At 44.3% G+C, this 288,358-nt stretch overlaps 4 protein-coding genes and 1 pseudogene across 9 annotated transcripts in view; 3 read left to right on the plus strand and 2 right to left on the minus strand.

The window, feature by feature from the left end:
- Window positions 1-6,343, minus strand: part of Ikbke (inhibitor of nuclear factor kappa B kinase subunit epsilon) — a 22,217-nt gene extending 15,874 nt beyond the window's left edge. For 2 of the 3 annotated variants that reach the window (XM_051203998.1, XM_051203999.1), the window contains exons 1-7: window positions 6,154-6,343; window positions 5,574-5,660; window positions 3,744-3,854; window positions 2,966-3,106; window positions 2,520-2,649; window positions 970-1,151; window positions 708-868 (exon numbers count right to left, since the gene is read on the minus strand). In XM_051203998.1, the coding sequence (XP_051059955.1) occupies window positions 708-868; window positions 970-1,151; window positions 2,520-2,649; window positions 2,966-3,106; window positions 3,744-3,830 (701 nt within the window). In that variant the 5' untranslated portion in view covers window positions 3,831-3,854; window positions 5,574-5,660; window positions 6,154-6,343. Of the gene's footprint in view, window positions 1-707; window positions 869-969; window positions 1,152-2,519; window positions 2,650-2,965; window positions 3,107-3,743; window positions 3,855-5,573; window positions 5,661-6,153 lie in introns of those variants that run through there. The other variant, XM_051204000.1, reaches the window with a different exon arrangement.
- Window positions 6,344-12,934: 6,591 nt separating this feature from the next.
- Window positions 12,935-218,372, minus strand: Srgap2 (SLIT-ROBO Rho GTPase activating protein 2). Of its 4 annotated transcripts, none has more exons than XM_051204128.1 (22): window positions 217,836-218,372; window positions 134,082-134,274; window positions 113,871-114,033; window positions 80,775-80,837; window positions 75,001-75,216; window positions 74,103-74,231; window positions 65,610-65,831; window positions 62,634-62,735; window positions 61,332-61,529; window positions 53,416-53,500; window positions 50,888-50,915; window positions 49,111-49,135; window positions 43,506-43,566; window positions 38,697-38,774; window positions 37,848-37,982; window positions 35,700-35,805; window positions 30,243-30,467; window positions 26,794-26,873; window positions 24,828-25,008; window positions 22,601-22,747; window positions 18,958-19,282; window positions 12,935-16,079 (listed from the first exon to the last, which is right to left on the minus strand). In XM_051204128.1, exons 1-22 carry the CDS (start codon window positions 217,900-217,902, stop codon window positions 15,696-15,698), a joined length of 3,213 nt encoding a protein of 1,070 aa, XP_051060085.1. In that variant the 5' UTR covers window positions 217,903-218,372; the 3' UTR covers window positions 12,935-15,695. The 4 variants fall into 4 exon arrangements, with proteins under 4 accessions (XP_051060085.1, XP_051060084.1, XP_051060086.1 ...); XM_051204127.1 differs by having other exon boundaries at window positions 65,610-65,834; XM_051204129.1 differs by lacking the exon at window positions 12,935-16,079 and adding an exon at window positions 17,897-17,986 and having other exon boundaries at window positions 65,610-65,834.
- On the plus strand, window positions 135,014-135,343 carry LOC127236463 (60S ribosomal protein L37-like; annotated as a pseudogene).
- Window positions 218,373-221,385: 3,013 nt separating the features above from the next.
- Fam72a (family with sequence similarity 72 member A) lies at window positions 221,386-231,183 on the plus strand. Its single transcript, XM_051203953.1, has 4 exons — window positions 221,386-221,770; window positions 223,074-223,151; window positions 226,724-226,848; window positions 230,984-231,183. The coding sequence occupies exons 1-4, from the start codon at window positions 221,619-221,621 to the stop codon at window positions 231,076-231,078; spliced, it is 450 nt and encodes a 149-aa protein (XP_051059910.1). The 5' UTR covers window positions 221,386-221,618; the 3' UTR covers window positions 231,079-231,183.
- A 41,808-nt stretch (window positions 231,184-272,991) lies between these two features.
- On the plus strand, window positions 272,992-278,381 carry Avpr1b (arginine vasopressin receptor 1B). Its single transcript, XM_051204030.1, has 2 exons — window positions 272,992-273,931; window positions 278,047-278,381. Exons 1-2 carry the CDS (start codon window positions 272,992-272,994, stop codon window positions 278,379-278,381), a joined length of 1,275 nt encoding a protein of 424 aa, XP_051059987.1.
- The last annotated feature ends 9,977 nt before the right edge of the window (window positions 278,382-288,358 follow it).

Raw genomic sequence — 288,358 nt, forward strand, 5'->3', positions numbered from 1 at the left:
GAAGGAAGGGGGAGCTGACCATCGATCAGCTCCGAGGAAACCAAACAAGAACCATTTCACATTTCTGAACATATGCTGAAAGTGTGACTTCGACCCCGGCTGACCACCAAGGCCATTCACGCTCGGCTTCTCTGTGCCCCCACCGAGCACTAACTGCTACCAGTGTAGCCACAAGCTCTCCTGATGGGCTGCCCTGCAACCCCAGAGCCCTCTGCTCTAGACTGCCCACCACCTCCAGCCAGTGCAAACTTCTGCTTTTCTTTTGCAGTGTTTATTTATAGTGAACTCTTGGCTCCAGGTCCAGTAGATGTTTCCCCAACTGCCCTCCAGCTAGAACCTTCAGAACTTGTCCCAAGACTCGGCACTCTTCCTCCACAGCATCAGCAACAGCTCAGCAGATCCTTGCATTGCAGGGACCCTCATTTTAGTGGTTTGACACTACATCTCTTTTGTTGTGGGCCCTACATGCTGGCAGCACCTGTTTTGAGCTCCACCTATCAGTCAGTGAGAGACACTAAGAAGACCCTGGGCCTGGGTACCCAGCTCCATCTTCACCCCTCCAGGCTCCGGAACCTGAACTAACACAGAGTCAAGGCGGGGCCTGGGCTAAGAGACGCAGCAGGACCCAGTGGGGGAAAGGCCAGGTGTCTGCCTGGAAGAAGTCCAGGGCCTGTCCCCTTCATTCCCTGCCCCATAGCCCACCGTACATGATCTCCTTGTTGCGCCGGGGCCCACCAAAGGGGATGAAGGGCAGGCTACCGGTGGCTGCATGGTACAGGGTCACCCCAATACTCCAGAGATCCACAGTCACCCCGAACGCCTTTTGCTGGGGTTTGCGAAGCACGGCCCGCTCATACATGTCAGGGTGCTATGGGAGAAAGGCAGAGGGTGGCCATGGAGGGACAGTGTGGGCATCCTAGGGGACTCTCAGGGAGGCACGAAGCAGGGAGCCATCAGTACGTCACTTACCAGGTATTCCTCCGTACCGTAGACAGAGACAAACTTCTCCTCATCATCCAGCTTCCGAGCAGCCCCGAAGTCCGACAGCTTGTAGATGCTCTGTCCCTCCTCCCCCACCAGACGCATGATGTTACCAGGCTTGATGTCCCGGTGGACAATGCCATTCTCCCGCAGGTGGTTCATGCCAGCCACTGGGGACAGACAGAGCTCTATCAGCTTGGCTCAGCAAGGGACCAGGCAGTCTACTGTCTGAGGTTTGTCCTAATGATGGGTCTGTGCTTGGATCCAAATATACAAGGGGGTTGCCGCAGGGAACTTGGGGCACGGGGAAAACTGGAGAATGGAGAAGCCCACAGGGCTAAGAAGGGGCTGGAGAGATGGATCATCTTTCAGATGACCCTGGTTCAATTCCCGGCACAGAGCTAGAGCTCCAGTTCCATGAGATCCAACACCCTCTTCTGGACTCTGCAGGCACCCACCGGTCATACATGTAATAGATACATGGGCAAAACACCCACACACATGAGGTAAAAACAATTTTTTACTACAATTTTAAAGGGGGGGGGTGGAGAGAGTGTTCAGGTAAGAGCCACTCTTCCTGAGGACCCGAGTTCAGTTCCCAGCATCCACATTGTGGCTCGCAACTTCTGTAACTCTGGGTCCAGGGGATCTAAAACCCTCTTCTGACTTCAGAGGGTACCGGGCACACACATGGCACACATGCGTTCATATACGCAAAACATTCACACACATTAAGTAATCTATTAAATAAATAAAAGGAAAGGGCCCCAAAGGCATCCTAACATTGACTCTCTTGGATTTTGTGGAGAGCCCAGGGCACACCTTCTCCATCTTATTATTTATTTGTGGTAGAATATTCCTACCAGAATTCGTCACTGAAAACCTTGGTTTTGGGTATGTTTCACGGCGGGGCCCAGGCTACCCTGGAATTCCTGATCAGCCTGCCTCAGTTTCACTGGCGTGGAGAGTAACCAACCAGGTCCTTCAGTTTAACTGTCCTTAAGCACACTGACATGATTGTGTAAGCATCGCCAACCCTTACCTGCAGAGCCTTCTCCTCCTCCCCAGTGAAGTCCACACCGGTCAAACCACACCCCTGACTTCCAGCCCTGCACAGCAGTCTCCCGTCCACCCCAGCAACTCCACTCCCCCGGGAGCTCTGCCCTGACTGAAGTGTGGTTTTGGACTTTGCGCGGCTAGCTGATCCCTGAGCACAATCCTTCAGCTCCGTGCACATTGCCTTGTGACTTAGAATCCCCTCCTCTGCACAGGGATACACCACTGCCCGCAGGTACCTGATCCTGTTAGGCTGTCTCACCTGCTGACTGTTGTAAGTGATGCTACTACCTTCGACACCGGCAAACAATCTTACTTGGATTTTTTCCTACAGCTTTGACCTGACTCGGTCACGTGGGTCCTTCTGGCCCACCCCTTTGCCTCAGGCCCACTGGGATGCCTGTTTCAGAGTATCCACCCATCCTGGATTTTGCGGGTGGCTGGCGGAGAGGGCCTAGGCCTGGGCACAGGGTAAGGCTCACCCACACAGCGCAGTACCACCAGGAACTCGTCCTCAGGAAGCCCAAATGTGTTCTCAGGGTCTTCCAGCACGCTCAGCAGGCTCCCGCTGGAACAGTACTCCATGACTATCACCTTCTGCCGGCTGCCTCCCTGTGCACGGACAGATGGACGCTTGCTGAGGAGGGTGCTTCCCACTTCCGCCCTGTCCGAAGCTTGCTTACCTCGCTCCCTCTACGTTTCCCGGGAAACCGTCTCTGATCCCACACCCTTGGGTTCCTTATCACCCCCTCCATATATGCACACGCGCGCGCGCACACACACACACACACACACACACACACACACACACACGCACGCACGCACGCACGCCTGTGTCTCTGGACTGTCATTGAGCATGACTTGCCCACCCCTGGACCACAAAGGTCAAGATCAAGGGCATCCTTCGCGGACCAAGCCCAGGACCCACCGTTTCCTCCACCGCGAACAGCTTGACAACATTCTGGTGATCCAGCTTGCGCAGCACCTCAAACTCTCTCACTTGGACCTCGGGGGGCCGCCGGTAGCTGGCTGAGTTGAAGACCTTTACAGCGACCACTTCCCCAGATTTCTGGTGTGTGGGCATAGGGTGGGGGATCAACACGGGTACCACCCTGGCCCCAACCCTGCCAGGGAGCTGCCACCTTCTTCTCCCTTCAGCCCGTTCCCCAACCCAGCCCCAGGAGACAGGGGTGGAGGGAGGTGTGGGTGCAGGGGGTGGTTGGACGGGCTCACATCTGCAACTCTTCCCCCTACTCAGGGGGCTGGGGCAGCGCTTGGAGGTGACACCCTGATATCCCACAGGGGATGACTTGTTATTGCTCATTTCGCCATCGTTAAGAACTACCTACCTAGGCATCCTACCCTGCCTTCAGTTCCTGAGCGCAGACATTGTGACACAGTTTTGCAGCCACTGCAGGACAAAGCCAGACAGGCCCAACCTCCCAGCCCTGCTATTCCTAGGTCCTACTCGCTGTCACCTCCCCTTCTGTCTTGTCCTCTAGCCCCAACATGTCTCGGACAGAGGCGCCATTCCAAGGCATTTTTTCCCAGCATCCCACACACATCAGCCCAGACCTATGAGCCCTTTCTTATCAGGGTAGACAGAACAGAGCCCTGGGATCCGTGTCCAGCTACACAGACTCTTAACGCCCAACGGAGGGATAGTTCTAGGGCATGGAAGGGTCTGGGGCCAGAGTTGCTATTACCTTGTTTCGGGCCTTGTACACACTGGCAGTGGCCCCCTGGCCTAGCAGGTCATCAGTGTGCCATAGGTAATTAGTTGTACTCTGCATCTCCCAGGCTTGGCCACCTTCTACCTGGGAAAACAAAACAAGCAACCATGTGGGGGCCCCCGAGGCCCCGTGCCTGACCTGTAATAGATACTGGCGCACGGCATTCGCTCCCAAGGCCATCCCATAAAAGACTTTGTGGTCATGAAACAGGCAAGGGGCCTGGGAAAATGGTGATAACTTCCTCCCAAAGAAACCAACCAGCAGCAGGAAGGTCCTACTGGGTCGCAAGCTTGCATCTGTTACACCCATGGGGGCTTTTCTCTGCCCTTCCAGCACCCTTCAGAGGTAGGCCAATCTAGGGGGTCAAACCTTTCTCTAGTACCCCTTTCAGGAACTGGGGACTCAGAGCTCTGGCATCCAGGCCTGGGATTGTCCCAGGAAGCAGACACAGTGTGGGGAGGAAGGGCCTTGGGTCAGCCAGGGTCAGGCAGAGACAGTCACACCAGCACAAATCTCCAGGATTGCAACACCAGCCGGAGCCCCCAATGCCACCTCTCCTTCCCTAACTTCCTACTGCTGGGAGCTGAAGGCGGCTCGGCAGGCAGTCAGGCCTCGGCCAGCGCCTTTTCAGAAGGAGAGATAGCCAAGGAGGAAGGGTGGGAGGGATCAGAGGGAGGAGTAGGGGATGGAGGAGGAGAGCATCACACACACAGGCTCAAGAGCTCTGGGGAAGATCTGAAACTGTCCACAACTCTGCTCCCCGTCTTTGTTCTCATCCTGTTCCCTCCAAAAAAAAAAACTTGGTTCCTCTAAAGCAGCTGGTTCCAGAAAGTGTAATCTCAGAAGTTACACTCACTGCCCATCGGGCCAGAGCCAGCCTCTTGGGGTGTCTGGGGGGCACAAGAAGGGCCACCCCCCCTTTGATGTCTTGAAATAACGTTGCTTTAGGCAGAGTCTCTTCCTGCTCCAGCATCTCACCCGGTCTCAAACCAAAGATGGCTCAATGTGCCCACTCTGTATTTTTTTTTAAGACAGGGTAGCCAGACCGGGTACCTTCAGTGGTGTTGAAGAGGGCCCTGAACGCCTTTCTGTGCCTGCCTCTGAAATGCTTGAATGATAGCTGTGTAATCCCTGTTAACTAGGTGCTGTCCCAGGACCAAACCCACAGCTTTCATGCGTGCTAGGCCAGCCCTCTACAGACTGAGTGAGCCAGGTTCCAGCTGGTAGTCTAAATTAATGATGCAGACTCTGGAGAACATGGGCTTTCGAGCCAGAAGCCACTTGAAGAGATCAGCAGTCGCACCCAAGCGTCAGGCAGGCGACACATTCATGTTTTGCCTTGTGCAAAGGTGAGGGGCTGGTGAGACCTTCGGAAGACAATGGGAGTGACTGAGTTGCCCGCTTTTGTCCCTGTGGCGGGAGTCAACCCAAAGCGAGGCTCAGGCAGGGTGTGCTGAAAGGGAGGTCAAGGTCCTAGCCTTGGGAGCTGGGGTCACCAGACTGTATTACCTTCATAACTCTACCTAGGCTGGTCTTCAACCGAGCCCTGGCGTTAGGGCAAAGCACAGCTGGCCAGAAAGATGGGCAGTGAGATGCACAGGACAGAACTCCAGAGGGGCCACACGGTTCTGGGTCCTGTACCTAGAAGCTCGGACTACGGCACATCTGGACTACGGCACGTCTGGATCACCTCCCACGGGCCCCTTCTCTACACAGAATGTGCGGTAGCTGCCAGCGACGCCTGCTCACACACTCCCATCCCTTCTTGGGGCTCTTCTGTGACGGATGGATGTACTCACTCACTTGCACTCCGAGTGGCCCAGAATCAGGCAGACTCTCCCTGGTGAGTGTGTGTTATGCTTTCTGTCTGGGCCAAGTTCAGGAGCCGAGCTGCACCGGAAGAGAAGGTGGGCGGATGAGAGGCTCCCTTGGTACTGTCTCTTTCTCAGCCCCATCAAAGGCCACCAGCCTCGGCCTTTTAACCCTTTCCCGTCGTCACCTTCCCTGCAGGACTGGGGGTTTTCCAGCTGCTTCCAGATGTTCTGAGAGTCTCTCCTGGCTATTTTGGGTCTCAGGGAAAAGATCCCAAGCAGAGGTCAAGTAGGGGCACCCAAAGCTGAGCCCCAGCTTTGCATCAGCATGTTGGGAAGGAGAACCCAAGAGGGGAACCTTGTTGGCCAATGGTGTTTCTCCCCGGGGCCATAATCCTCCCTGACCCTTGCCTGTCCTCTGAGAGTGTTTATTTCCACAGAGGGAGTACAGGATACCACCAGCCGCAAGAAAGTCACGGGGCGGGGGACATTCAGCTGAGTGTTTCTTTGAAGCTGTCCCATCCGATCCCGCCCCCCCCCACGCCACCCTTGTCCAGCCACTGCAAACTCACCCCACCTCCCAGCTCAGCTGCTGGGGAATGCAGACTTGTAGGACTGGGTGCCATCCCCAGGGATTTCAGTCAATCGTGGGCAGTGCCTAGAACATCGCGGCAGTCATGGGCCTCCAGCACCCACACACAGGCAGAGCTAGTCGTGAGGGCCCTGGGTCTGAGGTTTCTCTCTTGCCTCTCTCATAGCAGTGGGATAGATACCCAGGCCGGCAGAGCCCAGGCTCTCAGTTTGATCACACTTCCTGATTCATCTGTCTCTCTCTCTCCACCTCTTTCCCTCCCTTCCTCTCTCTCTCTTAAAGAGACAGGCAGCTCAGCCGCTGCCACACACACACACACACACACACACACACACACACACACACACACACACCTCCACCCCACATAGGGAAAGGGAAGGAGGATGCTGTAAGGTAGGACCATCGTCTGAGTCACAGAGAAGCAGAGACGGAGGCTGGGTTCTTTGTGACAGACCACTGAGTGCTGTGCTGACAGCTCTGTTCAAGGTCAACTGAAGAGGCTGAACAAGTTAACCAAGTTGAAAACTGCCTAGAAAGTTCCAGGACCTGTGTTTGGCCTCTCTCAGAAGCTGGACAGGACTTGTCTTCCTTAGAGCCTACAAGGACAAGCACACACCCAGGTCATAGACCCTGTTTTGCCTGACCTTACACACAGCAAAGCCTGCCCACAGCCCGAAGTTGGGGTTTAGGTCACATGGACAGCAGGGAATGTAGTATCTGGTAAATTCGGGGAGACTGGCACGTGTTTTTCAGACCACATTTGATGGCATCAAGTCTTATACATCTTTAGTAATTCGCCTATGATTTGCCACCTTGTCAGGCATGACCCAGTACCCCAAATATCCTGGGAAGCTCGAAGGGGGTCCGTGATGCTCTGGTCAGCTCTGAGTGGGCAGCTGGATAAGTGGTTAAAACCAGGAAATTCCATGTTTCTCAGAATGTTGGTGGGACTTTCCCCTGGCCACACCTGGTGATTTCCTCTGCCAGCCCCACCCCACCACAGGGAGGAGAGGCAAGGACAGGCCCAGGGCTTGTTGGCTGACAGATTCACCTGATCGAGATGACAGCTAGAGGCCCTGCCGTGGCTAAACACAGCAGGGCCAGGAGGGACATCCCTGAGGGACCCACACTCCAGCCTGTGTGTTACAGGTGTCCACCTGGCGGGAACACGGGGGAATTGCACTTGCTAATCACTTAGAGTACGGAAGCATGCACTTCCTCTAGCAAATCACTCAACTGCTGATGCAAGACCTCCCCTCGAGGCCTCCTACCCTCTAGCAAGGTGACTCCATTCAATGCGGCTGCTCCATCAATGGGTCTCACCCTCCCTAACGCTGTGACCCTTTAATACAGTTCCTCATGTTGTAGAGACCCCCCCAACCATAAAACTATTTCGTTGCTACTTCATAACTGTAATTCTGCTACTGTTATGAACTGTAATGTCACTCTGTGACAGGCAGGATATCTGGTATGACTCCCAAAGGGGTCATGTGACCCACACATCGAGAACCTCTGGTCTAGAAAGTTATCTGAATGACTTGCACGATCAGAGCGCCCCCTCAGGTGCCCCGGGGTTTACTGCTTTTGCCCACTGAGGTTTACAGGATCGCCTCGCCTGTCCTGAAAGCTGCTGGTTTTCCTTCATGAACTAGCACTCATATTTTCCTTTCACTAGCTAGCCGAGTTAATCACTTTTTCCCAGGGACTTTCACATCTTCGAACACAAGGATCAAGTATGGCATCTCCCGTGAAACAGGCACTGTGTGCTCAGGACAGAAAAGGAGAGACCTAGGCTGCTCATCCCAGAGAGGTGCTGTGCCGGACAGCATGGTAGTGAGTGAAAGGGGGCATACACTCAGCAAACAGTGGCTTTGTGGACCTCGTAGGGGCAGCAGGGAGGGCTTGCCAGGCTTGCTGGGTGCTCTGAGTTAGTGAGAAGGGGAACTCATTCAATCACAGAAAGCAGGGGCAGAGGCTCTGAAGAAACCGTGCTGGTAATAGATGGTACTTTGCCAGTAGACTCTGGGAGGGAATAGCCCTGGTGTGGATGAAATATAGGACCATCCTGCCTGTGCCCCGGCTGCATGGGAAGTCAGGAGCTTGGAGAGACGTCCATAAGGGGTCCTGCCACATCTTCCCAGGCCCAAGGAATCATAAAAATGGTGGCAATTCAAATGCAGCATAAGGACCAGAGCGTGCGTGCTTGCCTGCGTGTGCGTGCGTGTGTGTGTGTGTGTGTGTGTGTATGTGTGTTCGGCAGGCAACTCTGGTGGAAAAAATTCAAGTCTGCTACCGATGGAGGCTGGTGTGGTGGAAAGGCTACTATATCTTCATTAAGGCCACCTCCTAAACAGGACTTGTCATTTAACCTTTCTCATAGGATTGGTATAAAGCTAAGAGATGACATGCTTGGTGCCCAGTGGGTTTGGAATAGGTGTCATTTTGGGCATGGTGGCATTTGTCTGTGGTTGCAGTTTCCAGCAAGGCTGAGGCAGGAGGTTTACCCTGAGGAATTCAGGATCAGCCTGAACAGGGCAACAGAGCTAGAGGTCTTTAAAAAGGAAATCAGGCAGCTGGGGGTGTGTACTTACACCGCTACAGCTCAGTAGCGGTACTGTACTGCTCAGCATCCTTGAGGCTGAGGTTCTGTACCCAAGAGTAGGGCTGCATCCCTACAACTCCCCCATATACACAGTGCTTTCCAGTACCTTCAAAGTAAGAAAGGGTCGGGGCAGGGTGGTGTACGTGTGTGGTCTTGTTTATAGGGCCTGGCCGTACTTAGTTACAGGGCTCAATGGCAAAACCTCGGAGCCTATAGCTAGTTGACACCTTTGTAAGTCAACTCTGCCCAGGAACTTTGGTGAAGGAGGGACAGACACTACAGCCAGAACTGGTACTATGGCTCTTCCCAAGCAGTGGCAAACGGGCTGTGAGTGCACTATCCAGGCCCCCAAGGGGCCTGGTTCTTGTGCAATTATCTGTCATTGTTCCTAATCTGGAAATGCGTTTCTTTCCACCCATGGTCAGCTTAGGACCCTGCTTTCAACTTAGCTGAACAGAAAGAAGCAACAGCCACCACCTGCCTGTGCCTACCCTAGTATCTGCCCTTCCTCCCGAGGCAGGACCATGTGTCCCTTCTGCTGCCCTCTACCCCCCTGCTTGGCTATGCAACTCAGCTGCCCCTCCAGACTCCTGCCTGTCTCTCTGTGGGTCTGCCCACAGAACAAATATGCCGCCACTCTATCTTCAGAACAAACCCTGGTCCTTAATTTAACTCCTTGGGATGCCCACATTCTCTGAGCCGCTGGGTCCTTCTTTGCTGCCTAGCCTACTCCAGTGAGCTCATTTCCCATCTGCTGAAAAAAAAAAAAGTTTTCTGTTTTCCTTCCTTCTTTCCTTCCTTCCTTCCCTCCTTTCTGAGACAGGACCTCTATATATACCAAGAAGGTCCATTCCCAGCCCTTCCCACCTCTTTTTTCCCCTTTGACAGAGGGTACGTCTACATAGTCCTGGCATTTGATAGGTAGCGCAGGGTGGCCTTGAACTCACAGAATCTTCCTGTTTCTACTTCTCAAGTGCTTGGATTAAAGCCTGCCCCACCACGCCCAACAGTGCTCACTTCTTGACACCAGCTTTATCTTGCCCCCAGCACAGCCCTCTGAAGAGCTGGCCCCTCCCTCTGTCGCGTACTTACTTTTCCTGGTTTCTGTACCATGCACCCTCCTGCCGCCTAGGCGCTGGGCTTGGGCTTACTCCATCTTTGTTTGTTTGTCTTTTGCTGGCTCCTCCTTTGTGAGATTTCCCCTTCCCATCTACACTTCACACCAGAAATCTCGGTTTGAGTACATCCTACTGGATTTTGGGTAGGGCATCCCCCAGACTCGACATACACACCTTCTCACTTGTGTGTCTCTTGGTCATCTCAGCATGGCCTGCCTAAGCGGAAATATTAATTTCCTGGGCTGGATTTCACCCCACAATGGCCTCCTCCTCCTTCTAAAAAAATGGAGTCTTCTGTTGCCAGATCCGGCCTCAAGCTGTGGTCTTCTGCCTCAGCTAATGATTTTCTGGGACAACAGGCATATGCCATCAGACAGCTCCACAATGATGCCATCAGACAGCTCCACAATGGCCTTTCTTGTCCAACCCAGCATCTCGTCGTTTCATTTTCACATTCACTTATTTTGCTTTCCTTGTGTTGAGTAGGAAACAAGCTCTATCGCCCGTTTTCAAGCTCAGTACAGCGCTTGAATGGACACATTAAAGTCAGTTGATGATCTAATTGATTCTTTGCCGTATGCAACAGCAGGGTTAGCTTCTGAGTCAAAGGAAACTTCCCGTCAGCTGTGGCAGCTTGTGCTTGGAAATCCTGGCACTCCCCGAACTTCCTAGAACAATGGGCTCTATAAACATTTAAATGAGGTCATCCTAACTCCATACTCACCTGGTCTCTTGCTTTGGTTTCCATTTAGTTGAAGGGCAACTGCTTCCATCAATGTCCCATCAGAGCGTATACGGGAGAGGACCCCAACAGCATGACCTTTGCTGGAGGGATTCTCTAAGTCTTTGGTGCTTTGCCCACAGCCTAAGAGCTGGCTCCATCTCAGCAACTCAGCGGTTCGGGAGATCCCTTTTCACATACTGCTGCCAGGATGAGAGCCCGTACCACAGGGTGGCAGAAGAGTTTCAATTTTGACTTGCCCTGGGGGGCAACAATGCTTATTGTTAATAATGCTCAATCATTAATAGAGGGAGATGAGACAGGCTGGTAGGGCAAGAAGGAGCTGAACACCAGATGCATACGAGATAAAAATGGAATGTGTCCACGCTAGGGCTGGGGTAGGACCCTGTGTTACTGCTGAAGACAGGTAATGCCAATAAACAGACTTATCCTCAAGGATGTCTGGTATTATAGTAAGCTCCCTAAAAACAAATGTTGGCCCCAGGCTTTGTAGAATTTATTCAACTTTGTTACCTCCCTCGGTATTTTGCTGCTTTTGATAATCAGGCATCTATTCATTACAAATGTCCACAGTGCACAAGACCTGTGCAAATGCAGGCCAGACCAAATCCTAGCAGAGGGGCTATTGGCAACTGTTAGCAGCTGGGAAAGGGAAGGTCAATTTCCTCTAAGCGTAGCGTAGCCCCGATAGACAGACAGTGCTCCAGGGGAAGGCCACACATCCAAGAATACTTGGGCAGTACAAACAACCTTGATGGGAGGGGCAAAGCTAGGTGGGTAGGGAGGGGCGGGGATGAACCTGGGAACAACGGGGGGGAGGGTGAATACGATCTAAACACGCTTTCTATCAGTCTCAACAATTAAATATGTACACGTGTATGTATGCACACTTGTTCTTACTTGGGGTAGAAAAGCAACTCACAGTGTGAGAAGTTAAACAGTCTCACCCAAAGCAGGAGCTATGTGCAGAATGGGGCCCAGTCCTGAGCTGGCTCAGGGAACCGTCAATTAGTTAAGACAAGGACAATTGTGCTCGTTTAAAAATCAGGCAACATCTTAAAAAATAATTCTGATGCTGGGTCTGGTAGTGTACGCCTTTTGTCCCAGTATCTGGGAGGCAGAGGCAGGTGGATCTAAGTGAATTTGAGACCAGCCTGGTCTACAAAGCAAGATCCAGGACAGCCAGGACTACACAGAGAAACCCTGTCTCGAAGAAGGAAAAGAAAATTCTCAAGGGCACAGTAGTGCACGCTTTTAATCCTAGCACTCAGGAGGTGGAGACAGCTAGATCTCTGACTTTAGTGATTCTGAGTTGGCCAGGGCCAGCTGTAAGATGGTCAGGGCTAGAAGGTGAGACCCTGTCTCAGGCAAGCCATGTATATGCATAAGTATATATAAATGTATACTCACAGACACACATGAATTCTGCAGACCCACTTCCTCATTTAGAAGCGAAGCCTCCAGGGAACACATTTTGGAGGTTTCAACCCATGACTGTCTGGCCCCATTGCTTTGGGCTTCTGGTAACACGTCATGGCAGGCACACGAGTAATTTTTTGTGAACTCCACCCTCAAGCTCACTTTCTACAAAACACAAGGCATCTCTAAGGGAGATGATGCATCCATCCCATCCTCACCAGCAACAAGGCACGTTGATCAGAACTTCTTCCAGATACAGGGATAGCCAAGGGCAGGCTGCCTCCAGGATCTGGCTGTGAAAGACAAAGACATTGGCAGCGGTTGGAGCCATGGCTCAGCAGACAAGAGCGCTGGCTGCTCTTGCAGAGGACCGGAGCTCGGTCCTCAGGGTGGTGGCTCACAACTGCCTGTAACTTCAGTTCCAGAGGGTCTTATGTCCCCTCGTCATTTCTGTTGTGCTGCATGTGTGTGTTACACAGACAAACACGAAGGCAAAACACCCTTACACACTAAGCAAAAATGATAGATAAATCTTAAAATACGGAACCATCTGGAATACCCCTCCCTGGTCGTAGCTGGCAAAGTTTCCAACCAGCTTTACAGGTTTCCGTTTTTCAACTGGGAAACCCGATCATAAAAACAAGAAATGAAGCAGCCTGCATTAAAAACAAAAAGTAGGTCCTGTTAAGGAAAGTTCTTCTGACCACAGACTGGTAGACAGTGTGCTAGGAGACTTCCTACAAAACCCGAGGTTCCACACATGGGCTAAAGGGGGCCAGTGGCGTAGAGGGGAAGAGAAGCTCGAAGGTCACCTTGTTACCCTGCTGCACAGATGGTCAGCACTCTCAGGGAGGGGGCAAAGGGAGATGACTTGTAGCAGTGAAACCTAAAAACGCATTTTATTTTGAAGTTGTGCTTTGGATTTTCCCCAATCCAACATCGGCTGAGTGAGTCTTAGGTTCACACAAAGCATCTTCAAGCATATACAATATTCCAGTTATCAACACCATTTTAAAGAACATACCATTTTACACAAATGTGACATACAAATCAGACGTCGCAACATTGCAGTTCCCTGGAAGATGTAAGTTCTCTTCTGAACCGAAGTCCACGCACACCAGCCCTTCCAGTGGTCCGTTCACCCTGGCGCTGGAGGGATTTCTCATCTCCTTGGGGACAAACAAGGATGGCCTGAGGAGGCTGGCAGAGACCAGCGTTTCCAGTCTCTAGGCTGCTGGTGGCAAATTCCTCTACTTTGCAAACTGGGAAGCTGGTAGCTGCACTCCACCTTTCTTCCCCAAAGACGGGGTCCACACCAGGGAAAGGATCCATGCCACGAGGGGCAGAGCAGGGCTCTTGGAAGCATCATGCTGGTTTCGGGCAAGCCTATCTGAGGAAGGCTAGTTGCCCAAGGCCTGGGGTGGCCGGCTCCTTTTGGCTTTGGGTGTATAATCACAGTGTGCAACCTCAATTCCAGTTGAACTGAGCTCTGCCAAGGAGGACTCGCCTCCGGTTGGACCATCTCACAGGCATCAGAAGCACCAGAGAGAAGGAAGACAGCGAGGCTCCCAGAGCTGGGGTTAGGAGGGAACCACTTGTACACCGCCCAGCTCATTCTGCAAATCAGCAGATGGACAGCGACCAAGGGCATGACAAACACAAATAATGTACAGGACTGAAAGAGAAGGCAAGAACTAAAGAACAGCCCCACAGTATGCTCTTTAAGAAGCTTTGCTTTTAGCTTCTTAGAGGGTAGTGTCCTGGAGAGAGGATAAAGGGCAGGCTGGAAACTTCTACCACTTAGATTAAGAGGAATGTAAGGGTGGGAGATCATTTCAGATCCTTGGGTCTGAAAGTCTCCCTTGGCTCAGGAGCAGTACAAGCCCAGGTCAAGATGACAGGTCAGTAAAAAGAGCAGGAGAATCAGGCAGCCCAAGGCCTGAGGGTTGTCCCTTGCCACCTGACTCATTCGCCTCTCCAGTCCCCCTTCCCATTAGTGACTCCTTCAAGCTTCCCATTCCCTTCATACAGAGAGAAACATCCGTCCCTTTCTCAAGATCCAACTACCAACTTCACATACTGGTCAAAAGGATCTCTCTCTTCTAGCACAAAGCTAAGGACATTCAGATTTTCCAACCTGAATGGCAACCCACCATCTCTCTTGAATTACAGAACAACAATAAGGTTAAATAAAAGCATAGCTTTCAAACCACAATCAGAGAAGAGGAGTGAGTGTTTGAGCCTCAGGCTTGCGGGCTAGCTAGAGCATTCCATCTGAAGCAGGCCCAATATGAAGCATTCAATATATTTTACTTTTTCAAGATTCTGGCTTTGGGAAAATAATTTTGATTGGGGGAGAGGGGTCAGAGTTTCCTCAGTTGACCTTGTTTGGGTAAACAAAACATGGTCTCAAAAGGCAGGGTCTCTAGAATTGAATAGGGCTTTCCAAGCCCCTGGCCACCTCCAGAGAGTCTTATACAAAACTAAGCTAAGAGGTAAACTTGAAATAGTTTTGATCTGGGAACAATTTTTTGGATTAGCAGAGAACAATTCATTTTTTTTTTAAACAGAATAGTGAATTTTAAAAGTTTTAAATGCCAAACAAGGTTGGGAGGAAGAAGGACCCATTTCCTACCCCCTTTCAAACCTGCCATAAACATAATAAAACTTTAAGACTTTTTACTCTAAAAGGAACTAGCTATAAAACCGTCTTATATGGGACAACATCTTACATGGAAAATGGTGGTCATGAAACAAGGAAGGGAAGAAGAGTCTGTGTGTTCAGAGAAACGTTAAAAGCTCCTTGGTAAGACTGGGATGTATTCTACAGAACGGCACAGAGCAAACACAAATGCCAGTGACGTGACCAAGTCACAGCAAGAGGCAGACGGCAATCCCCACCCCCGCATCAGATCCCAGCACTGACCCATTCTGCTAAACTTCTATGACAGAGAGGTCTCTAAGGCCAGGTTTCTCTGGTCCAAATGGAACAAAGTTGCGATGACAAGAGATTCCTGGTGGCTTCAGTGTGAACTGTCACAACAACGAAGAGAGGCCTATGACGAGGAGAGGCCGTGAAAACCTGTGTGTGTGTGTGTGTCTGTGCATGGCCGTGCATGCACACGGATATTACTTACAGTCAATGAACACTGGGCTATAGGGGATTTTTTAAATTAGTACTCAAAACAAGATGCCACCGGAGACCTAGGTGGCTGCAGCCAACCATCTGGTCAAGGTGGTATCCCCTATGGTGCGAAGGGACAAAGACAAAGGCCGAGGTCCCCAGGTCTTGCCTTGACAGATACCATAGCGAACTGATCATGGGAAACTTGTCTCTGGCTAACCTAAGAACGGCATGTACTGTAGCTGGCTGGATTGCAACAGAGGGAGGCAATAAGTGGAAGGAAGGAAGGAAGGAAGGAAGGAAGGAAGGAAGGAAGGAAGGAAGGAAGGAAGGAAGGAAGGACCAGGAAGGGGAAAGCTGTAACAAGGGCTTCATTCTCAAGGGTTGGATAACGGGAAGGCTAATTCCTGTAAGAACAACTTAGAATCTAATTTTCAACCGAAGTCTCCAAGCTAGTTAAATAGGAAGATTTTAATACCGGCCAGTCTCCTTGTCTAGAGCGATTACGTTATACCCCTTAGACAGTACAAGACTTGTCAGTGGACTGCGGGGAAGCTGACGAATTGACACCAGGGCTAGTGGCATTTGTTTTGGGGAAGACAGTTGGCTTGGGCCGTGTGGCTGGTGGTTTGACTGGAGCAGCCATCTTGACAGACTTGACAGGCCGGAAGGCGCAGGCAATGTCCCCAGCAGAACTGGCACTGCGCTGGAAGGCAGGCTCAGGGTCCTTGAGGAGCTGCGTGTGCAGGGGGCTGGAGGGCTCAGATGTGGGGGCTACCACTGGGGAGGTCTTGAGAGGCTCCAAGGTGTCCAGAACCACGTCGGGGGTGTGCTTAACACTGCTCTGCCGTTCTAGCTCTCGAAGCTCATTCAGGGCAGAGTTCATGGTCGCTTCAATATCCTGCAAAACAGGAAAAAGGAAGAAGTAAGTCAAACCAAGACAGACGTCCCCAAGGAGCCTATTTCAACCAGACACACCAAGCCATGAAACCATATTTTATTTGGCCGAAGTCCTTGAACACATGAATGTCTGGAATGTGGGGAAAGGGGACAGAGAGACGTTCATCATCGGGAACTTAGAACTTCTGGACATGACAAGGCTGTTGCACACTACAACTCACACCAGTGGTGGTTTCCTGCACAAGACCAAGCTAGTCAAAATTCCAGCGGAAATGGGCAGGGGCCCCTGAGGCCACGCCCCTATCGGAGAAGCTACTGCCAGCTGATGGTTTCTGAGGTAGGAAGTCCCTCACTTTTGGGGATGGGGCTCCTGGTAGGCTGACCAAGGCCCAGTGGGTGGCTCTACACCTATGTATATTTGGAAAGTATCGGACTTCCCATAAACGACACACACACACACACACACACACACACACACACACACACTGGACTCCAGGGATATTAAAAGAAATAAAAGGAAGACATAAGGTTGTGAGTGAAAGTGAAGTGAGAGGCGTTAGTGGATGGCATGCTCAAAATATATTGCATAAATGTATTAAATTAGTAACTAAACATATTATTAAAAAGGAAGAGTGGCTGAGTATTTTCAGCTTGAGGCCTTGGTTTTGGTGGCAGGTGCTGAAGCATTTCTGGATGAAATGGCATAAAATTAAATGGAAGGTAAAGGTCATGAGTACGCGGCGATTCATTATGTACTTCTCTGTAGTTTTGAAAGTGTACCCAATGAACAAACTTTACAAAGTGGGAGAGATCAAGTATGGCCTTTATTTTCTTGACTTCAAAGCCAATGGTTAAGGGGGTTATTCCTTCCTCCACAAGAGAGGAAGGTTCAAGAGCCAAGTCCTTGAAGACTTACCAGGACAACACTTAACTTCCCAACCCACCCAAGCGTGCACCATGAACCAGTTTCCTTCTACCCAGCACCACGAAAGGGAACCCAAGAGTGGCCAAAAGGGGGAGCCAAAGCCCACACAGGTAAATTAGTATCTGCCAGTCAGTAGCTATTGAAGACTTGAGAGAAGAGGCAGCCCTAGCCCAGGGACTCGAGGCAGAACCAAAGAACCTTTGCGAGCCAGCGTCCAGTAAGAGTTCCCTGCAAACTTGTGTTTAACGCTGTGTCCCAAAGCCACCACAGGACTCCTCTTTGGGATCAAGAATACTTTCAAGCATTCTAAGTTTCAAGTGGACCCCAGGCTTCCCACTTAGGGCTTCCTGTCGGATGGTGTGACCGGAAGCTTGTTATGGATGACAGTGACTCATTTTCATCCATCACTGTGGCATTTCTTAGCCTCAACCCCCCCCCCCCCCCGTCCTGCAATGCTAGGGTTGGAAACCAGGAGCCTATGCAATACAGGCAGGCATTCTGAGCTGGCACTGCTGAGCTACACCTGTGGGCTTCTCAAACCTTTTAGAATGCTCAGGCAGAATTCTTATCTCCTGGCTCTTTCCTGTAAGACAGCTAGTATGTTCCCAGCTTTCTAAGACCTTGGTTAATGGCTGGTCAAAAGAGGATCAAGGAGGATTTCCACGGTGCAAGGCAGATTGCTGTCAGGAGCTTAAACAGGATAGAGGGTAAAGCGAAGCAAGACATTATAGATAGGCCCAGGACTCAACAGTGGGCACACCAGGTACACCTCCTTAAGCATAGCACCAACAGAACCCATGGGGACCGTACAGAGCCTCTGTTACCCTTTCCTGATCACCCCAGAAGCTGAGGTGAGGAAGAGGACAAAAACAAGCCCTTAGTTCCTACCTGTTCTAATGAAAATTATATAGCTGGGAGAGGCGTCTGAGAGAGCTGCTTGGAGTGGCCCCAGTAGTTGGATGTTTATTGGTCGAGTTGGGTTTCTAATATTTCACGGAAAACAGAGTCATCAATGTGGCGCCGATGAAAAGCAAGGTCCTGCAATCTGGGGCTCATCTGCATTGTGACCTGGGACTTTGGGGTGGGAGCCTTCTAAGACCTGAGCTTCAAGCAACAAGAATACTTTGGGGGTTTTGAAGACAGAATCAGATGGTGGACTAATTATCTATCTACAAGTATCAGAGACCAGCGTTATGATTGGGTGACAGCGATGGACACAGACATATACAGATGTGACCTGAACTACATTTGAGTCTTAGCTTCACTAAAGTCTACTATTGTGTTTCTATTGTCTGTCTGTCTGCCTACATATCTATCTATCTATCTATCTATCTATCATCTATCTATCTATCTATCTATCTATCTATCTTTCATGTTTGTGTTCTATGGGCAGAGGAAGATGCCAGTTATCCAACTCTATCACTCTCTATTTACTGTCTTTGAGGAAGACTTTCACTGAACCTGTTCTTTCAGCGAGACTGGCTGGCTGGCTGGCTAGCAAGTCCTAGGACTCTGCCTGCCCTTAATACCCAACACCGGGGTCATAGGCCTCTTACGTGGGTGCTGCAAATTTGAATTCAGTTCATCTCGCTGGCACAGCAAGTGTTCTTATCTACTGAGCCATCTCCCCAAACCCTACCTTTAGTGTCTTAACACATGAAACTTGGACTAATGGACTTTTACCAAAATACTTAGCTGCTGGCTTTAACAGTTAACAGCTTTGGAAACAGAATATTTATAAGGAGGCAGAATTCTATTAACTCTACCTTCAGGGTTTGCTGGGGAGACAGGGATAGGCAGATGGCTCAGTAAGCTGATGGCGGGTCACATGTATACTCGCTGCACTCTCTGCAGAATGTACAGAGGCTTTAAGTTTTGTTGATAAGCCGGGGCTGCTCTGAGTGGAACCGATGGATAGAGACTTACTACTTATTGTCCAGGCCCCCTCAGTTACCTGTGCAATGACTTCAGGGTCCATGGGCCGATGGTTATTGAAGCTTTTTGACCTTCCTGCAGTAGCAGTCTTCCGGATCTGTGGACTGTCCAGCCGGTTCTTCAGGGACGAGTGGCGGCTGATAGAGTTGAGGCTCCCATGGCCGCTGATGGAACACTTATCTGGCCCTTCCTTGGGGAGATTCTGGCTCATGATGGGCTGAGAGGATGGACGGCAGCTAGCCCCCACCCCCGGGGAGGAGGAGTCAGTCAGAGAACTGCCAAGCCCATGGCTGTCACTCCGAAATGTTTTTCTGATGCTCCCAGATTCTGGACGCTTCCTTTGCCTTCAACAAACAGAAACGGCATCTGATCAGGAAGCCCTGGGTCCAAAGGAGCTGGGCTATGACAGAGGGATGGAGGCTGGCACCTGGGACATCTAAAGAAAGTCACACAGAACACCCTATCTCTTCCGGGTTACTTTGTCTTGTTTTCCCTACGGCTCTGTTCCCTCCAACCCCCAACCTGGGTAGAGGCGAAATGGATACTTACTTGGTGGTTGTGAGCTTTGAGTTCTAATCATGCAAGATGCTGTCAGAAAAAATATTGCCTGTTCAAGAAGAAAGTGTCTAATGGGAGAAAGATTCATGAAAAGAACCACTCCATTGCCTGCCTGAACAGAAACCCAAGCCCCAGGCGAGGGAGTCTCACCATCACCAAGGAGGGTTGGAAATGCTGGCAACAGGGGTTAGCGTGTACAAATTTCAGTTTGGTCAACTACACTGCAGCAAGCCCGTCCTCATCTGGGCTCTGGCAAGAGGCTACTTCTTGTTCACAGACATTGAAGAGATTTTTCAAGCGACTGCACTGGCACAGACAAGAGGGTTCACTGTGTACCTGATCTTAGGGCAGAAAGGACATCTGCTACGTCACCCGGCACTGGGCCGGTGCATTTCACACCACAAAAGGTGTGACCTTGTGGGATCCTAGCCATACGGGTTATAGCCTGCTGCTGACTAATTTTACTTTTTGGAACCAGACTTTAAAGGACCTTATCTAAGGTGCCATCAAGCTGCTGGTTCAGATAGCAGCTGTGGAGCTCTGATCTTGACTCTACTAAGGAAGGCGGGCTGGGCTGGGGATCGGGATGGTAATGTTAGGACTGCAGAGTGGGGGCTGGCCCAGCTCCGAAGCATGGCCAATGCCTTAAGTCAGCTCTTGCGCTGCCTACAGCTTCCGTCTGGTAGGGTGTGGCCCAACAGCCTCTCTATGAATGTGGCTGTTAGGCCAGTCTAGCCTTGTAAGGTAAGGCAGCCATTCACAACCAGAAAAAGGATGCTCTTTAGTCTAGAAGACCTTCCTTTGTTAAGCTTGCTATGACACTAGTACCTCCAACTACAGACCGAAGAGATTCCTCCTTCCCATGCTCCCTCAGCACTCCCGTATGACCGCTTCTCAGTGACCTCCCATATGGTCTTTTGCCTCGCCAGACTGTGAGCTCTGGCACAAAGCAGATGGTTAACATAGGATGTGGAATTAAATCAAAATGCCACACCCAAGAACTCAGCTGATTTCCTTTTTCCACTCAAGGATGGCTGACTCACAGATCAGAACTGCTGAGAAGGCAGACTTAGGGGGCGGTGGTAGTGTCATCCCCAGGCTCTATCTGGGGCACAAAGACAAGGAAGACAGAGATGCTGAGCACCTCGAGCTCAGCCTGGAGGAGGAACCAGGCCTAGCACCGAGTACCAACAACTCAAGCCATTTTGGGATGCAGAATGAGGACACTGTTTTCAGCCCCAAGGAGCTCAGGGTGTGAGGAAGGCTTACCCAAATAGGTAAGTCTTGGAGGCCGAGGAGGAGAGAGTTCTCCAAGGCAATCAGGAAACTCAAGTTTCATGGGAGCATTGTTCTGGAGGCAGTCGGGGAAGGCAGGAAGGCAGACTTACTCCTAGGAGCCAGGCATATTGGGGCTGTCCCTCACGTACTGATTGGCTGGCGCCTGGGAAAACTTGAGTAGATTAGATTGACATGGTTTGGTTATGGTTTCTCCCCAGGAAATTCATCATAAGAATCTTACTACCACCAAGCAAGGAGTTCAAGGGACAATCCTGACTTTCTACCACATGTTCATTGTTCTCTGTAATTCCTTTGTCTTAAAATGTAATAGGGATGAAGCTGCAGCTTGGAAGTAGAATGCTCCATTCATATATGTGAGTTGTTGATTCTACCCCCGGCGCCATAAAAAAAAAACAAAAATAAAAGTGCCTACATAAATATCCAGCTTCCCCTCCAATACCCAGTTTTGGTTTCTGGCTTAATAAGCTCATGGACTTGTGATTGCAGACTTGCAAATAATGAAAAAAAAAAAAAATGATCAGCTGGCAGCTACTTTTTATTTGCCTGCCCTCCTAGCAGACTGGAGGGAAGTAAGAAATGCTCAACTTGTTTACTGGTCTGAATTAAATTAGGGCTACACTGAGTAAGCGAACTGAGTAAACTAGATGAACCTGAGTGTGAAAGAGATAAGAAAGACCCATGTGCCCAACCCCCTCTATTGTCTGGTTGGAAAAAAGCCAAGAGATCTGGCAACCTCATGTAGTTTAAAAACAATAAGCATCTTTTATTCTCCTTCCAGCCTCAGTGTCCAGAGGCTATGGTTAACAGGGTTTCAAAGTGCAAATCATTTCACCCCTCCCAAGTTGGAAGGAATACAAACTGTACGTCATCTCCAATCCATGTTCACTGGGAGAGCCCCGGGCCTTGTCATCCGTCTGGCACTGGGCCACAGTTCTGGGTCTGGCAGAAAGAGGTCTGCAGGACTTGGTGTCTGGCCCCTTGAGATGAGATTAGTTCTCCGATAGCCTGAGTGCCTCTTGGGGAGGCAGCAGCTCATGGGCGGGCGAACCAGGAATCCCTCTAGATAGCCAGCAGGTGTGGATGGAGTTAGAACCTCAGAATACTGCTAATGGCCACAATGACAGCTGGGGTGAGAGTAAGCCTGCTAGACGGGAGTGGGCATCTGCAAAGGGACTGCTAGGGAAGGATGGTACACAGTGCTAAAGCAACAGGAAAAAATTGGAAGTGCTCTCTGCTACTGTGAAAGGGAGCGGAGGGTCACAGGGTGGCTTAGGCGCTCAGGGCAAAGCTTCCCTTAGGCTCAGTGCGCTTCTCTTTTCCATGGCCATGAATGGAGGACAGGGAGGACAAGGCTAGGGCTAGACATGTGACATCTAAGTAAGCCACCTGGTGGAAGACGCATGACACTCTGAAATCTTCAGGCAGACAAGGGTCTAAGAAGGTATCAAATGCTATTTGAGTAGGAACTGGAAAAGCGAAGGCATTGACAAGAAATGGCACAAAACCAAGCTGCGCAAGGTGACCAAAGCTTTGATGAAGGTTTGGCTAGGACTGCTCGGAATCTGGGCAGACAGACACTGTGGACCACAGGATGATAATGGACAGCTGGAGGCTAGGGCCTGCCCTCAGACCCATGTAAGCCTCAGCTCTGCCATCCACCGTGCAGCAGCAGACAACACAGGGAGAGTTAGGTTTGGGGAGCTGGGAGCCCTGCGCACAGCACAGGAGCGGGGTGGGGTTAGGCCAGGGGTGAGGCGGAGTGAGCGAGTCATTTAGGGGAGCAGAGAATGAAAAGCACAGCTTACTTGTTGATGTTTGCAAGATAAATGTCAGCTACATGACCCCCACTGGGACAGCTGGCCCCTGTTCTGGCTGTCACCTTTTCTTCAGGTGGCTCAGACATGACCTCAATCTCAGACTTGGGGCTGGACCTCTCCACGACACCGTCTTCGCTGCAGCGGAAGGGACAGGCAGGCAGGGAGAAGGGAAAAAAAAATAAAGAGCAGTGTGAAATCAGCAAGGTGGCCCGCCTGAACACACACACACACACACACACACACACACACACACACACACACACACACGACCCCACACAGCTTGGAGGCGGCGGCGGCGGCGGCAACCATTGTCGGGGTTAATTTTGTGAGCAGAGGCAAAGAAATCTGAGGGTCACGTAAATAAAAATAAATAATTCGCTGAGTTCGACTTGATCCTTGGCTCCTCGGGACAGCCTGGCTACGGGACATCTGACTTCAAGGCATCTGCCTTTGACCCCAGTGCTGCTTCCATGGGGTGGCCATGATGGGACCACCTCCTGGGAAGGAGGTGGACGTCCTGGCTGTGGTTTATCCACAGTCCTGAGCACCGCCGGTAAGGACAGGCAGCTCTGGAGGGAGATGTCAGTGTTGAGGCAGGGCGTGGACACACGGTCTCCGAGGGCTCCCTACTGCTCTCTTAGCCCCTCTGGCCACCGATGACAAAGAAAGCCCCCTCCTCCCCACAATTCATCTTCTCTCCATCCCATAGTGACGTCACAACGGTAACTTTGGGAGGGCCCTGTCCATGAACAGATCACCACCAGGGCTTCGACGTTGTCAATACAGGGGGGATTTCCCCCGAAGAAGGAGCCCAAGAGAGGCTGGGAGGGTGCAGACTCATTCAGGGTATTAAAAAAAAAAAAAAAATAATAGTAAGGGGAGGACTAAAATCAGTGACAATGCTGTATCCTACAGAAGTGTGTGAGGGCAGTTAGGGTAAGGGGTCAGGGAGGCAGGTCTGGGCAGGACACAAGGTTCATTGCTTTCTGCCTAGGAGACCGTGCTTCAAAAGGTGGGAACCCATGAACAGCCTATCCCATGAGATCTCTACAGCCCACTCTGCTTTCCCCTGACCTCCGACACCCTTTCCCCTCCTTGCCCTATGCTTCTTAAGCCAGCTTTCTCCTAAAAAGCAACTTGTCAATTTCCATTCGCAGGCAAAGAGTACTATCGATGGCTCCGCAGACTGGGCTGTAGATAGTTGTTTAAAAAGAGAAGCCATGTAATCTTAGCATTGGGGGTGGGGGCGAAGGAAGGAGGGCTGCTATGAGTTATATAGAGAGAGCTCAAGGCAGCCTAAGTCACAGAGTGAGACTGCACTGGCTAGTCTAATGTCACCTTGACACAAGCTAGAGTAACCTGGAAGGAGGAAACCTCAACTAAGACAATGTATCCATAAAATCCTTTCTGGAGGGCAGTTTCTAAACTGGTGACTGATGGGTAAGGCCCCAGCTCATTGTGGGTGGTGCTACCCCTGGGCTGTTGGTCTTGTATTCTATACAAAATGCTGAGCAAGCCATGAGGAGCAAGCCAGTAAGCAGCACCCCTCCACAGACTCTGCATCACCTCCTGCCTCCAGGTTCCAACCCTGTTTGAGTTCCTGTCTTGACTTCTTTAGTGATGGAAGTATAAGCCAAATAATCCCCCCTTTCCCAAGTAGCTTTGGTCATAGTGTTTAATCACAGCAATAATCCCTATCTCAAAAGACAAAAATGCACATTGAGAAGACAGACAAGGTCAGGCAGTGGTGGCGCACGCCTTTAATCCCAGCACTCGGGAGGCAGAGGCAGGTGGATCTCTGTGAGTTTGAGGCCAGCCTGCTCTACAGAGTGAGTTCCAGGACAGCTGGCTCTACACAGAGAAACCCTGACTCCAAAAACAAAACAAAAACAAACAAACAAACAAACCCAAAAATTAAAAACCAAACCAAAACAAAACAAAAACAGAGAGGCAAAAATGTCTTCTCAGCCTGATCTTTTTAGAGAGGAAACATGCCTGGTCAAATTAAAAAGTCCACATTATCGCTCATTAGGCATAAATATAAATGCTGGCTGGCACATTTCTAAAACAAAGGGATTAAGTGGTGATTTAAAGGGAGAAGAGAAAGAGGTGCAGAGGGAGGTGTTCTCCATGGAGCTCTGACTGTTCTAGAACTGAAGTTTCACTCCCACAGCGCAGCAGAGACCACCCTCAAAGGTGCCAGGGCCCCACTTACGTGTCCTGGACTACGATGTACTGATGGGGGATAAGTCCGTCTATCCCATTGTGCCGGCCTTCCCACCAATCATCAGAAGCTCGCTGGTAAAGCAGCAGGGATGCTCCCTTCTTGAAAGACAGCTCCCTGGCTGTCCTGCCTACGTAGTCAAACTTGGCGATGGCCTCAATGGGCTCACATTCTGGGAAAGGCAGAGAAGAACACATGCTTCTGGGATCTACAGATTCAGGAAACTGGGTGAAAAGTCTGGACTTGCAGGGATGGGAGGATAACTCAGTGTAAAAAACAAGCTCTAACAGCCTCGCATGTTCTCTGCTGCCTGGCCTAAGGCATGGAGCGTTGCTTCCCTGACCACTTGTGTTGAGGTCACAGCTCTTTGTGCTGCTTCCACCCATTGTCCAACGCCACCCCTCTGTATTATTTCTTTTAGGCAGTACCGTGAATTGAGCCCAGGGCTTCATACATGGGTGTTCAAAGCCAAGTGCCTTACCGCTCAACTCTATATCCAGGCTGCCTTACCGCTCAACTCTATATCCAGGCCGTCCTCCTGTATTTTTGAGCATTACTTCTTTTCTGATCATACAGCAAATCTATCAGCCATCAAACACTTGGATCATAGCATATTTTAAGTAATTTATTGGTGTTATTCATTTGTTCCAGTAGAATGTAAAACACAGACAGCGGTTCATAACAAATATATGGCAATGCATATGAAAATAATCTGAGCAGTTAAAAGGGGCTTGTAATGCAATGTGTTTTCATTTGTGTGAGCTTTTCTTTCCTTATCTATAAAAAGAGATGATAGGAATAGTCCTCTTTTTCATGAAGTTTTCATGAGGAGTCAATTACAATCTGTGAAAAACTTAGAATAGAGCCCATACTGTGATATATGTACATTTAGTCATTGCTGTCATCACTAATCTGTTCTAGGCTGCCAGAGAGCCTGGAGAGTAAGTAGAAGGCTGTCCAAGACATGGAACCATTAGATCATAAATGCCACTGCAGGGAGGAAGGCTGAATGAAAAGAGCCCATGCCCATATAGCTCTGGTGGAAAGTCTGCTCCTGTTGAAGATGTCCCGTCTCAGTGTCCATCTCCGCTCTCTACAGCCCCGGGCATGTCACATGATTAGTTGACTCTGCTTTCTCAGCTGCCCCATCTGTCTCACTAGAGACAAAGCCTCGAACAGAATAAGAACTGAATTCTCTAGTAACACACACTTCTCTCATAAAGATCATACGGATCCTTCCAACACCAGGATCTAAACAAGAAGTCCTATCTCCCCCTTCAGAAGCTGTCTCCGGCTTGCCGGAGTTCTAGCAAGGTGTGGGGCGGGGGGCAGGCAAATCTCTGTAGACTGTGCCATTTCATTCTCCTGCCCATAAAATTCTGAGGCCCCTTGTCAGCCGCTGAGACTTCCAGAGACCAAGATCCAGAAATGGAGGTGTGGGATGGTTGGACACAGGGAAAATGTGCTGGCTGGGACAGACTCTAATAAATCATGGGCACTCTAGAGGGGTGCGAGAATGACAGCTGAGCATTCCACTCCTGGGTGCACACTCACAGGCTGTTCAGCACACAATCTGTACTTGGGAAGGGTCAATTTTTCCAGCTGGCAGGCATGCAAGCGTGTGGTTTGTGTCCTCATTCCCACTCCCCTTGGCTTCTGTGGAGTTCTTGGCACCCAGCATTTCCATTCCCCAGGCTTGATGTTTTTAAATGAGCTTTCCCTTTGGTTTCCAGTAACCTGGCAGCATTAGAGGCTTACATCTACTGGATTCAGGCTAGATAGGATGCTAAAAGGCAGGGCACGGAAGTTCAAGGAATACAGAAGGTCTAGCCATTCAACTCTGGTTTAATCTCTTAGGTCAGAATGTCCTCCCTTTTTCTCCGTAGGGCCCTCTGGATAGCACAGCGCACACACACATGCACACACATTCCTGCTTTACTCACAGCCCCGAGCATACCGTCATCACTTGTGTGATGCTCTGTGGCCACATCCTGGGTGCAGTCTTCAGCAGACGTAGTCTCTCCATGAGTGCTGTCACTGCGACAGAGAAGGAGCCGGGACATCAGTATGTACTCCTAATGTTTCCCTCGCCCCTTTGACACAGCGTCCTTGGAACAGAGGCATCGCGGCAACGGCGGGCTTGCTGTCCTATCTAAGCACACAGCCATCAACAGCTAAGAATAAAGGACCTCTGGAGGTCCCTCTCCCCAAACTTCTTGTCACTACCCAGGATTTAAACTGCCTCGAGAGGAAGGGAAGGTCTTTGGAGTTACAAATAAACTCTTTGGGAAACACAGAACAGCCCAATCACTCAGGTCAGCTTTCTTCCTGGATTCGTTCCCGGGTCTCAAGTGTGTGAGGAGTCAAGGGTGCCATTTAGCGAAGGCTTTGGCGCGAGGGCACTTAGGACGCGTTACCTCCTTTCACTTGATGCCCCTAGGGTGCTGTGACCGAGTAGGCTGCACACGGATGAGAAAGTAGGAAGTGAGTAGGGGCTGAGTGGAAACCCAGAGCAAAGGGAAAGGGATCTGTTGCAGATTAGCTTTTACTGGAGGCCAGAGGATGAAAGCTCAGTCAAGTTCTTAAAAAAATTGATCTTCTCTTAGATCATGCAAAGCAGATAACTGAGAAAGGCTACAAGTCCCTAAGGAAGTATTTCCTCCTTTACCGTCTAGCTCAGGGGGAGATGGACGCTCTCGAAGAGTACAAAAACCCCTCTCACCCTGTCTGAAGGTTTCTGCTCTAGCAACAGGCATCAACAAGCAAACCTGTCATGGAAACTCTCCCTGCCCAGTACACAAGCCTTCCCTTCTAAGGAATATCCTTAGAGATCAGGTAAAGCCAGTCCTAGGAGGGCTCCTAAGCTCCAGAGAATAGTCTGGTAGAACATCAATATGGATTCTTCTTTGTACCAAAAAAGTGGGTACATTCCTTACTGTATCTGGGCCTAAAAAACATCTGGACACCTGTCGGTGATGCACAGGACAAAGGTAACCCTTTCCCCAGCGTGGAGATTCATTCCTGTGCACCTACAAAGGTATCAGGGCATCCGTTTCCCCCCTGCAGGGAGCCCTGGAGGGCTTGCTAGAAATCATACATCATCCCCACGCTGAGCTTTTCTGAGTCATAAGATCTGTCTGGGATTGGAGAGTCAGCATTTCATTCTGGTCCCACAGGAGCTGGTGCTGTTGGTCTGGGCTTTCCACTTTGAAATCTGCACCATGGTAAAAGAATGATACCCTTTGAGGTCCCACATAGTCCTAAATTCCCGTATTTCTCTCCTCCTACACCTCTAACCCTGACAACATGCCTGGCCCTATCAACGCCTGGGGTCCAAGGTCCCAGCAGTGGCCCCAGGCAACCAGAACCCAGTTTGGAGACTAGAAGGTTGTCAGAATGTACTTTTCCACAGCCGTGGAGAGCAGTCTGCTGCCTCTTCTCCCTGATGGCTCTGGTCTCTTGGCCACTCTCCTGGATTTGGGTTGCCTTAGCGATGTTGTAATTTTAAAAAGTTTTTTTTTTTTTTTTAAATTAGGGGAAAGGGAATGGGAAAAGAGGGGAGAAGAAGAGGGATACTAGCTTCTGGGGGACAGGAACAGTAGGAGAGAAAAGGCAGAGAGAGAGAGAGAGAGAGGGGAGAGGAGACAGAGAAACAGGCAGAGAAGGAGAGAGGGAAAGAGAGGACAGAAGGAGAGAGGGAGAGGAGAGAGAGGGAGAGAGAAGAGAGAGAGGAAAGAGAGAAGAGAGGAAAGAGAGGGGGGAGAGAGAAATATAAGGGAGGTGGACAGGGCCCCTCTAAAAGGGAACGTAGTGAATGCTCACAGGTGGTGCTCTTAGTGGCTGCAGCTGAGGACGTATCCGGTCAGAACCCCAAGGCCAGGGACAGTGGTACCAATGTCCACTGATTACCTGTGCAGTGTTTCCAAATGTGGTATTCCAGTAAGTATCACATACACAACACATGGGGTAAAGGCAGAGGAAAACACCTGGGAGAAAACTAGAAGAAAGCTCCCATGGGACTGGGAGCTGGGAGCACTATGCCCCCTTAATGGTCCAGAACCTGCCGGGATTTGATATTTAAGAAGTGAAGGTCAACTTTACAAGGGAAGGCAAGAACCGAAGGACCATTCCATAGCTCTTAACTACTCATGCAAAGAGAATATATCCTTGGAGCTCACTGATGGGCCAACAGCCCCAGTCACCATGAAACACCTGTCAGTGACAGAAAGCTTTGTCTCTAAGCCAGCCACCTAAGGTGCTACTCAGATGTGGACCTAGGGTCAGAAGTCCAGGAGAGAGTGGATCTGAGGATGCCACTGCCACAGGAAGTTCACAGAGGCACAGATGCTATTCTCTTCATCCCTTGGGCAGCGGTTCTGAAGGGGTCATGGAGAATCGTGGACCAACCGGCTGCTAATTAAGTAGGCATATGCCTTGTCCTCTCCACTGTGGTTAGCAGTACCAGGGCTGGAAGAACTGGTTCCAGATGTTACATTTAGGTGGGATTTGATTTGGGCTGGCGTATGTCTTCAGCTTCTATTGAAAAACCATTTAGGAAAGAAAGGAGAAAGTACGGACACCCGGGGTTAAGAGAAAGGGCGTTGCCTTTGATTTAGTGAAAAACGGCACTATAAAGTTATTACATTATTTGTTTGGGTACTGGATGGAGCCTTATCCTAGACAACAGGTGATCATGGTTGACTTCCCAATTACTGGGGTGGGCTGAAACAGTTGCCATGACTTCTCTGGGTTGCAAGGAATTTATCTGTAAAAGGGGAGTAGTATTTCAAAATTTTTTTTTTTGAAATGATTCATTCATCTAAAAGAGGCAGTCTAACACAAATGTACCCAGAGGTTCCTTTTAGAACCCTGTGCTCAGGCTAGGTCATGAAAAACTGTGTCTATATATCTCATACTTTCCCAGGAGGGTGGAACTGTACTACTCTACCCCAAATACATTTACACATTTTTCTTGTCACAAATTCCTGAAATCATTCTAGTGTGCCATCTTACAGTCAGGAGACTTTGCCTCACACACAGACTCTTCCTTCTAGGAAAAGGATTCCCTGGGGCCCAGCTCTGTTTCCATCACAAGAAGGTTTGGGCACTGGTGCCTGACGAACAGCAGGTCTAAATGCTACTTTGTAAAAGCTCCGTTCCTTTATGTTGTCATTATCTTTCAGGATGGTCCCTAGGCCTACAACACTCAAAAACATGGGAGGTGGTGAAGTGACAGCTATTCTGCAGGTAGGTCTGAGGTGGAGAATGGCCAGAGCCTGCCACCTGCAGAACTTGTTAAGTGGAGGGGAGGACCTGGCTGTTTCCCTTTGGGTTTTGCTTGCCCATCTGGGTCCTAAACCAGTTACCATCAGGCACTGCTTCCTTCCTCCCCTCCCTGGCCCCTACCAGTAATCCTCCATGCCTCCTCCTCGGCTGTAGATGGGGCCCTCGAGCTCCCTGGGACTCGGGAAGATGTTCTCATGTTGGATGATGATGGTTTTAATCAGCTCATTCACGTGGGCTTGACAGGAGACCTGGTCGTGGCCCTCTGGCACGGACATCAGTGAGGGCCCGAAGCAGATGGCAAGGTTGTAGGGGTCCATCATGTTCTCTTCACTGAACTGTGATAAGCTGGAGGAAAAGGGAAATGGGGGAAATTGGAAAGCTCTCACATGAATGCCCAGAAAACACACACACAAGAGACATTGCCAGAAGGAAAGTCTAAGCCCACAAACCGCCACCTGCCTTTCTGGGCATCAGAGGCCTTCTGAATAGTCAGGTGTGGAGAAGAGAGCGGCTGCTGACGGTTACTCAGGAGCCAAGGAAAGATGAAAGATGTAAGACCTGCTGGCGGTCCCATCCTCTCTCCAGTTCCCCAATCAGATCCTTATTTTTACCCTTGCCTTTGACCTTATGCATCAGAGCCACTCTGCTTAGAGAACATACCATATAACACTTTGCAGAACTGGATAAGGCTTCCACAGACAACTCACTAAGCTATCAAGCAGATGGGAACCTCAGCTTGCTCTGAGAGACAGTCACAGGATGCAGAAACTGTACATCATATGCTTTTATGCATGCATACAAAAGAATTAAATTATTGGGCATTTTCTATTCCAAATTCTATACTTACTAGAAATATAGTCAGCTGATTAACTTTTTTTTTATTCCACCAGGACAGTGAATTCTTTTTGGAACAGCTAATGCAATTGTTTAACATTTTCATAATATCCCCTTGTGTTATTATATCCAGGAATTAATTATGCATTCTGTTTATATCCTGCTTGGAGTTCCCTTGGATGTAGGCTAATTCATTACTGTTTATTTATTTAGAGATTCTTCCCATTATCAGTCAGCATTTGCGCCAGTTACACCCCAGCCTTGGCCAAGGACCCAAGCACTCAACCACACCATGCTCGATGAGTCCCCATGGGTCCATGCCTGTGGTGGTCTGAGTAAGAGTGGCCCACAGGCTCAGATATTTGAACGTTTAGTCATCAGGGAGTGGTACTTCTTGGGAGGGATTGGAGGAGGTGTGGCCTTGTTGGAGGAAGTGTGTGACTTGGCATGGGCTTTTGGGTTTCAAAGGCCCAAGCCAGCCCGTTGCCTGTGGATCCAGATGTAGAACTCCTAGCTACCTTTACCACGTCTACCTACATGCCACCTCTTTTCCTACCACAATGATGACAATGGACTAAACCTCTGAAATTGTAAGCTCTAATTAAATGATTTCCTTTATTAGAGTTGCCATGGTCAAAACATTGACTAAGACACTGCCTGTCCTAGCACCGGCGGCTAGGCTGACTTTGGGGTACATCCTCTACCTATGGTTATCAGCAAGAGCTTCTCAGTAGCCAATTCTGACAGATGCTCAAAAGAAACTAGGGCCTTTGGATACCACTGACATTCTGGATTGGGTGAAGTTTATATCTAATGTGCCCCACATCTAACAAATGGCTTTCTCCTCTGCTAGAGAACCTGACACGTACCTTGTGAGCCTTCTATAATCACTGTAGGACATCAGAAATGGCATGGCATGGTGTGACCAAATGCTATGGAAATTAGCAGCTGAGAAGCACTACTCCACAGTATCAAAACTAAATGCAGTAGAGGCCCGTGGGGAAAGGTATCTGCTCAGTGGCTAGATGGCTTCTCAGAAGATGATTTGTTTTTGCTTAAGGCAGGGATTCATTATGTACCCCAGTCTGGCCTCAAACTCACTGTCTTCTTGGCTCAGCTTTCCAAATACTGGTATCACAGTCCTGTACCTCCATATCCAGCTTATAGGAATTACTAAAGATTTAATTTTAAAATCCTTCTCTGGACTCAGAGTTAAAAGAAAACAGAGGTTTAGAAAAAAATTGGGGGACTTTATAAGTCTGCTTCATCATCAGATTAAAACTGCAGAGAAACAGGAGAGATTATTACTTTGATAACCTCAGCAGAAATGACCCACACAAGATGCTATAGGCTAAGGATGTAGCTAGCCAGGTCCTGGTATCTTAAGAGACAGAAAACTCAGTAAAGCCTTGTTTCTTTAATGTGATCTGATAGTATTTTAGTAACAAGAAACCAGAGTTTCTGGGAAGTGTGATAATTAAAGAGAAGCACTCTATTCCTAAGAAACCTGGGAGAAAGTTCTACAACAGATGAAGGATGTGAAGTATCATTGCCCCCACCCATGAAAAGACTGTCCAGTTCATAGGAGGCCACGGTGACAAGGATCTGGAAGAGGACATACCTTTGTACAGAGCTGGAGTCTCATGAATCTATGTACATCTTCTGATTCCCATTAAAAACCAAACCAAATCAAAACAGAACCAAACAAGGGCCAGGGGCTTTGTGTCCGCTCATCTTGGTTGTCAACTTGACTCGTCTGAGGAGAAGGAGCCTCAACTGAAGAACTGCTCCCATCAGTGTGACCTGTACCATAGGCAGGTAAGCCTGGGCTGTGTAAAGACACACAGCTGTACATGGGAACAGGTCAGCAGCTACCATTCCTCCACGGGTTCTGCTCCAAACTCCTGCCATAGATGTTTGTGTGTGTGCTAGCCTAGGTACATAGTTTGGCTACTATGAATAGTGCAGCAGTAAACACGGGAATGCCTCTGTGTCTGTGGTGTGTTGACCTAGAATCCTTCAGGAATATGCTCTGGAGTGTTTTAGCTGAGTCATGTGGCAGTTCTATTTAGTATTTGTGGTACCTGCATTCTGATTTCCACAGTGGCGGCACCAGTTTACATTTCTACCAGTCTCTGTAAGAGTTCCTCTTTCCCAACATCTTCCCCAGCATTTATTGTCAGGGATCTTCTTGATGACTGGTGTGCAACAGATTCTCAGTTACCTCTGTGTGTGTGTGTGTGTGTGTGTGTGTGTGTGTGTGTGTGTGTGTGTGTGTAGGATGTGGAACAGAAAAGGGACTAGGGAAAGGCCTAAAGGGAGGGGAAGAGAAAACAAGGAAGGGTAGTGGAATGTTTGGAACACGAAAGCAGAAGTAGGTTCTTTTTGAAAGAGGAAGAGGCCTGGCAAGGACAGCTGGGAGGGGGCAAGTAAGAACAAAGTAAAATGATATATATATATATATATATATATATATATATATATATATATATATATATGATCATAATGCAATCCACCACTTTGTATTCTAAATAAAAATAATAAGTAAAAGTAGACAATTTGGTGGCATTTAACATACTCACAATGTTATGTAGCCATTGCCTCTAAGTTACACAACATTTTCATCATCCCTGAAGGAAGCCTGGTATTCACTGAACAGTTATTTTCCAACCCTCTTCTCAGTCCCTGGCAACCAGGAATCTACTTCCCATTTCTATGGACTCGCCTGTTCTGCAGATTTCACACAAATGCAATGGAACCTTACAATATTTAGGGTGTGTGTGTGTATGTCTGGCTTATTGACTCAACACAGTGTTTTAAAGGTTTATCCACCTGGTAGTGTCAATATTTCATTCATTTTTATGGCTAAACAATATCCTACTGTATGAATAAGGCACGTTTTGTGTGCTTAGAGGCAGAATTTCCCCAGGCTATGCATTCAGATGAGATCCATAGCCCTAACTCAACATCATCTTCACAGCAGGCGAGACTCTTAAATGCATCTAAGTGCCCGCCTATAGATACTTAAGTTTGATTCCTTGAGCTTTTACAATCCAAGAACAAACTTCAGTGAGGATAAGTGTGCATCCCCAAAGTGAGGGTTCAGATAAAGTCTCCGTGAGGAACCACCTGCCAACTCCTGATGCAGTTGTTGGCAGCTGCACAATTATCAGTTGTCCCCTTCCCGTGAAGACTTTTCAAACTTCATCTTGCATGGTACTATTTTTAGAAACACCATGATTATAAATGCTTCACCTTTCCTACATAATTTTAAAAATTATATACACACAACAATATTTTTAAAATCATATACACACAAACAAATTAATAATTGGGATTAGTAGCATTTCCACGCCTTTTTTTTTTTTTTTTTTTTTTTTTTTTTTAAATAATGGTCACTGTCTCTCATACTGCATCATGCTTACTCTATTGTTTCTCTCCTCTGAAAGTCCAGGAAAAACAATGGTTAATTTATGTCTTCCCTGTTTCTACCAGCTGGTCCATCTGGCTGCCTCTGTCATGCTCCTAGTTCACGGGGGACAAACAAGGCTTGGGTTAAGGATAGGCATGGTTAATGTGAACAGTGACTTGGGCCCTAAAGGGCCTGACTAATGGAGTAGCAAGCAGTGTTTCCGGGCTACGGATGAGCACACTAATGAGTTATGAGGAGTTCATCTCAAGGGGGGCTGAGTTAGGACTCAGTCAGACTCAACTCTAAGGGAGATGCAGGCTAGAGTCAGGATTCTCTGTGGTTCTGCATTGGGATAGGTGATGATGTGGACTTCCCTATGAGGTCTTAGGCAGGGGCCACTAATCCCATATACCTATAAGGCCAGGCCAGGCCAGGCCAGGCCAATCATGAATGTCTAAACAGGATGAGTGAGGCTTGTGAAACGGACTCTAAAGTTGTAGTCATTTTAAAGAAAAACTGTGTATGAAACTTCATATTCACAAGGTATGTGTTAAAACTAAAATATCTGGCCATTTGACTTATCTTGGTTTCCCTGTTTTGATGGATTCAGGAATCCATTGAACTATTTCTTGGCTACATGGAAACCTAGAACCAGTATGGTGATAGATGACAACACATGGTGAGCTATGCCTGTCGCACCCCGTGCTCAATGTGTATCATCAGCCTGACCCTTTCTGTCATCTGGTCTACCAACATCTCAGCTAGACCATGCCATGGCCTTGGACTAGGTCTCTCTTCTCTTTGACCCTCTGCAGTAACTTCTCCACAAAGTAACTGGCAGATTCGAAAATGAATACCTAAACGTCAGGCCACACCATTTTTCTCTTTAAAGGCTTTTAAGTCATTTCCCAGATTCTAACTGATTATTTATTACTGTGACCCTCAAGTCTCCAATGTCCTTATAGGCCCCCTTTGTGCCCTTCAGGGTACAGCTTACGCCTCTCTCAGAAGGCCTCTCTGGCAAGCACATCTCTAAACCAGCTCGTCTCTCATCCTTTGTCCACTAGGATCTCTTAACTCTATCCCCATCTTTATTCTTTTCTTCTCCTTAGCACCTACTCTACCTGATGTATATACTACTGTTTGTTTACTTCCTTGGACCATGATCTAATGATAAAAGGCCTTTCTTTTTCCATTCAACATCACATTTTAACAGCCCAGCACTGTAGTTGATGTATGGCAGATGCTATTAGGATGGATGATAAGACACAGACCCACATGAACGTCCTGGGTAGTCAAAGCCAGGCTTGTCACTGTGAAAGCTTACTTACTGATTAAGGAAGGCAAAGAGGTATCTCATGATAATCAGAGTGGGCTTGGGCAGGACCAGAAGGACTTTCCGGATATGCACAGCTCTCTCTTGTAGGTTGTCCATTGCTGAAAGAAGAAAGGCATGTGTTACCTCTGGTGTGACTGCAATCCTGGAGAGGAACAGTAAGAAATTTCTTTCCACAAGCAGTGTCCGCCATAGAGCAAGCAGAGCTAGCCCACATAAGCCCTGGTGGTGGATGCTCTGTGGGATGAGGCTGCTGCAAGAGACCCTGTGGGGACCCACACAGCCTGACTGGTACAGGGCTCAGGCTGTGTGTATGCTCCATGGGCATAGACCAGTTTGGTGCGTCCCCCTCTAATGTAACAGTGACAGACATAGAGCTGACCGTAAGCCTATCATGACTACTGAATGCTCAGTCTTGAAGGGCCCCACACATGTAAGTCCTTCCTTGGCCCCAGTACACACAGGTACCACTTCCTCCTCTGGAGAAGTCTGGCTTCTACCTCCCTTATCTAAAGTAGATCTGAACAGAGCCTGACTAGAGAGAGGAGAGATCAGGATCCCGGATAAGTAGTAAAATCTGTGAAGAAGACCAGAGAAGATTCCTGACTTTTGTGCTATGGTCAGGTTAATACAGATTTGGCCATCTGCCTGTGGTCTCTGTCATCAACAGCCTCCTACTGGACTTGATCTGGCTGTCTTATCTGAATAAGAAACAGCAAATACTGGATTAGGAGCAAGAGTAGGAAGAACCAGGCGGCTGAGGATTCTAGTGTTTCTTGGCAACTCCAGCCCAAGGTAAGAGACTTCACTTAGGTCCAGTCTTGGAAACTACATGAGGATATGACCTAAGTAACGCATGTGTGTAACTATCCACATAACTTCCATCTATCAGAATCAGACTCTCACAAATACGTGGGCAACAAACAAAGAGAGCTGGTATCCCAGATGCCCTGGCTTTTCTCAGAACAACTGACAGAGGAACAAGTAAGTATTCAGAGCAAACGCTGGGTCAAACTGAAAATTTAGGAAGCATGGAGCCCTTGTCCAGCCTGGGAATAGTCTTTTCTGAATTTATTCTCTTCACCTTCTGGGGCCATCATTCAGATAGGGTCTACATAGTGCCAGCTTTATGTCAACTCGACACCAGCTAGAGTCGTTTGGGAAGAGGGGATCTCAATTAAGAAAAGGCCCCCATCACATTAGCCTATGGGTAAGCCCGTGTGTTTTCTTGATTGATGTGGGAGCACCCAGCTCACTGTGGGTGCTGGTGGTCTCAGGTTCTATAAGAAAGCAGCTGGGCAAACCACAGGGATCAAGCCAGTAAGTGGTATTCCTTTATGGCATCTGCACAGCTCTGGACTCCAGGTTCCTGCCCTGTTTGAGTTCCTGTCCTGACTCCTCTTAGTGATGGAAGTGTAAGATGAAATAAACCCTTTCCTCCTCAAGTTGCTTTTGGTCATTTTTTGTTTTGTTTTTAATCGCATCAATAGAAACCCTAAATAGGACGATCTGCTTCCTGCATGACTTGATTTAATTTAAATTTCCATGGATTGCTTTCCATGGAACCAAGTGATAGGATCCTCCAGTATCATGAATAAACTAAATGTGTAGGAATAACTTTTCAAGCCCTAAAAGGGAACTCCAAAGAAAACAAGAGACCTTTCTCTGGGAAAATAGTAAATGGTACAATGGTACTTTCAAGTACACAGAGGGGCTTTTCTTGTTCACAGACACATGTGAATACATGTAGCAGCAGGTAAGCCGTGGTACATACAAAATAAGGAGGGAACAGGCTCAGGGGTTAGCTTTCTCTGGTCCTATTAACAGCGCACACATTGTATGCAAGCTTTAAGATGGATGAAAATAAAAGCGTTTTACTAAAAAACGATAGACCAGAGATGTGAAGGAATTAATGACTGAGATAAATTAGAAAGGAAAAAGTCAGCAGTCTTGACTTGGATTCGACACTATTACTGTTCACTCATTCTCTTTCCCCCTCCAGGGATAAAACGGCAAATGTACAGAGGTGACTCTCACTGGAAGAAATAAGTAAAGAAAAACTTGACTGAAAAGTTCATGAGGAAACAAATGGATGGAAATTTCCAAATGTCTTACTGCCATTTGTGGGTACGATGATACTTACTAACACAGGCAATCAAGTCATGGAAGATGTCCTTGGGAAACAATGGGTGTTCCAGCCCCCGGAAGTAAAGCTTGAGGACACCAGCTATGGAGTCCATGTCATGGTCATTCTGGTCCCCAGCCAGAGGGTCCTCTCCTGAAGATAGGCAGCCCCCCACCCCAAAAGGAAAATAAGTGAGTTAGGCAAATCACTGCATCCGCATCTCATTATCTCTCTACCCAGCGTGACAGCCACGATGCGGCGGACTGATGAGGCCAACGGACATTCCTGTGGGTTGGGAATGGAAACAAGCAACTGTTCTCTAACAAGAATCATGGAACGGGAGGAAACTGAGCCCCTGATGGAGGGGAAGCGGGGCCGGAGGCCAGCTTCATGGACTACCACCATATCAGAGGACACCTACTGACAGAACAGTCATCCCAGAATCGCAATGGAAACTGTCATATCAAGTAATTAAATTTAATGACAACCCCAACCTTACATTGAAACTATATATATCCATTACAGTGACAGAAACTGCCAAAGCTTGCCCATTACCTTAATAGACCACAAGATGATAAATGGGAGACAATGAGCAGGCACATTAGCCTTGATATTAGCTGCCACCAAGGGTTCTGGATGAGGCCAGTAACTGCCTGTCTACATAGTAACTACTTGGGTTTTGGCAGATCATCACAGGAATGAGCAGGATGGGCGGGGCTAAGAAAGAAGGAAGCTGGGGCATGCCCCAACATAACAGGCAACCTCTTAGGTTTTTAAGCTTTGGGAACTCTAGGGGAAGGGTGGAGCCATCTCCACAAGGGCCGACACATTTGTCTCATCTCTTCCGGCTGTCTATTCCCACCTCACCTCTCTCAAAGGCATTTTTTATGTCATTCACTTCCACTTGTGATCCAGACACTCGGAAAATCCCTTCATGTTGTAGGCCTAGAAACACACAAAAATAGAGTGGTCAAAATGGAGGTTAAAAAAAAAAAAAAAAAAAAAAGCAAGTAATCCTAAGGCCAAGGATTAGTAGAATACCCATCTCCATTGGTACCACATATTTAAGTATTTTGTCTTTTCTGGTTTAGGACAAAGGAGAAAAACAGGGCAGTGATGTTGGGAAAGTCTCTGTGGGATTACGGGGCATTAGTGTAAGGAAAGCCTCTGGTCAGAGGGTTAAGGGAAAGGATGCTCACACCCTCTTGGGATTCCAAGGCAGATTCCCGGGGTGTTGCTGCTCCTGCCTACAGTTTTTTTGTCCCTACCTGTAGAATGGGGAACCCACTTGTTGGTGCTTTCTTGTTGCCCACAGGCAAGGCATTAGGCACCATTAGAGAAGTTAGCAGAGAAAGGCTGAGCTTGTTATGAGTCTTCAGCATTTTAACTTTCCGAAAGAAAACACGTAAAGACTGTATTATGAAGTGTACAAAAAACTCTCTTCTCATGGTTTTGCTGGAGGAGACAGTCATGGATGCTTACTGCCACTGACTTTCATATAAAATATTTGGTCCTCATATAACCTTACAAGGTCAGGGTTTACAGCAATCCCATCTTCTAGATGAGGAGACTGGTGAATGATGACCAGCCTTCAGTTACACAGGAAGAACCAGGACCAGAGCTCAAAGATCGTCTTGTGGCTGCCATCACAGACTCCGTTTTCAGTGACGGACATGGGGCTATGGGTATGCAAGTGCAGGGGATGGGAGGGAACCACCCTGGCCTGCCTGTATTTAGACACAGCTTAGAGATCACCACACACGAAACTGTAACATCATCACGACTGGTCCAGCGAGGGGGCTTAGCTAGTATCCCTGGCTGTATCAGGGCTTTCAGTCTTTCTCCAAGCCTAGATCTCCTTTGTCAACGTTTCTCTGTGACCCTCTGAAAGCCTTGCATAAACCTCAGATTGATTTTAGAAAAACAAAACAAACAGAATGATGCTGTATTCTGCTGGCTGTTTCAGAATTACCCTTGAAGTGAGGGGAGCTATATTCCATTAGTTAGATTTCTGAAACTATACTGCACAGGCCAAGACTGAAAGTGTGGGGAATCTGACTGGAAGGAAGCAAGGGAATGTGATTACCTGGCTTGTAATAAGATGTAAGTTGTTTGTCCCTCTACGGGAATCTCTAAAATAGTCCTCGTAGTATGGCAAGCGATATTAAAATTCCATCAGTGAGGTACTAGTACTATGTTAGTTACCAAATGGGGTATGAGAGCCAGAAGTTGTTGTTTAAACACAGAATGTATCATAAATAGCAAGGCTCTGACAGAAACAGAAACACACCCAAGGACTTATCAGAAACACGGGGTATGAGGAAATGTCATCTTAAACCAGGCTACGTGGTGTGTTTTAGCTGGGGAAGTGCTACATAACTTCTTGGGAGGGTTACCTCAGTGCTTCTGGGCACTTTTGATGGCTAAGGAAATGTAGCTTTGGCCTGTGGGACCAGGGAAGAACAAATGGGAGATGAGCTTGTTGGAAATCAGACAACTGGCCTAAGTACTGAGTTCTACGTCAGTCTGGTTTTCAGTTCTCCTAGAGAATGGATGCCCTACATTAGGATCACTTACTAGTAGGACCAGTTATTATTGTATGAGTATGCAAGATTGTGTGTGAGTGTGTGTGAGTGTGACTGTGTGTGTGAGTGTGTGTGTGTGTCAGAGGTCAATATCAGCTTTCTTCCTGATGTTCTTGTTCTCTAACTTTGCTACTTTAGGAATAAGATCCCTTGCTGGACTTCAGGCTCTTTGCTTTCGTTGGGCCGGCCAGGCAATGGGGCTCAGTGATTTGCCTGTCTCTGCTGGCCACATATAGCTAGCTGTGGGGTTACAGGCATGTGCTGCCATGCACAGTAGGAACTCCACCAACTAAACTGTAAGTCTGAAGTCTTAGAATCAAAATACTGTTTTCTAAAGTTATTTATTAACAATCCATTCTCCTCATCTGTAATGTAGCTAGGCTTACTTGTTACTGTTCACATTCTACTTAGGCTTTTATTCACATATTAGTTCTTATTTATTTATTTATCTTTTGTATATGGAAAACACTAACATCATCTAAAATTAAAACCATACAAGAGAATATATTCATTATTTTATTTTCCATGCCTCCATTGTTTGCATCCACTGTTTACTTGTAATGACCAACCAGTAAAATACTAGCCTCTAGACTTATTGTTCCTGTATTTTTCTCTAGAAATGAGAAGATTCATATATAGTCAATATATTTATAAATCTTCATTCTTACGTGAAAGCAGAGTACACACTGTTTTGTATTTTGCTTTTTGACTTAACAATATATCCTAGAACTCTCTCTTATCAGCCTATAGAACTCTTACCATCTTCACAGTGATATTCTACTCCACTGTATGGACATACCAAAAGTTTTTCCATCACTTTTCTACATATGGGCCCTCAGGATGCTTCTAATATTTGCAATTACGAATAATGCTATAGCAAATAGTCTTATGCACAGGTTTTGCTTTTATTTTTTTAAAATACTGTTTGGGACACACCTTGACTATGACATCCGTGGCTTACTACTGGAGCTCCCTATTTCCTTCTTCTGGTTTTAAACTCTAGGCAGCATCGGGAGACACTTTAAATATTCAATTCGTGCTCTCCCACAGCTCCCATCGCACTCAGCGTAAGGCCCAAATCACCTACTGTAGCCAACAACACCGCACGAACACCGGCCTGTGTCTTCATCTCTTCTCCGTCTCCCTTCACTCCTCCCTTTCGGCATGAGTACTTTCCCTTAATTACGTCAACCGTTTCTGGTCTTTGGTTCTCTCTCCACAAAACACTCTTCCCCAGATGAACACATCACCTCCCCTCTTCTTCACAACTCCACTCAAGTGTGAGAAGAACCTTTCCATGACCCCCTGCACAAATGCCTCTCTCCATTCTCCATCTTGTTTTGCTTTATTCATGACATACACCAGCACTGGAAATGCTGTAAGCCAATTTGTGTACTGGCCGATCATCTGTTCTTCAAGAGAACCTTTTTACTGGCCTATAATGAGCAATCAATACAAACCTTGTATTGAACAAACAAGTGGATGAATGAATCTACAACTTCTTCCCATTGTTCTTCAGGAACCAATAATTATTATTCTACTGAATTCAGCCAGGATTCATCTTTGCCAACTCCTTGGTATTAATTACTGCTGTCTTGTAAATTTCTTACCCTGTTACTATCAATTACTACTACTTTATTTCTTTTCATTAACTTACTATCTGCTTATTTTCTTTCAAATGCATCATAAAACTAGAGACAAGAATAGTGTATTACTTCTCTTTGTGTTTTCTCTCTTGGTAATACATGGTTCTAAGCATTGGTCAGGGGCTTATAAAATATTTGTTGACTGTTCAATAGTGATGAACAGCGCTCTTACTTCAAGTGAAATGAGATAGCATTAAAAATTTATAGTTGATGGAAAGTAGGATAAGCTATAAGGATGCTAAGATAATTACTGTTTCAATAATGAATCTAAGAAATATCCCAGTTTATAGGAAGGGAGACAGGCAAAAAGTGGCTGCCTTGAGGTTTAGATTACCAATACTTGGTTTCTTTAGTTCTAGGATGGCCATCTTATAACCTTTTTAAGTATTTAAAAACAATTTCTGATGCTAATTTCTAGACATGTCTAAGGCCAATATAGCTATCTGTATTTTGTAAATACTCTCAGCTTTTGGAAAATAAACTTGATGGCAATCATCTCCAACCCTAAACTGCTGTTAGCTGGTAAAGAACGGAGCTAAATCTCTTAGCTTTGCCCCAGCAGAATGCAAGTATAATCTGACTGATGCTGAGAAGAGCCAGTCCCTGAAGACACTCGAAAGGTGGGGATAACTTTAGGACAGTTATTGACTGAGATCGTGGGGACAATATGTCCAATGAGGCCAAATTAAGACAAAATCCAAACATTAAATACACAGTCAGTGCAACGTTACAGACGGAACTGTTTCGAGCCATTCTGGTACCGCCAATGGGACGAAATGGGTAGGCTATGCCATAGGAGATTCCCAAACACACTAAGGCTGTAACCACTGCTTTCACTACCACTGACACATGACCTAGCTGTACTTGTTCACAAAGCAGCTGGCTTTTAAAACTCTGGAGGCTAGAAAAGAGCAGGGTAGGCGGCTAGGTCAAAACATGCCTGTTTTCAGCACGTAGGTGTGGCCTTCCTAAAGGAGTAGACATTACGTGAATGGTTAAGATTTTATTCCTTTTCTAAGAACATGAGTGAGGATGGGAAGGCAATCTCTGTTGCTCTCTCCGGGGTATATGCACATATGTGTACGCATGTGCTGTGTAGCTATGGAGGCCAGGGGACAGTGTTGATTGGTCTCTATTCTAATACTCCCTACCTTACTCCTTTGAGGCAGTGTCTCTCCGCTGAACCTGGACCTTACAGGGTATTTTTTAGGTTGGGGCGGCAGCCAGCAAGCCCCAGAGATCTTCCCACCTTCCCCTCCACAGCGCTGGAGTTACAGAAGGCATATGATTCTGCTCTCCTTGGTTTGTACGTTCTAGACTCTAAACTGAGGTCCTCATGATTGTGCAGAAAGGGCTCTCAACCGCTGAACCATCTCTCCAGCTCCAACTACCTCTATTCTTGTTCCAACTTTTCAAAATATGAGCAGAGCTGAATCCCTGCTTACCGTGTCTGCTAATAAACCGGATGCAGCTTTCTACCACCAGAGGAATTGCCTGGCTGGAATCCTGAAACACAGAAAAGAATTGCAGACATTAGAGCCAAGGATAGGAGAAGGGAGTCTAGTCTCAACACAGAGATGAAACTGCTAGCTGGTCGTCCTCAGCCGGACTGCATTGATGCTACGGGGGTAGCTATGGATATGGTGATGGAAATGGTGGCCGATGGTTTTTTAAAATGGCAGAAAAGGGCTACAGATTTTAGCATGAGAGGCAGAGGCGGAGACAGAGACAGGAGACAGAGGGATAGACAGTAACAGGCAAAACACCCAAGCACATAAAAAAAAAAAAAAAAAAAAAAAAAGCTTAAAAACCTAAAAGAAAGAAGGATGGCTTGGTTCTCCCAATGATAAAGAAAAGCAAAAGCATTCTTGGAAATAGTGAGAATAACATGGGAATATGTAAGGTAGGCTTCCCAGATGTCCTTTTTGTTTTGTCTTTTTGTTACATAATCCTGATTATTCCATTTAAATTATACGGGTTACTATATATAATATTCATATACTATGAATATTTGCCTGCATGCATGTCTGTGTGCCACTTGTGTGTCTGATGCCCAAGGAGGCCAGAATTCATTGGATGTCCTGGGATTGGAGGTACAGGTGGTTGTGAGTCACTATGTGGGTGCTGGGAAACAAATTCAGGTCCTCTGCAAGAGCAGCCAGTGCTCATAACCACTGGACCATCTCTCCAGCCCCAGGTACATGAATATTAATGCCTACATTTACAGAGGTGTTGCTCCACATACAAAGTCTCTAGATAGTTTGCCTCTATGGTGTATACTACCGTTATTGATTATTCTCACTTGGTAGTGTGGAAATGAGGCTTGGTGAGGTTACTGTTGCTTGTATCATATAACTAATAAGCAGAAAAGTCAGGACCTAATTCCCTGTTACTCAACACTTTGCTGTCACTTATACTGAATTCTGTGAGGGCAGCCAACACTGCCTACCAATTATTACTAAAAACCAGGAAGGGTTTTTATACTAATGAGCTACATGAAAAACATCATGGACAGCTCTAAAACCTCATTTCATATGGCCAGGAAAGACTGAGTTCTACAGTGGGGTGGACCCTTGTATCTTCTGCCCATTTCACAGACTGGATTGCACCCATCTGGCTTTGGAGTTTCAACTGTAGCCAAGGGGTTTGGCTACTATAAGGGAAGCAGCTGGGTCTCATGAAGGAATTAGGCTGAAAGAGACGGCCTGGCCTGTGTAGGTTCCAAGCTTGCCTGTGATCAGGGTGCCGCCAAAGGAGCTGGGGCCAGAAAGGTCTCAGTGTCACAAAAGCTTGTTCTATTATGATTATTGTTTCTTGATTTGAAACAGGGTCTTACTAAGTAGCACTGGTTGGCCTGGAACTCACTATGTATGCCTGCGTAGCCTCAAACTCACACAGAAATCCGCCTGCCTCTGCCTCTCTGGGATTAATGGCATGTGATACCACTCCTAGCTCCAAACGTTCATCTTTGTGACCCACCCTCCAACCCGACTGCTTCCTCTAGCTGTTGAGGTACAGCAGCCAGGGTCTGACATTCTGTTAGATCACTGACTTCTGCCAGTCAGTGCAAGTAAGCTTAGAGGAAGAATCTGATCCTTTCTTCCTTACTCTAATGAAAACTAGGCTCGACTACTACAAGGGGAAAAGCTCCATTCATACGAAATCATGTAGCCGGAGAGACAACGAAGGTGGCAGAAAGGGATTTGCAGAGTTTCCTGGTCCCAGATTTATCTAAAGTTCAAGGAGGAGGACACTGGGAAACTTCCAGGCATTAATAAACTATGTGAACATGAAGGTTTGTCTGGATGTGCAGGAAATGTTCTACCGACAGCAGGGTGACATACGTAGAGTTCTCAGGAAACAAGGCGCCAAAGATGCATGTCTACGGCCACCAATAGCCCACCAGAAGAAGTAACCCAGAGGAATAATCTGAGGCAGACAAGGGAGGCCAGAGGCTCTATCCTACTACAGGAGGCTAAAATGGAGTCCAAGGCAGAGCCTAATAAGGAACAACAGCACCGAGGTTTCGGATGTCCCCATTGCTACCTGTGATATCTCTAAGCCACAGTGAATTCGTTCTGCCAGATGTGCTTCTGTGTTCCCGAAACCTAGATGTCACCACTAACTGCATACAATTTCCCCAGCACTCAGCACTTCCTATGTTTTTTTAAATTCATTTTTCTCTCTTTCCCTTCTTTTCTCAATGTTAGAATGAATCAGTGTTCATCTCATTGTTTTGCTCTCAATGGTTTTTTGTTTGCTTGGTTGGTTTTTTCCCATATAACCTTAGGTTGGAAGGGGCTTTTAAGGACAATCAGGGCAAATTTCCATCCAATCAGATTAAGAAAGCAGGAGGGAACAGACAGTTGGCACAATTTGGAAAAGATAGTAGAGTAGCAGGCAGTAATGTACAGGAGAAAACTAGCAGGATGACGTTTACATAATGTCCATAGTTTGGTGAGGTTTCTTTCTTTTAGTGTTAATTTAATTTATTTTGTATTAAAACTTATTTTTTAACTGGTGTATAAAATCTGCATGTATTAATGGGTTACTATGTGGCATTTTGATACATATAGATACTACTTTGTGTTTGAGGCAGGTTAAACATATCTGTCTCTCAACATCTATCACTTATTTTTGGTGGGAGGTTAGCATTCTGGGGCTGGAGAGAGGGCTCAGCACTTAAGAGCACCCGTTGCTCTTGTGAGGGCCCAGGTTCAGTTTTCAGCACGCACATGGCAACTAACAACCACTGGAGACTCCAGTTCCAGAGGATCTGGTGCCCTCTTCTGGCAGTCACTGGCACTGTACATACGAGGTGCACAGACATACACATGGGCCAAGCATCCACATACATGAAATAAATACATCTTTTAAGAAAGAGACTAGCACAGAGTGGGCCACACCTGGGGAAGACGCAAGACATACGGTCAGGAACGAGGTGAGAGAGATGAGCAGTAGAGAGAAAATGGAAGGGCTGAGTGGAACAAGGATGTCCGTAGGTAACAGGTGATGCGGTGTTACTCCTTTTTAGGAAATGTCTGGGCTGCTTTGAACATAGCCTCTCAGGAAAACACGTTTCCAGATTCTCTTATTTGGCTGATTTACAAGAAGTAAAAGGTGGATTTTCTGGTTATGTACATAGGATCTTTTAAATTACGAATTACTGCTCTGACCGCCTAAGAAAAAATTCTTGCTGAAGAGAAACGGGAAGAACAATCAATACAACGACCTTATTGGACTGGGGCATGCAGTAAACCTGGACCCTAATGCAAACCCGGTACCAGGAGAACACACCCTGCCTTCAACTGCTCTAGTGCGGCAGTATGCAATGCAAACCTGCTGATGGTGACCCCAACCAGGGGCAGACACTCCGTGCCAAAGCCTAGCACCCTTGCAGCTACAGCACGAGCTGCAAAGCTCCCACATGCATGCTCTACGTCTGTGCAACAGGCCTAGAGTTAGGTCAGAAGTGGAAAGAAATAAACTTCAAGTGCAGGCCTATTCTTGGTAATACAGGAAAAGTGGTTGCTTAGTCTGTAAAATACATGTCTATTAATTTTCAATGCAACAGATCCTCTCTGAGAGGCAGTCCATTTCTCTCAAGCTTTAACAGAAATCTGGGGAGAAAGGAGAAGAAAGAATTATAGGAATAAGATGGTAGAAAGTTATAGTGACATTTTTGTGATTTAAGAAGGTATAGCCAGGCCGGATTAGGCTGTATAGTAAGTAAGAAGCTGTAATTAAAGAACAAACCAAACCAAAACAAAAAAACAAAGATGATTTTTCTCGTTAAAATGATACCTATAGTCAAGAGGAAGGCTAGAGATAAGGCTGAGTAGTCAAGAGTGTTTGCCTCTCTAGCAGAAGACCCAGATTTGGTTTTGGCACCCACAATAGTGGTCCTTAACTATCTGTAACTCCAGTTCCAGGCGACCTGACACCCTCCTTTGACTGCCATGATACATATACATACATGTAGGCAAAACACGTATGCACACGAAATACAATAAATAAATCTTCGAAGTATTGGGGAGACAAGGGAGCCTGTGTCAAGTGAATTCTATATCTGGACTGCCACCAAGCCCGAGTAGTGGGGTCCATGAACAGAGCGTGGGACTGGAAAACAGTAGGGGAACCCAGTGCCCTCTGCATCTGATGACTGCCATGTGTCTAGGCTTCTTTGCAGGACTACGACTGACATTAAAAAGTTTTATTGACCAGGCCTTCTGAACGTGGGTGTCAGTTAGGAGGCCTGAGCAGTCTATGGGGCCTCTGGCAGTGGAACCAGTATTTATCCCTGGTGTATAAATGGACTTTGGGAGCCCATTCCCTATGGAGGGACACTCTCTCAGCCTAGATACACAGGGAAAGGCCTAGGCCCTCCCACAAATGATATGACAGACACTGATGATCCCCCATGGAAGGCCTCACCCACCCTGGGGAGCGGATGGGGGGAGGAATGAAGGGGTCAGATTGATATGTGAAATAAAACTGTTTCTAAATTAAATAGAAAAGATCAAAACATTTATTATTTATATTTATGTGTTTTTGTCACATGTGCACATACCCTAAGAGGCCAGAAGAGGGTATTGGATCCTCTGGAGCTAGAGTCACAGGCAGCTGTAAGTGGCCTGAGACAGGTGACTTAAGTTACGCTTACGTCCTCTAGAAGGGCAGCAAGTGCTCTTAACTGCTGAGCTGACTCTCCAGCCCTGCAAATGCCTTCTTACAGGCCTGGTCAGCTTTTTCCTGGGTAGACAGTGTGATGCCTCCCACGCCTGCTCTTGCTAACTGTCCCTCCTGCAAAGCTGGTGTGGGATGCTCAGGGAACATGAAGTCACTTCTGTACTCACCACAGGCCATAACTAGTGAATGGAATATTGCTACTGCAAAAATATGCTTCGGTTAATTTTTTTTTTCCTTTAAAGTAAGTAGCTGCTGAGTTGAGATTTCTCCTGATGTGGATTACTCTGGCCATGGCTAAGAGTCCTCTTGACATGGGTGAGAACTGGCTGCTCGGTTGCGGATTTTAATACAAAGGTGAATGTCAAGTGCAACCCTGTCGAGTACTTAACATTCATTCGCTAACAGTTTCATATGTACTTTGTTAGGGTAAATCAGGAATCTGTCTAAGATTACAATGTTACCAGAAATAATTAAGACTTACAAGCGTAGGCAACACTTTTAGATTGAGGATGGCCACCTCAATGCTGGTTCAACAGTGTGTCTGTGAGGAACTGTGAGGCCTCTTTATGGTCTCCTAGAGAAGGGCACCATGGGCTGTTACAAAACAACTTGTTCACATGTAAACCAAACCTAACATGCAAGAGACTTAAATAAGTAACAAGAAGAACAAATCACAGAGCCTATGATAATTGCAGGCAAGTTAAATCAGTGTTTGCTAGAGACTTAACCATATTGTAACTAGAGATACAACCAAACATGAGCATGACGTCAGAGGAGGCATGCCATGGATTCAGCGATGGCTGGGACGTATTCGGTTTGCATGAGGCAGACTGAACAGTCTGGCTCTGCTGGGTTCTTTACCTGTTTCCTCACGGTTGAGCTACGCCTGTGGTTGACCCACCGAATCAGAAAGGACCAGTCCAGCAACAGGAAGGAAAAAGAAAATGGGGACAGAATGAGACAACCATTCGTAAGCCTGGGACTAAAGCTTTAAATCATGTAAAACAACTATACAGCAGGTAATGAAACATGTCACGTTATTGATCTCAGTCCCAGAAACAGCTAAGAGACCTGGCAAGCTATTTCCCAACCAAAGCCTAATAAACTTTATTCCTTCATAAAAGCACAGAGGTCCCCGACTTTAATGCTCACCACTGTTTAAAACTTAAATAGGAGGCAAAGGATTTAATCCGTAGCAAAACAGATTCACGTTAGACAATTTTAAGATCGTTCTGTTTAAAAGGAGACAACAATAAACACCAACGGGTGTATATTTTCTCTTGAGACTCTTGGGGAAAAGGACTGCTTATTTTATTTTTATTTGTATGGGAGGACACTCAGACTGAAGGGAAGCCCAGGGACCCTTTGTCAGTGCTTTTCCAGCTGTGTTTAGCTGTAGAAGCCTTTTCCTCAAAGAGCATCAGATACAGAAGAAGCATCCTACTCAAATCAAAAGCACTGCCTGCTTGATGAAGGTAGAGGCCAGGCAGGGATGCTGGGCCTCGCTCCGACTCTGCGGCCAGCCTGCCCTTTAGGCACATTTCTGAAATCCTAGTGCTTCTCTGAACTGACACAACACTCTTGTCCTCAACAAGAGGAGACTGACATTCCGAGGGAGGAGATAAACTGTCCAAGGTTACACGTGGGGAAAGAACTCAGCGAGGGAAATCAGTTCAGGTCTATTCTACTCGGGCTTTCTAGAGATGTGGTATTTCTGATGAAGTTACGACTATACCACTAGGAGACAGAGTCTACAGAATTTCATCTTAGTTCCCTCCAGTCCTCACAAATTTCATATTAACGGGACCTGTACTGTAATCCACTATGAAAAAATGGTGAAAATCAAATTGAGTTATCACTAGATAATGAGTCTATAACTGTAAATGGCCTCATGACTCTACCAGTTGCCGGGTTGACACAATGCAATCTGGTTCATTAAGGCGTGTCCGCCTTTCATATGAGCACAGTTTCAGGCATCTGAGGGTGCTGGCTGAATGAATGTCCGGTTCTCTGCCAGCCCATAGCAGCATCAGTGACTGGGAGGGAAACTATTTGGCTGAGCTGGGGAGGGAGGGAAGGTGGGGAAAGATTGGGAAGGTTGCATACTTGTACATCGGCAAAGATTTATCCCCGTGCTCTTCAGCAAGCCAATGCAATGTAATATTTCACTATCCACCAACAGTCACTAATTAGGGCCTATCATCTTTTCCATATATTACAAAAAAAAAAAAAAAAAAAGCAAAAACAAAAAACAAAACAAAAACTCAAATGCTATCACTAAATCTTTGTGTGTTGGAGACTTCCCCAAGGCCAAGTTGAAGTCTAGCTAAGAGGTTACCAAGATGCAACAGAGTCCAGTGTTTATTTTCTTGCAATATAGTGGCTTTGGGGAGTTTCTGGGAAGATTTTTATCAGGTGATAACTCCCATGACATTATTCTGCGTAGACTTCCCTAAACGGCAGCAACTCCACAGCCATTTGGGAGGAAATAGAGTGAGTAAGGCAAAGAGAAGGAAGCAACCCTCGCCTCAGGCAACTCCTTTGCAAAGTCATCCAATGTCTTTTACAATACAACTTTATGGCTCTTTCCCAGCTTGCTACTGCCCATGGGTCTTTATCCCTTTCCAGGGTTACTTACCTGGCAAGGCTACAGTCTGTCCTCTGACCTGTGGAAAGAGAAGGGGAAAATGTATTTGTTGGAGCAGAAGGGCGGAGGGCTGTACACCCTAGGAACTGCCACGCCCTTTACATCTTCCTAGGGAGCCAGTAGCAGAAAAGGATTGCCCTAACTTCATTTTGCGCAGGAACTTTGCTCTCAGGTTCCCATGCCAAAGCCATCAGTATCTTTGGACCTTGTCAGCTCTGCTTCCCCAGCGAGAAAAACAGGCGTGGATGTATGGGAAGAACACAGCAATCATATTTTAGAGAAAACAAAATTATTGTCAGCCTTCTTCATACATGAAATCCAGCTTCTTATACATGTGTGTAGCGGTGATGAGAGGTAGGTTTAGGGTCAGGGTTAGGGCATGGAACAAACTTTTCAGTATATGAACAAACACACACACACATACAGTTGAGGTTGGGAAGAGAAGGGAATATAGAGAGAGGAGGGAGAAGATATGTAGGTTCTAGTTTTAGAATCATACTAAATTCTGTTAACTTGCACTGGCATAGTAAGGCAGAGATAAGATTCAGTACCCATGAGGCTAGCAAATGAAGGCTTTCAATCTAATGATAGGTGGTTAAGACTTTCACGGACCATAGTTAGCTTTGAAAAATAAAATGGAAAATCTTAAAGATGGTAAAAAGTATTCTTAATTAAAATTTGCATATATGCATGCATAAACCATGATGTAATATGTTGCCTTCTCTGGGTCAACAGTTAATGAAACTTGATCTGTCTTACATAAGTCAATGGCAAACCCTGGCAGGCAGTGAGCCAGAAAGGAATCAAGTCCCACACTCCTTATTCAAGCTACAGGAAAGGCAGCTCTGAGGGGTGGAGAAGGCAGGGTATTTTCTTGCATTTCAAGTGTTGTGAGTTGTTAAGACAGTCCAGCTCATCTTTAGCAATACCAATCGTTGATCGCCCTCTTACCAAAAGCTCAGCTTTCATCTGTGAAAATATTATTCTGCGCCATTATTTTCAACATCTGTCCAATTTCCATTCATACACATCAGTTATCCCTCTATGGTAAGAACTAGAGGCTCTTAAATTATGGTAACAAATGCAGAAGGCAGGGACATGGTAATTTGTACATAGGATGATTTATAGCTATTATTTTTCTCTATCTCTGGAACTTGTCATCTTTAAATTATGGCAATTTGCAGCTCCACTGGTCAACCTCCATCCCTCTAGAGTCGCATTATTTGGTGTACACATGTGTATAAGCATGCATACATGTGTGGCTCTAAAGCCTTTTCCCCTGTCTTCCAGCCTATGCTGAGGCTGTCTCGAGAAAAGAAATCATAGCTAGAAGTTTCTTCAAATAGTTCTACAAGCTGTCTTTCCTTTAACTCACCACACAGCAACCTGGTAACTCAAGAGTAAAGACTTCCCATAAGCAAGCTTGGCTCTCATGCCTAGACTTGAACTGTCTGGGTGGAAAAGAGCAGAAGGTACTAAACGATTCTTTTCATATTAAAGCAAAATTCTTAAAAAAAAAAAAAACAAACGCAAAATCAAAGATACTAGAGAAAAAAATTGGGGGGGGGGAATCGATCAGGGTAGGACAAGGATAAGGCGAGAAGTGTGGGTAGGTGAGTCTGGTCTGAAAAGTGGGACTCCGATTTCTCAGCCAAAAAGCCAATCAGTCTTGTGACATTTAATGTACTTCACAGTTTGTCTGATGAGTGCTCAAGAATTTATTTTAAAATGTTAGATTTGTGTCTGAGTGCAGGCACATCTGTCACCAATGAGACCACATACTCCCTGTGGTCTGGTCTTTAAGAAAAGGGAGGAAGGCAGAACATCCAGGGCATCCCCAACCTGGGAATCCCATTAATCGTAGGATGCTGAAAGCTAGGCAGGAGACCTGGGCAGGTTGCCAAACAACCCCAGGGAAAGCTTCTTCAACCTCCACCTTCTGTTTGACAGCTGACTGGGGAGAAAGTCCAGAGCCTCTGTCCAGTTCTCTGCCTCAATACTTTCCAGTGTCTGGCTAAGGTTACTGCCAGAGAATACAGTCCATTCAGCACTTTACCCTTAGTGCAGCCACACTAGAGAGATGGCTGCCACTTAAGTGAAAGGAAATGAATGTCCACCCTGGAAGCTGAACAAGCAGCAAGTGTGCCCACCCATCCTCCATCTGAAGACCTTCTCTCCCCAGGACTGGAGTTCTAACAAGGGTCTAGAGAGAAGGTAACCCTGAAGCCCCTTTACCATTGGCGTGGCAGGAAGGTAAAGGACTGGGTTTGGGTGGAAAGCAGGCACGCTCCATCTAAAGAAACTGCCGATGAGTGTTAGCATTCCACTACACACTGCCGTCTTCCCATTCCGCAAGCAGCCATTTAGGGGAGTACTTTCCCAGGGAATAGGCTAGGCAAAGAAACTCATTCATACAACCAGTGGGGTCTAGCTGGCTGAGGCCTGGAGGCAAGCGCTCAGGATCACAGTGCTGTTGGCCTCTGCTCTACCAAGCTTCAGCAGAGTATGCTCACACTCACTTTCTCCCAGGGTTTTCTGCAGGAGGTCATGCTTGGCTTGCAGCTTGGTGATTAGGTTCCTACCCTCCAAGTACTCCTTCATTTTCTGTAGGGGAAGAGGAGAAATAAGAGAACTTAAGAGTCCTGAAGAAACACAAGGCACAAAGGTTCAACTGGGTAATTACCAGTTGGTTTCTGACTCTCTGACTCAAGTTCTAGCAAGTCCATTTAAATTCTTTAAAAAAAAAAAAAATATCCCTCTCTGGCAATTTTCATGGTGGGTGTGTATCTACACAGTATTTTCCTAAGAAACTGTTTTGGAAGTAAAGCCCTTCACCTGTGTCCTTCAGTCCCAGTAAAGAATGAGTCTGGCAGGGACAGTGGACAACCTCCGCGAGGCCCAGCCACACTGGTCTGAAGACATGCACTTGCTATGTGCCCCTTAGGCTCACAGCCTGCTCCTCCCAAGATGCACCACACCCTAGGGCAGTGTCAATGGTAAACCTCACCCACAGAGCACCCTCTCATAAGGCAGACCCTGCCAAGTCTCATGTCTATTCTAATACCGAAAGTTAGGTTTTCTGAGTGCTCAGCTGGAGTGGCTGCCACCTACTATATGTTATGCAAATTCCAAGGGCAAGATGAGCAGTGCCACCACACCTGCACCAGGGGGCGAAACACAGTCTTGACAGCTCATCAACTCTTGCTTGACTGGTAAACTCACAAACTCCTTCAAACAACTGTATAAACTACTATAGTCACCATTCCCACTTCACCCGAGGAATGGGGACAAAGTAGTGGGTTTGAAGAGATTAATGGCGATTAATGTTGTGTAGCAGGGCCCCCTTCATCCCCGTGGAAACATTCCACTTCCCAGGGAAGCTCCTTAAGAGAGGAAGGAAACAACTCAAAATAGTCCAGAAGCTCCGGAATCTGAGCAGATTCGTGATACCCCCCCCCCTCAAGGATACACAATATAGACCACTAAGTGACTCTCAGACAGGAAGCCTGAAAAGAAGCAGAGACCAGTCAATCTGCCTGCAGGAGGCTCAGACTAACTGAGCCATCAGAAAGGACATCCTTCAACCTGCCAAGCTGCATAAGGGCTATGCGGTATGCCCAGGGGCCCGGCTTTAGAGACTTTTCGTGATGGAGATGTCTTTTCATCATTTCTGCTCTTGTAAATAATACCTCACCCATGCGCCACCAGGTAACCCCAATAAAACTCAGTGGTCCACCAAGTTGGACTCTGATGCTATCTGGACTTTGTTCTGTCATGGGCTCTCTATCTGGCTTAAGTAGATGCATCTTTCCACGAAGACAGAATGGCCTGTGCTCTCAAGTATTAAAATAAACTGTTCCACCTACTACATTATACAGCCAAAGAGAAGCAGAACAAAATTTCATAGTAGACACCATTAGTAGCAGCCCAGGAGACTTTAGACGACGTTAGCACATAGATGGTCTGTCCTTTACAATAGCCCTATACATGTATGAGGAAGATATCAGGGTCCCTTATTAGAGATGAGAAGACGATTCTAGGAGAGGGAGGGTGTGGCTGCAAGCTAATGAGTGCTAAAGCTAGGTGAGGACTCTTACTACACACTCCTCTACAGCCATTCTCGAAGGTTCAGTCTGACTTGGCTATTTCTGCTGCACTGGTTCATATGATTTAACTTAGAAGCAAATGGGTCTCCCAGAGTATGATCCACAAGTCACTAGAAAGACTTGGGTTTGCTCCAAGAAATAAACATCTTAATAATAGTAATAGTTCCATCTTTTACTGTTCACTAACTAAGAAAATAATTTCAAGTCTTGGACTTTTATGACTATCACTACTTCATTAATGATAAATAATAAAAAGGTCTGAGTTACTCTTACTCTATATTTGCTTTACAGTATGAAGCTTTAACTAAGAGCTTGCCCTCTCGTTCCCATTTAAATGAGGGAAAACCTGCTTTTCTGGGAGGTGGCCCCTGGGCCCCTTGTGCTCACCCACATGGCCCCATGGTAACTTGTAAATCCCCATGGTACCATTCTCACACACCCTATCACAGAAGGTTTACCCTGTGTCTTTCTATCTAGAGACCACGCCACCGACTATCCCAACTAGCCACGATTCTTAATGTCACTCCTATAAAATAGTAGGAACTTAATATGAAGAATGAACAAATGAGTGAGCATCCTCATTCCCCTCTGTATAAACTGCTCCTTGCAATTACAAAACCAGTCCCTAATGGTATTCCTACTCTAAATGAGACGGGCCAGAGACAAACCCTATGCTAAATCATTTCTGCTGTCTTATTTAAAGCCTGTTGTCTGCTCCTTTATGCCTTTGCATGAAAACATCTGCATGAAAATAGTCTCTCTTGTCACCTTCCTCTCTCCATCTGTTCCAGCTGTCAGCTCACTTGCTGTCAGTGTTCCCTGGATGATATCCTAATCTCCATCCAATGCCTAACTGTGGGCTTGGAATCCTATTTAGGACCCAGAGGGCAAAAGCCTCCAGGGGAGTCCATTGCTAATAGTACATTCCCCTTCCCCGAAAAGGCCTGTCTTTGGAAAGTAATCCTAGGAGTCTCAGGGTTTCCTGATGGAGAAAGTTGTAACCAGGATGCTCACAATACAGCATCTGAAAGGGGATGAATAAAACTTCCTCTCACTCATATTTCTATTCTCAATTCCCAAACCCTCCCCCAACCCCAATGCTTACAGCTCATGAGGTGACTTCAGCTGTCACTTGGTGAAGCGTTAACACAAACAACAACCTGATAAAGAGGTATGATGTAACCTTCCCAGGTTCCACTAAATACGAAAGGATCAAACTGTACCGAGATACGCTCTGCATCCCTAAAACAAGGGTGGGAAGAACAATGATGTATTGCATCTAGGTGGGAAAGGAAAGGAACCTCAGAGCCTGCAGACACGCTATCCATCACTCCACCTAGAAACCAGGACAGACATGCTGGGGACAGACAACCCCGCCTTTACTAGCTGACTCGAGGCACAAGGATTCAGTTGTTGCTGAACAGGCATAACTCTGAGACAGCTGAAGCCAAGGGAGGACTAAGTGGCATTTTGGGAACTAAGAGGACTATCAAGATTGTAATAACCAGACTCTCCCCCACTCTATACTATGCCAAATCATAGCTCTAAGCCTAGTGGACTGCCTAATGGACACAAGGCTGCCTTCTCTCCTATGGTCTTACCCAAATCTACCCCTAAGAGTTCAGGCTTTGTTATTTTATCAGCCACATTTTTCAATCCCTTCTTCTCCCATTTGAAAACACCATACTTGGGGCTGGAGAGATGGCTCAGTAGTTAAGAGCACTTACTGTACTTATAGACGACCTGGGTTCGGTTTCTAACACCTACACGGTGGCTCACAACTGTCTATGTACAGTTCTAGGGTTGCAATGCCCTCTCGCCTTTGAGGGCACTTCATGCAGACAAAAATCATACACATAAAACAAAAATAAATCTGGGAAAAAATATTATTAAAAAAATAATCCCTCGCTTCAGTTTTCCACAAAAAGAAATATTTAGGTGAAACTCCAGCTTTTTAAGGCTCTGATGATTCTTGGCCCAACCAGAGAGGATTCTCGCTCATCGCAGAGAACTGGTTAAATAATGATGTAACGATCCAGCGGAACTGTGTCTGGCCATTGGGAAGGGATTTGTGTGAGATGTGGGACAAATGCTTTCAGACTAACGCGAGTTCTGTTCCAACTGTGATACAAGTAGAGTGGGCAGTGAAAGTGTCCACTTCTGTTTGCCTTCATAACGTCTCTCTTGCAGGGCTGAAGATGGGACCCACGGTGTCACCTGTGCCAGGCAGGCACCCTTAGCTACCGCGCTACATACAGCCCCCACTCATTACAATTTCCAGTGTCATTTATTGTATTAAGGGCCACTTACTGATACCTCATCGGCTGCCTATGCATAGAGAATCTCTGAAAGGACTAAAAAAAAAAAAAAAAAAAAAAACCTAGTTTCACTCAATGGCAGAAGGGAAGAAAAGTATGCATGGGGTGAGGTAAGGCTCTACTTTCTCCTTAGTTTGCTTTTGAAATATGTGCGTCTTTTTTTACAATGCAACAAGAAAAGAAGAAGATGCTGAGGGATGGTGTGCTACAGAAGACGAGTGATACAGACAAGGAGGTCAGATACACTTCCCTTCTTACAACAAGGAGATTGCTGAGCCTTTCCCTTTAGCTGATCAGCAGGGCACGGAGCAAACATGTGTGACCAGCAGCTGACCTGAGTTCTAGGTTCAGCTGTTGATGACGGCCTTGTTCAAGCTATCCATACCACTGAATTTCTTTTTCCATTTTCCCCCCAAAGCTTTCAAGTGAGAAGGTTGGTTAGATGATATTTTAAAACTGCTTCAAGTTTAAAATTTTACAATTTTCAACAGCCTTTGAAAGCAAGTGACCTTTGTAAGACATATTTCAAATTTTCAACTGATGTCACATGAGTAAATTCATCTGATGACAGTCACAAGCAGTCAGAAAACTATCCCCAAAGCCCACATGGTCACTAGACACACTACATAGGAGTCAAGCTGTAATGAGGGATCGCTTTACCACTTTTGCATGGTCTAGCAAATGCAGGCAGGTAGCCCCTCAGTTTTAATTTGGGGATCTGATTGTCCATTTCACAACCACCACCAAAAATGCTGCTATCAGAAGACGATTACCTAACACATTTCAGATCCAGTCACAAAAGTAATGAATTCATGCGAATCTGATAGTTACTAGATAAACCAAAACTAGTTTCTGATAGTTAAAGCAATGCGCACAATAATTTGATAAGGAGTCAGGAAATGGGTTGCAGGACCCCACTGTATTGAGGGGAACAGGCAGGCATGATTTTAGGGGCCATCGGTTTGAATAAAGTTATTTCTTTAAAATAAGGTTCATTTTTAATTATGTGTCGCTGTGTGGGCATGTACATGTGAGTGCTGGTGCCCACAGAGACTAGGGTGGATTTAGAGCTATAGGCAGTTGTGAGCCCCTGGGTGTCATCCTCAGAATGAGCTCTTAAAGTGCTGAGGCATCCCATCAGCCTTCTGGTTTGGGAGCAAACATCAGTTTCTGAATATATATGTTATACATTTAATTCAAAAGGTAATTCAGACAAGTACTGTGTGCAAATTCCTTTTCTTATTTTTTGTTGGGAGTGTGTGTGTGTGTGTGTGTGTGTGTGTGTGTGTGTGTGTGTGCGCGCCAGAGTTAGTGTTAGTCACAGTGCCTTCCTCATTTGCTCTGTACCTTAGTTTTTGAGCAAGGAGTCACACTGAACCTGGAGATAACCAATTCACTAGTCTGGCCTGGTTGTAAGACCCAGGGCTGTACCCTCCGGTTTCTGCTCCCCAGCTATGGACTTACCAGTTGCCCTGGCTTCTTTTACATGGCCTACTAGGGTTCAAACTAAGGTCTTCATGCTTGTGTAGCATGCGCTTTACTGACTAAGCTATCTCCCCAGCGCCTAAGCTGCCAAATTTCTTCTTTTTTTTCTTCCTGTTTTAGTTTTTCAAGACAAGGTTTCTCTGTGTTGCCCTGGCTGTCCTGGAACTCGCTGTAGACCAGGCTGGCTTCAAACTCACAGAGATCTGTCAGTCTCTGCCTCCCGAGAACTGGGACTGAAGGTGTGCACCATCACCACCTGGCATTCCCCCAAATTTCTTAACTGCCTCCAGTTAAGAGGTGAGGGGGTGAAATGGTCAAATACATTGCATGCATGTGTGGAATTCTCAACTAATTAATAAAAATGAATTAATAATAATTTTTACGATGGAACCTTTTGAAATATACTAAGGTTGGCTCCTCGATACCTAATTGGCTCGGAAAGAGTTGCCAACAAATCCTATTGTTAAGAGATTATGAGACCTGAGACAGTGACATAGCCCCCATCAGCGTCAAGAAGTTCTATTAATTTAGATTTCTGTAGGCCTTTACACTTTTCACTTGTCTGATCTCCTTGAAGAACTTTAGTCTCCTTCCCAACCCTCTTTGACCTACTCATGCCTAAAAGCAAGCACAAAAGTCAGTGTGTGTGATGTTTGCCCGAACACCATTCATCCTGTTGCTGCTCGTACACACTTGTGCATCCAAAAAATTGTTTAGAAATAGATGAAGCCAAAACCGAAGTCCTCTCTGCATATGCCTAACCCCTCTTTTTCTTCTTTCTGTTGTACTCTAAGCATTCCAACTTGTAGCATAGAATCTTGTAGCAAGATATTTACTCTGCCGGCACCTGTTGCACTGACCACGCCCATTGGGGGTTGGGACAGGTGCAGACGAGCCATGGGGGAACTAGTTCTGAGGTAGGGGACCCCGGAGTGCTCTCTCTTGGCTGGATGGAGACAGAGAGCATCTGGAGGCATCCCTGGGATGGGAACCTGCTGGCGTTCATCTGTCTCTGTTGTAAGTTATTTCTCCCTGAATAAACATCTATTCAGCCTACCTGTTTTTTCTGATCCTTATTATTCCATGATAGAATCTGGCATATGGTAAATACAAGGCAGATGATCAGTGAATAACTTCACAGTATTCATGGATTAATAATAATGATGGTAAAATGAATGGCAGTTGCTGAGCATCATGAACTAGGCAATGTGTGTTTCATTTCTTTGTTTAGATTTGCATATGCTTAGAAAATGTAATATGGGCTGGACACAGACTCAGAATTGAAGCTCTTGCCTAGCACATATGAAAGTTCCACCAAGAAACAAACAAAACCCCCAAAACAGCTAGAACATATACAACTGGATGACTTAAATTTATAACACAACATATACAAAGGTGTCTCTAATAACTTTAAATATACGCTCATATGCATTTTCTTCTTTTTGATCGTTTAAGCTATAATGACCATGTTTTAAAATGTTTTTCTATAGTGAAATGTGTTATACTTTTAAAAATAAAATCACTTAAGTTTTCCTTTATATAACAAAAAAATGTTCAGTTCATCTGTTTTAGAACAATACTCTTAAATCATACCCTTTCAAAAGTTTCCTTTGGGATTTAAAACAACAAACCACCAAAGACTTGGAGCTTAACTAACTGAAACAGATTTACAAAGACACCAATCAATCATATTAATGCTCTTAAAGAAAAAAAGGACAATGTTCAAAGAAAAATTAAAGCAAGTGTCCCAGCTGGAAGAAAAATCTAATTTGCTCCATGCAGAGTGTGCTTCATGAGTGGAGACCAGTGAAGGCCTTTCATTTGGTCAGGGTGCATTTTCAATGGCCGTGTTTCATCTCACGAGTGCAAAGTCAGTTTTCCTTTCTTGGACATCAAAAGATAAGGAAATAAATTTTAGTGCAAGCAATAGGCCCTACTTGGCAAGTTCAAGATAATTATTAGAAAGCAGCATAAAAGACCCGTTAGCAACCTTTCAAAGAACTATTAACACACACTCTCACACACAATCTAAAAGACCTGAGAACAATGAGTAAAACATACTCCTTCAGAATTCTTGATAATTACCAATATTACAAAAAATAACTTCCTAATAATGAAAGTTATATGATAATGCATTCAGATCACCCAGGAGAGACTTCAGACCTTTTTAAACCAAGATACACATTGGCAAGGATATTTGAATGTAGTTCTCAAAAACCAAGAAACTTAGTCCCTTGGCATGATCTTCTGAGGCTGAGAGGGTTACTTTCAAATGAAAGCCTACCATCTGGCTGAAGTTTTCTCTAATTTCTTTTTTCTTAATAGTTAATTTAGGAGCATCCCTTTCCTTGAGGTCCCTGGCAGATATGAACAGCTTGTAGATGCGTTGCTTTAAGTGTAGAGATGTGTGCAAGTTATCCCAGATTCAGATCTAGTGTATTCAAAGCTTGCCTTTCAGACAGTTGACGAAACTCTTGAGTTAAGTGTGTCTGCTCATGCTCCTTTAAGGCCAGCGAGTGCCCTTACCGTGAAATAAAACTGCTCTGTCTCTTGCTGGTTAGCTCTCCTCTTAGCAATGCTAGGCTTGCTCATGAACGTTTCTGAGACCGTTGACTTCACAGACTCCATAGAGTTGCTGTACTGGAAGCAATCAGACACATCAAAATCCTCCACAGTCACGATGTCTTGGATGGTCTGCAGGGTAGCCTCCATGGTCTTTTTCACCTAGAACCACATGGCCAAAACAATCGTGAGGGGCGACGAGAAGATGGAGAGGAAGTGTGCCTCTCAAGAAACAGGAAGGGAAGGGAGGAGGGTGACAGCAGAGACGACAGGGCTAAGTGAATGATGAGCACCACAGGGGACCCTGCTTCAGCCAGCTGCCCTCTCCAGCGAACATCTAAACACCACGACTTCTTTCTGCTAATCACCTAACTCAGCTTTTATGCAATGTTGACTTTTCTCAAAAAGACTTATTGTACGTGTAAGCATGTTTTGCTTGCATATGTGTACGTCATGGTGCCTGGTGCCTGTGGCAGCCAGAAGAGGGTGTTGTTGGAGCTCAGGGAACTGATGTTATGGATGGTTATGAGCCACTAGGCAGGTGCTAGAAGCCAGCCCTGGGTCCCCTGCAAGAACGAACAGTGCTTTTAACCACTTAACCATCTCTCCAACCCCAATGTTTACTTTTAAGATTTAATCTCCCATTTCTTTATTATAATAGAAGTGAAAGTCAGGATTGCCATCACAGCAGAGCTAGCTAAAATATGTGATAAGTCATGACCTTCAACCAATCAATGAATCTGTTTCCCTATTTGCAAATTAAGTAGCCCAAACCTAGCCTTCCTAATAAAATTAAGACTTACTAGGTAAGAAGCCATCTGAGCTCAACAGAAAGCTAGATTACTGGTCAAATTGTCCTTTTAAACTGGTTATTAAAGGAAAATATGCTGCGTTTAGAAAAAGAAAAGTCACTCTCTTATAAGATGATAGATATATTTGAAGTGTCAAAGTCAACAGTTTCTTTTTGAAACGCTGGGAAAAGCCAGTCACAAGTGGGTCTTTGTGCTGCTTTGATTAAATGTGTAAAGGGGAGGGGCATTTTGTAAAAGCTCAAAATAGAGTGCAACCTTTGGCAACGTATGAACAACTTCCTGGATTTCCAGGGCAGGGTGCAGCAGCAGGGAACGCTCAGGCCTCCATCTGGCCAGGAAATCTTTGCAATAGCCCGGGCATTCTCTGCCTGCTGCCCCCACCCACCCCTGATGGACAGCCACAAGTAGTTCAACAAGCAAACAGTGGCTCTGGGCCGCTGGGAAGGAAACACACCTCTTCGTTTTCGATCTTCAAAGTGGACAAGCGGGATTGCAGCTGCTGGCATCTCTGTACCAGCTCACTCTGGACAGGCTGCTGGGCACAGAGCTGAGAGGCCTGTCAGAAAAGGCAACGCAGGTCAGGAATTGGACGCAGGTCTTTGGAGGGTTCCAGTTCTCACCACTGCTCATGAAACAATTAACACTGTATTGTATCCCAACTACTGTAAGGCTTGCGGTTTCTACATGCAAACAAAATCCAAAGACAATGTGTGTGAACTTCCAGACCAGACAGCACATGAAAGGAATAGGGAGGGAGGTGTGTTTGGAATGGACAGGCAGGGGTAGGTCTAGCAGGGTCTGCAGCTCTGCGGAATTCCCAGGAGGCTAGAAAAGAGTGCCCCAGGCAACCCCTGGTCCAGAAACCCAGTGCTTGGGCACAGTGAAGAGTTCCTGCCAAAGGTCCAAGTGGTCACCTCTCTGGTGCTTTCCTCCCTACTTCACACACTAGCTTTAAAAAGCAGGAGAGAAGTGGGCCAGCCGTTGGCAGCCGGCATGTTTATAAATCTGGGCCAGCTGTGTATGAGAGCTTTGTCTCAATGGGAAAGAGTTCATGTGAATACAGGAACAAGTTCATGGGCTACGTGAGAGAGCCCCAGAGGGCATAAGATCGGATGGAACTTTGATATCCTCTAAATAGCTATCAGTATCCTACTAGGTATGGGATCCTTATCCCCAGTGAACTACCAACTCTATCCTCTGTGAAGGAGAAGCTGACCTGGAGTGTCTTGATAAAGGAAAGGCATGTGTAATCTAATCTCCTGGATGACTGATGGGAGGCAGAGGGCTGGGAGATGGAGGCTAGGATGCCATGAGGAGGCAGTGCCTATCACTTTATTACCAAGTGTGTTTTAGTTCTCATCTGAGGAGAAACATCTGAAGAGAACCGGGCTCAGAACCTCAGCAAAGAGTGTATATTCATACACTTGTATACATTCTCTCACTCAGAAAATACGACGTCTCTTCAAATGGAGGGGACTGGAAATTGACCTTTTCCTCCACTGGCATTTAGGGAATTTAGGATTCCAACTGATCTGACCTCTCCTTCAGCTGAGAGGCTGGCCCAAGATTCAGAGCTGATTTCACCATGGTTTTTAGATAAGGAGACATGGATGGAGAAAGCTTGGTGGCCAGAGGGGTTGGTGCCAAGAATGAAAATTTCTGTCTCTGGCTGACTGATGTCACCAGTCAGGCATCCAATGCCCCTCGAACCTCTGGGTGCCCCAGTAGTAGAAACAGGCACCAACTCCTAGTGCATTTGAGAGCAGCTGACATCAGCTCATGTGCTGTGGCCACTAGTGTGGCCAATTTCAGAGCTACCAGTTAAAACGCCACCTGAACCTTGGCCCTATTTCCAGGACTTCCAGGCAGCGCCTGCCTTCTACCTCATACAACCCACAATAATGGAGAAAGACTGGCAACGGGACCAAGGATGACTTGCTACCCCTAAGCCAGAATGTGAAATCATGGGAGGCTCTGGCCCCTTTTCTGGCCACTGATCAGCTGTGTCATATATAGGGCAAAAGAATGAATTAACAGTTTTTAACATCACCCAAGCCTAGCAGGGAGCATTAGAGGAAAAACCACCTCCAAGCCTGCTTCTTTAATGAGCAGCAGAGTTGCTGAAGCATGCTTTGCCAGTTGATCTTCAGCCAGGGTGCAAGGTAATGCATTCCAGCTGTGCTTTAGAGTATGGAAATGCGGTTCTGACAGGGCCTGTGTACCCATCATCTGGATTCCCCTTTATGGAGACAAGCCGTTTAGCCCAGAAGAGAACTCAGTGGACAGAAAACACACCAGTCCATTTGGTTAGTCTAAGGGAAGGAATCTCAATGGCAGCTGGAGAAGGGATTTAGAAGTCTTGGCAGGTGAAGGAGGGGGCTTCCTGGAGTCTGGGAATGCACCTTCCCTGAACTTTAACTAACGTGCTGCCGTTTTAGTTCTCGCCTGTTTAGCTGCTGACATCTCAGCCACAGCAATGCAAACAAATTGCAAGGGGCTTGGTTTTGCCCAGGAAGGAGGGAAAGCACCTCCCATTTTGGACGTATGACAGAGACGTACCAGTTCACCCTGGCCTGCCTATGACAGCTCATTGTTGATTAGAACACCACCTCTGTCAGGCTGCAGCTTTTCTAGAGTCTAGCTGCTAACCCCAAGGGAAGCTGTTCCTGGCAGGAGCACACTGCTGATTTGTGGTTTTTTTTCCTTTTTTCCTCACCTAGTGCTTTTGGTCTCACACTGTGGGGGGCGGAGGAAGCTTTGAGTGAATGTGTAAAGAGTAGATGAAGTCCTAAGAGAATGTGTATTGTTGACATGGGCATGGCCATGTCAAGGACCAATGCCTCAGACCTGTGGGAATGCCAAAGCCTTCCCCATGTGGGTCAGACTGGGAAGGCAGAACCTTCCTCTGGTCTGGATGTGCATGTTAAGAGTGTGCACAACCGAAGCTTCCATATCCAGCGTGTCTACAGGACTGCTGTCCTATAGCTACCTCCTACCAATATCCGCTAACGCCTCTCCTTGTGCTGCCCTACATGTAAACAGGCTGAGGCCCTGATTTATTTCGTAGCTGGCATCCTCCATCAGAGCTAACACAACCTATATGACCCTGCTCTTCTGTTCGTGTATCTGTGCTTTTCTTCCTGCCCTGGTCACCCCAGTCAGGTTTCTGGGGCAGGGTAGATTACCCTCTGGGAGACCATCCACTCTACAGTTTAGGCCAGCAGAGTCAGATGGAACATGAGCCTATGCCCAGGGATAAGCACATTAGTCAAAATCAAAGAGATACTGTAGGGTCTGAAAGAACAGAGCGAAACTTACCTGACAGGAAGCCACTCTCCTTTGGATGCGGCCTACATGTGATAAAACTATACATACATCTGGTACACTCCAGTCAGTTAGAAAAAAGGCGCAGGATAGGGAAGGGCCTTACCATATCTCCCATGTGAGGCTGGAATTCAAATTTCATAGGGGGGCAGAAAACATTGTTGTACATCTCCATGAGTCGCTGCTTGTCACTGGTGGCATCTAGGTTTTCTACTGCATTTTCAATAGCATCCAAGCCTTCGTGTTTTGACTGTTCCAGATTTAATTCAGCGGACAAGAAAGTACGCAGGGCCCGGTTCAGGCTAGCATGGTAGCCTAGGTCACAGCACTGCTGTGGGAAGGAGAAGGCACATAAGCATACCACAGATATCCCAGGGCCCGACAGAAAGGGAAGCGGTCTCTGGGACAGATTTGACCATAGCAAGGTGACTGCAATAGGAAGGAAGCTGACATTATGATTCCCAAGACCTGGGTAAGATTGCTTAGTTCTTGCCTCCTGGTCAGTGGTTACACATACCATGTATGTAGGGCACAGAGTTGGCTAGACAGAAGACAATCTCTAAGAACCCAATGACACAAAAATGAGAATGGCCAAGAGTTAAAGAACCCTGTTTTATTTTCTGGTTTGCCTGGGGATATCATGACAACAAAATTCAACAATAATAATGCAGGTTGCCATTGCTCCTTGAGGGCCGCTATAGTTAGAATTCACTACACAGCAAGCTTGCCAGGCCAATGCAGTATTCAGGGCCCCAAAATCTGGGGTGCTGCCTTAGCAGCAAATTCACATACACTCAACTCTAGGTAGGTGGGGAAGGAGGGAATAGAAGGCCGATGCGAGTTATGACGTCCACTTCCAGTGTTCTGAGACAGGAACCTTGAGCTGAAGAAAGCTAAACTAAAAAGTTCTAAAGTTAAGTGTTACTGGGGAAATCCTTAGCATCCCTGATTTTCAACAACAAGAATGAAAAGGCTATGAAAGTGGCAATTGTAGGGGTTGGGGTATGGAGGTCAACTGGAAGAGGGTCTATTTAGCATGCATGAAGACTTAGGTTTGATCCCCAGCAATGCATAAACCGAGTGTGGTGGTACAGGCCAGTAACATCAAGAGTGGAAGCCAGCAGAGGAGGATCAGAAGTTCAAGGTCATCCTCAATCCTCAGCTACATAGTCAATTCAAAGCCAGTCCCTGTCTTTAAACAAACAACAAAACCAGGGCTACAGGAACAACTCAATTAGTAAAGTCCTCAGGTGCAAATAAGAGGGCTTACTTTTGTTTTTTGTTTTGTTTTTTTGGTTTTTCAAGACAGTTTTTCTCTATAGCTTTGGAGCCTGTCTGGAATTAGCTCCGTTGACCAGGCTGCCTCCAACTCACAGAGATCCGCCTGCCTCTGCCTCCTGGGACTAAAGGCGTGCGCCACCAACAAACGCCCTTCGAAGACTTAACGTTTGATCACAATCCTATGTAAAAGATCTGGGTGAGGGGTCTGTAATCCTAGCACTGAAGAGGTGGAGAAAGGGGCTTGATGGTCAGCTGGCTAAGATGAACCTTCAAGAATCCTGCCTCAAAGAAATAAGGTCAGGGCTTGAGAGGCGGTTATGTAGTTAAGAGTGCTTACTTGTCTTTTAAAGGACCTGAATTTGGCTCCTAGCGCTCACATTAGAAGCTCATAACTGCTTGTAACTCCAGGTCCAGGAGATCTAACACTCTCTTCTGGACTCACATAGGCACCTGCACTAATGTGCACATATTCATTACACACACACACACACACACACACACACACACACACACACACACACACGCACAGCAAAAACACAAAGCAGTAAAGGTAGAATCAAACAATCTTGGAAAAGCTCCTCCCATCCCTAGACCTGTTTCCTTGACAGTCCAGTGGTTTTCAAGCTGGAGATCACATTTCTGAAGTTCAGTGTCAGCACCGAGGCTAACCCTTGGGAAGGGGATTAGAGGGCTACTTAGCAGGCCTGGGGGCCATTTTATCTTTACATCAACCAAGACAGCCCTGCTCACTTTCTTATTTAGTAAACTGGGATTCTATGTGTGGTCTGGGCTGAAGAACAGATTCTTAAGAAAAAGCCTGAAAAATCCTTGGCTTAAATGTAATCCCCAAAGCTCTTTTCAGCAGTGGCCTTCGGTAACACTGTGACAATATTCCCTACCCCTCCAATAAAGACCCAGAATCCAAACTCCTTGACCATCAATTATGGCCTCTATTATTTACACAGCTTTGATGTCCAGAGCCTGAGAGGAAATGTCAGAGAAAAATCTCTGGATAGAGTAAGGCCATCTGCCTGATTGTAATTTCAATGCATCAATAAGTACCAAATTAATTTCCCTAGCATTTCCTCCTCATCACGATCACTTCAGAAACAGCCACTATTGGGGAAGAAAACACATGTGACAGGCCGCCTCCTTCCAGGCATCTGACAAGAAGCCCAGCAACGGGGCACACATCGAGCTGAGCCCTGGCGCAATGCCAACAGAGGCTGGCAGGTGCTTGGCTTCCGCAGGGTAGCCAGAGGATGGGTAGACATTGGATTCAGTTGGAGGAAGAGCAAGCGCAATCTAGACAAAGGCGGCTGATTGGGAAATTGCACGTGCAGGGAGGGACCCTTCCTCCTCTAGGATGCCGCTGGACCTGCAAATCCTCTTGCCTAGCTCTCCATGGTTAGTGGTGTAGTGACCAAAAATAACACCGCCAACTGCGGCGGGGGACCGAGGGACAGCGAGGGGGAGGCAGGGTACCCTGCAGAAATCTTCACGTATTTGTACAAGCCTAACTTTCTTCTCCATTCCCACTATCTCTATCCTAACCCAGACCTTATTTCACGACAATGTTGTTTGCTCACTGTCATAAAATGTGATTTAATGGCCGCCGTTGAAGAACCTGACATACGTCTTCCTGCCTAAGGTAAAATTCACCTTCAGTTTGTACATGTAAAGAGTGGTTCTGTCCACTAAAGCGTTCCCATGTCAGACAGTGTTATGCACATTCTTCATCCTAATCTTCACAACGACTTCCCCTGAAGTCTATGTTACCGTAGTTTTCCACACAAGGGAAGATGAAAACTTAGTGAAGAAACCTAACTTGACCGACGTTAAGTGGGAGAAAACAAAATACCAAAACAAAACAAAAATCAAAACTGCAATTTGTGTGTATGTAGTCTATGTCCTCAACATCACCTCTCAATATGCCCTCACCTTTAGCCTCTTCTGTCAACTCCGGTGACATACTCCCTGCATAGGACAGCGTTGAGCAAGTATAGGCCTTCGGCCTTTAGAAAGCCAGTTTATCCCTCTGGGCCAGAAGTGGGGGAAACAACAGCATTGTAGACGGCTGTGCAGCGAATGACAATACACTCCACACACATCTGGCGCTGTATGGACTCAGCATCTCCCAATCTGCGGCCCTCTACCCTTCATATCCTAGCAGCTCTTTTCCTGAGACATTCACTCTCACCTGCTGGAAATGGACTCAGTCTTTAAGATCCAAATTCAGTTCTCAGCCCCTGGGAAGCCAGTCAACCCTGCATTCCTGGTTCACTTGGACCCAACTTCATTCATCCTCACATGGCCCTAATACACACAGTCATTCTGAGGCCGGCCATTTCGTATTACCCCAACCAGAATGTAGGTGTCTTAGGGTTTTCTGGTATCTTATTCTTGTTTACAACTGTTCTTATGAGGTCCTATTCACAGAAGACATTCGATACGGTTGACTGATGGATGCCACATCTGTAACCTGAGAACTGCAGGGAGTTTTCCTTAGCTGGAGCAATGCCTCTGGATGACCATCTGTAGCTTCTCAGGACCAGTGAGTTAAGGCCAGACTCAGAATGTGCTCTCTGGTTCTGCCAAGCTTCAGTTAACCCAGGAGATGTGGACAGAGCCCTGGCTATCTACATATGTAAGGGGTAAAACCTGGCCTTCAGCAAAGAAGCAGTATCCGGCAAGGTTAAGTAAATGAGATTTGAGTATTTCCCAGGAGAAGCCCAATGAGTAGAGAGGGAACAGACAATTTTGTTTATACTGGAAATAAAGTATGCTTTCCATTTTGATTTTGATGAGTTTCATGGCCATGTTAGGTCTCCTTAGCCATTTCTGTGTTACATAAAAGCAATAAAAACTCGCAGGAAAAATATAATTTTTATATAAAATTGAGTAACAGACCATCCCAATGTGTGAACTTTAGTCCACAGTTCATTATCCCTTTCCCAGCTGCTATTCTCCCTTAAGATATCTAGAGAAGACCTAGAAAAGACAAATGAGTGTTTCATATCACCCTTCAAATTCATACAGAAGAGAAAAACAACTGCCTTCAGTGAAACCATCATAGCGGGAAAGCCAAGTTCTTTCATGTTGAATTTGGGTATATACGGCATACAGACTTTCCATCCAGGTACCTGGCCCTCACAATGCTCAGCTACCCACGATGACAATGCCGTGTACTTCATTTATCCATCTGTTCAGAGGCTAAGAGACAGGGATACAGGAGAGGAAATTGTAAGAACTCCAGTTCTTAGAAACCACCAAGTGAGATTAAAATGTCTTCTCTGCCTAGAGTCAAGTTTTCCCCAGTATGTGTATGATGTCTCATGTGGATTCTTATAGTCTGAGTTTACATTAAATATTTTATTATACTATACAAAGAAATTGGAGGCTAGTCCTTATGTCAGTGTAATGAGACCCATTAAAAATAACTTTTTATTTATGCTCAGTGCCTCAAACCCGGTAGAACAGTGGCATATGACACATCCAACAGTGACTGGAAGGCACTAACCCCGTGTCTTAACGCAACTTCTGGACCCTGTTGAGACCATGAAGCCAACATATCCAGGCTCCCCACTCAACTCTTCGCTTCTTTGCTACAGAACAGTTTGGGCAAACTTTTAACTGCATAGGACAGCATGAAAAAGAAAAGAAAAGAAAAGAAACTATTGATAGACAGACAATGTGGATGACGCTAAAAAGAAATCCTGGGTTAAAAAAATACAAAAACTACATTCTGGAGACAGAAAGATGGCTCGGTGGGTAAAAACACTTGCTGTGCCAGCCTGCTGACTTGAAACCAGTCCCTAGAACTCACGGGTCTTTCGTTTTAACTGTTGGCTTCATGAAACCTACTCATCTGGTAAGAGTCTCAACAAGAAATTATCTACATCAAGTTGGTCTGTGGAAATGCCTGGGAGGAACGTTTTGAGTGTTAATTGAGTAAAAAGACCCAGCCCATTGCGGGCAGCGCCATTTCCTCTATAGAGAGTCCTAAACTATTAATGAGAGAAGAAAGCTAGCAGAAAGCAAACAGGCAGGCAGGCAGGCAGGCAGGCATATTAACTTGACTAAAGAGGTAATAGGACTAGCTATTTGAGTTCCTGCCTTGACTTCCCCAAAATAACGGACTATATCTTGGGATTGCAACTAAATAAATGCTTTCTTTCAGAAGTTGCTTTTTGTAAAGGTTTTAATCACAGCAAAAGAAATGAGAAACACCACATAAAAGTAGAAGTGGAGAGAGAGAAACGAGTCCACAAAGTGTCTCCTGGCCTCCACGCACACACTGTAGTATGCACATGTCCACATGCACTCAAGTAATAAATAAACAAAACAAATTGTATTCTGTAGAACCCCAGCTTTGTGAAACTCTCCAACAGGCGATGTTAACTTAAGGGCGAAAGAGTTGGAACAATGATTGCCTTCAAGTTCAGAAGTAAGAACTTTGGAAGTCATGAGAGTGTGTCGTCCATATCTTGTGTCTCCTTGTTGTCGGTCTCAGAGCCTAGCCTGCCCTTAACGCCTTCCCTGCGTTCACCGCCTATGCTGAGATTCCAGGTGTTTGCTGAGAATGGTACTTACTCTCTATCTCAATAAAAATACAGGTTACAAGAATAAGCACATTTGTCAAAAACTCTTCAATCTGTAACAAACCAATCAACCAACTTAATTAATCATTAAATGTAAATGACTCATGAAAAGGACAAAGTTAAAGAGCAAATCTTGGCTTAGCAGATCTCTCTTCCCTCTTTAACTGTGTGCTCGGCTACATAGTACTACTTACGGTAAAGTAAGCCTTGGTTCCTGCCTTCTTGGATCTTAAAAGAGACATACAGTGACCTCCATTTTAACCCTCAGCTCACAGCAAGAAATATACCACACACCCACACACCCCTAACGTAAAAATTACAGAAAATATCTCAGCCATATAATATTATGATGCGATCTAATATTTTCTCCCCTATCCTAGTCTAATCATTTAAAATAAGCTAAATGTATAACAATGATTTTATTGCTCCCTTAATGGATCACGGTTCATGGTTTGAGAAAACTAGAGCACATGAATATGTCTTAGGTAAAATCAGTTATATTCTATTTGTAACACTGATGCTGAACACACACTTTGCCCCATAAATGTACTAAGTGGTTATGAAGAATAGTAGTAGTATCATATCAGCGTGTGGTGGTGCACACCTTTAATCCCAGCACTCAGGTGGCAGAGTCAGGTGGATCTCTGTAAGTTCAAGGCCAGCCTGGTCTACAGACTGAATTCCAGGACAGCCAGGGCTACACGGAGAAACACTGCCTCGGAAAAAAAAAAAAAAAAAAAAAAAAAAAAAAAACAAAACACAAAATAAAACAAAGTAACTTTCATCCTAACAACAACAACAAAAAACAAACAACAAACAAAATACAATACAGTAAAAAATCCAACCCAAACAAGAACAGACTTACTCATGGCCTGGAATGCTGCCACCCTGGACTTGTTCACCCCTAAACCTATGCCTTGTCAAGTAAGCACTACAAAGGTTGTCATCTTTCCCAGTGGCTCTTCAAATCACACCCTATCAGTTGGGCTCTTAATAGGCCATTTATTTATTTGGATGGGGAAAAAAAAAAATCACACAAAACAGCTTGCTTCTTATACCTGCCCATGCATTACAAAGGTTGTAACTCATAGAGCAAAAGCCTCTTTTCTCCTGAAGTAAGCAATTTATTGAAACCGGTACACATGCCCTCTAGAGGAAAAAGAAAGAGGACAACCCAGTAAAGAGGGTGTAATACCCTGTCTGGTCTAACTTCTTAATTTATTTTACCAAATGTGAGACAGATAGCAGAGCGTGGGCATAAAAAGTGACCAGCCGTCTTCCTCAAGTGACCAGCCGTCGTCCTCACGCTGAGAACGGGCCTCTACCAACAGTGAGAGAGAAGAATAAAGGGCCTGGTGTAGGGTTTGACCTCCACTGAAGGACAGTGTTCCGATTGGCATCGACAAGCAGAGAGAACAAAGAGGAGCCTGAACGCAGACCATGGCTCCACTTACCAGCTGAGACGATGACATCTAAGGCCTTGGGAGGCCAAAACCTACTGATCGAAACTCCCCGGCTCAAAGAAAAAACAGTCTGTATTTTAGAAAAGTTCCCCCAGCAACCCTGATGTAGGCCAGATTTAAACAGGCCAGGCCTGTATTGTACTAGGGGGTAGAAGGGTAGTAATGAAGCAGGATTCCAGATTAGCTCAGCAGCAAGCCTAAGTGTGCTAACTAGTTATATAATGGTGAGTCTGAGCTCAGATTCACCACACAGCGGGTGTCCTGTGAAGAAACCAAGGTAGAAAACCATGGGTTGTCTGGCCAGAGTCTGCAGGCTTAGCTGTTAATGCCAAGAACCCAAGGCAAATACCAGGTCTCAGAAAGAGTACTGCTGATGTCTTAGAGACTGGGCTGCTGGTGCTCGATCAGCTGGCTCCAGATGCACTTTGGTGACTCCAGGAAGACACGAGAAAGGGTATGCTTATATAGCTTCACAGAAAGCTGGCCCAGGAATTGGGCTGGACTGCACTCTGAATGTGAGAGACATTTTAGGACACAGAGATTGAGGAGAAGCGGTAAGAAATCAAAGCAGAGCGTAGCCCATGAGGTCAAAGACGATTGGCTGTACCTACTGCCTGCAAGATATACGTGCATACTAACCCCCTCCCTTCCTTTTTCCATTTTTTGTGCCGTATCTCAAAAGAGAACAGGGCAGAGATCAGTAGCATCTGGATGCCGCCTAGACAGGACCCTAGCCTGCAGCACAATGCGAATAACCTGTGGCAAGAACATCTCTTAACTGGATCACAAATTAAGACAGCGTTGTGCATCTACAAGAGTGACATGACAATAAAATGAGAAATCAACAAGAAACGCGAACTGTTACATAAATATAACGCATGGCATTTTAACTCTTCTTTCTACAAGCTTCTGATGTAAGAGACTATTTCTTGACAATCAGGAGCACATGGGTTTAGGAATCAGAATTTGATACGAATTCTCAGACTTTTACTAGCTCTGGGTAAATCACTAAACTCTGTGAATGTCAATCAAGAGTTATGGATGGTATTGCTTTTCTCTCATAGATGCTGTGAGGGATGAATGATACCATATGTAAAGTGCATCACCTTTGCACAGTGGACTATGGCTGCTACCTTCAAGTTGGGTCTCAAAATGGCCAAGACGCCTGAACACAGAAATGGGGGACATGTGACTACGCTTCTGAAATGAGGCGAGAGATGCCCACAGTCTCCCACCCCAGCTTTAAGTACTTACATCAATTATATCAGACAGGTCGTGGATGTAGTACTTGAAGACCGATGCATTGGTTGCCTCCAAAGCCAGTAAGTACTCATTTCGGGCTTTAATGGCCTTCAGCTTATTCTCTGTGTACTTGGCTTGTCGCTAAAAAGAAAACACAAGTTCACTTTTAGTCTTCTTTTTAATGAAAAATGTTTACTTATTTCATGTGGTGTGTGTGTGTGTGTGTGTGTGTGTGTGTGTGTGTGTGTGTGCGCGCGCTTGCATCCACACATGCCTTCGTGTTTGTATGGAGATTGGAGGGCGACTTGTCAAAGTCATTTCTCTCCTATCATGGGGGTTCCCGGGATTGAACTCGGGCTGTCAGGATTAGCGGCAAGTGCACTCACCTGATGAGCCATTTTGCTGACCCATCGCTATTACTTTTTTAAAACTGCTCTGTGAGAGATGAAGGACAGCACACGAGGAGCCTCCATTTTGCTGTTAACTCCCTGTGTACATCTGCTTTTAAGCTGAATTCTAATTCTGATTAATGACATGAACGTGCTTCTATCGTCACATGCTGTCACCCTGGAGAAGGTACTTCCACCCTTCCCAGTGACACACTGGTATCTAAGGCCACAGGCTCCCCTATTTCTCCAAGCAATCGGACGTTTCACTTGATTTGGAAAAATGAACGGGGAAAGGCGACTACCAATTCCTGTCAATACACTTGAAGTCTGAGACTTCCTATGCTTAGGTCTTCCCAATGGCTACGATTCGTGGTGAGTGAGACAAAGAACTCTTTGGCCAGTAGGCACTAAAGGAACCCAGAGCTGCTTTGTTTAGCTCCTCATGACTCCTGCCGGGAAATTACTCAACCTTGCCTTCTGAGCATCCCTCCCTGCCTCCAGAGTTGCCAGAGCTTGCGTACCTTCTCCTTCATCTTCTCAATCTTCTTCACTGAGCTCCTCCGGACATGCTTCTCCTCGATGCGGACGCTGGCAGAGGAATCCGGGGAGCGGGGCGTCTGTCGGTCCTCTTGCTTTACTGATTTTCCAATTTGTTTCTCTTCTTGCTTCTCTGCTTCTTTCAGTTTGCTCTGAGCGCTGATACTGTCCGCATTGTACATGTGATATGTCTTCATGACCTGCAAGACATGTCCCATGCAGAGGTCAAGAAACGGCACCAACTCTACTTCACAGACGACAGACTCAGCCGGACCTCTCCTACATGAAGCAGTATTCACATTCTTCCAGGGAACGTCTGGTTCAACACATATATATTGAGGCCCACACGTTAAGTATAGGATGGTTACTGCAATGACTCCATAACAATTTCATCTTTTTTTTTTTTTAACTTTTACTCATCATTATCTGTAAGCATGACCTTCACCTTGGCTCAGTAATTTTATTGCTTAGTTACCTCATGATACTAAGTAAAACAAGAAATAAGAACTTTCAAATAGAAAGCAAGGAAGAAGAAAAGGCTCCGAAAATTATGGTCTGCTTTATCTCCATTAGACACCTGCTCTCATAGAAAACACATCAGTAGCAGTTACCATTTACTGCGCATGTAACATATTTTTGGCTTTGTGCCAAGCCCCCCCCCCCACTGTTAGTTCCATTCACTTAATTCTACAGACAATGTCCTGTGAAGGCTGTAGACCTGCATAACTCAGGCAAGAGGCTGGGAAAGAAGAAATTACATAGCAAGTCTATCTGGGATTGGCCACAAGCAGAAAGTAACATAAAGGGGGACATAGGGTTGGGTGTGGTGGCACATGCCTTTAATTTCTGCACTCTAGAAGTAGTGCAGGAAGATGCCAGTGAGTTCAAGGCCAGCCTGGTCCACATAGCAAGCTCCAGGACAGCCAAGACTACACAGAGACCTTGCCTTAAAAAGACTGACGGGGAGCTGGGGGAGGGGGATGTAATTTTCAAATTTTCCAGAAAGAGCTATTGTCCAGGAATTGAATACTATTTCTAAGCAAGCAGGCCAGAAGAGAGAATCTCAGCTCATTTTTAGTCCTCCCAAATATATTACTTCTGGCCACACAGGGGCTGACCCTATTCTGCAGTTAATTTCTGTTTCCACACAGGCAGCTTCCAAATTAAGGTACAATAATGAATCAAGCAATTAGAAATTCATGAGTACTGAAACTTTGATGCCATGAGGTTTTTTTGAAGTGGAGAAATAGAAAATCTAGGAGTGGAGCGTGCTTTTGTGTGGCTGATAACAGAAAAGCACTAGCCGGTATTAGTAATAACCTCTAGTGTTCAGTACACAGTACGTGTGCCAGGGTTTACGTGTGCCACTTAACTTAATCCTCACAGTAACTCTGCAGCATGTTAGTGGGGCTGGGGAGATGGTTCGGAGACAATTCCAGGACAGTGAGGGCTACACAGAGAAACCGTCTCTAAAGTATATGCATGCATGCATGCATGCATGCATACATACATACATACAGACGTTCCTAATGTTTTCTAGCTTAAGCAAAACCAAAACAGGTGACTTTCAAGAAACACACCATAGAGAGAAGGGCTGAAACGTTTATCAGTAAGAGCCCCAAAGAGAGGGCGAGAATGGAAAGGACACAGCACCATGAAACAATACCTCAGTGAAGGGAGTTAGGGAGATACAGGGTGAAGACCCTAAGGGTTCTTGGCAACTGGCAATTAAGACTGACTTCTTGCACCTTTCCAAGGGAACGTGACCCATTCCCTCCCCTCCAGATATGTAAGAGAGTCTCACCTCACTTTTACTAGCTGCTTCATCCCTCCCCCAACCGTCAAATGAAATGCCTTGGATTTAGCACGATCTTTTATTTGTCTTTGTATCCCTAGTGCCTAACGATAGGGTCAAACAGACAAACGGCGTCGGGGGACTACTACCCGATGGTGTTTCAAGGCAACAGGTGCCGGATTTCAATTTAAAGCCGCTCTGCAACCAGCTGCTGCACCAAGTCAAGGAGACACAGTGAGGGATTCAGGGATAGTAACCAAAGCATAAGACCTCTGGGCTCTGGGGTAAAGACAGTCCCAAAGTGTCCCACTACCTCGTCTCTCTCTCTCTCTCTCTCTCTCTCTCTCTCTCTCTCTCTCTCTCTCTCTCTCTCTCTCTCAAGTTAGAGCTTCCTTGGCTCTCCATAGCCAATCCACGTGGCTTCCCTGCCTCCATACATGCTCTTCCTGTGGGGGCTTCCTGGGATTTTCCAGACACAGCCTCTCTGTACAGTTGAGGCAGACGGCCCCAGAGTTCTTTGGGAAGCAATGCGCTCTGACTTCAAAGGCATTCCTACACCATCAGAAAGAAAATGAAAACCACTTTGCCATGGCTTACAAGCTAGCCAGCCCATGGTGATGGACAGGGGGATAATGGACCGGCATACATATGTGCACGGATCACCGGAACTGCTCTCCGGAACAACAGCTGTGGGAAACTCCCCCTGGCACAAAATGCTAAGTCAGGGAAATCAAAGCCCCTTCGAGCAGCAGAGGAAGGTGCAGAGGAGCAGCTGGCTACTTATGGCGGGGCTCTGGATCTCTTGTTCAAAGGCATCTTTATTTAGAACTACCTGGGCTCTGCCCCTTGCATCGTCAAGGTTTAAAAGTACTTAGATTATCAACCCTTGAGTCCCCTCAAAAGAAGTATTCAAGGGCATTAGGGGAAGTTGCAAGAATAGCACTGAGAAATATAGAGGGTTTCTTAACACCCTGATCTTTTTTCCAGTGCCACAGGAATCACTAATAATTCCTATTGCTGATAGGAACAGTGAAAGCAGAGGCTCTTTCCTGTTTTTTAAATAAAGCAAATAAGGGAAATGCTTAGAAGAAACTCTTCCTGTTCTCTTCCTAACAGCCAAAGAGTTTATGTAGGGCAAACAGCTTTCCAAAGCCAGCATGCAGTACTATCAGCTTCCTACTTGAGGAAACCACTGACTCAGGCAGGGTGGCCAACATCCTGCCTTCCTTAAGACTACCAGTTCAGCACTGAAAACATGCCCCTGGAAACAGTGTAGCCCTGGCTGGCCTTGAACTCAACAGATTCTCCTGCCCTCCCCCCTTCTCGAGCGCTGAATGAAAGGTGCCTGGCCACAGATGGTCTCTCTTCATGAGCACCCGGCTAACCAGCAAAAAGCGATGGATCACCCTATCTTATTTCAGACCAGTCCTAAACTAACCTTACCCTACACAAGCAATAACTCTTAACTGCATTCTACAACTTTTCTAATGACCTACAGACTCATTTATTTCTTAACGCTAGTCTGATATTTTGGGAATACAAATTCCTTGATCACTGACAGCCACACGACATGCAGGTCATCAGGGCATGCATAGTATCTGCTGCTGCTTCTGGGGAAGCGTAGGATGGAAAACTAACAAACTTGACTGATGTCAACTCTCACCATCAAGCTGACCTTTTACAGTGGGAGTTATCCCTCCAACTGCATGCAGCTAATAGTCAGGCCAGGATAGAACCTCGGGTGTCTAGTTCAGTGGCCTAGGTTCCTCAGTCTCGGTCCTACTGACATTTGGAGCTGGAGAATTATTGTGATAAACTGTCCTGTCCATTTGTAGGATGTTAGCAGCATATTTGAACCCTACTTTTCAGATGCCCCTGGGCTACTGCTCCAGTTGTATAACTGAAAAACATCAGCAGAGATTGTCACACATTCCATTTTGTGGGGTTAGCGGGGTGGGGGAGAGGAGATCACCTTGTTAAAGACTCACTGTACCGAAGTTCTGCCCTTTCTGGAACTTCTTGGTGTCCCATTTTTCTCTTTCCAATTCACCTCTAAGCAGAGGGGTAGCTCACTCACTAATTCTGCATGTGAAGGCTAGTGAGAAGGGTTTATGTTCTGCAGTAACCGAAGGCACATGGTGTCCACGGAAGCAATTGGTCAATATTGATCTCAAGATTAACCACAGAAGTCTTGGCTGGGAGATGGCTCTCAGTAGGTGGAGACCTAATGACCCGAGTTAGATGCCCAGATCCCACAAGGTGGCAGAAGAGAACCAACTTCCCAGAATGGTCCCTTATGCACCCACAAAACAATTATTTAAAAAAAATAAATAAATAGGGGGTAAGGGTTGGGTCTCCCAGCTTGGCCTTCATCAGACAGAACAGCAAGTTCCATGTTTTGTTTTTTTTTTTTTTTTTGTTTTTTTTTTTGTTTTTGTTTTTGTTTTTCATCCCAGAGCAGTCCACACACTACCATTTGCTTTTTAAGCCAAAGCTTATGAAGTGACCTGCAACTCTGGGTAAATGCTAACAGTTCTTGAGACACAGCTTTGTCTGCTGCCTCACTGCAAATGGACTATGTTGGATCTGAGTTGGTGTGAGGTTTTGCTGCTTGACCTGAGTAAGAGCAGCAAATAGCAAAGGCCCAAGATGCTTTTTACTGGGAAAGTAAAAGGAGTCCTACAACAGCGTGCCATTTGTTATCCCATGGAATTCTCTAGGCAAGTCTCAGTTCTTCTTGGTATCTACAAGATGCTCTAAAAGTAAAGAGAAGCAAAAGCAACGGAAAGACGAGGTTCAGGAAACTCATCCAGTCTGAAAAAAAAAAAAAAAAAAAAAAAAAAAAAAGGCTCACAATGCCATGATTCTATTTGTAAAAAGTCTTAGCTTCATTTGAGAGAAATGAAAACTTGGGGTACAAAGGGTACTGCCTATCATTTGGCTTCAGAATGTAAGAGTCACAGAGTAGAATAGAAATTCAAAACAATTGGAGCATCATTGGAGACAGACTAGATGACCGCTCTACTCTATTTACCAACAGTTGCCATGACATAATGGCCACACCTAGGCTTCTGGACCAAGAATGCGGAATTCTCTGATCCCAAACGCTTGTGACGCATATCGCCGCCCATCCTGTGAAGGAAGGGGGTGAAGAGGCAAGGCAGTGGGAAGAGGGACAAGTACACACAGAAAATCACTTCCACCTTCAAATAGACTAGGGCCATCCTGGGAAACGACACACAGTGCCGATACAACCAAACTTCCGGATGGGTCTATAAACGCTACAAGCTCTACAACGGAAGCATTCCTATGGCAACAAGAACTTCCCTGCTGGGTGCATGTTCCCAATATAATTAACAAAACATGGCCGGGAGGAATTAACCACCAGCACTGCTGGGACACAGCACGTAACAGTCCACAAGCTGGCAATCCAAGAGAGTTCGAAGCAGACTGCGTTCCTTTCTCCAAGCCCATGGCGTACCTCTCTGCTGTGTCTTTGTAACATTCTCTTTGCCTGAAGTGGTACATCACACTGTGGACTTTCCAGCATCTGCTCTAACTCAACCACAAGTAATCTAAGGTCTGACGCATAGCTAACGACTGACTACACGTGCTTTCCAACAAGCAGCAGGGCAACGTAGCTGTGTTCTTTGCCATGACGTTTGGGGCTCCTGGCTTGTCGGCAATGGTGGAAGCTATGCTGGTAAACTAGACCTTGGCTGCTCTCTTTCAGTGACCCAGATGTGCCCATAGTAAGATTGCACAACTGGAAAAATTAGCTTTTGGCTCATCTGCTTTAGAAAAACTTGAATGTGGAAAAACACATGGGTGGGGTCACTCCCACTGGGGATATACGGTGTCCTCAGCCTCAGCTGAGGGTTGTTGCCGACGTGGTTATGGCTGCAAACTTCCAAATGATGCTTCTCTCTAGGATCAAAGAGCCAGGCGGCCTATCTGATTTACCGAATAAAGCTCGTTCAGGACCTTCATCAAATCATCTTGGAGCTGCTGGCCAACTTCTTTACTCTGTAAAGAAAAGAAGGAGGAAGGTTAATTGAAAAACAGAAGGAGATGGGAGGTGGAAGCAAAGAGCAGCACCCGCTCTACAAATGACGCAGACTCAATTACAGACCATTATTGAACCTAGCAAATCAGATAACCAATTATGGTCAGATTACTCAAAGAGTTTTAATGGAATCAAACGAGCCCTTTCTATAGCCCAGTAGAGGCAATCGTGTAGGGGGGAAATGGGTTATAGCCTCTGAATTTTCAATTGGTCTCAAAAGCAGCCCTGAGAGCCACAACCTATCTAGCTACTGTGGTTAGGTAGACCATGCTTTCTTAGATATTTTCAGGCACACGCGCCACTGGGTGACTAAGGAAAGCAAGATGTACCATAGGATGAGACAATATATATATGGGTGTGTATGTATGTATGTGTCCATCCATCCATCCATCCATCCATCCATCCATCCATCCATCCATCCATCCATCCATCCATGTATCCATGGACTCCAAAGAGCCTAAATTCAAAGACCTTAAACTCTAAGCAGGAATGGACTGTACTGCTACCCTGACAGCACACAAACTACAGCACTAGGACCTGCAGGATTGGCCTGCACGTTCCTTTTCCATAGAAGAAAAACCCACCTAAAATTGAGTGCATTTTTTTTTTGGGGGGGGGAATATGCTAAGGGTCCCCCAATTCTCATTCCCAAGCTCCCAAGGCAGTAGTTCTTCAATAATGACTTCTTGCAACCTTTAGTTAATACTACCTGACCCTAGAATATGTGTTGAGGCTAATTCTGAGCAGCAGGAGCTCTCTGATCCTCTGTTGCTGCCCACCCTAGGTTGGCATCTAACCACACAGAATAGTAGGAACAAAAGGACGAGGAAGCAGGAAAGAAATGTTAGAAGCCAAGACCAAGAAGGCAGAGAATAAAAACGATTGGGATCATCAAGGAATTGTCCTTCAGATAACTACAACACTCAAGTACACTTCTAAGGTTTTGCTTTTCCACACTGAGACTTGAACATGGGGTCTCGTGGGTGGCAGGCAAGCACTCCACCACTGGCTGCATCTCCAGCCCCTAAATGATACTCATCAAAGGCCATTTCCAGGGCAAGGGATGATGAGTGCTTTCATTTGTACTGCTTCTCTTAAGATATGTGTGTTGTGCATGCACACAGGGCCCGATAGGGCACCCTGGGCACGGAGAAAGCTCGAGTTGGCTTTCTTCAACACATAGTTTCTGGGCATCAAGCTCGCATTGTCAGAGTTGTTAGCAAGTGCCTTTACCCACTGAGTCATCTTGCCAGCTCCAGCCTGAGCATTTTGTTTGTTTGCTTGCTTGTTTTTGTTCTGGTTTTCGAGACACGGTTTCTCTGTATTGCTTTGGAGCCTGTCCTGGAACTAGCTCTGTAGACCAGGCTGGCCTCGAACTCACAGAGATCCACCTGCCTCTGCCTCCCGAGTGCGGGGGGCTGAAGGCGTGTGCCACCACCACCCGGCACAAGCCTGGACATTTTAAAAACTGGTTTGCCACTTTACTGTTAAGGAGTTCTTTGCTCCCCCACCCCGTTGGAGATTAACACAGGTGTGACTTCTTTCATGAATAGCTATGACAATTTTAGAAGCGGGTGGAAGGACCCCAAAGTAAGCACTTACAAAGTTGCTGCTAGTCTCAGCTTTCCTACCACCTGCTGAGTATTTGTTACATTGTTGCTTTGACAAAATACCTTTCAAGAAGCAATTTAAGGAAGGCGTGGTTTATTGTGGCTTACAGTTCAAGAGGGTACATTCCATGTCGGTGAGGAAGGTTTGGTGGCAGGAATGGGGAAGTATTGCGGTAAATAAGGATCAGGATAAACAAATAGGCCGAATAGATGTTTATTCAGGGAGAAATAACTTACAACCTAGACAGATGAACACCAGGAAATTCAACCCGATCCTCTCCTGTCCGAGTCACGCCAGAAAGAAGTCAGGACGCAGAGAACGAACAGGCTGTGAAGATGGGCTATAAAACTCAAGCTCTGCCACCCGTGACCCTCTTCTTCCAGGAAGTTTCCAACTCCTAAAGGTTCCACAACCTCCCAAATAGCGCCATCATCTGGGGACCAAGTTTCTAACACATGAGCCTACGAAGGACATTTCATATCCAAACCACAGCATTTGCTATTTCTCTGGGCTTAATTTCTCTTCTGTAAAATGAAAGTCTTTCCCTCTTACTAACAAACACGGGGAAGATATTTTAAGATGTCTGCATTTGCAAGGACTTTCTGAAAAGGACTCCAGTGGCAAGGAAATAATCTTAAAAACTGAGAAAATGGATTACATCAAATTAAAAAAGCATTTTGTGTAGCAAAGGATATACTACCATAGTGAAGAGAGCCTATAGAATGGGATAAAAGACTTGTCCAAGTACGCATCTGATTATCTATAATTAACAAATACCTTAAAACATTATATACCAGATAAGTGATGTTAAGTTTCAAAGCTGGGACAAACTCCTCGGGTGCCTATTTAGCATACCCCAAAGCTCAAAGTCCATCGAATCAATAAATGGACTGAACAGGTAGTTCCTAAAGGAATAAATACAAGTGGCCAGTAAATATCTGAAAAATGTTCAAGATCCTTAGCCATTAAAGCAATGCAAATTAAATTGCTTTTATATTTCATATCAGAATGGTGTTCTAAAAAGCAATAACAACAAATGCTGGATTCTCAAAAACTCAAACAGAGCTGTATGACCCAGCTTTGCCAATCTTGGGAATACCCCTACAGACTGGAAATGGAATTATTATGCTAGAAGTTCATCAACAAACGAACAGAGCAACAAACTTTTATGTAGTCATAAGGAAAAGTGGAGTCATGACTTTAGAGAGTAATGGGATCCAAGTAATAAAGCAGACGTTGGTGCTAACTGGGGGAAGAAAGGGAAACACTCTGAAGGAGGTAGGAAAAAGTGAGAATGAGATATAATAACATGCATGTGTAAGATGCCCGGATGGCCCAGGGTGGTGGGGCGCACACCTTTGGTCCCAGCACTGGGAAGGCAGAGGCAGGTGGATCTCTATGAATTTGAGGCCAGTCTGGTCTACAGAGAGTTCCAGGACAGCCAGGGCTACACAGAGAGACCCTGTCTCAAGGGGGTGGGGGGGAGCCAGGATGGAACACATTACTTTATATGCTAATCTAAAATAGTAATTAAAAAAAAAATCAAGACCTTTACCAAGTGTCCTAGTTTGGTTTCTCTGACGCTATGATAAAACACTGATCAAAATCAACTAAGGGGGAAGAAAGCATTGACTTGCTCATATAGCCCAGTGTTATCATTGAGGGAAGCCAGGGCAGGAGCTCAAGGCAGGAGCTGAAGAGGGACCATGGAGAAATGCGGCTTACTGGTTAGTCTCCAGGCTCACATTCAGCTACGTCTTAGACAGCTCAGGTTCACCTGCCTAGCACGCTGCCGCCCACAGTGGGCTAAGCCCTCCTACACCAACTGGCAATTTAAAAACATCTCACAGGGGCGATTCCTCAGCTGAGGGTCCCTCTTCCCAGGCGACCCTAGGATTGTGTCAGGTGGACAGCTGAAGCTTACTGTGACACCAATCTCTACCATTCAATCGTTCTATATGATGTTTTACCTGTCTCCTTATTGCAAGAAACATTAAATAGTCTTTTCTGTCAAACACAAAAAATTTGTTTACAACAAAGAATCCAAATCTTTTTTTTATCTCCTCCACCTTGTAAAACCCATCCATATGTAAATGCTTTCAACCCCCCCCCCCTTTCTCATTCAAGGCTCCAATGCATTCTTGGAACTTATGAGTCTGGCGCCTTTGTGCTGATTCTTACAAAGCTAGCCAATTGTGAAAGACAGAGGTGGGACTCTATCCAATGGAAGACAGTCACCACCTGCTTTAGAATAAAAACCAAGAACATTTCCTGGCCGTGTGTGCTTGATCGGGGATAAAACATCTCTTGTTTACACTTGACCAACACGAAAGCTCAGCCTTTTAGGGACACTTCCATTGGAATGGTGGTCTCTTCCTTGCTGGCTCAAACTTATTTCTAACCGTATATCCATATTAGAGCTAAACAGGCTGACTTCAGAGCAGAGTAAAAGGCAATGCACAAGTTCTCTCCAAGGACCCACCCAGATGCTAGCAAAAATGACAGCTTCAGGGGCATCTTGCCTGGTTTAGATTTCCCATTCCTAGTACCTTTCATTCAATAACCTGGGAAAGAGCAGTTTTCAACTGCTCGGAAAAGCCACAAGAGAGGAAGAATATGCCTCTCATCTACAACTTCTTCCTGCAGCCCCGCCCATGCTGGGGAAGGCTGAGCTCCACAGAAGCAAAAGAGGAGAAAATGACTTACAATCTGCCTCAGAGTCAAGATCAGAGGAGACCTGAGCACCACTGTCAAGTGTCTGCCCCAGATCCAGCAGCTCCCCCTGCCAGCCTTCCAGCCCTTCTCACCCCATCCTTATGTTCAAGTGGCAAAGGTTAAAAGAGATAAGACCTGGCCCTATGCTATGTAGCTTCGCTGTGACTTAAACTAGTAGGAGTCCAGGAGTGGGAAGAGGAAGGGAGGGGAAAAGGAGGGAAAGTCTAACCAATAAAATAGCAATTAAGACAAGCAGATGTTTCCTTTTGTGTTCTGATTAGTCGGGAGGACCAACGTTATCCCTGTTTATTTGAACAAGCTGCTGAAGCAATCAGATTTACCACTCCCCTCCCGCTGAGCTGGGGACACACCAGTAGCTAGCTCAGTTAAAGTATACAACTAAAGCTCCTATCAGGTGCAAAGCTGACCCAGAAGACAGGCAGCGACTGGCCGGCTTCTGGCCTTTCACAGACAATAAAAGGCCACCTGCTCTGTATCTCAGAAGCCTTAAGCATGGCTTCAGGGAAAGCAAGACATCCATTCAGGATGTGCTTCCGTGCAGGATCTCCTCAGAGGGTTAAAGGAGCTGGGAAGCGAAGAGGGAGCCCCACCCAAAGACAAGGAGCACATTTATCTATCCTAGGAACAACCCAAGGGATGAAGCCAAGTACAAGACAGTGAGGGCTGGGGAGCTTTCCTTTCTCTATAAAGAAGCAAAGGGTTTCTAGGCAGTGAAGAAAACGGATTTATAGTGCAGCCTTTGTGCACCAACACATGGCCTGATTTCTTTTCTTTAAAATTTCTTGGAAGAGAATGAGTCATCTAAACATTGCAGGAAACCAAACAGAAGTTGGGGGTGGTTAACTTTGGGTAGTTTTTTTTTTTTTTTTTTGAGTATTTGCATAGTTATCTTTGTCTTTAAAAAAGGAAAAGAAAGGAAGGGGGGAAGAAAAAGGAAAGATAGCTAAACTTAGAATAGGAGATGTGGAACAATTAACAGGATAGGAAGTGTGGCGGTGTGCTCAGATCTGGATCTTTTATTTTGAAACGGATCACAACCTTTTTTTGGCCAGAGTGGGAGCCCCACTCGGCCTGCTACAAAAGTGGGAGCAGTCAGAAATGAGGTGGCAACCACAGCTCCTTCCAGCTGTGTGCTTACAAAACCAGCAAGAAGGCTTCCTTGTCTAACAGACAAGGACTGGACGTACAGGCCCATCTCCATTTTCCCGAAGCCCCCACCCCCGCCCTGTGCCTGAGAGCGAGGCGACAGCAATGTGTGCTCCGCTCTGCCTGAGTGTAGGGCTGCCGCTTGCTCTCTTTTACTTTTTTGGTTTACTTTCATTATTTTTAATCATGTGTAGGTGTGCATGCGAGTGTAGATGTCTGAGGAGGCTAGAGGCATCAGATCCCCTGGAGTTACAGACAGTTATGAGCTGACAGATGATGTGGGTTCTGGGATCTAACTAAGCCTGAGCCCTCTGGAAGAGCAACAGCAGTGCTCTGAACCATTGAGCCGTCTCTGGAGCTCCTTCCTCTCATCTTTGTACGTTCTTAAACCCATGTATTTCCTGAATGTCAATGGGTTTGTCTGCTAGTTTAAACAAAACGAAACAAACAAAAATCCCACCAATTATAAATGGGTTCTAAAACTAGTCTGCACTAGAAGGATCATTACTTAATTTTCTGCTTATTCAGACTAGCATAGTGCAATTTGCCTATCTACACTACAAAACCTGTACCAGACACAAAACTTCTCCATGTTTGTGTGTATTGATGAAATCGTGTTTCTGCCATGTGGTAGGAGCTAATTTCAGTTGGTCCCAAGGCTGAAGCTGTCAGCAGGTAGAAACAGCAGGGTCATTTAATTCTGTGACATGAGACTGTATCAGCAGTTTTCCAAACAGGAATCCCATTTTCAAGTGCACAAATCTCTATCAGTGCTAGCCTCCTCAATTCACCCCAAAGATTTATCAGAGGCCAACTGTTCAAAGGAAAAAAAAAGTAGTTTAAAACTCAATGGGCATTTCCAGATCACAGAGGAAAGGGCTATAAATGTTCTACTAAGCTCTGCAGCAGAAGACATGCCACCAAATCCAGAGTGGAGGTTTGAGGGGCACTCTATTTCAAAAGGTCAAGTTCCTGAGCCGGCACTTTGGACAGAGCTTAAGGGAGTGGTCTACTAGGTATCAGGGCCAATGCTAGTGATGCTGGTAACTGAGCCCTGCTGACCTCTCCCATCCAACTCATGCAACAAAATGCAGCAGGGGTGATTGCTGCAGGGGTGCAGAGTGCAGACCTAGCAGGTCAGAGCTGAGAAATAACTTTTGCATTTCCCTTCCACCACACTTTCTTGCCTGTCTGTCAGAAGGGCCTCGCTAGTCTCCATTTACTCACTGATGAGGAAGTGAACCACTAGGAAGGTTGAGCTCTACCAGGACCTTACTCTCGGGGGAAAGCAAGGTCATACAACACTCAGGTATAGTGACTTTGGCGGTAGAAACCTTGCTTAACAGCTCAAGGCCTTGGTGGTGAGTCTCTAGTATGACAAACAATAACAACAACAGTAATTACATCGCAGCATAAATATTCTAAAGAAAGGCTGGCTTGGAGTTGCAAAGAGAGGCACACTGGGAATGCTTCTACATTTTGAATATGGGTAGGCGGCAAGGATACTCAGTTTTGAAATTACAATGCAGTGCGTCTACAGTGCCCTGCATAGTGCCTTCTTATGTTTCCTATTCTTTTCCACTTTTAAAATACTAGTCATAGCTCACTAAATTTAAAGTAGTAGTGATAGGATTAGAGCCGACCAACAAAGACGAGATCTAAATAACTTCTCCTCTCGAGATAGCTGATTACAGTTCGCAGTAGGTTTAGGTTTAATCACTGAATTCTGGCAAGGGGGAAAGACAGCTGGATTTTAGAGAATGTACAAAAAAAAAAAAAAAAAAAAAAACCCATCAGCAAATATTTATAGAGCATCTATTATATGTCATATACTTGTGGCTTGAATATAAAATGGAGAGTTTAAAAGTTCACAGTCTGCTGAGAAAGATAGACACTGACCCCATGTCTGAGCCTATCAGGATGTAATTCTTTGCATCTCAAAGGCATTAACAGAAACAGAATGATCTTAGTGAAAGGATTTTTTTTTCTCTTATCTCAGTCCAGCTTGCCAGAAACAGAAATCTGAGTTCTTAAAAATCCAGCTATTACACAGTAAATCCTCCTACTTTGCATTTGCCTTTATAATTACAAATGGCTGTTTCAGTTATGACAACCCTGCTTCAGTATAAGTGAACCTCAAAAGCTTATGAACTGGCTAAAAAATAATGTTTGGAATCTTCTGAGTTTGTAAGCACCATAAAGGTTAATTTCCCTTAATAAGTATAGTTAGTTGAATTTTCCCAGGGGGGGAAAATCATATTCTAGAAGAAATCTGACACGTTATAAATCTGAAAGTACTTGTTTCAGATTCCTGTTGAATTATCAAAAAAAGTATTAAAATGAAACAACAACAAAAAAAAAAAAAAAAAAAAAAAACCCAAAAAACAAAAAACAAATCCCCAAAGCCACTAAAATATAAAATCACTGAAAAGCAATGGAGGATCGATTTTTCTTGAGAAGCGTTCACCTTTATCTTGGCTATATACTCCAATTTATTTGTTTGTTTGTTTGAGACACCCAGGCTGGTCTCAGTCTCCCTATGTAACCAAAGATGACCTTAAGCTTTTGATCCCTCCCACCTTTGCCTCCCACGTGCTGGGGTTGCAAGCCCACACTACCTTACCTGTCCTTTTCTGGAGCTTTCTTTCTCTCCCCCCTAATTAGAAACAGATAGGTACCACATCAATAATAATAGGGAGTGATTTTGATACCCTATTTTCATATTTAAATAGGTCATCCATGTAGGAGGCAGAGAGGTCAAGGACATCACAAGAAAACCCTCAGAGTCAACTAGCCTGGGCTCACAGGGGCTAGGAGTTTGGACCAGGAAGCCTGCATGGGACTGACCTAGGCCTTCTGCATCTATGTGACAGTTGTGTAGCTTGGTCTTCTTGTGGGACTCCTAACAGTGGGAGCAGGGGCTGTCTCTGATTCTCTGGCTTGGCTTTGGGGGCCCTTTCCTCACCCTGGGTTGCCTTGCCCAGCCTAAGACAAGGGGAGGTGCTTAGTCTTACAGAATCTCAATATGCCATGTTTTGTTGATATCCATGGGAGGCCTGCCCTTTTCTGAATAGAAATGGAGAAGAGGGTTGGAGGTAAGAGGGAGGGGGAACTTATAGTCGGGATGTAAAATAAATAAATAAATAAATAAAAAAAATTTAAGAATAAATAAATAAAATCCATACTACAAACCAGCACAGAAGCCTCAGGACTAAACTACACCATAGTTCAAATGGATTTAGCAGATAAAGACAGAATATTCCATCCAAGTTACAGACTGTAAGTTCTCAGCATCTCAAGTACTCTCCTCTAAAGTATACCAAATTCTAGCCACAAAGCAAGTCTTGCAACACATAGACGAACTGAAATAAAATTAATTGTATATTTTCCAATTACAGTAGAATTAAGCAAGAAAACAACAGTAATAGAAATGATTTAAAATTATATATGTGTAGAAATACACTCTAAGATGAGAAATCAGAAATGTAAAAATTCTTTGAATCAAATGAAAATAAAAGCAAAACTTACCAGAACATTTGGGATATAGCCTAGGTAGTTCTAAGAAGAAAATGTATGGCGATGCTTACATTAAAAAATATACAAAGCAACAACAAAAACCCAAACCTAATTAATAATACATTTGGGACCTAAGAATAAAACAAGAACATGCCAAACCCCAAAGCAGTGGACAAAAAGAAATAATGAAGATACAAGCAGAAATTAATAAAATGGATGCTAGAGGAGCAATACAAAGAATCAAAGAGTTGGGTTTTGGTAAAAATAGAGAAGGCTGCTAACAAACCATTGGCTGATGAGATAAAAGACGCGAATTAATAAAATTAAGAGGCAAAAAAGGGGAGGCTACTATAGATTCCAATGATATCCACACAATCAGTTAGAGCTTTATATGAAAAGTTACATGTAGAGGAAATGGATAGATAAACTCCTGTTCTAGGCTACTAACATGACATAAAGAAGACACAAACAAGTCAAATCCCAGAAAATGACTGCGAATGAAGTAGCTATTGCTACTTCACCCAACAATGAGAATGCCAAGATCAAAAGGGTTTGCCACCAAAATTTACCAATCGTTCCAAGAAGAGTGAATACCAATGCTCTCCAATCTATCCCATCACCCAGGAAGGGAGGGAACACTATTAAACTGCCTATAAAGTCGCATTACCTAGCTACCCAACCAGACAAGACACAATAACAACAACAAAGGAAGCTACACAGGCCAACTTTCCTACGAACACAGACACAAAAATTGTTGCAAGCTGAATTTAAGAATGCATTAAGATTATATATTTGGCCAAGTTTTGTTTTTATTCCAGGGGTTTAGTTCAACATATGGAAATCATTAAGTGTGACATAGCATATAGGTAGATGTAAGTAGGACAGAGTCACATGAGCATCAAACAAAGGTAGAAAAGGCCCCTGACAAAATTCAGCATCCCTTTATGGACAACGCTCAAAAGAAACAAGAAAACAAAACAAAGCAAAACTTCAGTATAATAAAAACTACTTGACAAAATCATAGCCAAGATTATACTGCACGGGGGGGGGGGGGAGGGGGAAGCCTCTCCCACCCCCAAATCTGGAATCTACTGTAAAACAGATAATCCAGACAAGACTGAATCCCACTGGGGGGACATGTCAATAGAAGTGAGAGGCAGGTCACCTGTTCTCAAGACCTCTAATAGCATAGTCTGAATTCATGTGTGTTCTAGCCTCTTGGTATATCCTATACCAAGAATATAAGCTCAAAACAATACTGTAATTGCTGTCTTGGCAAATCTCCATCTGTGGTTACTCTTCAGGATAATGCCTTGAAAGAGATTGCGTCTTCAAGTTCTGATCTCATCCCAAAAGCATTCATTGAAGTTATTCTGAGGGTGAACGGCCAACTGCATTTCCAAGGCTGGACATTTGAGGCACAGACATTGTAACTAGGTGGATTTGGGCATCCTCAAGTGGATTGGGACACGCAAGGATCCAAAGACGCAAAGGCAAGAGGACACCAGTCTCTGAGTAGACACAAAATGAACTCGGGAAGAAAAGCAAGCAATGACTTAGACAGTCAGCACAGGAAGGTGCTTGCAAGCATATGCCCTCCTACAAACGCAAGCCCCCCGGGGGCTGGAAAGTCGGAAAAGCGCTGTGTGGTTCCCAGATGGCTGGGATGGGACAAGAGGTAACAGAGCTCATCTGAAAGTTGGCAGGCAAACAGTGAGAGGAAAGCAGCCCGGTAGAAAATGGAATAGTCAGCAGCACCCTACAGGAAATGCCTAAAAGAGAAAACTGCTGATTAAATGAGAAAGAGGAACTCAGCAGGAAAGCCAATTCATCAGGAATCGGTGTAATGTGAGAAGTCTTGACTCGCCTTAGAATCTCAGTACAGAGGAAGGAAGAAGCTCCAGAGGGTTTAACCATGAACACCACGGTTTCCCGACACCTCAGGCACCAGGGTTGGATCTAACAGGAACATACTGCCAACTCTAGAGTGAGGAGCAATTCTCCCCAGCTTATAGCCTCTTGCCTCTGTGCGCACTAATTACAGGTGCAGCTCTTCCCATCCATCATGATCCACGCACACTTTTAAAAAGTACAAATCCTTGGCACAGTGCTGCACACCTTTAATCCCCCCAGCACTCGAGAGGCAGAGGCACGTAGACATCTGTAAGTTCAAAGCCAGTCTTGTCTACAAGGCAAGTTTCAGGACAGCCACTGCTATACAGGATACCCTGCTTCCAAAAACATCAGAAATCCACACCTCTCTTGCCAATATCTCACTCCATGAAGAAAAAAGTCACTGAATTGTGAGAAGGAAAGGGTCAGAGTTTGGGCTCTGATAACTCATATAAAGAGCTGGAAATGTAATCAGTGGTACAGTGTGGACAAAGAAAGCCTAGAGGGCGGGGATGATCTCCAGCACTGGGTTGGGGCAGTGGTGTGTGTGTGTGTATGAATGGACGCAGAATCTCTCTCTCTCTCTCTCTCTCTCTCTCTCTCTCTCACACACACACACACACACACACACACACACACACACACACACACACGATGGAAACGACGACACAACCAGGGATGGACAAAACTACAGTCTCACAAGATTTTTCACCTATAAAAGCTTTACTATTTCCTCTACATACTTAAACTTTAAATGATCCATTTATATTTCAAGCAGAGCTGCTATCCATGTACTATTCAAAATTCAATTATTTTAACATACACCAAGGTTTCATAAGCCATCACCACTAATTTCAGAATACTGTCACCACACTAAAGGAGACCCGATAACTGTTAGTAATCACTTTTCTACCCCCCCCCCCCAGCTCCTAGCAACCACTAATCTACTTTGCCTCTATGAACTAGAATATGCTAAACTTTTCCTAGAAACAGAATCTTAGGGCACATGGTCTTTTGTACCTGGCATCTTTTATTCAACACAGTATTTTCAGGATTTGTCCTGTAGTATCCACCAGTACTTCCTTTCTTTGTGGGGATGACCATGACCAGGCTTCAACCCAGGACCATGCACATTAGTGAACATGTGATCCAATAGCGACCTCTAATTCCCTGCTCCACACTATATCTTTTCTTTCAATGGATGAATATTACAAATGAACAACAGATTTTAATATCTGCCTAACTGCTTTATGAACATAGATTATTTCTACTTCTTGATGTTAGAAACAATGCTACTGCATACAAGTTTTTCTGTAAGCCCATGTTTAAATTTCTCTTCCGTTTATATCTAAAAGTGAAATTGCTGAGTTGCAGGATAATTCTAGGCTTCAGTTTTCACAGACTTATCAAACTATATATATGTGTGTGTGTGTGTGTGTGTGTGTGTGTGTGTGTGTGTGTGTACATACATACATATGATCTTTCTAGGTTCCTTCCAAACACTAAAATTATAAGCATATACCATCATGCCCAGCCATTCCCTAACATTTTTTTTTCTTTTTCTTAAGTTACAGCCATCTTTATAGGCATGACATGTTACTTCATTGTAGTTTTAACTGCAGTTCACTAATAACTAACAATGCAGAGATCTTTACATTTCTTACGAGCCATTTGCTGATCTCCTTTAGAGAAAAGTTTATCCTAGTTTTGTTCATTTTAAAATTGGGTTGCCTTTTGTTGTTGAGGTAAGAGTTCTTTTAAATATAATAGATTTCAAAGTATTTTCAGTATGAAAATAATGGTGATATGAAATCATGAAAAGAATGAAATTCAATGTGTTTTGTTATTCTTTAGTTGCTTGGAGCTGTATCTAAGAAACTATTGCGTAATCCAATATCAAGACGACTTACATTTATGTGTTCTTCTAAGAGCTTTATGGCTTTAGCTTTTTCATTGGTATCTTTCATTCATTTAAAGTTATCATTTACAATTTTGTTCTTATCATTTAACTTCTTAATAAGACTACAAAATAAAATTTAAGGAGTATGTTTAATAATGCAATTATTTGCGTCTCCTACTTGGTTATTACTTCTCAGTTTTTGGTCATAGATATCTTATTTCAACAAATGCCTATTTATAATTGGAAGTCAAACACTGCATATGACACGTGATGAAAAACAAGTTAGTATTTTCCTTGAGTGAGGGTTTAAATACAATTCCAGCTGCTACCTATCCTGGATCATCGTAATCCAGTTAGAGATTAAGACGATTTGAAGCTAGACTTCAGTCCCTTCATGATCACTCAAGTCACTATGTGCTGCCCTTACTTGTAAGTCCATCCCTGTGCTGTTCCTAAGCTTGTAGAATCTTTGCTTTCCCTGCACCTGTACTGGGAATTGAACTCAGAGCCTGTGCATGCTAGCAAGTACTCTACCTTTGAGCTATACTCCCTTTTTTAACATTTAAGACAAGGTCTCATGAAGATGTCCAGGCTGGCCTTGAACTCACTATGCAGCACAAGCAAACCTTGAACTCTAAATCCTTTTGCCTTACCCTCTGGAGTAGATTGTGGGCCTGTACCATTGAGCTGGGCTCTTCCTTTGTCTCAGTTTCAATTTTTGTTTGTCTGGCCCTTCAAGTTTACTGATAGTTCGGCTGAGCTTCCTGTCTCTCAGCTGTCTTCTAGAATGGCAGATGCTTCTAATGTGACAGTAGCTCCAAGGAAGCATAGCTTTGGGCCGAATTACCTAAGGTGGTATATCTAAAAATAGGACCATAAGTTCAAACAGTGAAGACAGAGATTACTTTGTTTGTAAGTCTTCGACAGGTTTGGTGCAATTCTAGATTCCCAATAAACATCACGCTACGTGCTTTGCATCTAAGAACGAATGGCTGGTGGCAACAACGAAGGCATGCCACACTGAGGCTTTCGAGTTGTTCCCTTCTCAAGACATTATGGGAAAACAAGACAGAAACAAACCTTAGGTTTTAAATATGGTTCCTCTTATTTCCCCAGGGGCTTTTCAAAACTCACAACCTTTATGAAAAGGAGGTTGAATCTAACCCAAATCAAGGGCATCTTTTGAAATCAGCTAAGCGATTGAGAATCAAATCATAGAGATCATTTGGTGACTTAAATTCTACCTAATGGAGGAATTCTACACAAAGCTCTGCAAGTAAACATATAAGCAAGCCTTAAGTGGGCCAGGTATGGCCCATACCTAAATCCTAGCACTGGGAAAGGGAAGACACAAGGGTCCTTGGGGCTTGTTAGCCAGCTACCGTTTTGGTTGTACCGGGGAACTTCAGCAGTGAGAACACCTATTTTGAAAAACAAGGTTGGGGGCAGGCAAGCTGGCTCAGTGGGTAAAGCTGCCTGCTGCCAAGCCTGCCGACCTGAGTTCAGTCACAGCTGTCTTTTTATTTCCCCGTCACTGCTACCATACTGCCCCCCCACACTGCCCCATACGTGCTGAGACCTTTCATGGCTCCCAAGTACTCTCACAATAAAGTTCCGGTTCCTCAGTAAGGAACTCAAAGTTTATTTTAGCATCGTTTCAAACAACTCCTCAACCCAGTGATTTAGTCGACCACCTTATTTACCACCAGTCTCCCGCTTGTAAGCCTTGAAGCCTGTTCCTTCCACGTGCAGCGTCGTATTCCAGCTTTTCTTTCAAAGTCGCAAACTACCTTACTATCTGCTAACTCTTAAAATCCTTCTCAATCACTAAAAAATCCAGCTCAAATTTCACCTTGCTACTGGCCACCTGTATGGCAGTATATAGAACCAATGTCCACGTTGGTTGTAAGTAGAAGAAATAGCCCCCCCATCAAAAACAAAACAGACCAACCCCCCCAAAAAACCCAGCTCAAATGCTCATCAAAATAAAACAGATAAAGAAATGTAATATGTTCATAAACAGAACTCAGTAGTAATAAGAATAAGGTAAGGGAGATCTTTACGAAATAGGAATAAACCCCATGCACCATGCCAAACAAGAAAAGGTTAAGACTTCAGCCTTAGCTTGTGGAAAGGGGAGGTGATAAAAGGCTGATGGTTGGTTGGGTTGCTCACTGATGACCACAGATTTAATAAGCTACGCTTCCATGATGATGCTGCTACCTGGGTGAATACACGGGGTGGGGGGGGGGAGTGTGTGCAGCCGGAAGGGCGGTGTGCCTGGGGAGAGCCATGAAAGCTCTGAATCCCACATTTCCTCCTGTACCTCTAGTTGTACTATGTTGTGGCCTTTTTATAATGAAGTAGTGGGGGATGTGAGTTGTTTTCCTGAGTTCTCTGGGTTGATGAAGCAAATGAGCAAACATACAGAGGAGAGTTCCGGAAATTTTATTTTAGAGACAACACATTAGGACCACAGGCGACAACCTGAACTTCTAATGGGCCTCCGAAGGGAGGTGGGCAGTCAGTCGCGTAGAATCAAACCCTTAGCCTGTAAAATGTGCTTTAACTACAGACGGAAAATACTAGGAGTGAAGTAGATTCCAGGGTGCCCAGTTGGCAGCTTCAGAGAAACGGATTTGTTTCGTGTGAGAAAGTCTCCACACACACAGTAACTAATAGAAGTGAAATGCTTAGAGGACTGAGAAAAATAGTCATTTTGCCCAGTCAATACATAAAATTAAAACTATGACGTTTAGGGTCACTACCAGGGAATAATGAAAGACAAGAAAAGAATTATCACAAAATTAAGACAGCGGGAGAGAAACTAAGGGCTGTAGTCCAAGAAAAGCACCCCAGGGCTTTCTAAGTGTTGCTAAAAAGTTCAAAGCATTGACACTTGTGAGCACTCACTTCAGAATATGATTTATAATTGCTCTTTCATTATGTGCTACTTAACATACTTTTCATCTCATAAATTTCAAAACACTGGGGGTGATGAGTTCTATGATTAATAAATAATAACTCAGAAGGCTACAGGAATGGTGTTTTAGGGTGTTTGACAGTAAATACTTGCCCACTGTCTTCATCAAATAAGCAAGCTATATATGAAAATTTCCTTTACGACCTGGACTATATTCTCCAGCAACTATTAACTATGCCATCTGCATAGTCCTTTTCATACCTACATTGGCATGAGAGGCACCCTTGCAATAACAACATAAGTTTCTGAAGGACCTGGATTTAATTATGCAATTAGTAATTAAAGCAATAATTATATTTTCCACTCAATGTTTAATATGTACTAACTTATGGCATAAGTTCATTTAACTGTTGTAGCAATTTTATCACTAATTCAATTTTATAGATGCTAAATCTTAGAAAGGTCAAGCAATTTGTCCAGGAACAGCTACTAAATGGCAGAATTGGACTTTGAACTCACATTATCCATACCATGTTCTCTCATCTTAAATAAGCCTTGCTGGGTGAAAACGAGGGGAAGAAGGTCCATAAACTCTGACGGCAACTAAGAGAATGATATTACACCTCTCCCTCAAGAATCTTTGAGGATAAGGGGATGGAAAAATAGTAAGAGTCAAAGGTAACAGAGAGCATCAAGGAATGGTTTCCAGACACAAGTGGGCAGGTGCAGATATGGACTCACAGAATTTGGACAGCATGGAAAGAGGTTAGATGGGCATGGGGCTCCATCACTAATGAGGAGCTATGGCACTCACTCAATAGCTGCCAGGAGAGGGGGTCAATGTTCCTTAATGATGTGACCCCTGGTAGGTCAGGGACTCCAGAGCATGCCCTCCTCCCAATAGTAGTTGGGCAGCACAAACTGGACAAAATGGGGATTTAAAAAAAAAGAAAACCCAAAGTTAGGTGAATAGGAAGGAGGGGGTGGGTACCAGATGGGTGGGGGGAGTATGGATATGATCCAAATACACTGTAAGAAATCCTCAAAGGATGACTACAACTAGTATTTAAAAAGACAGTACAAAAGAATATTATTTGTGTGTCCAATGTTGTAGTGATGACAGAAAGAAAGTAACCACAGGCTTTTCTGTAGTTCTGCTTTTTCAGGCCAGAACTGTTTCTCAACTTGGAAATGAAGAGCACGGCCTCAGCTGGCCTCTCATCTGGTCATCTCTATCCACCAACTCCTGTGGATAACTCCTAGCTCTGTCTCAAGCATGCATGGAACTGTAGGTCATGGTCATATTTAACAAGAACATTCATTCTCCATAGGCACTATGGGGTTCTAAAAATGATCACTGTGTCTCTCTGCCTTTTTTTTTTTTTTTTCAAATGCCCCCCCCCTATTTAACTAATATGTATTTTTAGCTTGTAAATAGGATTGTTAGGGCAACATCCTTTATGGAAAAGGGCTTCACAGTCAAATATGCAGGGTTGAAATAAATAATTTGAAAAGCTAGGGAGAGGCTCTCCAAGCCAGAGTATGTCAATCTTCTGTATAAACCTAACCAGAAGAGAAACTATACCTGCAGTTCTAGCACAACTTTATACTCCCAAATATTTTAAAGAGGTCGAGAAATATTTTATTATACGGAAATAAAAAAAAAACAAATTAAAAGATATTTAAGAAGGTTAATACATATAGGATTTAATCTGCTTTTTGTTTTGTTTTTATTTGAAATCAGAATCACATTTCTAGAATGCGGAAGAAGAGAAGCAAGCTTGTCACAACTATACCTCCTGTTCTTCCTACGCTGGCCCCAACCTACTCATTTAAATGTTGCAAAATATGAATGAATACTTCAACTGCATTCCCTAAGAACCAACTTTCAATTCAAGTTCTTTAAACATTTTTCTAGTTTCCAGTAATATCTACACTACAATGTCAAAATTGTGGCAGGAAAATAAACCAATAAGAAGATACACAAAGCAACCTTCAGTCAACGATCCAGGCTAATTCCTGGTCTGATGCTCTTTTTCTATGCCATAGTATCTTTCAAAACACTTCACTATTCTTTATCACTTTCCACAGCTGACTTGTGAGTGCCAACTCAAACTTCTGAAGCACGAGTCTTGTGGGTTAGAAGGGGTCAAAAGTATTTGAGGAAGATACAAGGCAGGCTTGGAGAACTCAATCCATCTGAAGAGATGATCTGAAAGTGTGTTGAAATTCCTCTGCTAACCACAGATCCAACTGTCATGACCTCTCTCCTGGGACATGTAGTCCATTTCCTTCAACACCTACTTGGCAGTTTAATGCATTCAAAAAAGCAGTGGAGGGAATATATCCAAAGGACTATTGTTCCATGTAGAACACAAGGTATTTTCAGACACCCAGCAGGACTCCAGAATACAAGAGGGCTTTCAGAGTAAAAGCTCAATTTTCTCTCACTTCTCTCCCCTTTCTGCCTAGCTCAGATTTACCACTGATCAAGTCAGAAACAACCTTAAGTGCTTAGACTAATTTAAAATTTTTCAAGTAGTTCCATATCAAACTCCAGTAAGGGAGTTTTCAGCTCCCTTACAAAGCTATTCTGCCAAAGTTGGCCCTCTTGAGTAAACAGTGGTCTTTTCCAGAAAGTTCCTTCCTGAGGCTAAAAACTAAGCCTTTCCTTCATTTCCCTCCCTAGAACCTACAAAGTGGCAAGAGAAACAATTATTCCAGTTAAGAAGCATCTTCTGGGTGGATAGTTACAGTACACACTTATATATAATCCCAGAACTCAAGGGCATAGGGCAGGAAGGTTGAAATTAGAGGTTAGCTTGGGTACATAGCTAGCCCTGCCTCAAAGACAAACAAACAAAAACAAAACAGGTTTGTCTTTGGGTATTAGAAATCAGTAAGTAATGAATGAATGAAGAGAAATTATATTTACATACTGTCACAATATCCTCATTAGGCATTTATTAAAATACAATAAAAAAGGCACCCCTCTAAATAAACAGTCAAAATTACCACCACCAGAAATGGGACAGATCTAGTCAGTGCCTCCTGTTATAATATACTGAGAAGAATGCAGTATTACGTCTATGGAGTGATGCCAGAACTATTTATTCTGCAGCTAATCATGAGAAAACATCATATTCAAAAAAGATGTCAATATAAAATAAGTGGCAAACATTTTTCAAAAAATATCAAAATCATTAAAGATAGACAAAGGGTCTGCCAGAGATCAGACACTAAGGAGCACAGTTTACCTCAACACAATCTATGATTCGGGACAAGACCCAAACCAGACCACAAAGCTAGAAATTGGCTGTCAGTGGGACAACAGGTGACATTTGAGTAAGACCCATAGATTAATAGTATCATCATGGTGATTTACTGACTTAACCATTATGCCATGCTTTATGAGATTTTAACACTTGGAGAGTTGTAATGAATAAGCTGCACGGGGATTTTTGTCTCTTTTTAAAATCAAATTTAGTCTGAAATTATTTCAAGATAAAATGTTAAAATAACATTACAGGGGTTATGTCACTCCGGCTTCAAAATATGTCCTTAATGTGATGGGTAAGGCTTTGTCTACCAATGGCACCTCATCAATATTCCATCCATCTTTATCCATACTATCTGTAGCTTTGGAGCAAACTATACAGTCTCACTCAAACTACCCATAGTTCTGGATTGCTCTTCAGTTGCTTATGCCCTTTGTTTTCTGCACAAGCGCTCTCCTCTCCCAGGAATCCCCAGATAGCCTCCCCAAGACACAAAGGACTTTATAAGGTAAACCTTACCCCACATTTCCGCCATCCCAGAACCTATCATTGATACTGTTGTTACATGTCTATTTCTTCCATTTGGTTCCATTCGCTTAGATCACAGGCCAAGTCATACTGTGTTCACATTTTCAACACAGGGCAATGCTCAAAACAAAAGATAAATTCAACTTAATTATGTGTTAAATGAACGTTCTGTTTATATGTAGAACTATCACAATATATTTTTTGTTTTTTGAGACAGGGTCTCCTTATGTAACTCTGGCTGTCCTGGCACTCACCAAGTGAACCAGGCTGACTTCGAACTCACAGGGATTAACCTGCCTCTGCCTCCTCCGTGCTGGGATTAAAGGCGTGCACCACCACTACCAGCTATATCGTAATATCTTTTTGAAAATTTATTCTGTGTGTCCTTTACGTCATGTATCTTATATCTGTATAATGTTGAATGGGCTGGCAAGCACCGTCATAGGAGTTCTGTTAATTATACAATTTCATGAAGAAATCGTAGGAAAGTCAGTTAGTGGCAGAGCTAGTATTAATGAAGGGCTGGGTTTAATATCTCTATCTCTCTCTCTCTCTCTCTCTCTCTCTCTCTCTCTCTCTCTCTCTCTCTAATGAATTTACTCTTGTGTCCTTATTATCCTCATACAATTTCCAGAAGCCAAAATGAACAAGAAGGATGATTATCACTCAGTTCATATGTGGAAGTACAGGAAGGGAGAATTTTTATTTGAAACTTGGAAGAGAATGATAGTTGGAAGGGATCAAAAAAAAAAAAAAAAAAAAAAAAAAAAAAAAAACAAACCACTACCTCAGGCTTACATCATTTTCTACTATCTTAACTGTGTATGTGGGGGGGGGGGGATGGAGAGAAAGGGAGAAAAAGATGCTTAAGGTTTTAGAGGAGGCTGTACTAAGTACCAGTTTCCGAAGATTTCAAACTCAAACTCAGTCAAGCGCTATTTGTTCAGGTCCCATTCTTCCTGAGCCCTTCGTGGTACCTAGCATTTAGTCATCTTCACACTTGATGTGACGTTCCTTTTGTCCATTTAACGTGTTCTCTCCTCTACTCCAATCTTCAGATGTCTCCCAAATGGCCTTTACTTTGAATGCTCCCTTTCTGGTTTCAACATCCATTTTATAGAGTTTGTTTTCAAACCTTCCTTCCAGCTTTTGCCCTCACAAATGCTCCCCTTTCCCTTATCTGAAACGGACTCAGGGCGTGTGGTATTAAGTCCTGGAGTGACCTTTAAAAAGAATTAGAAGACCTGGAAGATTTGGTTCTATCTTTACCACTACCTGGGTGGCCCAAGCCAGGTCACTGATTGGCTCTTAGAGTCTTTCCTAATTAAGGGCAGGATTAGACTGCATGGCTGTCGCACATACTTTCCTGTGTGGGATATGAACAAACAGGAAGTCCAGCTTCCCATTGCTTAAGCCAAAATGCTAGGAGCCATCTTTAACTTCTTTCCTTGTGACACATTCAATTTAGTGGCTCCATCTTCCAGATGCATCCTCAAAGCTACAGGTAACAGCTTCTCAGTGTTGCCGGAGTTACCCTGCTGCTTAACTCCACCTCTTCCCGTCAGAACGATTCGTGAAAACTCCTTTATTCATCTTTTCCCCCTAATTCTAGCATGTTTCTCTTTCAGTCCTTTAAACCCAGAAGCAAGCCGATGGGCTTAAGTAGCTTCCTGAAGCATCCCACCAAGCCTCTGGTCCTATCTCGTACTCGGCACACATCATCCCTACTGCATCTCTAACAGGTAAACCTATTCCCAGCTGACAGTGTTGGTATGTGCCAGTTTACCAATGAGAAATGTCTTTCTCAAAGAATTTAACAGCAGTATTCATAATTTTCTCTAGGTATCAGTTCAAATACCAGCTTAGTGGTGAGAGCTTTCCTGGCCACCCTATATAAAATAGCAATATTCCTAGGACCTATGGGCTACTTTCTTTATTTTTATAATATCACCACACACACACACACACACACACACACACACACACACACACACTTACTTACTTTCTGATGGTATCTCATTTACTAGAATACAAGCTCCATGAAGGCAAGGATTTTCTGTTAGTTTCTGGTGCCAGCTGGATACTTAGAACACAGGAGATACATAACAAAGATCTGGTAAATGAAATAAGTTTTACTACTTTCCTGTGTGCTCCCTCAGGCACATCTGTAACATCTGTCTCTTAGAAGATCTCATTGTTTCGGTTTCCATTACCTCCCTGAGTTACTATAGCAGGATTTTCAATAGTGTCTTCCATTCTAAACTAAGTGGAATATTGCCATCAATATGACCGAAAATATGGTCTCCAAGATTTCATTGTTCTACCAAACATGTCCACTTTGCTCTCTTGACTACATACACTTCAAACTCCACGAACTCCACCCAAAGCGCTTCACACTCATGCTCCAAACTCTCCCACATATTTTCCCTCTGCTGGCTGAAATACAGCCTTGGTGCTATCAGATCAGTCTCATGGATGGTGTCTCTAATACAGATCCAAAAAGAAAGGAAGGAAGGAAGGAAGGAAGGAAGGAAGGAAGGAAGGAAGAAAGGAAGGAAGAAAGGATGGATCAGGACAGGATAATAAAGTAACATGCAAAAGCTATTTCCATCAGACAAGAAGTAGATGGATAACTGAGAATCCTGGAAGAGGATAATTAAAAGAACGAAAAGCTCAGCTCTTTTCCCTCTAACGGATCATACCTGACTCACCTTTCTTGAATCTGCTCATTTTCCTAGTTCCTATGGATAGCAAGTTATAAATTATCACTCAGGAAACTGCTATCTTTGGTAACTATCAGGAGCCCATGGCTTATCCATATAGCTGAGAAGTGAAGACCTTGACTTGTACATCATTTTATAGTGTCAATCTGAACACTGAGCAACTGCAGGCAATCACATAATACTATGGAATTGGACAGAATGAACAAGTAGTGGTTAACTATGCTTCTAAATCCAAATTAAACTTTTTTTTTTTAAATTTACTTATTTTAAGAGGTCCCCAAAAGAAGGGTCAAGTAGGCCATTCAATTTTCCTTGCCTCGAGAACACTAAGACTCAGAAACACCACTAACTCAGAGAGTAACAAAATAGAGAATGCTTCCCTCCCCTTCTACTCTCCGCCCTTAAAACGAACATCAACAGGGAAACGAGGTCACGGGAAGAGGCAGTACAGGGTTGCTTCTATGGATGCAAGGACCGGCTTATTCAGACTCTGGAGAAGAGATGGTTAAAGCTAACTGTTGGGTTCCTCAGTCTGCCTACTTTATTTCCTTCCTAACAATATGTGATAACAACACTGTCAAAAGATTAACTTAGAGACGCGAAGATCATTCCAGAAGGGGGAAGGTACACAGTGTACATCAATCTCTGGGAACACACCCAGATACCAGTTGGTCATGACAGTTCTGTACAGCAATTTCCTACCAGGTTTTTAATGATTCCTGTGATAGTCTAGAAAGAACAAATAAAGTTATGAGTACTTTAATTCAGTGTAAAGACAAGAAACTGATACCCAGGATGGCGACAACTACCCTGAGCTATCCAGGGCCCAGGCTGAGCCAAAGCTTTGAGGCCATTCTCAGATCAAAGAAAACAAAAGGTTAAAAAAATTACTCTTTTCGCTTTACATTAAATGGACGTAGGGTAATACTAAATGTAGCTATAGGCTACCTAGTCACCTTAAAGCAAGCACTTCCCGAAGCTATCAAATAGAATTGGGACTGCCTCTGTATATATAAGATCGTGGTCCAATAGAGTTAAGGAACCAGAGATACAAGAATCAGAAGAACACATGAGGACACCAAGGGAAACAGGATGCTACACAGTTATAGAAAGCAATTTTCAGAAAAAAAAAAAAAAAGGTTGCAGTGATATGGAAAAAAGATGTTTACTAAAGGGGCTAAATAAAAAATATGCACAATTTTCTTGCATATTCCTTGCACACAACAATACGGACATCATGTAATCCTCCTTTTCTACAAAATACATAGAAAATTTTGAAGGAGACTGTATTGCTCAAAATTATTTCAAATAATCATTACTTCGTATTTATTGCTGCTTCCTCTCAGTCTCCTCTCATGTAGCTCACTCAGCCTCAACTCACTATGCAGCCTAAGTTATCCCTGAACTCATGGCAACTCTTCCCTACTCATCCTGTATGCTTCCATTGCAGGTGCGAATCCAGCTGCATGAACTACTTATACAACAGAAAATAAAATAAACTAATAAACAAAATACAACCAAGCTCCAGGGCTGGTTTCTCTATTTCAAAATGAAATTAAAAACAAAAACCCAGAAAATATCGTATTCTTGTTCCTAGGATTTAACAGTAACTGCCTGGCTAACTAAGGGGTCAGAAACTAGAAAGAAGAATGCTCCTAGGTTCCTATGGTATGACCTTTCAAAGCTGAAATTTCAGTGCAGACAATTACAATTAATCAATGTCTGGATATTTAATTTTGGATAAATGCTGAAGAAAGCTGGTTGTACAAATAATTTATAGAGCACAGGGGTAAGAGAAAGAAAGGAAGGAAGGAAGGGAGGAAGGAAGGAAGGAAGGAAGGAAGGAAGGAAGGAAGGAAGGAAGGAAGAAAACATTGGCACAATCCTGAAATGCTAGCAAGCATGAGGCAAGGGCACGGGAATCTTGAGGTCTACACAGCAAGTTCAAGGCCAGCCTTGGGTAATAGATTGAGACCCTGTCTGAGGGGAAGGAGGAAGGTAGAGGAGATCAAAGAAAGGTCTGCCAGATAAAAACTCAGGGGTCAAAAAGATGTCATTACCAAAGAAGAAGGACAATTTTAAGTCCGTTTTCGTTTTAAATGAAAATCAAGCTCAGACCTGCTGGTAGAATTTCAAAGGGTTACTCCTGACAAAGGTAAGTTGGAGAATCAAAAAGAAGCTAGTTCTGCAAGAAGGGAGCTGCCTCTCTCTGAAGGAGCCCAGCAAGAAGGGTAACACAATGGCCTAATACAGCTTCAAAATGTGTGACTGCAGGGTCCATTATTCCTTGCATAAGAACTGGTTCTGCAGCTTAACCAAAAGACTGCTACCTCCTGCATGCAAGGCGTGATGGTGTGAAGAAATGGCTCCGAGGATGCTGACTGCTTAAGCTTGAATCACAGTTCTCCTGTCAGCCAGATGTTTAATCCTGAAGAAATTACCTAGCCCCTCTGCCTAGGCTCATCTATAAACAAAGAAGACAGTGGCAGTACTCACCACCGCAAAGACCTGTTGTGTTGATTAAAAGGGCTACACACAAATACTTGGCAACATCCCTGGACATGGCTAGTACTCGTTTAGTGTTAGTTATAATTATTATTTTTATTACAGCTGTGAACCTTGTAATAAAAAAATGTTGGTACCAAGTTGGCTTGCATACCATTAACACATTTTTTACAAACCAGTATCTGTTCGTTTTGTCCCTGGTGAGCTATATTACTAACCCTCTCCTTTTCTCAAAATATAAGAGGCACAGAGATGGTAAATGATTAAACTACTTGGTAAGTGGATGCACATTTCCTATGACAACATCATATAAATGCCTTTTATTTCACGTGAAAAAAAAATGTAACTGTAGAATTGCAGGGTTAGATTGTGAATGCTTATGGAGTGTTAAGTTATCAATACCAGTTAATCCTATTGTGATTCAACGTGAAGTAACTGATGCCACAAACATTATACATTTTAAATAAGCTAGGGATGATGGCACAAACTTATAATCAAAGCAGCTGTGGGGCCAAGGCACACAAGGATCTCAAGTTCTAGGCCAGGCTGGGCTTCATACACTCTGATACTCACACACCCACACTCTCTCCCTCCCCTCCCTCCCTCCCATCCTCAGTGCCCCCCTCGCTACAACAATAATTATTATTATTATTATAGTAATATGTAAGGACTGTTCTCTCATTTCCTTACATATACTGTAAGACTAGAGGGAAAAGGATACACAAAAGGGAGGAAAACCGATAGAGAAATGAAAGGAATGAGAGACAAGAACAAGCAGCAGCGGGCTCTGGCTTGTGGTCAGGTGCAACAATCTGAAGGCAAAGTTACTGACTGTGAATTCGGAAACTTAGGGTGACGGTACGTTGTAGTAGACATGGCATGGGAGTCTCAATTTCAGTGTCACTTCATCCTGGTCTTACAAGAATGATGGGAGATGCCATTCTGTATATGTTTCTCATACTGGTTAATGAATAAAGCACTGTTGGCCAATAGGAAAGCAAGATAGGAGGGACTAGGAGACAAGGAGGAAATAGGAAGTAGTAAGGAGGAGTCAAGATGGAGAGTCTGGAGAGAACAGAACCGCCATTCCTCCGCTCTCTGTAAGACCACGTGGAAATACATAGAAATGGGTTAATAATTAAGACAGAGCTAGTCGATAAGAAACTAGTACCTGGCCAACACCATAATATCAAATACAGAGTCTCTGTGCATTATTTGGGGCTGGCGCGGTGGTGGGACAAGACCAGCAGCGGCAGGCGGAAAAACCATACTCCTTACAAATGGTGCCCACATGGTTCTTATTAGCTTAAAAAAGGGTTTTAAAAACAAAAGAACAAAGACAAACAAGGTTTCTTGGTAGGGAAAAGAAACTCCAGTATGATGTTCATAGCAATATTATTATTACTAGTTTCAAAATAGACCCTACCCAAACGCCATCAGTAGTAGAACAGTTAAACCTGGAAGCCCCAGCTGTCCATCTCAGGATGGTAGGGGGGGATACAGAGACAGAACATGAAGCCGAAAATCTGCCCAAGTTAGAGGGCCTTGATAAACATCTTAAGCTCGCTATAAAAAACCAAGGAAGGCCATGCATTAAATATACAGATTATGTCCCAGGACTAAGAATAAAAGCAAAATATATCCACCATAGGAAACAGAAGACCAAGCCCCCACAAATTTAAAACAAACAGCTGGCTAGTTTTACCACCTTCTAGAACAAAGTTTAACACTTCAGATGAGCATAGCTATTGTATAAATAGTAGTGACTAGGAGACCAGAGAGGAGGGGAGGGGAGGGGAGGGGAGGGGAGGGGAGGGGAGGGGAGGGGAGGGGGGGGGGAGGGGAGGGGGGGGAGGGGAGGGGAGGGGGGAGAGGAGGGGAGGGGAGGGGGAGGGGAGGGGAGGGGAGGGGAGGGGAGAAGAGGAAAGTGTTAAAAATTTTAAAATTGTGTTGAAGATTTCCTTTACATAAGTGCAAAGGTAAATGCTTTTATTTTGTCAGAAGCTAGCTCTTCGGGAGTTAATGACTAGAATGGGGGTGAAAGAGGTATTCACGGAGCTATATACTTTATAATAAGTATACTTTGACTATTTAATACTTCCATGATAAGACGAAAGGATTATAGTAAACATCTATTTAGTACAGAGTGGTAGTCACATCGCTATTGAATAAAAAGTATTTAGCAGTACTAAACATGACTATATTACACAAAGTTTGTGGGGTTCTAAGTGAGATGCCCTTAATAATCCCAGGGGCAAACCATCCCAGTAAATAGGGTCCAAGCTAGTTTTTAGCACCTAGCTTAATGCTGTTTACAGAGGTCACTAATATGTCTCGTGACTGGGTCGTTTCCTAACTTAGAGCAATTTAAAAGGCTATACTTAGACACTTGCTTGCTGGTATCCATACCCCACACCTCTTAATGTACTTCTTCAAATTCTCATTCTTTCAGTTTCTAAAAATTGATTTACCACTATATCTTGGAATATTTCATATCTAGCAATGTGAGCTCCTTCAGAAAAAGCAGGTAGATATCAAAGGGTTAAAACATTAAAAAGGTAAACATACAAGCTAACCTAAGCGAAAGACTTCAGCTACCTGTATCTAAATAGTCACCCAGAGAGGTGCGTTTGGGGACAGCACATACATGCTACTCAGCGTTACAGAAAACAAAGCTAAAAGCGCCATGACCAGCGCTAGCTTCAGGCTTCCTGTGTGTTGGCTTTGGTGACAAACCTGACCCCCTTATCAAGCAGACACACCTTCCACTCTCTACTCACAGAATTTCAGCTTCACACTCTATTCATTTCTCCAAAGACAATCTCTTCATCAGAAATGAGTGAATAAAAGTCAAGTAATCACAACAAATTCTAGGGTTTTTGTCTTTGGCAAGCGTGTGTGTGCACGCGCGCGCGTATGCATGCACGTGCATTGCCAAGAGGATAAACTACAACTGGAATAGCTGTCTATAAAGCATCATAAAATGTTCTTAGTGACCACATTGTGATGAGGAAGACATTCAGGCACTAGCAGATACTGGGTGATGGAGGGGGAAGGGCAGGAGGAGGGCTTCATCACTGTATTTTCTTCCAAAGACATCTCCATGGCAAACCCTTTCTCAAAGAGGCAGAAGACAGGGCCATCACCTTTAGAAACCATTCCTTTCCCACTCATTCAATCAATACAGCAGTCACACCTTAGTGCCTTAGGGACACTGGTTTATTGAACCCCTGAGGATAACAAAATCAAAGGATGCTCAAGTCTCTACAAAGTAACACAGCATCTGTATACAACCTACCTGCATTTATGCCTCCCTTATGCTGCGAATCCTTCCCAGAGGATTTATATTACCCTGGCACAATGTAAATGCTATATAAGCAGTTGTTATATGATTTAGGAAAATAGTGACAAGAAAACACCTTATACATGTACAATGCACATGCTCACTTTTCCCAAATATTTTTAGTCTGTAGTAAAAATGTAGATAGAGAAGGCCAGCTATACCTACTAGAGACATTGATCAATGCATATACAAATATGGGTTAGTTCTCCTAATATTACTTATGATAATAACACTATAGAATATGCTTCTTATAGTATAATTATCTTCTCCCAGCATACATAGGAAATTAGATTACTTATCCAAAGGGCAACATGTACTACTTTTAATTTTAAATCTCTTTTTCTACGAACCCTATTTCTTCAACTTGACCCAAGCTAGAGTCGCCTCAGAAGTGGGAATCTTGAGAAAAATACCCCTACCAGACTGGTCTGAAGAGAAAGAAGCTTTTAGGGGGGTATTTCCTTGATTTCTTTTTCTTTTGGGGGGGGGCAGGATTTCTTTGTGTAGCAGCCCTGGCTGCCCTGGAACTCACTCTGTAGATCAGGTTATCCTTGAACTCAGAGATCTACCTGCCTCTGCCTTCTGAGTGCTGGGATAAAAGTGTCTGTCACCACCCGGCTCTTGATTGATAATTTTAACATGGAATGGTCCGGCTCGCTGTACCACCTTTGGGCAGGCGGTGCTGAGTTTGTATAAGAAAGAAGGCTAAGCAAGCTACAAGGAGCAAAAGCCAGGAAGTAAGTAAGCAGCATCCCCCCCCCCCCACCGTGGACTCTGCATCAGTTCCTGCCAACAGGTTCCCGCCTTCACATCCGTTCCATGCCCCCAAGTCACTTTGGGCCATGGTGTTTCATTTATCACAATTGAAAAGTGAACCAAGATATTTGGTATCAGCGGAAATCTGACCAGTCATAGTAATTCTCTTGTAACTAGAGTACTGTGGCAGCTGTGCGACTTTAGCTTTTAAGGAATCTTCAGGAATCTGCGTCTTTGTATTTTACAGCGTTTGGCCCTGGCTCATGACCTCCTCCCACATTCTAAACCAGTGGGCACAGCATATTCTCTCTGTGACTCTTTATCACATGACCTCCCTGTCTCCTAACTGTAATTTCCCTCTCATAAGGCCATGCCTGACTACACTTAGAGTCCACCTGGATACTCAAGCATACATTCCGCATCATAAAATCCTTAGTGTAATCACATCAGAAACTGTTACGAATACCCAGGCACAGAACTGATACGAACATATGCCTTTATTTTTCTTGAGCAAATGACCAGAAATATCTGGGACTGCCACATCAAGATGGTGAGTACAGAACACTTGAGGAACTATCCAACTATTTTCCAAAGTGGCTATTATTCTGCACTCTTGCAAGTGACACAAGATGTCTACAGTTCTCAGCAACGCTTGATGTTGTCAATTGTTTGCATTTTAAGCACTTTAGGGAATTGACAGCACATGTCCTAATTACTCTACCGTGTACATCCCTGATGATGGATGACAAAGAACATCTTTTTCCTGTGCTGATTGGTCATTTATATGTCCTAACTAGAAAACCACTTACTAAGATGTTCTGCCTACTCAAAAAATTTTAGGTAGTAAGTACATCTTCCTACTATTGAGCTGTAATTTTTTTTTATTCTCCATTCTGATACAAGTCTTTGCCAGATGCATGTTGCTGTGATTTGAATGTGCCCCTTAAAGTTCATGTGCTTAACCCTCAGAGTAGTTAGTGAAGATGAGAGGTGATTTGGTTAATTGTCTTTTTCATGGGAGGAGGCTAGATATTCCAGAAGTTTCTGATAAAAGGAAGAGGATAAATCAACCTCTTTCCTTCTCTGTCATTAACGTCATGCTTGCCCCAAGTTAGAGCACTATAAGAAGGAGGCCCCTGCCAGAGGCATTCCCTTGGGAATTTCATCTCCATAACTGTCAAGAAATAAACTTCTCTTCCGGATAAATTATTCAGTCTCAGCTTTGCTCTTACAGCACTGCAACATTTTCCTCCAGTCTGTGGCTTTTCATTATTTTACAAATGTCTTTTCAAAAAGTCCATGACTTGATGAAATCTGACTTAATCATTTTTTTTCCTCTTACACCTTATGCTTTTTAATATTCTAAGGTGTCTTTGTCTATTCAAGGTCAAAAAATGTTCTTAAAATCCCTCCAAGTAACTCTCACGCGCAGCAAAGCTGAGAACTACTAGTCTGTGGGGAATGTGACCTAGCTTTCTTAAATTAACCTGAGTTTCTGCCAGAGAAAATTAGAACACTAAAAGTAAATTAAGAACAAAGTTAACCAGAAAAACAAGGGTACAATCAAGAGCTGTAGGACCGCCTGAGCAGACCAGCTCCCAAGCTGAAGTGTCTATCAAGGGCTAGAATAAATGAGCTGAGAGGTGCCCTAGGTGTCCCCGCCAGGTGAAAGGACCACGTCCCCTGTCCTCCCACCTGTGGGAAGTAGCATACCCACGATTATCGCAGTCTGACTGATACAACGGGAGAAATTATTCCTCTTCCATGTGGGGTTGAGAGTCACCAGTTTTGAAGCTACCACATTAAATAAATGAAGGTGGTAGTAATAATATTTACCCAAACTTTGCTTCCAACAGGGGTCAGACAGACCGAGCTTTCATTAAATGGAGGAGATGTCAGGAGCCCCGAATGGACTCAAGTTTCCCGAGAATCCTAGACAAAGTGGGTCTGTTTCTTAGCTGTGGACAGGAGGCTACTTTCCAGATGTTATATTTAGCTTAAAGGAATCTCTAACACGGCTTTGTGCAAAGTATATAGTGTGTCCCAGTAGGTATAACCACAAGCCAGAGGGCCAGTAGGGAGTATCCCTTAAGAGGGTTCAGCAGCATAGAGGGGTCAATTGTGTAGTCAAACTGACAACCCCAAACGAGTTGAATTAGCTACAAGTCAGATTCTTGGCCATAACTCACATTTAATGAGTCTTTGTTTCCTTTCTTGCTCGCCCGGGGAGACAACCCTGAGCTGCTAGCCCACATCAGGTAAGGGGAACAATAGAGTTAATGTTTTTGGGAGATTTGCAGCAAAAGAAAATGTTAGTCCTACTCCCTAGGTGACTTTCTATGGCAAAGAGCAAGGCCGCTCCCTTGCACACCACAGCTACACTTCCTGAGAGAGAGCATGCAGACGAAAACCCCAGCTTCTAGATCCAGATGACAGGGTTATAACACACATCAGCCTCCCTGCTTTTTTTTTTTTTTTTTTTTTTTGCCTTAATGTCTTTAAGTCTTAGTTTCCTCTTTTATAGAAAAGATAACAGTAACTAAAAACACATTGTAAAAATTAAAGGTGATAATATATATAAAAATGTTTGGCATAATTTTTGGCACAGATGGAATTTAAAAAGCTGACTTTTCTTATCATAACCTTTGTCACTAAATTTCATAGCCTGACAAAAACATGGGTATCAGCGGTAAAATCAGAAATAAAAGTACCTTTTCTGAAGCCCATGACTCTGAAGAAACAGACTTTGGTTTTTGCCACTAAATTCAAATTAAGTACACAGAATAGCACTCAATCCTTTGTTCGGGCCAGGAATGGAAGAAACCCTACACTAATTCCAAGTCTAATCAAATTTGAAACATCTTCTAATGTTAAGTAGGAAATTGATTAAGAACTATAACTACAACAGACAATTCTGACTATTAGACTATTGTCTCACTTGGCCTCTTGACTAATACTGGATGCCATCATCTAGAAGCCAATGAATAAATAGCTGTATATGTCTTCTGTCTATGACATTCACTTTCTTGAAATTCTCTGAGGAAAGTCGGACATGGTCTATGTGGTGGCTCGAATAGGAATGGCCACCATAATCTCATAGGTTTGAATGCTTGGTCATTGCGGAGTGACACTACTTGAGTGTGTCTAGAAAGTGTGATCTCACTGGAGTAGATGTGGCCTTGTCAGAGGAAGCGAGTCACGGCGGCTGGGGGTGGGGGTGGGGGGCGCTTTAGGGTTTTGAAAGCCCAAGCCAGGCCCAGACTCTCTTTTCTTGTGGTCCGTGGATTCAGATGTGAGACGCTCAGCTCCCTCTCCAGCATCATGTCTGCCTGCATGACACCACGCTCCCGACGAGATGAAAATGGACTAAACCTCTGAAACTGCAAGCAAGCTCCAGTTAAACACTTGCTTCTATAGAAGCTGCTGTGGCTACAGTGTTGCTTTTCACAGCAACAGAACACTGACTAAGACGACCACTAAGTGCAGCAGTCAGGGTCTCTGCTACCATTGATAGCCAAATGAAAGAATTACTCCACTGAGACAGTAAGAAAAGGGGGTTCCTGAGTCCCCAAGAGGTAAGTTCCAGCACTAACACGAGAAGGAATATTTGACAAAAATTACTTAAGATTATGACACTTATTTTCAGTTTTCCTTTGGTCAAATTGCTCAATCTATATACGCTAAAGCTTCAGGAAGCAGTAAGGTGTCCATGCTAAGAATAACCAAATCCTTGAGACCAACTGGCTAAGACAGAACTTGGAACGAAAACTAAATTCAAAATATAAACATATAGGAATTAGTAAGTGCACTAGATGAGAAAGCATCACACAACATTAAAGAGCCCTAATTCCCAAGAGTTTTGCAAAGCACAAAGGAAGCTGCCAGAACAGAATCAATTATACAAAACTGATGGACAATGGCGCTGGTCCATGGCTGTGTCTTCCCAGGATTAGCAATTCAGTTCAGTGGGTTAAGAAGTCTGCCACTATGAACATTCTTTTTCTTTAAGACTATGTGGTATAGAACGGTCATGGAGAACCCGTTAAGCGAAAGAAAATATCCTTTCTCTTATTTACAAAGCTGTGCGACTGCTCCAGCCAGGAGCCCTTGTGACTAGGAGCATCTATCCATATACCTTTTTGAAGAGTCTTCCTGAGTCCTCGCTGACTTGAACAAATCGAGGGATTATATTATTCAGGTAGATGTCACTCAGCGTGGTATGATCCCTGCTCTCCCGCTTCACCTGGTTTAAGAGGAGGTTCCAGCAGTTTACTGGAGAGAGAACATTCTGGTCTTTCCTGCAGAGAAATGGAAGGAAAAAAAAGTGTTAGTAAGCAGGCAGGGCTAGCAGCTACAGTTATAGTTCACATCACAAAATCACAGTGATCAAAGCAGAAGTAGAAACAAAGAGATCTTCCCTAGAGCCTGCTGCTATGTTTGATGGGAAATGCTCCCTGCCCGGGCATGTGTTTATATACTTTTCGTACCCCAGCTACTATCTGGGGAGGTTGGCTTAGACAGGGGAAGAGGGTCCCCATGGGAGTGACACTTAAGGTCTATAGGCCAATTCATCTTAATGATTAGAAATCTGAAGCTCACAAGAATTGTCATTCTCTCCGCAAGTGTAAGCGGAAACCAGAGAGCCACAGATCTGTATCGTCTGTCTAGGGATACATCAAACTGCCTCTCCACAGTCCACGCACGTCTAGAGCTGAGGTCATCTGGTTTATCTTCAGGGTCAGAGACAAAGCTAAAGAGCTTATCTATCAGAGGGGCTGGAGGGATGGCTCAGTGGATAAGAGACTGGCTGCTCTTGCAGAGGACCTGGATTCAGTTCCCAGCACCCTCATCAGGTGGTTCCCAACCACTCCTAACTCTGGCTCCAGGGATCTGACAGCTCTTCTCACATCCATGGGCACCTACACTCATGTGTACAAACCCATACACATACATGCAAGTAAAAGTAAATACAATGATCTTAGCAGAGACAGAAATCTCTGGAATACTAGACTAAAACCTCTACAAGTTTTCCCACAACAGTTTTTTATAGAGAAACACTGAAGATTATCTGCCATGAAAAATTCACAGAAGCCTGTCTAGCCCCATACCACACATATGAAGAGTTCTTTGTTTTTGTTTTATTTATTTATTTATTTATTTATTTATTTATTTATTTATTTTGGCATCATTGACTGGACCATAATCTCAAGCCCCATATAATTAAGAAAACAACCTTATTTGAGTATATGTATTCCTAACATTCATGCTTCGGTAGAACCATAAAGTTCTAAACCTTTACTCAAATGAAAGCAATGTGATTCCCAAAGCATATAAATCAACTGCTCAGTTTGCAGTACTAATTTGAACAGCTATACACCTAGAAGTTGGGTAAGGGATACTATGTGTTTAACTTGGCTAGATCCTTTACACTGCTGTTTAAACCCCACAACTGGTCAAGAGGTATCTGAAATTTGAGGAGAGACAAAGCAAGAAGAAACGTTAAAGCTTTTTTTGTCTAAGAAGTGTCACTAAAAAGTGGACATGCAGAAATTGACATGCCTGTAACTGCAAAAGGTGCCTTTACCCACAGAAAGGAATCAAGCGTGGAAATTCACTCCTTTTCTCTCCCTTCCCTCCAGTCAGAACTGTATGCTGCAGAGAGTAGTATTGTCTCCATCAGAGCTGGAGGCTGCCAACTGCAATCTGCAAAGCTCAGGGCTCAACTCAGAAGTTTTCCAATTCTGCAGTCATAGCTATTAACAAATAAAATCACTACACTTCGCTGAGCTTCAGAACACTCTAGACCAGCAAATCAAATACTTATCTAAAAGAAGCTGCTTCAAACTAGTTAACTCGAGTCCAAACTGAAACTCTTCTAAGCACAGCCCCCTATCTCCTCCCATCATACTCTTTCAAGACAAAATTGCTAATGTTAGGTACCAACCACTGCACTTTATTATGACCAGTACCTTTCTAGGGAAATAAAGACTTCTGTGGAAAATTTAAAATGTACTAGCTAAGTGGAAAAGGATATATATAATTAGTCTATTCCCTCTGGAGGAGCAGCCAGTCCCCTTAACCACTGAACCATCTCTCCAGCCCCCTAGAAAGTACTATTTAAAAAGGGCTGGCAATATGACTTAGTAGGTAAACCCGATAACCTGAGTTTAATGTCTGGATCTCACAGTGTTAGGAGACGATCGACTCCCGAAAGTTGTCCTCTGACCTCCAGTGAGCTATGACATATGAGTACACACATATACAATAATAATTTCTAAAAAAAGACACAGTTTGAACAGTACATTTTCTTTTTCAGGTCATTTTTCTTGACAAAATATCTGTGCCTTCAGTAAGTACAGAATACACCAAGCTTTTACACACGTTCTAAAAGGGGAAGGCCTTATAAGACTCAAGTGTACAATTGGTTCTGACCTGCTTCTTATGAGAACATATAGGTGGCTTGGTGGTCTATGCTGGGTTCACGGTAGACCATGGATAGCTGGCCATTTCATATCCAATTGTTACAATGCTAATAAATGTTAGGGTTCACAGAATTAGTATTTATAATGGGAATATTTATGGCTTGATTTTAAAACAAAAATATTATTCTTTTGCAAACATGTAAATCAATTTAAAACTATACCAAGAGTATAGTTACTCGTGTATGAACTCGAAATTGTTTTGGAGGGATGGCAAAAGTTTCTATGGATTGAACCAGTGTCTTGCACATGCTAGGCAAGTATTCTCCTGTGGAGCTATATCCCCATCCCGCAGAAGTTTCTTAATAGTGAAGAACTTAACTAAAACCAGAATTAATGTTGATGATGAAACTATACAACTTTTATTCACAATTCTGGTATGAATATTTTTAGTTCATAAACACAGTCTCACTGTTCATAAGAATTCATTCTAATCAACTCCAAAATTCTGTATTTTAAAAGTGCATACACACACGCACGCGCACGCACGCGCACAGGGAGGAGGTTATTTCTTTTAAGGCAATGCTGACGCAAGCAAGGGGAAGAGAACGTGGGAAGAATGAAACACAAGTATACTATGCAGGCAATTTTCCCAGCCAGCAAGAACAAAGCCGCAACACACTTGAGGTTGGGAAATAAGCAAACCAAAGAAACGTGCTTTTATAGCGTGTTGCAAGGCTCTACGTGGATAGCTTCCTGCTCGAGTCGTTTTGCAGGTGTATTTGATTTGGAGTTGATGAAGCTGAAGGAACTTCATTAGGTTAGGAGATTAAAATTTGTCTCTGTATCTTTTCCGTCTAGCATCTGTGTACAATGTCTCTGCTTTTCCCTGCCCCTCACCTCACCCAACTCTCAGTCTCAGGCTGTATAACGCCAGGACTCTTAAAGCAAAGGGTCTGTAGCTCTCAGGATGTACTGAACACAGCTGTGAACCCCATAAACACTAGTCCCTAAGAAGTAGGCAGAACATCCAAAGTATCTTTCTTACTTAAAAAATGCAGGAAGATCAAGAAAATACCATACTGCGTTGCAGAAGAGATGACTAGTCAAAAGAAATCCAGAAAGTCATAAGCCAGTGTGCATGCACAGAGGGGATTATCACTTACAAAGGCGCTGGACTAGACAAACCCGTGCAACTGAATCATGAACACCAATTTGAGGACACGAGCCTAGTTTTCCTCCCTCAATCAAGATTACATCTATGGATGCTCAAACACTTAACAGACTTCTAAGATGGCCAAGGAAAAGCAGCACCATGAGCATAAAATCTCTACATTATGCATTATTGCTCTCCGCCCACCCCTGTATTTCCTCTGGTTGCTTCAATAAGCTCACACACAAAATCAACACTTGTCCCATCAATTTCCCACCAGCTCATCTACAAAATGGGGAGTCCCCATCTAGCTCCTGAAAGATCTTCAATAGATCACGGCTAAGTTCCCAGAAGCTCCTCCAGTCTGGAATGGCAATTAATTAATAGCATCTACATTTACGGCTCTGCAGAGTACAAGTTTGGTGTTAGTGGATGGCTTGATCTTCTGCATTGTTGTACTGAAATTTTCTTCTGGGTCCACAATCCATTATGTGCCCTTTCTCAAGGCTGTTGTAGACCAGCTGCGATGATGGACGCAAGAGAACTTTACCAACAAGAAACACTATGCAAATGTGAGAAATATTATTATTTTCGTATCCAAACAAATGAGGACTTAGCTTTCATCCGATTCCAACATGTTCCTCAACAGATACTGGGCCACAGCCAAGAATGCAGCCTGCTAAAAGTGCATAACCCTTGGCAAATCACAGTTGGGATAAGACGGTGACAGGCAATTAACCAAGCAGCTGCATGTCTCTGGGAAGATACCAAAAGGGAAGCAGACTTCAATATTCCACTATACTTTCCCAAAGAGGCAAGGTAGAACAATGGTCCTGTGCTCCTCAGTGGGCACTGCGTGCTGAGGTTGACAAAGAATTCAAAAGGAGCCCAGAATCCCAGATGCACCAGCAACTTCCAAAACCCCAAAACAGAGTCCCTCTCAGACCTGCCAATTTTTAAAAAGCTGGCAATTGTCAGTGCATCTAAGAATATAATTTCTCACTTTTCGATAACAGTTCTGCAACGACAGACTAAACTCTGAATGAGTTAAATTCATCATTCAGTGTATGTTATTAAGTCTCCAATGGGGGGGGGGAAGGTATGTGCATGATAAAAGAGCTCATTTAGTGATGGCTTGACAGCAAACTAGTGATGAGAAAGAGGCTGAATGCAAAGAAATAAAATAAATAAAAAATGCAAACCTAAATTCCCTCCTGGCACCTTGATGAAAATGAAAAGAACTGAAGCAGTCACAGATTATTTTATTCAGATGAGTGTTATTAGCCTTTCTGGCTTATTTTCTTTATTATGCATTTTGCTGACGCTGACAGAAACAGGCAAGCTTGATAGAGGAGGAGCCGCAGCGGATTTGTGGTCTGACAGTGCCGTGCATAAAATCAGACCCTTGCTGACCCAGATAAGGCAGAGAGGATGGTCTGGATTTGCTAGGGAAGGTGTTAAAAGGAGGGGAGAATTTAAAAATTAAATCACCAAGGCAGAAACTGACTTAAAAGGATTCTGCCTGTAATTGTGGCTGCTGGTTGTGTGACAGTGGCCGCCTGAAGGTACCTTTCAAAGACAGGCAGGCAGACGGGGAGGGGGGGTGGGGGGGCACATTTCTCCGGACTGATCCCAGCTGTAGCTTCAGCTTTGCCAACAATGAGATCAGAGTGGGAGTGGTCAGAGGCAGGGGCAGAGAAGAACCAAAAGCAAGACCAACGTGCACTATGTGTGAAGAAACAGTTTTCAGATTTTCAAGTGAGGGCCACACACTTGCCAAGACAGGTGATTAGAAAGGATTCAATATGTGTCTTACTCAAAACAGTCTAAGTGTCCCCTGTAATCAGGTTTGGGGAAAGAGTTATAGTGAATGGGATTCTTGTAGCTCTGGAGTAGGCTCGTGGAGAGAGGTATGCCTTCCTTTCCCTCCTTCCAAACTAGGAATCTGCTTCGAAGTAGATACCTGAACCGATAATGTGTTAGACATCTGATAAATGTTTAGCAACCACTTTCTGAGTATGAGACCATAGTTCTTTTTGGGTTAAGATAGAGAACTAAGGATGACCCCAAACATGAACCAATACAGACTCTAGCTGGAAATACCACCATTAGTCAGTTGTATTAGAGACTCTGCCTTTCAACCACCCCACAGCACCCTGATCTCAGGGGAAAGGACACAGTAGAAGGCTCCTCCCATCATTCAAGATGGTTCAATGGATCCTCTGAGAACAAACATGGGGGTGGGGGGCTACCACAAATCCAAATCTCTGCCATCCCAAGTTCTTGCCTAGATTTCTGACATCTGTTTCTGGTTCCTTCTGAGTTCCCAATTTCTTTCTATTTCAGCCATTGACTCAACAAAAAATGAATAGTTAATAATGTGCCAAACTCTGTTCTGTGGACTAGAGCTAAAGGTTCATCATTCTTGTCCCTTATATCAATCCATGTCTGTGGACTTCTTGGACCTAAAACATGGTTTCTTTCTCCTAAACTGTCCTTGTGGGTGAAACCCTCATCTTGTTTATATTTGTCTTGCTGCTTGTGTGTAAAAAGATATAGAAGAACCCATTGAGAAGCCCTCATTTGACTAAATTAGAAGGTCTGTGTACCCACAGCCTTCTTTAGCACCTCTACAGACCTGGAGCCTCCCCCTTCTCTGTTCAACTCTACTTGTATTCTGTAGCTATGATCTATATACCGGAGAACACAAACTATGAACTCAAATTCTGTCATTTGAACATTAAACAGATCCCTCTCAAGGCACACCAAAATAATCAGTACACAACATTAGGCATACGTTTATGTCTATAATCTCAGAATGTCAGAAGTAGAGGCAGGAAGGCCACTGCAAGTTCCAGGCTAGGTAGAACTATACAATGATACCCTGACTCAAAAAATACAGTGATCACATCAAAAAGCCTGAAGAACTAATAGTCAACAGAATGAAAATAAAACAAGAGAAAGATACAGTAAAGATATGAGCAATGACCAAAGAAAACAAAATCATATGGCTCCTTAGCTGAAAAAGTTTATAATCATTGCTATTGAATTTTCAGTTGGATCCACATGTTCTACAGGGAGATCTGTGAACAATTATACAATTATATCTTCAGTTTTTCCTTCTCTAGTTAATTAAGATGTCACCAAAAGCTCCATAAATAATGACAACTATAGAGAGAAAACCACAGATGTGTTAGCAGATTTTCAAAATAAATAAAACCTTGGAAGATGGTTGAGGCAGACTGCCTGGCTCACTCCTGGTCATTCATGCTAGAGAAACAAATACCTATGTGAGCCAAAACAGAACGGCATCAATCTGAAATCCACACACTTATTTCAAAGCATCAAATGCTCCCTCGAGGAGCAGCATCTCTCAGGCACAAGTACAGAAATTTGATCCACAGCCAGTAAGTTACTGATTTCCAGCCAGAAGGAGTTAAGTATGCCAAGCAGTAACAGCCCACTGGAAAGAAAGGGCATCCATAAGCGTACCTCCCTTTTCTAAATGCAAACATGCTCTTGGGACAAGGAATCCCTTTATGTGGCTCATGATAACAGTGAGGAAAAAATCTGAAACCAAAGATAAGTGGAACAAAGTCATACAGTCCTCAGAGCAGTGTCATATACCATCACTACTCCTTGAGGGCGTGTCTTGTGTTTATTCTCTGTATCCCCATTGGCTTGTGTGCTCCAAACCCAGGCATATCATTAGCCAGCTTAATACTTTATTAGCGAAACTTTAATGGGCTGGGTAGTGTAAGAACGCCCTAGTCAGTTTCCAGGTTAGTAGGTCAGATTTTGAGTTTAGTTCCTTACTCAAAATTTGGATGAACAGGGACTCTATCCCAGCAAGGAAATACTTCGTATAAAGCACCCTAAGAGCCAGAGTCAGCTCTGTCACTTGATAGCCAGGTAATCTTAAATAAGTGACAGATGTACCATATAGGCTTCACATATTCCTTTCCTGTTTAAAAATATAAATGAAAACAACAGGCCCAAGGCCTAACTCATCTGACTCCTGTTATTACATCAAACAAAGTGAGGTCCATATAAAAGCTTTACCCACAGGAAGTGTGCTCCGGCCATGATTCAGTACCACCACCAATCATTACTTTAACAACTGTCATTACTACTTGACAGCCCACTCAATGAACCTGCCCTCACAAAATGGCTGCAGGAAAGCCGTAATTTTCCCAAAGACAAACCACACCTCAAACTTCTCAGGGCTTCTCCTAAATACTATGACAAACTATGCTTGCTGCATTTAGGCTATGTCAGCGCACTGATTAGGAATACGTTTTGCTACTATTAACGTATCATCTTGTTCTGGGGAAATTCCAAGCTCGGTAAATCTGTACCCAACCTTGCCCAGACTTGAAAGGAAAAAAGTTTAAAAGTGTAAAGAGAAAAGCCGGAGGGTACAGAAAATAGAATCATGCAATTTTGGGAGCAGAAGAGACTTTCAAGATGGTGTAGAGTCTGAACCAAACCTATCATTTTCTGTGGGAGGGAAATGATACTCAGGGATCTTGAGGTCACCCAAATGGTAGAACAAGACAAGGGCCCAGGTCTCTTGACTGACGGCCACTTTCTTATTTCACTGAGGCTACATTTCAATCAGGAAGTCTGACTTAGTGTCTCCAAAGACCTAGTGCTGGAAGTGTTAATGGACAATGCTTGGTTCCCTGGAGCACAGAGCTATTCTAAGACAACACGTAACAGGAATACCAAGGGTCCACGAACCCAGAGGGAGCCAAGCTGCTGGTGACTAGCGGCGCCAGAAAGCATGTTGACACGCTGCATGTGGTTACACATGAAAGGCAAGTGAAGAGAAAACAGTTTTGCATCCCACCCATTCTATTTTGGGACTAGCTCTGGGCACCTACGGGAGGGCTGTGCCATACCCAGTCACCCTGTGGAAGGACCTTTCAGTTCCTTCACTCTCTATTCTGTGGCTTCCGTTAAAATGTTTTCTGCTGCATAAGAACCCTAACAGATATTTTACAAAGAGAATTGTTACAGCTTATTAGGATCTAGGAACCACTGTAGATGATCAGGGTCATTCTAAAATGGAAGGTTCTCAATCTGGATTTGAACCCTGCTACCCATCATTTCCAAGCAAGTATGAGAACTGAAACTTTCAACAGCCAAGTCTCCTAAGTTCCCAAGGGAGCAGTTTCTCTGGGGGGACCTAGCAACATAATCACCTGGGGTGCTTGCTTAAACTGTGGAGTGGAGTAATGCCCAGGAACCTTCCTTTCTAAATAAGCATTTCAGGTAGTTCTGCACACTGCAAAAAACACTTTAGAACTAATGTTCTTACAGGCATGTTTTTCAATCAACAGGATAGGAATCACACTAATGTAGCTGAAATAATGATTAATTTAAAACCAGCCTTCTACCCAACCCCCGAAACCTAGAAAACAGTAGAAGAGAATAACAGAAAACAGTAGAAAATACCGCATGGCAAGTGTGATCAGAAGAAAATATCCTGGGGCTGGCGGAATGGCTCAGTGACTACCAGTGAGTACTGCGCTTGTCGAGGACCCAGATTTAGATCCCTGTACCCATGTCAGCGAGCTCACGAGCACCTGTAACTCCAGCTCCAGGGCATCCAAAGTCTTCTTTCGGCCTCTGCAGGTACTACACTCATGTGCACATACTCACACATAGACACATACCTTAGTAATAAATATTTTTTTAAAAATAAGATATAGTATATATTATACATAGCAAAAATGTTTTCTGAAAGAGATGTTCTTGGTTAATAATATAAATGTACATTGTCTTGTATTTTTCTGTTCTTTTTGTTTAGTTAGATTTTTTTTTTTTTTTTAAATCAGGGTATCACTAAGTAGCCCAGAGTAGTGTACAACTCATGTTCCCTGCCTCAGTTTCTCAAGTGTGTGGACTACAATTGTATACAACCATGGCTGGCACATGTGTCTATTTGTATGAATTTGTGTGTTCCAGCTTACGATAGTTTAGGAGTCTAAGCCAATGTCCTAAATTCAAGGAGATAGTCAGATAGCCCAGCCCCTTTTAAAAATCTGAAAGTTCTCTTCAAAGTATTTTCTTCCAAAGACAGAAATGAGGGAGGAAGGAGGAAGAAAGGAAATGTATCAGGAGGAGTATCACCAGGAGGAGGACTCACTGGGTGAGAAGTCCTTGCTGTGCAAGTGCAGGGTCCTGAGTTCAGATCCCAAGCACACACAAACACTAGGAGGTTTTGGCTGGAAACAAAAACTTCAATACTCTAAGCCAGTATTAAAACTGAGTCAGTATTTTTAAGAAGTGTCAGTTAGCAGTTCTGAAACTATGTTCTGTACAATCTAGGACTGAATAACTAATTAAATATATTATGGATAACAGGATCACAGTCCTGACTGTTCAGAGAGGAGAATTACATATATGGAAAGTGGAACCATTTAAATAAAACATGTGACATTAGAACAGAACTAAAGATTAAAGTGAACTCACAGGCTTTTATGTAAGTAAGTAGAGATAGTCTCTGGATTAATGATGGTTGAACTTAAAAGTGCTTTTACTTGACAAAGGTGTCAAAGCAATATGCACTCAGTAGACACTATATTCTGAATTTTGAGTTCTAATCTCTTCCTGGGTGCCACAGGCAGTGTGACTTTCTCGTGATTCGGGGCAGTGGCCAACATGTAGTCATAAGTGTAAATAATTAATACTCCAAAGTGTGCTGTACTGCTAAGTCACAGAGCCTATTAAGTGTGATAAATTCACTTTCAACTTACAGTATTTCCAGATTACTATGAATTTGTCAGAATGTAATCCCATCATAAGCAAAGTTTGTAACCTGAATCAACTCACAGACAATATGATCAGAAGATAAGAGATAGCAAATTAAGTAGTAATTTTTGGGTCAAATGATAAAAAAGTAGATTAATAAAAATAAAGAGTTGAAATTTATTCTCCATTAAAGGACACTTAGAGATAAGATAACTACACAACCTTGACTTTTCCTTTGCCGAAAGGACTTTTTAAACAACTGGCAAGATCTGGATGGCTATGGATTAGGTATTATCGTGGTAATCTTCATCTTCTGACTTTGACAATCATGCTGTGACTATGTTTGGCAGACACATACTGAAGTATGTAGGAATATAAGAGTGCCATGTCTACAGCTTACTCTACAAATTACACATGAAAAGAAAAAGAAACGTGAAGAAAATGTGTGCTATGCTAACCATACTTTCAATCTGGGTAAAATGGCATATGCTACTCTTTGTACTACTCTTAAAATTTTTTCTATAATTATAAAATATAATTAAATATAAAATTAAAAAGTTGTCAAGGGTCCCATTCCGGAAGAAAGAGAAGGTGTTTTCCTCATCTCTCCTTTGGCATTAATTACATGTTACTTTGTCTTTTTTTTTCTCCGTATAAATCTATCTCCCACATAACACCATGAGGCTCCTGAAGAGGCCCAGTCATGCCTATGATGCTGGAGCCTCTGCAGAATTGTTGACTGTTGATGGAGTGTCTAAAAGTATTCCTTAACAAGCTTGGTTCCTCAGCTGGAACTCCATGCCTCGTTGGAACACAAAAATGGACGTACTTACACCGGTTCACGTTAATCAGTAAGCTCCATTAATTAAAACCCTAGCTTATTCTACTAGGTACACTTCACCCCCGGCAGAGCCTGGCATATCATAAGAGCTCAGAAATGTTTGCTTACAGAATGAGCCTACTAGGACTGGTATTCACTTATTTTCTCAACTTCTGGACAGAATGGCCAGAAGTGGCCTGCTCCCAGAATCACTAAGAATACATACGTGTCCTTAGATCTTCAAAACGCTTGCTTGTTTCTGGCTAATTAGAGTGGCGCAAATATTTGCTCACATCTAATATACTGCCTTTCTTCGTTCGATTAAACTTTTGTTTGTGGTATCACATACTGCATACACATTTTTTCCGCCCTGGTTTTCCTGACTATGCTATGAAGCACATGTACTTGGAGTTTGGGGGACAGGGATAGGGAAAGGCAGCATTGGAGGCTGGAATGTAGCAAAAGCCTGCTTAGCACATGTGGGGTCCTGGGTTAGAGCTCTAGTGCCACAAACGGAGGCTGAGGGGGTGCAGAACTGAGTTCTTTAAGTCATACTATCCTGACCTACCGATAACTGGAGGTGATTAATGATGTCATGGGAATCTCGAAAACTCAGCACTGCGAAAGTGCAAAAACAAGCTTAGAATCCAAGGAACAGTGCCATGTGGTGGTACATGCTTGTGAGCGAGCTCAGCACGCAGGCAGCCAAAGAAGGAGGTTCAACAGTGAGACTTAGACATAAAGGGGAAAAAAAAAATCCTAGAAAAGCACATAATTCAGAAATCTGTGGACTGTAAGAATCCAAAGTACTTTGAAGGTGCTAATGAACAAGCCTGTGCTGCAGCTGTCCGAATGTCTGTATCAGGAAAGAGAATACATAAGGAAGGCGCTGACTAAGTCAGAGGTCTTCTGACAAATGAGGAAGGCAGGAAATCAATATACCGTTGAAGCCCAGCCTTTCTTACTGTGTTTGCCTCCCTGGGTACCTCTCTCTCTATTCAGAGGCCATTCAATAGAGCTCTGTGTTCTAAGGAAATCTGTCAGAGGCATTTCCACCTGTACACTGCAAAATCAGTCCCTTACAACTTCCTCCTCTTGCTGAATCCCCAAGACGCTGCCTATAAATTCAAAGAATTTCAAGCATCAACAGAAACCTCAACCTCCACCCCTAGAACTCAGTTAAGAACATCTGTTGTTTACAAAGGTTCAGAGTGAGAGCTGCCAGACTTGTTCTGCAACCTCTACTTTAACAGCGGAGGCTGCCAGGAAGGGATGTTCTGAATTTCACGCAAGGATGCCCTCTTCCAATCACATAAGCAGAAATAGGCTAATGTAGCTCAGCATCTTACCACTGCATCCAATCCTAACTCGTGCAGTTCGTTCTAATCCTGACTCCTTATCCAGTGTACCAAAAGTGTTAAGATGCAGCTCTGCTTCAATGATCCTTCCAGAATGTAAAACAGGGGGCAGTGAGTCAGTAAGTAGAAGAAACAGAAGGTAGGAGAATAAAATTATCCTGCTGCAATGAAACATCCAAACTCTCCTTTTTCTCAGCCTCCTTAAATCCTTCCCACGTGATTCTTTATCTCCTCACAGTGTGACCCTTCAGCACAGTACAGGACTAAGATATTAAAGTCTTTACTTCAATTAACATGGGGCCAAATTTAATTGAGAATGTAATTGTGCTATCTTTTAGCTTTCTCTGACTGAACCAAGTGTGAGTCCCTTCTTGAATATTCCACCGTCCCTTCCTTCTCAGGAACTACTGACACCTGCCTTAAATGGTATTCTAATTTTAGATTCCTGTGCCTGTGTGGATATGTGCTATTATTCTCCTACAGCCTGTCTGACTTTCTGTGTAGCAGAAAATGTCTTTTCTTCTTTTCTTGGAAACACTCCCACTTAACACAGCCCCCAACAAGAAAGCATGGCTGTTGTCTTTAAAAGAGAGCTGGGTCAAAGACAAAGCATTTAACCGGCTGCGAATTCCCAAGAATTAAAGATTCAGAGACGGAGCTGCACACTGCTCCCTGGGCTTATTGCAACACTTGTAAGAGTAGAGGACTGTACTATAATTTCCCTATCCCCAGTATTGCTGTCAAAGGGCATGCCTCCTGTCTGTGGAATGGAAAGCTTGAAGTGTGGTCTGCTGACCCTGTATGTCAGCTCCTAGGACCCATAGGAAGCTCTCACAAGGCCAGCATACCCCCAGATGCTCATAAAAGCATGTTTTGCTGTTGACCCATCTGTCATTCCCTATCCCAGAAGGATAAAATAAAGCCATTTAAGTAGAAGCGTGGCAGCTTTTGATTGGTTTCCTGAGACCAGGAGCCCAGTAGCCACATTTGTTGCTGTACTGGCCTGCTGGCCTCCATGGAAAGCGCCCCAGGAGGCCAAACAGAACTGCTCTTCTACCTACTCAAGTCTCCCTGCTCCTTCCAGGGCCCCAACACTTCCTTGCAGCTAATTTCTACTGAGGACCTACTCAGTGTAGGTGCTAGCCTAGTGTATCATACACTATATCCAACCCTGAGACTAACTCTTCCAGGCAATTCCTCTCCACACCTCATAGAGGGGGAAACTTAGAGGGTTTCATGACTAGTTCAAGGCCACATACTACAGCAGAAGACACCAGGTTCAGACTCACGTTTACCCGGTTCAAAGCTCTGGGGTTTTGTTTTGATTTTCTGCTGTGTTGCAAAGTATCCCTTGAAGATTTCAACAGAATTCTTTTTCAGTTCCAAAGACTGGTCAACCACCTCACCTTGCTGACACTCAAGTGGCCTTCTTATGACTCCCATCCTTTCTGACCCTTGTCTCCCATCCTTTCTGACCCTCGTGTGAGGAGCTCTCAACACTATTAATTTTTTTTAATTAGGTCTTTGAGAGTTTCACATGTGATTCATTCACACCCTCAACTCTTCCCAGATCTATTCTATTCCTGTCCCTATCCATACAAAGTTTTGGATACCTTAAAAAAAAAAAAAAAAAATCAAGACCAATTTCTGCTGCCCTGCTCAAATATTCTTGGGTGAATGGTCTTCCATTGGAGCATGGATAACTTTCTAGGGGCTACACTAAGAGAGAAACTCTCTCTCCCCCCCCCCCATCCCCCAGCAGCTAACAACTACCAGTAGCTTCATGGGATTTTGAGGGTGGGATTTTGTGGTTTGGTCTGGCTTAGGCTTGCACAGGTCTTGTGTGCTTTCACACCTGCTTTGAGCTCGCATGTGCAGCCGCCCTGTCACAGAAGTTCTGCACTGGCTCTGATACTCTGTCCACCCCTCTTCTGCAGTGACCCCTGACCCTGGAAAGGAGGGAGGTGCAACTGAGCGCTCTGCAGTCTCTTCTGTCGGTTGCCAGCACCTCCCTGAAAAAGGAGCAGCCATCACCTAAAGCCACAGGGAAGGGGAGCCAACCCATGCTGAACACCAGATGCTGCTACATCTGCGCAAAACTTTCCGGGGGGGGGGTGGACGGGACTGCCAAATGTGTCCAAAATGAATGAATGATGCGCAAGTCCCAGGAACTCAGGGCGCTGCTCCTTCCAGGAATTCTGTTTCCTGTTGCTGCCCTCCTTAGGTCATCTCATACTCAACTTTCAACTTGACTTTGAGGAAGACTCCATTAACAGAAGGAAGGCACCTACAGCACCTGTGCACATACACAGACAGGCTAGACCTAAGACCACACATGGACTCCACAAGAACTTTTCTTAACTAAGTATGCACTTAACCTTTCACTGAAGGGACTGCTGACGTTGAATAGCTGTCAACTCCTACTGTTTTATATTTATTTGCATTTGACCACTTCGCCTGCATGTACGTCTGTATATCATGTGTATGCCTGTGTGCCCAGAAGTCAGACCAGGGCATCAGATTTGATGGGACAGAAATTACAGAAAGTAACGGATGACCACGTGGGTGCTAGGAACTGAACCCAGGTCCTCTAGAAGAACAACCAGAGCTCTTACCTGCTGAGCTAACCCCACCCAGCCCTCCATCAGACTCACAAGATACTGAGGTCAGGCTCTCTTGCATCCTCCCTAAAAGTAATTTTCCATGTGTCTACCTTCAAATATTGCTAATTTAATGTTAGCAAAAGTAAGATCCTGGGTTTTCTGAGAGGGACAGGCCCAGTTATTGTCCCTTTCACTTCTTTGGCCCCCCCCTCTAAGAGTCTAAGACATAATTGTTAAATGTCCAACAAATATTTATTAAGAAGAAGGAAAAGATGGAGAGAGAGAGAGAGAGAGAGAGAGAGAGAGAGAGAGAGAGATGTCAACAACAGGTTATAAAATAGCATAAGGTCTATAAGGAACACAGTAGGATAGCCAAGCATACTGTTTCTGTAAAACTCCACATGGGGTGGGAGTGGGAAATTACCTCAAAATATAACAAAGACATTAGTTATTAAAATTAGGAGATCAAAACCAAATGGGCTGAAAAGTGATTTGCAGCCCGTGTGACAGATAGAAGAAAAGCCAGCACATCATTAATTAGAGCCCTTCAGAGTCTTGTGGGGCACACTAACACCAAGTCGTCAAGGCACAAGCAAAGACTCCACAACAAACAGGAATACATTTATGCTCTTCAAAGAGTGAAAGAAAATGCAAAAGCATCTTCCATGGGAAGGCTTCCTACTGCCACATGCCTCTGCTTTGAATCAAACAAGGCTGGTAGAACCAGGGGACAGAGAGGCCACATTACCTGTCTTCAAGCAGGAGGTGGAATGGGATAATCACGCTAGTTGTCTGTAGCGTCTCTCACTGTCAGGGGCATCAGGTCAGATTTTTGCAGGAGTCAAGCTATATGGGTTTTAATGAGGACACCTGCATTCAGCAATGTGGGGAAGGACAAAAGGTGGCCAGGCACTAAGAACAGAAAGCACAGCCTTAGGGTGACAGGGTAAGGGCTTGCAGGGGAAGAAATTTTCTAAGATAAAAATAAAGAGTTTGGCAACAGTTGCTCCTAAATGGGCTACTTAAAACTATAACAAAACAACTATCCTAACCCGGGATGGATGGCTGAAATGGAGGCAGAGTAAGAGACAGCCTGGAAAAGGGTGGGATGAATCTATGTACACCGTCTTCAGCCCTGGCCAACCTGCTCCATCCCAAGTTGAATAAATTCCACATCCCAGAGCGGGATCTAGCCAGAGCGGCTGCTGGCAGCTGTTCTGGCAACACGGGCAGACAAACTCGTGGCGTTACTGGGCCAACAGCTGCTACAGCTCTGGGGGGAAGTGACAAGTGCCTGTTGAGAAGGAACTATTCTGGGACCAGTCATAGAGTCAGCAAAACCGAGGCTATAGTTTGCTGGCTGGATGAAGATACGGCACACTTCCTGCTCCAGAGTTTAGAAAACTAAAAAGCGCTTTCCCTGTTCCAGCTACAGCATGGGCATGATTCAGTTCCTTGCTCAGAAACTGTCAATGGCTCCTTTACCCTTACAGAACAAAGCCCTAACCCTATTGGCCAATATTTATAAACCTCTGTAATCTTCGAGCTTACCAACTTTTCCAGGTTTATTTAGGACTACAGTTACAATTCATATTGTTCAGAAAAGTAGATGAGTTATCCACCAGCCATGTTTTTGTCACCTCTGGACTGTTGGGAACACTATTTTCTCTCTAAAATGCTTCTTCATTCTTCTCCAAGTGCTTGCATTGTCTTAATTATAGTGGATGTATTTAGGGACAAGACATAGCATTAGCAGTTTTAATTTTCCATGCCTATCCATTGAACTTCACCTCCAAAAGGCTCTTCCCTGGGCCCCTAAGCAGAACAAACCATTCCTGTATGTGTATTATGTATGGACAACGGGCATTACTCTTCTACACACCTGTCTTTCCATACACCATGACACTTACACAACATTGCAAACGCTGTCCCTTAACATCTCTGCCCTTCCATACCGAGAGAAACCCTACTTTCTAGGTCATCCAAGTTAATAATGTACTTTCTAGTTTCCCTTCCAGGGCAGCATAACCACATGACTAAGTTCTGTCCAGCTGGATAAGAGTTAAAGGCACGTACATGCCACTTCCAGATTATACCTTAAAGACAGAAGACATGCTGCCCTCTTGTCCTGTTGCTTTTACCAATGGATGAAATGGGACGTGGCAGCAATGAGCTACTTGGGGCCATACAACAAAGGATACAGTCTAGGAGTGGGAAAAGGAGTCTGACAGTGTCCTGACTGCCCAACAGACTATTATCTACAGAAACATCTACACCTAACTTGTATATGCTATGATTACTTAAGGCCTACTATAGCAGCTAGCACCCATCTTAACCAACCTAGTCATTCTTAAAAATGCCTCTAAATATCCCCCATCCCCACCAAACAAACAAAATAAAAAAACAAAAAAAGAAAGAAAGAAAAGAAAAAGCCAAAAATTTTGGTGCTACATACAAAATATCAGCACAGTTGCACAACTGTCTCTGCAGCAACGCTTACAGTATACAAACATCTGACCACTTGGCCATCTTCTACAACACAGAAATGAGGAGGGGATGACAATGTGAAGGTTCTATCACTAGCGCTACACCGAGAAGGAGAGGTCTCGTGACTGCATCCGTGAGACAAGGCAGAAGTTGGCATGTGGTCCCTTCAGATGCTCACTGGACTTAACCAAGTTGATCATAGGTTTAATTGTGGCAAAGGAAGAAAATGAGAGAAAAGGTACAAAGGCTGAAAAAGATCAAATGAAAGATAATTTAGAGTTTCATATATACATTTATAAGAACAAAACCCATTTATTGCACGTAAGCCAGGGGGACTCTCAGTCTGATTTTGTTGACATTTTTAGGAATGAATTAGTCTCAACACAGAGTTGCCTAGAGCTCTTGTTGAGTTTTTCTCCATCTTATCCTTATTAAGTGCATTTGTTCAAATGACTCATCTCTCCTTGTAGTCGGCTGTACCATGTGAGAGTTTTTGACCTACAAAAACCAGCATTTCAGATGTTCCATTCTGAGAGAAGAAAGCTTCTTGTTTGCAGGCTCTTTTTTAAAAAGTTCTATTCCGCGCGCACGCGTGCGTGCGTGCGTGCGTGCGTGTGTATGGATACAGTACCCACAGAGGTCAGAAGAGTAGAATAGACTGCTGGAACTATAGACAGTTGTGAGCTGCCTGACATGGGTCTAGGAAAGAAACTTGGATCCTCCCAAAGCAGCAAGCACTCTTAACCACTGAGCTGTCCCTCCAGTCTTCCAGCTCATCTGACTCTGCTTTGTTTCCCTCAGGATGCCTTGAGCCCAAAATTATTAGTAAAGAAACTGTTGGAATTGACTGGGATCAAGCTCTCCTTGAAACATTAATAGTTCTCTGAGAGAGACACAGTACCCTCCCACCTTTTACCTGCCTGGGAGGAGGGGCTGGCCCCCTTTCTCATCTTTTCTAGCAGAACTGCTTACTATCTCCTAACACTGGGAGGTCTCCTATGCCTTAGGCTTTTGACTCTTGGCTCTTATTTTCTCTTCTACATGCACGGTACTGTTTACACTAAAGACTTGAATACTGAGCTCTGCTGTACCACATCTCAACTTGGGTACCTAAAATCCTTCCAATGCCTCAAACTCAACTGCTCCAAGTAGAGTCACTATTTAAAACATGTTTCCTCCATGCCTTCATGTTCTAAAGGACACCACAATTCTTCTGGTTAGCGATACCATGTCACCTCTAACCATTAAGATTCTTTTAAATTTTTCAAATGCCTCTTTTAAAGTGCTACCTATAAGGCTGAAAGATCTACCAAAGGCTTCGGTTCAAGGCTTGTTTACTGCTGTGGTAGTACTGCTGGACAACAGCAGAATCTTTAGGAGATAGGACCTAGTAATAGGAGTTTAGGACATTGGAAGATTGTCTTGGCTCCATCCTCTCTCTGCTTCCTGAATATCATGAAGGAACAGGTCTCCTTCACCAAATGACACACACACCCCCACCAGATCAAACACCTATGGACTTAGAACCTCTGGAATCATGAGGCAAAACCAAAATCAAACACTTTTCCTCCTTACAGTCTATTTATCTTAGTTATTTGATCATAACAACAGGAGGCTTATTAACACAAATACATCCCTACTGCTTTTTTAAAATACGCTATCCAATTCTACATGCACTACCCCCAAAACCTAATATTCTTCTTTTGGATTAAAAAAAAATTATATAATTTTGCCCATCCTTTTCCTCAGAGACTCATTACCACGGGGCACATCAAAATTGACCTTCTGTGCTTGCTGTCAAAGCTCTATCCTCTGGGACCCATTCTACTTACTTAACCTTGTTTTTCACTGTTTTTGAAAATATCCATTTTCCCCCCCTGTCTCTATTATTTAAGCCCCTTTGCCTATATAGTTTGCATGGTTCTTTTCCTTGTTAACCAAGCATTCCAAAGCTAATCTTATCCCCATAGGAAGCAGCACAGAGCATAGTAGCTAGCAGACATTAAAGGGAGCTAACAACTGGATTATTAGAATAAGATAAGACACGAATAAGCTGGAATAAATAAAGCACATCGTAATGATCAAAAGAGGGTGGAAATGGCCTTCTTTTCTAGGTCCTTGCATCACCTGAATTGCACGTCCAGAGTTCTCACTCCAACTTCAAATTACCTGACTGTCGTTCTAATTAAAAGGCCACGTGGAAAGGACATGCTTGCTCTTGGCCACATCTTAAGGCACTAGGAAGGAGTTCAAGGGATGAGCAATGGACATTAGTTGCATGAATGTTCAACAATCTTCCCTTTGGGGCTAGCTAGGAAGACAAAGAGAATCCGCTGGGGTGGGCGGGAACAGGAAGGGTTAGTATGACAGTATTAGAAGTAAATGTAATTGAAATCCATTACGTACATGAATAAAAGGTCATTACTAAATCTATTATTAGTCACACGCATGGTCTCTCTCTCTCTCTCTCTCTCTCTCTCTCTCTCTCTCTCCCACACACACACACACACACACACACACACACACACACACACCTTAGACCACTGGCTGACATACAGGAAAGGCTATAAAGCGCATTAGCTTGGCTCCCACTTATTCTGATCTCCCTTAGATAAGACTGGTGTGAAAAATGAAGAGTTCTTGAGGACAAACTGCAGGCTCGGGAAACAACCTGGATCTCAGTGGCCTCCCTGCACCCCAGACCTCACTCTCAAGGTTTCTAACAGCAACTGCCGTGGAGTTCCTACTTAAATTGCTGGTCCTTGGTGCTTCGTGTCTTGGCTAGGAAGCGCTCAGCCAGCTTCTCCAGGTTTCGAGAGTAGTCCATTTCAATCTCGGCCTTCTTTCGGAAGAAGTCTTGCAGGTCCTGCAACAGCTGCACCCGGAGTTCACACTGCTGGTCTAGGCATTTCATCTGCTCTGTGAGCTGAGCCCGGATCTCTGCAAGAAAACGCAAGAATGTGGTCAGACAGACAGCGCTAAACACACACCGCACACACAGGTACTCACTTGCCTTTCTTTGACTTGTTCCCCGTTTCCTGGAATGTCAAAGCCCCTCATAAACAGCCTACAACTAAAACCGGCCAAATGATGCAAGGAACCTCTAAAAACCTCCAACTGTTTTTGAACCACTCAGGACCGATCAAGAAGTTGTTAGAATAAGTTGCAGAATACACAAAATAATATTAAAAGCTAAATATTTATAAAGCAATTTACTGTTTCTAACACCATCCAGAATTTGGGCTCTTTTCTGGCAAGAAGCCCAAATGAATAATGAGATGAATCATGTTATCCTTTTTTAAAGAATGAATACTATTACTCAGTCTTTATAGAAGACAAACCATTAAATCCCAGGAAGCTGGGATTCAAAGTCAGACAAATGACTATTTCTTACACTTTTCCTCATCATTTCAAAAATGTTTTTGAGTATCTTTATGAAGCAGGATGAGGATCATTGTATTTTCATGGAGGTAAGAAGATGCCTTTTCAAGGTCAAATGGCAACAACCAAGAATAAAACATGACTTCTAGAAAAATCACATTCAAGGTAAATTGGTTTCATAGTTTCCAATATTACCGAATGTGAGTCTTCAAGAAGCTATCTTTAGAGCCGGAGGAATAGCAAAACAATAAAAGACAGAAAGCGGTCTCTCGCTCTTTGGCCTTGGCAGCAGAAGCAAGATGACGAAAGGAACGTCATCCTTTGGAAAGCGCCGCAATAAGACGCACACCTTGTGCCACCTCTGTGGCCCCAAGGCCTACCCCCTTCAGAAGTCCCCTGTGGCAAATGTGGCTGCCCTGCCAAGCGCAAGAGAAAGTATAACTGGAATGCCAAGGCTAAGAGGCGAACACTACCAGGACTGGGCGTATGAGGCACCTAAAGATTGTCTATCGAAGATTCAGACATGGATTCCGTGAAGGGACAACACCTAAACCCAAGAGGGCAGCTGTTGCAGCATCCAGTTCATCTTAAGGATTTCAGTCAGTCATAAAATAAATGTTCTGGTTTCGAGAAAGAAAGAAAGAAAGGAAGAAAGGAAGAAAGGAAGAAAGGAAGGAAGAAAGAAAGAAAGAAAGAAAGAAAGAAAGAAAGAAAGAGGTCTCTCTTACTTGTACCTCTCTTGTTCCATCCTCAGAAGCCTGACAGCCTCTGCTCTGTCTGAGGAAGAACAGTGTCCAGTAACACTCCTGCTTGGCAGATTTCCTACCCAGTCCTCGTAGAGGACTAGCAACACTATCACTGTGAAGCCACCGCAATGGCAGCTTCAGACGCAACTGGATCTGTCTTGAATACACTCCATGTTTTACTGATAAGAGATTTGGCATTTGAGGCAAACCGACTTGCCAACACTGGGCTGCTTCCTCGCCCAGAGTAGGCCAACAGTGTATGTCCAGCTTAGTTTACGCCCAGTTCCCCACTAGCATCAAAATAGAGCAGTCGCCTTCATCCCTTTTTCCTACCAGTACACTCACCTGCAAGCACAACTCCAACTTGAGGTGGAAAGGAAGTACCTATTTCTTACATTACACCTTTCCCGATGCGCGCTTCAAATTCATTTCCCCCAGCACTGGCAGGTGGGGAAGGAGGAGTCAAGTCATCACCTGAGCTCTAGATGAAACTTTGGGATAAGGGCCATGATGCTGAAATCTTAGCAACCACTGCTTTCTTAAAGCAATGAGGACAGACAAAGCTGCATTGGGTTCTGCTTCTGAGTACCTGAAGTCCAAAATCTATCCCCATCTTTATTGCTTCTGTTTCTGCAGGTATCAGGACGTGACAGACACAGCTGGTCCTTTGTAGGTGCCCCTAGGTAATCTCTAAGAGCAATCTTCTTCTCCATCTCTGTCAGCCCTGCAGTAACCCAACCTGAACTGAAACTGAGCACTTCAGGGTTGTTCCAAGCAAGCAGAATGCTTCACTGAAAAGCTGCTGCCTACCTCATCACTCATCAAAGCTCTCTTGTTCTGTGTATTCTGGAGTCTGATTACAAGGTTTTGTGTGTGTGTGTGTGTGTGTGTGTGTGTGTGTGTGTGTGTGTGTGTGTGTGTAAGACATCTACAGAGCTCATGTCAGGAATCTGGTCCTTGGCAGAGGTTTCTGGGTCTTTTAAGGGTAAAAGCCCTTGTTATGATCATTCCTAGAGGCATCTGCCCCTTTGTACATATTAATGAAAAGCTAGCAGTAAGGGCAAGTAGACAGGAAGATTGTGGGTAGAATATTCACGGGTCATCAATCCTACTTAAAACCTGCCCATTAAATAAGAATCACCTCTTAGAGCAAAATGGCTGTCCAGGTGCCAAATCAGGACTAAAGGCACAAAGGGAGAGGAAGGTACACTGAGGCTATCGAGTCCCTCTGTGTCACCAACAACTCACTTAAGACTTGTGCCTCAATAATCTCCCAGCTAGGAATGCAGAAAGAAACATTCTAGACTGTTCTAGAGATTATAGGCAAAGCCCCATGATTCTAATGTAATTCAAGAAGTAGGCTGTTCTGAAACTGTCCTATCTATGAAATAAGTACCTCAAGGGCCGCCTGCAGGACACAGCATTGTCTTAGAAGTTCCCATGCACTTCCAACCAGCATGAGATTCCAAGCCGACTTCTCAACGAGTACTCAAGCAGTGTAGCGTGAGCTCTATCCTGTTCTTGCACCATCTTGATCCTTATAGGAAGGGTGTGTCTTTACTGAACACATTCTATCGATAAACACACACTGTAGCTCACTTAATTTCCATTACCAGCTTCTAAGATATTTCAAATGAGAAAAACTGAAGGTTTACTAAGTACTATGCCAAGGGCCATACCAACCGTGCTAATAGGGCTCATGGTGGTTAATGCATGATGGAGTCTGTTCATTATTAGCTCTGAGACAAGCCTCTGGGTATAACCTACATTAGGTTAATTTAGGTTGGATGATTCCCTGGCTGAGGGTGCCACCATCCCACAGGCGGAGTGAGGCCTTGAACCGAATAAATGAGAAACAAGCCAAGCATTTGTTGATCTGACTGCAGAAATAGCTATGGCCAGCTCCTTCAAGCTCCTGCACCTCAACTTCCCTCCCAAATGACTGCTCCTCCAACGGGGAGCCAGACTAAGAATGGACCCTTCCTCCTTTAAAATTGCATTTGTCAGATATTTCATCACAGCAACAGGAAAGGTAACTGAGGTAGGGCTAAAGCTAACTTAACATCTATCTGCCTTGTTGGAGAAGTAAGAAGTAGATACTCCATGGGCAGCATTGCTGGGTAAATCAGTGACCATGTGTTTTAATCTCTGGGATCTCAATCTTCCTGCTGAAGAATGGCTCAGGGTCCCAAGATCAAGTTTAGGCTAGGCCACTGATGTACAAGCCCGTATTGTGAGTAACCCATAACCAGACTGGATCCCTTCCCTACATCCTACATCTGTTCTCCATGGAAGTTTCAAAGCAAGTCCTTCCCTTCGCCTGTGAGCCCATCCTGAGGTGTTCAACAAGTATAAAGATAGGGAAGCAGGAGAATGATACCCTCACCCCAATCCAGAAGAGACTGCTAACAGACGCCACCTGCCATTGGTTTGTGACTTGGCATCACTCCCCAACAACATGCCTAGAAGGATGTCTCCCCCTTGTCAGCCTTCTCGGAACAATGGGGAAGGCAGTAAGAAAGACTCTAGTCCACTGCTCCAAGACAGAATGGCTCCTCTGTGGACAGTAGAATGTGCTGCGGCTGTTGTTACAACAAACAGTGGTCCTCAATAAGGCAGTTGTGCAGCCTCTGTCCACGCACATACGGGGACAGAAACAATAGGGTACTGACTGTCAGCACACTTGGGCCATGTGCCCAGGCTGGAGACCCCTCTATACCCTGGCTGGCCACAGGGCAGAAAGAAAAAGGGGCAATTTATAAAAGCAAGGAATCTCTCAAAGTTCCCTGTGTGCTCAAGTGGGTATGCATGTGCACTTGTAAACACACTCAAAGACACACTATTTACATCGTGTTCTAGCACACAAGCCAGGAAGACTTTACAGTGGGCAGAGAAGTCCTGAGAGACGGCAGGCCCTTGTAGCACCTTTTACTACAGCTGTGGGGAGAAGCCAAGCTCTACGTTTTAGAAGCAGCTGTCTCTGAGCTATGAAACACAAAGTCCCAAAGTACTAAGGTCACACGAACTGGCTACAGGAAAGGATGAACACCACAAGCAATCTCCTCTGGGTACCTAAGGCGTTTTGGTTTTGCTCTGAATGTTCTTTACTACATAACAAACCCACAGGAGTAAAGTAAACTGTAAAGCGAAGACCTAAGAGGTAAATATAACCACAAACAGAAAGAAATCTAACTGTAAATCTTAAAAATTCAATGTCCTTTGACTCCTATTTTTCTACCACATTTTAAAATGATACAATTAAAAAAAAATCTTCCCTTGCAAGGACCAAAGTTTTTAAACAAGTTTCCTAATACTCAAGAGTTACCTGTGTTATTTCATTCATGATTCAAGGCAAAATTTAACTTTGTTGTTTTGCTTTTGCACAATTTTATATGTATATGAAAACATGCCTCATCACTTTAAAGATGTAAATTTTATAGTATGTGATTCATTCTCTCTCTCTCTCTCTCTCTCTCTCTCTCTCACATACACACACACACACACACACACACACACACACACACACACACACCTTTAACTCTACCAAATGTGTTCTGGTGTTCTGTTGAGGTTGAGTATCATTGTATTCTGCCAACTAACAGGGAAATGGCTCCAGACACCATAAAGAATTCTTGATTTCTATTTCTCTACTTTCAGGGTTAAATCAGTCCTAAATTGAATAATTATTAAAACAGATTGTGCAAGCAGTGTGTCTGGGCAGCAGGCTTAGCCATGACACTAAACTCTACTGGCCAGCACATCACTATTCTACTGTTTCAGAGGATGTTAGATCAAAATATGGCAAGGAATGTTTTACATCCAAACTCAGGACCAGCAGACATAACCAACAGTTCTGGGCAGTTCTACCTCCTTCTGCCTCCTGGTTACAGCTGAGACACTACACCTGGCTTAGGAGCTAGAAGGAGACTTGTATCCTACTAAGAAAGGATGCTGCTGACGGGTGTCAATAAGGCTATCACTGGAAGATACTGATAGTTTAGCAAAAATAGTCAAGGCCCTGCCTCATTGACAATCATGCCTTTAAATGATAATACCTTTCAGTGCAGATGAAACTGTCCTCACTTCAGAGAACACCTGGAGAATTCATGGGCGTTCAGATGGGGATTGTGTTCCCTATTGCTTTAATCCTAGGATAAGAGCTTATTTCTTTTGCTTTCCAAAACACATCTATCTCGACATTCTAGAACTTTCTCTCATTTAATCATAAATACCACATATTTAAGGAGAAAACGGGAGTAGGAAGGCAGGTCAGAGAAAAGAGATACACTGTTTTAGGAAAGTCACACAGGTATATATTTTTAGGAAAGTCACACAGGTATATATGTCTTCCCCGCCCCCCCTGGGTGTGCTGGCATCTTGGAGACAGGTGCTGTGGCTCCCATGGGCTCTGCTGCCAACATGAAACATAATATTAGGCCATGTTTCCCAGTGGGAACCTGGCCTGACTGCCAGTCTTCTCCACAAAATCTACCTCACCTGTTTTTAGTCCTTTCACAGACATGTGATGTCACCTCAATCAAAAATACTGATTCATAGTACCTTCCAGAAAGTGTTATATAAGAACACAATCGAGGCTTTCATGAGGCTCACCCTCCATTATTTCTTACCAAGACTTCTGATCCCAACAGTAATCATTTCCTCCCCAAACTGATCCCCAGGAAACAAAGCTAGATGCCCTGCCAAGTCATACTCTGTATCCTGTTCTACAAATTTTATAATTCCAGGGCTCTTAAAAATCCTGGCTGGCAGAAATGAGGACCAAAGCCCACAGAAGTGAAGGAGACTGAGAGGGAGCCATCATAGGTCTCAAGAGAAAACTGACTCTAGAGAAATGTCCAGAGACCTACAAGACTGACCCCAACTAACAATCTGAGCAATAGTGGAGAGGCTCCCTTAAATGCCCTTCCCTGATAATGAGATTGATAACTACCTTATCCACAATCATAGAGCCCTCATCTAGTAGCTGATGGAAACAGAAGCAGACACCCACAGCTAAACACTTAGCTGAACTGGAATCCAAATGCAGAGAGGGAGGACAAGACCAGGCTACAGAAACACATAGAGACAGCTGACTGAACAAGGAGGAGCTCATGGAACCCCAGACTGATAGCTGGGAATCCAGCATTGGAGCAACTCAGACCCCCTGCATGGGTCTCAGTCAGAAGGCCTGGGCAGTCTAAGGGGCCTCTGTCAGTGGAACCAGGATGTATCCCGGTGCACAAAAGGACTTTGGGAGCACATTCCCCATGGAGGGTTACTCCCTTAATCTAGAGGCAGGAGGGAGGGCCTAGTCCCTACTCCAAATGACTTGACAGATTTAGATGACCCCTCCAGAAAGGCATCACCCTACATGTGGAGTTGGGGGTTGGGATGGGATGGGAGGGTGGGGGGGCAGGAGACGGTGGAAGAGAAGGGGGGAGGGACGGAGAGGGAACTGGGATCAATATGTAAAATAAGAAAAACAAACAAACAAACAAATAAATACGTGAAGGAGACTGGTGAGTATCACACAGCTGGTTAGCCATAGATTCAGAACTGGAACCTTAGTAGCCAGGCTCTGAAGCCAACCTTTTTTTTTTTTTACTGTTATCACAGACTTTATTTGTGTGCCTTCCCAGGGCTCTGAGATTACAAAGACAAAAATTCTCCCTCAAAATTAGCAAGGGAGTGGGGAGTGAGCAAAAGGCTACAGTCGAGTAAAATGATATAAATAAGTGAAGATGTGCACCGTGCTGAAAAGCAGGGCAGAAACACGTACACACTGCAGCTTGGACGAAACAGGATCCTGGCAGCCAGGAGCCACGGATTTCCACAGTCACAACGCACAACAAGCCTCACTCACACAAGGGATTTATTGAGAGGGGAAAAAACCAGGAAGGTGGCTGCCTCTGCTCAGGTGAGAAACGGTAGCAAGCTGAACAAGATACAGGGCTTGTACAGAGTTAAGAGATATAATTCTTTTAGGAAAGGCACACAGGTATACCCTTCCCTCCTTGGTGCACTGGTATCTTGGAGACAGTGCCAGACAGAGTTTCCTGGGTGTGTGTGTGTGTGTGTGTGTGTGTGTGTGTGTGTGTGTGTGTGTGTAACTTCCCAGAGTGGAGATGGGTGTGGTTATATGTCCAGAGACTGGGCTTTTTACTCTGTAGAATGGGGGGCTGGGTCCTGCAGTTAAGGCAGTTAAGAGTGTTCTGTGGGTGGAACCTGGGAGTTGGACATCCTCAGGGAGGGGCGTGGTCACTCCCATGCCTTGAAAGGCTTATAGATACAGTACTACATTCAATCTACAAGTGATACCACATCCTTCGAGGATGAGTACTGGTCCTCATCTATGAATAGCTGATGCTCAAAAACAAACAGAAACACCAGGGAATCACTTTCAATAAACTAAACTGCAAGTCCTCTCCTTCAAAGAATGCGACTAATAGCCTTTATCTCATTACTTCACTCTCTTGAGTAAGACGCAGAAATCTTCACTAACAAGAATTATTCCAAACAACTGCTTCTGGAATTACTGCTTTCATTCCTGTGTCTGGTTACCTCCAAATTTCCATCTATACTCTAGACCTCTCGAGCCTCCCAGAACTGACTTAGCATCTCTTCTTAGTTCTCTTAACAGGGTATCCACAGCTTAAGCCCAAACGGAAACTCTTGACACAAGCCCTGGCCACTACCCCTCCCGGTTCCTAGCCTAATAATGGCACCAAAAACCTTCAATGTTACTGCTGAGTCTTCTCTTTCCTATTCTGTCAACTTAGACTGGCTGAGTCCAACCTCTTCTTAGCCTCTCCACCCATTCTCCACTGACAAGCTAAGTAACCCTGAGTCACTTTGCTCTCAATAGCTGTCCCTACCTGGTTCGTCACTCTCCAGCCTTGTTACACATGGCAGCTCTACTCGTCACCCCCCAATGGCTACTCACATAGCTCAACGGCTCCAGTCTCCGGATTTCATCCTCACGGATCCCCAGGCACACAGGCCTTACTGGTCATAGGATGTGCCTAGCCCACCTTTACCTCAGCTAAGGGAGTAATTGCTTCCCTTGACTTGAAGCATGCTTTCCAACTTTTGCATGGCCAGCCCCTTCCTTTCACTCAGTTCTCTGCTCAGAGGTCACCTTCTCAAAGCAGTCTTCACAGCCACTCCATCTGATAGGTCCCTAACACTAACCTTTACCTTCATTTGATTTTACTCCACTGTAATTTCTACACATATTCATAACACTCTAGGCATTGTCTCCTCTCACTAGACACAAGCCCCATGATGACACAAAGAATTTGCTTTGTTCACTGTTGACCCTTGATGCCTGAGTGGCCAACATATAAAAAGCCTGAACTCAATGGATGAAAAGCTGCTTTTATGAGATTTGGGACAACTTATTGCTCCCCCCACCCCAAGACTTTTGCATCATGACTGCTCCCTAACCCCCAAAAAGGTCAATAGCTATTCCTCTTAAAAAGAGAAAAGAAGAGCTGGGCAGATGGCCCAGCAGGTCAGGGGACCAGAGTTCAGTTCACTGCACCCACAGTAGGTGGCTTACGATGGTACATGACTCCATTTCCAGGAGGTCTGACATCATCTCCTGGCCTTTGTAGCAACCTGTATATATGAAGCATATACTCACAAAGATTTACACCCACAAACAAAAATCAATCTTTTAAATTTTTAAAAAAGAAACTCCAGAAAAATTCAAAGGAGACGGGCATTATCTAGTCAGCTCTGTTCTATTCTGACAAATGTTTTCTCTCCATTATTTATGACAGATACTAAAGGACTCACTGTATATGTTCATGGGGCATTTTTCATAATTAATGAAATATTTTTAGGAGAAAACTTTACCAGAACAAAAGTTTCAGTTGCCCCAGGGCTGGCCAAGCTTCATTAACACAAGGGCAGTCAGAGTAAATAGCGAGGGCTTTCCCAAACTTCCTTTCATTACCTTTACCAGAATCCAGAATGTGACCAGCCTGCAAATGTATGAGTCTGTGGGGTCTTTAAGTAGAAAATAAAATCATCACTTTCAATAAGATTATACTTTCTAAACATGTAATTACCAGAATCAGAAGATCACAGAGGCCAATGAGAATCTGAAAAGTGCCCTTGTCAGAGAGACAAAGGTACCATCAAGAAAACATCTTGCCCCTCCAACTAGCCCAGAGCAATATGTCAGTCATAACTTTATAAACATGTGAACAAATAATTTCACTTCCAAGTATATAAATGTGTGCTTGAGCCAAACCAACCATACCTTTTTTTATTTTTTAATTTTTACAAATCAAACTTTTCTTTTTGTGTTTTGTTTTGTTGCTTGATTTTTCAAGACAGGGTTTCTCTGTATGTAGCCTTGGCTGTCCTGGAACTGGCTCTCCACATTCTTTAAAATTTATATTAAAATTAAATATTTTATCCCCCTCCTTAACATTTGCTTTGTTTTCAAAACAAGGTTTCTCTATGTAACCATGGCTGTCCTGGAACTCACTCTGTAGACCAGGCTGGCCTCAAACTCACAGAGAGATCCTCCTGCCCCTGCCCCCCAGGAGATGGGATCAAAGGCGTGCACCACCACTGCCCAGATTTTTCTCACTTTATTTAAAAAATAATAGTGTATATCACTGCTAAATAAAAATTCAGTTTATATATAATGAAAGTTATTAAATTTTAAGTAATTAAACTATAGAATATTTTAATGCTTTAAAAGAAATTTTTGCCTAATATCCACACCTTTATTGTAGTTTCTAAAAGTGATAACACTTATTTAAATTCCTGAGGAACACCATGGGAAGAGTCCTGAGAAGCCATTCTTATTTTAACCAGTTTCCCGGGCCTGCCTTCCAAAGGAACGAGGTCTTCTAGAGAAGACGGACTGCGGGGAGGGGCTGCAACAGGGCAGCTCATTATCAGGTAAAGAAATGTATTATCAAGCCTACTTGATCCAAGACCCAGGAAGGGCTTCCAGAAGCCAGACTTCAGCGACTGGGTTACCCAGAAAAAGAGTACAGGGAAGGCTGCCTAGGCCAGAGGGAAGACTGTATTTCAATGGTCCAGAGGAAAAGGACAGGAAGAGACATAAAGGGAACTGAAATAATAAAAGAAACCGAGACCAACTGGAACCTCAAACTTTAAGCACGAGGGCGAAGGAAGGAAGACTGAGAGAAGGCAGGGGTCATGCTGGGCGACACCAAAGTCTGGATGAGCAGAGGACTGTCCCCACGGAGCAATGGCAAGCCGTTACCCATCACAAAAGCAACTGCTTTTAAAGACGGCGAGCATTCCCTTCTGAGAGCCCAACACGAGAGAAGCATGAACCATTTCAGTTTTGGAGAGATCAAGGTTTCAATCTTCCTCTAATGGCTCCTTCAACCTGCATCTTCCAAATAAACTAAAATCCCTCCAAGACACAAAGTTATCGGGAAATGACCACGTGCTACAATCTGCAACATAAGTCAGTCCCATGAGTTAAGTATTACAGCGGCAGCAAGGAAACCGTGAGTCAGGCCGGTTAGGCATAGGTTTCTTTTTCCTCGTCCGAGAGTCTGTGGTTAGTATTTCTCCCCCTGCCGGCCCCCTTTTACACCAAAGGCTATGTATGCCTCAACAACGCGAGTGGAAAGAACCAGAAAAAGACAAGAAAATGCTTTGCCTGTTTCACACCTCGGGGTTGGGGGTGGGGGATGGCGCAGGATGACACCCTCCTGCTCAAATCCATAGATGGGCATATTTAGAAGGTGCTTGAGGCAGGAACATAATTCAGAGCAAGTCAGCTAAGAATAAAAAACACCGAGCTAAATAAAATTAAAATCAAAGCTTACGTCTGGAGTCAGTCTGTTCACATTGGCTTAGGCCAACGCCGCTCCGCTGTCAGAAGTCAATCGACCTAGCACCGAAAGGCGGGAGTTATAGCCCTGATTAGATTATGTGACTTCTGTTGGTAGCACTATAGCAGAATTAGTCATGATTTCACATGCTTTAAAAAGTTACTGTTGGTTTTAAAGATGGTGAAAACAAAAGCAGAGCACTGTGGGTTCCATTATAGGCCTGTAATTTTAAAAGACATAATAAGAAAATTTATTTTAGATGACCTTATGTGTCTGTAGACTTTCTGGTCAAGGATTATGTCAAAATTGATTTTAATTTTTAACCAAACAACAGAATAAATTTGAGTAAAAGACACAAACCAGCCCAACACCATGACAGGACTAGACAAAACCAAGTTCCTAAGAAATTTCATTTTCATTTTCGATAGAGTAGACTTTCCCAAATTGTATAAAGGAGACCCCTATTCTGGTTCTCTATTATTTTTGTTAAGATTTGTTTTATTCTATGTTTATTTGTGAGTGGCTACATGTAGGTATATGTACCACATGTATCTGGAGTTATAGGCAATTATGATCCACCAATGTGGGTGTTAGTGTCAGAAGCCAAACCTGAGTCCTTTGCAATCATCTCTTCAACCCCTCGTTCTTTATTATTAAATGTCACATTTTTCAGGAAAAAAAAACTTAGAGTACAATCCATTCCTCTTATTTACAAGTTATCCCCTGTAGCATCTTGAACAATTCTATTATGACACAATGGAAGGTACTTGGCAAATGAAATGTGTTTCCCTGGCTAGGCACCTCAAGTCCAACACCACATGTTATTTTCACATCCCTGGGAACATACCACAGAACTGGTACAAATGTTGAACTGAAATAAATGAAAATGAGTTATTTTTTTCCCTGTCTTCAACAGTGACTCTTTGGAAGATTCCAACAAAGAGTTAACTATGTGCAGATGCTGAGTTAGCAAAGACTCACACTAAAGGTTTCTGTATGTCTGGCTTTCTCTGCCCCTCCTTCCCTTGCCTCTCCGCCTCCAGAGGAGAGGCCCCACTGGGAATTGCACAATTCTTTGTGCAAAGAGAAACAACAAGCTTAGTTCCTGTTGACCTGGATAGCATGATGCTCTGGTGCAGGATCCTCCACTGTCTTAGTTACTTTTCTTGTTTCTGTGACCAAACGCTTGACAAGAAGCAACTTAAAGGAGGACGGGCTTAGCTTGAGGCAGCTGGTCACTGTGCATCCGTAGTCAGGAAACGGAGAAGGGTTGCTCAGTATACTTTTTCTTTTTTACTGAGTCCAGGACAAGAACCTGAGGGACTGTGCCATCCAGAGCCAGCAGGCCCTCCCACCTCAGTTAACCCAGGCTGGATAATGCCTCACAGGCATTCCTGGAGGCCAACAACCTGGATAACCCTCACATTGTATTCTAGAAAACCATCTCCTAGGTGATTTTAAAGCTAGTCAAACTAAACTGATAATATTAACTATCAAGTCTACTTTCACACAGAGTAGCAAATCCAAGCCAAATTCTAAAAAAAAAAAGCCCTGCCATTTGAAGGTCTACTCGCTCTTATTTTTCCAAAGTGTTACCTTCTGTGATGGCCAATTGTGATTTCCCCAACTTCCTGAGAAACACCTAGGCAGTGCAGCACACCTGTAGGTGTGTCTCTGTGGGGTGTTTCCAGAGAGGACCAATTGAGGAGGCTAGACCTGGCCTGCATGTGTAGCCCCATCCCATGAGCTGGGGGCCCAGACTGGAAACAAAGGGAAGGGGAAAGTCAGATGAATGTCAGCCACCGAGATGGCAAGAGCCAAGGGGGTCTTCGTCTCATGCTCCCTCTGCCTGCCGCCATGATGGACGGTATTCCTTGAACCCTAAGTCAAAACAAATTCTTCCTCCTGTAAAGTGTCGTGGTAGGCGCCAGGAAGGTAACTAATATTCCTTGGAAGGAATTCGCTTGTATCTTCCTTAGTCTTATAATAAGCAAATGTAACTTTTAGCCAAGCTGAGGCAATGCTTTTAACTCTTTCTGATCAAACCCCCTAATGAGCAGTACATGTTACATTCTGACCAAACATTCACAAACACAAAACACAGCACTGCATATGTATACAGCCAGTCTGAATTTTTGATGCAGTTACATTTATTGTCTATATCCAGTTTGCTTTTATTCTTTCTATGCTTAAAACAAAACACCTGAGTTTTCAAGGAAACTGGCTTCATAACCTGTGGGAAAGCTCTAGTCAATTGAGCTATACACACAGCTGTGGTTGTGTTTCAAGATTCACTTTGAAAACTTTTAAGTAGTAAAATAACAGCTCTTAAAGACAAACAGTTGGATAAGTGGCTCACACTTGCAGTCCTAGCAATGGAGAAGCCAGAGGCAGGAAGGAGGTTTGCTACAAGTTTCTGACCAGTCTGGTCTACATGAGTTCCAGGCCAGCAAGGACTCCCTGCAAGACCCTGGATCAGAACAAACCACAAACTCCAAACCAATAAAAAAATTGGACCCAAACAAAATCTCTATCTGGAAAAATAAAATATGCTAATCCTCACTTAGAAAAAAACACAATACTACTAGACTTGGTAAGAAGGTGAGGGTTAGACTAGACCAGATACGGACAATGTCCAACCAGGTCAGCAAGAACTGCTGCTCCCAGTAAAACCAAACACTATCCAAAGGATGGATCCTCCTTGCATGCTTTAGTTGCTGTCATAAGAGAAAAGATGGACACAAGCTGTCATTTCTTCGTGTGTGTGTGTGTGTGTGTGTGTGTGTGTGTGTGTGTGTGTGTTTCTACATGCTTTTCACCTATGACGATTTAATGAGCTGCTGTTAGGAAGTTCTGTTCCAGAATTAGAAGTATCAGGCAGGTAGTACAGAAAAGCATTTCAGGATGTTCTCTGAGATAAAAGGGTCAACAGTGGTAAACACCTTCAGAAACTGACTAAAGTGATGCCAACTATGCCAAAATCATAAATATTTTGGAGCCTTGAAGTAGTACAAAGGAAGGAGTTGGGTTTAAAGCAAGCTATGTAGTTTTCTTGCTGTGTGTGCAAGGGAAGAAGGTGGGGAGACCCCTCTGAATTTACAGAAAAGTTCTAGATTAAGGTTTCGGTGTAGATTTCTCTGTGATCTCTCTTACAGTCTTTCACTGTGCCCCATCCAGCTTCTTAGGAGACTTTTGAGTTTAGAAGATGGTAGAGATGGAAAGCTGTAAAACCTGCCAGCACAGGGACACAACCAGAGGGACTTACAAAATAAATCCTGTGCTAACATGGCATGGCATGTTTGGTCATCTCCTTCTCGGTTCTCTACAAACCGTTATCCCCATCTCAACCCTTCATGACTTCAACTTATAGTACTGCCCCTTCATCTCCTCCAGATCACTTTGCTTCAGCCATACTTGACTTCTTGTTAAGTCTTCAAACGTATCAAGCACACTTGAGGCTCAGGGATCTGCTACAAGATGTTTGTCTTCTGTGTGGAATGTCCTTCGCACAAGTGTAAATTCTCACCTCCTTCAAATCTCTGCACAAATATGACCTGCATTACAAAGCTCACCTAAACACTCTCCATCCCCATTTGGAAATAAAATCTTACTTCACTATTCAACACTGAGATTCAACTGATACCTTAATGTTATGCAATTATACTCTATAATCAGGTAAGGTTTGTCTCCATCCTCAAACTCTGTTGGAATGTTAACTCAGAAATACTTATTTTAGTAACCAAACTAAATGCCTAGTGTTATATCCGATACATAATAGATGATGTTCACTTAACAGATGATAGGTAAGTGCATAGTATAGACTCTAAATCTCTTTTCCTCCTTGGTGATAGCTAAAAGGGAATGGGGCCTTCAACACAGAGGTACATGCTCATCCATGCTAAAGTCTCTAAGATGAATGGTATCAAACTCTTATGTTCCTAGGGAAAAGGAATGGTTGCAGGGTGAAGTTAGCAGACACCATAAAGGAGATAGAAAGAGCAAAGGCAACAGAGATCTGCACAAGATCCCAAAGCTTTAAAAGTTCATAGTGTATCTCCAGGCTATTTACTAACAACCTGCAGTGTCCATTTCATTGAGAATTTTGTGCAGTGCATTTTGAGCATATTCAGTCCCCTCCCCTCAGATCCATTTCCCTTTCCTGCCCACCCAACTTTGTGTCTCTCCCTGTTTGTCTCTTGTAACTCATCAAAAACAGTTTGTTCTGTCCATACACTTGGGAATATGGCTTTTACTGGAGGGTATTCTACCCACTGGCAGCTGTACTCTTAAAGAAAAAGGATTCTCCCTCTTCCAGTAGCTATCAACTGCCAAGGACTCCTTAGCTAGGGATGGGATTTCATGCCCACTTCCCCTCTCCAACCTGAAATGTCGTCTGCCTTGAGCCTGTACAGGTCATGTACATGTCCTTTCAACTGCTGTGAATTCATGTGTGCAACTGCCTTACTGTGTCCAGAACAGTTTCCTGTAGTCACCCACCACCTACTGCCCCCGTAATGGTGCCATATTTGTATTTCATTGACAGGTAGGCCTTACATTGCATCAGGTATGGAGAAGCCCCAAAATACTGATGCCATGTCTTTCCAGGCCAGTCTGTGCTGCAGCTCCCAGGCTCACAGCTGGGTAAGCCTGGCCACTCCTTTTCTCTTCCAGTGGCAGACACAGCATTTCTAACACCACAAAAGTGAGCCAGTAGGGATGAAGCTTCCCAGTGAGTACCAGCCTGATTTCTCTATGAGGAACAGAAATTTTTATGAAGACATGTTGCCTAATTCCATCTAGAAAGATTATGAAGACATCTGTACTTGTTTAAAACAGACTTCCTTATAAAACAGCATAAAACATAAAGAAAACCAATTTCTCCTCACTCTGGCCAGATTTGAAACATGAAATTTACTTAAGAGCCAGAAAGAAAAGCACTAAGATTCTGGGTCTGTCTATTGGCTGACAAGCCAACAGTTTGGATTTCCAATCCAGAAACTTTCACAGGACTGAGAAGCAAAAGCCCAGCTGTGCTTTGCTCTGAATCAGAATTGTGGGTTCTTTTCTCTGTGGGGAGACAGCCCCCTAAAAATAAAAAGTTCAGAGAAAAATCCTCATCTGCCTTCTCTTGAGTCCTTAAAAGGAGTTAGTGCCCTGGAGAAAGGTGGATTAATCCCTGAACCAGCAAGTGCAATCTCCAGCCTACAGAAAAAAAAAAATCAGGCCTCTAGGGGGCAATTTAAGAAAGATGAAGCCATAAAATAATTAATGAGGAAATGAGTTAATCTGGAGCTGTTATAATCCATATGTCCAAGAACAGCATCATTACAAATAGCAATCTCCTACCAGTCAGTCAACCCTCTTCACCCTACCTTCCCGCTGCCCTCATCCCAATTCATATTTCATAATGAAAGGAAGACAGAAAGAGTCACAACTAAATCCCTCCAGCAACCTGAATTTCCTGAAGCTACTCTCCCAGGAGGGGGTACATTGTGACCAAGACCCCTGCAGCACCTCCTGCCATCTGCAAAATTAAATTAAATGGTCCTTCTCTTTTGAATTCCTGCCATTGATGTACCAAAGGGAACATCTGAGTATACCAGTCAGGGATGATAGCTTTTCCTTTTTTACCAACACACACAAATCATTAGGAGATTAAGTCTCTGAATGGCTAATGTGCACTTTCATAAAAGAGGAGAAGTTAAATGCTCAGTCTGACACCCACATCGAAGGGGTTAGGGCTGCACTCGCCGCTGCCCTTGGAAGATGATTAAAAGCAGGGCAGACAGGAAGCTAATGGCTTTCTTGCTGCACTTTTATGAGGGCAGGGGTGTCAGGAATGGACATGGGAAATCAAGTGCCAAGTGCTGAAGGACAGATGGTGGGGGAAGGAGAAAATTATTATATGCATAGAGGGCACAGGGACCCCCAAAGAATAGAGCACTCCACACCCACAGGCAAGTCTAAGGATGCTGAAGCCTGCCCTCACTATTGCACTGCAAATGGTTCCTTCTCCACACCCACAGGCAAGTCTAAGGATGCTGAAGCCTGCCCTCACTAATGCACTGCAAATGGTTCCTTCTAAAGCACACAGAAATTTAAGACAGTGGAGAGCTGGGGTTGAGTGGGGATAGAGAGCACTGTACAGTGACTGCTTAGAATGTTCAGCCCTAGGTTTAACCCCAAGCGCCTCCCCATGCAAAAAGTAAAACAGACAAGACAACATAACTTTTGTATTTGATGCACTACCAAAGTGTCCATCTTCTGCCCCTACAGCCCAGACCCCCCCCAAAAAAAACCTGATAGTTTAGTTTTAGCCATTTAAATCAACGGTTATTTCTACACCCACCTGGTCATGCTTTAAATATGCCTAAATTTGGAACAACAGAAGCAAGTGGGTAAAAAAGGAGAGAGTTTAGGAAATGACAACTTTCAGAATAGCAGTATATGATCTGAAAAGCAACTCAGATGGGAACAGACTTTATATGGATATAAAATTATAAACAAATGGTATTATACTCAAGTCACTTCAATCCAACACATCTTTATTAAGTCCTTACTGCTGTGCCCATGAGTAAAGACCAAATACAATGGGTCAGACACCCATCCAGTCCAAAACTGCAGTGGTGTCCTGTTCCGACCCTTGGAAGACTTCTTGGAAACCCAGTGTCAGCTCTAGACTGCAGAGCTAGAAACAGAAACCTACATCTACCCCAAAGTCACGCTAAACAACTTTTCAGACCCACTGGCCAACCCTCAGTCACAGAGTGGACAAAAAGAAGATTTAGAAGCCAAGACAGAGGCAAAGAGAGGAACCAGATGGCGGCCTACAGAGCTAAGAAATATATGCTCCTTAATGAGACATCTGGCAGGAAGAGTGAAAAATCCTTACATCAAATTCTTTGAGAGATTATAATCCACAATGGAAGTTATTCACTACAGTTTTTAAAAACCACTGTAGTTAACAATAAATCTCTTCATTTATTTCTTATCTTCTGAAAAGCATAGACATTTTGGGGGAAGAGTTAAGAATAAAAGCACTTCTCACAGAGGGTATGTTAGTGCACGCCTTTAATCCAGCATTCCAGAGACAGCGGCAGGCAGATCTCTGTGAGTTTCAAGCAAGACAGAGCTACAGAGTAAACAAAACCCTGTCACAAAAAAAAAAAAAAAAAAAAAAAAAAAAGGAGGAAGAGGAAGGAGGAAAAATGTACTTGATGGATCTAAGACCTAGGAAAAGATAGCAGGATGTAAGAATCAACTGTATAAAACGAGTAGAGAAGGAAAAGAAAAAGCAATCAAAGAACTTGGGGGGAAAGGGAATTCTTAGAGACTATCTGCTCCCAGGATATCTACAATTCCAGTTGTTTACAGGAACACATTTAAGACATTAAAAAGGTGGGGAGGGGGGGAAGAAATCCTGGCCAGGCAAGATGACATACACCTGTAACAAAGTACTCCAGAACGAGGGTGGCTACATTCAAGTTTGGAGCCAGCCCAGTCCACACAGCAGAGTCTCAGCCAAGGAGGACTAAGATCTTGTCAAGAGAGGGAGGGATGGAAGGGAGGGAGGGAGGACTATGTGTGCATGTTGGCAGGGGTAGGGAGGTGTGGGGGGGGTGAGGGTTGGGGGGCACCAATCATAAAGGCTCACAGATTCTCAATTATCAGCACAGGGAAACCTACAGAAAAGTTTTTATGAAAATGAAAAGCTCCCTCAGAAAATTATTTTCAAAAATAGAAGAAGAAGGAGAAGGAGGAGGAAGAGGAAGAGGAGGAGAAGCAGCAGCAGCAGCAGCAGCAGCAGCAGAAGCCACCTGGCTAATCTCTTTTGCTGTCCCGCAAAGGAGATAGAGTCTGGAACTGAAGTGACATCAGACCTTTCTGCCACTTATCCTACTGTCAGTAACTGCCAGGAATTTGCCAAGAGCAGAAATCTAAACCCCTCAAAAAGAAGCATTCACCCCTCAAGAAGAAGCATTCACCCCTCAAGAAGGAACATTCACTTTGGATCCCAACACTAGTTTGAAAGATCCGGTACTACAGTCAGCATTTTACAGCAAAGAGGCTCAGGGGGAGCAAGGACACAAAAGGGAGCCGAGGTGACACAGCCAGAACTCTGGTAGGAAAATAAAAATGCCCAGATATCCAGTAAGCCCGGCAGAAGGTGACAGAGGTCACCGGCACACGTCCCCCACCCTCCTTCCTCCCAAGAACCACTCTCCTAAAGTCTTCTGGGGAGATACCAGGACATCTCCCAGCCGGCAAAGCTTCAGAGCCAAGCCAAGGAGATGCTGCTTCGTTTCAGGGTGGTCGTAATGGTGAGGTTCAGGACGTCTATCACCTGCTCACCTTCGGCTAGAGGAAGATGTGAAAAGGGGGACAAAGATGAAGGGGAAGTCATGGCTAAGAAAAGGGACACCGCCTTTCTTGATGAGAATTTTCTTCCTTTTGCTTTTATTTCCCAACTGTCCTCGACAATCATGCTGCCTGTCTAACTAGAAAGGCAATAGGATGTTATTGTAACACAAACTCACAGCAGCTGTGGGTGCCTAACGCAAGACCAACCCAGTGACATCCTAAGCATGGAGTGGGAAGGGGTTCACGAGCTTCCATGCCTGGAGAGCTGTGGACAACTGCTGGCGTTAGGGGGAGCGAGAGTCAGCTGACAGAGCTCCAGTGAACGGCCTCACACCCTAAAGTATGTGCACAGGACAAACTGGAGATGATGGATTAAAAATTCTAAAGGGATGATATGAAGTTGGGAGCAGTAAGGTTGGTAGAGGTGAGTCCGGGAGGAGATAAGGGGTTGAATATTAATCATTGTATGGAACTCTCAAGTAATTAATAAAAATATTGCTTTAGTGTTACTTTAAAACCACAGGAACACACACTTTCTCTGAATGAATGAATGAATGAATGGATGGATGGATGGATGGATGGATGGATGGATGGATGAATGGATGAATGGAGAATGAATGAATGGATAAATAATAAACAAAGAAACAAATGTGAAATGAAATCAGCAGGAGCGCTACCCAGAATGCTTCCAGGCGGTGTTTCAGGGAAGGAAATAAGATGGAAGAAAATAAAGAAAAGTCCCACTTAATATTTTTTTAAGAAAGAAAAAACCAAAAAGGAAATAAAAGAAAATCTGGAAGACTAGGGAAGGATGTGCATTTTCCTACACTTCAGTGTACACACTTAGGTTAGAGAAACAATTGTTCTATGCTAGAAGGCATCTGGTGGTTAGATTCACTCACTGCACAAGAAAGTACTCCAAATAAAGATTCCTTATTCCCAAATGATGACTCTACGTGGGTGATTTTTATCCTTGGCTGTGTTAGCTCTATAGGACAATGCTAAAGGCCAGGCTTACCGTGTCTCAGTAGCTGGCCGCCACCAATCAGGCAAGACAGACCACTTGCTCTCACAGGAGGTGATCTCTGCTCATCTCCTGGAAGACTGGAAGACTAGAGTCTTAATGATTCTTTCCATGAGTCTCAGGGGATTGCTTTCTAATGTGAATTCAGTGTTACACAGAGGAAACAACACCACAGAGAGGCAAGAGACAGATGCCAATTTCTAGCAGGAGCCTCCGTTCCTTCCAGCTTGGAAAAAAATTTGTTGGCAGAGAATAGTGCAGTTGGATGGTTTCTGTTTGTTAGTGTTTTTTTTTTTGGGGGGGGGGTAGGACACCATAGAGAAATTGACCAATCTTCTGTGCTTTTAAAGAAGGGGGGAAAAATACTACTTCCTAAATTTTTAGTGTCTGTTACCAAGGTCCAAGTACCACACTTCTTCCCATCGAGATGCAACCCACATTTAGTCAGCCACCGGTCCGGGTCGATGCACTACATCACTGACTGGAGATCAGGTATAGAAAGAAGTTCACAGTTTGTTTGTTTGTTTTTCTATATAAATAAAAGCTCACAGCTTCCCATGTTAAGAATTCAGTAGGGTTTCCCTCAAAAGAAGTTAGACTACTTGAAACTCAAATAGTACCACCATAGCCTAACCTAACCCCCTGCTATGTTTAGAAACCTACAGGGGCACTTTTTACTCGCCACAATGACTGATAAAGTGTTACCAGTGTTTAGTATAAAGGATTAGAAATGTAATGCCTTACGATATGTGGACACACTCTCACACATCCAACATGCCACAGGCATCTACACTAAGAGCCACTATGGGGGAAGGTAGAGACAGGGGGACTGCTGCAAGTTCAAGGCCAACCTGAGCTACACAGAGAGTTCCCTATGGTCTTGGGCAAAGACAGAGAACCTGTCTCAAAAATACAGCAACAAAAAACACAAGAATCACCATGGACAGTAGTAGAGATTAGGCTTTTCTTGCCATTGTCTTCTATTTTCCTAAATAGGCACAGCATTCATTTACCTGGGAAAGTACTTCGAAAATAATGCAAAAAAGTAAACAATGAGAAGAATCTTTCCTCATATCCCCACTCTGTCCCAAAGCTCTGTATCCTGAAGACAACTGTTACTAATTTTATGTCTTAAGAATATCATATGTATCCAGAATAGGAATATACAAAATCTGTATCTATTTCCCTCCCTATGCTATTTAAAATATCGTACAGTATATCTTGCAGAGTTTTTCAAGTGGTCCCTTATGAATCTGCCTCTTCTTCCTACTGGCTACACAGCATCCAAATGGCTGTGCTTCCTATGTGCAACTATTCCCATTTTGATGCTTACTGCAAAATTTCTTCTCCGTTCTCAAGGCTGTGATGAATATAAATGTGATTACATTTGCAGAATAAAGTCTTGGGGGGGGGGCGTCCATAGATACATGGATATAGATTTTGAATTCTATATTTATATGTGAACACACGTGTGTGGTTGGACACATTTTCATTTCAAATGTGCGAGGGTTGGTACACAGGAATGCAGTTGGTGTGTGGAGGTCAGAAGACAACTAAGGATGTTAATCTTTATCATCCGCTTTGCTTCAAACAGGGTCTCTTTTGTTGTATCCCTCTCTGGTTTGTACACCAGCCTGGCTGGCCCCAGTGCTTTTGGAAATCCCTGGGCCTCCACCTCCCATCTGTGTAAGAACACTGACATCACAGGCACATGTGACTGCTCCCGGCTTTAGGTGGCTTCCAGGAATTACACCTTAGGTCCCTCACATTTGCCCAGCAAGTGTTTTTCCTACAGAACCACCACCCCCCATCCTACTTTTATTTTTGGAGGCAGGATTCATGAAGGCCATGCTACCCTCAAAGTTACCACATATCGTCTTGAGTACTAAGACTACAGGCCTGTGTCATTATGCCCAGCTTATGTGGAACAGGGTATTGAACTCATTGCTCCATGCACGGTAGGCAAGCACTCTACCAACTACGTTGTATTTCTAGACCAGCATTAGTCTATGAATACAGGAGCAATGTTCTAAGTGCTTCTCAAGCCCAAAGCTATTAATGATGTCCATTCAAAACAAACACCTTTAAGCCTCCAATTTGGACTTTTACATATTTACATATTTTACATATTTACATATTTACATATTTACATATTTTTAGAGGTAGAACCTGAAAGAGTCCACACATTTGCTTAAGAGAAATATAAAGTGTCCAGGTTTTCTACCCTTCCTCATATTCCCCATGGCCAGCCTTCATCCCTAAATGGGGGTATAGTTTGCCTTCATTATGCCAAACAGCTCAGTTTTTGCTTCCACCGTGGAAAAAATATTAAACTCAGCTGAATTATGCATGAGCCTCTATGTAACATGATCATGCATCTCCAAAATTTTCATACTCACAACTTATTTTACCATTTCTGAATAGCTCTAACAAGGGACTTGCTATCCTGTTGGCATGTGCCCTAGCATGGCCATTTGCAATGTAGCAATACATCCATATTTGCAAGGACGTGGGTGTGATCTGGGGAGTTCTTACTTTTACACATTTTCCCCTACTTGCCTGGGGTTTCATCTACATCGAAATTTGCAGAGAATGTGCCTCTGTGAGATGATCAAAATATCAGGTCAGGAAAAAAACGTCTGGTTTACAATTTATAAGTTCCCCGTCTTCCTCCAGGGATGACCATAAGACCACCCAGACTGATGAGGGGGAAGCTCCACACAAATTTCTAGATTCCCTTTCGCTAAAGCTGTAAAAGTATTGTGAAACTGAACAGGCAATTGTGCGCACAGTACAGTCCATAACCCTACTGCCCGAGTCTGTGGGGAAAGCTGCTTCGTTCTTGTAGCACTAAAGGTCCCCTCCCCTCACCACAATTCCCAGTCACCACCTTTCTCACTGGGTCCCATCAAGGCAGACTGCTCGTATAGGTGTTCCATGCTCTCATAACAAGAGATCTCTCAGTCATGCAAAGTTAATCAACAACTCGAAATGCAAAGTCCTTCGATTAGTGAACCTGAACCGCCCTATCTTTCTTCCAGAAAAATGATAACCAATCAAAGCTTTTATCAATCTAACTTCCAAAATCTAATTAGACAAAATACATGGATTATGCATCCATTTCCAATCCAGTTATCCCCAGTATAAGAGACTGGTTAGTACAACTAAACGGGACCACCTCTGTTAAGCCAGGAGAAATCTTAACAGTGTAATTGGGAAGATGGGTATTGTTGGAGGCAGGGCTTAACAGCAGATAAATAAAGCTCAAATTTCACCTCCAATTAAATCTGGTGGGATAGTATTGCATTTTCAAAGACCACAAAGCAAACTAATACTCTTGGGTGTCATTTATTTTGGAGTACATTAACTACTTCCTTTTGGCTCAATGGTATCAAATAATACAAGAAGTCTCTCTAATTTTTCAATTTTATCTCCTTTCTGTGGCACAAGAAACTACTCTAGAAACACTCAAAAGTATTAACACATGTAAAGAAATATTAAAATGTTAGCAAAGCTCTTGAAAGATCCCAATTTCTTCCTCTTTGCCTTTTTGAGACTTACTCATCACAATAGCCTCGAGTATTATTTTCTTTCATAGCTCTTTACTCAACTTGCAATTCTTTTTTGTTTGTTTGTTTGTTTGTTTTGTTTTTAGCTGGTTTTTGAGACAGGGTTTCTCTGTATAGCCCTGGCTGTCCTGAAACTCACTCTGTAGACCAGGCTGGTCTTGAACTCACAGAGATCTACCTGCTTCTGCCTCCCAAGTGCCAGGATTAAAGATGGTGCCACCACTGCCCGCCTTATTTTTTGTTCTTATCTGTTAAATATCAAAGAACGTAAGCTTCATGAAGGAGGAGACTCCATTTGTCTCCTTCGCTGCAACATTCTCCAACCTGACTGTGCTAGTTAGAGTCTGTCAGCTTTACACAAGCTCCAGTCATCCAGGAAGAGGGGCCCTTAATTGAAAGACTGCCTCCATCAGCCTGTCTGTAGGAAAGTTTGTAGGGGCATTTTCTTGATTAATGGTTGATGTGGAAGGGCCCAGCCCACTATGAATGGTGCCATCTCAGGGCAGGTGGTCTTGGATGGTGTAAGAAAGCAAGCCGAGCAAGCCATGGGAAGCCAGCCAGTCAATAAGCAGCGTTTCTCTGTGGTTCCGTTCCCCCTCTGCTCTGGCTTGAGTTTCTCCCCTGATTTCCCTCAATAATCAGATATGATCTGGATGCATACAGGAAATAAACCCTTTCTTACCCAAGTTGTTTATGGCCACGATATTTATCACTACAACAGAGAACGCTAACTAAGACACTAACTCAGTAAATGTGAAGTGTCTGCCTAAATAGAGGGTATGTAGGGTTCTACTATAGGGGTAAACAACCCCCTAAATTTCAGTGGCTTAACACAGCGAAAGCTCACTTCTTGTTCACGCTTTATATATTCAACAAGGATGAGGATTGGGGACTCTGTTCACCATTGTAGTTTAAAGTCCAGAGTAACAGAGGGCCCATCTGGACAAAAACAGTAAGAAAACACTTGAGTTGTTTCATCCTGGAAATTGTTTCTGCTTAGCAGTGTTACATTTAACCATATTTTGCTGTTCAGAATAAGCCACACAGCCACCTCTAACTTCAAAGAGAAACTGAGAAATAGATGTGAGTACTGTAAGCCTGAGGAGACGTACAGAAAATCTATTAATAGAACCATACTGTTGAAAAACGTTTCATTTGGTCCATTCCTGTTTCTAGGCAAAGTTGAAGCTGCAATTACAAAATAAATAAATAACAGAGAAAGCTTTTTCAGAAAGAAAATGTATCTGAATTGCCCAATCAAGAGAAGACATCTGTATCCATCATGCCACTTAATTTAGGAACAAAGCAAATGATTAAATTGTACTCCATACTCCTGGAAACGAAAACCCTAGAAAAGAAATAACTGTCAGGAAAAAAAAAAAAGTGTGACCGTATGATGACAGGCTTTCAGATAACCAGAGAAATTCAGTTCACTGAAATAAAACTGTACATTTATCTTTTAACCTAAGTAATACATAGAAACAAAAACAGGTTGCATCATGTTTGCCCACTACAAAAGAAAAAAAAAAAAAAACCACCCATTATTACCACAGAAGGCCTACAGCATTATGCCTCACACTTGAAGCCTTCCCTACAGAGCCTCTAACAGTATTTCCTGAAGATACAGAACAAGTGACATCTAATGCTTGTTCGACAAGGATTCTTTGTTTCTTTCATCTTTCTCCTCCATCATTCAGTCTCTTACAGTGAAATAACCTCCAGTCACACAACTATCTCTTCAAATGAATTCCCAAGTTGCTATGGTAACCAACACCTTCCTCCAAAATTGTTAATATGTTTCCCTCCCCTACAGGCAGACTTCTTGATATACTGCCAGACGTACCAATCTCCCAGCACCTGCCTGTCCCTCAAATCTATAAACGAGACCTTTTACAAGACTCTGCTAATAACTAAAGCAGCCATGTTTGATAAAAACTCACCTTTATTTCCATCGCCTCATTTAATAATTAAAAAAACAAACAAACAAAAAAAACCAAACATACAAAAAAAAAAAAAAAAAAAAAACACTGCATGGTAGGTGTTATTTGCCTGCCTACTGATAAAATAGCTAAAAATCTGAGGTCAGGTAACTTGGTCAAGGGACAGAAGTAGGATTTGAACACAGAATTCTCAGACCACAGTGTCTCTGAAGCATCTTCTGTCAACGCAAAACTTTGCCCAGATACAAAGAATGAGCTACAGATCTTGTTCATGAATCCATCTCTGTTTCTTTTTCTAAAAAGGTGTTATATATTTCAAGACATTAGCTTGTTTCTATATCAACACAACTACTCTTAATCCAAGGGCATTTTAAGACACGTTGTTAATGACAGGAGACTGAACACTAAACAAGAAAAGCATTGTTCTCCAGCTCTTCATCTCCAAGGGCGTCCATGACGAACGAGATAATGTGTGCTAAGAGTTCTTTACACAGAACAAAGGTACAAGATCAGTAATAACTCATGGATGTTGAGGCATCCACAATATGACTGGGTACCAAGAAAGGTCCATAACGGTTGAACTGCAGCCATCACCTAGATTATCTCTCTTGGGTTCATTCAAAGCCTACCCTCAACCCCCCATACAACCCATATCCTCACTATTCCGGAAACACATAAAGTAAGTGCCATAGTTACTGCACTAATCACCGCTCCCCAACTCCCATCACAGGGTTACTTTGTATTACCTTGTAACACAAGAGTGAACCATTTAGTCCCCCACAGTTATTTTCCCAGTCTGCTCTTTTCAATCATTTACATGGCATAAACTGATACTCCCTTGGCCAGGAGCTATTAGTCTGCCTCCCTCTTTTCCAATGAAAAACTTACTCATTGTACAGTAGAAAGGGGAGTACCCTAAAGAAAATAATTAAAGTAATCCAGCATTGCCACCCTCTCTAAGAGGCACAAACAAAAGAATTAGCCCAATTTGCTGTCTACAATAACTTTACCCATCAGAGCTCTATCTAGAGTTTGGTGTAGGATGACTAATTGTGAGTAGTAACGGCTACAGTGACCTCCTTCCCTATTTTATTGCTATGCGCAGAAATCCAAAGGCATCTCCTTCCCTAACCCCATCCTTCTGCATATCAATCTGTTACGAATCTGAAGTGTAATTTGTCTTATTCACTATCACCCTGTTAAATTGCTCTACAGCTGTCACGGCAATAATCACAGTGATCAGTGATTCAGGCTTACTGAGCAAAGGACCATAAGAAGATTTCATTATTAAAATTTTCCAAAGGTTTTATTATGAAAACAAGCTAAGATGGCTCAGTGTGCCTCCACGGAGCAGCCATTCTAATGATTCTTGAGTTCTGAAGGAAGGTCTGTCTCATTCTCAATGTTGTACTGGTGAATGTCAGTAACTGGGAATTTAGCAATAAATAAAACCAACCAGCATTCTAAGAATGAAGACTTAATAATCTTATTTAAAGGTACACACACGGCACTGTGCAAACCTTTTAAATGTTATCTTTATTCACTGAGCCTTTGCTTCTAACAGCAAGCATCAGAAATGACTCAAGTGTCTATTTGTGAGAGACTGGTTCAGCAGTGGCTACGATCCATACAATGGAATACTATGCAACTCTATAAAAGAAAAAAAATGACACATGACCATCTTATCGGTACCAACATAGAAAGATTCCCCAGGACATAATAGCAAACACCAGAAGCATCCACTCGATAAAAGCACACAAATGAGGACAGCCCACTTTGTTATAATACACAGGATACCTTGCCCATCAGAGCCCTAGAATTATATTACACAGACATTTTACTGTACTACTGTTTGCATAAAACAGGGCAGGAATAAAATCATAGATTCACTCTTATTTTTACATAAATCAACACCAGGCAGGCAGATAAGAAACCATGGTAGGGGATCTGCACAGTGGATTAAAATGTGGTGGAAAATATATTTCTTAGCAAACAAACCCTTCCAAATACTTTTCACGTTTTTAATTTACTATTTAAAGCACTTGAAGAGATGGGGATGGAGGGGGGGAGGGAGACAGTCTCTACAACCCTGCGACCAGACGATGAAGCACATCTGTGTCTGTCAGGATCCACTAATTCAAGGACGGGGTAGGTAATTTCTATCAGAGGAACAGCTAGACTATGACTTGATTGTTTATCATGAAACATATATGGGTGTCTACCACAGTGGTGAGGAGGAGGTGGCGCTTGGTAGTAAAACACTGCCTAGAATGTATGAAGCGCTAGATTCAATCCCCAGTACAAAAGTAAACTGAGGGGGTTAGGGGAACAGGGAAGAGAGAGGTCCTTCTCTGTCCCCTGCGCAGCTCTCTCATAACGGGCTTTTAAAGAGAGAAGATTCATATCCAAGTCTATGGTGGTGTCTATCTTTAGGCTACTTTCAACACAAGTGTGATTTTGAGTCACTTCCATGGTTCCTCTTCCTCAAACCAGAAAAGAATAAATAAATGAATGGAAAGGGACAGCTGCTGTTAAAGTTCCCTCCAGCCTTTACGTTGAGAGAAAAGATATAAAACTGAATAGAATTATCTGTCCAAGATTAGTGTCAGAGAATTCTCATTCCAGCAAAGACAACTAGACCCTGCTACCTAGCCTCAGATAAAGGCCGGCATGAGTCAACTGCAGCATCACAAGGTCATAAATGCTCCGCTGCCCGCAGGGCTCAGACAAAAGGAGTCCAAGAGCTCCCCAACCACGCTGTTAAGTGACAGGAACAGAGGCCAAAGGCATGGCTCAGCAAGAGAGCTTGCTGCTCCCAGAGGACACTAGCTGGGTTTCCGCACCCATGTCTAGTGGCTATAACTGCAGCTCCAGGGAATCTAATGCCCCCTTCTGGGCTCCATGGCACTGACTAACACACACACACACACACACACACACACACACACACGTGTGTGTATATATATATGTATATATATATATACACACATATATATACACACACATACATATAAAGAGAGAGAGAGAGAGTTCACAAGAGAGCATGAGCACATGTCAGCATAAACAAGCCCTTAGGGCCCAACAGAATGAAGGAAGATAATCAGTAGTCATGGATGGCCTATGAGATCTGTCCCGCCTTCTCTGTCCTGTCATCACCAATCTAGAATTAAAGCTACCATACTTCAGGCCCGCCTTCCCAACTCCCCTGTATATCCCTTATCCAAAGATGAATTTCTTTGCCCTGGCAAAACACAGATCCTGTCTGCCCTTTCTTCTTCCACGTGTCCTGACCTTTGCACTTCTACCTTTGCCATCTCCGCCAACATCGTCAAACTTAGCACGGACCGTTTTGAAATGAGTACAAAACAACAAGAAAGTTGGTTACACGTTTGGGAATCTAGAATTGGAGAAAGAAAAATACAGGGAAAGAACAAGTTTGAAGGAAATGTAAGGGCCTCAAAAGCCAATTTCCCTTCCATAACCTAATCATACCCTTACTTCTGTACAACTAATCAAAAATAACTGTGCTGAGTTTTCGCCTCCTCAAAAGAAAACCCTCAAAGCCTCGCCTCCCCAGTATTTTCAGTAACTCCTCCTTACTTTGTTACTTTCAGTTCACTCAACAGCATTTAATGAGTACAGATCGCAGCTAGGAAGCCACTTTGCAGATGGGGAAGGTATAAGATAAGGGTTATTTTTGTGGCTCAGGCTAGCCCCAAACACGACACAATTCCCTGGCCTTAGTGTCCCAAGTGTAAGTACTACAGGTGTGTATCGCCACGCCCAGGCGCGTCTAATTATTTCCTGCCCACACTACTCAGATATGGTCATGCCTCCTACCACCCATCCTGAGTGCACTCAGAATATCTCCTCAAAGTTTAAGTTAAGTTGCGAGAGTATGGGGCGAACACACTTTCTCTACAAAGGCCAAATTACTATTTACTATAGTGTAGGCTTCTGGGTCCTACTCTCTCTGTCACAACTATTCAGCTCTGCTCTAGTAATGTAAAAACAACCACATGTAGCACATGAGCCAGTGAGTGTGACTGTCCAAATACAGCTTATTTAGAGAGTTATAGACAGCAGGCCCAATGAGTCAAACGGACTATAGTTTGCTGATGCCAACTTAATTAACGACAGTGCTCGATGCTCCACTGGAAGTAACCCAAACGCCTTCCCATGGCTTAGGAACCTCTCCGGCGTCATCTGACCACCAACTGCCCCCCTACATTCCAGCAGGTTCCAGCCACGCTGACTTTTGTAGCGTTTTACACACTGTGTCACATCCATTTTGTCCCTTGCCTGTTATTCTCCCATCATCCTCTTTCTCAGAGCTCCTTAGCTGCCTGAACTCACCTCTTTAGAAGGCCCTTTGCTGATCATCCTGAGACACAGATATCCTAACTCCCATGGCTCTATTTATGAGCTTCAAGTTACTGACCAACAACCGAAAAGTATTTATTTTAGGTTGATCTCTTCCCGACCACCACACCTCTCTCCCAAAGGCATGCTCGCTTCCCAGTGTGTAGACCCCATGTCCGACCCCTCACATCTGCTGTCGGAACTGCCTCTGTCTCCAGGCTCACCCACTTACCTCTGGGTATCATCACTTGTACAAGTAATCTTTCTGAACCACAAGAGACCATGGCACTCTTCTGCTTAAAACATTTCAAGGTTCCCCAAGGGCTCCAGGAAAGAAAAAAAATCATGTGGCAAGGCTGACGTTCTCTTAGTAGACTGAGCAAGGACATGTTGGTTTATTTTGTTATCTCAAGGACCCAGCACAGTACTAGGAACACTGCTGTTGCTCCATGAATATAGAATGAAATCAATTGACAGGGATACAACAAACAGCACAATGCTAGGTTTGGATGTGATAACTTAACAAATGCTAAATTTAAAGGCAATGAAGCAAGGTTTTTGCACAAGACACTTTCTCTTAATGAAAGGGGACAGGGAGAGAAGTAATTGCAGCTTTATCTATTTTGTGCCCCATAAACAGCATTGGTGAAAGGATTAGAAAAAAGAGAGCTAACGCTTGATCCTAAAGCAATTTAAAGATTCTTCAAGGATGCCAAATGTTCAAATTCTCCCTACTATCTATTAGCAAAGAAAACCTAACTTGGTTTTTTGTTGTAAAAAAAAATAACTCAAGAGATTCACTTAAGTTCTTCAGAACTGCCCAAGTAGTAGAATGAAACTTATTGCTTTTAGAAGAATTTCCATTAGTCCTTTGTAAACCAAGGGATTTTCACCTAATTGAGTCTGATGGTTATTAGAATACTGTCTCAGAAATACAGACTATTAAATTGCCCAGGTAATTGGGGAAGAAGGAATTTATTTCTCAAAATCAAAGAGAAATGAAAAAAGGCCAACTCAGAAAGTCATTACTCTCTTTTTTCAGGTGGGAGACTGAGTCCTAGAGTCATCCTGTCATCTTAACATAACCTCCTTGCTTAGCATCTAAAAGCTGTGGATTGGTGCAGCTAGCTGAGTTCTCTCCTCCTGCCACACAGTCCGTTTCAACAGAGCATATGCCAAAGCAAGGCCATCCCCAGACCATAGAAATGACAGGCTATAAAGTACTGTGTTTCCTGTTCGTTACAAAAAAGTGTAAGGTAACTTGGTCCTGGATTATCACTCTGGGTTTTACTCTGAGATGTCTGCTGTAAATTTGAACAAAGGACTAGAGGAAACAAACCGAAACTACATCTGGGATTTACTCACAGAACAGTACTTCTTCCGGCTCACCTAATGGTCCAGTCACAGAAAATAAGAAAGAGCAAAGCAAGGCTCCAGGGCCTTTCCCTAATGTCTGCATCTCCTTTACATGTGATTTCTCCATGTGAAGAACTTAAACAAGCTAAATTAACAGAATGCCTAGCCCCATCTGCAGACGTCTCAGAACTACAGTCTGCATTCAAGACATTCCCGTGGTCGACTTCAGGAAAACTAATTGATACACCCGTATCTTCCAGACTTAAGACCATGTAAAACTCTTGTCAAGGATCTGTCTATATCAACACAAGAGCCAAGAAGCAATTACTCAAAGGGTTGCTGCCAAGTCTTTTACAAGACTATCTCCTCATACAACAGTAACAATCACAGCCCATTACCCATTCTGACTCCTCTGCCAATGGTTCTGAGGCAGTGCATCTTACTCCCTGACAGAAAACCACCAGAATCGCCCAGGAAACACCATCAGGAAGACGCTACAATGCATGGGTTATATGTAAGAAGGAAGAAAAGATGAAGAACCTATCAGTCACATACATGCTATGTCAAAAGCACACTACAACCCCCCACAGTTCCTGCCTAATCCTAGTTGGGCTGAGGCCAAGCTGGTGAGACAGGCCTAAGGTTCTCAGACTGTCAGGGGAACTAAGAACCCAGGGAGCAGCAGTAAATCAATCCTTAATGACAAGAAAGGCTCTTAACAGAGGGAGGGACTGATGTAAATGGAACCTTGATAGAACCCAGGGTCTAAAATGGCAGAACTTAACTCAGCCAAGCCAGAAACTGCTTACTAGATTTCTTAGATACATGTGGGCTGGGGTAACTATTCTAGTCAGAGAAACTGGTCCCAGTAAGGACAGCTTGGCACCCTAAGAGACACAGCTTGCACAAGGCTAGCAAAATTTGGTGTGATTAGAACCAGGTATGGAAGCACGCATCTGTAATCCCTGCACCTGATAGGTGGAGGCATAAAGATCAGAAGTTCAAAGTCATCTTCAACCACACAGCAAGGGCAAGTCCAGTTAGAGCTACAAAACAAAACAATCTTTAAAATACAGGGTGGGGTGTGCCTGAGGCAACCGTAGAAGAATCAAGAAGACCACAGCTAGGGTTACAGCACAAAATTCTCAGAATAAAACTTGACAAGAGGGAGATGGAAACTGAAGTCCAGCGGGACCATGTCAAGCCCTGGGAGTCAAAGGCAGGTATCTGACAAATAGCTATAATCCCAGTACTCACGAGATCGAGGCAGGAGAAGTGGGAGTTTGAGGCTAGCCAGAACTACAAAGCAAGACTGATTCCAAAACCAAACGTGGAATCGGGAGCTGGAACGATACCTCGGCTGTTAGGAGCAATGCTTTCTTCTAGCCTCTGTGGACACCAGAGAGTCATGTGACACACATACATGCATGCAGGTAAAACACTCACACATCAAATAAATCTTTAAAAAAATTTTTTTAAAAAGATATGGAGATAACTATTCATCTCAAGCAGTGTGAGCCTGTAAAACAATTAGTAAGTAATGTTTACAACAGGTTAATGCCCAGGAAGTTATCTAAGAGTTCCTGGGTTTAACCCAACAAACAAATATGGGTGCATTAGTGGAAGTTACTTGGTCTAACTAACTCATTATTCAAAAAAAAAGATTTTTAAGGGGAGAGGAGACAGGATAGGGTAAATTTAGGTATTTACCTAGTTGCTGAAGAAAGATGTCTGGAGTAGATTGAGGCAGGCGAGCATAGAGACAGCTCAAGTAACCTGGAATTGCACTTGGCTTGATCTATGCTCACATCCCTTTTCTAACAATGCACTTAGCTGCATCCAGCTGCAAGTACACCTCCTCCAAACAATGTACTAGGTCATCCTTATCCGAAGCATTCCTTGGCAATTCCCCTTTTGCGATTAGTTTCCCCTGAAATGTGTCCCAGAACACACCCAAGAACTAGAAGTAGGAAGACGATCCATCCAGAACCAGTTTAGGATGACTGGTGCACAGTAAGTAAGGAAAATTATGTCCTCTGGGTCAATTTTTAAGTAAAATCCTCTATTTACAATTTTATACCTATTGAGTGAGCATATGATTAAAATCATGGGGAAAACATGTGCAGTAAAGACATACATAGCCTAATTCTGTCAATCAAAACAGAAGACTGCCCACATCCTTCCCCTTAGCAACCAACTCCTCCTTGTGGACCCCCATGAAAGTAAGTTCAAAAACAGTAACTGATGCTCTTGAACACTCTTGCTCAAGTAGCTCCCTGGCCCTTTATACTATGCCCTGTAGTCTCTATAAGTAAAATGTCTTACTACTTTACAATTTGTGTTTGCTTTTGTTGTTGTTATTATTGTTGTTCTTTGAATAAGAAGAACCTGGTCCAGAAGCATCTGGTCCAGAAGCATCTGGTCCAGAAAAGACTCCAAGCAACAAGATGAAATGAAGTCAGCAATGACTGCTTAATTGGACTACTGGGTATCTGAAGCAGCATCACTGTATTTCTTTTGTGTATGTGTATTTGAACTTTTCCTCCCTCAGACTCGGGGCAAAAAAAGAAAATCCAAATGTTGTAGATTCATTTCTATTGCTGTGATAAATTATCCTGACAAGAAGCAACTTAAGGGCGAAAGGATTTATTTAGCTCACAATTCCAGTTAACAGTCCACCACTACAGGCAAGGACAGGAAGAGCTTCCCATCTACATCGCTTGACATCCACAGTCAAAAAAGTTCAATCATGGTCTAGGCTATTGTGGTTCAATCATGGTCTAGGCTATTGTGGTTCAATCATGGTCTAGGCTATTGTGATGGTTAGTTTTCTGTCAACTCAACACAAGCTAGAGGAAACCTCAACTAAGAAAACGTTCCCAACAAAACAGTCTGCAGGAAAACTTATGGTGCATTTTCTTAATTAGTGATTGATGTGGGAGGGCCCAGCCCATTGCAGGTGGTACCATCCCTGGGCAGGTGGTCCTAGATAGTTTAAGAAAGCAGAAAAATAAGAAGCACACTTCTCCATGGCTTCTGCTTCTGTTTCTGCTTTCAGGTTCTTGCCCTGAATTCCCTCCGTGATACAGTATGACCTGAGAATTGGAAGATGAAATATCATTTCCTCTCCACATTGCTTTTGGTCATTGTGTGTTACCACAGTAATAAAAAGCCTACACCAAAACACTAACAAAGGACTCCAAGTCATCTTCATTCACATCTCAGGAGCTTATGTTTAAATGAAATTACCAACTAAAAACACTACTGGAGAGGGGAGGGGCAGGCCTAAACTCTAAGACCTTTTAACACAGAAAATAAGAATTGATGAGGATTCAACTGTCTCATCATTTATGTTATAAGCTGCCTCAGGGAATTCACCATGGGATAACAGAATCTAAGTCACACCCTAGTACAATCTCAACCACCAAAAACATCAGGGTGACTTCTAATCCTGACATTAGCTCCTCTAGCTTCTCCATAAGAAAACTTATAGGAGCCAAAGGGGAGAGATGTTCCCACAACACCAGTTGTTTACACCCAGCTACTCCAGGATTGTCTTCTCTGTTGTCTTCCATGAGTGACTGAGACTCACTTGTGAGAATTACCCAAAAGCAACCTTATACAGCCAGGAGATATAAAATGAAGAAATCAGCTGGTGCCCAAACAAAAAACTATCTACAAAGTAACTCTTGGTTGCTAATTTTATGAGTTTTGTTTCACCAGGTATCTTAAGGCACAGCCCTAAATCTTCCTGTTTTTTACTTTGGCTACCTAATACATAAAAACTAAGTTAAAATTAACTTTATAGCCGGGTGTTGGTGGTGCATGCCTTTAGTCCCAACACTCGGGAGGCAGAGGCAGGTGGATCTCTGTGAATTCGAGTCCAGCCTGGTCTATAGAGCTAGTTCCAGGACAGTCTGCAAAGCAATACAGAGAAACCCTGTCGGGGGGTGGAGGGGAATTAACTTTATAACCAAAACGAAGCTTTCTAGGACACTGGAACTTCACTTGTCTCAAAATGTCTACCTGAAAGTCAGCATCCCCAGATTCAAATCTCAGCTGGAAATGTATTTGGATAAACTAGTCAAATTCAGAATTTTACTTGAATAATATCGATGCAGTAAAAGCATGGGGATTTTGCAAGGTTAGTACTGTAATAAGAGGCTATAGGAAAATCAAAGATGGCATCTCCTTAAGGAATGATCCAAGTGTCTTCTAAACCCAAATTAGGGTACATCACAAACCAGATAGCAAGAAGTTAAACTTGTCTTTTTGTTAATCCCACTCCAATTACATCTTGGTCAATTTACAAACATGTTTCCACCAACATGTGCATTTCTCCCTTTTTAAGGAGTCCTTGCTCACATCATCTTTTTGAACAAAAGACCTTACATGCTTGCCCCCCCCAAAAAAAAAAGAAAAGAAAGGAGACAGGCCAGTTTCAAGGCACATGCTACATGGGGAGGGATGACTGTCCCAAAGAGACAGTTCTGCACCTCTCTAACCACCCCACAATAAGCTAGTGTACACAAATGCCTGCAATAATGAAGCTGATCAAGAAAATGAACAGTTGGCAAAAGGGCTAGGCTTGCAGCTGGTCTGGCCAGTCATCAAAAAATCTGAATTTAAATGGCAGACACATTCACTGCTGCGGCCTGTACCAAAATAACTGGGGTGTCAAAGGTTCTGGGATTTCGGCTTCCTTTTACACTCTACACATCTCCTGCCAATAAAAAGAGGAAGCACACTTCGGTGTTCACGGTACACCTTGAGTAGTTCCCATTCTCGCCAGCTAGTCGTTGATGTTTTCCATATGTGAAACCCATCTACACTGACCCATGTGTGCAGAGAAAGGCTCCTGATTAGTCTGGAGAAAAAAGTGTCCCATCTCCTTCCACCAGGGAAACACATGCAGGAAAGACTATGGAATCATTGTCAGAAGCCGTAATTTCAGACTTACCCTCAGCCAGTTTAGTGACTTTGGCCAACTCACCTATCTTCTCAGGGCTCTATTTTCCTGCATATACATCTGCTCAGGACTCCATTCTTCCCACATGGAGTCTCTTAAAGTTCTCGGAGAAAAATAATCAAATGGCCTCCCAGTTCTCTTCTAATCTATCCTTTGATGTTTTGATTAATTACTAAAGCTAAGGCTGGGACTTAAACCAATAAACACCTTTTACATTAAGAAAATCTGTATTCTACACAAATGCAGCTATTCTGCCCATCTCTCCAAACCACATGCTGCAACATTGGTTCAAGAGACTCCTACAAAGGATATTGAGTCAGTAATAGGCTGCTTTGCTCAAACAATAAACACCAAGAATTTTGTAAGCATTAAGGATAAAACAGAACAAAAGTAGACAAAATCCTTTTCCCATAGATACATTAGAATATAGTAAAGAAAGAAAGTGATTTGAAACTAATGCAATAGAAAATACCAGGTCAGGGTATATTTTCTAGAGAGATATCACAAGGGCTCTGTTAATATGGTAATTTTCAAGTAGAGATTCAAGACAGCAGAGAATTGAGCTATGAAGACACTAATATTCTAGCAAAAAGATGCATTGGGGCCTTAAGACAGGACTCTGCTAAGCACGCTTGGCATGCTAAGAAAAACAACATGAATTCAATGTTATGAAATCAAGTACAAGGCAAAGAGTAATAAAAAGCAACGTAGCATTGGGAGTAAGGGAAAGATCTTGTCATACAAAACTACAGGTTGGTCTGATCAGAGAATGAGGGTCTGAATTCCATCTTAAGATTAATTTATTTTTATGTTTATGAGTGTTTTGCCTTCATGCCTGTGTATACATCATGTGTGTGCCTGGTGTCCTCAGATGAAGAGTCAAATCCTCTAGACCTGGAATTGCATACAGATGCTTGTGAGTCACCATGTGAACCTACATTCTTCATAAGAACAAGTGCTCCTAACCACTAAGCCATCTCTCCTCCTGAATTCCACTTTTAAAGGAGTGCCTGAGCTGTCATATTGAAAGCAGATGGAAGGGATAGGAATGAAATGGAAGACTAACCAGGAGGCTACTGAGGCCCAGCGACATGTGGTGAGAGAGTTGGAGTTGTAGCAGCAGGGAGGAGCAGTGAGCCAGACTCTAGGAGACAATGAGTGCAGCACGGGGTCCAAGAAAACTACTGCAGATGGAAAACACCCACTCTGAGATCCCAGGGTGAGGGATTGTTCCTGTCTGCCACCCACCCAGTGTCCAAGATGGTCTCACACACACACACACACACACACACACACACACACACACACACACACACACTATCTAATGTTAACACTTTTTTTTTTTTTTTTAAAGATTTATTTATTTATTATGTATACGACATTCTGCCTGCATGCCAGAAGAGGGCACCAGATCTGATTTGTGAGCCACCATGTGGTTGCTGGGAATTGAACCCGGGTCCTCTAGAAGAACAGTCAGAGCTCTTAACCTCTGAGCCATCTCTCCAGCCCCTAATATCCAGTGTTAAATGAGAGACTATAAAACTGAATATACTGTAAATCAAAAAGTCAGCAGTCATCAGCAGACCAAAAACTATACAGCACTAGATCATATTTCACTAACTGATGATTCCCCGCTGCAGGTAAATGGATCTCTTTTGTAAAACATTCTCCTTTGTAACTTATTTCATAGTATTAATTATTAAAACTTCCAGAAACCAAACGTCACTGTGCCTCAGTACTTCCCATCTAAAACACAGAAAGAATTATTTCATGAGAAAGGCCATGTTCTGATAAATACTGAGTCATGAGGGCAACTAAAAAGATATGTTTGTGAATAACATTATTACAACAAGCAACGAATAACAAAAGTCAAATTTGTAGTACTTTACAGTACTATAGTAGTACTGTACTATGTTATAGTACTGTATAGTATTCTATATACAGTACTGTGTAGCTTATACAGTACTGTAGTACTGTTCATTACTGAAGGAAGTCAGGGCAGGAACCCAAACAGGGCAGGATCCTGGAGGAGGAGCTGATGCAGAGATCATGGACGGGAGCTGCTTACTGGCTTGCTTCCCTAGCTTGATCAGCCTGCTTTCTTATAGAACCCATGAGTACTGGTCCAGGGATGGCTCCACCCACAATGGGCTGGGCCCTCTCGCATTGATCACTAATTAAGAAAATGCCTTACAGCTGGATCTCATGGAGGCATTTCCTCAGCTGAGGCTCCTTCCTCTCTGATGACTCTAGCTTGTGTCAAGTTGACAGAAAGCCAGCCAGTACAATCATTTTGAGAGATAAATTAAAACCCAACATTAATCAGGCATTAAGTGTGGAAACACCTTGTTTACCAAAATAGAAAAAGGAAGAGCATATGACAGATAAGTAAGTAACTGAGCACAAATTATAGTGCCAGGGAAGCTGCAACACCTAGGAGACCAGGTCCTAGACACATTTATCACCTGAGCTGCAAATCATTTGCTGTGCCCTTGGACTAATTTTCTAACTTGGGTGTCAATGTCTCCCATCTGTGCCTGACTCTCCCACTCACTACAAAGTTATTTCAGCCCTCGTCTATCTTAACAGGGATGTTATGAAGCTGAGATCATGTCTCTGGAAGTTCCAAAGGTTCCCTGGAGAAAGGCACTCCAAAAACAGAGGATCTGGTCTTTAGTAGGATAAATAAAAACCAAGATGCTCCTGTAAACACCCACCCCACTCCCTGTGGTATGGAGGATCTTTCCCCAGAATCATTTGGCTTCAGAACTGGACAACCCAATATGCTCAGGTAGCATAACACCTTTATAGAGACTGTCTGGAATTCTAGATATAAACGGAGTGATTATACTCTGGTGTTTTATAAACATTTAGTGATACTTTTAAATCACAAGTATCCTTACTGAAATGACCATACTATCGCCTATCCAGAGGTAAGACATGTGCAGCATGCTGTACTAGAAAGCCCACAATCATGACCTCCTGAGTAAATTCTACCTCTCTCTATTTTTGGTTTTACAAAACAAAATTAAACAAGGATTAAGAAAGATAACTTGAAATGCAGGTGGCCTGACCCCAGGTTCAGCAAAGAAGGAAAATGCATGTTAAAGAGCCCTCCTTCTCAGGACTCTCCTTGACAAACAGTGAATGATATTAAATGTTAATCACACATCCAAGGAAACATAGAACAGGAAAGGTTTGTCCTTTATTTCTCTTCCTACTCCTTGACTAGAGCAGAGTAAACAGACCAGATTATAACATGGGATGTCCCAGGTAAGGCTCAGAAACTACAAACAAGACTCTAGTTTTTAACAGTCTACTATATGCCAGTCTAGTCTATGACAGAAGCAGAATGCACTTTGTCCTAGGCTCCCAAAGAATTCCATTAGGCAGGCACACATGACTGCAGTGGGATGTGGGGTCAAAGGCTTTCTATTCCGGCCATTGTAATCTAAGAATAGAACTCCCAAGCACAGGACAAATGGACTCCCAAGGACTGTGTTCATCTACTAGCCACACTACCATCTGCAGGGTATTTAAAGCACATGGTCAGACAGCACCCCTCTGAAGAAAAGGGCTGATAAGGAGAAACAGTTACGGTGTGTCTTTAATACCCTTCTTTATACAATCTACAAATATACTACAAGTTCTGCAGACAAAATATGGATCAGAGTGATACACATCCATCCTCATAGCTCAAATCTCTCACAAGACTTCCAAACAGCCATTGTACAGTGAATGCCAAAGTCATTTTACAAATGGGAAGTAGGAAGTATGGAAGGACAGAATAGGTTTGTACACTTTCCACCTAGTAACAGAAACAGCTAAGGCTCACTGTGAGCTTTTGCGTTCAAGGTTCTTTCTACCTTCTAGTTACTTTGTCCATATTACATGTTACAAGAAGAACATGAAGGTTCTAGAAAATTAAGCAGTTTACCTTGCAATACAACTTATATGGCATAGCAAAAATAAATGTAAATCTTGGTTGCTAAAGCTTGTTTAGGTGAGGCTGGGCTGTAGCTAGAGATAAAGATGGTTTTCTTGTTTTTTTTTTTTTTTTCCCTGCTAATCTAAGACTACAAAGAATAATAATAAAAAAAATCACACATTAAACATTAAATCAAATGCCTTATTGCTGATGGTGTCACATCACCAATTTGTCAAGCAAAGAGAATTAGGCAGTCCATGATTATCAGCAGAGGCTTTATGGACAGAAACCAGACCATAATTCCAATTAACTAGACAAAATAGATTTCACATCAAAGGAATCTTTCCAGAAAAGATGGAAGACATGCTTTTATCTCTTGATTTCTCCTGTCCTAAAGTCCCTACAGTTCATAGTTTCACATACAACCATTCCTTGCTATTGGTGACAAGTTGAATCCAGAACAGGCATGGATACCAAAATCCAAGAATATTCAAGCTCCACATAAACGGCACGTTTACACACAATCTGCTATATTCTACATACACTTCTGAAACACACATTCCTTTTTTTGAATCTAAAATCCTATTTATTATTATGGGGGGTGGTTGTCACACTGTGTGCACTCGGAGGCCAGAGGACAATGCTGTAGAGTTGGCTCCCACCTTCCATCACTCCATGGAACGTGGGGAGCAAGCTCAGGTTGTCAGGCTTGCAGGACAAGCCCCTCTACCCACAGAGCCACCTCACTGGTCCTCCCACATACTTTCAATCATCTCTAAATTACTCACAATACCTAACACAATATAAGTAATTGACATATAAATCACTGTTGAACTATATTGTTCAGGAAAAGTGGCAAGAAAAGTGTTGTTACATATTTAAGACAGACTCAGTTTTCATAAACCTAAATGTTTAGAATACTAGGTGAACAATGCTCAAAATGAATGCTACAGACACAGGTTATATGAAGTAGCAGGGGTAGGGTATGTGCAAACAGAAGTTCAGTCACATGAACTCAGTGCACAACAAATTAAAGTTCTGCTCTTTGGAGCTTTCTGGAAATTTTTGTCTTTTGCTACATAGTCTAAGCTTTCCCATTTGTAGTCTTCCTGTCTCAGTCTTCCCAATGCTGGACTATTCCCCGGGTTATCTTTGATGTGTGGTTGGTTGAACATGTATATGGGTTATGAAGAGCAGGCCTTCTGAACTGACAGGGGTGACTGGTCCAGCACCTTGCAATCGCTAACCCAAAGGCGATTTGGGTTTTAGATGAATAGGATGGGTTTTTGGTAAAGACATCTGATGGGAGATGTCATTCTGTATATGTTTCTCATACTGGTTAATGAATAAAGCACTGTTGGCCAATAGGAAAAGAAGATAGGAGGGACTAGGAGACAAGGAGGAAAGAGGAAGGAGTAAGGAGGAGTCAAGATGGAGAGTCTGGGGAGACCAGACGCTGGCCCACTCCCCGGTAAGGTGAAACCATGTGGAAATACATAGATTAACACAAATGGGTTAATACTTAAGACAGAGCTAGCCGATAAGAAACTAGTAGCTGGCCAACAGCATTATATCAAATACAGAGTCTCGGTGTATTAATTGGGGCTGGTGTGGCGGTGGGAGGAAAAACCTAGTCCTTACAGACATCTCCTTGACCAGATCCTCTACTGCATACCTTTCATTAGATTCCCATCCCAAAACCCATCCCAATAACAACTCTGAACTTTACCATACTCACCAGAACTAATCATAATTTGCCAGGTTAGGGCAAGATCAATTCTCTAGTCTTCTTCCTTCCAAATTTCTTATACTAAGATAGCTATACTGGAATCCTTGTCATCTCTCAAATAGAGGCTAGCAGTTTGGAGGTTGGGGGAGGACAAGAAAAATTTAGTAAAAATAGTAAACCAGAAAACATAAGTGTGACAATTCTAAAGCAAAGTACGTTCTTATAACCATTTGGAAATTATTTTGCCTGAGGGCTCTTACGTGTCACGTAATTCAGATCTGGTACTCTGTAGGAGCTCCTCCTAATGACTTTCATGGATATTTCTGGCTTACACTTTGTTGTTTTGTGGTATGAGTGATTAACTCGGGATCTTAGACATGCTAGGTAAGTTCTCTACCACTGAGCAACCTCTACAGCCTATTTTGTTATTTTTTTTTATTTTTATATCTTATTTGAGACAAGATCTCACTAAATTGTCCAGGTAAGCTTCCGACTTGTGATCCTTCTACCTTATCCTACCACATAACTGGGACTGCAGGCATGTGACATCACATTACTTAGTGCCTTCTATGCCTCTCCAAGCCCATGTCTGGCTCTAATATAGACACTATGTCTCTGGAGAAGCTGATGGCAACTGATTGCCTTCATTTTACCCTCCTCTCCAGCCCAATAAATGAAGACAGCTCCTGGCTAACTCACAGCATCAACAGAACATTATCGAAAATATTAAGAGCATGGAGATCATGAATAGTCAGAACACATAGTTAGCACAAGCAAGACTATTCTATTAATAAAGTAAATGGTTTTCAAGTCTATAGGCAGTATTTTCCCTACATTTTGTTTCTCTCAGATTTTAATCAATAGTGAAGGAGAAGCCAAGTTTCTACGTTTCTCTTAAGATAACATTTCTGTTCTTCCAAGAGAGAAATAGTGTTGATATCTTTTGGAGTAGCCAGATAAATGCAGTGTTTAGAGTAAGAAAAAATAAAAGGAAAATGAGACTGTCTTCTTATAAACAGAAAAATGTGGAAATGCAATAGTTTACATGCAGGCCTGATCCTCTTCAGAGAATGTGCCTGAAGGAACTGCCATAGCAAGCCCTCCAAAGAAACCTATCTCATGTCAGGGTCAAATTAAAGAAGTAGCCTTTTCTTAATGTCCTGCTGGCGTGTCGATATTAAATTATAAGCAGTGGGGGCTGGTATGCATTTACCTTACTTTATCTAGATCAAGTTAAGTTTGCACTACTGATCGCCTGAGGATGACAGGCATATGAGGGGTAGGAAGATGCTACCCCTCTCTATCTCTATCATACATCAGACAGGGAAGGCAGATGATCAGACCAATTTCCAGACAACAATATATTCAAGTCAATGAGTCTATAGCCATTGAGTGACCAGAAGTGGCCTACCCTTTCTAGTTGTTCACCATTGTGTGCTGTAATTATGAATCATGCATTTCAAGTCCAGTCTTGTAACTTTGAAAGGTTAATGGAATTAAAGCATAATGTCAAAATAGGAACCCAAATTGGGGGGTGTGGGGTATTGAAATTGCTGAAGGGTTAGCCCACTTGGTCTCTCTCGTCAAAAGCTGAACCTTTCACAGGCAATTCCAACTACCATATGGATTTCTACAGAAGAAATCGGACAAGTCATCTTGAGATGACTCGATCTACTCTTTCTCTCAAGATCTCTTAGAAAAGAAGTATCTCTTCCTCCATCTCAATAACAGAGGGTAAATTTCTACCCAAACAGGAAGGTCTGGAGGGTGCCACCAGCTGTCATGAGTTTCCCTATGACTTGAAGACTCTGGGCTCTAGCCATCCTGAAGCATCTTGCTTCCTGCTCTCCTCTGGGTTGCAGCCCAGACTAAGAATAGCACTCCATTCATGCTACTGTGTACACATCCTCTTTATTTGCAGTTTTCTCTTAAATACGTGTTAAGCACTGTTCTTGTACATTCTCCAAGGTAAATGGAAATATTTTTTAAATAGGCACAGAACAACAGATTTATTTCCTTCCCAATCCATCAAAAGGCACAGCCTGGGGGAATTCCACTCCAGAGCTGAGAGTCACAGGAACTGGAGGGGCATAAGCATCATCTCTACAACTCTGAACAAACAGCAACAGGGCAGCAAACATCTCATAGCATGCCCACAACCTCCCAGGACTTCATCTCTGTGCCTGCCCTAAACCTAAAATGGACTAGGAGGTTCTAAAACAGTCTCTTTTAATAGGTCAAACAATGTGAAATCACCCACAAAATGTTAATCTCATATATTAAACAATCCTGAAAAAGCAAATAAGATTTATGCTGTCAGGCAAGAATGCAAAATCCAGTTTCCCAAATGGCTCCACTCCAAGGAATTTCCTATTACTATTTAGTGATCAAACACTTTGCAAACACCTTGTGGGTTTTTGTTGTTGTTGTTGTGGTGGTGGTGGTGGTTTCTGCTGTTGTTGCGGTCTCACGGTGTAGCCCTGGCTGGCCTGGAACTCGCCATGTAGATCAGGCAGGACACCTTGTAAGCCAGGTCTGGCACTGATGAGAGATGTCCCCTCTCTCACCCATTTACTTCACATCCATACTCATTCCATATTCATATTCGATCCTAGCCCTTGAACACTCCCAGAACTGCTAGAGAACAGCAAATAGAACAATCTGAAAACTACTACCCTGGGAACAAGAACCAAGTTGGAACTTTCTAGATGCCTCCGTTACAACATTTCTCAAATGGGAGGTCACCTGGTTATTCACATGCATGCTTCTGATTAGATGAGCATATTTGGGCATGAACTGTATATTTCTCTGAATTTGGGCATGAACGGTATATCTGTCTCTGAACACCCAGAATCCAGCACACCTTAAAATGTGTATGTAGGTATCTGTGCTGTGCGTGAATATATGCGGTTGTATGCTGGTGCCTGCAGAAGCCAGAAGAAGAAGTTTGATCCCTGGAGCTGGAGTTAAGGCAATTATGAGCCACCAGATGTGGGTGCCAGAAACCAAACTCCAGTCCTCAGAAAGACCAGGAAGCTTTCTTCTTTTTTTATTAATTTTTTTTAAATGAAAAACAATCTTATTTTACATACCAGTCCCAATTCCCGCTCCCTCCCATCCTGCCACTCTTCCTGGTCTCCCTGTCCCATCCCCATCCACTCCTCAGAGAGGGTGAGGCCTCCCATGGGGGAATCATCAAAGTCTGCCACATCATTGGGGCAGGACCAAGGCCCTCCCCTCTGTATCTAGACTGAGAGGGTGACCCTCCATAGGGAATGGGCTCCCAAAGCCCATTCATGCACTAGGGATAAATGCAGCTCCACTGCCTGTGGACCCATAGTCTGCCCAAGCCCCCCAACTGACACCCATGTTCAGGGGGCCTACTTCCATCTTACGTAGGTTCCCCAGTCAGGAAGCTTTCTTAACCAGAATCATGTTTCCAGTCCCTCAGCACACTTTTTACACACAGGCCATATTAATAGATGTTTCTTTGTAAAAATAAAGCGAATAAGCAACAGTTCTGCTAGGGAGGAAAAAAAAAAAACTTCCATTGTGTACTTCAGACTAGACTACTAATTATAGCACAACACTAAAGAAAACGGATGACTTCTGATTACAGAATTACAAAGAAAAGGGAGAGGAATGGAACACAACACACTACACATTATAATTTAAAAAAAAAAAAAAAAAAAAAAAAAAAAAGGCCTGGTGTGGTAGTGCATGCCTTTAATCCCAGCACTTAGCAGACAGAGGCAGGTGGATCTCTGTGAGTTCAAGGCCAGCCTGGTCTACAAAGCAAGTTAGAGAACATCTAACACAGAGAAACCTTGTCTCAAAAAAAAAAAAAAAAAAAAAAAAAAAAAGATTGAATTACATGCAAAAACCTGTTCCTAACTGGAGTGCAGCATCTCTCTCAATTTAACATTTAAGTTTTCCCGTTGGCGTTCTTTCCTTGCTAAGTACAGAGTATACAGGGCTCCATGATTTAAAGCAAGGAGGTAAACTCAAAGTACCCAGTGACAAGGCAGAAGGACAGGCTTACTCCCCCAGGGAATGGGATTCTCTTTTATGAGTTCAAAGGGGTGTAAAAAACTTTCTACTCTCACTCATATAGGCAACAAGATGGGTAATTAAATGTCAAGTTAAAGGATCAAGATGGCTGCTAGGCCTCCAGCAGTGAAGGACACAGCCATACGAAAGGGTCCAAGGCACCCGGCTGCAAGCTCTACTACAGTGAAGAATGTTTTCCTAGGCGCAGTATAAACTCAGGTGTTCAAACCCACAGAATAAATCGTTATTCCATCCATCTGCTTACTGACAATAAGACGCAACGTTCAGTAAAATCACATTCACCAAAAGAACCATGTAGCGTATGGTCAGATTCCTTATATTTCTTTGTGCATTTCTCTTTGTGTGCACACATGGCATGTATGTGAGTGTGGGAGCACGTGTGCCACAGTCTGCATGTGCAGGTCAAAGGATAACCTTGGGTGTCAGTCCTCCCCTTCTTTGTAATAAGTCTCCTTTGTTCACGGGCTAGCTGGCCCAAAGCTGGCTTGTCAACTTCAGGAACTTTTCCTGTATCCGTCTCTCATCTTGCTACAAAAATATATAGGAATGGGATTCCCACTCATCTGGCATAATGTGATTATAGGGGTCACACTCAAATCCTCACACTTGGAGGGCAAGTGCTTCACCCACTAGGCCATCTCCCACACCAGGTCACATTATACTTTAAAAGCCCGAGTGAAGCCTTGTACTTTGGTAAAGTTCTATGTAGATGAGCATGCGCCCCCCCCCCTGGACTTCTTTGTAGTCTTCTGAAAATGAAATTTACCAGTAAAAGTCATCTAGGACTAGGGATGTAGTTTATTTTGAAAGTGCCTTGCCTAGCACACACAAAGCCTTAGATTAGAGCACTTAGCACTGCATAAACCCTGGCATCCTGTAGCATGTGCCTGTAATCCCAGCACTTGAGAGGTAGAAGTCCAAAGTCATCCTCAGCTACAAAACAAATTCAAGACCTACCTGGGCTACATGAAGCCCTGTCTCAAGACATATTCATTACCTTAGAAAAGGAAAGTAGATACGGGTGGTATGAAGGGGCAACGGGGGACTAAGGGAAGGGATGTTTAAGTGGGAAGGTCAGACAGAGACAGAGGAGGGGTCTGGGGTAGGGATAATTAACACTAAGACATTTGAAGCCAAATGGGAACCTATGTCATGAGCTTCCATATATGTGCATGTATATACTATACATATATTAAACGTGTATGTATAGTAATCTAAACCTTAGAGAAATAAACTAGAGGTATTCTTAAATTGCCACTACTCAAATGCCACTTACAAATTAACTTCTAAAGACAGATGAGATGGAACGCCACAGTACTTCAGAAGTAAAGGAAGTCTTTATCCTAATGAATTGATCTCAATTTAACTGCACATTTAATCCCGAGACCCATTGTGGGCCTAATAACCCTGGGGAGGCCCTGAAGTAAATAGTCCCCAGGGCAGCCCACTTTATCACAGCCATCAGGAGACAGGAAAGGTCCATTGGGAGATTCTGATTTTATTATGTAAATCACAGTAAACTACATTCAGCTCCCTCCTCTCCTCTAATACAGCATCTGTGTTTCTACCCAGTGAAGTCAGCATCAGTGGATGAGGAAGTCTGTGTGCATAACGGAAAACATAAATGGTTACTTTTCTCATGGTAATGGATGATCCTCCAATAGCGAGCAAAAACCCACAGTACAGTTTCTCTGTTCTTTCTTTTAAACCTTTTTTCAGTCGATTTAATTCCATGGACTCCAAGAGGTGAAATAAATGGTCAGAAGTCAAGGGCTTATGCTCCTGTCCAAACTCTCAATAAAAATAATCACCTCACAAAGCTTTGTGAATCACCTTAAGGCCACAGATCTGGGGAGGACCACATAACTCCATTCTAACTCAGAGAAGAAGACCGGATATGAAACTGCAGAAGAGATAGTCTAGGTGTAAGAACTCAGGCATTAGGCTGGCCTGCCCCTGTCACCTGGCAGAATGCACTCAGGCAGTGCCTTGGTCAGCCCAGGGTTCCAGGACTACTAGTGTGCACACTAGTAGTCCTGAAGTAGGAGAAGAAGATACAGACCAAAGACAGAAGGTCTTACACAAGGCCTTAGCAGGGAGGGGAAAAAAGCTTGGAAATTAGAACTGGATGTAGCCACTGATACAGTGGTAGATGTGCTCTACTGTGTCTGAAGGTGACTCGTCAGATGCTAATAAGATTTGCAGAGCATGAGGTTATATGTAAAACCCACATGTAATAGGCAGAGCATGCAAGAAAAACATACTCGACAGGTGATCCAAAAGCCAGCGCTACACAAATGAGCCAGAATGTCCGCCAGGTGTGACATAAGAATACCTATTCTTTGTGTAGCAGTTGCCTTTTAAGCGTCTGAACTCCCTCCCTGCTCTCATCCTGTTCCTACCTTCAAAGCGTCTTAGTTAATTCTCTCATTTTGCTTGTTACTATCTACAGGTTTGTCTGATGCTTTGTTCCTGGACGCAAGGCTCTAAAAGCCCTCCGTTAGTGCCCAACACGATACACATGACAATAAATTCTACTTGTCTGTATAACTGTGATTCCACATTTCATGAGTTTAAGGCCAAACTGAAGCAGATGTCCAAAGCAATGAGCGCACAGCATTTCCAGAGACGAACTCAACATCACTCCACAGTTCTTTCCCTAGTCCAGGACACCGGGTTGGCCAATTGTATCTACTTCAGTTCTTTCCCTAGTCCAGGACACCAAGTTGGCCGAGTTGGCCAATTGTATCTACTTCAGGATGAAACCCAAACTCTGCTCTGATCAGGCAATGTCTTTTTCTCCAAGGGATGTAAAGTAACCCAAGAAAGACTCAGAGAATCTATCCTAAGATGAATCAGACTTGGAAATAATCCTATCTCCAATTAAAATCTATACTTAAGGCAGATAGATAAGTATAGATAAGTAGCAAAACTGAATGAACTCCCTCGGGTTGAGAAGTACATTAGGAAGCTTTCATTTACTTCTGGACCATACTGTATTTCTATCAATTCAAACCAAAAAGTTCTTCCTGCGGGTGGAGAGACTAGAGAAGGTGGTCTCCAACTAATGTCTACCTTACTACTCTTTCCTTCAACATATAAAAACAGGCATAGTTTAACATTCAGAATTGCCTTGCAAAGAAATTAAGCTGGGTTTGGGAGAGAGACTTGTTTTTGTTTGTTTGGTTGGTTCTTGTTTTTTGCTATTGTTTGCAGTGACCTTCCTGACCAAGAAGCTTCAGGTTATGAGTGAGTTTGGACAGACAAAAATGTGGACAGACAAAAGATCTTAACTCTTTTGAATTCAGCTCAGAGCCAACCTCACCCCAGCAATCGGGGTGGGGGGGATCACTTCCATCAACACTGTTCCCATCACAGCCCTTCCCCTCTGCCCAACTCAGCAGCGCCCCGAGATCCACACTAATGTTTGTTTTGGCAGCACTAAACAGTTGGATCACGCACATCCAGGCTGCCAAAGCAACAGGAGTCTTTCACGGGCTCTCCCACAAGGGGTAACCCTGAAAGGAAAGGGACAGAGTCTAACGTCCCACAAGAGCGTATTTCCATTGCCCCTTTAGCTTTACTTACCATGTACCAGGAGCTGAATTCAAATACGCCACGAAATGCCTGGCACAAGTCCCTTCATTTTCTGAAATCAACTGGGTACCAAACCTGGTCCCTAGCAATCCCAAAGTAAGAGCTAGTTTCTCCCTTTAGGTAGTCTCTGGGGACGTAAGGGCCCTTTTCACCCTGTCCAGAAGAACCTTGTACCCCAAAATGAAGCAAAAGCAAGTACTATGAAAACAACCAGTACCAATTATTCAAGTATTCGGGGCCTAGACCTTACATTATGACGTCCTCACTGGCTCCTAAAGATTCCCCATCTATATACTGAATAACACAACATCCTTGCTGTATTTCCTTTCAGGGTCACAGAGATTAACAGACACATCACATAGCACAGGGCCTAGTACGCAGTAACGGTCCAACAAGTATGTCGTTACTGATAATATTCTTACTATATTTATTTTAAGAATGAGGTTATTACTTAAGAGATAAATCTTCCTAAGGTGTGTGGTTCCAACCCATGTATAAAAGCTCCACAGTTAATTCTCAGTTTTTCCTGCAAACAGAAGGAACTGGTGCAGCAAAAAAAACTTGATGTCTAAAAATTGTCATGCGGATTCTCAGGATCTTATATGGAGTACTACATACACAGCAAAGAAAGCTGCTGCACCAACTATGTGTATAACGCTGTACTGAGTGTGCATGTATGTGTAACATACACATTCATACATACAACTACATACATATAATTAAGATGTACATATACAGGTGTGTGTGTGTGTGTGTTTGCTTACAGGGCTCTCTATTGCGTACATGCTCACGTGTACTCCAATCAACCAGGCTGCATGCTTTGCCAGCATCAGTAGTTCACAGATACATCTAATAATTATGTATTAAATCATATTAGTCAATTAACTATGAACACACACAAAATAGATGTTTCCATTACAAAAAATAGAAGTTTTGAGGCTAGAGATATGGCGCGACAGTTAAGAGCACTCACTGGTTGCTATTCCAGGGGATTCTGGTTCAATTCCTGGTCCCTACATGGCAGCTCACAGCTGTCTACAAGTCCAGTTCCAGTGAATCTGACCTCTTTCTTGGCCCCTGCAGGTACCAGTCACACAGGGGCACAGACACACATGCAGAAAAATTACCACATACACTTTTTTAAGCTGAACGACTTGGGGAGCTTCAATGAAAACAAGGTGTTTTAAGGTACTCCCGCTGGATTAGGTAGAAAGACAGCAATAAAAATAGGACAGTGGTGAACTTAGCAGTCTGGAGGCGTTCGGATTTCACTGTTCAAATATATTTAAGAACTTGCTTCGTTAAAAAAACAAAACAAAACTGACAATTCGGGAGGCTGAAGCAGAAGGATCACAGGTTCAAGGCCAGCCTGAGTGACTTAGTGAGACCCTGTCTCAAAATAGAAAAATTAAAAAGAGACAGGGATATGCTCGATGGCATCGCACTTTTCAGCAGGCTTGAGGATCCAGGTTCAAACCCAGTACCAGAAAAAGAATGAGTGACAGACACACACTCCCGGCCTAACACTCCCCGGTAAGATGTCTCTAGTATACCTGCATGCTTCTCTTGGGTTGGTAGCAAAATGAAGCTATGTCCTTAGACAAAGCCAATTATGTATGAAGCAGAGAAAACTGGCCTGAGACATATTAAATACCTCAAATACTTACAGTACACGTGGAGTACTGAATTGTGGCCATATTTCCAGACACTAAGATGCTGATGCCTGTACAAAATGAGCTGTACACTGACTTCTTGCAGCCTGTATTAAATGCCACAAGCTTGGCCACAACTCTGGATAGTCAGTCTGTCAGCTGAACGGAGCTCATGACATCCTAGCTTGGCATGCGAGATGACCTCTGCTGTCCAAAAACATCTCAGGTGAGCTAGAAAATCTACAAACACCCATTATCAAAGAGGAGTGAGAGCCTTCCCAAGATCCCTTTAGTGTCCTTTAAAAGAGTTTTGTTGGTTTACAATGAATACTGGATTTGCACACCACATAACAAGAATCTTGGGCTGAAACTGAGGTGGCGCCATTACTTCCCACCAGAGCTTTCTGCTATGAAAGTGCTGGCAGTCAAGGGAGGCAGGACAGGGACTTGTATCCAGGGAAGTGGGCAGCAGCAGCAGCCCTCTGCGTGAAGGGAGCCCCAAAGGAGTTTCGGCCACCCAACAAAATCATTACAACAAATATTCAACATTCCGAGAATCACATTGATGGAAGAGAAATGACTACTACCAACCCCTCCTCCGCTGTAAAGAAACGGGTTGAGAGGATGGGGGGAAAAGATGAACTGGAAAAGGCTGTACATGTTTAAAGGCTGGTTTTTACCTTTATGGCAAGGTAATTCTACAAGCATCATTTAACCTTCTTGCTAACAAAACAGAGTAAGTCAATTAATGCTTGCGTTCTACAATTCCAGCTTCACAATCACTTGTTCCTTTTCCAGAAAATTAAATCGATTCTCACAAAACGATACCCAAATGTGTGCTTTCAGAGGCAGATCCCAAAACAGATGGGATTCTCAATGGGAGAATGTAGAGGCGTTTTCCATTTCAATTTAGAGTTAAGGAACTGGTGGGTTTCATTTTCCTCATTAGGGCTGGGCCTAAATGGCTTCCAAACTCCCTCTCCACCTTGAACTACATAATTTTAAAGGAACACAGTGAAAGGATTTTCAATTATACCTATCAATTTTTAAGCCGAGTATCAGCAAGAAATCCTAACTTGAGAGCTGTCAATCAGTGGAACAGATTTCAAAAGAGGTTGTAGAATCTTCTTCCCCAGAGACGGTTAAAAATAGTCTCGACAGCCATCTGCCTTGGTAGGGTGCAGCCGTTCCAGAAAAGAGGGCGCCAGAACAAAACCCCATTTCCACCCAGGGTGTCTGCGAAGAAGTGATCAGGGCTACAAAGTAAAACGGAAGGGGGCAGAAGCCATCTGGACCCAGGTACAGCTGCAGGAGAAAAGGGGAAGCTGAAGAGACTTCCTGTGGAAAGAGACGATACAGACTGTAAGGAGAACAGCATGAGGGAGGAAGAAAACCAACCAACCAACCAAACAAACAAACAAACAAACAACCATGAAATAACCACCTAGCCCTGGCTCTCTCGGGGTATTTCAGACAACCTGCTTCCTGCCTACAGCAACTGTTGTCTGGCCCAGTGAACCAGAGCTCAGCCACAACTCTTTCCCTAGATCCCAAAAAGTGGACACATGAAGCCTAAATGAAAACTGGGACCTGTCAAATTAATCCACACTGTCCCTAGGTGACCAGCAACACCTACACAGTGTCTCCAGGGAGTGTCCCTTTGAAATCCAGGGTCTCTTTCCTTCTCCCTGATACCTGTCCTGGCTATGTGCCCCCCTCGCGTTCCCTGTCATCTTTAATATTTCTTGCATTGTTATGGAATGCTCTCTTAGGAGTATAGAAAGGAATGAAACACTCCTGGGCCTCTGGAAACAGAACTCCAGTGGACAATGGAAAATGAAACATTGCAATAGCCTGTGATCTCTGCAAAAACTAGAATTGTCTTTTTGCCTGCAGAAATGAGTAACCGTTTGCACACACACACACACACACACGCGCGCGCGCGCGCGCGCACACACACACACACAATCTCTGTGTAGCCGTCCCTGATGTACACACGGTGCTCTCACGTAAGTCTCTGTTCCTCCTACCACGTCTTCCTGAAGCACACCGGAGTCAGTTCACAGGCCCCTGAGTACCAAGCTTTGCTGCAGACAAAACACTCTTTTCCCTATCTCCATAATGCAAAAGCTCCCTACAGTGGGAAAGTGGGCTATGAGGTCAAAGAGACAAGCCCAGAGATTTACCAAGCAGATGCAGCCAGCAAACTACAGAGGAAAGCAAGGAATGGCCACCCACTGCTGACAGCCAGACTCAAGGGAGAACAACAAATCCAGTGCCTCCAGGCTACACTCTAGAAAATACTGTTTCTGATTGGGGTTGCCAGGGAGGGAGAAACCTGAAGCTGAAGCATGGAGTCTGGTCTGCTGTTGTTGTTTTACTCTCCCCAACGCCAGAGAAATGTGTAAGACAACTAGGAGAAAATGAATACTATAGGGACCAAGAGTAAGATGAGGGAGTCCTTGCAGGAGAAATCTGAGTCTGTTATGCCCTCAGAGCTACCCCAAATCAGATGAGATAGGGCTTTCACTTTAACAAAAGGTACCAAATAGGACGGCTAAAACATGGGCCCTGAGAACTCAAAACAGCCCAAAAACAAACGAAAGAGATTACTATCGTAACACGGTGGTCCCTAACCGAGAAAAGTAAAACCTGCATTCTGGGTTACTTCCTGTGAGCACTACAGAGGTTAGCTAAAGGATTCTTAGCTTCACCTTGCTAGGAACAAAGCCAGTGTGCTGCCACATGACAGCTCTCGGAGCAGTTACTACAGTCCAGGGAAGAACCTCTGATCCTCCGCAATGTTGAAGACACCATGAGCAGAACCCAGGCTATGGGAATGGCACATTAGAAAAGGCCATCCTCACTTACAACCTTATGGAGAGAGGGGAAAGGACTCTTCCAGGACCTGCTTTACATTGCTATAAAACCCAAGGTTTGCTCATTTGTCAGAGCTGGGATCTTCAAGGCCTTTGGGATCCAGTCACCTGATAGAGAATTCAGACTAATTAAGGCCCCGGAGAGCTGCAACTAGGCAGCAGAGAGCAGGTTTCCAAGGAGGAGGTTGAGCAGACACACAGGAGTAGAGCATCCTCCAGAGGTCGTTTCCTCCGCCAGCCCACCTCCCTCCTCCACCCCTCGGCAGGCCACAGGAAAGCAAGCGCAGACAATGAGTGAGAGCCAGTTTTCCCAGCTCACCTGGAAGGAAGCCACGTTATCTTCCTATACCCTGAAGCTGTGAAAAATCCAAGGAAGAGCTCACAATGGAGTAGCCAACCCACTAGCTTCCCGGTCAGTCTTATAACTCAACTGCAGAAGCTGGCCGACTGCCAGCCAGCCCTGCTCCAGAAGGTCACAGATGAAAGCAAATATGTCACATCCGAGTACCAGACTGGGAAAGGTCACTGGACTGGGCATCACAATTATGGGGAAGGGGCAAAGGAGCATGAGCGTGAGGGGACATGGGATGTGTGTGTGTGGCAGAATCACTCGATATGGAGGCAGTGCGTGTATCAGTCAAAACTTGAGCTTTCTTAGTTTCAAAGGTTGTACTTTTTTGTGTGTAAATTACATACATTTCAATAAAGTTGGTTGGCTGGTTTGGAGACACAGGCTTCCTATGTAGCCCAGGCTAGCCTGGGACTCTTGACCCTCCCTCTTTAGCCTCCTGGTCCTACCCTTACTATGCAACTCAGGCATGTCACTCAGCCTATGCAACTTTTGTTTTGTTTGTTTTCTTGAGACAGGGTTTCCCTGTGTAGCTTAGGAGCTTGGAACTCTCTCTTGTAGACCAGGCTGGTCTCAAACTCACAGCTGCCTGCCTCTGCCTCCCAAGGGTTGGGATTAAAGGCCTGCACCACCAACGCCCGGCTACTTAGCCTATCTAATATTTCAGTTTTCCCATCTGTTAAAATGGGGTTAATAATGTCTATGATGAAACAATCCATATGGCCCCATTTTTATTTTAAAAACTGATGTGTGTGGATGAATGTGCATTGCATGCTATGTATGTGCATGTGTGTACGTAAACATGGAGAGGACAGGGGACAACCTGAGTACCATTGTAGGGACGCCGCCCACTTCCTTTCAGACAGTGTCTCATTGGCCTGGGGCTCAACATGAAGCAGCCGTGAGGCCCAGCAACCCTCTGTCTCTGCCTCCCGGGCTCTAAGATCATAACCCAGGCATTTTTAAAATTAAAATACAATTGCATCACTTCCTCTTCCCTCTTCCCAACCTTTTCCATACATCCTCCCTGTGCTCTCTCTCTCAAATCCACGGCCTCTATTTCTTTGTCATCACACACACACACACACACACACACACACACACACACACACACACGCACTCCTGCCCAGTCCCTATCATGTTACGTACATGTTTATGATTTGAGGGCTGACCGCTCAATAGTGGGTAAGCAATTGAGAAGGGGGCTTTATTTCTCCTACTCTAAGCATTCCTTATTTGCCCACACAATGCATTCTTATGTGCACTCCAGGGATCAAACTCGGGTCCTCGGCCTTTTGCAGACAGTACTGAATCAACGGAGCAGCTATCTTACACCCTGTATGATCCGTTTTTTAAAAGCAAAAATACTAAGCAAATATACTATAAGGTAACTATATAACTAAACAGTTGGACCCTCCTCTACTTTGTATTTTCTGGCTATCTTAACGCACAACAATTCTGTTTCCTTTTCTGTTTTTTTTTTTTTTTAAGTATTTCCTCTGGAAGACTTTGGCCTAAGTATTCTCCCTCCTTGCTTACCCAACTCTTCACTGAAAACTTGACTGTTGCTTTATAGATCTTGTGGTTTCAACAGATAAGCATCTAAACACAGGAGCCTAGCAACTGAGGATGACCATCGGGCCAGAATGTGGAAACCCGACTAATGCCATTCCTGAACCCGTGGGCTCTTCTCTTCCACAGGAAGTAAATGAGAAGGAATGTTACACACATACATACAAACACACTATACACAAAAATAAAATACTTTTGGGTGCATGTATGTAGGCACTGTTCACATGTGTGGGGTCCAGAGGACCACAGTTGCCATCTATTGTCTTCTATCTCGATTGCTCTGGACTTACTAATGAGGCAGGCTCTGTCACTGGACCTGGAGCGCCAATATTCGGGCTAATCTAGTCAGCCAGCCATCTTGCCCCAAAGATCCTGTCTCAGGCTCCCAGTGCTGGGGTAACAAGGAGCCACCACACCTGCCTGGATTCTCAGGTCCTCATATCTGCACAGCAAGTACTTTACCCCTGAGCCATCTCTCTAGCCCAAAATAAAGTGATTCCCAATTACAAGAGTGAACACTGCTCTTGTAGAGGACCAGAGTCTGATTCCGAGTCAGATGGCTCACAACTGCCTGGAACTCTAGTTCCAGAAGAATCTGACCCTCTGACCTCTGAGGGCACCAGCGCTCACATGCACATACTCACAAGCACACCTATAAATGAAAATAATAGATAATTCAGGCAGGTCCAACTGCAGGTGCCCAAACCTTCTCATTCCAACCACACATATGCATTTGTTTTCCCCTAACCCTGGTATCTAACAGTGTCAGACCAGCAGTTCTCACCAAGCATCTCCAATGGTCTTGGGAACTGAGACACCACTCAGCAGCAAAGCTGCAGTTATGACATAGCAGTAAAAATAATTTTAGATTGGAGGTCACCACAACATTTATTAAAGGGTCGCAGCATTAGGAAGGTTAAGAACCACCATGTTAGATTCTCATCAAAGCTACAAGAAACACGTGCAGTTTTACACAGCAACATAAATAAGTGAACAGCCTTTGGAATGAGGTCTGGGAAAAGACCTTTTTTTTTTTTTTTTTTTTTTTTTAAAGACATGTCTGCAGCTCACCCACCTACAGGGAACCTTGACAACAGCCATAGAACCTCAACAGATAGTTTAGGAAACAGAGTACCACAGCACTAGTCTTGGTTAATTTCTTATGGTCAATTTGACACAGCCTAGCGTTATGTGAGAGGAGAAACTTTGGCTGAAAAATTGCCTTTATCAAGTTGGTCTGTGGATCTGTCTGTGAAGGACAGTCTGATTATTTATTGATGTAGGAGGGCCCAGTCCGCTGTGAGTGGTACACTCCTTGGGCAAGCAAAAGAATGTGACTCCCAGGAAGAGCCACATTTCTCTGTGTCCATACTTTAGTTACTACTTCGCCTCAATGATGGCTTGTGACCTGAAAGTGTAAGCCAAATAAATCCTTTTCTCCCCTAAGTTGTGTGTTTTTGTTGCTGTTATTTTGTATTGTTTTGTTTTGCATGTTTTGTGTGTTTTCTGGTTGTTGTTGTTGTTGTTGAGACGAAGTCTCAATTACTAGCTCTGGCTGGCCTGGAACTCACTATGTAGACCCAGCCAGTCTATTAACTCAGAGAGATCTGCATGCAGGCATCTGCTTCCCACATGTGCCACCATAACCCCAGATACTCATGGTGCTTATCCCAGCAACAGAAAGAGAACAGTGTTCTTCCAGATACAGTCTAGAGGCTTTTAGTATCGGCTCAGGTATCATCTCCAAGTTTCAAGTGGCCCTGTAGAGCTGTGGGTGTTACCTGCAAACCTGCCTCTGTCATCTTACAGAGCCTGTTCTGTGAGCGGAGATACTGTCCCAGGGAATGATGTTACACATCTTGCCCGAATGGAATTGTTGTCCCACACATACCCCTGCACTTATCACTCTTCCTGGCAAACATTCCTTTCATGTCCACATGTTGAGAATACCACTCGTTCTGGTTTTACCTAGCAGAAAGATAAAATAAGGCTCACATCTGACCACCTATCATCTTCTCTCACGCAATTACTGCAAGAGTCTTATGAATGGTACTCTTCCGTCCACCTCGTTGCCCACTGACACCCACTTTGCACACCACAAGCAGAAGAATGACCTTAGCCGTGTGGCTCAATAGGACATGTCACCCCTCTACGTGCTGCCTTCCTGGATTTCCCAGTGCACAGTAGAATGCAGAATCTCTAGGGTGTATTCTAGTCCTTGCGGTCTGGCCAGACCTGTCTACCTACCCTTGCCTCTTCTACTTGTTCTCCGCCCTCCTTTCTCAACACCTCTTCTCTGTCCCCCAAACACACTTCAACTCCTTAGACCTGTTCCCCCATCTTCCCCTGAACAGCTCCTTTTCTTCATCGAAACGCCAGCTCAGGCATCACCCCACACCGCTCTCCCTGTCCACAAGTGATTAAAGAGGTTCCCTCTTCCCTTCCAGGCACTCTGCACACCTCGTGTCCTAGTTCCCTCCCAACATCCGAGTATTAAGTTGGTGCAAAAGCGACCATAAACATTTTAAATTATTATAATTGAATTCAAATATATATTTACGAATCAAAATGGACATCATTACAATCGATACAATTACAGTGTAATTCCTGTAATGTAAAAATCTGCGCTTCAGGGTTAGATGAACTCCTGGGAAGCATTTCCTGCATGCTGTTAGTTGTGGAAGCATTTCTCCTGCAAAAAGATGCCTGAATGTGATGGTGCACACCTTTTGATCCCAGCACTCAAGAGGCAGAGGCAGGTTGCTCTCTGTGAGTTCCAGACCAGCTTGATCTATCTATACAGTGAGATTTTGTCTCCAAAATAAATAAATAAATGAGTAAAATAAGATGAAGCAGTAGTCAGTCAATGAAATAATGGCAGACATGGCAAAACTTCACAGCCTAATTCATTCTTAAGTTTTTTGTTTTGTTTTGAAATAGAGATGCAGAAGTGAGATCAAATAGCATCATGAGGAGGGGAGGTTGGGGGGGGGGCGGGAGAGATGGCTCAGTGGTTAAGAGCACTGACTGTTCTTCCAGAGCACCCACATGGCAGCTCACAGCAGTCTGGAACTTCAGTTTCAGGGGATCTGACACCTTCACACATGGCACACATGCAGGCAAAACACCAATGCACATAAAATAAAAATAAATAACATCACTTAAAAAACATACCATCGGGCATTGCCATAATTAATCATCAGTACTTCTGGGCTAACTATCAACTTTTTCAATTACACAAAGGAAATGTTTTCATTTAAACTGACAAAAAAATAAAAAATAAAAAAAAAAAACCCTGTCACTTCATTTCCATTATAAAATATGCTTATGCTACAGGCACATTTTGATTGACTGAACTTCCTTCTCTTAATATAAGTTGCAAGTGATCAACTCACAAAGGGGTCAATAGCAGAGAAACATTTCCTCTTGACATAGAAAAAAGTAAAATGTTTAAAATATATAAAAATACTGATAAGTGTTATGGTGCATGCCTTTAATCCCTGAACTTAGAAGCAGTACAGGGATTAACAGAACTCTGTGGATTCAAGGCCAACATGATCTACACGGCAAGTTCCAGACCAGCCAAGGCTACATAGTAAGACCCTCTCTCAAAAACAAAACAACATAATATATTAAAACACCAATACTTGAAGTTCTCTCTTAAAAAATACTAAGCTGTCACATATCAATGGTAATCTCTGAATTTGCGAAGGTCAAAAGTTCAAGGCCATCACGAGCTGTAGAAAAGATCCAGTCTCAGAAAAAGAAGAGGAGGAACTGGGCTACACACCTTTGATCCCAGCACTCAGGAGGCAGAGGCAAGTGGAGCTCTGTGAGTTTGAGGCCAGCCTGGTCTATAGAGCGAGTGCCCGGACAGCCATACAGATATGTACAAATAAATACACAGGTGTATCTAATAGTTATATGCCTTACAAGCACACTTTGGTCAACAGCAGACTATATACGCCTCCTAAGATTATAATGGAGGTCCACAATTTCTCGTCCTAATGACATCATGTCCTTTGTGACATCACATAGCTGAACACTTTACTCTCATGTTTGTGGTGATGCTGTGTCAACAAACCTACTGCACTGCCCATCTTATCCATATAAAAGTACAGCACATATAATTATGTACATATATAATCCTTGACAATGACAACAATTATGTTGCTTGTCTAGGTATTTACTAAGCTATACTTTTTATGTTAGACTGTATTACTTATGTGAAAAGAAACCTCCTGTAAAACAGTATGCTGTATTACCAGTGGCAGCAGACTCACACATCCATGTTAACCACACCTCTTACTTGTATCAAGAGGTGAATAATTAACTACACCTACAACTGGGTTCGTCTAAACACATTCCACCATGTTCACGCTTCGACAGAATCAACTAATGGATGCATTTCTCGTCACGTGTTACTGTTGTTTCACAGGGAGAGACCCCCAGAACACCTTCTGTAACTGCCTCGGGCAGTGACTCACAGCCCAGCAAGGGAAGTTACTTCCTGCAGGTCTGCAGCTCGGTACAGACACATGTCTAGTATGTCCCTCCCTGGGGTTCAATCCTAGGACCACGGGAGGCAAGGATTTACATTCTCGTCGCTGTAACAAACAAATGAAATGACAGAAGCAAAAGAACTTTTGATTCTCTGAAGAAGGAAAACACAAGTTCCAAAGAACTGCTTATTCCAATTAATCCCTCCACTCCGTTCAATCTGCTCTTTCCAAGGCCTTCTGACAACCAGAGTACTAAGGTGCCCAGGTGTGGCCCAGACAGGCAGGCCTGTACAGGTTCCCACCACACCCAGGTTGCAGGCTGGTAGAAAATGAAAAGAGCCAAGGCTTTAAACGAATGGTTAATGATTTAAGCATTCAGAGTGACATGCCTAGAAGATAAGGCAAAGGGAATGTAAGAACAGCGAAACCAAATCAAGCCAAGAATACATTCAATATGGGGTGATCACAGCATTACATAACCCTGCGTAAGCGAAAGAAGTTTCCCAGAGAAGATCGGAAAACCTATCATCCTTGAGCGTGCAAGCCCACCAGCACATTAGCTAACAAAAGAGTCCACCCTCGTTTAAAACTGTGGGGATGGGATCTGACAGCCTGCCTCCCAACTGTCTCCTGTTGCTCTACAAACACTTGACTCTGGGAATGTGAACACTCCCTGTAGAAAATGGCCAACCTAACAATCGCCTATTTGAATCTTAACAGTGGGAGGCACAGGCAGGAGCCCACCTTTGATCTTAAGCTATCCAGCAAGTCTCAAACTCAGGAGCATCTCCATGAGGTACCTGACTATTAACACCCTATGCTTACTGGTTCTCTCCTTTGGCACATTTTTCTGAAATAGTCCCCCAAAATTAAGAGTTTGGAAAATGGCTTTCTTAGTTGAGAAGAAATGTCATCTTAAAAGGGGGTAGGAGACACCTGAAAAAATACACCCTACTGGGAAGCTAACCAGAAGACATGTGCCTTTCTTGTAAAATTTGATTTTACAAACCCAAATTTATCCAATTTAGTGGGAAAAAAAAATAGTATAACACCAAAATGAACCAGTTAGGAAGAACATCCAAGTTCCCATTCTCATGTCTAAATTAAATGAATTTAACATTCTCAAGATATTTTGATTTACTACTAAATAAAAATGATTACGGGTGTTAAGATGACTCTTAAAACTATCAACAGTACACCATAATTCAGTGCCCAGTGCTGCTAATCAACAGTACACCATAATTCAGTGCCCAGTGCTGCTAAACGCCATGGCAAGAACAAATATATGAAATAAATTCTTCCATTCACACTTAATTTGAAGGCACCCTCAATTAATTTATCAATAGGGTACATTGCACTGCATAACATTATTTGTAAATCTGATGAAGTTGAAACACACTTTACCATAAAAGGCATGTTATGTGTGTCGTTTCACATAAGATGGCCAGCTCCTAAGACCATAATGCAACTAAAATGCATCAAGTATATGCAAATCAAACACAACACAGAAGACTGGTGTGATATGAGAAATATCTGCCATGTATACGGTACTTAGCTATAAAGAATTTTTCATATATAAACTTAACAAGGGCTCTATGGATAGGTGGCTATTTCATATACATGGTCATAGTTTCAAAGAAGGGAACAGAGGCACAGAGAACCTTGAAAAATTTCAAAGTCGCAAAGATACTAAGTGGCCAAGGGACTGTGATGTTGGCTCTCTTAACTCTAAATCCATCCTCTCCGTGAGACTAAAGACCAAAATGCAAACAGGTACAGAGGGTTTCCTCTGCTTTTTTAAGATGACTTTCATTTGTACTCATGTGTGTATGTGTCTGTGGGTGGGCACACGAGTACAGGTGCTGTCAGAGACCAGAGGTATCGGATCTCTGAGATGGAGCTTGGGGCATCAGTGACTTGTCTGACATGGGGGCTGAACTCGGGTCCTGTGGAGGAGCCATCTCTCCAGCCCCTGCTTTGTTTTTTAAGACTGGAGTTTCAATTTCACTTGAAAAGGATGAGGGAGTAACCCGAGACTTGGTGATGCTAAAAGCCGCACTACTAAAAGGGGCACTGTCAGATGCTTTCAAGGTGGGCATTACTGATGCTTTGTTGCTTTCATTACATTCTAGGACTTGTGGCCAGGCCTTGCCCCTCATTAGTACTCTTCCAAGTTCACAGGACAGCTACTCTAGGGCAGGTGTTTGCCGTGGCTTCAACTCGTGAACAGGAATGTACCTGATCAACAAGAGCTTGAAAAGATGTCCTTGAGGTAAGGATATGCCCTTGGAAAAGAGGCACTGGAGACTGGGTAGACAGTGCAGCTGGTAAAGTTCTTGATGTGCAAGCATAAGAACCTGAGTCTGATTCCCCAAAGTCCAAATAAAGAAGCCTGGCATAGTGACCAGGGCTTGTAATCCCAGTGCTAAGCAGACAGATACAGGTGGATCCTAGAAACTTACTAGCCAGATAGCCTAGCCTAATGCGTGAGGCCCAGGCCAGCAAGAGACTGTGTCAAAAAAGTAAGGCAGGCAGCGCCTAAGGAATAATACCTAAGGTTGTCCTCAGGCCTACACATGCATACATACAGGCATGCGTGTGTACCCACACACTCATACACATACACAAAAGAAGTGGCATACGGAGACTGACTAGGCAAAAAGGTTCCAAGTCTTGAAAGGAAGGCAAAGGGGAACAGGGGTAGAGGGGTCGACTATTCTAAGGAAGGGATAGATGCTCAGTCAGCCCTCACCACTATGGCATCAGACCAGGGCAACATAAATAAGGGTCTCCCCAGTTACCAGATGACAATACACATAATCACACACCTTTGCCTTCCACAAAAATCCCTCCAATTGAATACAAATATCATGTTTCATTCGTTCATTTGTTTATCCCTTCATCCATTCACCCACTAAGCATTTGCCATGTTCCAAACACTGCACTGAACACTAGAAAAACAAAGATTAGCAAGAATAGTCCCTGTTCTCAAGGAGCTCACAGCTTAGCACATGACAGAGAGGTATAATCAAATGAATGCAAATAGTGTTACTGGTATGCGCTCCCTTTGTTAATCAACTAGGATAGCATTGGCACAGTCATGCTTCAAGCATGAACAGAGCCCAGTAGGTTCCCCGACATGTTCAACTTGGTTGACTGGCTAGTTATCATTTGCCCATCATATATTGGGGCCCAAACCAACACTTAGGCCAAAGGTACATTATTAATCACATATTTACCAGCTAAGTCATGTTCCCAATGTCTACCCAGCCCAAGTCATTGTTTTGTTTCCAAGACAGAAGAATATGTATGGTCAGAAATTTCACCCAAATTGTGGAAGAGCAACCTCAAACTAGGGCAGTGCAAAAGGAATTCATCAAAACATCGAATGTCATTTCAGGAATGGCCCAGAAAGCAATAGGTGATTCACTTTAACAAATATCTTTGAGTCGGTGTTATATAGGTCAAGCCCCATTAAAACAACACCAAGAGACCATCCACATTCTTCTGCAATAGCAAATAAAACCTTAATTCATGTTTGCTGGAGATGTGTAATTTACAAAGCCTGAATTATAAAAATTTATACACCTATATAAACATAATCTTACTGAATCAACACAACAACCCCTAATTGTAGACACTGTTTCTTCTAATAGCTGGAAAGGCTGAGGCAAGGTGACATTAGGGACTTACCCAGGGTGTCCATCTGATGGCACCAGCGCCAGTACCCAAGCCTTTCGACCTCTAGCTGCTTGTTTTATTGTGTTTACAACAATAAAACCCAACCCAACCAGCTTTGCTGCTCAAAAATAGGGAGTGAGAGGGGTAAATTCCTATAGTCACCTGAGAGCCCACATCTAGATGAGAAGTAACCACAAGCCACTTTGTTCAAAACAAAAACAATACTAGTAATTCAAAGGCTTTGGAGATGATGACAGAATACATTAAGTTCAACTGTTAATACCTGAAATATGGTTCTCTATTAATACCTGTGGCCTGATCCCCTCTTTCAACAAATCCTGCATTACAATCTCTAATCAAATCCTCTATCAGAGAGTCATCTCACCATCCCAGATTTATTTAAATGAGGGTGATTAGCCACTCCTGCTTCCACACCCAGAAACAAGATGAGCACCGCCCAGGCATGCTTTGCTGAACTCAGCCTCTCCCACACTCCCTTTTAAAATAACTTGGTCCTTATCCAGATCTCAGTCGGACCGGACCGTAGGCACAGGGCTCGACTTGGCTTCTTGCAGAGTTCCCAGCTGACCACCTGAAGAAGCATAAGTAACTCTCGAGGCAGGGCAGCTCAGAACAAGGCTTTCTTTTCCTTGTTCAGCAGGGCTCATCCCCTACAGAGTGCAGGGAAAGAAGATGCTACTTAATACCAAAGGCAAACACAACGACACAACGACGTCCCCTTCGATAGAGAAGGCTTCTCAGAATGAAATGTAAAGAAGCTGCAAATTAGGTCAGATGTTTGACACAGACAGGAGGTGTCATCCCTTTCAAAGGGTTCTCTGCAACACTCTCAATTTAGAAGAAAGGAAAACGACAGAATTAATGAAGGGGCTGAGGATGGCACAGTCACAGTGTCACTGAGGATGTCTAAAATAACGTTCACGTCTCAGCAAGTGCAGCCTCTCTTCCTGACTTTCGGGTCTCGTTCTGCCCTGGTCTCAGGCATTCTTGACCACCCTTAGTCCCCATCCCACCCCCAGCTCACTTTTCCATCCCGCCTCATAAAGTAGCCAAGCATAGTACCAAGGGTGAAAAAGCAAGGCTTCAGAACTGAGCTGAGGTCCACTCCACACTGCACTGCAAATCAACTGTCGATCAGGAATGCCACTTTCCCCATCAACGGCTCCAGCATGGACTACTGGCCACAGACTTGCAGCACCGGGGCAGGGCCCAGCAGACTACCTAGTATGCCCTGTATAGACAGCAGCAGGCATTCCCCTCCCTTCCCTGGCCAGCCAGACTGCCCAAAGCAACCAAGACCTGAAATGCAACATAATCATCACACTACTCCTCAACCCCGACTGTCTCCATTGTTCTCCGCTGCCCAAGTACACAGCCTTGGTCTTACTCTATGAGTCAGCCCCAGACAGATGCATTTGCTGGGTGCCTACCATATGCAAACATGGCGCCAGATGCTGCGGATGCTGAAATGAAAGGCACCCACTGCCCACCACCCAATAACTCGTAACATTTCTAATTCAGCATGTGTGTCTGGGAGAGGGAAATGAGACGGGGTATGAGTACATAAAGCCATCGTGTATCGGGGTGTAGGGAGTGAGGCAGGAGTCGTGAGTGGGGAAAGGGCTGTGAGAACGCCACTAACAGAAGACACGTGGCCTGTGTTCCCACCTCCTACTCTCAACCTAGCCGAGCCCCACTCCATAAATGAAGGTCTTACTCAGGCGGGCCAACGCCGCTCCCATCTCAGACCGCCTCGAGTGCTTACCAAATCACTCGCTCTCTCGTTCCCAGGCTGACATCACCTCTCGCTCGTACTTCTGTGGGTCAACTTTTTAATTACTTTTCTTATAAGCAGGCTGTTTTCCTTCCCTGATTTATATGATAACAGAGGAAATGAACAAGATTCTACACAACCCAGTATTATGGAAACTATATAATAATTACATGAGGCATACGTTACGTACTTGGGATTACTGACTGTCACCAAGTCACATATACACACAAAATAATAGCTTTATTTCACTTTAAAAGAATACACTGTCCCCTCGCTGCCAGGTCCTGACTTCTTACGTTTGTATCTAACCCAAAATGAGAAAGAAGACCTTTGGCAATAAAAATAACTGAAAAACTTTCCAAACTTAAATTTGCTAAAATAGTAGTCTTGGCCGGACATGTGCCACACACCTGTAATTTCAGCCCTCGCGCAACAGATGCAAGATTACAAGGTTGAGGCCAAACTGAGCTACACACCGAGTTAGAAGCCAACTTGGGTTACTGCTTAGTGAGAACCTGTCTCAAAACAAAACAAAACCAAACACAACTTTAAGATGTAATGGTGCATATCTGCACTCCAGCACTCAAAAGCTGAAGGCAGGATGGTCAGAGGCTAAACCCTGTCTCAGCTGTATCGTGAGTTTGAGGCCAGCCTGGGCTACATGAAAACTTGCTCTTAAAAAAAAAAAAAGGAAAAAGGCAGGGGGAGTCTGGAGAGGTTGTTCAGTCAGTAACGACTTACTGTGCGAGCATGATGCCCAAAGCCTATTCATCGAGCCCTGTATCAGAGGGGGGCCTGTCCCAAAAGGGCAAAGTGAATGGCACCTGAGGACAACACCTGAGCAGGCTTCTGACCTTACATGTACATGCTTACCTACACGGTGTGCACACACAGACACACACTGTGAGTGAATGGATGGATGGATGAATGAATGAATGAACAATGGCAGCTTTGAAATTTTAAAAAGTTCTTCCCCTCCCTTTGTTTTTTGGGGGGTTTTGTTTGTTTGTTTTGTTTTGAAAGGGGGCTTCTCTATGTAGCCCTGGCTGTCCTGGAACTTGCTCTATAGATCAGGTTGACCTCAAATTCAGGTCCGCCTGCCTCTGCCTCCCAAGTGCTGGGATTAAAGGTGTGCGCCACCAATGCCCAGCAGATTTATGTAGCTTTTAGGTTGCCTTCTTTTCTTATTACTGATGTGTAGGTAGTCCTTAAATATTCTGGTTGTTGAACATTGTTGGCTGAGATACCTTCTGTTAGAGTTTATTTATCTTCTTTCATTGAATTATTTGATATATGAGAATTTTCAATTTACTTATATAGTTAAATGGTCTAACCACTATTTATGGCCTAGATTTGTTCAAAATTTGCAAACACATACTTTCCCTGTTCTGAAATTATAATGTACTTGTGTTTTCTTCTAAGAGTTTTAAAGAGCATTACTTGTCATATATTTTTTAATAAATCAGGAATTAATTTTTGTGCATACTGTGAACTAGGAAACTAATATGGATGTTCGTCTTACCTTCATACTCCTTCCTCTCCACTGATTTATAATTGTCACCTTTGTGCTTACATCAAACTTGTATAGCTTTATGTGCAAGAGCACCTCTCCATTATGCTGAGGTAGGACTGCCCCTGGATGGATACAAGGGGTCCCTGTTAAGGGACTCGAAGTTTTCCCTCCTGCAGTAGACAACACTAGGCTGGCACCATTGTCCCAAACACAATAGCTCTGCAATTACGCTAGGTGCATTTGGCATCTGCTTCATAGCTTTTGTTTTAAAAATGTTCTATTCCATGTGTTTGGGTATTTAGTTTTCATATATGGCTGTGTATTGTGTATGTGTCTGGTGTCCATTGATCCCCCTAGAACTGGAGTTACAGATGAGTGTTTGCTGCCATGTGGCTGCTGGTTATCAAATCCAAGTCTTCCCGAACAGCTCCTAACCTCTGATTCTTCTCTGCAACCCTTGTTTAGTTTTTCTGAGATAGAGTCCTCTTTATATAGCACTTGGGAGGCAGAGGCAGGTGGATCTCTGTGAGTTCGAGGCCAGCCTGGTCTACAGAGTGAGTTCCAGGACAGGCTCCAAATCAATACAGAGAAACCCCGTCTCGAAAAACCAAAAGAAAGCTACCTAAATCATAATTTAAGGACAATGGACCAGAAATATGACTCAGCCAGTACAGGCATCTTCTACAAAGCTTAATAACCTAAGTTCAGTACATAGGACCCACAGATTGAAAACAGAGATGCAACTCTTATAAGTTGTCCTCTGACTTCCGTATGCACACCATGCTCAGTGCACATACATGAACAGACACACACCATAAATAAATAAATACACATAATTTTTAAAAACTCCTACTCTAAAGGACAGGACACAGTGAGGTAGTATCTTGTCCAACTTACTTATGTTAATATTTTATTACATACTGCAGTATTTACTGCTACATACTATCTCAGTTTATATACATAGCTCAGATTTAAAAATAATATTCTATATTAATCTCTTCTCTAGATGAGCAAAAAAAACCTCCAAATTTCCTATTAATAATCCACGAGATATATTTTTTTTAAAAAACATCTTTATATAAAATCTGTACCTGGGTCTTCTTTATTCATAGTATATAAACATAGTAGCTTTATTCATAACATTGTAAAATGGGAAACCCGGGTATCCTTCCATGAGGAAATGGTTAAACAGCCACACCATGGGACAATATTCAGAAAGGAAGAAATGTGGACTGTTTTTAAAATTACATGTATTTATCTGGGAGGGTGCTTCCCCCAAGGGTGAAGGTCAGAGGGCAACTTGGAGGGGTTACTTCCCTCCCTGCATCCCATGGACCCCAGAGTTTGAGGTCATCATTACTGAGCCATGCATGTCACAGTCCTATTTTATTATTGGTTTTCAGTAGGCATGTGTTCGGGGAAACACATGTGGTATGTGGAAGGGGAAGGACACACGTTAAGACACACATGTGGGAACAAGGGTATAGTCTTGTGGAGTTGGTTCCTCCCTCTACATTTACAGACGTTCCAGAGATTGAAGCCACAGAGAAACCCAGTCTCAAAAAACCAAAAAAAAAAAAAAAAAAAAAAACCTAGTCTTTTTGTTCATTTTAAAAATTACATTTGCGTGTGCGTGCATGTGTGTGCATGCGTGTGTGTGTGTGTATGTGTGTGTAACAGTTCTTGCCATGGCACATATGTGCAGATGAGAGGAAGACTTAAGGGAGTTGATTCTCTCTTCCTACCACCTGGGTTCTAGGATCAAACTCAGGTCATTAGGCTTGCTAGAAAGCTCTGCTTTATCTACTAAGCCCTGAAAGCGTCAATCTTAAAAGGCTATGTGCTCACAGATCCATTTCTATTATACTCTTGAAATGATAAACTTACAGACGAGGAGCAGAGATTATGGTGCCAATAGGCTACAGGACTGGGCATGGAGCACGGAAGGCTACAGGACTGGGCATGGAGCACGGAAGGCTACAGGACTGGGCATGGAGCACGGAAGGCATACAGGACTGGGCATGGAGCACGGAAGGCTACAGGACTGGGCATGGAGCACGGAAGGCATACAGGACTGGGCATGGAGCACGGAAGGCTACAGGACTGGGCATGGAGCACGGAAGGCATACAGGACTGGGCATGGAGCACGGAAGGCATACAGGACTGGGCATGGAGCACGGAAGGCATTAGGATGGCAGAGTACAAGGGAGGCAAGATTACAAGGGCAACATGAAGGATCTTTGTTTTGGTCCGGTTTTTGGTTTTTCAAGGCAACGTTTCTCTGTGTAACAGCCCTGACTGCCCGGGACTCACTTTTGTAGACCAGGCTGGCTTTGAATTCACAGACATCAGCCGACCTCTGCCACCAGAGTGCTGGGGTTAAAAGTGTGTGCCTCCAGCACCTGGCATAACGTGAAGGGTCTTTGTGCTGACAGAACTGGTCAATATTTGCCTAATCAATGCCACGGTCCTAGTTGTGATACTATATTTTATATCATGTTGTAAGGTATTAACTACTGAAGAAAACTAAAGCTGTGTACAACCTCTTAATATTCTTACAACTGCAAGTAAATGCATATTAATCTCCCATTCAAAAAAGACAAAAACCAAAGAGGCCTGTTGTGGTACGACTTGAAATCGAGTAAGATAAAATACCAGAAGGTCCTGCACATACTACCTGGGTCTCTGTCACTTCGGTGGCAATCAGCACCTTTCCTATCAACCAGCCTGTGTGTCTGTGTGATCTGCCCACCCCACTCATGGGCTTCAGTACTTTAAAGACAGAGACTCCTTTTTCCTCCTGTGCGTGTCTACGACCTAACAGCACCAAACACACAGTAGGTGCTATGTAAATGGGGGTTTGACTGAAGTTGTTCATCCTTCCTGTTCATACAAAGTGTCCCAACACCAGAGGAAGTAAGGATGGGAGAGGGCTGGGCAGAACAACATCCAGTAGCCAAGAGCAAAGGCCTTCAAGTTTTCATAAATACCCTCCTTCTTCCCAAGAACTGAGAACCGGAAGGAAGCAAAAGTCATCACAGAGCATGTGGTGGCAGGAGTGGAGACTGGTTGGGCAAGCCTCTTTTTTTCCAGCTCTGCAAGTGACGTGATTAACCCTTTACAGTTTGGGTCACTAGAACACAATGAAAAGCTGGGCTGGGCTGGTCCAGAAAGGATTGTAAAGGTTAGCTGACAGTCTTTTTCCAGAAATGATTAGACTCAAGAATTGCCCAGGGACTCAAGACTACACTAGACACGAAGATCACTCAGAAACCTTACCAGTGGAGTGGGGAGAGGGTTCCCACGCCCTGAAAACAATGAGAGCTCACCCCTACTCCAAATAGTTTGAGCATAAAAAGGCACAAGCAGTTGCTTTGCTGCTCCAAATGTTATCGGATAATTTTTCAAATTCTTACTCAATTACATATCACTCTTATCTGCAATCTTCACAGGCCAAACAGGCCTGCTTTCACATCATGCCTACTAACCCCACAGAACACAAGTATCCCTCCCAAGCAATTCCTGCTCTCAAAGCATGAGATCATTTTACATCAAGTCGTGTGTGTGTGTGTGTGTGTGTGTGTGTGTGTGTGTGTGTGTGTAAGTGTGTATACAAGTTCTTTTTCTTCTAAGACCAAAAGAGAAATGTGGGGAAAAGGTAAAAATCCTGTTGCTGCCAGGATGATGATTAACTCTTTTGCTGCTAAATCTAAAAAACTGGCATTTCTGGCCTGACAGTCCTACAAATAGTCGAAGATGTCTCCCTCTCTCTCTCTCTCTCTCTCTCTCTGCCCCCCTCTCTTTTTCTCTCTCTCCCTCTCCCTCTTTTACAAAGATAAAATTGGCACGATTCAGCAAACCAGATTCAACCTTTGGCGATCAGAGTACTACTGTAGTTTGAGAGAGAAGTAGGTATTTCAAAATTGTGTTTTTACTAGCCGTAACACACCCATATCAAAAATTCCATTAATCCAAGTAACAGATGCCATCTACCCCAAATGCTACAATGTTTGGTTTAAAATTGCTGACAGCAAAGAGCTGAAACGGCTTACATCACCACAAATCACTGAATAAACACAGATGAAGAGATACAGCACACTTGACTCTAAGGATGCCTAAAACATATGGCCCATTTATGTCACTTAAAGATGAAACTTAAGTCAGGAGTAGGAGCTCTAAGAAAAACCCAGGGCAGGTCTAGTCTGTTTTCTATCTTTCTCCCGAGATAAAAATCAGTATCTGGACTCTGTGGCAACTCACTTAATACAAACCATCCTTTTCATCATCCATCCTAAGAAGAAATGGTATTGCCTCTTTCCACTTTCTAGTTAAGAACTGAAAATTCTGAGAGTGGAATGGCTTGTTCAGGATCAGGTAACACATCCACACTGTCCTAAAACCTCTCTTCCCGTGAATGTATTTCTCAGATGCTACAATGATGAAGATATGAGCCATAGTTATTATTAACAATGATCACTTGAAAACAACAGGCTGTCGGTTAGCCTACTCATTGGGTGAAAAGAAAACATAACCGTAAAAACATTTCAACAACTCCTCCTTTAATTTGTCCATCTATGAGGCACATCTTCCTATCAGACTGTGATACCTAAGCAAATACCACTGCAAGTGTTCTCTGGGTCAGTGACACTCTAGCGCTAGCTAGAGTCCACGTCTACGCGTGCAGACGCCGTCCGGGCACAAGCACTAGAGCTAGGGAGGGTGTTGTGCTGAGCATAGTTTTTGTACCCATGAGGAGAAGTGTACCCTGCAAGGGATATCTTCAATTAGCAAGAATAATGAGCTCTAAAGCCTTTTTCAAAAAATCAGAGATGTTCTAATTTAACTCCTAATTTCACAAATGAGAAAACCAAGACATAGCAAGTAAAATGCGAACCAGGAAGGCATTTAGAACATTGTGCTAACTTTTTTTCTTCCCTAAGATGCTGGGGAATAAGAAAAGTCAACTAAACATAAAGAACATCTCAGAATATCAAAGAGTTTTCAAATGAAGTCTTTTGCCGTTGGCAGTGGTGGTATTTTGAGACAGGTCTCATGTAGCCCAGACTAGCCTTGAACTCACTGAGTAGCCAAGGCTGTCTAATTCATGACCCTCCTGCTGTCACTTCTCAAGTGCGAGGGTTACAGGTGTTTACCCGTATCCAGCATCCAGCATCCAAGTGAGGCCTTCCGTCTGAGCCTCACGACAACATTGAGTCAGTGTGGGCTGGCTGCCTCCCTCACTACTTCCTAGTGGGCCTTGGCACAACCCGTTTAACTTCATTTTGCTTCATCTGTGAAACTGGGATGATAATAACAATAGTTACCTCATAGAGCCATTGGGAAATCCCTGGACTAATATATGTAAAGCTTTCAAAACACAGATTAGACCTATGAAGCCCTTAATAAGTGCTAACCATCAGCTCCACTGCTAGTGAAAGCCAGAATTGGTGCCCCCAATTTGTAGATAAGAAACACGGCTTCAAAATACCCACCTCTCTAGTCCAGTTGCCTCCCAAAAAGCAGCTCACTCATCCAACAAGCTCTGGTACCGGTATGTACACACACACACACACACACACACACACACACACACTGGGTGTGGGTGGATGAGGGAGTGAAGGGGAGAGGGGGCAGAGGAGGAGGGGAAAAGAGAGAGAGAGAGAGAGAGAGAGAGAGAGAGAGAGAGAGAGAGAGAGAGAGAGAGCACGCTAGCTCCTGGCAGGATATGTCTTGACAAGTTTCACCCTCTTTCTTGGGCCCCTTTGTTTTCTGTTCTCTATCACCCTGTGGAGTCCTGGCCATTCCGGCCACCCATGGCTGGTGAAGTCTTCTCCAGGAAGAGCATTCAGACCTTGCCTTCTGTGTCATGGCTGTAACTACAGAAGCTGGGCTTAAGCAGCACAGATAATGTCAACTTCTGAAAATGCCTTACCCACCTAATGATTAATGCATTTAAAGCAAAACCAGATTGGTGGGGAGATTCTGCCTTGTACCAACAGATAGTATCCTTAAGAATAAAAAAGGAAAAGGCACATATACTAGATGTTTTTCTTCCTCAGGGGGAGGAAGGTAGGGGTGTGTGTGTGTGTGTGTGTGTGTGTGTGTGTGTGTGTGTGTTCCAATCATAATACACAAATAAGGTCAAGGCTACTAAACAACAAATGACTTGAAAAACCAAGGAAGAGAGCTTTTCCTGTTTGTCCTCTCGAACCTTTCCTCCTCATGTGCTGCAAACCATGGAGCTGTTTCTAGCCATGCTTTAAAACGGTACCCTAACAAGTTAAAGCCCTTAATTCCTGGTCAGGACAGATCAAATTTTTCTCAAATTGGGATTTTTGGACACCTGGTAAAAAAGGTAAACAAACCCTAGATAAATACAGACTGCATTTTGCTTTAACTACAAAAAGGCTTTACTTTTAAACTCCTGAGAATTTCACACTCAGTATTTTTCGGGCAGCGTGGCTCACTTTTGAAATCCCAGCATCCAGGAGATTGAGGAATATGGTTTAGTTCAAGTTCTACGCTAGCCTGGGCTCCACACAGTGTGTTACAAGACTACAAAGCAAGACTGTTTCTAATAATAATAGTGTGTACCTTTTGGGTTTCTTCCCCCCCCCATAGTGGGGTATATGATTGAAGAAATATGAACAACTCAAATATAGTTCTAGAACATTAAACTCAAAAGAGGATAAGGGTGTGTGTAATAAAAATATGAATCATGTCTCATTTGCAGAGGAGCTCCATCGTGCTAGAAAATCAGTACCTGTCCTTATGAAATGATAGTATTCACAATGTCTAATCTGTTTTTAATTTCTAGTAACATTAAGGGAAGGCTTTTTCTGCAACAGAGGGAGAAGAAGTGTGATAACATGGTAATATGTCACATCCAACCTCAGCTCAGAAAACAGCTCAATTTGACCTGTGAATATTTTTGGTTGTGAGCCTAGCCTGTAATGACTGAGCCATCTCTCCAGCCTAATTTGTGAATGTTTTTAAAGTGCTTAGTATGTGCTGGAAGGTGGACACACGCAAATAAATAAAGTGGGCGGAGACGTAGAGAAGCAGAAAGGGTGTCCTGGAGGTGATTGCATCTACGCCGAGCTTTAAGGATGAAAGCACTTACCAGGCCCCAGGAAGAGAAGTCCATTCTAGGAGAGAACAGAAAACGGACAAAGCGCGACAGAGCAAGATGTGGGACCGAACCTAGAGGCATTTCAGTTCTGCAGCATAGGAAATGTGAGCAGGATAAAAGGGAAATAATGAGTGGGAACAACCCTGTATGCCACGACCTAAGCAGGGTAATGAGCGTTTGTTTGTTTCTAATCACTTTGGTGATTTATCAAGGTCAAAGTTTAAAAATATTTCTAAAAGAAAGTCTATTTCTAGGCCATCCTTTTGCTCATTCATTATCATAGTCAAGAAATATTTACCAAAACCCACCGTTTAGACTATAATACTATTCCAGACATCTTTCCTATGTGAAAGGACCTCGTATCTATTTAGCATTTGATAATTGTCTCACTTTGAGTTAGTATTTTACAATACACTTGCAGTAACAAGAAGGTAAGTCTTATTCTCTTATATCACAGAAGATGCTTAGAAGAGAACTTGAGTAATAAGCATGAAGGTGATACAAGACTCCAACTCAAGGCTAGTTCCAACACCGATAGACTTTGCATTATATAAGACAACACTGTGCCATTCCTACAAGCCCATAGTGTGGCAGATACCTACCATGACCACACTAAGGAAGCTAAGGCGAGAGAATCATAGTTTGAGGTCAACCTGAAGACCCTGTCTCAAGAGGCAAAGAGGGCTGCGGAAATGGTTCAGCAGTTACAGCTTGCCTTGCAAGCAAAAGGACCAGAATTCATCCTCAGAACACACATTAAGTCTGGGTGAGCAGGCTAGTAGCTTTGGAAGACAGGAGGTCCCAAGAACCAGCTGGCTAGTGAAACTACTTATATCGGCAAGCTGTGGGTTTAAGAGACACTACCTAAAGAGAATAAAGTAGAAGAGCAATCAAGGAAGATTTCTGACACCAACACAGGAATGCATACCTTCACGCACACACAAAAGCATACAGAATAAGCTCACCACATACACGAGAAGAAAAAAACAGAGAGAAATTAACTCCAAGTAGAAGACTGAAATACAAATAGTCAAAACCTAAGACAGACAAGGTCAATTCCCTAGGGAGCCACTGAGCAGTCCTGTGTGGGTGAAATAGAATCTTTCTGGTCACAATGACCACAGAAGGCATCCCAGAATAGATTTGACTAGAAGGGTGGGATTTCAGCAGATGAGCATGCAGGGCTGGGCAGGAAGAGAGGAACATTCCATGACAGCATTCAGAACTCAGACTCTGGTGACAACCAAAGTTCGAATGCCTGCTTGCACGGGGACAGAACACTTACCGGGGCAAGGCCTGGGTAAAGTCACCAAACGGCCTACACCTCGCTTTCTTTATTAAGTAAACGTGAAGGCAATAATATATTCCTTGTGTAAGGACTAAGAAATATAAAGTATTTGGGATAATGTCTAGTACACAGTAATCCCAGATAACACTGTAACAAGTAGTGAATATGTAAAAGGGATGGTAAGCAGTCCAGACAGGTCTCCAGTTCTCTGGGGTCCAAAAAGGTAAACATGGTTGAAATGATAGACTAGAAGCAGATGGAGGACAGAGAGCTGGCCTCTCTGTCCAGCAGGCTGTGGGTTCACCATTAGCAGAAAAGTCAACTCCACAGCCTTTGGAGAGATTCTCCCATGGGAGTCTCCAGCCTCCTGCTTGGCATCTGGCTCACTTTGGCCCCTTCTGTAGAGGTGTGACGCCCTGGGAACTGGTTTATAGGAAAATAGATATTGTCACTTGTCAGCAACACATGGACAAGACTTCTTTTTTCTCCACTGTACACTCTCTCCTAAAAATACAATAATGGCTGAGATAAAAATATTAACCCACCCCCTAGAGACAGTTTGTTTTCTGCTGTTTTTCATCATGGTTAAACCAATTTTCTAGAAACTAGTTTCAGGAACTCACAGCAATAGTCATAGCTTTTAAAACTTGGACATTCCTGGCTTTTATCTTTTTGTCTTCAAATTAATCTGATTTCTCACACAGGTTATTATAGTTCTTCATTTTTATATTATAATGAAAAGCAAATTGGGGATGTTCTGCCAACTAACGTTTGGTTATGATCATATATATGGGTACTGATGGTCATATATATATACATACATACATACATACATACATATATATATATATATATATATATATGGATACTTCATTTTTTAGTGACAAGAGTTTCATATAGCCTCAGCTGGCCTCAAAGTGGCTATAGAGCCAAGGATGGCCCTGAACCTCCCGACCCTCCTGCCCCACCTCCGAGAGTGTGAGGAGTACAGGCCTGCACTGTGCAGGTTAATGCAGTATTGGGAATCAAACTCGGGTACTGAGGATCACACCCACGGCTTTATGCATGTGAGGCAATCATTCTGTCTATCCTGCAAGTAAACTACACATCCTCTGCTCTAAAGTCTATGCTTTAAATATGTACAGTGATATCATGTCTCTTAAAACTTAAAAACAAAAGCTAGCTAGATGACATATGCCTATAATCCCAGCACTTAGGAGACAGAGGCAAGAAGATCATTGCAAGTTTGATGTAAAAAGACCCAGTTTCTTAACAAAACAAAATGATTCCATAAATTGCTTGAAACAAAGGAAAATGTATTAATTAATATAATTACTAAAATGTATAAAGTTTTATTGTTAGTAACATATAATGCTCACATTAAGACTAATAACCACATATTTAAAACACAAAAAAAATTCATATTAAAAGTTTAACTCTAAAATGTTACTGAGACATTGATTTTATGGATGTGTAGGCTTATAAAATATTAGTATAGAACATGTTTTAGTTATTTTGTTGTTGTTTTGGTTTTGTGAGACAGGGTTTCTCTATGTAACAGCCCTAGCTGTCCTGGAACTGGCTCTGTAGACCAGGCTGGCCTTGAACTCAGAGAGATCTGACTGTCTGGGATTAAAGGCATGCACCACCACCACCCAAGGAATAGGTTTTAAGAATGGAAATCTTGGGCTGGAGAGATGGCTTAGTGTAAGAGCTGCTCTTCCAGAGTTCAATTCCCAGCATTCACATGGTGGCTCACAACCATCTACAACAGGACCCGAAGCCCTCTTCTGGCACGCAGTTATTCATGCAGAGGATTCAGATATAAAGTCTAAATTTAAAACAAAAACTAAGCAAAATAAGCCAGTCACAAGTGGGTGAATACTGAATGATTCCACTTAATATGAGGTGCCTAGAGTTGGAGACAGAAAGTAGAGAAATGGTTGCCAGAAGCAGAAGTGAAGGATTGCTGTTTGGTGGGTACAAATGAAAATAGTTCAACGGATAGATGACTGGTAACAGTTGTAAACCAATGTCAATGCAGTTAATGACACTGAACTGTACACTGAAGAATTAGTATAACAAATCGTATGTGCATCTAATCAGTTAAAAAAGAAATGGGAGTTGCTACACAACGTCATCAAAGGTATTATTCTATAAACTTTTAAAGTTCTCATTATTTATTTTCAAACTAAATTCCTTCCAAAGTAACTTTCCAGGGTTCCAAGATTCTCCACTATGTAAAACTGTTCTCTTGAATTTTACTACTAGAAATCATACATCAACTGTTTTTCCTTTCAGCATGGTACAGTATTTTCCTAATGTAGCCATCAGAAGTCTAGAGTGTGAGGTAGACATGGCTCCCCAAAAGAAAGGAAGGGAAGCTCTACAGGGACCATACAGGCAGCTCAGTTTTCTGGAGCAGACAGTGGAATTTAAAAATCAGAACCTGAGAGCCAGCTGATGCTGAAAATATACCAAGCCAGGTCATAGCCTATAAACTTCACAAGGGCTTATCTTTGCCTTTCAGCCTGAGAGGTACAAAAATCAATGAGATCCCAAAGGGCTTCTCCTAAGGAAATTTCTGTCTCTATTCTTCCTAGAGAATGCCTGACATAGCAAAGCTAAGGAGTATTCATAAACACAGTTTCCAACCACTACTGTTTTGCCCAGCATGGCCTAGCGCCTAGCTTTATCACCGTCCCTCAGGGTCTTGAAACTCTGGTTGCTTGAATTTTTCCAAGAATGTCATTTTCTTCTAGGAGACCACCTTATTGCTGAGTCTCTATGTTCCGTAAATGAGGGAAGACAACAGCGTCTGCTTGAGGGTTTCACAGCAGCTTTTCACAAACCGATCATGTTTAAAGTCTCCCTGGGGAGGAAGGGGTGGAGGCTGGGAGCAAAGACACTTCAGGGAAAAGACCTTTGTTGGCATGCACTAGAAGCGTCTCAGCCCTCCCCTGAGAACAGGCTTGTTTAATTCCACCAATTGGCATTCCCAAGCACAAGTGCACACACAATATGACTAGAGTTGAAATTTCATCTCCAGCTACCAAAGAGTACCAAAAGACTTACACTGTTTTTGGCAATTGCTGGTGCTTTTCCTATCAGAATGTTCCAAATGTAATCCCAGATTTGGAAGGCTAAGGCAGGAAGATCACTGTGAGTTCAAGCCCAACAAATATATAGCAAGACCCTGTCTTTGTGGATGGATCGTTGTGAGTTTGAGGCCAGCCTGGTCAATACAGAGTTCAAGGACAGCCAGACTACATTGAGACACCATCTTAAAAAAAAAAAAAGAAAGAAAGAAAGAAAGAAAGAAAGAAAGAAAGAAAGAAAGAATGAATGAATGAAAAGAAGAAAGAAAAGGAAGGAAGGAAGGAGGGCCGTGTGTCAAAATAAAATAAAAAATGGTAACAATTTTACTTCTTAGTGGTGGAGGAAGTTGAAATTATAGAGGGGGGAGAACACCCTTGACACCTAATTAAAGAAGGACTTGGGGCATGCTGGCCAGTGCTAGGAATTCACCCACCCAGACCATCATCTTCATTCTACGTCCCATCCTTCACCACCATCCAGCGCTCAAATACCAGCAAGGATGCCAGCAGGCTACAGGTCAAATGAACCAGTTTCTAATCACGACTCTCATCAGGGCTGTCAAGAATTTCCAGAAATGCATGTATATGAAAGCACTTTATAAATTTGAAAAAGAAAAAGTCATGTGAAAAGACTAAGAACATTAGCGCTTGTGAGTTGGACACTGAAAGACATGAACTTTCCAAGGGAATCTAAACACCCACAAGGCAGAAACAATGGTGGTTTGTAAGAAGGCAGCCACACAGCAGACTGACTAAGGGGGCATTGCTCCTGCCCCTTACAACCACACTGGGGTAGGACTGATGCTCAGACCTCAGAAATTCCTCAGCGTGCATGCAAGCAGGTGCTTTTAAGGAGACACAAAATGGGGGAGAATCCAAATTTAGAGTCTACTTGATTCACACAATTCTGACTAAGAAGTAGGTAGACACATGCAACCCTATTTTCAGACAGTTTATCTACTCATACATTAAAGGAAATTAGTGTTCAAAGAGTAAGGGAGTTTTGCTGGTAGTGGTCTGTCTGGGTTTGTTTGGGGGGAGGGTTGTTTGGTTTTGTTGGTTTGATTTGATATGATTTGATTTGATTTTGTTTCTGGAACAGGATCTCCCTTTACTCTAGGCTAGCCTGCAATTCATTATGTAGTCCAGGCTGGCCTCAAATTCTCAGCAAACCTGCCACAGCCTCTAACATGCTAGGACTGCAAGCATAAGCCACCATGCCTGGCCAAAGGATTTAAGTGACAGGCACATGACACATTTGTTACTCCTCAACAAACTTAAACTGGAACGTGCTCCACTCCTACTCTGGTGCTCTGAGAGTAGACACTCCAATGCAGCCTGACTAGCTGGCAAGACAGACAGAAGGCTCCCTGAAGAAGGTAGATGAGTCTCACAGAGTGCATGAAACACTGGAGCTCGGCAGAGTGTAGAGGCTCACACCTGTATGCCCAGGCTTACAAGGCTGACTAAAGAAGACTTGTCACAGATCCAAGGCCAACCTGAGCTACAGAGTCAATTCCAGACTAGCCTGACCTACACACTGAGATCCTGTTTCTAAAAGGCAAAACAAACAAGACACAATGTTTTACAAAAAAAAAAAAAAAAAAGACGAAATTCTTATTTCTGATAGATGGTCAGGTAGTAAGCCACGTCGACAACCCTGACCTCAGGCCCTCTGAAGTCTCCCGCCAGAAGTATGGTTCTAAAATGTAAGCTCCAAAAGGGTCTGGAATTCTGTCTTCTTCGCTGATGTATAAAGTCCTAGAACACACACTCGGCATTCGATAAACAGTTAATAAATAAAACAAGGAAGTAAAGCTGCTAATTCTGATTGTGTGACCTTGAAAGGGCTTTTGACCCTCTCATGCCTCAGTTTCCTCATGTCCTCAAATGGCAAAACACTTCCTGAAGGGGTGTGACAATTACACCAGACCATTCATTGGGACGCGACGATGCACAAAATGAGCACCCAAAGAAGACTATTATCCTATCACTACTATTACCCATCACCTGATTTTTGCCTTAAGGATTTTTTTCCACCATGATCAGATGCTATTTCCACTGAGAAGACACAGAAGCCATAAAACTAATGCTACCTTCCGATCTGCTACCACCTAGCTGCGTGACCTTGAACAAACCTCTTCAGTTGTTCTATGTTCTCCTCAGCTGTAGACTGAGAGGACCAAACCAAATCGGTTCCCAAAGCACCTCCTCGAGATAGTAATCGGGGTCAGCCACCTACAAAATCCTAGTTCTAACTCCTGAATAGAGTCAATGGAAAAATAGTGACACAAAACAAAACAGTCGGTAGTCTGCAGGTGGAAGAGAAACTCCAAGTAGCTAACTGCATTACATCATCTCAGCAATATCTGTGAATATACAAAGTATTTAATTTTGAGGAAAAAAAAATCAGCAAATTCTGATACCTGTCAGCCCTGAACCTTCAAAAAAGAAAAAGAAAACAAACAAACAAAAAAAAAATGTAAAAACACTTTGTGCCTTAGTCAAACTGTGTGCTTCTGGAGAACCACCTGGCAAAATCAAAGTTAATATCACTCCCTCTGGCAACAGTTAGAAATAGAACACATTTTTTAAATGGCATATCTGGCCAAAACTGTAGTGGGGGCGGGCATTGCAAAAGCAGAAAGCATTGCATCTGGACAGGACATAGAGGCCAATGGCCATTGTTTACAAAAACAGGCTGGGATTATGATCAGTGACAAGGGGCCAAGACCTCAGTCATAACTCAAAATCATGCCTCTCTCAATTCCAATCCAACTGGAGCTATCATCAGTCAACTACCCCATCCTTGTAATAAAACTGACCAATATTTGCAGTCAAGTGGATTGAAGGTCCCTTAAAGCACCTCCTGCATTGACCAAACTGATAATATATACTTAAAAAAAAAAAAAAAAAAAAAAAAAGCCTGCAGACACAATGATGACTTCAAACTACCTTTCAACCTTCCAAGAAAAAAAGGGACTACCTATTTCACACTCTACCTCTAACCCACACCCAAGGCAATCATTCCAGGGGAGACATGGCCTTTCCCAAGTCCTCTAAGATAGGAAAAGGTCTCCTAGCATTGGTGCAGGGAAAGAAGGAGGGGCCCCTCCCTCTGTACCCTGAAACAAAGGAAAAACTCAGAGCTCCAACCATGTGGTGTAACATTCACGGCCACCCACCTCTCCTGCTTCCCAGCTAAGGTCTCAATGGGCTAGAGCCACATGGCTCTTCCCAGTGACTGGTCAGGAAGGGGCAGTGCCTACACAAACACAGGCTAGGGCTCCTTCACCCGCAGGCTGGATAAGGAAAAGCTATTTGGGTATGGGCTTCGATTTGAGAAGCCAATTTGAGCACGCGGGGAGCAAGCACTTGGTTCCCCCAGGTCTACAACTCTGCCTTAGCCCTTCACATCTTTGCTGAAAGGGGAATGGATCTTTAGAAGCATGTTATTCTGGGGCTGCGGTGGCAACACAGGGACAGGGGGGTTAGACAATTATGCCTTCCCATTTTCCAGGTTCAGCACCACTCTGAAACCCCAAACAGCTCAACTCCCTCAGGGTTAGGTGAGGATGGAAATGACTTGCTATGGTCTTCTTTCTGGCCTGTGATTGTATGCAGGGTGACCATGGGCCAGGCAAGTACAAGCTGCACCCAATATGGCTAAGGTCTCCCTGAATCCAGCGTTGTGGCAAACCCCCACGCTTTAATACAGTGCACCAGAAAAAGCCCGCCTCTCCCAGGTCTCTCCAAATGATACACCTTCTCAAGGTTGCCTTTCTGTCTGGACTCTTCTTCAACCTTTGAAATAAACACCTGTCAGATTTCAGCTGTCCTTCAAGGAAGCCTGACTCAAGACACCCAAAGGCGAATTGCAGCTTTTTTTCCTCTCTCCGGAGAGCCTCCGGCCCCTCCCCCACCGGGCCTTTGGGGAAATGCTGCCAAAAATAATGGACAGCCCCACAAAGATGCTCCTAAAGCCCACTCCCAGTGCCCGTGGCACCTGACACTGTTGAGCATTCCAAGGCTCCGACCCACCTATGAAAACCACCTCTGGGGTCAACTTGCCATCTGCTCCACCCAAGACACGAACGCCCTGAAAATTGGGGTGGAAACACATGCCTCCTCACCAGTCTACAGAGCATATGCTAATTTAAAAAATTCTTACCTTTGACCTGAGTATCGTACTCTGCGATGATCTCCTTATCCTTTTTGAATTTGGCTGGAGACGTCATGTTTTCCTTCTTTCTTCCAAATCCGAACTGTCAATTGATAGATCCACGAGAAAAATCCAACCACCGAAATCAATTTCTCCAAGGCCACTTCTCCCACGGGCAGAGAAAGCCCCCGCGGTGGTCTCCAGAGCTCCGGGGGAACACGGGCGGCAGGATGGGTAGCCGGCTACCACACACACATGCAGACTGTGGGCGCTGAGGCCGGCGGGGAAAGGGGTGGTGGCGGCAGCGGCGGCTGGCTTATGTACTAAAGCCCTAGCCACAGCCGCAGCATTAGCCAGAACTGCAGCGCCCTGAGGCTGGCCTGGGGTCTGACATCAACGACACTGGCGGGGAGTGGAAGTCCTTCCGCACAACATGGTGTAAGGGATGCGGGGGTGTGGACGCGCCCAGTCGTGTCCCCGGGAGGGAGTGGGATTGTCTCAGGGTGCCAAGGGAAGGCTAGGCGTGCTTCTCGGTTGTGTGTGTGTGTGTGTGTGTGTGTGTGTGTGTGTGTGTGTGTGTGTGTGGTACCAGCTCAAAGATGCTGCAAATCAAATCCCAAAAGGGTGCCGCTGCAGCGCGGAGTGGATCGGAAGTCGTTTGCTCCGGTTCACTAGCCTGTAAATGCAAAAAAAAAAGGGGGGAGGGGGCGATCAGTCCTAGGGCAGATCCTAATCGCAACAGGGGTGGGGTCGGGGATGACACTCGGAGTCCAGCTTTGGCTCATTCATCTTGGCCTAACACCGCCCGTTCAGCCCAAAGACCCGGCGTGGCGAGGCAGGGAGAAAGCAGCTCCCTCGGGATTGTTTTAAGGCAGAAAGAGAACACTTTGGAGCAGCCGGCAGCAGCGCGTGCTCCGGGCGGGGACTGCGGCGGGAAAGCAGAGCTGGGGACTGCGGCATCTGTGCAATCTCTCCCCTGCCCAGCTAATCCAAGAGGGGCTCTCCCGCCGAGCCCGCGACGCGGCCCCTGACCCCCCGCTAGGGCACCTCCCAGACACCTACAGGATCAATGGATCAATACCAGAGGGGACGTACCAGACGGCCACAACTTTTCTTCCCTTCCCGACCCTCCTCCCAGTTGTTTTGTTTTTGGTAACTAGCTTCTCCTGGCAGCAAAGCCGGGGAAGCGCGGGGGGGGAGCGGCCGCTGCAGGAAGGGCCCGCTCCGCACGGGACATCCAGGAAAACAATGTGGTCGGCAGAAGCAGGAAACGGGCTAGAGGCGAGGGTCTAAGCCGGGAAAACCCGGGAATAGGGGGAGGCGGAAAGCGGCAGTCGCCTCCCACAAGGCAGGGGCGAGGGTGCCTCGAAATGGCACCCCCAATAGTTTTTGCACACCCCACCCCAAGCCCAGCGATCACAAATACCGCACCCAATCCCAGTCGGGTGGGAGGCATCAGAGACAGTCGCTGCGGGAGGCGGCGGCAGGGAGGCTGAAGGGAAGGGAAGGGCTCCAGCGCTGCAGCGGGCCCCTGCCTCCTAGGCCGCCCGGTCCCCGCCGGCGCACGGGCGGCTCCAGGCAGTGTCGCCTACTCCCGGCGGCTGGAGGAAGGGCCGCGCGCAGGAAGAGCGAGCTAGCTGAGGCCGCGCGGGGCGGGCGGGCGGGCAGGAAGCGGGAGGCGGGCGTGAGGTGGGGTCCCGAGTCGGGAGAGAGCACGGGCCAGCACGGGCGGCCCGAGCGTGCACAGCCAGAGAGGGCGCCGAGCGAGAAGACGGCTCTGGGGGCAAAGTAGCGGGAGAGGCCGCGGTGGGCTGCGGCACCAAGTGCAGGGTGTTGGCAACTTTGGGGACCCGCATGAGGTTTGGATATGGGAGCGGGTGGCGAGCCCCGGGAGACAAGGCTGCAGGGCCAGACGGAGAGAGAGCCCCGCGAGCCCTGAGGGGCGCCCCATCTTTTCGGGTCTTGGGCTGCCAGCCAAGGCTGGGCGACCAGGGACGAGGCCAGCGGACCGTTACGGCGAGGCCCCGCGGTGGACCCGGCCAGCCGTGTGCAAAGGGGCTGCGGGAGGGCGGTGTCGCCGCGAGAGGACAGTGCGCTGCGATGCAGGGATGGGCGGGGAGATGAGCAGTCCTGGGAAGTATTATGGGCTGCGCTGGGGGGATCTGGAGGGTCGCGGGCCCAGGAGGGCGGTGTGAGGACCGTGGGCGGCGGCACCGCCGAGAGCAGCAGCAGCAGCAGCAGCATCCGCGCCGTGTCCACCCGCCCAGTCCGGGTTTGTTCAGTCCGGGCAGCAGCCAGGCAAACGGAGAGGGAAGGGGGAAGGAGCCTTTACCTGGCTCTGCCGCGACGGGTCCCAGGCCCCAGGTTCCGCTTCCCACTTAGCGATCTCCTCCCCGCCACCCTCTTCTACGCAGTTCGGCCCCCCGGTTCCCTAAGGAGACTCGGCCAACTCCGCAAGACCCCGCCGGGAAGCAGAGCCCACCCCCCTTGCCAATCAGCACCGGCTCTCTATCGACCGATGGGGCCTCTGGCCAATAGGAGTAAGGGATCCCTTCGAAGCCAGGAGTAGGGGCGGGGCTGACGGAACTTGGAGGTGTGGCGAGCACTGGCTGCCCAGGCGCAGTCCCAGAGTGAGCTCCTCCCCAGCCTGTGGAACCCTAAAGTAGAACTGATGGGCGGGGTAGCATGGACCCGACAGCCAAACACAAACTTGCAAGGGACGACGAGACCAATCGGATCGGGGGAAGGAGGGAGGGCGTCTTAGCCAATGAGCAGTAGAGGACCGCAGAGTACCTACCAATAAGAAACTCGGGGTGTGTCTTCCAAGTTCACAGGGAGGGGGGAAAGGAGGGTGTGCCCGAGCGGATGCTGGCCAAATGGACGTAGAGGCCGAGCCACGCTCGACCAATCAGAGGGCCGATCTGGCCTCGGCACCGTTACTGGGGAGAGGCCCCTGAGCCTTCCAATGTGGGGCTGCGGCCCAATCTAGTCCTCCCAATCCGTGCTCGGCGCCGGCGATTCAAACTGACAGCGGGTTAGAAAACGCAGAGAAAGCGGAAGAAAGAGCAAAGCCCGGCGTGCTCGGTGACGGACCCCGGCGCGGACCCAGCCTCGCCCCCCCCCCACTCCATCCACCACCACTCGCACACTCCGGAGCGGCCGCAGCCGGCAGAGACCCCTCCACCCCCGAGGGCGGCAAGTGCGCGAGCCGAGGGATCGAGGACGCAGGGAGCCGTGGTGCGAGCAGGGGGCCCCGCGGGCGGCCGAGCTCGGAGACGGGGGGCGCATGTCCAGGGGCCGAGGGGCCTTGAACCCCGCGAAGGGGCCGCGTGGAGCCCAGCAGGGATCGCGGCGCTCTGCGGGCGGGCGGGGCTCGCCCTGGGAGTGCTCAGAGGGGCGAGGCTTTCCAGGGAAGCCGGCCCGGGAACTGGGGAATCGCCGAATTCGGGGGCGGGAGCTGCAGAGCAGAGGACTCTCGGAGACCACAGAAAAGTGCAAGCTGGCTTAAAGTTTCCCTTCAACTCTATTTGTCTCCCCTCCCCCACCTCAAGTTCCATCCCTTCCCTCCCTCCCCCCCACCCAAGGCAAAAGGAAGTACAATTTTCTCTCCCACTCAATAAATACTAATTTTACCTTCCCACCCGGAAAACAGAACTCTCTTCCTAATTTTAGAGCTTAGAGAGAACTCAAGACCTCCCGATTTGGTTGCTAACCTGGTGGAATCCAAAGCACGAACGGTTTTCCTTGTTTCCCCCTTTGCCAAATTCTGTACCTCGTTCTACGTGGGACACTATGTCTGCCAACAGCTGTACTTTCAAGGACCGATGCGTGTCCATCCTTTGTTGCAAATTCTGTAAGCAAGTTCTCAGCTGTAGGGGAATGAAGGCTGTTTTGCTGGCCGATACTGACATAGACCTTTATTCTACAGACATCCCTCCTACCGAGTAAGTCCACTGGGTAGCCCTTTAACTAACTGGGCAGTAGATGGCATGGATCCCTGGGAGTCAAGGTTGTCATTTGGTGTTCCAGCCATTCCCAACAGTCTGATGATTCCCTTGGAGTTTATCTAAGTGGGCAGACTGTCTGGACAAAGTCTGTGGTTTACCCAAAGTGGTCAGCACTGAGGTCATGCTTCTAGGCACTTAAAGTCACGTGACCGCGCATCCCAGAAGTTGGCTCTGAAGCTCAGTGCCTTATCCAAATACGCTTCCTCACTGAAACAAGTCTTTAACGGTCACTTGGAAAGAAGTGGGTAATAATTCATTCAAAGTGAAATTCATGATAAATAATGATATTAAATTTGAACGTTTTAAAATATAGGCAAGTAAAGACATATAGCCTATTCACCCATTGAAACTTTTTTGTATTGGCTAGCATGTAGTCATTACAGAGATAAATGGGATAATATTTTGTGTATGTGCACTTGAGTGGTACCAAAAAAAAAAAAAAGGCACTAAATGCTAAAATCGTAGAGCCTAATATCCCAAAGGTTCTAGGATCCATCTGTTGTTTTAGTTAGACATGCTACACGCAAATATGAAATATTCTTCCATCTTTTATAATGGCTGTGGACATAAGGAAGTCTTGGGTGAGTTATTACATGTTATAGTATAGAATCATGTTCTTTGCCTTGCTTACTTTTCTTTGTTGTAGTTATAGTCACATTGGATTCATGTGCTAAGATATGTGTGAATCAGTGAGCACATTGTTATTATTACTTTTTTCATTGTGTGGTGTGTGTGTGTGTGTGTGTGTGTGTGTGTGTGTGTGTGTGTGTGTTTGAAGAGGGCTGGGTATGTACAGATGCCCTCGGAGGCTAGAGGTGTCTGCAGAGGGCAGTTGTGAGTTGCATGATGTGGGTGCTGCAAACTGAACTCCAGTCCTCTGCAGGAGCTTAAACACTGACCCATCTCTCCAGCTATCAAAGATTGTTTTTTAGTAGAAAATTTGCCAAATGTTTATGGTGATCACAAATTATTACCCAACCCTTACAAAAATGTGCTATAGTTATATTTTAGAGTCTAGTTTCTGTTCTGTAAGATAGAATTCTAGAAATATAGGTCAGTGGTAGAGCAATGGTAGTGTGATTGCCTAGCATTTGTAAGATCCTAAGTCCCACCCATAATCACACACACACACACACACATTTCTTTTAAAGTGGGAATATAAGGCAAGTTTTTATCTTTTTTTCAGAATTCAAATCTTTAGTATATTTGACTGTCTGTAAACTTCTTTTTTATCCTCCAGCACTGTGGATTTCATTGGAAGATGCTATTTCACTGGAATCTGCAAATGTAAACTGAAGGACGTCGCATGTTTAAAATGGTAATTTGTGGCACTGTTGTAGATAACCTGAATTTGGAAGGTAGATATTGACACCAAAACCCACAGAAGATTCTGAAAGCTGTATCTGGCATTGATGTAACTCAGATAATGAGCCACTGAAAGAAAATTTGTGTCTTAGATCTATTTTTTAATTATATTTATTTATGTATCTATTTATCTATGTGCATGGATATGGGTATATATAGCATGTGTGTGTGTGTGTCGTGGCACATGTGTAGAGGTCAGCGGACAACTTGTGGGAATTGGTTCTCTCTTACCAGGAATTAAACTCGGGTCCTCAGGCTTTAGAAGCAAGAGCTTTTACCCACTGAGTCATCTTGCCAGTCCTAGAATTGTTGTTTTAAAAGAGTCTTTGTAATAGTTTTCAAATACTATTTGTAGTTCTTCAAAGTGTGTACACAAATATCTGCTCCCCAATAATCCTATGTAATCTAAGAGGTAACAATGGGATTTGCACTCATAAATCAGGGAGCAGAGGAGACAGCTCGACTGGTAAAGAGCTTGCAGCAGAAATAGGATCTGCACTTGAGCTGGGTGTGGTGGCATGCACTTACAGTCCCAGCTGGAGACAGGAGCATCTGTGGGGTTCCCTCACCAGCCTGCTGAGCCCAACTAACAAGCCTCAGATTTCAGTGAGAGACCCCTCTCAGAAAAGGCAGAAGGCTCCTGAAGATCTACACCCCAAGTTGACTTGTGTTTTTTTTACACACATGCACATAATCATGCCACTGATTATACCACATCACACCTGAACTCTGGCCTGTCCTTGTTCTCTGCATGCTCTTGATTAAACACCTCAAACCTCTAAAGCCCTAAAACTTAGTTCCTGGGGAAAAAAAAAAAAAAAAAAAACAAAAAAAAAACAATTCTCTTTTGAGACAGGATCTTTCTCTGTAACTCAAGCTGGTCTTGAACTCACTATATTCTAGGCAGTTTTCCTATCCCAACTGTCTGCTTCCTAAATAGCCGGCAGCTGCTACCCAAATAACTGACTCACAGACTTAATATAAATTATAAATGCTCGGCCAATAGCTCAGGCTTGTCACTAACTAGCTCTTATAACTTACCCATTTCTATTCGTCTCTGTGCTGCCCCCAGGCTCATGGCTTTTACCTCTATCCCATTTTGTGTGACCGATACATTCTTTGTCTGGCTGGTAACTCCTCCCTTTATTCTTAGTTTGGCTTTCCTGCCTAACTTTACCCTGTTCAGTTATTGGCCAGTCAGCTTGTTTATTAAACCGATCATAGTGACATATATAGAAGGAGTATAACACGGCACTATATATACAACCCAGGATAACCTCTAATTTCCGGTAACCCTCTTGCCTCAGCCACTGAGCTCTGGGATTATAGACATGGACTGCCATACCCCAACTCCTTATTTAATTTCTAGCGTCACCCCTTCCTCTCCCTCACCCTTCCCTGCTTCCCTCCATCCCTCCCTTCCTTCATATTTTTTTTTTAAACAATCTCCTTATGTAGACAGTCATGGTGTGAATTTCCTATAGAGTTGGAATCGGCCTCCAATTCATCCTGCTTCAGCCTCTCCTAAGTGCTGGGATCACACATACGCCACCATGCTTGGCTCTTCCATTTCTCTCTTAATATTCCTATTTTTTATGAAGATAGGAATTAAAGAGCATTTAGCCTCTAAAGTTGTGAGTTAGAAATGAATTGCTAACGTTAAAAGTCTTCGTGAAATGTAAGTGAAACATAGGTGAGAGCTATTACTGTTATCCTTTGAGAGGTGAGCGAGTTTGTGTCACTTCATCACAGACAGAAGTTGGGAGTTTTTAAATGGGGTTGGTTTACAAATTAGCAGATCATAATGTGTTGGTGGCTGTTTAAACTTTCCAATTCCAGTTCGCAGTAGGTACTGACGACCTACTGTGTGCCGGTCACTGCTCTCAGGGGTGGAAACCCAAGATATCCATGAGACAGTTACTGGCCCCTGCACTGAATAGTCTGGTGGAAACATGATCATTCAGTCTGACAGTAGGTTAAATAAGATATTTACTATAGTGGGAAGTACTACAGAGAAAATAACAGCATCTGATAGCGAATATCAGAAACCGAGAAAGCAAGTAAGAGTTGTATTAGATACCACCGTGAAGGAAGCTGTCTCACAAAGACGTAAACACTGGGTTTGAGCCCTAAGTATAAGAAGAATATACTTGGCAGAGGGAATGGTACATGCAAAGATCCATGGCAGGAAAAAGTTTAACATGTTCTTTGAAAATGTTAAACTTTTTGGCCAGTGAGAAGCCATTAAAGGGGTTGGCAAAGGAGCAGAATGAGCCAATCAATAGAACCCCACTGAGATGTTTGTGACATGAAAACAGGGGCTTGGTTTTGTCCATAGATTCTTAGCACCAGAACAATGCCCAGCATATAGTAGATGCTCAACAGATATTAATTCCATGAGTAAGTGGATGGGTAAATGAATGAAAGTAGGTGGTAGTGAAATGTGTAAATTCTTGGAGCTTAGCCTTACAAATAACTGTCAGTCTTGGCCCAAGAGCAACTTTGGTTTTCACTCACTTGCCTGCTGAGTGTGTTGTGATTAGAAGGCATGCCGGCATTCATTATAGTAGCCTTTGTAGAGCTCCCAGAAGTAACTGGCTCCCAAATCTCACAAGGTACAGAGCTATAGTAAGAATTTTTTTTTGCAGGGTGATGGTGGTACAAACCTTGAGAGGCAGAGGCAGGCGGATCTCTGTGAGTTCAAGGCCAGCCTGGTCTATAGAGTGAGTTCCAGGACAGCCAGAGCTACACAAAGAAGCCCTGTCTGAAAAACAAAAAGAAAAAAAAAGAAAGAATGAATGAATGAATGAAAAAGGAAAGAAGGAAGGGAAAAAGAATTTCCACCATCAAGCTATTAGCAACGTATGGTGCCATTTAAAAAAAAAGGAACAAAACATTCCCTGTGTGTTCACTATAGTTAGCACAAGACTCATGAAAAGAAAAGAGAAACTTGGTGATCTGCTGAAGACAATCAACCCATTTTCAACTCTCTGTGGGCTGGAGATTTGCTTCCTTTCTGAATTCCTCCAAAACCACTGCAACTAAATGGGAGTTACCATCTTACGTTTAGTCTAAACGACCCATGCCCTCACCCCTCACCTACCTCCCACTTTGTTGAAGCAATTTTTAAGAGTTTGAGCCTATAAAAACTCACCTTGTCATAGTCCCTAAGCTATGGAAATTCTTTACCCATAGATATGAATTTATTTAACATATTTTCTATGTATAGCACATCAGTTTTGAGTACTTTCCATAAGAAATCACATCCCAAAGCTAACTTCCAAAGAGTATGAATGAAATAGTAGAGCAAAGAAATGTGCAAATACATTAGTATTGCCTCAAAGACTGTGGGTATTGTGGGTACTGTCAGAGTAAGCTCCCCTGTCACAGCCAGCAACAGGCCACTCAGAGGAAGCTGAAACTTCAGGGTCTGTTTACAATAGCAGACAGATGCTTCTGTGGCCAGCTGCTACCTACTACTACAGGTGTTATCTACTAACAGTTACTTTTTCTTTCTTTTTAAAGTGGGAACATTGTAGGCTATCATGTGATTGTTCCATGTAGTTCCTGCCTTCTTTCCTGCAACAATGGACATTTCTGGATGTTTCACAGCCAGGCGGTTTATGGCATTAACAGACTAGACTCCACTGGTAAGAAACAACTGGTGTATACATTTCCTTGTAACAGTTCTGTGTCAGTACCTGAGTGGAACCCCCTGAAACCTTATCAGCTAGAGTGAAACCTTGGGTCGGCAAGAGTAAAACCCTGGTCTGCTTTCATGCACACATTCAGTTATGAAACTGTCAGCCAAAACTCATCGCCACTTACTGCTGAATTGAGGGAAGGCTTCAGACTTCTCTGAATGTCCTGGGCTTCGCTGTTGTTGGAACAGTCACACTAGGCAGCCCAGGCTGCCTCCGTCACATACCCTGATTACAGAGAGCTTTTAAAGACAGCATATGGATAGTCAAGGGCATGTGTGCATACATACATGTGTGGAAAGAAAGGAGGAAAGGGGCCTGCCAGGGAAGTGAGGGATGGGAAGAGCTGAGTAGCCTCTTTCTGGTGATTCTTTGAAATAAATACATCTCAGGAACTAGAGGGAGGGCTTAGTGGTTAAGAGCCTTGCTGCTCTTGCAGAGGACCAGGGTTTAGTTCTCAGCATCCACAATAGGCATCACATAACTGTCTGTAATTCCAGTTCCAGAAGTCTGATACCTTCTCATTTCCACAGGCACCTGGATGCTTGTGGTGAGTATGCAGACAAGTAGGCAAGCACACATATGCATAAAACAAAAGCTAATAAATTTAAGTTATTTATTTATATTTATACTTATGTACATTTATGTTACAATAGAATTATATTTAAGGAAAATGTTTAATATTTAATATATGCTATGCAAATTATGTTAGTAAGAAAGTGCTGGAGCCTAGGGAGATAGAAAACTCAGTGGGTAAGGCACAAGGCTGAAGGCTTGAGTTTAGACCCCCATCACCCATGAACAAGCCAGGCATGACTGAGTGTACCCATAACCCCCTTCACTGGGGGACAGAAACAGGACCTCCCTGGCAATCAACCTAGCCAAAATAGCAAGCTTCAAGTTCAGTGAAAGACAGTCTCAAGGACATAAGTAGAGAGAGTAATACAACAAAACACTCAGTGTCCTCCTCTGACCTCTGCACACATACATGTGTGGACATACATATAGAAGGAAAGTATATTATAGCCAGGCAGTGGTGGTGCACACCTTTAATCCCAGCACTTGGGAGACAGAGGCAGGTGGATCTCAGTGAGTTCAAGGCCAGGCTGGTCTACAAAGCAAGTTCCAGGACAGCAAGGACTGTCTTGAAAACCTGTCTTGAAAAACCAAAAAAAAAAAAAAAAAGTATATTATAGATTTTAAAAATCTTTATTAGATCTTATTTACAGTGTAGTGTGTATGTGTGTGAGAGAGACAGAGACAGAGAGAGATGCTTTATAGACCAAGAGATCATGAATGTCAAGCTAGGTTGTCAAGGGTTTTAAACCCTCCAATTATGCATGTGATTTTAAGACTGATTATTATTATTATTTAAATAGCCTGGGATTCAACAGTGGCTCTCAATCCATCACTTTGGCTTTTTAATTTAAAACTATGTATGTTAAGATGGCCATTTTCAAGCAAGGACCCCTCTAACTCCCCTAAGTAAAATACAGGCTCCTACTTTAGGCTTTTCACTGAAGATCTGTCTCCCATGGGACACATTAAAGAGAGTTTCTGCTTTGATACTGTTTTTCCTGCTTCACCAGATTCAAAACACAGGGTGGAGATTTTTTCAGTTTTGATTTACTTTAAAATATTGGTCAATTTTTCAAACATAAAAGGGCATTCTTTCATTTGCCCTGACTCTAATCCATGAGAAACAGATGTAGCACAGGATTTCCCTCCTCCTCAACAGAGAGGAAGATGACTCTTCAGTCAGATCCAGTCCCCTCATTTGTTCTCCTTTGAACTGATTGTGCTAAGTTGCTTCATAGTTCCTGAGTTCAAACTCCAAATAACTCGAACTTCTCCTTAGTAACTCTTAATATTGTGATTTAAAGTAAGATTTATTTCCTAGATGCTTGTCAAAGGGAGCATTCTAATGGCTATGGAACTGTCCTTGAGTCACCTGAATAATTTACACCAAAGGAATGGATGCGGGAGTTGTACAACATTCTAGAATATTCAGCATGAAAGTTCTCTAAGAAGGCTGTGTTAGCCTACACATAGAAACCCAATCTCCCAGAGCTTTCCCAAATACACTTGGGAAATCTCAGGTCAGGTTCCCTAGAACATCCCAAAGGTATGGGGCTCTCCATTTTCCTTTATGGATTCTAATTTTCATTTTGATTTGGCCTAACAACTCCTTGCTGTCTGGTCAGCCCCTCAGCACGGATTCCCACAAGCAGATCCCCATTTATTCCTGGGATGGGAATTAGGAAATGTTTTTATCCTAAGCAATTCAGACATGAAGCCACTATAGAAAATATCTATGTATTCTGTCACTTCAAATAAGGACTAACTCCTTGCCTGATTAGATTGCAATGTCTCTGTCAAACAAGGTAAACTTGTTTATTCCCACTCCTTCCAACCATGTTCCTGTCTCTTTTGGTGCTGAGGCACATCAGGCCGAGAAACAGCAGGCCATATTTCCAACATATTTTAAAAGAGTTAAACAGACAAGATGGCTCAAGATGGCTCAGCAGGTGAAAGCATTTTCTGCACAAGGCTGATGGACTGAGTTCCATCCCAGCGAGAGGTGGAGGTGGAGAATTGCTTGGCAGTTCACATACTGGCATGGTATATGAAACAAAGACCCTGCCTCAACAAGGCAGTCTCCATTCTCTCCCCATACTACACAGCACGCATACATATGCTTCCCGCTGGTTAAATTAAAAACAAAAGATTTCCAATGAAACGCTCTACAGAAGAAAAAAAAGTAAATGAGCTAAATCCATACCACATGTCAAACAGGCAAAACTCAGAAATAAGGTGAACGAGATTACTTAGAAAAATACGTACAGTATAGTACCATTCCTAACATCTTAGCCACTTAGAAATAACATGAATGAGATAAATTCAAAAAATATGTGTGGTATAATGCCACTCTATAAAAATTTTAGGCAGATGTAGTGGCACATGCTTGTAATCTCAACACTTGCAAAGTAGAAATTCAAGAGTCCAAGGTCATCCTCAGCTACATAATGAGGTAGAGGCTAGAACTTAAGAAACAAACTCAATTTTAGATAACAAAACAGTAGTAGCTATTTCTACAGTTGTGAATACTTGTAGTAAAAATGCTGATGTGGCAGAAGCTGAATTCAAACCAGTCTCCAAGCCCTGGTTCATTCTATGCCACCGTGTGGCCTCTATCCCAGTGTAGAGTGGAAACACAGAGCTGGTGAGTCTTCCTTTTGCTCATACCACCAGCTAAACAGCTTGAGATGGTCTCAAGACAGCTTTTTATTCTCTCCTAATTTATGACTTTTAGTCATCTCATTATCCTCAGTATATTTGGCCTAGTCCTATACACCTGTGCAGGTTCTTTGATATGAAATCTGGTTATTCTCCATCAGTGCTGTTTTAGATTACTTTGTTATAGTGACTCCCTAAAGTCTACAGCTCCACCTTTATAGCATGTAATCTAAAGCCCACAGCCTTTAGGAAACCGAATTATAACTGGCTGCTTTAACCTCAATGTACTGAGATTAAACCTAGGGCCTCCCACTTCCTAGGCAAGGACTCCACCACTCAGCTAGCTTACTATTTGAAGCCTTACTTCTTGAGACATTGTCTCAGCTGGCCTTGAACTTGCAATCCTTCTGCCTCAGTCACCTCCAACAGCTGGGATTATAGCTATGCCACCAGGCCCTTCTTGTCTTGATCAGATAAAAAGGCACTCGATCTAAAAGAATCTCTGTGTGTGTGTGTGTGTGTGTGTGTGTGTGTGTGTGTGTGTGTGTGTGTGGTGTTTTTCAAAATGTAGAGTATGAATGTCATTGGGTAGCTGGAGGCAGGGTTGGAGCAGATGGAACTCCAGAGTTCCTTTTGAGCTCTGAGAGTCTAACATTCAAGCTCTTGCTTAAAAGAATGCTCATGTTTTAGATGGATAGCATTAGATGGTTTTATTTGTAAGACATCCTTCCCTGCCATTGTCTCGTTATGCCATAGTTCATAAGAGAAGCTTGGCATATAAAGTTTCATGTCATATTCTGAATTGTAGTAGTAAGCACTAAAGAATTTTACGGCCTCTTATTTTCAGGTGTAAACTTCCTACTTTGGGGCAACTTGCCAGAGACAGAAGAATGTACAGATGAAGATCTGTTAGAAATTTCAGCAGAAGAGTATATTCGATGAATGGATTATGATGGATATGTAATGTTTTATAGTTTTTCTATTTAAAATATTTAATCAGCTGATTTTAACATTGCCAATAAAGATTTGCCAGTGTTTTTTTTAAAAATGGAGCATTTACTATTTTATTTGTGATTTAAATTAATTATCTCAATTTAACTCAAGCCAATTCTTTTCTTCTATTTCTACTGTTCCTTCTCCCATTCCCCTCTGCCCAGGATTGGTATATTCTTGACTTCTAAGAGAAAATTTCAGCTGTCTCAGCTGTCTTCCAAAAGGAGAGGTTTTTCTACAACTTGATGCTAGATAATACGATTCTGAATGAGAACATTAATACCCACTCCTATATCAGCTACACAAAATATGCAGCTCAATTGAATTTAATAAGGATTTAAAAAAAAAGAGCAGGCTGTCAGGTTTCCATGGGTACTCGTTCTCATATGCTGTATTGGTAATGTCTGTTTAATGTGGAAAATGGTGTTAGACATGAGTTTGTCAGAAAGTTATCAATGAATGTTGTTTAGCAATGCTAATTATTTACATTCTCCTAAAGCCATTACAGATATTATGCCTTGAGAGCCAGATACAACCAACTTTCACCTTTAAGCTATCCATTCCGTAGGTATTTTTCTGTGAACTAGCAAATTCCAGTTGAGTATTCTAGGTCCAAAACATATGATAGGAAAACAACTAAAGAAGTGATTGTTTAACCACCGCACGTTATAACAGAGTTTCCCCCCTTTTTGCATTGTGTTTGTTTTTGAGATGGGGTCTCACTGTGTCCAGGCTGGCCTGGAACTCACTACATACAACAGGCAAGCCTTAAATTTGTAATCCTTTGTCTCAACCTCCCCGGTAGCTAGCACTACAACCCAGGCCTGGCTTGCTCTTTAATCTTGTACTGGAAAAGAAAAAAAAAAGTAGGTACTTGGATAGGCTTTAAAACAACAAAAACGAAGCCCATGGCACATTCTATATTCTTCAATTAACTTACTCAGTTAAAGAAAAAGCGTTTAGAGCGGGGATCGAGAATGTTAAAATTCATGGCTAACCTTCGATAGTTGTCAGTTCCCATTCGTCTTAGGCCTTGATGTGCTGTTTGCCTTGCATTCCCTGAGAAGAGGCAGTGCCAGACAGAGGCACACTGACTGGAATAAACCCAAATATTCCATTGCAGCTGGACATGATTTAAGATTACTCAGCGACTTTCCTATGATTCCTTTCTAGGAGAGCCCATTTTTGGTAGCAAATGAATTCATTTTTATCCAGAGAAATACATTCATAATGCTTTCTTTTTAATTTTTTTTTTCCTTCAGTACTGGGCATTGAACCCGGGGCCTCAGGCTTGCTAGACAAAGGCTCTATCATGAAACCACCCCTTTTACACAGTCTGGAGAGACCAAAGCGGAATCATGTACGTGTGTAGATAAGCATTTGGTTCTGGTCCTGGCATCCTGGCATAATTCGTAGGTTTAAAATCATGTATGCATTTGGTGTCTTTTAATATTCTATTCGGCAGTGTTTATTATTCTTCTGTCGTGTGTCTGCTCACACTTGACTCGGGAGACCCCAGGGCTTGGGGGTAAACTCTAATTCCTGGCAGCAAGTGAGTTAACATGGGCATGCTTAAAGTGCTATGGCTCCAGAGACAAAGCACAGTTACCCCAAGTAATAAGAAAGAGTGGGAGTTGAGAAACCCTTAAAGAAGAAATTATACTTGGGACCCGCTTTGTGCACAGGAGTTTGCCAGCTGGGTTGAGAGTTTAGGATGGAGAACATACGAAGAAACGGATGAAGGGGTAAAATTATCTTGCTTCCTTGGGAAATTACAAGTGGTCTCCATACCTCGTGAGGAAATACTAAGGACTAATTCAAGATAAAGCACAGTTTGTGGCTGTCTAGTTTAGACTTCACCCAGAAGTAATGTGGTTACTGACCTTTGTGACCAGGGGAATAAAATGACCAGACTCGGGACAATAGTTCTTTTAAAGTATAATCAAGTTTAGTTCTCTAACGTTCCTTCCTTGAAGGGCATAACTTGGCTGGAAATGGTATTTCTTCACCCTCTAAACCCACGTACATCTCGAAGCTCTCTGAATCTTTTGTCTTTCAGAGCCCCGGATATGCAGGGGCCCTGACTCCTTCTCATTCCCATCTCACCATTGCTGAGGTTCACGGAAGGGACAATGAGCCAGTAGCTCATTTACCTTGGACTCTTCTGCCACTCTAGCTTCTCCTCAAGCCAGTTTCCCATCCCCAGGCTCTGTTGAGGCATCTTGGGTGGGACCCGAACTTAAAACTATAATGTTTTTAATAACCCCTGGGGGGGGGAGGAAACAGAGAGAGAGAAAGAGGGAGAGGAATAAAAAAGGAAAAAATAGGTCCTTAAATATTAGTATTTTATGGAGGTTATCCTATTAAGAACTGATCTTTTGACCTCTGAGTCACATAGGACTGATTAAGAATAATCTATATTTACTTCCCTTTGGTATGAAGGCAGTGACCATAATATATGTATAAACCATGGTATAGAAAAGAACCAAGTGTAGGTTGCAGAGGTCGGGAGGAAATGGATTGCATGTTCTTGCTTCAGCCCTGAATTACTTGATGAAGGCTCTATATTTTAACATTCATGCTCATAAAAGGAAATATTTTCCTTTTCTGCCTCTCCCCTCCCTCGCTCTCTTTCTCTCCTCTAAAAGCAGATTAAACCATAGTTTCTTTCTTTCCTGGTATTGAGTGTATGCCAAATCGACCCTAAACTGCACAGATGGAAAAAATTAGTCTATGTCTGTGGTACCTCTGGGGTTGAATATTTTTAGTGCTTAAGTCTTTAGCTAAAGGTTCTTTCTACAACACGAAAGAATGATTTTATTGTTACTCACTGTACAAACTCACTAATGTAACAATGAACAGCATGGTGTTTTTCTGTTTCACTGAGAATTGTTACATGCGCTTTAATCCTCAGAACCCTCTTGAAGTCGTCGATTCATTTCCATTTTACAGATTAAGAACATCTACCGCCCCCCCCCAAGGATTCACTACTTAACACAGGTTGGCCTTGAACCCTCAGCAATCCCTGCCTCAATTTATCAAATGTTGAGGCTGCAAATGTGCACCACTATGCCCAGCTAAGCTAGAAAGAAAGTCTTCATTCAAACACTTAAAGAATTAAAAGACTCTAGGGATCTCTCTTACATCCCTAAGTGGCCCTACACTGAAAACTATTTGGTTTTTCTCCCCAGCTATGAAACCTAGGGCAAATTTTTCAGGTCAGTGGTTTTTTGTTTTTTTGTTTTGTTTTGTTTTGTTTTGTTTTTTCTTTTTCCTTTTTTTCACACCCCGTCCTCTGCACTGGGAATCAAATTCTTGGGGTCTCGTGTGCACTAGACAAACACTCTACCATTGGGCTGCATCCCCAGTCCAAAGACAATTTTCCTCTGACTTCCAAAATTCAGTTACTTTAACTAAGCCATTCAGGAAATATTGGTGGCCCTCCTTGCGAACAAAACAGATGCTAGAAACACAGCACTAAGTAAACAAACGAAGTCCCATTCTCATGGTACTTGAGGGGAAGGAAGTTTATTGAAAGTTTACTGTGAGCAGGGCCTCACTCAGTGTGCTTTCTCTGCACACGATCCCTAACAGATAATTCCCATCATCCTTGCCATAGAAAAATATGAAATAAACAAACTGAGGCAGAAAGATTTTTTTTTTTAATTTCCCTAAGCTGGCAGGGCAAGAAAATGATGCCACCGTACAGTTCACAGCGGACCAAATTAATTAGCTTACAACTATGTGTCCTTATGTTCCCAGTGTCAATGACTTCCAATCAAATAAGTCAAGTTTTCCATTAGCAACCTCTCTGCACACATGTTTCCCTAATAGCCCTTGGTGATTTTGTTTTAGAGATGAGAACGACCGTATCTAGCTTTTCAGTGCGAGAGGCTTTTTATTTAACACACGACTGATGAGACAGCTAGACTTATACGCGGTTTGCTACATGTCCATCTGTAAATGAAGTCATTTTCACTAGTCCAGACTTCCATCTTCCAAGTTGCAAGTGTTCACAGTGAAGCGAGTGCTTGTGTTTAAGCTGGGTGCATTTTTTTTTCAAAACGTGAATCCAAAGGCCACCTTTTGCAAATGCCCCTAGTCTCTGCGTTCTTACAAGCTAAGATTTAAAATCTATCTATGCCTTAAGCTATCTTGCCTTAAACAAGTATTGCCTGATTTTCATGCAAGATTATGCATATATTACAAGAAGAAGAAATGCAGGTATCAAGTGTATGTTCACACTTTGCACTTTGGTATTTATGGCAGAGTGGCTCGACAAATACCTAACCATCAGTTGGGTTAGCCAAGGATGGGCTCCACTGAAGTTTGCCACCAGAATGTATCTCTCCGCCTCCGTCCACACAAATCATTTCCTCTGCCAAGGGACCCACAGCAAGCAGGCATATGGGGATGATTCACTTCAGGGACGGCGTACCCAGAATATCCCAACAGTTTGCTTTCTGCCACTCTCTCCTCGACATGTGGTTTTTTCTCCCCAGAGGAAGCACCTGTTATTATGTCTGTGACACCTGAAAAGCACTCTGAATATTGCAGGAGATTGCTCATGCGTGGGTGGATTTCCAGGGTGCTCAGTGAAAAAAAAAAAAAAAAAAAAAAACAAAAAAAAAAAAAAAAAAAAAAAACAGGAGAAATATTCTCAGACATTGGAACATTGCCTCCTCTTACCAAAATTTCTCTGTAACCACATTCACAAGTACCTTAGAACATTGAGCTACAGATGGAGTTCAGTAGAAGACATACTGAGCTAATTTCCTTTGTACAACATTGCCCAGAGAAATCAAGCTCAAGACGGGCCTGCAAAGAGAGGTGACAGCAAAAGCCACAGGGGGCAGGGATGAGTAAGAGTCTGGCCTTCTGGAGCCCCTGTCCACCCTCCCAAATCCGTTTCTAATGAAAATTTACTGTGAACAAACAGATCAAGCATGCTTGTTTTGAGATGATTCTATAGCAGTAGAAATGGGAGAAACTATTAAGCTGAAATTACCTTGAATCTGAAAGCATTCTGAACACCCTGGGGTATATTCACAAAGTGAAATGACAGACACACAGGATTTCTAGGCACACAGAATGTTGTATTCTGGCCTAACTTGAGGCCATCATCTCTAAATCATGCTTTTTATTTATCAAACATTGCTTAAGCCATTTAGCCCATTAAATAATGAGTTTATTTTTATATGAACATTATTTTTAAATATTATGGTTTTTTTAAAACTCAAAAGGGAGAAAACTCCTTCAGTACTTTTCTGTAATACATTTTAAAAAGCTGTTTTAGCTGGATGGTGGTGGCCCATGCCTCTAAACCCAGCAAAAAGGAGGCAGAGGCAGGCAGATCTCTGTGAGTTCAAGGCCAGCCTGGTCTACAGAGCTAGATCCAGGACAGCCAAGGCTACACAAATAAACTCTGGCAAAACATACAAAAAGCTGTTTTATTTCCTGGACTCCCTTGCAGTTTGGACATAATTTACTTTTTGCTAGGTGTATGCACACATGCATTTATACAGTCTTGATTCCAAAACCAACCTCAGCGGGGGAAAAGGACGGTGACCACATACTGATCACCCATTTTGCTAATCTGAAATGACCCCATGATATGGCTATGAAATAATAACATCCACATTCCCAGAGCATGACTAAGGTGATATGGTAGATTTGCCAGGCAAGGTAGTACACACCTACAATCCCAGTGCTTGGGTGGGAACAATGGAACCAGGAATTCAAGGGCAGGCTGGGAGGCCTGGCCTCCAGGAGACTCTGTTGGAAAATTAAAAATAAAAAATGCACAGTGGTTCACACCTGTACTTCCAGAACCTGGGAGGTGGAGGAAGGATGATCAGGAGATCAAGGTCATCTCCAACTATATGAGAGCCTCAAAAAAAGAAGGAGGAGAAGGAGGAAGAGAAGGAAGGAAGGAAAGAAAGAAGGAAGGAAGGAAGCAGAAATAATAAAGTTGTGATAGTAATGGGGCTGGAGAGACAGATGGCTCAACGGTTAAAAGAACTTACTGCTCTTTCAGAGGACCCAAGTTCGGTTCCTGGCACCCACAATGACCTGTATCTCCCTCCAGTTCTAGGGAATTTGGCCTGTAAGGACTCCCTCATTCATGTATGCAAACACACTTAAATAAACGATAGAGAAATCTTTTTATTGATGTGGTAGATGGCTTCCTACTTCTAGAAGCCATGCCTAGTACTTGCCCCTTCAGGACATGCAAGCCTTCAGTTCGCTGGCCTTCCGGTTATCAACTGCTGTGTAATAAACAACCCCCAAGCTAGAGGGGCTGAGTGGTTCTGCCGATCTCACCTGACCTTGTGTGGGGGGCTGTTTTCACTTGTGCTGGGTTAGCAGGCCCTAGGTGATTTCACTCACAACACGGGACGCCCTAAATTCCTGCGCCTTTTCTGCTGTGTTCACCTTCCTTCCCACCTTCTCAACAATCCAGCTTGAGGGTTTGGCTTGGTTTGGTTTGGTTTCTATGTGGTAGCTGCCTTGTAAGAGGTTAAAAACATGAGCTAAATCTGCAAGTCACACGACATGACTTCTGCCTCATTCTGTTGGTCAGAGTCACTCATAAGGATGGCCTCGATTCAAAGGGAGGAAAAAATAGACTCCCTCTCTTTATGGGCGTTGTGGCTAAGTCATATTGCCAAAAGTCGCATGGTACAGGAGGGATTGTTACAGCATCTGTCTACCATAACTATATTTAGTCCTTTGCCCTTATGGAACAAGGGACCATTCCTGCTTGGGAAAAAAAAAAAAAAAAAAAAAAAAAAAAAAAACAGGGGCATATACATATACACTTAGAGTAATTTGTATTCTCAGAGGGACATATATTCTCCTTAAATACTCGGAGAAATGCCCATGGTAACACTTTATGAAGTAAAACATTGATCAGAACTTCTTTGTATTAATTATAAACTGTGGGTGCACCTTCCCATACCAGGAAGAGAGCAGTCAGTGTTTCAGTGAGGGGCTAGAAGATTAAATGAAAAGCAATCACTTAGCTGCTTGCCATGGAATTTATTCTCTGCCCAAATTAATACCGCGTAGTCCTCAGTAAAGGGACAACAGCCATCTCTGTGTATACCAGTATTCATACAAAACTAAGTGCTTTGTGACAGCAAGGCTGTATCTCAAACATAGAAATGTGTAGATATTTCCATTCCAACCCAATCTGGGAATCAAGTGTAATCGATGGTCGAATTATACCAATGCATTTTTTTTCCTTTTGGCAGTTCCTGGGTTGAGCGCCAATTATCCCCGAGACTTTTAAAGGCCTCCGCTGCAGAGTTAAAGCTGGGTTCTTTGTCAGAGATTAGTACTCTGTGATCTCAAATGATAGCAGGCTTGGCATCTCTAGCAATTACTTGTGTGGTGAACTTTAATCAAGAGCGTGCTCACTAGTCTAACGAGCGTCCACACCCATTATAAAACATTACTCAGGCCCTGCATCCTTTTGCCCCCCACTCTGTCCTAGGAACCTGATAAGATGCTCTGCTGAGTCATCCTCAGTGGGATGGAGGTAGTCTTCCCTCGAGAGCCGCATCTTCACCCGGTGATGGTGTGGGCCCAGCTGCAGGTCAGGTTACCTGTTCTTGCTGTTCTACCACATATTAATCTTCTGTCTGGCAACCAAGCTACCAATTAATCCTCCTACGTAGCATATGTTTCTATTTACAACTATTTAGGGGGGTCAAAGACTTATATACTGTCCCCCCAGAAGATGGCAACAGAGTGTGGATGTAATCACCGTCACTGGCAGATGCTGCCAGTCTTTGAGGAACACTGATAGACTGAAGGCTGATCTGAAAAGGGAACTAAGCCCTAATCACTGTGGACTAGGACCTTATTTCAAAACAAAGGGGGTCAAGCAATATGTTTTCTGCGATGCCTCCCAACTCTAGCGTTCCACAGATTCATTTAAGTTTTTGCAGAGAACTTCTTCTTTGTCTGCCGGGGTTGATGACGTCCATTTGCAAGGGCAGCTGTGACAAAAACACCACAAGCTAGGAGACTTAAGCAACAGAAATGTGTGGTCTCAGAGTTCTGGGAGCTGGAAGGGCAAGCTCAGGGTGCTGGCAGGCTGGTGCTTTCTGATGGCTCTGCCAGAAGAGTCTGTTCCTGGCTTCTCTCCTTGGCTGGTAGATGGCCCATTTTCACATGCTGTTCTTCCTTCCTGCCTGTCTGTCTTAAATTCCCCCCCTTTTTTAAATAAGGACACCAGCATCTATCCCCCAAACAAGGCCGCCTCCTCAAACACCGAGAGTCAAGACTTTAACAAACGTATAGGAATGGAGACAAAAATTAAACCCAGAAGCCAGGCACAGGGATGCAAGCTCAGCGCTGAAAGGAGGGAGAAGGTAGAAGAGTCAGAACTAGGTAGTGAGGCCAACCTGGGCTACGGGAGGCCTTGTCTCAAAACAGCAACAACCCAAAACTCAACCCATAATAAGACGGAAGTATCTAATGTAAACAGAATAAGGAATGACGACTTGAATAGCTATGATGCTGATGACAGAGGCATGATAGCAAGTAAGTATAGGCTGCTGATTTTTTTTTTTTTTTTTTTTTTTTTTTTTTTTTTGATACAGGGCTTCTCTGTAGCTTTGGAGCCTGTCCTGGAACTCGCTCTATAGACCAGGCTGGCCTCAAACTCACAGAGATCCACCTGCCTCTGCCTCCCGAATGCTGCCATTAAAGGCGTGCGCCACTAACACCCCAGGCAGACTGCTGAATTCATATTGTAGATATCAATGCCCTAAGCCTACACTGATAGTAACACTGATATCCACATTGGGATCAGTGAGTCAGTTGTTCGGGGCCCTTCTGGACCTGAAATTCTTAGTTTTGCCCTGCATCTCTATGTTCTTTCGTCTGTCTTTATAACCAAGCGTGCAACTTCCTGAACAATAGTTCTGTGGTTATCTGACCAATTATTGTTCATAGGGAGCCACAGAAGTACTGATTATGTGGGCCATTATTTAATTAAATGATCCTATGGAACTTTGATTGGCTTTGGCCCTGTGTTAACTGGGGACTCCTAATTTTATAATGTTTTTTCTATATTAAGGAAAAAAAGAGTACATTCGATTCTGCTGATAGGCACTGGTAGCACAGACCTTTCTGCCCAGCATTTAGGAGGTAGAGGCAGGTGGATCTCTGTGAGTTCAAGGCCAGCCTGGTCTACAAAGTGAGTTCCAGGACAGCCAGAGCTGTTACACAGAGAAAGCTTGTCTTGGGTGGTGTTGGTGGTGGTGGTGGTGGTGGTGGGGTGTGTGTGTGTGTGTGTGTGTGTGTGTGTGTGTGTGTGTGTGTGTGTGTGTGTGTGTGACTCACGGGTACACATCTAGCTTTGGTGAAAATTTAAATTTAACCAATACGAACAAGAACACAGTGGGGATGGACTTGAGTATTACCGAAAAAGAAACTGACCGAAGTTTAGAGTTTCCAACAAAAGTATGCTTCTCTCTCATCACAGTCTCTTTTTAGAGCCTCTTCTAGCCGGGAATTCCACTAGATGGAGCAAAGGACCAGGAATTGCTGGCCAAGGGCCTCTACCAGCAAAGCTACGGGCACAGCTATTCCTTTCCTCTAGCCCTAGGCAAACGCCGGCAGGAAACTGCGTTTCTGAACTACTTGAGATCAGATGTTTGCTTCCTGGTCGTTAAAGCAGACGGTAGCCCAAGGAATGGAGAAATACAAACTTGCTGAGCAGCCCGCAGGTATCAAGTGCGCAGGAGTCACACCCATCTGGGACGCATTCCCCACAGGCTTGGCCTCCGTACCGACTTCCTTTCTGCTTCCCATTGGTGACAGATGGAATTTAGGGGCGGGGCTCCCACCAAGCTCCTGTAGCTGAAAGATCCTCTGCTTAGATCACCCATCACCCTTCCTCTGCCTGCGCTAGCCATTCTTGGGTTTTCTTTCATCCCAGGCCCTTGGATTCTAACACTTCCTCCCCTGGTTACAATCTTGCGTTCCTTTCTGTGCTTAGGGGTTGGTTAGCTGAACACAGGCCAGGAACTTGGCTGAGTCTCCGTGAAGCCTGTTACTGTGCAAAGAGAGACTACCCGTATTTCCCCCTCCTGTCAGTGGCCTCTGTTGGCCCCTGCGTTCAAATTGCACATGTTAACTGTCTCATGTCTCAGTCCAAATCTGCTACCAACATTCCATAGCACAGGAGTCCTTACACTTACAGAGAGAAATGTGGTGGAGTAGGGGAGCTCTAACATTGAAATAACTCATCTTTATCGCTCCGTGTCTGTAGTGGAAACAGTTTTTGAAATATTAACTACTGAGGTTTAATGAGGAGAAACAAATAGGCCGAATAGATGTTTATTCGGGGATGCTCTCCTGTCCCCATGCTGCAAGCAAGAGAGCTGGGGGGGGGCTCTCCCTAGATTTAGTTACCCCAGGTAACATCGGCCCTGTTCCCACCCCTGTCCCCACCCCCAATGGGCGTGGTCAGTGCCACAGGTGCGGACAAAGTGAATAACTCACTACAATTAATTACTTAGGTTAGGTAGCTGTGTAGCAATTCCTCGACTTAAAGCACATCCTGCCAAATGGCCAGACCATCTTTGGATAAAATCTGAACTCACCAAAGGGGGGCGTCATCCATGACTTTGAAATCAGAAGGGGCTGGAAAGGAGAGCATTTCCCAAGGACGTGAACTTTGCCATGGATGCATGTAGCTTACATTCGCCTTTAATCCCAGCGCTCGGAGACAGATCCCTGTGAGTTTGAAGCCAGCCTAGTCCACACAGTGAGTTCTAGGTCAGTCAGGGCTACATAGTGAGACTATGTCTGGAGAAGAAGAGGAAAAGGAGGTTGTTTTTCATCGAGGGTGGAATAATGGCCTGTGGGTCCCCTTCTTGGCTTTGGGGTCATGGAACCCCTAGGACCAGTCACAAAAGTTCAAACTCACTATGTAGCCAAGGCTGGCCTTGAACACCTGGTTCTTCACCCAAACACAATGGCATGTCGCTCTGTCCCCCGGGGTTTCTATTCTTTTGTCCTTATAAATAATACAGCAATGGAAATTTTTCCAGTATGCCTTTAAACATGTTTGAAATATTAATGCGATAAATTCCTAGTAGTGGAACTGTGAAACCTTTTTGTTTGCTTTGTTGGTTTGCTTGTTTGTTTATCTGTTTGTTTGTCAAGACAGGGTTTCTTTCTGCAGCCCAGAACTAACTATGTAATCCAGGCTGGCCTTGAACTCAGAGGTCTACCTGCATCTGCCTCGTGAATACTGGGATTTAAGGTGTGCACCGCCACCACCCAGCTTGAAAATCTTTTTGTACTATAAAATTTGATATTTGTTATCAAGTTACCTCTCATACTCCAAAGTAAACTCCCACCACCTCTACGTAAAAATATCAACAGAGGGGTTACACACTTAAAATTATTGTCAATATACTGAGTATCCTCTTAGGGTTTTTAAAATTTGCATTTATCCTAAGCATGAGGTTGAACGCGTTTTTATATTTTCAAATCTCATGTATGCTTCCTTTTTGATAAGTCCTCCCTAAAACGGATGAACAGAAGTGAAGGTGCTCTGCCTGCCAGTTACATGAGGACCCCTTTAGTCTCATCACCAGGGAAAACATCTGCCAAAAACATGTCAAGCTGCTGGCGCATCAACGGTGTGCAGTACCCTGGATCCCTTGGGGTTAATCCCCAAGTTCGCAGCAGAGAGTCCTAGGGGGAAGAACACCTGTTTCCTCTAGCGTGGCCACTAGTGGAGAGTTCCCAGGGAGCAAAGGCTGAAAATAAGATGCCCTGTGGTGGTGACACTGGATGCTGCCACTGCTTTTGGAGAGTCAGAGATAAGAAGAGCAAGGATAATCGTTTTGCATCAGAGACACTCAGCAGAGGCTTTCGGAGGTGGGAGGAATCTAATTTTACAGGATGTCTGAATAATCTTTAAATTGTGCTGTGATACTTGCTACAGTTCTTCTGAGAAAGTAAAAGAACAGTAGTGTCATTATGGAGCAGCCATATCTAAAGAACCCCTAGGAAGCCACAGACTCTGGGCGTCTCCATGGGAGGGAAGAGGCTCTGAAGAACTGCGCAGAGCAGCAGACCCAGCAATAAGCTAAGGAAGAGGGAAGCAGAATGTATGAGAAGGGGCTGCTCTGGGAAGGAAACACCGTGAACCAGGAAGCCAGACCTTAACTTAAGGCATACTCTTCGATTAGAAAACTGAATCGGGATGATTGGGATGCCCTACCGAACACCTTAAGTTCGAGCACACTTGCATGTGTAATTCTCCTAGGGAAATGGTTATTCCAACCATAACACGGGCAGAACCAAGTATTCCAGGAATCCTTTTACAGGTGACTATTTTTACAGATGTCAGAGTCTAAGCAGAGAGTCGTGAGGCTTCCCCCAAGGCAGGCTTCTCGCCACAGCGCAGTGAGTCTTTCCATCAGCAAAATCAGCCACCTTGGTCCACGCTTGGCTATAACAGAATACTGAAGGCCAAGCCTTATAAAACGAAGAGGTTTATTCTAGGTGCAGGGAGGTTCAGGATTCAACACCTGCACCTGAGAAGAGCCTGCTGCCTTGTTACAGAGTGGCAGAATGCACCAAGCAGCAGGAGGCGGATGCCAGCCCAGACTACTTTACCTAGCAAAGCTTTCAATAACCATAGATGGAGAAAACAAGATGTTCCATGATAAAACCAGATTTAAACAATACCTATCATACTCAGCCCTACAGGAAGGAAAACCCCAACCCAAGGAAGTCAGCTACAACCAGAAGAACATAGGCAATAGATGAGCTTACAGCAGCAAATCCCCCCAAAAAAGAATTGAACACATAATGCTATCATTAACAAAACCAAAAAAAAAATGACAGGAGCTAGCAATCACCAGGCATTAATATCCATTGATATAAATGGTCTCAACTCACCTATAAAGTGTCACAGACTAATAGATTGGATATGAAAACAGAATCCATCCTTCTGCTGCACACAAGAAACACACCTCAACCTCACAGAGACATTACCTCAGAGTAAAGGGCTTGGATTTTTTTTTTTTTAATCAAATGGACCTAAGAAACAAGCTGGCATTGCCATGCTAATAGCTAACAAAACAGACTTCAGACTAAAATCAATCAAAAAAGATAAAGAGGAGCATTTTATGTTCATCACAGGAAAAATCCATCAACAGGAAATCTCAATTCTGAATATTTATGCTTTAAACCCAAGGGATCCTGCATTTGTAAAAGAAACATTACTAAAGCTTAACAAATTAAGCCCCACACATTAACAGTGAGAGACTTCAACACTCCACTCTCACCACTGGACAGGTCTGCCAGACAGACGCTTAACAGAGTAATAGGAAACTCACAGAGGTTATGACTCAAATGGACTTAACAGACATCTATAGAACATTCTACCCAAACACAAAAGAATATGCTTTCTTCTCAGCACCTCATGGAACCTTCTCAAAAATCGACCACATACTCAGTAACAAAGCAAACCTCAACAGATACAAAAAAAATTGGCATAAACCCCTGTACCCTATCAGACCACCACAGCTTAAAGTTAAAATTCAACAGCAGCATTAGTTTCAGAAGGCCCACAAACACATGGAACAGTGATCAGCTGAACCACCACTGGGTCAGGAAGAAATAAAGAAAGAAATAAAAGACTTCCTAAAACTTAATGAAAATGACCGCACAGCAAACCCAAACTTATGGGACACAATGAGAGCGGTGCCCAGAGGAAAGTTCACAGCACTAAAGCCTACACAAAGAAGCTGGAAAAATCCCACGCTGGTGAGTTAACAGAACAACTTCAAACACTAGAACAAAACGAAGCAAACTCACCCAGAAGGGTAGATGGCATTGGGATATAAAAAGTAAATAAAAAAAGTAAAAATAGACTATTTTCTTAAAAAAGAATGAAGAGCAGTGAAGACGTTTATAGTTGTGCCCAAATCAAAACATGACACAGCTAGGCTTAGAGATCAAATCCTGTAAGGACTGGAAAAACAAAATGACACAGATGCCATGCTCACTATGGGCTGGCACTTCATAGCTTTTGTTAAACTGTCCTGGCTTAATTTTGAGATGTAGGTATAGAAAAGGAACAGAGGTTGTAAGAGGAAGAAGTGACATTTGTAGCCAGGTCTATGATCTATCTATCTACATTCAAGTGATTTACATTCTATGAATTGTATAATGCTACATTGCTTTCCATATTATAAACTATAACAATTTGCATACTATAAGTTGCATCCGTTTCAAATGTAAAACGCAATGGCTTTAGCACATTCTCAGAATCTAGTAACCACTAACATAGTAAAATTTTAGGATCTTTTCATCCTTAGAAGTTCTGGCAGTTACTACCTCCTCTGCCCTCGGCAACCACTAATCCCATTCTGTCTCCGGTTTTGCCTATTCTGAACATTTCTTTGAACGGTGCCATGCATTTTGCGGTCTCCTGTGACTACCGTATTTGACTTGGCATGGCATTTTGAGGTTTGTGTGTCAGCATTTTATTTCTTTCTATCGCCTACAAAGTCCCCCACCTTGCCCAGAGCCTCTTTCCTGGTGAAGCAGCTTCCTTCTGTGACCTGAGCAAAGCTAGGACTGGGACACACAGCCTGCCGGGACCGTTTCTTTCTCCCTGAAGGACAAGGCTCTGTAGATGGCAGGCGGTGAATGACATCAGGGTCTGCGGTGGCTGGAGCTCATGGCACCAGCTCTTCATTGTTCTATTTTTATTCTTGTGTTAAGATTTTCTTTTTTCTTTTTTACTCAGAGGCTGCTTCTCTGGCAGCCCCTACAAAACTAGGCTTGCTTCTGCTGCCACCTGCTGTCCGGTAGCCAGATACTGACCAGCTGTTGCCCTGGAGATGACAGCTACCTGCTTAGCTCTAGTCTTTATACCTACACTTTTAGTGTTTCCTCCCTTGAAATTATACATCGTGAGAGCGTCCACACCCCTGCCTCTGACCTCTCCCTCTACTCTCATGTGACACCAGGTGGTGGGGGTGTGCCTACAGAGTCCCTTCCTTCATTTCTCCCAGTTCCCCCTCCGACCAGCCTTTTGGAAAAGAACATTTTTGACACAGGGTCTCATTATGTAGATAGACCAGGTTGGCCCTGAACTTGCAGAGATCCACCTGTTTCGGCCCCCTGAGTGCCCATACCCAGCCTAGAATTTTAAAATTGTAGTATTTATTACTGGAGTTTGTGAGGGACTGTGAAGACATTGAATGTCAAGCACTTGGATCATTGGCTTTGAAGGAAATTACTGTGTGCGTGCAGTGATGCCCAGATAACTAGGCAGTCTCTTAGGCAGTGAATCCTTAGGCATCCCCTTACAATACTTAAATTTAATTTTCACCCGTACATAAAAACTATATATTCTAATGGGCCATCATAAATGTTCCAATGCATTAAGACCTTTGTAAGAAAAACAGGGTATCCATTTGCAATATTGTTCTGTTTACTTTTCAACTTAAAATATGTTTTGGAGATCCACCATCTCTCTTTACTTTGCCTAACAGTTCACTGTGCTTATGAATCACTGTTAATTAAAGTTTCCCACCACTGGCGCACACGTGTGTGTGTGTGTGTGTGTGTGTGTGTGTGTGTGTTTTCATCTGTGTTTAGGCACATAGGCTGATTCCATATCTTGCTACAGTGAAAACTGCTATAATAAACATGGGTGTTTAAGAATCTCTTTCCTACGCTGATTTCATTTCCATTGTGTATATGCCCGGGACTGCTGGATTATATGATGTTTGGCTTTCTCAAGACCCTCCATACTGATTTCCATATGGACTTCGCTAATTTTCATCCCTACTAACAGAATATAAGGGTTTCTTTTTTATCTAACCCTTTCCAGCATCTTATTTTCTTCCACTTCCCCTGTCTATTTTTTTTTTTAGTTAATTTTTTATAGTTAGCACACAAAGTAGTGGGTTTTATCATATCATTTTTAGAGGATTTATTTTATGTGTGTACATGTGTGCCTGAGTACATGTAGGTACACCACAGGTACCCAAGTGCCCCGGAAGCCAGAAGCCAGAAGAGGACGCTGGATTCCCTGGTGTTACAGGCAGTTGTGAGACATCAGGTAGGTGCTCGGAGCCAAATCCAGGTCCCCTGCAGGAACGCCCAGTGCTCTTAGCTGATGAGCCATCTTCCCAGAAGATATTTTTGTTTTTGAGGCAAGATCTCACTGTGCAGTCAAGGCTAACCCCAAACTCACAGCAATCCTTGTCCCTCAACCATCCAGGTGCTGGGATTATAGGCTGAGTCACCAGCCCTGGCTGTTTTGGGTTTTCTTGATGATAATGGATCTGAGTTGGGGGACAGGGCAAATATCTGTGAAGTTTTGTTTTGCATTTTAGCCTTTTAGTAGCTAAAGACACTGGGAGCCTTTTCCATAAGTTTGTGTGGCATTTCTTTTGAAGTATTTTCAGATCGTTTGCCTGTTTCTGCTTTGGACTACTTGCTATGTTGCTGTTAACTTCTTTGAGTTCTTTATGTACACTGGGTACTGATCCTCTACTGGATGAGTAACTAGTGAAGCCCCTCCCCTTCTGTATGTCTGCTCCTCTGTTATTTACTTTGTTGTGCAGAGCTTTTACATTTGATTGATCCCGCTGACCTTTTTTTCTGCTTTTATGTCCTGAGCTTTTGGCGTCCTCCTACTCAGAAAATCATCGCCTATACCAGTATCTTGATGTGTTCCCCTCTGGTGTTTTCAAAGATCCAGGTTTTGCATGGCCACCTTTGATCCATTTTGAGTTGGTTTTGTAGAGGATGCAAGAGAGGGGATCTGTTTCCATCTCTGCTGTTGTGTCTTCATTTGTGTTTCTGTGCTTGAGCTAAGAATATATTTTATACGTTTATTGGTTATTTATAGTTACATTTTTTACATTTGTTTATGAGTGTGCATGTGTTGCACCCCTGGAGCTTCCGCAGAACTTATAGACAGCTCAGGTGGTTGAAAAGTCTCTTCTCAGAAGTTACGACTGTTAGTATAACCTCTTGTTTCTCAAGTCTCCTGAGCCTTGAACTTTCTAAGTTTTGTTTATTTCTTGGGTCTTTTTCCTTCTTCTTCTTCTTTTTTTTTTTTTTTTGTTTTTTGTTTTTTGTTTTGGGTTTATGGAGACAGGGTTTCTCTGAGTAACAGCCCTGACTGTCCTAGAAGTTTGTAGACCAGGCTGACCTTGAATTCCACCTGTCTCTGCCTCCTGAATGCTGGGATTGAAAGCATGTGCCACCACACCTGGTGAGTCTTAAGACCCTTCTTCTTGGAACTGTTTCAAATCAGATAAAACGGTTTAAGTTACTTAACAGCATCTTTTGCCTTTTGTCTCCCCCTAGTGCAAACCCTGAGACAAGGGCTTGCATTCAGGCAGTTTATCTTGCACCACATGGACACATCCAGGTCCTTCATGCAAATAAGAGTTCATGTTGCAGTGGCTTCAGTGCTGATCAGTCAGTACTAGGTCTTCTGTGAAAAGCGAGGGTCAAGTGTGCAGAGCCCATGCCCTTGGGGCCTTTTAATATAGTCATGTATTTTCCAGTGAGGCATAAGCACTGTCAGGTTTCCAAAGAACAAGCTTCCAGTCCTAAGATAACAACTGAAGAATTCTTTTGACTTCATCGAAACTGTTGGGATATTTTGCCTGCAGTTTCTCAGACAGAAGACAGAAGCCATCTTGCCTTCTTGACATTTGCTAGCTTGTCTGAGACTAGTTTGACATTTTCCTAAATAAAGAACCCCTCCCAACCTCATTTTTACAAAGACACTGCTTTTTTTTTTTTTTTTTTTTAATTTGAAGTCCTTCCCACCCAGCTACAAAAGTTTCTAAGGTTAGACACTGCCTCAAGCAATAAACAGGATTCATGTCACATGAAACCCTTCCAAGTCTAAGATGCTCATTATTCCATTCTGGAATATTCCATGAGGTTCCTGTGGAAATGATAGCTACCCATTACCAGTGTACAATGTAACAAAACTTAACAAAGCAGTCATAGCATGATTCGGCAGCAATATACTAATAGTCTCAAAGGAAAGCAACATAGAAACACATACGTGATGTGATTAGCAGGGCAGGACAGCATATAAGTAAGCATTCAAAACGATTGGTTCTGCTGAGAAGTGGGAGCTGGGGAGATTACCATGGGCTGGGATAGCCAGTAGGGATCTTAGAGCTTTTTTTTTTTTTTTTTTTTTTTGCAACACTTGGGATGAGCAGCTTGAGAGTGATGGGGAGACTCAAACCACAGGCATTCTACACACAGAGCAGGTGTGGTCCACACTGAACACGTGACCTGGTGAATTGATTCAGTAATGCCCTCCCTCTAAGCAACCCCAGGGACCATCTACACCACCACCACACTAGCTGTTCTCAGTTAGGGACCTTCTGAGGCAGAGTCCATCCGGGTCTCATTTGCACAGGGCTGCTAAGGGATTAGCTCCTGGTTTTAGTATTTAATCTAGTCTCGCATCTCCATTTTATGGGTTGGTTGAAAGCAAGTGAACACTCCCAGCCTCCTGTCACTTCTTTAACTAAAAGGTCTGCTGGCTACAACCGGAATATCACATGCATTAAGATAAGGCCTCAGCTGTTTTGTTTCTAAATGAACAAATAAGATAAAAGGTCCCAGGTTGCTATTTATAAGCACTTTTCAGCAAATAACACCTTGTGGGTATGAAGAGCCTCCACTTCCAGTAACTGGGGAGCTGGCCTCTGCCTTCCTAGGTTAGGTCAGTTTCTGTTGTTGTCATTTTGTTTTGGGTTTGGGGTTTTGAGGTTTTTGTTGTTTTTGAGACAGGGTCTCTATGTGTAGCCCTGGCTGTCCTGGGACTCCTTCTGCAGACCAGGCTGGCCTCAAACTCAGAGAGAGATCCACCTGCCTCTGCCACCTGAGTACTGTAGCTAAAGCGTGTGGACCACCACCACCACCGACTAGATCGGTTTGATCCTTTTTTCCTCCTGTGGTCCTAGAGTTTACACATGCATGCTAAGCAACCACTGCTCTGCCCTAAGCGTAGGCTTGTTTTGCGTTTTCTTGCAAGGCCGCAAAGGGCTCTGGTCCTATTCCATCTCAAAAGGTCCTGGTAACCCAATCACTGATCAGTTCAAGCATGCGATGCAATTTCAACAGTGTCAGTCTTGAAAGGCAGTACAAATGTCTCTCTGGGGTGTTTATTAGCGTACCAAAGCACAGGCTGGCCTCTAGATTCTTCTCACCCTGCTCCTGCTGCCTACCCCAAACCTCTCCAGACCCTGAGCTTGCTTCCCCTCCCCAGCTTCTGATTCCTGTATAACCCTGCCATTTTGGCCCCTTGTGTGCTCTCTTGGTCCCCTATTCTCCCTTTCTCCTCTCTGCCTCTGTCTCTCTCCCCTATGGTGGCCCAGTTGGATCTACTGGCCACGTTGAGTGCATGACTTTCTGTCCCTGCTCTGGACTCTTCCAGATGTCTCTGGCTGTACTGTCCCTCCTATCTACAATAAAACCTTCTCTTCAACCATACCTTGGGGCAGTCCTGCTCTCCTTTCATTTAAACGGTGAGCGGACAAAAGTGAAGTGAAGAATGAATGATAGCAGGATCCCAGGCAGCTAGGTGAACCTGGGATTGTCAAATGCCATTCCAACTATCTATGCCACCAACAGAGACTACAATAATTAATTAAATCCCAAGCCTTAGAAATATCTTCTTTCATATTGCACCATAAATTTCCATATGCCACCCACAACACTACGGAGTACATTTATTTCAGATTTACTTTATTAACTGTTCGTCTTTTATGCAACTGGTTTAAAATAAAGGACTATGCATTATTTGTTAAATGGGAGAAAATATAACTGGTTCAGTGCTATAATAAAGCATAGCAAAATTAAAATCTCAGTGTTAAACAAAACAGTCATATTTAAAATCACGGTTCATATACTTTGTGTCATGTGTGTTGTTCTTATTGAGCCACTTAGCTGCTTTGGATACTTTTCTATACTTGAGACTCCACCATGAGTCCACTCCACTAATGAGTCTGCCCTTTGAAAAGAGAAGCCAGAGCTGGGCGGTGGTGGCCCACGCCTTTGATCCCAGCACTCGGGAGGCAGAAGCAGGTGGATCTCTGTGAGTTTTAGGCCAGCCTGGTCTACAGAGCGAGGTCCAGGACAGGCTCCAAAGCTACACAGAGAAAACCTGTTTCGAAAATACAACAAAACAGAAAAGAGAAGCCAGTTTTCCCAGCTTCCCTTGACTCCTCCAAACGCTCTGGACTTGATTTCAGCGTGGACCGGGTCATGAAGCAAGCCCCTGAGTAGGACCTGTGCAGGAGACAGTACAGACAAAGGTGGGCATCTGGCTTCCAGGGCAACAGAGACAGGGATTGATGTGGTGTCCTTGTGTGTGTAGGGCTAGTATCTAGACACAGGCGCTTTGCATTCTGCAAGCTTTGCGCTCTGGTTCTCTGCCTTAGCAATTATGAAGACATAATCCTTTTATACAATAGTTGTTTTTCTCTTTTTAAAAAATAGAGTCTTGCTGTGTAAACCTGGATGGCCTGGAACTCTATCCTCCCCCAGCCTCTCAGGTGCTGCCATTAGAGGTGTGAGTCTCCATATCTATAACATTTTTATATATGCACTTGCCAAACAAAATTAACAAGGTTAGTTTTCTAAAGTGTCCAAGTCATTGGACATCAAATTACATTTAGGAACACTTTGTTCTGTGTAAGTAAATATCCCACTGTTAATAGGGAGATTTATCTACCTTATAGAAACAAACAGTAGAGGAAGTAAGTATTGAGCCATTTGGCAAGTGTGGTGCTTACAAAAGATACGGTAGTTATTAAGTGCCCAATTGGCAGTTGGGTCGCCATATGCCTCTATAAGGTCAGTCTCAATCTAAAGAGCACATGGAACCCGGAAACGGTTGTTACGAAAAGCAGGAGGGTATGCCCATAGGAAAACCAAAAATGATCTTGTGGTCTCAGTGGTGTTTAAGAGGATAGGGCGATGGCGTAATGACAGAGCACTTTTCTAGATGAATAAAGTCCTGGGTTCCAACCCTGGCACCCCAAAAATAGATAAACTTTTGGCTGAATTTAATAAAATGCTCCTTCTATGAGTCTGAGCGAGGCTTTCTGGGGCCATCAAGAGCCGCTACCCATCTTCAATTCCTAACATGAAGATACAGCACTAATATGTTGGAAGTATCTTTGAGATACTTTGAGAAGGGACACAGATTAATGCTATTATTCTTTCTCCTTTAATTGACAAAAATGTTAATATCTTGACTCTAAGAGATATAGATGAGTAAAGCAGGAAGAGGATAAGGGGAAGGACAGAGAGGCAGAGGCCATTTTGTCACCTGGGTGAAATGAGTTCTGCTAAATTTGCTGTTTTACCCTGATTCTCTTTCTCTCAGATCCCGCCCACAGTTGCGATATGCTCTTTGAGGATAATTGGACGGTGGAAGATCATGAAGCCGAACTTGCCATCACACCTATCACTTTACTCCTCAGGAGAGACGAGCTCGGGACATCCCCAAACAAAGTCATTTCTATGTATCAGCCTTATAAGGAATTTAGAGGAGGCAGACAAGAGCAGTCAGCCCTTGTGAGGATCGAGGAGGCTTCGTAACTACAGCATATTGAATCAACCATTACTCTGAAGGTTATTATATTCTAGTGCAATGTTTCACAGTTACATCCACTCAGTGCTCTAAGCCTGTGCCCTTCATTCATTATTTACTATGTTTAGTAAAATGAATTGCAGTTGTGAAGGGGGTCATGAAGACAATGAAACAGTATTACTCTTTGACCACAAACAGGCAACAAGACACATTTGTTTTTAAGGAAGTGTGCTTTGGGGGGGCTTAGGATGTTAGAAATGGATTCTTTTCAATGTTTGATTCCCATGCATGTCTGACTGCATGAATATGTGTGCACCATGTGCATACCTGGTGCCCGTGGTGATTGGAAGAGCAGGCCAGAGCCCCCAGAACCGAAGATAGAACATTGTGACGTGCCATGTGAGTGCTGGCAACCACACCTGGGTCCTCGGCAAGAGCAGGAAGTGCTCTTAGCCACTGGGCCACCCCTTCAGCCCCTGGAAGTAGATATTTTTAAAAACTCAAGATACAGAACCTATTCTCCGTGCATGCACTCTCAACCTCCAAGTAGGAAACCCGATTCTCCTCTATTCATTTTGAACTTTCTAAGCACAGTCTTCACTCTTTAGGCATATCATCTGCTCTTCCCTTAGCCCTCTACATAGGTGTGGGGGCTTGGAGCTTAGTCCAGACATGAACATCATCCTTCCAAGACAGAACCTGGCTGTCCAGACATGAACTGTCTCTCCTAATGTAAATCCTGCCTCCCTTGACACAAACTGGCATCTGGGTGTGTAACATGGGCTGTTTCTTTCTCTTTGAATTATTTACCGTGATCCTTCCCTCCCTTTTTCCCCAAGCTTCTGCTGTCTCACTAGGGTCTCCTTCATAGTCATCTCGGGAGCTTTCATGTTTTAAAAGGCATCAGGGTGTGTCCAGTGATCTCATTCAGTCTCCAATTCTTGGGCCTGGAGAGATGGGTCAGTGAAGAGTGAACACCATTCTTGCAGATGCCCTGTGTCCACTACCCATAGCTCACAACTGCCTGTGACTCCAATTCTAGGAGACCCAACGCTCTTCCCTCCCATGGGCCAGCATATGTATGTGTGTATGTGTGTATGTGTGTGTATGTATGTGTGTATGTATGTATGTGTGTATGTGTGTGTATGTATATGTGTATGTGTGTGTATGTATGTATGTGTATATGTGTGTGTATGTATATGTGTATGTGTGTGTATGTGTGTGTGTATGTATGTATTGCGTATGTATGTATGTGTGTATGTGTGTGTATGTATGTGTGTATGTGTGTATGTATGTGTGTGTATGTGTGTGTATGTATTGTGTATGTATGTGTGTATGTATGTATGTGTGTATGTATGTGTGTATGTATGTGTGTATGTGTGTGTACATGTGTGTATGTATGTGCATGTATGTGTGAATGTGTGTGTATGTGTGTGTATGTGTGTGTATGTATGTATTGTGTATGTATGTATGTGTGTGTATGTATGTGTATATATGTATTGTGTATGTGTGTGTATGTGTGTATGTGTGCATGTATGTATGTGTGTATGCATGTATGTGTGTATGTGTGTATGTATGTATGTATACACCTATATATATTTGTTCTCAACGCCTATCCAAGCACTTGGCACACATAGGTGGTGATCAGTATGCATTCGGTATTGAGAACATGATTATTAGACTGGTTTTTTCCAGACTAGCTTCATTCGTTTCCATTTTCATTTCCCCCCTCAGGTACCAGACAAAGGGTTCTGGAACACACCCTCTGACTCTGCAGTTTTCTTGGGGTGTTGTCTTTAAGGAGGCAGTGTCTTGGGTAAACAGGAGCCCGGCTGTCTGACCAGATAGCTTCGTTCTACACTGGAGGCAGTCCTGTCCGTCCTCTGGGCTTCTGTACGTCTATGACACTATGAGTAGGGCCCCATCTCTTCTCCCACAAGTTCAGGCCAAGGTGAGAGCCCTGCACTGTGCCCTTAGGGGGATTTAGTTTCTGCTCAAATCTATTCTGCAATGTTTTTCAGTAACAAGAACTCCTCCTGCTCTAACAGAGTTCGCACCTGCCTACTAAGGACAGCCTTTCCCACAGATTGTCCTCAGGGCTAACCCTCCCACCTCAAGTTCTGGTCACTGGCTTCATCTGACCCTCCATCTGGGCAATAGATTCACTGCAGATGGCTGTGCACCTGGGACTCCCAAGTCCCTAGGCCCCAGAGCCTGGCTTCGGACTTCCCCGCTTGGCTGCTAGCCTTGGCACTTGCGGCTCATCTAGCAGAGAACTGCAAAGCCTGTTCCTCTTTAGAACAGCCCCCAACCCATGTCCACCCCCCCAAAGAGGTGCAGGTGTTAAAACTCTTTCTTGTCTGTAACCTGGTATCTGGTGAGTTTGCACAAAAGAGTTGCAACCCCAGCCGCTGCCTTCATCCCTAGTATTCAAATTTGGCTGCACAGAGTAGCCCCCACACAGCGCCAGGAGCCATTCCCAGCAGCCCCCTGGGAAGATGGTCTCCTGCTGGCAGTCTTGGGGTGGGGGGAGTGGACCAGCTTGCTGTCTCCTTTACCCTTTTGCAGCAGGGTTAGTTCAGTGTTTATAAAGGAAGCTAAGACTTTTAATCTCACAGAAGGAGAAGGTAGAACAAAGACTACCAGAAGCTGGGGAGGGCAGGGGGTGGGGACAATGAGTACTAAATGTAAATAGTAGAAGTTCCAGGTCTCCATAGCAGGATGACTGCAGCTAAAGAGCAAGTTACTGTACTCCAAGGGAGCTAGAAAGGAGGGGTTTAAGAGCTCTTAACACAAGAAATGAAAAATGTTGGAGATGATGGGAATTCTAATTATTCTAATAAGATCCTGACATATATATGTATGCATCAAAATATCACACTGTACCCCCTAAATAAAAGCTTGAATGCCAATTAAAAAGATACAGGAGCATACACAGAAGCGTGTGCTCTCTCACTGGCCCTCCCCCACTGACCTTCCCTCAGGCCACCTGCTCTCTCTCTGGTCCTCCAGGAACAACTCTCTTCCCACGGTTCTTAGAACCACCTCTACCCCGGGGGTGTTTCTCTCCCTCCATTCAGTGCAGCTGGCAACGAAGTTTTCAAACGTCATTGAATGTCGATGTTAAGACGATTTCTAAGTGCCTACCCCTCAACCCCCAGCCCTTTCACCTGCCCCCTCCCTCCCCCTTCCCTGCTCCACGCTCTCTCTGGTCGCTGCTGCTTGATCTTTTCATCTAGCACTTTTGTCTTATTTATTGTCACAAGTCACACTGTACATACAGTTCAGGCTGCCCTCAGATTGCCCGCCCTTCTGCCTCCGTCTCCTCGGTACTGGAGTCTCGGGCATAAGCCACCATACAAGACTCCACAGTTTTTAATGGCAAATTTGCTTTAGTTTTTATTGTTTGTATTGTGGTCACTTACTCAATAGGCTCTGAGTGTGTGTGTGTGTGTGTGTGTGTGTGTGTGAGAGAGAGAGAGAGAGAGAGAGAGAGAGAGAGAGGAGAGAATCTCCCATGTCTTTTAGCCGGCCAGCCTTTGGCCTAGTGCCTGGCACATAGGAGTTTAACAAACTCACGTTGAACGTCAAATGAGTGGGTCTGTTACACAAATCCAGCTCCTTTCTGAACACAATGGGAGCAGAAACTTAGAGCAGTGGTCTCGGACTTTGCTGTACATTAGAATCACCTGGGGGAGGCTTAACAGCTCACCAGGCAATTGCAACAGAACTTTGAGGCATGCCTCACCTTCAGAGACTGGGAAGGCACACGTGTGATTAGCTATGCATTCATTCTGTCCTAGTTTGCTTTGTGAGCTGCCATGTGGATGCTTGGGATTGAACCTGGGCCCCCTGGAAGAGCTAGCAGTGCTCTTAACAAAAGAGCTATCTATTCAGCCCCTCTGTGTTTTTTCTTAATCCTAAAATGCTTCCAAGTGAGATGATTTAGAGCAGTGGTTTCCTTTTTCTTTTACTTTGTAAAAGTATACATCCATGTATAAATGCATGTGCATATTTGCTTGTTGAAATAGGGTCTCATATAGCCCAGGTTGGCCTTATATTTGTGAATTATTTTGAGCTCCTAATCTAAGGCAATGGTTCTTAAAAATGGTCTTTGGTCCAGCAGCATCAATCTGATGTAGGGATGTTCTACAACTCAGCTCCCGCCCAGATCTGCTGAATCACAAGCTCAGAGGCCGATGCACCTTAGTGAGCTCCCCCAGAAACCCCAGTGCAGGCTGAGGCTTGACAGAAGGGCATGTGCTGTCCTGTCCCTTCACTTGGTCACGTTTTGCTGACACCAACAACAGGAAGATAGGATGCTGAGTGTTCGGACGGACACTGTCACAGTTTGTGCAGATGGCTCTGGTTTAATTGAAACTCCCACATCTCTGGAAATCCCCAGCAATCAGGACAGTTGGTGCGTACACTTTAAAGCCTTTTAGCTTAAATACCAGCTCCACCAGATAAGTTGAATTACAGTTAGAAAAGTGCTTTGGCGGGTTATAAAATGTTAATTTGGTTCAGTATCTCTGTGATGACTGGCCTAAATTCTGGGACATAGTTGTGTAGCCAGTAGATACACCTGGTTACCATGGCTCCCACTTCAGATATCTGTATAAAGCAAACATTGCGGTTGCCTGCTAAGGCCCGCCTCAGTTAATGCTGTAGGTAGGCAGCCAGAATGTGTTTTTCATAGGAGCATTTTAAGCTCAGTAGTTTAAAAATAATTTCAGGTGCGGCTGAAGAGATGGCTCAGCAGTTAGGAGCGCCAGTTCCTTAGAAGTCCCCGGTTCGATTCCCAGTGCCCACATCTGTAACTTTAGTTTCAGGGGATCTGATGCTTTTCTCCTGGCCTCTGAACGCACCAGACATGAACGTAGTGCAAGACATACATGCAGGCAAAACTCCCATACACGTAAAATAAATAAATAAAAAAACTGAAATTCCTGGCATGATGCTGCATACCCTTAATCCCAACATTGAGGAGGCAGATCAGGCAGATCTGTGTGAGTTCCAGGCCAGGCTTGCATTCCAGGACAGACAGGGCTATGTAGAGACCCTGTCTCAAAAAGCCAAAGATAGATAAATAAATAATGTCAGAGCCTTCCCCTTCTACCGTCCACACAAATGGCTAGGAAGAAAGTGGAGATGAAACTTTCCATTTGGTTCTAGAGGCGACAAAATGATGACATCATTCTTTGGTAGCAGAGGGTCATCCGAGAGCACCAGCAGCCCCTCTCCTGCCCCTACAAAATGTATTTACTTTCTAATTTTCCAGTCACTTGACTATGAATGCTAGAAGAAGGCCCAGGGGTTTGGTTGGCCCCAGGTTAAAATCCCAAACCTGTGTCATCATCTGCTCCAGTTCACAAACAGATCCGAAACCTAGATGCCCCGACTTCCTTAAACCGATTCCAAGATCGAGAGTTTCAGCTTTCTGGTGGTCACAGCCAGATCGTTTGGAGAGGGTCTGTGACCAAAACAGTGGTCATTCGGCGGAGATCACTTAAATGGCACTGGCAACCTCAACCTGGCCCAAAGCCTGGACTTTACCCTCCTTCGAGCAAGGACATTCGAGAACGATCCATTCAGCTTTAAGCCAGTGTTAGCGGTAAATCCTGACCCTTAAGCTGGGTTACATGGTTACAGAGCCTAGGTTTGATGAAACTATCACAGGTCCTTTGGGAGGCGTGCACAGTGAGTGTGAACACCTCTACGATGTGACAGATGGAGAAACTGAGACAAGAAACCGACTGATCTGAAGAAGACTATACCCAGCATCCAGCAAAAGGACAACTGAGCTCTGGTATACTGCCTTCAATTTTAGTGCCAACTCGCAAGTACTTTAATTCCAGGTGCCTGCCCTTTCCATCCTCGCCAGTGCCCCTCTGCTGCTTGCGGCTTGCATTCCCTGTCCTGCTCACCCTCCACAGTTACTGTTACTATGGAAACAGGTATTTCAGAGCCCGCTGTGCATCTGGCTCTGCCCTGAACCCTTTAGTGTATAATCTCATGTGTTTCTTTAAACAGCCACATCCACAGCCGTGTATCAGAGGGTGTGGAGGAAGGCTGGCGCAGTCTGTGTGCTTGGTTGACTGACGTTTGAGCCTTGTTCCCTTTCCCTATGGAGTCCAGGCTCTAAAATCACTGTCATGTCAGGCCGTCCTCTGCAGTCGCAATGTTTGGGCCTCTTCCCTATCTCCCAAGACGGGATTCCTGCCTGGGATGTCTGGTAATGCCAATCCCAAGAGTGGGAGCCTGCTGCTTCTTTCTCCCTCCTATATGCTGTCCCCTCCCTGAGTGGGAGGGTTACAGCCTATAACTCTCAGCTCATAGTCATCATGTGCCCCCCACATCACTGTCCTTTCTCCTTGTTAATCATCCCTCTAATCCCTACGACTGGATCCCTTTGAGGAATAGCTGCCCAGATACCTAAGAGCTGATTTTTGTCAACCACTGCCAGTCCAGTCCCCTCATCTTGGATAGCGCTGAGTGAGGACAGCCTGTAAGTGTTCTGACATCACTATGGTGGGTATCCCTGACCTTCAAGTCTTCAGTGGTCTCCGGTTAGACCATGCCCCTCTCCCAAAGGCCCAGAACATTTTATTCTTACATCCTACAGAAAACAAAAGGGGTAGGTATAATTTATAATTTTTCACTTGCATATCTGTAGTTCTGTCGGAATAAACCCTACTGGACATCCATGTTTTCTATCCTGTCTTTCTGGATAGGCTGGGAGACTCTCCCCTTCCCCAGACACCCAACTGCTTGTCTAAGGTGAAACCGGTAATTAATGTAACTGTGTTTTTATTGACCTGTTTTCACCAAGTGATGTCGAGAGACTTGGAGGTAAGAGACTAAACCCATCTGAGTGATGACAAAGACATCAGGACATCTGGGCAGCACTCGGAAGAGCGAGCAAAAGATGTTAACTTAGGGATATAGCTCAGTTGGAAGAGTGCTTGCCTAGCGTGCACGAAGCCCCTGAATTCAATCCCAAACGCCTGTAATGCCGGCACTTTGGAGGCAGAAAGTAGTAGGGTCAAGAGTGTACAGCAAGTCCAAGGCTCGGCTGGGTTTCTAGCCTGGGTCGCGTGAAACCCAGCCTCAGACAAATTATTAGTGATTTAAAGCACTTGACATTCACTGAAAATTTCATATAACCCAGCCCTTCAGGTTCTACTCACTGCCTTCCGTGGCCAGATGTTAGCCAGTGAGGGATGACAGAGGTATAGAGGCTGGCCATTGCCTCCCTGGAGTCCCCAGTTTTGTTGACGAGGAAATGCTAGAAACCCTTCAAGGTGGTTGGTTTGTTAAGCGCTGGAATAGGAATCATGGCTGTCTCCCCTCTCTGTCCGTGGTTTTCAGAATTGTACTGGGCATTTAGTCAGTCCTCGGGAAAGGCTGGCTAGGTATGTGACTGCATGTATGATGGATACTTAGTGTTGGAATATTTGACTGCGGTCTTATGCTGGGCTAGACAGGAGAAAGTGTATACTATCGTGCATAGTGTGATTCTTGGGTGTACTATCTGTGTCACCACCTAGATGACAAACGTCCTAGGTAAAATCTTATGCATTGCATATAGCCAAACCAAACAAACAAAAAACACCCAGAAAACAAAAGCAACAACAACAAAAAAAACCCAAACAGATACCCACTAAGTACTTATTCATATTAACTAGGTTCAAGACTGAAGCCTGACAAAAATATTGGTTGTCAGAACAGGATGGAATTCTCATTTTAAATAACTCTAAGAGTTTCGTTGCTCTTGGTGGACTGTGCGTGTTAGTGGGTAACCGTGTTAGCTGATGATTTACAGGCGTGTGTTGTGTGTGCATGGGATGGTCGCTGTCGCCATCTTCGCAGAGCTTATGAGTCTGCATGGTAACAGGAAAACTAGACAGCTGCTGATAACTTCAAATGTCTTAAGAGCTCAAAGAGGATTTTGGAGGCAGAGTTCAGGGCAGGAGTCAGGGGGCCTTGGGAGGGTGGTGAATTTTGGGCCAGATTGCAGTGAACAGGAATTGAAACGGAGGGCAGGCGTTGTCGAGGATGAGAAGGCCAGAGGCCCTCAGCTCAGTCCAGATTTCAGGGAAATAGGTAAGGGACTTGGATAAGAAACACAGCTGCTCTTCCAGAGCAAGGACAGGCTGTCTCTGCCTAAGCAGAGACGGCATCAATTGCACTAAGGTTCCTTGATTTATTTGGGTGAAAGGCAGGGGCAGGGGTGTCCAGAGCTGAATCAGAAGAAACCAGCCAACAGGAAATAAATACACCCAGGCATCTACAGATAGTGCGCCTAAGAGATACTTGATGTACGCAAAGACAGTGAGCTGTGGTGGAGAGTGACTCTCTCTCTCTCTCTCTCTCTCTCTCTCTCTCTCTCTCTCTCTCTCTCTCTCTCCAGTTCAAACTCAGGGCCTTTTGCATACCAGGAAAGCACTCTAACCCTGAGCTATCTCCACTGTGTTGTTTTTAAACAAGTGGTTTTGTTTTTTCTTTAAAAAAATATTTTTGTGTGTGTGTGTGTGTGTGTGTGTGTGTGTGTGTGTGTGTGTGTGTGTGTGTGAACAAATGAAGCATTTAATCATGGGATTCTCTTATGCATTTGAAAGAGGTTGACTACAGGATTTGGTCTCAGCGCGTTTTTGGTTTTTGAATGTAGTTTTTTGTTGTTATTGTTTTACGTCATTGTGATATTCGTTTTGTTTTTGAGACAGGGTCTAGCCCGATCAAGGCTGATGTGGAACCTCTTATCTTCCTGCATCCATTTCCTAGGTGCTAGGATCACGGCTGTGGGCCAGTACTCTTGGCACAAGAAGCAGACTATTTTAATGTGATCAGGACCCAACAAATGAAAGAGTTGAGGTGAGATGTTCTTACATTAATCCATTTGCATTCTGTGTTCTCTGAGACTTATTAATGCATTGGTTTTGGTTATCTCTCTGTTGCAATGATACAAACCATGGAGAAAAGCAACTTGGAATGTGTACAGTTTGCTTGGCTTACATATATCCCAATTGACCATGGACATGCACATACTCACACAGAGACATGCACATATGTAAAAATCTTTAAAACAAACAAACAACAAACCAAATAAAATAAAAACAGACAAACAGCAATTTTGGAGGGCAGCAACGTGAGAGAGAGCAACGTGGATGGATAGGAGACCGTTGCTGGGAGACCAGCTCCTCCCAAACAAAAGGTCAACCTGCATGAGGGGCGGGGCATGATCAAATAAACCAGGACAGCCATGTGCCGATACATACAAAGGAACTATGACCTGAGAGCCGTTCTGCTGGCCTTCATATCAGATGGGTCGCTTCTAGATCTACGGAGACTTGCCTGAATCCCACACTACACTCTGTGAGGCCAAGCCTTGTTTACTTAGTTCAGTGCTCATTCCGCACCTTTGACGGAAACATAGGATGCAGCCTTCACCCCGTCTCTCCTACCCTCACAAATGTGTTTACAAGAGGCAGCTGTGTGTGGAGGCAAGCTGGGGATGGCAAGAGCTTTTGTACGTCAAAGGGCCATTAGAACCTGTGTGCTCTTTCTGCTGACTCGTCACCAGCCTGCAGTGGACACTTCCTCGACTCCTCCCACTCCGTGGGTCTTAGTGTCCTCCCGGGGCTCATAAGTTGTTTGTGGGAACTGTTTAGCCAACTTCTTGCAGCCAAAAGGAGCAAACTAACAGGGTCACTTCAGACACATACCAAAGTTGCTAGCTTTACGGGATGTAGTCCCGTTCACCCGGCCTTCCCTGAAGGTTCAGGGAAACCCCTGCTGAGCCATTTTCTAGAACCCTTCCCCATTCCAAGATTTGTGACTCTGGTTCCTGTGCACCAGCTCTGGGAGACTGAAAAAGACAGGCAGCGATGCAAAACTGAGAAGAAGGATGGCCTGAGCAGGACTTCTCAAAACATCTACTTACAGGATTCCACCTGGGAGGCAGAGGCCAGCCTGGTCTACAGAACGAGTTACAGGACAGGCTTCAAAACAATACAGAGAAACCCTGTCTCAAAAAGTAACAACAAAAATCAGTTGAAAGGAATGGCGGGTATGCTCAAAGAACACCATGTATCTTAGTGAAAACGGGTTATATCCATGTATAATAAATAACTAAATTAGATAAACAAAGGAGATAATGCGATCAAAGTAACTTTCAACTGAAAATTTTGCAAAAAGTCATTATCAGTATTGTTATCTTCATTAAGTGGATCTTACAGATGCTACCAACTTTTATGCCCCCCCCTCCAAGTGCCAAGAAGCAGCATATGATGTCAGAACGATGAGTTCTAGGATCTTCCGTGGGAAGGACTTGGAACCCTAGTCTCCTCACTTACTGGCTGCGTGAGACACGGCAAGCCTGTCCGACCATTGTCTCCTGGTTGGTGAGGAGGAGGAGTCAGAAGAGATCATAACACAAGATTTATTTCCCAAGGTTGTAAGGAGAGTTGGGAATAAAGTCTGTACAGGGCTGGGCCAGATAGACACCAAACAAACAAGCTCTCATCTGAGCTTCTCTGCAGCATTACCATTCACTCATATCCACCTTCATCCTTCGCCTGGAGTCCTTTCTTTTCACCAAAATGTCCCTGTGGACGCAGGCCCACAGTTCCCTTTTAGACTAGTCCTTAACTCTGCTTTGGGCTATACAGTGCCGTTGCTCATGATGAGGCAGTCAGCGGACTGTTGGAAACCATACTTCGGTGTATACTTGGCCCGGAGAAGGAGGCTGAAGTATGCACTGGAGCAGAGGTGTCTGAGTGGCCTTGCTTCCCCCGCCCTCCTGTCACTCTGTCTGCTGTGTGACGTTTACACATCTGTCACCGTGGTGGCTGATCGGGGCTGCTGACTGGCATGGACACTGGGATCTGACTGAGAAAATTACCCATTTTATGACTTCCCCTGTGAGCACTGGATCTGGAATTAGAGCCAGGCCTTGGGCTATGGGCTGATTTGTTTTAGAAGGTTGTTTTTTTTTTTTTTAAAATAAGTACCATCTTCTGGGGATAATATTTAGTCTTAACATTTTCACATGGGTCAGGAAATTTTGGATTGTGCCATCACAGAATCATAACAGAGATTCCATGGGGGGGGGTCTGAGAGCTCCATTGGCCGACCACCCATTTCTCTAAGAGGAAGTAAGGATGGATGATAAGGTGACTTCATTAAGAGTTATCAGTAGAGAGCCCAGGTTCCCTGACTTCAAGGCCAGTGGTTTTTCTTATCTTTCCCCCATCCATCCATCCATCCATCCTTCCTTCCACCATGAGCCAAGGTTTGGAGTAAGCGGAACGCATAGACTGTGTGGTTATTTCACACGCGGCTCAGGAATAACCGGCCTGCATTCGCTAACATAGGCAGGTGTTGATGCCGAGATGAATGTAATGGTGTAATGGAAGGCCGCTGCTGGAGACTGTCTGTCCTCTGTCCCTCCTGTCATAAAACGTGCCATGCAGCTCAAGCATGAGTGTCCTGGGGACATGGCTGGGGTGAGAGGCAGGCAGCAGGAAGAAAAATAACTTCATGTCTCAGCAAGCAGGCTTGGGGACAAACTCCCTCTCCTTAAGGGTGAGTTTTGAGACTGGGCTCTCATTTATTTTTACGTTTCACGCATATGGGCGTTTTGCCTGTATGTGTGCATGCCTGTGCATCATATGTGCCTCGCATGTGTGCACGGTGTGCCTCCCGAGGCACCACTGAGGTTGAACACAGAGTGGAGGCCGCTACAGCCACCGGGGCCCTGGGTCCTGCGGCTTTGCACCTCACCCAGCCCCTCTCCCCAGAGGCTTCTCTACATCAAACAACATCTCAGTCAAGTCTGCTACACTAGGTAGGAGGCAGATTTTCTGGAAACTAGAAAGCCAAGCTATGTCTCTGTCCCCTATAAGTCCCAGCCCTTTGTGGCCAGGGGACGAGACTCAGCTGTCAGCCTCAGCAGCCCGAAGAAGTCCCCCAACCTTTTAGGGATGCCAACTCACTGCAAACTGTGACTCATGGCTTCAGTACTGAGAAGGATCCGGGGACTAGCTGGTATGATAAAGCTGAGTTGAGACTTTATCAGAAGTAATATAACATGGGCTTAAGCATGAGGAGAAAGAGAGCAGAGGGGAGGGGAGGGGAAGGGGAGAGGGAGATTGGGATGGGCAGAGGAGGAGGGTAGACTAGAAAAATCAGAACCTGGGAGCATGGGCGTGGGCTTTTCTAAGAGAGAATCTGAAAGCATAAGACATACCTGAATGTGGGCATGGTTTTCTCAAGAGAGAGTTGCAATGAATTATAGCACTAGCCATGTGAAAACCATTTTGGTGGCTCTCACATTACATCTCACAAGGTTGCTATGAGACCCTTTATTTCTCTCTCTTTTGGAAAGTGAGGTTAAGTGGTGTGGTGCCAGAGGTACCTTGGATGAGACGATATAATCTGATAAAGGAACGCAGAAGCCACCAGCTTTGCACAAGTACCTCCAGTACATAACACATCCTTCCCTGCCAGTGCGATTTCCCATGAGATTTCTAGAAAAATCAAAGGTTTAAGGCTGGGAAGGGAGGACACCTCGCTTAGTTGTTCATTGCCCTGGAATTCTTCATTTTTCCCTAGTCAGGCTTCAGTTGGGTTTCAGGGTGAGGGGATGAGCCGATACTTCATGTGAGCTGTTGATACTTCACAGAAAGTTTCAACTGCTCTGCAAAGGAAGTTGAGGGTAGTGTAATTTGAGCCTAACAGAATTACTTCCTGCTCTAAGAAGTCTGGTCAAAGATGTAAGTACCCTAGAAGGCTGGTGATAAGCCCATGGAAACTGTCCAGCATTCACTCTTCCTTAGAGCTGAGGCCTGGGCAGGGAAGGACCCAGAAAGGCTGGTGTTTATCTTTGGCCACACTTGCTAACTGCCCACCTACATTTCTCACAGTTACACATTTCAGAGTGGTATGGCCAGATGTCAAACTTTGTACTAAACACTGATAAATACCTAAAAGGTTTTAAAGAAAAAAAATGTTTGGCTTCTTCATTTTTAATTTGAATGAAAGCACACTGTATGGATGGATAATGTCCCCAGAAGTCATAGATTACTAAGCAAAAATCCCAGTGCCAAGTGTAGGATACCGCCCTACTAGTTATTGGTCAGGAAAGTCCCAGGGAACCCCAAAACAAAATAGGCTACAGCCACTGGTCTTGATTGTCTACCAGAATTAGATGGTAGTACTCTATAGCTGAACACCCTACACACTTTAGTCACAGACCGTAGAGAAATCCAATCAGAGCTGGAAGCTTTGCTACACAGGCTCTTGGGGGGCAGAGTTTGGAAATGTGAGGGAGTCAACTGTTTTACCCAGTTGTGAACTCTGAACTACAATAATGACCCACTAGGCAAGATGTGCCTGCTGGTGCAATGGACATTAAGGGGGCAACCAACTGGATTGGATTTGAGGCCTGATTGACATGTGATTTATGCCTGTTACTGTAATACTGGTCAAGAGCCTACGTTTGGGGAGTTCATAGGCCCTGGGGAAACTTACTGCTAGTGTTTTGCCTTGGACATGCTGACAAACTACCTTCTCAGCACACACATACACACACACACACACACACACACACACGTATGTATATATGTATGTATATCACACACACAAACACACATGTATGTGTATGTATGTGTGTGTATAGAATAGTGCAGCTCTCAGTATTCATCAGGACACTTTTTATTGCAGCAGATGGTAGTTAATGCAGAGACTCACAACTAATCAAAGTGCTAAGAATAGGTGACAATGGAGTGCTTGGCTCTAAATGAGACACACCCTGAAGAGCTAAGGGGACACTGTAGAAGAAGGGGCAGGAAGAATGTAAGAGCCAGGGGATGGAGAGGTGTGTGAGCAAAACATGTCTTCTGGAAACGACTTAGCAGTTGCTCTCATGAACCCACCGCAGCAGTGGCCACTGCACGAGACTGGCCCATCAGCAATCAACATTTTATCATGGATGCGAGAGAAGGCCCCCTCAGGGGATGGTTGTTGAAGGAGGGGTTTCCTTTTCTTCAATACTGTAGACACTGTAGAGTTATTGATACTCCAGTAAATGACCTCCCTCCCATGCTCATGCAAGCAAGCATAATTGAATTCAGTGGGTCTCTCTCCCTCCCTCTCCCTCTCTCTCTCATACACACACACACACACACACACACACACACACACACACACGCACGCACACACACACGCACGCACGCACGCACGCACACACATGAAAGAAAGAGACAGAGACAGAGAGATCAAAGTTAGAGGGGGTAAGGATTTCAGTGATGAGGAAGGGGGGAATAAGAGAGAGGTATAGCAGATTAAAACAACACAAAATTCCTTATATACATGTATGAAAGAAACCTTCAAAGAAAAACACAATTTTAGAAGAAGAGAATAAAGGTAATGCAACTACCTAGCTGAAGATCTACAGAACGTAGAGGCTGGTCCTTCCTGGAGTAAAAGGGAACGGTTTGTGCCTTACAGTGTGAATCGTGGTCCTGATCTTTCCCTGCTATAGACCCCGACTAAAAAAGTAGCTCTTGTGTTACAGGTCTGTGGGCTTTTCAGACTGGAACGTGTTCTGCCGCCTTCAGGCCTGGGCTAGAAGTTTTCAGCAGTTCTGGATCCCCAGCCGGGGATGCATTTGGTTACAATGCTGGGTTTTGTTTTTGTTTCTATCTGGAGATCTGACCTAGGGTCTCACACATGGTAAGTGAGAGCTCTCTCTCCCATGGAGCCACACTCCTAGACACATTAACTGTAGATGGGTAGATCCTGGGACTTGCCAACCTTCGTCATCATATAGCTGAGTCTTATAAATCCCCAGTACCCTTCCAATCCAGATCTGCATCTCCTGCTTCTCTCTTCCTGTCTCTATAACCACACCCACACCACACTGATTGTTTCTCTAAAGAGCCCTGGCTAATACAAGAATATGACACCATTATATTTAGAAATACTTACTTGAGATATTAACAGATAAAATGATGCTTGCTGTTTGCTTAAAAAAAAATACTGGGATGAAGAATAGAAAAAGATTTAGATGAAACCAAATTGTCTGTCTACTGATTACTGCAACAGCTGAATAATGGAAATAGGGTTTCCTTTTCTGCTCTCCCTTGCTTTGAATACTATTCAATATGTCTTTAATAGCAAGTATAAGATGAAAGGAAAGAACTGCCTCGGTGGGTTTAAAAAAATGGAAAAAATTGAGGTTATTTTTATTAGTAACAACTTTTGTAGAATCACATGACTAGTACGTAGTTAAAAAAATAATACATCTTAAAATTTGTAACTGAAAAGGAGCTACAGAACCTGATGTAGATTCATCTGAAACATCGATGACTCTTGCTCTTTTGCAACTGTACTGGAATCTTAGCTTTAGCAGTAACATAAGAAAAAAAAAAAAAACATGAGCTAAATTTAGACTAGGTAACCAAATTAATTGTTGCAAACAATATTGCATGCCTAGATAATTTGCACGCTATAGAAGACCTGCTGTAGGGGCTGGAGAGGTGGCTCAGAGGTTAAGAGCACTGGCTGCTCTTCCAGAGGTCCCGAGTTCAATTACCAGCAACCACATGGCAGATCACAACCATCTGCAATGAGATCTGGCGCCCTCTTCTGGCTTACAGGTGTACATGCAGGCAGAACACCATATACATACTAAATAAATAATAAAAACAAAACCTGCTGTATATGGAAACATGATACAAAACCCAGCACAGTTCCCATTTACTGGCAATAACCAGCAAGTCGATAGGGAAAGCAGTAGAACACAGTGCTATGCCCAATGGCAACAGAATCCATAAGGTAGACTGAAAGTATAGAACATTATTGAAGGATGTTAGACCTAATTAAAACCATACATACATAATGCTACTTCTTCCCTAAAATTCAATGTTTCTGACCTCCTAAATTCAACCGAGGTTTTTGTGGAATTGGACAGAGTGACGAAAATTATGATTTTCAAAGTTTTGAAAACAGTTTGAGAAGAACAAGAGGGGGAGAGGAGCCAGAGAGGCGGCTCAGTGGTTAAGAGGACTTCCTGCTCTTGCAGGGGACCTGATTCTCAGCACTCAAGTGGTGGCTCACCACCACCTTCGACTCCAGCTTTTGGGTTACCTGATACCTCTGACCTCAGAGGACATCCGTGTTCACATGTGCATATCCCCCCCCTCCCCAGACTCACACATCTACACATGATTAAAAGGATACATATTTTAAAAAGGTTAAAGGAACAAGGGGTAGACTTGTTTTTGTTTTACTATACATTAAAGTTCATTTTCAAATAGTAAAATATTAGAACAGCGATGTTAAAAAACTAGTAGACCATACTTGACAGAGATCCTAGAAATAGGCTCGATAAAATCCTTAAAATTTGATAATTATTCAGGTAATAGACAGCCAACAATGGATTGCTCAACAATTAGAGGAATTGATGTTCTCAGGGAGGAAAATGAAGTTAGAGACTTACTTCACACATTGAAAAAAAATAAATTCCCCCGAAATTTCAACCCTAAAAGTGAACTACCGATGCTAGGGTAGAGAGCCGGGGTATGGGGCAGTCACCGAAGGAAGGGACATCTCTTCTGTAAGTGGAGACCATAAAACACACAAGGTTGAAATAAGAAAAGCCATTAAGTAAATCCTAATTAAATTTTCTGTGTGGCAAATGACCCCGCCTAAAGTTAAGGGATGAGTCAGAGACCACAGCTTATATTTGCAACATGTGATAATGCTTAAAAGGCCCATACCAGACATGCAGAAAGACAAAATGACAAAATCAAATCAGGAGGTGTACAGAGGATGTGAACGATTCATAAAAGAGGAAATCGAGACAAGTGAAAGCCCAGAAAGCTTCTCAGAACCAATCATAATCAGGGAGCTATAACATTGGAGGAAATGGTATTCCATGCAGACCAAGGTGACAAAAACTAAAATGTCTAACAGTGAGAAGACAGGAAAACCAAAATGCCGCTAGTAGAACAACTAATCTAAAGACAAAAATTCAGGATATGGCTTATCTTTTAAAAAATTCATTCCTAGTTGGGAGTGATAACACTCCCCTTTAGTCCCAGCACTCAGGAGGCAGAGGTGGGTGGATCTCTGTGGGTTCGAGGCCAGCCTGGTCTACAGAGTGAGTTCCAGGGCAGCCAGAGCTACATAGTGAGACCCTCTCTGGAAAAACAAAACAAACAACAACAAAATCATTCATTGTATGACCCAACAATGCTAGCTGGGAGAAAGTCTGATGAATTAACACAGTAAATGGCAAAAAGATCTTGGAATGACTTCAATTATGAAAACCCAGTTCTGAAAAAATAAAGAGTGGTTTACTTCCACATTTGAATATCACGTAGCAAAGTCAGTTAATTAGATTTATACCATGTATCAATATAGGCAATCTCAAAAACTACATAGAATTTCAAAATCGGAGTGCAGAGCCAGTTGATGTGAGTGTACCTGTAATCCCAGCACCTGGGAGGCAGAGGCATTAAGAGGCTGAGATGGGGCCCCGAGACAGCTTGTTGGGTAAAGAAGCCAAGATTGATGACCTAAGGTGCTCACAAGGCAGAAGGAGAAAATGGGCTCTCTGAGGTTAGTCTCTGAATCCCACATGCGTGTACATGCACACAAGCCCCTAAACAATTCAAGGTTGTCTTTAACAATACAGGGGATTCCAAGTCAACCAGGGCTGAGTCTTTGTCTCAAAAACAAAACAAAAAATTATCCACCCCCATCAAAGATGGTACATCAAAGATGGTACAATTTTTATAATATTTTAAAAACAGATATAAATGTGGGAGATTCGACTAAAAACAGCGTGGAAATGAATGATTGGAGGCAGCTTGTGGTACCCATGTCTGTAACCCCAGCACTTGGGAGGCTGGGGAGGCGGATTCGGATTGGAGGACAGTCTGTTCTGCACAGTGAGACCCCATCCCATTTTTTGTTTTTTGTTTTTTTTTTTTTTTTTTTTTTTTGTTTGTTTCTCTTTCTTTCTTTCTTTCTTTTTTTTTTTTTTTTGCCATTTTTTTTTTTGAGCTATACATTTTCCTCCACCCCTCCTCCCCTCTCCCATTCCACCCTTCCCCCATCCTGGGTTTTTTTTTGGGGGGGGCTTTTTTTTTTTTTTTAAGAAAAGAAAATCGAATGGTTGGGACCATGAGGGCATGCTCTTTACAGGAGGAGCAGACAAATGGGAATCTGGGTGTTGTCTGGAGAGGGTTAGAATTCTTTTGTTTTTAAATGAAGAGTACCAGAGCGTGTTTACACAAAGGTAGGAATGCGCTGAGGTAGAATGAAAATAATTGGCTCACAAACAGCAAAATTCTGTAAAAGTGGGAGCTTGGGCAGCAAAGCACAAAAGATGAAGAATCTGTGAGATGTACAGCCAGTAGAACAATCTAGAAAAGATGCAAATGGATAGGTAGGTGGGTGGTTTTGTCAAGGGGGTAGAATCAGCTTTGACTTAAAAAGCAAGTTAATCAGACCTGCGCTCACAGAGCCAGCCCGCCCTGAGGTTTGGATCATACTAACACGGCTCTTCATGAATTCTAATCTACCTAGTGAGTCCCGACAGTGTGAAACCCCCAAAGATAATGCGATTTCCCAACCTACACTGATCAATGCCTGCCTGCCCCACCCAACTGTAAACTTTCTCAGGGCCAGATGGAATTTACTCGTTTGTGATCAGCTGCAGTCTCTCAGCTTCTCATCACACCCGTGTTGTTGAAGATAATGTATTCGGTTCTGTTGTGGATGGTTTGTTCTGGTTTTGTACTGCTGCTGACTAGCTAGCTCTGTAACCTTCTGGAGTGACAGTTCCTAAGAGACTCTGCTTCTGCCTCACAGGGTGGTTGACAACACCCTTAGCTCGTAAGTATATCCCCAAAGAGGCCAGGAGTTCAGACTTCCCTGGAGATGCAAACTCTGTTTGGAATTTCTCCTGTCTTCGGCTCCAGTCTAGCTCCTCCCACCACACCCCGCCCCCGGCCCCTCCCCTCATTCACAAAGGTCCTCTCTTTTCTTCTTCCTCCAAAGCTCCAAGTACCCATTCTAAGACAAACGGTTGTCGCATCGGGTTCCCCAAAGTCGGTTTCTTTAGGACATGCCTCTTAGCCACCCCTCAAGATTTGGAATCTTTCACACACGCTACCGCCGCCCTGGTACCCCACGGCACTGAGCTTGGGAAAAGAGGCCACCGCTCTCTCTCTCTCTCTCTCTCTCTCTCTCTCTCTCTCTCTCTCTCTCTCTCTCTCTCTCTCTCTCTCTCTCACACACACACACACACACACACACACACACACACGCACGCACGAGCATACACACCCATCTCCAGTGTGCACCTGTCTGGAGAGAGTCAGGGGGTCAACATGCCAACGTGGGTTAAGTTTGTTTGGTGCCCAGAGAACCCCTGCAGCTGGTGAGAGCTTGCTTCTGCCTTCTCCTCTCCGTTCCCTGATCCTCCTCCACCACAGTCCCACCCAGCTCCTCAGCCCCTCCCCTCAGTACCCCAGTCTGAAGGGTGCCACTGAGCCTCACTCCACCCTCCTCTGCAGGAGCCAACCGGCAAGCGGCAGCCTCCCTCCGGACTAGGAATCCAAGCGCATACAAATACGCTCCGAGCTGCCGCATCTGTCTGCTAGGGGGGTGCTCTCCTCCCGTGAGAGGGCGAGCGCAGGTGAGAGCCTATGGCTTAGCTGGGGTTTCCAGTTCCTGCAGGCAACTCCCGTGATGCTGGACTGCGCCTTCGAGGACATCCACTCTTCTCCACTTCCAGAAAAGTTTGGACAAAATGAATTTGGGCTGGATTTGGGAGATGGCAGCTGCCCCTTCTGCTTCCTCGGTGTCACCTCTCAGAAGTCCCCACCTCCAACCCCGTCCATCCTTGCCACACTGATGACACCCAGCTCCCAGACCCACCTCCTCTCTCCTTGAGTCCCTGACCTCCGTGGGACTCCGTGGGATGTTCTGCTCTCTGCTGGGTTCATTCTCCTCCCTCTTCCTGCTGCTGAACCGTTTCTCCTGTCCCCAAGCCCTTGCCCTGCCTGCCACCCTCGCCTCCCTTTCTCTCCACCTCTAAAGCTTTCTCTCCCATCCCATTCTATCCATCCGGCTCCGTAGTCGCCCCCACAAGGTCCCTCCATTCTCCTTCCTATCCTTCTCTCCCTCAAATCCTGATCATGGATTCTGAGCCTTCCTGGGCTGCCACTTCCTCCCCTGGGGGAACCTTGTCTGTCCCCAACGCCACCACACCCTGGCTGGGCAGGGATGAAGAGCTGGCCAAGGTGGAGATTGGCATCCTAGCTACTGTCCTGGTTCTGGCCACAGGGGGCAACCTGGCCGTCCTCCTGGCACTGGGCTGCCGGGGCCGCAAGCGTTCCCGCATGCATCTGTTTGTGCTGCACTTGGCCCTGACTGACCTGGGCGTGGCACTCTTCCAGGTACTGCCTCAGCTGCTCTGGGATATCACCTACCGCTTCCAGGGCTCTGACGTCCTTTGCCGGGCCGTCAAGTACCTGCAGGTACTCAGCATGTTTGCTTCTACTTACATGCTGCTGGCCATGACGCTGGACCGGTACCTGGCCGTCTGTCACCCCCTTCGCAGCCTCCAGCAGCCCAGCCAGTCCATCTACCCGCTCATTGCTGTCCCCTGGCTGCTGGCTGCCGTCCTCAGCCTCCCTCAAATCTTCATTTTTTCTTTGCGAGAGGTGATCCAGGGCTCAGGGGTGCTGGACTGCTGGGCGGATTTCTACTTTTCTTGGGGGCCGCGGGCCTACATCACCTGGACCACCATGGCCATCTTTGTGCTACCTGTGGTGGTGCTCACAGCCTGTTACAGCCTCATCTGCCGTGAGATCTACAAGAACCTTAAAGTCAAGACCCAGGCTGTCAGGGAGGAAAGCAGGGGCTGGAGGACTTGGGACAAGTCCTCATCTTCTGTCCCTGCTGCAGCCACCAGAGGGCTGCCATCCCGGGTCAGCAGCATCAGCACCATCTCCAGGGCAAAGATCCGAACTGTGAAGATGACCTTCGTCATTGTGCTGGCCTACGTCGCTTGCTGGGCACCCTTCTTCAGTGTCCAGATGTGGTCTGTGTGGGATGAGAATGCCCCCAATGAAGGCAAGTATGTGGCTTACGTGAGGGGGTGAGGGAGAACGGTAGGGTTGGCTCGGGTAAGGGCTACAGTGCCTCCCAGGGCCAGGCAGGACGCAGATGAATGGGGTAGCTAAGAAAGTTGATGCTTGTTTGTCCTAGAGCACGCTCGGCTGCTATAAAGGTCTATGGTTAGCTATAGGCAAGCGCCATTCCCTGACCTGCAGACAGGTTTTTATTTGTACAAACAAGATATCCCCACAGTGGAGTTTCTTGATTTTAAATGTTGGTTACTTATTTGACAATGACGAAATACTATGTGATGCTTTTGTCCTGGAACAAGGTCGTAGACCTCCCCTGTGGGGAGGAGATGTTTTTTGGCGGATTTGCTCAGCCAACTTTCAGTAGCTACGTGGTCCTTAGGATCACAGGATTTAACAGACCTGAAAGGGAGTTCCAAGTAATCTGGTCCAGGACGGCAATGTACAGGGACTGCCTCTCTCTCGGTGCCCTCCCTTCCGTACCTTTCACACACATAGCTCTGTGGCCTTTCTCAGCAGTCACTTCCAATTAGTTAGGCTGGCAAGTGACAGCCCTGAGATCTCAACTTCAGCTCTTTGCTTCATTATGCCACCGAGGAAAGAAAGCCTCAGGAAGGATCTGTGTCTTGGTAAAGTAAAGGGTAGAGCCTACTCTTGTCTTTTTCTTTCAACCCATTCCTTGCCTACAACCCTGGCTCTTAACTTGGCTCTACAAGGACAGAGACCTCCCTGTTACCCGAAACACAAAGCGAGACTCTGCAAAAAGACAGTTCCACATGGTGGCAGGGAACGAACGATGTGCACAGCGGCCTCCTGGGCGCTGATGCTGCAGGTGGCACAGGATGACTCACTGTGTAGCCCATGTGGGAGCCTCCTGCCTCTACATCCCTTCTTAACTGTCCCATTGACGTTAGTCTGGACACAAAGGTATTTGCAAGGTTTTCTGTAAGCAATGAGCACATGCAACCCGACTTGCTACTAAGGCTCCGCTGTTCTGGCCAGGGATAGATTAGTGGGAAGGGCATCTTGGTACCACGTTTGTGAATCTGCATGGTGTTATGGAGTGGCTTTCTTCACACTGCATCAGAGAAGTGTTAAAGACACAGGTCTAAGATGCCATTGCTAGTAGTGATGGAGCCAGGACTTGACTCAGGGGCACTATGGGCCTCTTTATCTATTATACATCTTTTCTCTCAACAATTACAGTGGGCTCCAGATTCAGTGAGATGTTCTGTCTCAAAAAAAGAGTAAGGTGGTTAGTGATAAGGGAAGACACCTGCTATGAACCTCTGACCTCCACACATGCATGTACAACTGGTATACACATATGCACACACATACACACATGTACATTAATCAAAAATATATTAGAAGAAAATGTCACTGAATGAATTTTGGCCTGGGATTATTAGGGTAGAATTTCTAACAATATCTGAAGTGGCCACATATTTTCTACTGTCATTTTACGCTACGTGTTCATACGAAGTGACAGTCTCAGCACTGGCTATTATAAATTCAAAATATTAATCAACTCTGGGAAAACACTGAAAATGCTCTGTGTTCCACAGCAGCAAATATCTTGGCTAAGATCCGCTTACATGTAAATAAACAGGCACATGCATCGCACTGGCATGAAAACTTGGTTTAGTCTTTCATGAATATGTGGCAAAAATTGTTTTAAAATAAATCTCTTGAACTACACGGAGTTATGACGTAAGGTGAGGACAGCATCCACAACACAGAAATGGGCCCTGAAGCATCCCTGAAGAATCCCCCAGCCTCTACGACCTGACACGGGGCGGGAGCCAGGGAAGGCGAGATGCAGGAGTGAGCAAACAGACCAGCCTGCACTCACACCCTGGGCCCCAAGCCCCCTCTCCCCTCTAAGCACACAGTCTGGCCTGGGTGGAGGGCTGCTGTGTCTCAGCCTTCTGAGAGCTGGGGTGGTTCCACATTATTAGCTGCATTTCCTTTCCCTTCTCTCCAGTTCCACCCTTTGCCAAAGCTACCTACCCCACTCTGCCCCCACACCTGTGTCCCACTGTCCCCTTCTACTTGCAGTTCATTCCTCTGCTCTTTCTTCATCCATCCAACACCAGTCTCTCTTGTGTGTGTGTCTTTGGTTGTGAGCCTAGCCTTTAACGGCTGCGCTATCCCTACAGCCCACAGTTTTCCTTTTCTACCTGTTCCCTCGCTAATAAATTCATGCTTGCAGTACTTAGCAATTATTCTTTATTGCCTAAAATTACTAGTGCTTAGGAAGTGGTTATTTTTTTTTATTTAACTACTACTATATTTTCATAGTGGGCCTGTCCCTTGATAGTGAGTGATTTTGCAGCTAGTGTTTCACTCTCGGGAGATGACTGCTGGTGCCCTGAAGTCTAATGGAGGAAACGATGCTTCAACCCCACTACAATACAGCTCCCCTTGAACCCTCTAAATACTTCTATTGAAAGATTAAGAGCAAATTTAAAAATGCAACCAATAGCCGGGCGGTGGTGGCGCACACCTTTAATCCCAGCACTCGGGAGGCAGAGGCAGGCAGATCTTTGTGGGTTCAAGGCTAGCCTTGTCTACAAGAGCTAGTTCCAGGACAGCTTCCAAAGCCACAGAGAAACTCTGTGTCAAAAACAAACAAACAAAAAACCCAAATAAAATTCCATCCGTGGTCTAATTCGCAAGCCTAAACCCAAAAACATAAGACACACGAAAAGCCAAGGAACAGGGATCCCTTCAAAACTGACTAGCCCAACGGTAATGGCCTCCAATGAGGCGGAATTAGTCAAAATCCCGTGAGAAGGGTTTAAAAGGATGACCACAGGTATGTTCTGGAAAATCACAGAAAACACAAATAAACCCCCAAACGAGTCCCAAGAGAACACAAAAGGCTGATGTGAAAGAGGGCTGAAACACCGAGGAAAAGCAAACAATGTGGAAATAAAATATCAGTAAGTCAACAGAAAGTTCTGCGAAAGGCCTCACCCAAAGGACAGATCATGAGAAGGACAAAGTATCAGGACTCGGACACAAGACAGAGAAGCTAGAATAATCAATGGCATCGGTAAATTAGAAAGAAAGTGAACAGAACATTTGTGATCTAAGGGATACCCTGAAAAGACCTAATCTACAAACCAGAGGCATAAAAGAGAGAAAAAGTCATGCTAAAGAGAGAGGAAACATTTCCAATAAAACCATAGCTTCAAAACTCACCCATCTAAGGGAGATGCCCATCCAGGTAAGGGAGGAATTTATGATACCAAACAGACCAGAAAAGAACTTGCCCACGCTGTATTATAAAGAACACTGGAAGCCGAAAGGGAAAATCAAGTCACACAGATAACTGCTGATTCCTCAACAGTCTTTTAAAGCCAGGAGAGCTTAGAGTCTTTTGTTCCAAGCTCTGAACGACAACAGTCAGCCCAGCCTGGGTCCCTTTAGTCCAGCATCATCGAAGTAGGAAGGAAACTTTCTGTGATGAAAACAGACTAAAGAGACCCATGGCCTCTAGGCAACAGCAAACGCTGGGAGGAATCCTTCATACCAAAGAGAAAACAGGCGTCCATGAGGCCATAGGGAAGAAGAAAATGGCTTTGTGATTTGTATCACTAAATGTCCCATTTGTCTACCTGTATACAAGGACACATACATTTTCCGTGGGTGAAAAGGGGTCACCACTAGAGGGAGTTTCCGAAGGCCTGCATTAAGGTTGAGACTGGACTGGGCTACAGAGTGACGGTCAAAAGAGGAAGGAGGAGAGAAGGCTTGAATTAGAGGATCCGTGGTCCAGATTTTAAAACAAAAACCCTTTCCCTTCCGTTTGGACCACTACTACCCAGGCAGTGTTTATTCTTCTAAATTGAACTTGAAGCAAACCTTATCGCCACGGTTACAAGTTGACCAAAACTGGGATGGTGAGACCTGGACTCGGGAATTAAAGGCCAGGCCTGAGCAATGCTCCCTAGTTACAGAACCACAGGTGAATCTCTCTTGCTCTCCGGACCTCCATGCCTTCAGTGGAGACCCGGCCTCCGCCCTAGCAGCCCCCACCCCGCCAGCCCTTGAATTGTCATTCTAAGGCCTTTTGTGCTTTTGTCTTGGCAGATTCTACCAATGTGACTTTCACCATCTCAATGCTTCTGGGCAACCTCAGCAGCTGCTGCAACCCCTGGATCTACATGGGTTTCCACAGCCACCTGCTGCCACGTTCCCTGGGTCACCGAGTCTGCTACAGGGGTTCCCAGCCTCGAGTGCACAGGCAACTCTCCAACAGCAGCCTTGCCAGCCGCCGCACGACACTGCTGACCCACTCCAGTGGTCCATCTACCCTCCGTCTCAGCCTCAACCTCGGCCTCCATGCAAAGCCCAGGCCTGCAGAGTCACTGAAGGGTTTGGAGCGGGGGGATGGAGAAGCCACCGTGGAGACCAGCATCTTTTAGAGGAGTCCCTGGAGCCAGGCTCTGCTCATCTCGGCATTGGGAACACGCCCTACCAGGATGGATGATGGTGCCCAGTAGAGCCAAGTTTGGGGCAGGGTAAAGAGGCTAGAATAGCTGCCATTACCCTAGGTGTCATGGCAGCCCCTAGTGTGAGTGCTGGTCATTCTCTCTCAATTTTACATGGCTGGAAATCAGGAGAAGCAAATTCCCTGCTCCTTCCACATTCACAAAGGTACCCTGACTGGCAAACATAGTGTTCTAGATCTAGGACAGGCCTAGATGGTATTACCATCTCAGAGGCTTGTCGTGTAACTTGGCTAACTGTCCCCATTCGAACCTGACTGGTACATCTCAGTGCAACCAGGAGAGGAGAGAACAGATTATTAGAAAGGTGTGTGGGACACCCAGCTATGCCCACCCGTCTGCAGAAACTGCAGACAGGACTGGCAATGATGTGGGACTTGGTATCTGACGGTGACATGGGAGACGGTACCAAGTAGGAACACAGCAAATGCTATTTCTTTTCCTGTGTCATTCCTGTCACTGGATGGGTGGCAGTGGGACACATCATGCATTCTCCGTGGCATGTCCCCTGGGGCTGAGATAGGGAGAAAGAGGAGAGCGAAGGAGGAATGAAAATGGTCAAAATAAAACCAGGAAATGGGCTGGAGAGATGGCTCAGCGGTTTAGAGCATTGGCGGCTCTTCCACAGGTCCTGAGTTCAATCCCCAGCAACCACATGATGTAGTGAGATCTGGTGCCCTCTTCTGGCGAGAAGGTATACATGCAAGTAGAGCATGGCATATATAAAATAAATACATCTTAGTAAACCATTAAAAAACAAACAAACAAAACAGGAGGATGAATAAGCCTGAGAGGCCACAGGGTTAGGGCCGTCCTTCTCATCTTCTCCAGAGATCCAGCCTTCCTTCCTCTGGTACTGTGTGAAACAGACATCCTTTTTGGAAACACACACACTCACACACACACACACACACACACACACAAACCCCAACAACAACAAAACAAACAAAAACCTGACATGATCATGGTTCTAGAAATCCTTGAAGTTCTAAGAGAAGCTGAAGTCAGGGTTTGAAGTCTCTGCTTTGCCCTGGGAAGCCATCTCTACTTCCCAGCCTCAGCTTCCTCACAAGTAATGAGGAAGCCTCTAAGGTCTTTCTCAGCTCTGGCCATCTACGACTTTGCAAAACAAGAATCTCGTAACAGCAGAAAACCACAAAGGATGTTCTAACCAACATGTTCCAGAACCGTCTCTTTTTCATAACAATTACACACGTGCCGTTACTTCAGTTCTGGTAGATCCCGCCTCACCAGAGCCCGTCACTTTGCCGAATCCTCATCCAAGGTGGAAGAGACAGCAAGGGAAGGCGAACCTAGGGCCTGGCCCCACTCTTCCTGATTATTGCCAGGGGAGCTAACATCTTAGAGGCGCTTCCCCACCTCAGTCCTGGTTCCAAGGGACAGCCAAGATTACACAAAAAGTACCAGCCAGCAGCAGGTCAGGAGGGTTGCATTCTGGCTCTGGCCTAGCTGTGACCACAGTCAGTGACATGCCGAGCCTGGCTACCTCAGTTATGAGAGTCAGACAAAGTGGGTACAAATGTAGTTTGCAATCACCGCTGATATACAAGGACCCAGGGACGCCCTGACGAGTGACTAAGGCTTCTGTCCCAACCTGACACAAACTATGCTCATCTTGGAGGAGGGGACCTCAGTTGAGGAACTGCCTCCCTCAGCCTGGTCTGTGGTGCATTTTCTTGGCTGGTGATTGAAGTGGGAGGGCCCAACCTACTGTGGGCGGGGCAGCCCTTGGGAAAGCGGTCCTACTTTGTACAAGAAAGAAGGCTGACCTGAAGACATACATACAGACTGAGCGGTTTGCATTTATGTATTTGAGGAATATATATGTATATACACATACATAAACACATATGTATATGACGGCCATGAAAGACGGACATGAATTTGAAAGAGAGACGGGAAGGGTACATGGGAGGGTTTGGAAGGAGGAAAGGGAAGGGGGAAAGGACGTCATTACACTATAATCTCAAAAAAATAAAAGAAATTACTCTAAAAATTAAAAATAAGAAAGAAAGCAGGTTGATCAAGCTTGCTACTGACAGCAAGCCAGTGAGCAGCACCCTCCACGGCCCATGCTTCAGTTCCTGCCCTGAGTTCCTGCTCTGACTTCTCCCAGTGATACAGTATGGCCTGTGAGCTGTAAGATCCCTGAGCTGTTTTTTGGTCACGGTGTCTATCACAGCCCTAAGAAGCCTCCTTAGGATTCCTCAGAAAAGAACCCCAGTTGGATGCTATGACTGAGCAGAACAGAACAGTCAACCCTTTGGTACTAGAGAACCAGAGGGCAGCAAACAGGCATGGGGGGGGGCAATTGTTAGTTACAAGGCAGTCAGAAGGGACTCACCTACTCTCTGTTCTGTGGCTTCTGTAGCTCAAGGCAACCCCAGACATCTACCTACTTCTCCGCCCATCTATCTTGTGGATCTGGGCTTGGGATGCAAACCCCATCAAGCCACTCAGCAGTTGAAGGCGGTCCTTTTCCTGCTTATATAATCTCCCGCACCCCACTACCCAATGCCCCATCTCTGACTGCAGTTCCTGGCTCCTGTTCCCACAGCAGAGAAGGTGCTAATTAAATCCTTCACTATGCGACAGGAACTCAGAAGGAATATGCCGGTTGTGCATCCCAAAGGTCTGGGTTTGAGTCTTGCTAACAGAGTGAACTCAGCAAGTTGCCAGTTTCTCTGGGCAGTATTGCCTTTACTTATGAACTAGAAATAACAATGTTGGGAGAGATTTATGACGAACTCTCTACTGACGCCATAAGAGGACATGATAGCCTGTCTTAGACTTCATTCATCTAGAGGGTGACTCCCAAGGCCTCGGGTCTGGAGAGTCTATAATTTGGACCCAGGACCAAGGCTAGCTAACATCCCTCTCCAGTTTCTCTAGTAACCCTTGTTTTCCTCCTCCTGTACTCTCTTGTGAACTTCTGTGAACTGTGCAAGGAAAATTTACTTGGGTGGCTTTGGGGCCCAACGGTTCCTTCTCATGGGAAGACTGCACTGGATCTTTCCCGGAAAGCAGATTCTACAACAAGACCAATGTGAAATGACCGTGCCCTGGGCCTGGGACCTTGGGAGCGCACTGTAAGATGCTCCTGGAACAAAGGTGGGTCTGGCCTAAGTCTGTGGGTGACAGTCTTTGTAGCACCTGTAGGGAGTTCTCATGGACAGTGTGGAGCAGTGAGAGAGAGATTTGGATAGGACACAAGCAGGCGGGCCCTGTGAGGAGGGAGTCAAAGTCATCTCTGACCCCTAACACTCGGATAAACCGAATAACGCTGCTTCTGTGTTGGGCACATCTATATACAGTCCATGCCACCCATGCACCGAGAAGTCCAGTCCTCCAGTCCCTTAAAACCTACAGAGGAAATCTGGGGGCCCGAGTCCTCAGGCTGTAACCTCAGCTCTTCAGGAGGCTGGAAGGTTGTAAACGCAAGGACTCCTTGGGTTAAGGTGCAAATTCCAGGCCCGATTGGATATTTTAGCAAGACCCTGTCTTGACATAAACATAAAAATAGCTGGAGAGCAACCCCTTAGCAAGCAATGGGCCCTAGGTTTAATCCTCTGGCCCCAGTATTGCAAAAGTAAACAAAAACCCAGACTTACATAGGCCCTGGGCACAGTGGCACACCTCTGTAATCCCAGCACTCAGGAGGCAGAGGCAGGATTGAGAGTTCAAGGCCAGCCTGGCCTACAAAACCAGGGCTGGGAGGTTGGTGGCGCACACCTTTAATCCCAGCACTTTGGAGGCAGAGGCAGGTGGATCTCTGAGTTCGAGGCCAGCCTGGGCTACAGAATGAGTTCCAGGACAGCCAGAGCTACACAGAGAGACCCCGTCTGGAAAAACCAATCAACCAAACGAAGAAACAACCAAGGAGGAATAGGACACCAGGGCAGGGCAGAGGGGATAGTGGCTGACCAGCTAATTGTAGGAATTCCTCAGGATGGGTTTTTAAAGCTATTTGGTACCAGTAACTGATTTCCCAGGCGGCTATGCTTGTGTTTGTGTGTAAATAGGCTTTTGGTCTAAAGTGGCTATTAACTCGGGACCCAGGTTGCAATGGTTCCATTCTGGGTCTAGAACTCCAAAGTCCTGGTTAAAATTAACCAATACGACTCTTTAATATCCAGGACTCTTTAATATCCCATGCATATTTATTCTTATAAGCAATGGTAATGGCCTCCACAAGATAAAATCAAAACATGATTTTTTTGAGCAAGCGGCATGGGAGTTGGGCGGCAGGAAGACATGATTAGGGTCTACTGACCCCTGCTCCCTGCAAAACTGGGTCTGCAACCACAAGGTGGCAGTGTGGAGCTGAAGGCGCGGCTCCTGTGGCTCTGGGCTGGTCAGGGCAGCCCTTGACTTTAAAATCAGGGTGAAGCCCCTTCTATAGGCAAACGTTACTGAGATCCAGTGTACACGCACGCACGTGTGCACACACACCACATCAGACCACACCACACCAGACCAGACCACACTACCCTACACTTCCCCGGGACAGCCCTCTGAGGCAATAATGTGCCCCAGGGGCAGGCTGGGAATGCCAGCCTTCAGAGTGCTGGCCTCTCATTTGCCCGGGTTCTCTTCAGACACCAGACTCGGGGCTTCCTTCTATCTAAGGTCACGGAGGGTTTATCTGAAAACTGCAAAGCCTAAGAGGTTTCTGTGATGTAGGTTTATGTGTGGGGATTGCACCAGAAAGACAGTGAAGACTGTTTGAAGGAGTAGGGTACCTCAGAAAACCAGAAAAGATCTTGTTGAGCCAAGAAACCCATATTTTCAAATCCACAAAGGGACTGAGTCTAAAATACCTCTCACCCTGGTGGGTCTGGACCACTAATGAGATAGATGGTCTTGGAATTCTGCTACAGCTCTGAGGTGCTTGGATGCTTGCTCCTTTAGAACAAGAATTCATGAGGCTGGGCTCTGTTTGTTGTGGTCTGTATTTCCAGCTTGTAGACACACAATCATCTACTGGCTGCTAAATCAGATCAATTTATCTGCCTCTTATTCTTACACAAGTTGGAAAACTTATCCAACACTTCCCCAATGGAGGAGCCCAAGATGGTTCCGAGGGAATACACCTTGAGCTGGAAACTACACTCCCTCCTCATAGGGTGATTGCTTCGGCAGGTGTAGACAGCCAATCTTCTCGATTCATGGGACTGTGACAAACAAAAGCTCCTTGATTACTGGTGGAGTGGCATACGATGACTGAGGGCCACAGGCGTTCTCTGTTATCTACAACCTTGCTTTCCTAGGACTAATTTGCAGCCAACTAGAGCTGCAGACATTAACCAAACCACCCTGGAAAGAAACCATACATTTTTAAACTGCACACCCTTTTCAATGGCGTGATGAAATCTCGTACCATCCTGCTCTCCGCTGCTTCTGACCTGAGTCATCTCTTGGTGCAGCGAATCCCTGGCACGCGCCTTACTCATCTATCAGTCGCTCAGTAGCTATGGTTATAACGTAGACTATCACGGGGTCTCATGCACCAAAGAAGAGACACAAACTTTATTATCCTTGTTCTATTTTGAGCCAACTCACCTGCCCTATTTTAATTTTTAATTTTAATGTGTGAATGTATGTGCATACATGTTCATGTGTGTGGGTCTGTGGATATGTTGTATATGTGCATATGAACATATTGAGGCTAGATGCCAGGGTTTTTTCCTGGTTGCTCCCCACTCTAATTTTTTTTTAGTGTCTATCTGAGTTTGTGTCATATGTGCACACCCATATGCAGGTACACATGAACGTGTGTGTGTGCAGAGGCCAGAGTTTGGGTGATAGGAGATGTCATTCTGTAAATATGTTTCTCTTATTGGTTAATGAATGAAGCATTGTTGGCCAATAGGAAAGCAAGGTTGACGGGACTAGGAGACAAGGAGGTTTCGGGAAGTAGTAGGGAAGAGATTCAACATGTAGGACCAAGAGAGCAGAGGTTGGAACCCTCCAGTAATAAGATCACGTGGAAACAGATTAATAGAAATGGGTTAATATTTAAGGCAGAGCTAGCCAATAAGAAATGCTAGTAACAGGCCAACAGCTTTATACCTAATACAATGTCTCTTTGTGTTATTTGGGGCTGGCACGGCTGTGGGACCAGGCTGGTGGTTGGGCGTCTTTTTTAAATCACTCTCCAGCTTACTTTTAAGACAGGATCTCCCACTGAACCTAGAGTGCACCAATCGGCTATGATGGTTGGCCAGTGTGCACCAGGGACCTGCCTGTACTCTCTATCCCGCCCAAACACCAGGACTGCAGACACACTGCCTGGCCAGCTTTTACATGCCACATACAGCTGGGTATCTGAACTCAGGTCCTTGTATTTGTGTGGTAAGCACTTAACTGAGCCATCTCCCTAGCCCATCCATCTTTTACTATTACTATGGACAGAGAACTTCTCTCTGAACCTGGAGTTCCTTGATTGGCTAGACTACTGCCAGGAAGTCCCAGTGTCCTTCCCAGAGTTCTGGGATCTCAGGCATTCATCTCCATGCTGGACTTTCCTTGTAGGTTCTTGTCAATTGAGCCATCTCCCCAGTCCCAAATGTCCATTCTGGTGGACTTGAGGATTGAACTCAGTGTTTCACACTTGCTAGACAAGCACCTGGTGTGCACTGGTCAGAGCCTGTAAGGCAATGGTTCTCAACCTTCCTAATACCATGACCCTTTAGTATAGTTCCTCATGCTGTGGTAACCCCAACCATAAAATTATTTCATTGCTACTTCATAACTGTAATTTTGCTACTGTTATGAATCATAGTGTAAATATTGATTTTTGGAGACAGAGGATTACCAATGGGGTCAAGACCCATAGGTTGCAAACTGCTGGTCAAAGGCGATAAAAAACAGTCTGCTTTTTGTTTTTTTTTTTTTCTTATTAAGTGGGACCACATCTAGGACCTCACAGTTAAATATCATATAACCATCAATCTCAGATAAGCTATTTTTACTCAAGAAAAGTATCTCTTATTTTGTAATTGGTTCAAATAAGACAAAAGAAACGAACATGAAATTTAATTGAATTAAATTTTATAAATTTGGTTTTGAAAAACCAAAACTGATTCAAAGGTTGGCTGATGGTAGGCTTTCTAAAAGAATTCTTTGAAAATCTGGGAGCAAGGCAGGCTTATAAAGACATAGCACATCCCTGGTGGCCTAAGGGGGCAAGCAAATCTAAGCAAAGCACTAGAAATAAGTGGGAACTCGATTCTTCCCAGCTCCAGGCCCCTGGCCAGACTCTTCTCTGGGTCTTGACCTCATTTGGAGTGAGTCTGATGTGTCTATCCATCACCTCTCACCTGCTCACCCTTAAGCACAGTCCTTGCTGATAAACAGAATAAAGCTCTTGGGCCTGCCCTCATTGCCTTGACCCTGTTCTCAAATGTAACCACCTGCCCCTTCCACCAGACCTTTACTGAGCCTCTTGAAGCAAAAATCCAGCCTTGGGTTCTTGCCTACCCCACACAGGACAGGAATCTCCACACATCTGCTTGTCCCTTAGGCCATCAGGGATGTGAAACATTCATGAGTGGTCTTTCCAGTCGCCAGACAACAGAACAATGATTTTGTCTTGACCTATGTGACTATGAAGGAAGCCACCAGTTATTCCAACATCAGTCCAAAAAGCCACCAGTCCAGTTTCTGGGTTGTGGTGAATCTTGCTGTCTCTGAGACAATGCAGGGCACCCAAGAGGTTGTATGAAGTCTAGATGTTTAATATAATTTGCTGGGCATGCATGCAATGTGTGTGTGTGTGTGTGTGTGTGTGTGTGTGTGTGTGTGTGTGTGTGTGTGTGTAGGAGAGAGAGAGAGAGAGAGAGAGAGAGAACTTGCAGCAGTCTATTCTCTCTTCCACTATTTGGGTCGTAGGGAATTGAACTCAGATCATCAAGCTTGGTAGCAAACACCTTTACACGTTGAGCTACCTAACTAGATTTTAAATTCTAGATTTAAAAGATTTGTTTATGTAATGAGTGGGAGTGTCACTGCATATGTGTCTGAGGACATATGATTACACAAGAACGCCCTGTGCCTTCCTGCTTTTGCTCTCACACCCATCACTGGGCTGACTTAACTTCCATGTTTTACGTCCGAGACCCCCATCATTAAATGTGAGTGAGATGACTGGGTGCTGGGGTTCCCTGACAGGCGGGAGGGCAGCTGTCCATGCTGCTGGAGCTGCCCAAGCTCTCTGAGTATGTGCTGCTATCATCCAGGGAGAGAGGGAAATCGTTCCTCTTCCAAAGCAAGCAGAGATCGAGACGGGAACAGAGGTGTGGACGGCAGAGAGAGATACAGAACCCCCAAAAAGAGATGGAGAGAAAGGGTAGTGGACGGCTTAGAAGCTTCACTCAGGTTGCAGGCTAAGGCTATCAGTACTTCTGGGCAGGTCACTTTTTTTTTTGAACCCTGGTTTTTTATTCTGTAAGTCTGAGAGGTGGTTTCTGAGGTGTCTGCTACCCAGTCTGGCATTCTGGTCAGGCTCTCTGGGAAGCTCTGGGCCTGAGGTTGGGGACTGGACCTCCCTGCTCTGCTGATGCACAGCCTGTGAGCAGCACCTCAGGCCCTGAGGCCCAACTCAAGGGGAATCAGAAGAACAGAGCACGTTCCAGCCTTTGAAAGCAATCCAGAAATAAGCCACGGGGAAGGGCAGTGATGGGGAGGCCGCCTCCCCATTGAAGTAGCAGTTTCCAGTGTGTGGAGAGTGACCCATTGAGCCTCAACCGAAAAGGTCAGGCTAAGGGTGTGACTCAGTAGAGAGCACTTACTGTAACACACACAAGGCCTGGCTTCTGTCCCCGGCCCTGAGGAAAAGAGAGAGAGAAGCAAGGACAGGTACAATAAAGATGATAAACAAAACCTCCAGTATAAAAAACTAGAGGCTGTTGCTCATGTTGGCCGTGTTTTCGGCAATAGAGAATGGAAATAGAACTATCATCAAGATCCACACCCTTTTAAATGCTCACACACCCATGCAGACCTTTCTCAGGCTATGAAGGAAGATCCAGGCAGGAGCCAGCTCCTGGAACCAGCCAATGGCCGGCTGGCCACACTATGGCCTATGTGCTGAAGATAAAACATAGAAGAACTTCAGGTAACTGACCAAGTATCGAGATGTCTCTGTCATTTCTAGAGTTTATATATCATCCCTTTGAGGGAGCTGAAGGCAGTTATTCTTATAGTTTTCCTTAGTTAGGATTAAAGATAAGTTACATATAAGACTTTAGATTCACAAAGATAGGATAGATGGTAGAATATTTTCTTTAATTCTTGATAATGTTAATGGACTAAATATTGTTAACTATAGTTCTTATTTGATAACTGTTTTGTTATATTTTTTTACTATGTTATAATTAAAACCTTTCTTTTTATTTAGACAGAAAAGAGGAGATGATGGGAGATGTCTTTCTGTAAATATGTTTCCCTTATTGGTTAATGAATAAAGCACTGTTGGCAAATAGGAAGGCAAGATAGGTGGGACTAGGAGACAAGGAGGATTCTGGGAGATGTAGGAGGAGATTCAAGATGTAGGGACTTGAGAAGAAGGTCTGGACCCTCTCTCTAGTAAGACAAGACCACATGGAAACACTTAGATGAATAGAAATGGCTTAATATTTAAGACAGAGCTAGCCAATAAAAAACGCTAGCCAAGAAATGGCCAAGAACTTTATATCTAACACAGCGTCTCTGTGTGTTATTTGGGGCTGATGAGGCTGTGGGGCCAGGCTGGCGGGAAAACTGCTGGTAACACATCAGCACCACCCTCCTTCCATCCTTAACCCTATAATCTAGTTCAAGACAGCATCCAGAACAGTTACTTAAAAATGTAAGTCAGGGCCTGTTCCAAA

This window comes from Phodopus roborovskii, unplaced genomic scaffold, assembly GCF_943737965.1.
Source record: "Phodopus roborovskii unplaced genomic scaffold, PHOROB, whole genome shotgun sequence".
Taxonomy (NCBI): Eukaryota; Metazoa; Chordata; class Mammalia; order Rodentia; family Cricetidae; genus Phodopus; species Phodopus roborovskii.

What these genes read in the sequence shown, in the direction of transcription:
- Fam72a (XM_051203953.1), top strand. Translation starts at nt 221,619, where the DNA reads ATGTCTGCCAACAGCTGTACTTTCAAGGACCGATGCGTGTCCATCCTT. An exon ending in ACAGACATCCCTCCTACCGA is followed by an intron (nt 221,771 to 223,073) that starts GTAAGTCCACTG and finishes TTTATCCTCCAG; the next exon opens with CACTGTGGATTTCATTGGAA. An exon ending in GACGTCGCATGTTTAAAATG is followed by an intron (nt 223,152 to 226,723) that starts GTAATTTGTGGC and finishes TTCTTTTTAAAG; the next exon opens with TGGGAACATTGTAGGCTATC.
- Avpr1b (XM_051204030.1), top strand. Translation starts at nt 272,992, where the DNA reads ATGGATTCTGAGCCTTCCTGGGCTGCCACTTCCTCCCCTGGGGGAACC. An exon ending in TGAGAATGCCCCCAATGAAG is followed by an intron (nt 273,932 to 278,046) that starts GCAAGTATGTGG and finishes TTGTCTTGGCAG; the next exon opens with ATTCTACCAATGTGACTTTC.
- Srgap2 (XM_051204127.1), bottom strand. Translation starts at nt 217,902, where the DNA reads ATGACGTCTCCAGCCAAATTCAAAAAGGATAAGGAGATCATCGCAGAG. An exon ending in CAGAGCAGTTTTATTTCACG is followed by an intron (nt 53,501 to 61,331) that starts GTAAGGGCACTC and finishes CTTCCCCTACAG; the next exon opens with AAAATGAAGGAGTACTTGGA. An exon ending in AAAAAATGCCTTTGAGAGAG is followed by an intron (nt 37,983 to 38,696) that starts GTGAGGTGGGAA and finishes GCCTATCTTCAG; the next exon opens with GAGAGGACCCTCTGGCTGGG.